At 47.6% G+C, this 287,649-nt stretch overlaps 3 protein-coding genes across 10 annotated transcripts; 1 reads left to right on the top strand and 2 right to left on the bottom strand.

The window, feature by feature from the left end:
- Positions 1–46,625: 46,625 nt before the first annotated feature.
- On the bottom strand, positions 46,626–177,373 carry ARHGEF10L (Rho guanine nucleotide exchange factor 10 like). 4 transcript variants are annotated; one of them, XM_081202928.1, is made up of 30 exons: positions 177,084–177,373; positions 162,966–163,089; positions 158,984–159,256; positions 157,944–157,971; positions 148,502–148,593; positions 145,408–145,488; positions 144,512–144,678; positions 142,209–142,319; positions 138,738–138,840; positions 132,626–132,727; positions 125,436–125,542; positions 123,536–123,613; positions 120,249–120,428; positions 118,234–118,350; positions 117,720–117,812; positions 115,504–115,677; positions 113,147–113,292; positions 110,494–110,508; positions 109,268–109,452; positions 107,879–107,994; positions 105,117–105,244; positions 103,883–103,983; positions 98,411–98,532; positions 92,680–92,766; positions 91,688–91,908; positions 90,342–90,496; positions 77,666–77,811; positions 61,177–61,351; positions 49,977–50,099; positions 46,626–48,423 (listed from the first exon to the last, which is right to left on the bottom strand). In XM_081202928.1, the coding sequence occupies exons 2-30, from the start codon at positions 163,000–163,002 to the stop codon at positions 47,891–47,893; spliced, it is 3,996 nt and encodes a 1,331-aa protein (XP_081059054.1). In that variant the 5' UTR covers positions 163,003–163,089; positions 177,084–177,373; the 3' UTR covers positions 46,626–47,890. The 4 variants fall into 4 exon arrangements, with proteins under 4 accessions (XP_081059054.1, XP_081059053.1, XP_081059055.1 ...); XM_081202927.1 differs by lacking the exon at positions 177,084–177,373 and adding an exon at positions 170,680–170,706; XM_081202929.1 differs by lacking the exons at positions 132,626–132,727; positions 142,209–142,319; positions 177,084–177,373 and adding an exon at positions 170,680–170,706.
- Positions 177,374–201,793: 24,420 nt separating this feature from the next.
- On the top strand, positions 201,794–233,969 carry RCC2 (regulator of chromosome condensation 2). Of its 5 annotated transcripts, none has more exons than XM_081203087.1 (13): positions 201,794–202,002; positions 206,869–207,254; positions 213,581–213,674; positions 220,892–221,035; positions 222,798–222,929; positions 224,158–224,246; positions 224,513–224,627; positions 224,766–224,932; positions 225,662–225,842; positions 227,442–227,547; positions 229,785–229,857; positions 231,962–232,039; positions 233,274–233,969. In XM_081203087.1, exons 2-13 carry the CDS (start codon positions 206,907–206,909, stop codon positions 233,376–233,378), a joined length of 1,632 nt encoding a protein of 543 aa, XP_081059213.1. In that variant the 5' UTR covers positions 201,794–202,002; positions 206,869–206,906; the 3' UTR covers positions 233,379–233,969. The 5 variants fall into 5 exon arrangements, with proteins under 5 accessions (XP_081059213.1, XP_081059214.1, XP_081059210.1 ...); XM_081203084.1 differs by lacking the exon at positions 201,794–202,002 and adding an exon at positions 202,126–202,291; XM_081203085.1 differs by lacking the exon at positions 201,794–202,002 and adding an exon at positions 202,136–202,295.
- Positions 233,970–234,789: 820 nt separating this feature from the next.
- On the bottom strand, positions 234,790–267,327 carry LOC308591922 (protein-arginine deiminase type-3-like). Its single transcript, XM_081203083.1, has 16 exons — positions 266,938–267,327; positions 254,757–254,937; positions 253,590–253,662; positions 252,926–252,987; positions 251,899–252,013; positions 250,451–250,576; positions 248,986–249,167; positions 247,421–247,524; positions 245,596–245,707; positions 244,653–244,760; positions 243,106–243,263; positions 241,518–241,662; positions 240,089–240,182; positions 239,659–239,741; positions 238,507–238,641; positions 234,790–237,007 (listed from the first exon to the last, which is right to left on the bottom strand). Exons 1-16 carry the CDS (start codon positions 267,027–267,029, stop codon positions 236,774–236,776), a joined length of 2,004 nt encoding a protein of 667 aa, XP_081059209.1. The 5' UTR covers positions 267,030–267,327; the 3' UTR covers positions 234,790–236,773.
- Positions 267,328–287,649: the final 20,322 nt, after the last annotated feature.

Raw genomic sequence — 287,649 nt, 5'->3', positions numbered from 1 at the left:
TTTAGCAGAGGTTGGCTTTGGGGTTGGAGGGAGGAGAGTGTGGGGAGGGGGGAATCACAGAGAGAGAAGTGGAGGCTGATGCGCAGAGCCAGCTTGAAGGTCTTCTAATTAGGCAAGACACTTAAAAATTAATAAATTAAATATTCCATCAGTTGTGTGTTTTCGTCTGCACGGATGACGCCCAAGCCAATGTGAACACCCAACCGTGGGTCTGAGAGGAAGAGAATTCGGTATATCCTGCTCTCAGGGGTCAACCAAATGATACTGACAAGAAGGAGGAGATTTGGGAGAGAGGAAAAAAGGCATTGCCAACTTGTGGAATGCACAGTCGCAGGAAGGGGCGACAACAGCTGGCAGTGGGTCAGGAAAAGATTTTCTCCATCTCTTGTACCGCTGAAAGTTGTAGACATCCAATGAAGGTGAATGTTGGAAGATCTGGGGCAGATAAAAGGAGGGACATCTTCAGACGGCGCAGAAATAACCTCTGGAACTCACTTCCACAAGAGGCAGGGGTAGCCACCAACTTGAAGGGCTTTCAAAGAGAATTAGACAAATTCATGTAGCTTATGGTGCTGGAGGAAACTCTTGAGAGTCCCATGGATGGCAAGAAGATCAAACCTCTCCATTCTGAAGGAAATCAGCCCTGAGTGCTCACGGGAAGGACAGATCCTGAAGCTGAGGCTCCAATACTTTGGCCACCTCATGAGAAGAGAAGACTCCCTGGAAAAGACCCTGATGTTGGGAAAGATGGAGGGCACAAGGAGAAGGGGACGAGAGAGGATGAGATGGTTGGACAGTGTTCTCAAAGATGCCAGCATGAATTTGACCAAACTGCGGGAGGCCGTGGAAGACAGGAGTGCCTGGCGTGCTCTGGTCCAGGGGGTCACGAAGAGTCGGACACGACTAAATGAATAAACAACAACAACAACAGATAGGCTAGTTTTAGCCTTTTAGTTCAAGTAAGCCAGTATGCTTTAAGGCAGACTGGATTCTCCTGGTATTTCTCCCCTTTCTCTCCCTGCAGGACTTGATCTCCTTCCGCAGGGCCCGAAAGACAGAGCTATTCCACCTGGCCTTCAATTTAAATTAGACTGTTCCCAGATAGGGCGGAGGATGTACAGCTGTCAGGGCACAAGGAGAGGGTTCTCTCTAGCAAGTTGCATCTATAAGGCAAAACATGAATTGTTGGGTGCACTGCATTTGAAATATTCCCCCATTTTCATTCTCACCAGGGACAGACTTTGGTAATCATTTGTAACATGGCCCCCTGTGAGAGGCCAAAATTTGATGCCCCAAAACCTTGTACAGGGGAACCGCCCTCACTTCCCTAAATTTGGTGCTGATCCTCACAACAACCCTGGGAGGTAGGCTATGCCGAAAATTGCTGACTGGCCCCCAAGATCACCCTGTGAGCTTTACAGCTGAGCAGTGGCGGGTGTCTTGGGATTTCAAATTTCAGTGGTGCCCTGTGCAATGCCACAAATCAGAGCCCCTCTGTTTCTCATGCTCCATTCTATACATATAATTTTTATTTATTTTTTCTAATTTACGTTTCAAAATGTTCACTTAAGCAACCTTAAAATGTCAATGACTTTCCTTCTTCTCTTCCCATGGTTCATTGCGCGGCAAGTCCCCTCCCCCATGTGAAATGAAGACACTGGACACAGTAATTAAGGTTAATGGGCATAAAAGGCCACAACTTTATTGATTACAGAATTGGAAGGTATTGGCCTTAGGCATTGGCTCCTATCGACTACCCGGCATGGGGACAGGGAAGGGTTGTCCACAAGCTGTGGGAGTCCTGTTGAAGTACGCCAACTAGGATCCCAACGGGTGTCACCGCTCTGGGGCGTGCCGGAGGCCCTTACCTCCCTAGGTTTCGGACAAGGCAACGCTCCCCGGAGTCCTCTACCGGACTACCCTTTTCTTTTGGGGAAGGTGATGGCGTTTCCTTCCCCCCTTTATTTGCATACCAATTGACCCCTGCCAATGCCTAACCGCCAACACCGAATAAGTTGTGACGTTTGCTACGAGGTAGGCGAAAAAACCAAAAGGCTCGAAGAGTGCCAACTTGGAAAAATTCCTACCAGGCCCCTTGCGGCGACCAACCAAAGTCCATAGCAAGGTCAAAGCTGCCTAAAACCTAAGGGGTGGGTGGGGTGGGAAAAAACCGCTCAGCTGGAAAGGGGCAAAGAGGGCGGTCCCCGGGCGTGCCTAGCCTTAAATAGGCTAGGGCATGCCTCCCCGGTCCGCCGATTGGCGGGCCGGGTCGCCGACACGCCCGGGGATTCCCTAATCTCGCAGGGGCAAAGGCCAGCCCCCGCGTGGGATGTGGGAGGGATTTCTGCCCGCAACCCCCTCTCCTCCCAGGTTGGAAATGGCTTTTTGCATACCACACATCCCTGCATATTTTACACGAACTAAACCATTCAATATTCCATTGTTGCATCCATCAAAACTTATTTGCACTGTTGAATTTATCTTAATGCTACCAGCATTTTCAAATATACACAACTTTCACACATGTATTCAGTAAACATTTAAGCATATGTTCTTCTTGTTCTCTTATTCTATACGTTAAATCTGCACGCTGCGCATATTCCGTCAACTTAAGTTTCCACTCTTCTTTGGTTGGGACTCCACTCATTTTCCATTTTGGGGCTAGCAAAACACAGGCTGCAGTAGTGCCATACATAAATAACCTTTTTTGACACCTGGGAATTTCCCTCTGAATTATCCCCAAGAAAAAGGACTCTGGGTTTTTTAGAAAGGTACTTTTAAACATTTTTTTCCAATTCATTATATAACATTTCATTTCCCAATACTCTTTTACCCTTTTACAGGTCCACCACATATGTTAAAGCATACCCTCAACCTCATTACATCTCCAGCACTTATCTGATTCGGACTGATACATTTTATGTCTCACGCTCCATTCTAAATCGTAGTTGCAGCCTCCCCAGCAGCACCTCTGAGGCTCTAGATCCAGTGCAACAGAACCCATCGCACTCCCCCTAAATCCTCCTTTGGGCTGAGTGGGAATTCAAACCCCAATTTCCCAGCTCCTAGTGGGTTGTGAGTCCATGAGTCATGTTACCCACCATGTATTTCTGATCAGGCATCACAAATAAACTGTAACCAGTCTGCGGCGCTGCCCAATGGACCAACGCTCTCATTCAGTGCAAGGCATCTTCACACCAGCTAGCGGCACTTGTGCCAAGTTCATTTCAGCTAATCGGCTTTCCGTTCACCGCTTTGCATCCCAAATGATTGTAAGGGACAAAGCAGGGATTTTAGTTGTGCTGTGAGGTTTCGGGTCTGCATCTATTTGTCCTCTCACTGTTCCCTGCTCGCCAGGGACTGAGGAGTCTTAGCAGAGCCACACACATACAGAGGTGACTTCAATGCAGGTGAGAAGTTCCGTTCATGTTTCAGCAGCCGCACGGCTATTTCGTGGGGCTCCCCTCCCACTTGATCCGGAAGCTGCAGTCGGGGCAGAATGCTGCAGCATAATTGCTGACGGAAAGGAGACATTGTGCTCAGAGGTCTGCTACCAGCAGTGCCGGATTTACGTATAAGCTAAACAAGCTATAACTTAGTGCTCCACTCTCTTGGGGGGCCCCCAAAAAATAAAGGGGGGAAAACTGGAGGTACATTTCCAAAATGTTGTTGTTGTTTAGTCATTTAGTCGTGTCCGACTCTTTGTGACCCCATGGACCAGAGCACACCAGGCACTTCTGTCTTCCACCGCCTCCCGCAGTTTGGTAAACTCATGCTGGTAGCTTCGAGAACACTATCCAACCATCTTGTCCTCTGTTGTCCCCTTCTCCTTGTGCCCTCCATCTTTCCCAACATCAGGGTCTTTTCCAGGGAGTCTTCTCTTCTCATGAGGTGGCCAAATTATTGGAGCCTCAGCTTCAGGATCTGTCCTTCCCGTGAGCACTCAGGGCTGATTTCCTTCAGAATGGAGAGGTTTGATCTTCTTGCAGTCCATGGGACTCTCAAGAGTCTCCTCCAGCACCATAATTCAAAAGCATCAATTCTTCGGTGATCAGCCTTCTTTATGGTCCAGCTCTAACTTCCATGCATCACTACTGGGAAAACCATAGCTTTAACTATACGGACATTTGTTGGCAAGGTGATGTCTCTGCTTTTTAAGATGCTGTCTAGGTTTGTCATTGCTTTTCTCCTAAGAAGTCTTATAACATAGGAACCACAGGTAGTTCATCCCTGACAGGTGGGCCTTCTAAACCTCTGCTCAAAAGCCACCAAGGAAGGAGAGCCCACAACTTCCAGAGGGAGTCTGTTCCACAGTCGAATGGCTCTTACTGGGAGAAGCAGGAGATGGAAAATGACCCCCTCCTCTTTCTCCCTAAGCTCAGCTCAGGCCATGCTTGGCCAGACACCCTCCTTAGTCACCGGATCTAGATAATACAAGGGGTGCTTTGCGCACGGCAGGAAAATGATTAAGGAGGGACCTTCCCCTCTTGTCATTAGGGATTTCTTGTAATCTGTCTTTATGGAGAAAAATGGCCCGGTTTGGTGGGTTAGCAGCATCCAACAGACCGTCCATTGTGCTATGAAATGATGTTTTTTTTGGAAAAAATGATCTTGCTTCATGCGGTAAATAACTCAAGCCTGCAGCCCATTTACAAGCAAATCCGTAGCCCCCACAATGTCAGGGGCTTGCGTAGGGGATCGGCTACCAGGGTTTGCAAGGAAGAAGGGGGAGGATTAAAGGACTTAAAATTTAAAGGCCTGAGACACACACACACACACACAGAGAGAGAGAGAGAGAGAGAGAGAGAGAGAGAGAGAGACCTCTCCTTGCTAATTCATCCGTACTGGGAAGAGTTGGAGGAGAGTTGTATGTCAGGAATTAGTCTGGGAGGCAGAAACGTTCCTGGAACTGTCCCCAATTTAAACTGTCAAGCTGGAGGAAGCCACACTCCCCCCTCCCATGGAATACCTCTGGACAAGTGTTGCTTTTGAACTGGGGCCACTCCCCAAAATGGCAAGGCATTGAAATGGGGGCATTGGCCGAAGTTGAGAAAGGGCTGGCCTATTCTCCCACTATGGAAATGCCTGATTTTTAGAACTCTGGACATTCTCCCTGATTTTTTGAAATGTCACCATCGGAAACACCCTTGAACCTCCCAGTGGGGTTTCTTAAACCACCTTAAAAAAGGTAAGGTAGAGGGACCCCTGACCATTAGGTCCAGTCGTGCCCGACTGTGGGGTTGCAGCACTCATCTCACTTTATTGGCCGAGGAAGCCGGTGTACAGTTTCTGGGTCATGTGGCCAGCATGACTAAGCCGCTTCTGGTGAACCAGAGCAGCGCACAAAAACGCCGTTTACCTTCCCGACGGAGTGGTACCTATTGATCTACTTGCACTTTGATGTGCTTTCAAACTGCTAGGTTGGCAGGAGCAGGGACCGAGCAACGGGAGCTCACCCCGTCACAGGGGTTCGAACCGCCGACCTTCTGATCAGCAAGTCCTAGGCTCTGTGGTTTAACCCACAGCGCCACCCATGTCCCTTATTGGCCATTAAACTGTGCTTCCCGCATAGCAGTGTGTTGGGCTGGATGACCCTGGAGAGAACATCCAACTTCTGCTTAAAATTGTTATAAGAATTTTAAGGTCCCAAATATAGACTAAATATTCATAAATGCACACTTATCTAAATATATGAACCATGTGACTGAAATAGTATGGGAGAGCAATCCTGAAGCCATTTTGACTCTGTCAGTGACCTCAAATATTCCTCTGCAGTAAGGGAGGAAAATCCCCATTGTCTTTTTGCTTGCAAATCCTGTCTTAAGGGCCTATTTGTGTATGAATAGGGTGAGCCTGTGACCTGGAGTCAGGAACCCAAAGTATTAACCATCATAAAGAATGGCCAGGCTGCCCAGGTAATGCAACCAGTGACTATTATTAGGTATTAGGTATCCTGGCAGTCAGGATTTCTGCTGGAGACCGCCTCCTTCTGTGATGTATGTATGGTGTTTTGGGGTGGTGGTCTTGGGCTACAGGGTGGGCAGTTTCAAACGTCTACATAAGGGCTTGCGCACTATTGTTTGGGGTCTCTCCTCCCTCCTGCGTGGGGTGAGTGGAGACCCTGTTGTAACAGTTCCTTGAATAAAGATCAGGCTTACTAGCCGCTTTGCTTCTCAATATACTATGGTTGGCCTCTGTTCTTTTCTCCTACCAATAGGGAACCCACTTAAGGGCTCTTGGATACGCCATAAGGGAAAGGGAGCAGTTTTTTTCTTTTAACACAAGTCTGGTTCCATGGTAAGGGCTAAACACAGCAATGCATAGGTCAACTGTTATGTACTGAGTTGAATAGGATCCAAAAGGCAGCAGTCTGATTGGTCCTAGAACAATAGGATTCAGAATGCAGCAGTCTGATTGGTCCACAGGAGCCACCCAATCCAGCTCCAGGTGGAAATGAATCCGCAACCTGATTGGCCTACAGGAGAATCCCGGAATTAGCCAATCACGTGGGGCCCATTGTGTAAATAATGTATATAAAGCAGACATTCTGGAGGAACTTCCATTCCTCCTCACCACTGTGAGCTGAATAAAGAGCATGAAATCCACTCTCGACTCCGAGTATATTTAATCAACACACATGCGCTCTGTGCTGATCAGCGCCTCTCCCTCAAGGCTGCCATTTCCCCCTGAAAACAGCATCAGAGGAGGCAGGGAGAAGGAGGCAGCCTCTGCCGAAATGTAGTAGGAGGCTTAATGGACGAAGTTGCAAAATCCCGTTGACAAATCATTTATCATTTTAATGAAGGCCTAATAAGAGACAATTTCACACGCCACAGAAGTGAGGAGTATCAGTTTGGGGATTGCAAATGAGGAGGAGAAAGAGGAGGAGGGCACAACATGACAAAGGAAGACCGATGAAGTATCTGTATGTGGTCATCTTTGGGGCACAGAAGCCCTTGCAGAGAACCTCCCATAAGAGTGACATTTGAAAGTAAGGGTGCTCTGAGACAGGCATTGGTTATGGGATGGGTGCTTCTCATGTATGCAAGTTTTTCACAGCATCCACATGCAGTTTTTGTGGGAATGTTGTGGATAGCAGGAGAGGATGTATTGATTAAATATTATCCTTCCTCACTCACGCTAGTGAGCTAGTAGCAGAGCACATTTCCTTGCACATTGCTAGAAGCAAGCTGATGGATTCGTTAGAATCATATAAGTTGAAGAATCCAGTCTGGCTTGTCCACAACAGTCTTCTTTTAAAAATACAATGGTACCTTGGGTTAATAACTTAATTCGTTCCGGAGGTCCATTCTTAACCTGAAACTGTTCTTAACCTGAAGCACCACTTTAGCTAATGGGGCCTCCCGCTGCCACTGCCCAATTTCTGTTCTCATCCCAAAGCAAGGTTCTTAACCTGAGGTACTATGTCTGGGTAGCAGAGTCTGTAACCTGAAGCGTATGCAACCCGAGGTATGATAAAGTTTACTTACATTCAGTTCACAGTATTGTCCTAAAGGCAGGCTTTATCTTATAGTTACAGGTACATGTATAGAGAAAAGAAGCCCGAGCTAGGCCTCACACTTTCTACCTTGTGGCTTTTAGAGGTCATTGGGAATATTAGATGTCACTGGGAGAGTCAAAATGGCTTCAGGATTGCTCTCCCGTACTATTTCAGTCACATGGTTCATATATTTAGATATGTGTGCATTTATGAATATTCATTCCATATTTGAGACCTTAAAATTCTTACAACACCTGTGTGTTGATTTCACTTACGTAGGCACTCCTTTCAGGAGGATATGCAACTTTGTACACCTTGGTTGGAGGAGGAGGAAGAAGAAGCAAGGATTCTGAATCTCAGTTGGTGGAAACCACGGGAAGAGAGAGAGGTCTTATGGGCGAATCCTGCTTTCGAGCTTTCCAATTGGGGCATTTGCTTGGCCAATGGGAGAAGAGGATGCTGGTCTTAGATGGGCCACAGACATGATACATCAGCCTCTCTGCATGTTCTTAACCGCTTTTCAACATTTGGAGATGTGCGGATTTCAAAAGGACAGCCGTGTTTCGTTTCGTGGCTGGTTTCGGAAAGCCAGAGCCTTTTGCCTTTAAATGCCAACTAAAGCCTTTCCACGACATCGCCCCCTCGCTCTGCAATGCAATTCTGATTACAATTACCATCCTGGCAAAGGTGGCCCCATCTGAAAATTAATAACCTTATCTCACCTTCCTGGATGCAGTACGCCTGGGAAAGTCTGCTGCCTGAAGCAGGTCCCAGGGAGAGGCTTTATCAGAAAAGCAGGCAGAGCTCCGTTGCAGGCAGGAGGAAGAAACCGGCGACAATCATTTCTCCTCCAGCGCTCCGGCTGGCATCGGTGTTGCAAAGCAGCACAAAGACTCAGGGATAAAAAGGAGAAGTGTTTCAGGCATCGGAATAGAGGCTTAGTGCGGAGGTGGCAGGTGCAGACCAAGGTCTCAGTTCAAATTGCAGGAAGGGGGGTTGGCTGTGGGTTTCTGGAATGCCATGGTGCACTGTTGTCTTACTGTAATCAGATGCAGGGCTGGGCTAAATTTGGAAATCCCTGCCTATTGCCTTCGCTGTGCTCTTTTCAGTGTCGGCTAAAGACATCCCTGCTTTGGCAAGCCTGTCCAGACTTAGAAAGTTTGGTCTTTTGATCATTTTGTATGTTTTAAAGCATACACTCCAACATTTTTCCGAATAAAATAGTGATGTCCTATTTCATCATCATCATCATCATCATCATCATCATCATCATCATCATTTTATACCCAGCCCAACAGACTGGGTTGCCCTTGCAACTCTGGGCAGCTTCCAACACATATAAAACCACAATAAAACATTAAACGTTTAAAAACTTACTTATACAGGGTTGCCTTCAGATATCTTCTGAAGGTTGCATAGTTACTTATCTCCTTGGCTCATGTGTTGCATGACACCATACCCTCCAACATTTCTCTGATTAAAATAGGAATGTCTTATTCTATTATGGAAAGATGGAGGGCACAAGGAGAAGGGGAGGACAGAGGACGAGATGGTTGGACTATGTTCTTGAAGCTACCAGCATGAGTTTGACCAAACTGCGGGAGGCAGTGGAAGACAGGAGTGCCTGGCGTGCTCTGGTCCATGGGATCACGAAGAGTCGGACACGACTAAACGACTAAACAACAACATTCTATTATTATTATTATTACTACTACTATTACTATTTTATACCCTGCCCATCTGACTGGGATGCCCCAGCAACTCTGAGTGGCTTCCAACATATATCAAAACACAATATAACATTAAACGTTTAAAAACTTCCTTATACCGGGCTGCTTTCAGATGTCTTCCAAAGGCTGTATAGTTACTTATTTCCTTGGTTTGGGGGGTTGTATAACTCCATACCCTCCACCATTTCTCTGATGAAAATAGGGATGTCCTAAAGCAAAGTGGGACATTCCAGGATCAAATCAGAAACCAGGACGGCTTCTGTAAATCCAGGACTGTCCATGGAAAACAGGGACACTTGGAGGATCTATTTAAAGTATTGCTGTAAGTCTTCATTGATCTTACTGCCTTATCTTTTTGTAAACCACTTTGATAGCCTGGTCCCCTCCTTTTTTTGAAGTGGTCCAAGTTGGTGGTGAACATTGCTTCCTGCAGGAGCGACTTCCACAGTTTAAGTCTGAACTGCATGAAGAAGGACTTCTGTCCTTGGTCTTCCAACAGTGCCTAACTTGGAGCTGCCCAGAGTGACTGGATGGGTGAGGTAATACAGTCATGCCTCATGTTATGTTTGCTTCATGTTACGTTCTTTCAGGTTGCGTCCCGCGGTGACCCGGAAGTACCGGAAAGGGTTACTTCCGGGTTTGGCCGCTCGCACATGCACAGAAGCGCTAAACCATGCTTCGCGCATGCGCAGATATGTCACTTCAGGTTGCGGGCTTTTCATGTTGTGAACGGGCCTCCAGAACAGATCCCATTTGCAACCAGAGGTACCACTGTAATAATAATAAAATAATAATAATAATAACAACAACAACAACAACAACAACAACAACAATAATAATAAAACAAAAAACAAAAACCCACAACCAACCTGAACTTCCTTTTTTCCCCAGTTCCTAATTTTGCTACAACAAAGGGTTTTATGTTTGTAAAAGTATGTTGTTGTTTGTTTGTTTGTTTGTTTGTTTGTTTGTTTGTGAGGGGTGGAGGGAGGGAGAGGGAGAGCGAGAATGTCTATGAGTCTGTATGTGAGACAGAGGCAGAGAGTGGAGCAATCCCACCCACACAATACTCACCCTTATGGGGGGGGGGAAACAAAACCAAAAAACCACCCGCCTTCTCTTTTAAGGGCTGGGAATCGATCATGTCACCAGCTAAGCATATCAATCTCCCAGCACATTAAATGCTGCAAGAGGATTGATTGAGAACTGCGACTCACCTAATGAAGCATCGCCTGGAGCAGACGCCCCCCCAGCTCCCAGCCTGCCCAGCCCTGGGACCCTGGGAGCCTGGAAGTGGCAGCCTCAGCGGAAAGGTTAAAGAATGGACACACACACACACACACACACACACACGGTGTTATGTACTGAGCTGAATCCTAGAACAATAGGATCCAGAATGCAGCAGTCTGATTGGTCCGCAGGAGCCACCCAATCCGGCTCCAGGTGGAAGTGAATCTGCGACCTGATTGGCCTGCAGGAGCAGCCAATCAGGCTTCTGGAGGAGGTGAATCTGCAACCTGATTGGCCTATAGGAGCAGCCTGGAATTAGCCAATCACGTGGGGCCCATTGTGTAAATAATGTACAATTTGAGTCCGGCTGATCTAGGTCAGCCCTACCCAACCCAATGAGTGTGTGGTGACTTTCCCGTGTTTGGCACTACAGATTCCATCATCCCTACCTGACAGTCATGCTAAGCAGGGCTCATGGGTGATGTAGTCCAGCCACATCTTAAAAGCACCCGGTCAGGGTTATTATTTATTTATTAGATTTCCTACCGCACCTTTTTTCCTTCAAGGACATCAAGGTGGCAAATGTCATTCTCCTCCTCATTTTTCCCCACAACCTGTCAGGTAGCTTAGGCTGAGAGGCCATGACTGACACACACACACACACACCCCTGCAAGGTCACCCACTGAGCGCTTCATGGCATTATAGGGATTTGAACCCTGGTCTCCCAGGTCCTGGTCCAACACTCTAACCACTACACCACACTGTCTCTTGGGGTTGAAGAAAGCTGGGGAAACATTGGTGGTCTGTGCCTTAAGAGAACCCCCTGCCTCAGCTCTTCCCACCCAAAGAGAATTTGTGCCAACTTTTGAGCTACTATTTGTCGCCCCAGCTTCTTCGGATGAGGGAAAAAACTTGCAGAGTTCCCCAAAAGTAGACCAGAGGCAATTGTACTTCATACAGCAGAACTTCACTGCTACTGAAGGCAAATGAGCATAATGGTCACAAATCCAATACATTCAGGATTGGCACAGTCCATAAAAAAATTCATTTACAGCAGACTTAACTGAAACTTACTGTAACTTATAATAAAACTAAACCTTAACATTATAGTATACAGAACACTAGGACAAAGAGATAGAAAGAGAAAGTGAGTGACCCAGGTTCCTCCTGGCCTGACTATAATAGTCAGCATGACCTTGACAAAAAGGATAACAGAACCAGTTTACACCAGCTGTACTCGGCTTCCCAGAAGGAATAACCCAAACACCAGTCACCTTCTGCCTGCTTCTTTCACATAGAAAGAAACCTTCTAGAACCCTCTTGAATTAAGTGGGATAGGAAAGATCTCTGCACATCAGATCAATACTTTCTGTACTAAAAAAAAATGCAAACTGGCACTATTAAAAGGCACCATGCTATCGTCTCTCTCTTTTCAAAAACGCAATCTTCCTTTCTTATGCTCGCGGACACATTCACACACATGACGCACTTCTAGGAAAACCCAAGCCGTATCATCCAGATTGCTTATGGGATGGGGTGTTTAACTTGTCAGGCAGAGGATGTTATAGAGAAGACCCCCCCCCCAAAAAAGAGGGGGGGGGGAATGAGTAGAGCCATTCTGTGGTTGCACAAAAAAAAAAAAAAATCCCAGGCAGGTGTCAGCAAGCACATTTCGAACATCCCTAAATACTAGCTGAATTACTTTCCCCCGCCTGGCAACACACGCAGGAGCGCTCATTGCTGGAACATTAAGAGAGGAAGCCATCCATCTTCGCCCAGACTGGAGGAGCTGAGCAGATCTCAGCAACAATATCCAGATTAAGCTCACGCGGATGGAAGATGCAGGATATATGGGCATGTGCTCTTCTTTTGAAAGGAGGAGGAGGAATCAAGATTGCTTGGAATCTTGTTTGAAAGGAATAATAATAATAATAATAATAATAATAATAATAATAATAATAATAATAATACCCTGCCCATCAGACTGGGTTGACCCAGCCACTGTTGGTTGCTTCCAGCATATAAAAACAGAATAAAACATTAAACATTACAAACTTCCCTGTACAGGATTTATTCTAAAGGTTGTATAGTTGCTTATCTCCTTGACATCTGATGGGTGGACGTTCCACAGGGTGGGCAACACCACTGAGAAGGCCCTCTGCCTGGTTCCCTGTAGCTTCACTTCTCACAGTGAGGGAACCACCAGAAGGACCTCAGCACTGGACCTCAGTGTCTGAGCTGAATGATGGGGGTGGAGACACTCCTTCAGGTATTCTGGGCTGAGGCCGTTTAGGGCTTTAAAGGTCAGCACCAACACTTAGAATTGTGCTCAGAAATATACCAGGAGCCAATGAAGAGCCTTCAGGACTGCTCTTATGTGGTCCCGGCAGTCGCTCCCAATCACCAGTCTAGCTGCCGCATTCTGGATTAGTCGTAGTTTCCAGGTCACCTTCAAAGGTCTTCTTTTCTTCTTTGGCGATCTCTCATAGCCGAGTAAGATTTTCTTCCATGAACATGGTCTTAACAGTGAGTCTGTAAGTGACTGTGGAGGCCAATTCTGGATCCACACATCCTTCCACCATAGGGACATAGGTTTCTGGGCAGGAATTGATCACAATGAGGGTTTGCCAAACGTGTCTTCCTCTTTGCATGTTTCTCCCTTTCGTCCTGAGTTCGAGCATCTTCAAAGCCCACGACACCTTTGCTAAAGGCTGTTCTCCAACTGGAGGCCTCACAGGCCAGTGTTTCCCAGTTGTCGGTGTTTATACTCAGTGCTTTTTTTCTAAAAAAATGTTTAGGGGTACTCTCATTTTCCTACTCATATTGAAATACTGCTCCTCAATGAGGCCAAACTTAGATTCACAAAATGTTTAGGGGTATGCGTACCCCTGCGTAACCCCAGAAAAAAGCACTGTTTATACTACATTTGTAAAGATTTACTTTGAAAGAGTCTTTAAACCTCTTTTATAGCCCCACATAGAGGACATTGCAGTAGTCCATGTGGGAGATACCTAGAGCATGATGTACCAATCTGGCAAGACAGTGTGTGGGTAGCTAGGGTCTCAGCCTGCATACCAGATGGAGCTGGTAGACAGCAGCCCTGGACACAGAATTAACCTGCGCCTCCATGGACAGATGTGAATCCAGAATGACTCCCAGGCTGTGCACCTAGTCCTTCAGGGGCACAGTTATCCCATTCAGGACCAGGGAGTCCTCCACACCTGCCCATCCCCTGTCCCCCAGAAACAGTACTGCTGTTTTGTCAGGATTCAACCTCAATTTGTCCGCTGCCATCCATCCTCCAAACACCAAGATGCAATGCACAATAATTAATAAGACCAACAAGGACCTGCAACCTCACATTGCAAGATTGAGCGTTCTGATTTGGTCTGCTGCCAGCTATCCTTCTTTCACGGAACTCCATTCCATTCCCAGCCCACCTTTCAGGAAGCCAGCCACACCCTCAGAAACATCACACTTTACGGGTAGGTAAAGACAAAGCTGTTCCTTTCCCTTTCTCTGTTTCTCACCTTTTACAATTTACAATTTAATTGCATTTGTATCCCGCCTTTCCTCCAAGGAGCTCAAGGTGCCTTATTTAGCTTCCCCCCCCCCATTATATCCCCGCATGCTCCACCAGTCAAGCAGTGCGGTGTAGCGGTTAGAGGCAGACTAGGACCTGTGAGAGAGCAGGGTTCAAATCCCCCACTCAGCCATGAAACTCCCAGCCTAGCCTACCTCGCAGGGTCATTGCGGAGACTAAATGAGGAGGGGGAAGGGCCACAAATGCCACGTTGAGCTCCCTGGACAAAAATGTGGCAATGGATAAAATAAATGACAAACAAAGGAGAGAGAGGGGAGAGAAATGCTCCACAAATTGGGAGCTGTTTTCTCAAGCTCCCGCATTATGCAACAGCCACTGATCCCACCGGAGCAGCCATTTCCAGCGCTGGGCTCATCTCCGCTTCAAAAATATTCACTTGTTGTGTTTGATGGAATAATTTCCCTCTAGGAGCCCTCTCGGCCGTCTGCGCCGGCGGCTCCGCCTGCCTCTCGAAAACTTAATAACCAGCCCTCTTAAAAGGAAAAAGGCATCTTAACCTTGTTGCAGAGGAATTGGATTCCCCTCCTCGCCCTGATTGCTTCTCTCCCTTCCCAGCCACTCAGCGCTTCTGTATGCATTTAGCTGCCACACAAAAGGGCGGGTGCTTGATCAGGTTAATTTCCAATTGCATCTTCCCGTTCGTGGAGATGCCGGGATCTCTTTCAAAGCTGCCTCGGGCAATTGAATTATCAGGGAGCTGCTTCTTTGTTCCTTCCCCCACCCAACCATGTGATTCCGTCTCTCGGCTCTTCTGTGTGCGTGGACTTTCATTTGAGAAAATTGTCCCACGCTGGTGACCAGGGTCCTATTGGCCACCAGAAGTTGTTCGACGCCCAGTTCCTGTTCTCCCTGACTCTTGGTGGAGCTGCTTGGGTGCTGGACCAGTCTACAGCTCTCCTGAGAACATAAGAAGAGCATTGCTGGATCAGGCCAGTGGTCCATCTGCCCCAGTCAGGAGTGCCAACTTGGCCCCACAACCGTGAGTGCCAGAGGCCGTGGGTGCCATGCAGTGTGCATGGCCCTGGCACCGAAATCTGTGGGTGCCTGGCCCCTTCATGGGGAATTTTGTGGGTGCTCAGACACCCAGGGCCCCAGGGAGTTGGCACCAATCAGGCTTTGGGGAATCAGCTCCCTCCCACAGGGCAGTCCAGAATAAGAGAAACAATAAGAGTTCTTACTAAGCAATTGATTCAATGATTCGCAGAGAACAACAAAGGAATGCAGCCTTCCCTAATAATGGTGTCGCTCCAAGTAAAGTCTCACCCTCCCATGTCCCCCTTATTCGATGTCACTCCTGTGTCGGTTAATATGAGCTTTCTGTCTCTCAACTCTCTAATAGACTCAATGGCCACCTGGTCTTGGGGGTAGCGAGGTTCAGGAATGCTTTCCAGGGACACTGAGTCTGTCAGGGTTTGCCAAGCGTGCCTTCCTCTTAGCACGTTTCTCCCTTTCGTCCTGAGTTTGAGCATCTTCAAAGCCCATGACACCTTCAGTAAAGGCTGTTCTCCAATTGGAGCGCTTGCAGGCCATGTTTCCCAGTTGTTGGTGTTTATACTACATTTTTTAAGAATTGCCTTGAGAGAGTCTTTAAACCTCTTTGGTTGACCACCAGCATTATGCTTTCCCTTTTTAAGTTTGGAATAGAGCAGTTTCTTTGGAAGATGATAATCAGACATCTGCACAACATGACCAGTCCAGTGAAGTGGATGTTGAAGAATGATTGCTTCAACACGTATGATCTTTGCTTCTTTGTTGTTGTTGTTGTTTAGTCATTTAGTCATGTCCAACTCTTCGTGACCCCAATGTACCAAAGCACGCCAGGCACTCCTGTGTTTCACTGCCTCCCACAGTTTGGTCAAACTCATGTTAGTAGCTTTGAGAACACTGTCCAGCCATCTTGTCCTCTGTTGTCCCCTTCTCCTTGTGCCCTCCATCTTTCCCAACATCAGGGTCTTTTCCAGGGAGTCTTCTCTTCTCATGAGGTGGCCAAAGTATTGGAGCCTCAGCTTCAGGATCTGTCCTTCCAGTGAGCACTCAGGGCTGATTTCCTTCAGAATGGAGAGGTTTGATCTTCTTGCAGTCCATGGGACTCTCAAGAGTCTCCTCCAGCCCCATAATTCAAAAGCATCAATTCTTCGGTGATCAGCCTTCTTTATGGTCCAGCTCTCACTTCCATACATTACTACTAATTTGCCTAAATACAGAACACAGGGCATAGGTATCCTGGCTAGTTGTCTTGTCCAACGTGAATTTGTCAAAAGATTTATACAATCGGAAGAGGAGCCAGAGTATATCCAACATGAATTTGTCACCATGAACTGGTCCAATCCTCTTCTAAAGCCATCCAAGTTGTGTCCTACCCTCGGGGCTTCCAGCTTCCACTTTGATTCAGACGTGACCCCGCTCCTCAGCTCCTCTGGACGGTGTGGGGAGAGGAAAGAGGCCATGTCCCAGCATAAAGGGCTTTCTTGAAAATGTTGTACGTGTCCCCCGCCCACCGCCAAGCTAAGTCACCTTTGTCCGCCCTTCTGGAAGAAAAAAGGGGGTGAGGAACTTTCATCTCCAAAGCTGATTTTTTCTGCAATCAAGGATGCCTGGAGGAAGGAAAGGGACCCTTTGCTTTCAGATGGTCCAAATCTGATGCAAATGCAAAACCAAGGTGGGAGGGGAGGCAGCTCAGTTGCCTGGAGATGAAAGGTGCAATGTTGCTGACTATGTTTGACTTTGTGGTGCCCAGGAGGGGCCAAGGGGAAGGGGGGGAAAGAGGGGAGAAAGTCACAGCTATCTGACTGGAAATCGGGAGCAGGGAAGAAAGGGAGTCAACTACTGAAGAAAATAAAACACTTTTTGCCTGGAGCTCTCGGCGGCGGGGGTGGGATGGGGAGAGAAACAGCTACAAAGGCACACAGCTCAGAAAGCCAGCATTGGCACTGAAGAGCAAAGAGGTAGGAAATAAATGTCCCCAGCCCATCTGAAGGGGGGTTTCCTAAGCACCAACGAGGTTAGGTTTCCACGAGGAAGGCAAAAGGATGTTTGATTCCTATTTATTTATTCTTTTAATTTATTGGATTTATATTCTCTACATGGGGCTACCTTTGAAGGTCACCCGGAAACTACAACTAATCCACAATGTGGCAGCCAGACTGGTGACTGGGAGCGGCCGCCAAGACCACATAACACCAGTCTTGAAAGACCTACATTGGCTCCCAGTACGTTTCTGAGCACAATTCAAAGTGTTGGTGTTGACCTTTAAAGCCCTAAACAGCCTCGGCCCAGTATATCTGAAGCAGCGTCTCCACCTCCATTGTTCTGCCCGGACACTGAGGTCCAGCGCCGAGGGCCTTCTGGCAGTTCCCTCACTGCGAGAAGCCAAGTTACAGGGAACCAGGCAGAAGGCCTTCTTGGTAGTTGCTCCCGCCCTGTGGAACGCCCTCCCACCATATGAAGACATCTGAAGGCAGCCCTGTTTAGGGAAGCTTTTAATGTTTGATGTATTTTAATATTTGCTTGGAAGCTGCCCAGAGTGGCTGGGGAAGCCCAGCCAGATGGGCAGTGTATAAATAATAAATTATTATTATTATTATTATTATTATTATTATTATTATTATTATTATTATTATTGCATACATGGTTTTCCCCTCCTTGTTTAACCCCCACAATGACCCTGCGAGGTAGGTTAGGCTGCAAGGAAAGGTCTCCAGAAGAACATCATGTCATGGAATTCTACTCAGTGTTCATCCAGAGCAGATTCCAACGTATAGTTAGCCGAGTAAAAACTTAAACACATTGCAGGATTCCCTCCAAAAATAGACCAGAGGCAATTGTATTTCATCCAGCAGAGCTTTACTGCTACTGAAGGCAAATGAGCATAATGGTCACAAATCCAATACATTCAGGATTGGCACAGTCCATAAGAAATCCAGTTGCTGCAGACTTAACTTAAACTTACAATAGCTTACAATAAGTCTAAACCTTAACACTATATACAGAACACCACACCAGAAGGAAAAGAGATAGAAAGAGAAAATGAAACCCAGGCTCCCTCTGGCCCTACTTTTATAGTCAGCATGACCTTGACAGAAGAGATGACAGAACCAGTTTAAGTCAGCTATATGCAGCTTCTCTGAAGGAATAACCCAAACATCAGGAACCTTTTGTTTGTTTCTTTCACACAGAGAAGCTTCCAGAACCCTCTTGAATTAATTAGAATAGGAAAGATCTCTGCACATCAGATCAATACTTTCTGCACCAAGAAATGCAAACTGACACATCCATAAAGCAGGAAGGAAGAAGTCCCAGCAAAAGAAGAATGGATACAAAAACTTATGGAATATGCAGAAATGGCGGAACTTACCAGGAAAAATAGGAAATCCGGATAACAAACTTTTTGTAAAAGAAAGGAAATGGTTTACTGAATATTTACAAACTGTGAACAGATAAGAACATTGGCAGGATTACTGTAATAACCTGCAGTTTTATAAAAGTATATGTTTGAAGTACAGTAGATGAATAAATGAGCAAATTAAGTTAATTTGGATATGCAGAAAATATGAAAAATAAATTTAAGGAACCACAGAAAGAGGGGGAAGGGAGTCAAGTTTTGAAATTTTAAAAGACTGTAAAATTCTTGAAATGTATAAAACTGAAAATCATAAATAAAATATTTATTTATTTATTTATTTATTTAGTTTGGCAACCACTGGTTTAGTCCATCTCTGCACTGCCAGTGACTCCGAGGAGTCATCAGGACTAGACAGCCCTGCAGCCCCAGGACTGGAGGTCTCTACACCAGCTGCCTAGGTCCTCCATCATTTCCATATGTCCAAGCAGAGCTTCCTTTCAGTTCATGTGGTGGTTTGAGATATACGGAACTAGGTAGATTGAAATTAAAATGGGAACATAACCAAAATTCCTCCCTAATGATTTCACTTTGAAGGGCCTGCACCCAACTGAGTTCTACTCAAAGTAGATCATTTGAAATTAATGGTCCCAAATTAGCCATGATCCTTAATTTCAACGTGTTTGATCTGCATAAGACAAGTGCTAGAGGTGACCTAGGGCAGGCATAGGCAAACCCCGGTCCTCCAGATGTTTGGGACTACAGTTCATATCATCCCTGACCACTGGTCCTGTTAGCTAGCCTATGCCTGACCTAGGGTATTGATGTCACCCTGCCACTGGGATCAGCACCTTGGACAGCAGCCTGAGACAGACAGACAGGTCAACTGTGTTAGGGAGGCTTGCGTTCCTATTTGAATTCTACTCCTTTCCAAATTTGCATCAGGGCTAATTCATATGCAAATTCCGTGCAAATCTGGCTCCTCTTTCATCTTCCCTGCATGGTGCCAGAGTGCCACTCTATTTCTAGAGGGGCTCAGACATGTGGATATGTAGCCTGTGCAGAGTGCATTTCCTCCACTCCATTAATGGACCATAGCCTTACCAAAATGTATCTTGAGTCAGAATAGTACAGTTGAGAGGGACTCCAGGGGTCATCTAGTCCAACCCCCTACAATGCAGGAATCACAACTAAAGCACCCATGGCAGATGGCCATTCAACCTCTGCTTAGAAACCTCCAATGAAGGAGAGCCAACCTCTTTCCAAGGGAGTCTTTTCCACTCTTGAACAGCTCTTACCATCACCAGGTTCTTCCTGATGTTTGGTTGGAATCTCCTTTTTGCAACTTGAATCCATTGGTTCAGGTCCTCGCCTCTGGGGCAGCAGGAAACAAGCTTGCTCCATCTCCCCTTTAGATATTTGTGTCGTTGTTTTGAAATCATTTTTATTTGATTTGACAAATATAAATTTATAACATTCCAAATGCATATCCACATATAGAGATTACTCTGAATCTTGAGACTTCCCCCCATCCCCTCCATGGGTCCTATTGTCAACATTTACAACTATTTGAGAAGATCAGTTTACATCCCAATCCCAAAGAAGCGCAGTGCCAAAGAATGCTCCAACTACAGCACAATTGCACTCATTTCCCATGCTAGCAAGGTTATGCTTAAAATTCTGCAAGGCAGGCTCAAGCAGTATGTGGACCAAGAACTCCCAGAAGTGCAACCTGGATTTAGAAGAGGCAGAGGAACCAGAGACCAAATTGCAAACATGCGCTGGATTATGGAGAAAGCTAGAGAGTTCCAGAAAGACATCTACTTCTGCTTCATTGACTATGCAAAATCCTTTGACTGTGTCGACCACAGCAAACTATGGCAAGTTCTTAAAGAAATGGGAGTACTTGATCACCTCATCTGTCTCCTGAGAAATCTCTACGTGGGACAAGAAGCTACAGTTAGAACTGGATATGGAACAACTGATTGGTTCAAAACTGGGAAGGGAGTACAACAAGGCTGTATATTGTCTCCCTGCTTATTTAACTTATATGCAGAATTCATCATGCAAAAGGCTAGGCTGGATGAATCCCTAGCCGGAATTAAGATTGCCAGAAAAAATATCAACAGCCTCAGATATGCAGATGACACAACCTTGATGGCAGAAAGTGAGGAGGAATTAAAGAACCTTTTATTGAGGGTGAAAGAGGAGAGCGCAAAATATGGTCTGAAGCTCAAGATCAAAAAAGCGAAGATCATGGCCACTGGTCCCATCACCTCCTGGCAAATAGAAGGGGAAGAAATGGAGGCAGCGAGAGATTTTACTTTCTTGGGCTCCATGATCACTGCAGATGGTGACAGCAGCCACGGAATTAAAAGACGCCTGCTTCTTGGGAGAAAAGCAATGACAAACCTAGACAGCATCTTAAAAAGCAGAGACATCACTTTGCCAACAAAGGTCCATATAGTAAAAGCTATGGTTTTCCCAGTAGTGATGTATGGAAGTGAGAGCTGGACCATAAAGAAGGCTGATCACCAAAGAATTGATGCTTTTGAATTATGGTGCTGGAGGAGACTCTTGAGAGTCCCATGGACTGCAAGAAGAACAAACCTATCCATTCTTAAGGAAATCAGCCCTGAGTGCTCACTGGAAGGACAGATTCTGAAGCTGAGGCTCCAATACTTTGGCCACCTCATGAGAAGAGAAGACTCCCTGGAAAAGACCCTGATGTTGGGAAAGATTGAGGGCCCAAGGAGAAGGGGACGACAGAGGATGAGATGGTTGGATAGTGTTCTTGAAGCTGCCAGCATGAGTTTGACCAAACTGCGGGAGGCAGTGGAAGACAGAAGTGCCTGGTGTGCTCTGGTCCATGGGGTCACGAAGAGTCGGACACGACTAAAGGACTAAACAGGAACAAATTATTCCATATTCTATATTTTAAATCAATCCATATTATCCATAGTATTTGTTACATTACAAGTGGGTTTCAAATCCTGCTAATGTTTCCATCTGCTTACAATGGTCTCCTAGATAAATTATAAATTTTCCCCATTCTTTTTAAAGTTTTTGTCCCCTTGGTTCCTGAGTTTTCCAGTCAGCTTTGCCATTTCAGTGCAGTCCATCTGCTTAGCTTGCCATTCCTCTCTGGTAGGGACTTTGTCTTCTTTCCATCTCTGGGCTAGTAGCATCCAAGCTGCTGTCGTCATTTACATAAATAGTATTTTCTGCTCCTTTGGGATGTTGGAACCTACAAATCCCCTTAAGAAAACTTCTGTTTTTTTAATAATGGTTATTTTAAACATTTCCCCCATTTCATTATATATGTCCCAGAAAGCTTTTACCGTATTTTGCGCCCCATAAGACGCTCCGGCCCATAAGACGCACCTAGTTTTTTGGGGGGGAAATAAAGGGAAAAAATTATTTCCCCCCCAGGCGCGGGGCTGGGGCAGCCCGAGCTTCCCCCGACCCCAGCCCCCAAACAGGCAGCTCTCTGCAAGCCGTGGGAGCCCAGCGGTGGTTCCCGCTGCTTGAGGAGAGATCCGCGAAGCCTGCACGTGCTGGGATCAGCGCTTGCAGGCTTCGGGATGCCTGCAACTCTCCCCAAGCAGTGGGAACGTTCCCGCTGCTTGGGGAGAGATCCGCGAAGCCTGCACGTGCTGGGATCAGCGCGGGCAGGCTTCGGGATGCCTGCAACTCTCCCCAAGCAGTGGGAACGTTCCCGCTGCTTGGGGAGAGATCCGCGAAGCCTGCGCGTGCTGGGATCAGCGCGCGCAGGCTTCGGGATGCCTGCAACTCTCCCCAAGCAGTGGGAACGTTCCCGCTGCTTGGGGAGAGATCCGCGAAGCCTGCGCGTGCTGGGATCAGCGCGCGCAGGCTTCGGGATGCCTGCAACTCTCCCCAAGCAGTGGGAACGTTCCCGCTGCTTGGGGAGAGATCCGCGAAGCCTGCGCGTGCTGGGATCAGCGCGGGCAGGCTTCGGGATGCCTGCAACTCTCCCCAAGCAGTGGGAACGTTCCCGCTGCTTGGGGAGAGATCCGCGAAGCCTGCACGTGCTGGGATCAGCGCTTGCAGGCTTCGGGATGCCGGCAACTCTCCCCAAGCAGCGGGAACATTCCCGCTGCTTGGGGAGAGATCCGCGAAGCCTGCACGTGCTGGGATCAGCGCTTGCAGGCTTCGGGATGCCTGCAACTCTCCCCAAGCAGTGGGAACGTTCCCGCTGCTTGGGGAGAGATCCGCGAAGCCTGCACGTGCTGGGATCAGCGCTTGCAGGCTTCGGGATGCCGGCAACTCTCCCCAAGCAGCGGGAACGTTCCCGCTGCTTGGGGAGAGATCCGCGAAGCCTGCACGTGCTGGGATCAGCGCGGGCAGGCTTCGGGATGCCTGCAACTCTCCCCAAGCAGTGGGAACGTTCCCGCTGCTTGGGGAGAGATCCGCGAAGCCTGCGCGTGCTGGGATCAGCGCGCGCAGGCTTCGGGATGCCTGCAACTCTCCCCAAGCAGTGGGAACGTTCCCGCTGCTTGGGGAGAGATCCGCGAAGCCTGCGCGTGCTGGGATCAGCGCACGCAGGCTTCGGGATGCCTGCAACTCTCCCCAAGCAGTGGGAACGTTCCCGCTGCTTGGGGAGAGATCCGCGAAGCCTGCGCGTGCTGGGATCAGCGCGCGCAGGCTTCGGGATGCCTGCAACTCTCCCCAAGCAGCGGGAACGTTCCCGCTGCTTGGGGAGAGATCCGCAAAGCCTGCACGTGCTGGGATCAGCGCTTGCAGGCTTCGGGATGCCGGCAACTCTCCCCAAGCAGCGGGAACGTTCCCGCTGCTTGGGGAGAGATCCGCGAAGCCTGCACGTGCTGGGATCAGCGCTTGCAGGCTTCGGGATGCCTGCAACTCTCCCCAAGCAGTGGGAACGTTCCCGCTGCTTGGGGAGAGATCCGCGAAGCCTGCACGTGCTGGGATCAGCGCTTGCAGGCTTCGGGATGCCGGCAACTCTCCCCAAGCAGTGGGAACGTTCCCGCTGCTTGAGGAGAGGTCCGCGAAGCCTGGAGAGCGAGAGGGGTCGGTGCGCACCTACCGCTCTCGCTCTCCAGGCTTCAGCGAAAGCCTGCATTCGCCCCATAAGACGCACCCACATTTCCCCTTCATTTTTGGAGGGGAAAAAGTGCGTCTTATAGGGCGAAAAATACGGTATTTCCTTACACGTCCACCACATATGATAAAGGGTACCTTCATTTTCTTTGCATTTCCAGCAGGTACAGTGGTACCTCAGGTTAAGAACTTAATTCGTTCTGGAGGTCTGTTCTTAACCTGAAACTGTTCTTAACCTGAAGCACCACTTTCTGTTCTCTAATGGGGTCTCCCGCTGCTGCCACACTGCCACTGATTTCTGTTCTCATCCTGAAGCAAAGTTCTTAACCTGAGGTACTATTGCTGGGTTAGCGGAGTCTGTAACCTGAAGCGTCTTTAACCTGAAGCATCTGTAACCCGAGATAACACTGTATTTGTACTTGTTCTTTACATTTTTGCTAACAGGCCTTTAGGTATTTGAAGATGGCTCTCATTTCTCAGTCTCCTCTTTTTCCCAGTCTGAACATCACCAACTCCCTAAACTGTCCCTCATAAGACTTGGTTCCTAACCTCTTCATCATCCTGGTCCAGATAGTGGTGATTAACTTTAATTTGTCTAGAGATTCATCAGGCATCAATGATGCTTGGGAATCACATTGTCTCTTTCCTCCATCCCAACCATGATAGATCAATAAAAGCCCCTTGTACAGAGGCAGTCTATCTCTCAGTACCGGTGCCTGGAGAACACAGGTGCTGCTGCGCTTATATTCCTCTTATTGAGTGCTCCACTGGAGCCACTTACTTTGGTCCCAGAAGGTTCGCCATGAGGGGAAGCAGTCTTTGGGAAGAAAAAGGAATTCCTCATCCCTGATCTACAGTTTGAATAGAAACTCCAGAGTTTGCGCTAGTTTCTTTTTTAAAAAAATAGTTTTTATTAAGCATTTCATCATAATAAATTATCAAAAACATATCATCTTTATTCCCCCCATTTATTCCCTTCCCCCTCCCCGAGAAAACCCACCTCCCTCCCCCCCAAGACTTCCCTCAGCTCCTCTCTCTGATTTTTCAGCATCCTATTTTTCTCTGCATATTATAAACTTGTACAGATCCTTAATTTATCTGTCTATTATGTTAACAATAATAAATTCGTGTATGTTTATTCAAAACCTGCCAAGGAATCCGGTTCTTTTTGTTTTTTCTTTAAATAATTTGTAAAAGGTTCCCATTCTTCTTTAAAGCCACAGTTGTCCTTGTCTCGCAGTTTGTATGTCAATTTCGCCAGTTCTGCATAATCCATCAATTTCCCCTGCCACTGTTCTTTTGCCAGGATTTCCTCATTCTTCCATCCTTGTGCTATTAAGACTCTTGCCACCATTGTCACATACATAAATAAGTTCTTTATTTTCCTTGTCAGGTCTTTTCCTACAATCCCTAACAAAAATGCTTGTTTTTGTTTTTTTTTTACAAATGTTAATTTAAAGAGTATGCACTATGCTATGAAATGAGTTAAAGAGGATCCAAAATGCAGCAGTCTGATTGGTCCTAGAACAATAGGATTCAGAATGCAGCAGTTTGATTGGTCCTAGAACAATAGGATTCAGAATGCAGCAGTTTGATTGGTCCTAGAACAATAGGATTCAGAATGCAGCAGTCTGATTGGTCCACAGGAGCCACCCAATCCAGCTCCAGGTGGAAGTGAATCCGCAACCTGATTGGCCTATAGGAGAATCCTGGAATTAGCCAATCACGTGGGGCCCATTGTGTAAATAATGTATATAAAGCAGACATTCTGGGGGGACTTCCATTCCTCCTCACCACTATGAGCTGAATAAAGAGCATGAAATACACTCTCAACTCCAAGTGTATTTCACACTAGTTTCTTAATCCAGCTCTGCAGGACAGCACTGGAACTCTCCTGGGCTGGAAAGGATAGCTCTGGCTCCATGAGAGATGCTTGATTAGCAGCTGTGAGCTCCTCCGTACACCTCTCACCCTCCTAATAAGCAAGGGATCCACCACGGGTTCCTCTCGGAGCAAGGTGTTAATTACGTGGGTGCCCCTGCGTCTTCCACTAGTCACTCGCCAGATGCAGAGTGAATCACGGAAGCTGAGAACAAAGGTCTCGATTGTGCTGGAAAAGTCGGGGGGCTGTGCCAGCACCCTGGGGTGTCTCCCACATGCCCCACGTGGCAGGCTGCCTCACATCCGATCGCAAGGGAAATATAATTGCTATCATCTGGAGGCAGCAACACTTGCAGGGATGGCAGCGGGGAGAATTTGCTCTTGTGCTCAGATCTCGCTGGTGGATTTCCCAGTGGGGCATCTGGTTGGCCACTGTGCAAAGAGGATGCAAGACTACATACATGGCTTGGTCACTTTGGAGTGCAGCAGACTCATAAAGGTAAAGGTAGAGGGACTCCTGACCATTGGGTCCAGTCGTGGCCGACTCTGGGGTTGCAGCGCTCATCTCACTTTATTGGCCGAGGGAGCCAGCGCATATATATACGTGTGTGTGTGTGTGTGTGTGTGTGTGTATAAATTAGTTTTTTAACATAGCATTTTCAACAATTACTAACATGCTTTTATGTCATACATTTTTTTCTTTACTTCCATCAATCACCTCTGAAAATTTTCCAATCTTTTCACTTAATTTACATTTCTTACTATCACTATTACGTTTAAATATCATAACTAATATCTCTCTTCTTTCTCTTCCTTGCAATATTTCATATATTTCTCCTTCCAAAACTTCTTGTAGTCCTACCAGTGTAATTTGTTGATTACAGTTGCTCTTCAAATATATTTCTTCCAATCTTCTGTAAATCTCTGGTCCCGCAGGTTTCGAATCCTTCCTGTCATTTTTACCCAATTCTGCGTAGTCCATTAATTTTGTCTGCCATTCTTATTTTGTGATGCAGCAGACTCCTCTTAATGTCTCATGGTCTTGCGACCACTGTGTCCGGGAGTCGACAAGCAGAACAAGACATTCTCAGATCAGAGAAAGACAGTGAAACACCGGCTAACTTACAGTTCGTTTCTTTATTAAGGAAGCAGAGCAGAGAGCATACTGAGACTTCTAAGGGTTGCTCCTGCCTAGACAAGGCAGGTGCCCAGAATGGCTTGTAACCCCCCTCCACTCCTTATTCCACTGTGGTCCCCTCCAATCTACTGCAAGCCAAGTGGGACTCTCTCTGTTTCTGCCTGGCTCTCTGCTCAGTAACATGCAATAATCACTTGCAGGCTTGCAGGCTGTCAGCAGAAAAGCTTTCAGGGTGGCTGTTGTGGGAATGTTCAGGGATGCAGGAGAAGGTATATTGTTTGATTATAGCCTTTCCAACTTGTGTTAACAAGTTCACAATTTAGTACAGTAACATTCCCCTTTTTAAACTAACAGCAGATGCGTTTGCTCAGGCTCGCTAAAACCTCTATAATAACTGTTCTGGTGACTCGGAAACTGCAATTAATCCAGAATGCGGCAGCTAGACTGATGACTGGAAGTGGCTGCTGGGACCATATAACACCAGTCCTGAGAGATCTGCAGTGGCTCCTAGTATGTTTCTGAGCACAATTCAAAGTTTTGGTGCTGACCTTTAAAGCCCTAAATGACCTCGGTCCTGTATGCCTGAAGGAGCGTCTCCACCCCCATCATTCAACCCAGACACTGAGATCCAGCGCTGAGGGCCTGCTGGCGGTTCCCTCACTGCGAGAAGCCAAGTTACAGGGAACCAGGCAGAGGGCCTTCTCGGTAGTGGTGCCCGCCCTGTGGAACGCCCTCCCATCAGATGTCAAGGAAATAAGCAGCTACAGTGGTACCTCGGGTTAAGAACTTAATTCATTCTGGAGGTCCGTTCTTAAACTGAAACTGTACTTAACCTGAAGCACCACTTTAGCTAATGGGGCCTCCTGCTGCTGCTGCGCTGCCAGAGCACAATTTCTGTTCTCATCCTGAAGCAAAGTTCTTAACCCAAGGTACTATTTCTGGGTTAGCGGAGTCTGTAACCTGAAGCGTATGTAACCTGAAGCATATGTAACCCAAGGTACCACTGTATCTTATTTTTAAAAGACATCTGAAGGCAGCCCTGTTTACAGAAGTTTTTAATATTTAATGCTGAATTGTTTGTAACACTCGATTGGGAGCCGCCCAGAGTGGCTGGGGAAACTCAGCCAGATGGGCAGGGTATAAATAATAAATTATTATTATTATTATTATTATTATTATTATTATTATTATTATTATTATTATTATTATTATACTCTTGTGCTCAGGTGCTGCTAGAGGGTTTCTAGCCATTATGAGGAGGCTTGATCTGGCAGGCCCTTCCTAGGTTCTTAATCTCCATCAATTTACATCTCTCTTTCTGGAGTATCAAATGCCAAAAACAAGCTCTCTCTCTCTCTCTCTCTCTCTCTCTCTCTCTCTCTCTCACACACACACACACACACACACACACACACACACACACACACACACAGTCTGTTTTCCCAAGGTGCTTACAATCTATATTTCAGCAGAATGGAAGACAACAGAAGAAAGAGATGGGAACTGAACTAAGGATCAGCGGGAACAAATACAGTGATCGGTACTCATTTGTGCTTAAGAACATAATTTTAATGTTGGCGTTTAATTTTAACTGGGTAATTTATCTTACATCTGTGGGTGTTTCCTTTGCCGCTTTTCTTCTGCATTCTAAAAACTCAATAGAAAGCTATGCAAAATTCAAATCATCCTGTGGCAGGTAGTTCCGTAAGTTAACTAAGCGCCATGAATGAGATTTGCTTCCCGGAAGAATACAGCAGCGGCAGCATGACTGAAAGTAGAGGGGGAGAGCCTGCGTCAATGAGCAGAAACTGGGTCACGGCATGTTTTGCTCGCTTTCAAGGGTCTCCAGCCCACCAAGGAAGCTCACCTTCAGAAGCATGAGGCTGATCAGATGTGAAGGCCTTGCGACGTCAGATGCCTCTTGAAACTGCCGCCCGGAGGATAGGCGCATGGACGTCAATGCCGTCGCGAGGAGGAGCGCATCGGCCCCCATCGCTGGAGGGAAGACAATCTCAGAGTCTCTGGAGTTATCGGTCTTGGCGGGGAGCATCGCACATCAGCTGGTCCCCACCAGGTGACTCTTTTGCAGGGAAAACTTCAGTATGCGCTCCCAGCCAGACAAAGAAGAGGAACGCTAGCAAGGAGAGAAGCCGGCAAAGGGGACCTCACTCCAGCGCAATGGGGCAATTTTGGCAGCAAGAGGAACCCAAGACAGGAGCTGAGAGATCTCGAAGAAAGGATGTCGAGACAGAGCCTCCTGCAGTTCAGTCCTTGCATGTAAAATACATCAAATAGGAGTCTGTCTCTGGAAATGTGTGCAGTGCCTCGCCGCACCTCACAACTGAGAAGCAGTAACTGTGATGGCCTGGGATTCGGACTCGGAGGCCGAACCTGAGGAATCCCAGCCTGCACAGGAGTCCCCGCCTCCAGAACCAGCTGAGCCGGGGCTGGGGCTTGAGCCTGAAGGGTCCTCACCTGTGCTGGATCCTCAGGTGCAGGCACCAGCTGAGTCTGCTCTGGCTCCTGAGGTGATGGAGGACCCATTGCCTGCAGGTGCTCCACTCTCAGCCCCCCATCAGAGGAAGCTGAGGTTGCCTCTGGGTCCGGTAACCCTCCAGCTTCTCCTGGACTGCAGAGGTTTAGGGCAGAGAGGCGGAGGGAACTTTGTTCCCGCAGGAGGAGTGCTCGCCTCCAGGCCAGGAGAGGCGAGTCACCTGTGGACCGGGGCCGCCCTATGCCTCGGGGCAGATAAAAGCCAGCCAGCCAAGTCCCAAGTTGTGGGAACAACATTGTTGGTAGCCTGTTCCTGCCTGCACCCTGTCCTGCTCTTCTGCCAGAGTTCCTGACTTCACCCGACTCCCTGCCTTGGACCCAGCTTTAGCTTTGATGGACAGCCTCCATACCGCACCATCGACCTCAGACTGGACTCGGATCTCACCGCACGGCTAACCCTCAGGACCAGCACAGTAACCCTTGTGTTCCCGGGATTCTGCACACAAGAATTTTGGACTCGCAGTGATGGCCAAACTCAGCCCTCCAGATGATTTGGGACTACAGTTCCCATCATTCCTGACCACTGGTCCTGTTAGCTAGGGATGATGGGAGTTGTAGTCCAAAAACAGCTGGTGGGCCAAGTTTGGCCATCACTGCATGTATACAGTCGTATCTTGGTTCTCAAACGCCTTGGTACTTGTACGTTGTGGCTCCTGAACGCCGCAAACCCGGAAGTAAATGTTCTGGTTTGCAAACTTTTTTGGAAGCTGGATGTCCAATGCAGCTTCCGATTGAAGCTCCTGCAGCCAATCGGAAGCCACACCTTGGTTTTTGAACATTTTCGAAACTCTAACCGACTTCCAGAACAGATTACGTTTGAGAACCAAGGTACGACTGTATATAAAAATGGACTAGTTACGATAGTTCCATGCTGGAGATGCGGCCAGGACAAGGCCTCCCTGAAACCTTTGCTTGTGGAACATCCGGTCATTGAATGCATCCTGGATAATTATTAATAAGGTTAAGCAACCTTGTCCCTGAAGCTGCCACATTTTATGCTGCAAAGGGATGGTAATTTTAAATTCTTCCAACTAGGTGTTAAACGCCCACAAGTGAGTGAGAGGAAGGTTAGATAAGAAATAATATGCTCTCCTACCCTCCAAACACCTCAGAGGATTCTCTTAGCTTCCTCAATTTATCTGTGATGCATCCTGGCTAGGGTACACACAATTGTTTAAAAGGACTCCGAAGGAAGATCAACAGACGCGGTTTGAGCAGCCCTAGACAGTTCATTAATTTCCAGTGCTGGATCTCATGCATAAGCTAGTAAAGGTAAAGGTACCCCTGCCTGTACGGGCCAGTCTTGACAGACTCTAGGGTTGTGCACCCATCTCACTCAAGAGGCCGGGGGCCAGCGCTGTCCGGAGGCACTTCCGGGTCACGTGGCCAGCGTGACATCGCTGCTCTGGCGAGCCAGAGCTGCACACGGAAACGTCGTTTACCTTCCCGCTGGTGAGCGGTCCCTATTTATCTACTTGCACCCGGGAGTGCTTTCGAACTGCTAGGCTGGCAGGCGCTGGGACTGAACAACGGGAGCCCACCCTGCCTCGGGGATTCGAACCACCGACCTTTCGATTGGCAAGCCCTAGGTGCTGAGGCTTTTACCCACAGAGCCACCCGTGTCCCCATGCATAAGCTAATGACCTTCTAAATGCAACTAAGGAGGAGAGCGAAGGCAAAGCAAGACTCACTCCCTCTCTCATTCCCCTGGGGTATTTAGTGGGGCAGGGAAGAGGGATAGGGGAAGGGAGTCTAGCTCAGTGGGAGAAGGGGCTCTAGCTCAGTGGGAGAGCACCTGCTCTGCATGCAGAAGGCTCCAGATTCAGTCCCCAGCAGCATGTTGAGCTGTTAATATCCCCTGCTTGAAACCTTGGAGAGCTACTGCCAGTCAGAGTAGACAACACCAAGCTCAATGGACCAAGGGTCTAGACTCTGCATAAGCATATATGTAAACATCCCCAACTCCCTCAACCATTCCTCATAAGGCTTGGTTTCCAGACCCTTCATCACCCTGGGCGGAATCTACACCCATATGAAAACACTCTGTGAAAATGCTTAAAAAAAAAAAAAGGTTTTGAAAAACACATTGAATTTTGCATAGCTCACTGTCGCCATCTAGTATCGCATTTGTATATTGCACTTTACAACACATTTAAAACGTTTTATTTGCAGAGACATCACCTTGCCAACAAAGGTCCGTGTAGTTAAAGCTATGGTTTTCCCAGTAGTGATGTATGGAAGTGAGAGCTGGACCATAAAGAAGGCTGATCGCCAAAGAATTGATGCTTTTGAATTATGGTGCTGGAGGAGACTCTTGAGAGTCCCATGGACTGCAAGAAGATCAAACCTATCCATTCTGAAGGAAATCAGCCCCGAGTGCTCACTGGAAGCTGAGGCTCCAATACTTTGGCCACCTCATGAGAAGAGAAGACTCCCTGGAAAAGATCCTGATGTTGGGAAAGATGGAGGGCACAAGGAGAAGGGGACGACAGAGGACGAGATGGTTGGACAGTGTTCTCGAAGCTACCAGCATGAGTTTGACCAAACTGCGGGAGGCAGTGGAAGACAGGAGTGCCTGGAGTGCTCTGGTCCAGGGGGCCACAAAGAGTCGGACACGACTAAACAACTAAACAACAACAGCAGCAGCTGAGTCCCTGGTTGCCCTCCTCTGCACACCTTCCAGCTTATCGATATCCTTCTTAAATTTGGGCACCCAGAACTGGACACAGAATTCCAGGTGGGGTCTGACCAAGCCAGAATAGACACTAGACTTCTATTGGTGTAGCCTAGAATAGCGTTCACCTGTTTTGCTGCTGCATCACACTGTTGAATCATGTTCAGCTTGTGGTCCACCAAGACCCCTAGATCCTTTCCCCATCCACATGGCAAGCTGCCTTTTACCGAGTCAGAGTCTTGGGCCCATTTAATTCAGTATTGTCTACACTGACTGGCAGCAGCGGTTTCAGGCCAGGAGTCTCCCCAACCCCAACTGGAGATGCTCTGGTGTGGGAATTCAAACTGGGACTGCAGATTTCTGTGCCATGGAGCCTGGAAACTTACGCTGCAGAAACACAGACTCACAAACACCCATATTATTTAAACACCTAGCCTGGGGTTTTTTTTTCCGGGGGGGGGGGGTTGAATTGGGTCTGATGAAAGAAAGGCAAGGCTTTTAAGGCTGCGAGATGCATAATTCATCTCCCGACCTTCAGCCAAAAGCAGCAATGGAGAAATAACTCCTGCAGTCTTTTTTAATCCGCCCCTCCCTCTCCACCCAAGGGATCGCAGCGAAGCCTTGGCCCCCAGCCAGGCCCGAGCTGGGAAAGGTTATTAAAACCACTACAGGGGCGGGTTAAGGATAATTGCTCTTAGGGTAAAGCAAGCAGGCGTTCAGAGTGCACTTAATATCTTTGGAAAGAGGAGGGAAAGGGGCAGAACTTAAGGGGCCACCGGCCTGCCGAGAAAAAGAGGCCATCTGCAAGGGGGCTAGATTTCGACCCTGCGCTGGAGGCTCCCCACCCTAAACAGTGGTACCTTGGTTCTCAAATGCCTTGGTACTCAAACAACTTGGAACCCAAACACTGCAAACTTTTTCGGAAGCCGAACGTGCTCCATTTTGAGTGTTACGCTGACGATGTGAGCGCCACACCTTTGTTTTAGTGTTACGCCAAAGTCTGTCCTGTTTTTGCTATGTATTTTGCGTCTTTGTTTTTGCGGCTCTTTTCATTTTGTTTTTGTGACTGTGTGGAACCCAGTTCAGCTGCTGGTGGATTGATTGTGTGACTGCAACACACTGTCTATTGCTTTATCATTAGATAGTAAAATTCATGATAAATTGCTGTTTTAGGGGTTGTTTTTTAAAGTCTGGACTGGATTACAGTGGTACCTCGGTTTAAGTACTTAATTCGTTCCGGAGGTCTGTTTTTAACCTGAAACTGTTCTTAACCTGAAGCACCACTTTAGCTAATGGGGCCTCCTGCTGCTGCCGGGCCGCCGGAGCCCAATTTCTGTTCTCATCCTGAAGCAAAGTTCTTAACCTGAAGCACTATTTCTGGGTTAGCGGAGTCTGTAACCTGAAGCGTATGTAACCTGAAGCGTATGTAACCCGAGGTACCACTGTAATCTGTTTTGCATTACTTTCTATGGGAAAGAACAGCCCCCATTCATTTTATGTCTACAGTGCAGAACAAGAAAAGAGAGTGAGGTTTCAGGCTAAGTGTTTGACTGAAGGAAGAAGGGAGAGTTCAATCGCTGCTTGTTAGCAGGTATGACTGATGGCCCAGACCCTCTCCTGACACCAATTTATGCCCTTCTATTAGATTTTTCTATCAACTGGCGCTGCCCCGGATAGTTCCATAAAGTTTCCCCTGACTCCCCAAGGACTCGGGGCACTCAACTCTCCCCACCGGCCCTGCCAGGCCCTGTGAAAAAACACCAAACATCACTGTGGTGGCTTGACCCCAATTCGAGATGGAGAGCAGGGGCTGCGTCTGAGAGGGTGCCGCAGTGCACGACCCTCCGTTTGGGGCTTGCTCGAGTCGCCTGGAGTAATTTGTGCCGGATGGATTGAGGGCTGCTGGGTCGGGGGACAATGAGCGGCTGACACGCGGAGACATCCAGACTGCCAATTGCATCTTCTCTCTCGCACACAAACACAGACGTAAGAACGTAGAGAGAGTCTGCTGAATGGGCCAACGGTCCCTCTAGAACAGTGGCGTAGCGTGGGGGTGCAGGGGGGGCCGGCCGCACCGGGCGCAACATCTGGGGGTTAGGGTTAGGGGGCGCAAATTACTTGCCTTGCCCCGGGTGCTGACAACCCACGCTACGCCACTGCTCTAGAACAGTATCCTGTCCTTGCAGGGGCCAACCAGATGCCTGGGGGAAACCCGCAAGCGGGATTCGAACGCAGCTCTCCCCTCCTGCGGTATTCAGAAGCATTGCTGCTTTCAGCCGTGGAGGCAGAGCAAAGCCATCACCGTCATTTTTTATTTGTATGCCGCCTTTCCACAGTTAAAAAACCATGCTCAAGGCGGCTTACAGCATAACAAGATTTACCTCATTACAAAAGTCATAAACAATAAATAAACCACATCAAAAAATACACAACCAAATGGGAAACAATTACCACGTAAATCAAAATCTAAAACTAAGGATACAGCATTAATGACACAGTTTTAAATGGCATAGGTAAAAAAATAACAGCAATTTAAACAAAGTTTAAACATCCTGGCTAGCAGCCCTTTAGCCCTCTCTTCCTACATGAATTTGTCTGATCCTCTTTCAAAGCCATCCAAGCTGGTGGCTGTCCTTGCCTCCTGTGGCAGAGAGTTCCACAGTTTCACAATGCATTGCATAAAGAAGTACCGTATTTTCCTGTGTATAACACGCCCTGTGTATAAGATGCCCCCTATTTTGGGGGACTTGAAATTAAGAAAATGGGGGGAGATTGCCCCCTTGTATAACACTACCCACCCTTTTAACATTATTTTTTAGTAAAAAAATCCAACCACCTAGTCTTATACCCGCAAAAGTATGGTACTTCCTGTTACCCTTCCTGAATCTTCTCACACATTCAGCGTCCCACAAGCCAGACAGAGAGGCCGGGTGGGTGCGTACATTTGGCCTACAATGGAATTGAGGCTCCCCACCCCAGGTATAGCAAGTGGACAAGACAGGAAGGGGCAGAAAAATGAATATTCCCCCTCTCCCCACCACCAATCACAGATCTCTAGGGCAGCCAACTTCCTTCTCAGCTGCCTGCCTCAAAAAAACCTAGCTGTCCTCATTTAAAAAGGAGGCACGGCGGTGATGGGGAAGCTTTGATGGTTTCAGTCTGCGGCATAACATTATCCCCCCCCCCCGCCTGCCTGCCCGCTCTCTCCGTGGCACTGATACCCACCTTATTAGACAGCCGGCGGAAAACGAGGCGACAAGCGAATGTCTTCATTAGGCAGCTGTGCCTGCCGAAGTGCGCTAATTTGATCAAGAGATAATCAAGGTTGCCCAAGCACTACAGGAACGGGAGGAAATATCCAGCCCTAAACAGCTGAGCAAACCCTACTCCACACATCCCAACTGCAGCCTGAGCAGTTGGCTTATTTATTCTTAGGCTGGGTGAACGGGAATCCTGATTCAGTTGCCCAATTGGGGGGGGGGGATCACTATCTAAGGACCAGTTCTACCATTAGGCAGGAAAATTTGGCTGCTTCAGGCAGCAGGCGGAGTTGGGGGGGCAGCGGTGTTGGTGATACGTCAGAGGACCAAACTATGGGTGCTATGGGGGTCTGGTCTGTGCTCCCCATAAGAGTCAACTCCTAGGGGCCGCGGTCCCTTTGGGCCCCCAATAAAATATTTGAGAGGGCCACCCCCCCTCCAGTTGATGAGCATTGCCATTCAAATACAGTGGTACCTCGGGTTACATACACTTCAGGTTACATACGCTTCAGGTTACAGACTCCGCTAACCCAGAAATATGTTGTTGTTGTTGTTGTTTAGTCGTGTCCGACTCTTCATGACGCCATGGACCAGAGCACGCCAGGCACTCCTGTCTTCCACTGCCTCCCGCAGTTTGGTCAAACTCATGCTGGTAGCTTCGAGAACACTGTCCAACCATCCCGTCCTCTGTCCTCCCCTTCTCCTTGTGCCCTCCATCTTTCCCAACATCAGGGTCTTTTCCAGGGAGTCTTCTCTTCTCATGAGGTGGCCAAAGTATTGGAGCCTCAGCTTCAGGATCTGTCCTTCCAGGGAGCACTCAGGGCTGATTTCCTTCAGAATGGATAGGTTTGATCTTCTTGCAGTCCATGGGACTCTCAAGAGTCTCCTCCAGCACCATAATTCAAAAGCATCAATTCTTTGGCGATCAGCCTTCTTTATGGTCCAGCTCTCACTTCCATACATCACTACTGGGAAAACCATAGCTGTAACTAGGCAGACCTTTGTTGGCAAGGTGATGTCTCTGCTTTTTAAGATGCCCATAAATATTACCTCAGGTTAAGAACTTTGCTTCAGGATGAGAACAGAAATGCAGCAGCGGCGCAGTGGCAGCAGGAGGCCCCATTAGCTAAAGTGGTGCTTCAGAACAGTTTCAGGTTAAGAACAGACCTCCAGAACAAATTAAGTTCTTAACCTGAGGTACCGCTGTAGTGTCTTCTTGTTGATTCTGCAGGGTGCGGCTTACCTGCCACCCCCCAATATTTTTATTCAAACTAGCACCCCACTAAAGCAGTTGAGGCTGCTATTTTTGAGTGAATAAAAGCATTGTCCCACCAACCTTCATCTGTCCTTGGTCAGCCCCCTTCCTCCCTGTGCTATTTCTTATGACCATCAATAATGTTACTGTTTATTTATTGCATTTTATAGAATTGACGCGGGTGGCGCTGTTGGTTAAACCACAGAGCCTAGGACTTGCTGATCAGAAGGTTGGCGGTTTGAATCCCCGTGATGGGGTGAGCTCCCATTGCTCGGTCCCTGCTCCTGCCAACCTAGCAGTTCGAAAGCACCTCAAAGTGCAAGTAGATAAATAGGTACCGCTCCTGCGGGAAGGTAAACGGCATTTCCGTGTGCTGCTCTGGTTTGCCAGAAGCGGCTTAGTCATGCTGGCCACATGACCCGGAAGCTGTACGCCGGCTCCCTCGGCCAATAAAGCGAGATGAGCACCGCAACCCCAGAGTCGGCCACAACTGGACCTAATGGTCAGGGGTCCCTTTACCTTTACCTTTAGAATTGTAGAGTTGGAAGGGAGCCCAAACGTCTTTTATCCCAACCCCCTGCAATTTATATCCCACCTTTTTCTCCCAGGAGCTCAAGATGCCACACATGGTTCTCCTCGTTTAAGCTCCACAACAACCCTGTGAGGTTGTTTAGGCTGAGAGGCAGGGTCTGGCCCCCAAGGTCACCGAATGAGTTTCATGGCCAAGTGGGGGATTTGAACCCTGGTCTCCCCCAGGTTCTGGTCCAACACTCTAGCCACTACACCATGCTGTCTCTTGTTTTTAGTGGGCAGAGAGAATGGTGGTGGAACTCTCGTCCATAGGAGATCAGTTTGGCAGCCCAGAATGCAACATTGTTATGTGCCACCAGAAAGAAAAGCAAATTATTGAAAAGATTTATATTCAAAGAAGAGCCTTAGAAAATATATTAGGGGTGTCAGAATGCAAGGACGTCTTCAGATATCTGAAGGGCTGTCCCCTGGAAGATGGAGACAGCTTGTTTTTCTGCTGTTCCAAAGGACAGAACTCAAAACAATGGATTCTAAAAGGAGATTCTGACTACACATTAGGAAGAACTTTCTGATGGAAAGAGCTGTTCAAGAGGGAAAAGGCCACCTCGGAAGTCTCCTTCCTTGGAGGTGTTTAAGCAGAAGTTGGGTGGTCATCTGTCAGGGGGGCTTTAGTTGTGATTCTGGATTGCAGGGGGTTGGACTGAATGCCCTGTAGGGGAAGGGGTTGGCCGGGGGCTGGATACGGCCCACCAGGCTTGTAAATCCAGCTCACAGACCCTGCCGCCTGCTCAGTCAGTCCCCGCACAGAGCTAAACCAGTGTTGAAAATAATAATAATAATAATTTATTATTTATACCCTGCCCATCTGGCTGGGCTTCCCCAGGCACTCTGGGCAGCTTCCAACAAAATATTAAAATATAGTAATGCACCAAACATTAAAAGCTTTCCTAAGCAGGGCTGCCTTCAGATGCCTTGCCGCGCGGGGACTGACATGGCTTCGGAGTGGCTGCAGGAAGCTTCTGCAGCCAATCCGAAGCTGTGGACACCTCTGGGCGGGTTCCAATGCTGGCACGGCTTCGAATTGGCTGCATGAAGTTCCTGCAGCCAATCTGAAGCCTCGCCACCCAAGCGCTGAGGTAAACCCGGCACGGCCATGGATAGACAGGATGGTGAGTCTGGACCCCGCCATGGGCATAATGATGGGCGCATCACAGGGCTTCAGCTGGAGCTTGGCACGCCTTCTGCCCCCGCGCCTGGCACCCGGCTCAGCGCTGCTGCTGGCGGCCTCTCTGGAGCAGCTGGAGGGTGAGCTGTGCACTGCGTGCCCAGCGCTACAGTTGCGCAGCCTGCCTGCCGACCCAGCCTCAGACGACGGGCCGCAGTGTGTGGTCATGCCACCTGGGAGCTCCGCGGGGATGGGCCGATGGAGCAGTCGCTGCTCATCAACAACGCCGGTGAGTGGGCAGTGCCGAGACATGCTCCTGAGTGCATGCAGAGAGTGTATTCCTCCTCCAGGTCCAGAGGCAGATGTGGGACCGGCTTGCAGGGTATTTATATTTCTCAAAATATATGGGCACAAGATGTTGGACATAATATTATGTTTGCCGACTGGGAACAGTTATGGACCACAGGTATGAAGTTTACGGCATGTAATGCCCTAAGAGAGAATATTATGAAAATGATATACAGGTGGTACATGACACCAGCCAAGCTTGCAAAAATTTATCATTTGCCCACAAATGTTGGAAATGTAAAGAAACTGAAGCTACATTCTTTCACCTTTGGTGGACGTGCCCAAGGATTACGGCTTTCTGGGAAATGATATATAATGAATTGAAAAAGGTATTTAAATATACCTTCCTGAAGAAACCAGAGGCCTTTCTCCTGGGCATAGTCGGCCAATTGGTGCCAAAGAAGGACAGAACTTTTTTTATGTATGCTACAACAGCAGCAAGAATACTCATTGCAAAGTATTGGAAGACACAAGATCTACCCACTCTGGAAGAATGGCAGATGAAGGTGATGGACTACATGGAATTGGCAGAAATGACTGGCAGAATCCGAGACCAGGGAGAAGAGTCGGTGAAAGAAGATTGGAAGAAATTCAAAGACTATTTACAGAAATATTGTAAAATTAATGAATGTTAGAATGATGTTGGATAGAAATTAAGTGGTTTCCAGCTGCAATGCTTTAAGAGACATGAAAAAAAAGGTTTATAAATGGGTAAAAGCTTAATGGCAAGGATTTGCTGAACTAACAAATTGAAGTGGAATACAAAAAAGGGAGGTATGAGGAGGTCCGGGGAAATAAGTGTAAGAAAAACATGCAACAGAAAATTAAGGTGTTTTTAACTGTTTTTATTTTGTATTTTTTCTTGTATTTTTTCATTTTTACTGTAATATCTTAAAATTTTTAATAAATATCATTCATATATATATCAATCAAAATATAGTCCGGCCAGTGTGGCGTAGTGGTTAAGAGCGGTAGATTCGTAATCTGGTGAACCGGGTTCGCCTCTCCGCTCCTCCACATGCAGCTGCTGGGTGACCTTGGGCCAGTCACACTTCTTTGAAGTCTCTCAGCCCCACTCACCTCACAGAGTGTTGGTTGTGGGGGAGGAAGGGAAAGGAGATTGTTAGCCGCTTTGAGACTCCTGAAGGGGAGTGAAAGGCGGGATATCAAATCCAAACTCCTCTTCTTCTTCTGGCCCCCCACAAGGTCTGAGGGACAGTGACTGACCCTTGCTTCCGACCAAAAATCCATATGAAGCATTGGTAGGAGTTTTAATTTGTTTTAGTCTATTTTCTTGCCATTTCAGCATTCTCAAAATGGCCAACCAGTTACCCCAAAGGAAACTGGTTGGCCATTTTGCAGGACCTGAGCACAACTCTCCCCTCCTGTAGAGTCCAGCAAACAGCAGCAGCTACACCGCCAAAATTAGGGGTTTGCAGTCAAAATACCAAACTATTCTTGTTTAGAAACGCTAGAGACTAGCAACCACAGAGCTGCAAATTGTTAGATAGATTGCAAAGAAAGACAATGTAATTAGCAGACAAAGAGCTCTGTGTGACATCACTTCCCTTGAGTTCTCTGGTGGAAAATAGACAAAAGGTTTTAACCTTTTCTACTTCCTCCTGCCTCATGGTCATTCTCCTTTCCACGCTGCTTCTTAGGCAGGCAGGCAGGCATCTGTCTGGTCTCCTCGCCAACAGAGACTCTGTTTTGAACTCAACTATGTATTTTGTAAAAAGGACGTGGGTGGCGCTGTGGTCTAAACCACAGAGCCTAGGGCTTGCCGATCAGAAGGTCGGTGGTTTGAATACCCACAATGGGGTGAGCTCCCGTTGCTCTGTCTCTACTCCTGCCAACCTAGCAGTTCGAAAGCACCTCAAAGTGCAAGTAGATAAATAGGTACCGCTCCAGCGGGAAGGTAAACGGTGTTTCCAAGACTTGCTCTGGTTCGCCAGAAGCGGCTTAGTCATGCTGGCCACATGACCTGGAAGCTGTATGCCAGCTCCCTCGGCCAGTAAAGCAAGATGAGCGCCGCAACCCCAGAGTCGTCCGCGACTTGACCTAACGGTCAGGGGTCCCTTTACCTTTATGTACAGTGGTACCTCGGGTTAAGTACTTAATTCGTTCTGGGGGTCAGTTCTTAACCTGAAACTGTTCTGAACTTGAAGCTCCACTTTAGCTAATGGGGCCTCCCGCTGCTGCCACACCACCGGAGCACAATTTTTGTTCTCATCCTGAAGCAAAGTTCTTAACCCAAGGTACTATTTCTGGGTTAGCGGAGTCTGTAACCTGAAGCGTATGTAACCTGAAGTGTATGTAACCCGAAGTACCACTGTATTTTGTAACCTAGAAGTAGAATTTGCCTGCTTGTAGTTGTTGCTTCTGGAATTGTGTGCAAGACTTTATGTAAGTAAAAAGTTTTTAGGGCTAAATTTACAGTCTGTTGGTGATTCTTTTATCAAGAGGGAGAAACGGAGAAGATCCAGTCTGCTATCGCAACCTGGATAAATGCAACAAGGCTCTGTAGCCTAGTCTCAAAAGTTTGCACTTCAGTGCTGAAAGAGATGGTGTTTTAAACTCTGCTAACTGCTAATACTAAACTGATTACTTTAAACATTCTGCTCACACATGTAACAGGGAGGATAAATTATAAAATAACATAACCTACCTGCAAAACAAACAGAGGAGGTCTCACTCCGCACTTGAGGGAGTCATGAACACTCCCCAGCTGATGAAAAGGAAAAGACATTTTATCCTTTTTTATGGCTTCACTATTAAACAATTACTACTTGTTGTAAACAAAGCAAGGCAAGATTTGCAGATGGCAATAAAGGAATGAGCCTCCTCTCCATAAAAGTGACTGTTGGGTTGGTTATTAAATAAAGAGCAAACTTTATCCAAGAAAGACAAAGGAGCTTTTGAACACCACGTGGATCCAGGCAGGCCTTTGCTGGGAGAAGTTTGGTTCAGTTTGCATTTTAACACAAACCCACCTAATTCAAACATCCCAAAACCAATGCATAAAATGGAAATGTGTTTGAAATTCGCACTTCTCTGAATTTTGCATACCAGTTCTCTGACCAAATAAAGCATTTTAAAAAATGTCCTCATGACATCTGGTCACTCACTGTGGCAAACAGAATCATAGAATTGTAGTGTTGGAGGAACCCCCTTCCAGTGCAGAAATCACAGCTTAAAAATACCTGGCCACTGCTCATCCAAGCTCTGCTTTAAAAAACCCAATGAAGGAAAGTCCACCATCTTCCAAAGGGGTCCATTTCACTGTCAAACAGCTCTTACTGTCAGAAACTTCTTCCTGACATTCAATTAGAATTTCCTTTCTTGTTGTTTGCATCCATTGGTTCGTGCCCTACTCTCTAGAGCAGGAGAAAAGAAGCTAGTTCCATCTTCCATGGGACAGCCCTTCAGATATTTGAAGATGGCTATCATATCTCCTCTCAGTCTCCTTTTTTCCAGGCTAAACATATCCCTCACGGTTTCCAGACCACTGATCATCTTGGTCAACCTGCAAAGTTCTGGCTTGTCAACATTCTTCCTAAATTGTGGCACCTAGAACCAGACACAGCACTCCCGGTGCGGTCTGACCAAGGCAGAAAACCAAGGCTTGCGTGGCGAGTTCCCGCCTCCCACCCGTAGAAATAAAGACACGTGACACCATTATTTTAGGTTAATGGGCTGAAATTGGCCACAACTTTATTGGTTACAGGTAAAGAGCGGTATTGGCTTAGGCATTGGTCCTATCCAACTATCCGGCTTCAGCCCATCTGCTTGAAGACCCGGAAGGGTTGATACCAGCAGGGGGAGCCCTGCTGATGCACATCAACTAGGGACTCCCCTGGGGTTACTGTTCGGGGCGCGCGCTTTAGGCCCTGGCCTCCATAGGCTTCGAACGAGGCCATGCCCCCCAGAATCCTTTACCAGACTACCCTTCAATATTTGGGGGAGGTGATGGCACTCCCCCTCAACACATCGACATAACAATACCCCTACCGATGCCTAACCGCCAAAACCAAAGGAGTTGTGACGATTTGCTACGAGGTGGGCGAAAAACCAAATGGCCAGTGCCAATTTGCCAAGTGGGAAAATTCCTACCAGACCTCTTAATGGTGACCAACCGAGGTTCATAGCAAGGTCAAAAGGGGAACCTTGAATGGCGGCCGGCGGCCAAAAGAGGGAGATCCCGGGGCCGTGCTTGCCTTAAGTGAGGCAAGCCACACACCCCAAGCCAGCCGATTGGCTGGCTCAGGGGATAACGCGGCCCCGAGGATTCCCCTGATCACGCAGGGGCTGGAAGCCTGCCTCCGCGCGTGTGTTGGGGGCGTGAAGCCCACAACACCACCGCTTCCTGAGGTCGGAAGTGGCTTTCTCATCGTGGGGTAGCGAATGGATCCCAGTGCTCGTGGCTCAATCTCGCCGTTCTTCCCTGCTCTTTACAGAGCAGTTTTGGGGGCGAGAGAGCTCATAAAGAGCGCAGCCAGATCCCAGCACCCAAAATACCTTTTGGGGCTTCTTACAGGGGTACACAGTGCCTTTGTGTTTCCCCTTTTCCCTCGCATAGATCGGGTCTTTCCCAGAGGACTAGACCCATGCTCCGAAGCGGTGGGCAGCAAATCGGAAGTCATGAATAGAATGGTGCTATTATTTCCCTTGATCTGGACACTAAACTTTGGTTAATGCAGCCTAGAATAGCATTACCCCTTTTTCTGTTTTGTTTTGTTTTTTGCTGCTGAATCACATTGTTGACTCACTCAGAATAGACCAGTACTATTAAGATGATGGATGAGATGGGTCTTTGGTCTGATTCAGCTACAAGGCTCTGGGTTAAGTTCCTGTGCAGTCAAGCACTGGAGTTTCTAAACACTGGAAAATCTTAATGCTAAGTGGCTGAAAGATTCAGTCATCCCTCATGCTAGACCCAATAGATGTGAAATTGTATCAATGAGCAGAATGGCTTTTCAACTATTGTACTCAAATTGCCCTCTTTTGACAGGTTTTGCAGTGGCATGTGGATGAAGGAAATAATTTTTTTGGGGGGGGAGCTTTGCGTGGATTTTTAGTTTTATTTTTGTCTTACAATGCTTCTCCTCTCTCCCCCCCCCTTTCATTATTCAAACACCCCCAAAATTGGCGAGCCAGAGCATCACGCCAAGATCTGAGGTGCGGCGAAAGCACGACAACTTTATCTGGAGCCAAAAACAGCTTTCTTTTTAAAAGGAAGGGAGAAAGCGTTACATGCATTTAATGTCTAATTAGGAAAAAAATAAGCTGCGGAAATCGTGTACCAGCCATAATAGGGCCTTCGCAGGCAGCGGCGTCGGCTGAGATGGCCCCATTTCAAGGTTGAGTTGCCGGGAATATAATTGAAAGGCGAAAATGAAAATGAAATTGGAGTTATCGAGAAATCGGATTTGGGATGGATTTAACAAGCTGATTTAAACAAAAAATAAAAACCTGCCTCGCTTGCCGACACAGGAATTCTCTACTGGCTCAGAGCCTCACCATCACCCTCTTTTCATCCCATTACTGCCTGTTTTCTCGCTTACTCATCTGTACATAAACACATCGAGTTTGGGGACCCTCCTTTTCCACCCATCGCTACACCTCTTGCCGTGCTCCTTCGCTAGCCGTGTGCCAAACTCTCCTGAGCTCTGCCAGTGACCTATCTAAGTCCAGTATTTCAGCACTGCAGGGGGTTGGACTAGATGACCCGTGGCGTCCCTTCCAAGCCTACCATTCTATGGTTCTATGTCCCAGAGGGCAGGATGAGAACCAATGGATTCAAAGGACAGGGCAGGAAATTCCGAGTAAACATGAGGAGGAACTTTCTGGTGGTAAGAGCTACTCGACAGTAGAACAGACTCCCTTGGAAAGTGGTGGACTCTCCTTCATTGGAATTTTTCAACAGACGTTGGATGGCCATCTGTCGGGAATTCTTTAGCTGTATTTTAGAGGGTTTGACTCAATGACCTTTGGGGTCCCTTTCAACTCTACAGTTCTATGAGTCTGCAAGGGACGCGCATGGCGCTGTGCTCTAAACCACTGTGCACTTGGGCCTGCCGATCGGAAGGTTGGCGGTTCGAATCCCCATGATGGGGTGAGCTCCTGTTGCTCTGTCCCAGCTCCTGCCAACCTAGCAGTTCGAAAGGAGACCAGTGCAAGTAGATAAATAGGTACCGCTGTGGTGGGAAGGTAAATGGCGTTTCCATGAGCTCTGAATTCTGTCACAGTGTCCCGTTGCGCCAGAAGTGCTAGAGTCTTGCTGGCCACATGACCTGGAAAGCTGTCTATGGACAAACGCCAGCTCCCTCAGCCTGAAAGCGAGAGGAGTGCCACAACCCCATAGTCACCTTTGACTGAACTTAACCGTCCAGGGGTCCTTTACCTTTACCCTTTTACCTTCTATGAGTCTATTATTTGCATAAGCTACCTCGAGACCCCTTTTAGTCAAAGAGGTTAGGGTAGAAATACGCAGTTGGCACTGTGGTCTAAACCACAAAGCCCAGGGCTTGTCGATCAGAAGGTCGACAGTTTGAATCCCCACAGCGGGGTGAGCTCCCGTTGCTTGGTCCCTGCCAACCTAGCAGTTTGAAAGCATGTCAAAGTGCAAGTAGATAAATAGGTACCACTCTGGTGGGAAGGTAAATGGCATTTCCGTGCACTGCCCTGGTTCGCCAGAAGCGGCTTAGTCATGCTGGCCACATGACCTGGAAGCTGTCTGCGGACAAACACTGCCTCACTTGGCCAGTAAAGTGAGATGAGTGCCGCAACCCCAGAGTTGTCCGCAACTGGACTTAACGGTCAGGGATCCCTTTACCTTTACCTAAGATAAACACAACAAAAATGGGCTATGACATTTAGTCAGTTAATTTGGGTCTTTCTTTGTTTCTTTTAAGATACCTTTCGATTACAAATTTAAAAAGCTAGCCGTGTGCAAAAGCCAGCTTCCAAAGGAAAGCTCCCCTCCTGTGTGCAAGAGAAGAGAGAACTACATACCTCCAAAAGGACACCTGTTTTACCTGCAGCAGAGAAAGCAAGCCCTCCTCTCTTCTTAAAAAATGGCTCATTTTCCCACCACCTGTACAAATTTATGCAGATTTTATGCATTGCGGTTGCAATTCCAAACACACCTCTGAGGGAGTCGGCTCAGCGGGGCTTACTTCTGAGTAAACATCTACAGATGCACACTGAAACTCCCATAAGAAATCCAGGGAGCTTTACACCGCAGCTCTTAAAATACGATTTCCCTGGCTGTTTTGAACACCGAGAAGCTCCAGACGCACACATATGACGTTCGTCCCAGAGGACACAAACAACGACAGTAAAGATGACTGCTGGCAGCCCTCCATATCCTCTTTGTCCTCCCTGTCTTTTTTTGGGGGGGGAGAGGAGGGAGATCAGGGGCAGCTGTCCTGCGGCTCCCCAGATGTTGCTAGACTAAGTTTCTGATAATTCTGGACCATAAGCTGTGCTCCTGGGAGTTGGGAGCCACAGCTTTCCCGTCCCTGAACTGGATCATCACTTCCCTTTACTGCCCTTAACTTCTGCCACCATTTGCCTACATTGCCCTTAATTTCTTTCACTACCTGCCTTTACTGCCCCTAACTTCTTCCATCATTGGCCTTCACTTTCCTTAACTTCCTCCATCACTTGCCTTCAATGCCCTTAACTTCCTCCACCATTTGCCTTCGTTGCCCTGAATTTCCTTCACTACCTGCCTTTACTGCCCCTAACTTCCTCCATCACTTGCCTTCATTGCCCTTAATTTCCTCCACTACCTGCCTTTACTGCCCCTAACTTCCTCCATCACTTGCCTTCACTGCCCTTAACTTCTGCCACCACTTGCCATTATTGCCCTTAACTTCCTCGCCTTCCCAAAGTTGGGTAAGCGAGGCACTGGGCATTGGAAAGGCAGTGCAATTGCTGGGGGGGAGGGTTGTCCTCAAATTTTGGCATCCCTTCCACATGCCCCGCATCACAAGGCAGCGTGCGGCCCATGGGTTCTGTGTCGAAGTGCTGTTGCGGCCCACTTGGAATGAAAAGTTGGACCACCCTGAGAGAGGGGCAAGGTTTGCCACCTGTGAGGTCAGGTAAGCTTGGACCATTGTAGGCATCCCACAAAATCGAGTTTCACTTCTTCCAGCTCATCTCTTCTCCCAAGGGGCACCCAGCCACTGGGCACCTCCAGCGTTGCTTGAGAAATGTCTCCGCATCTCATCGTACGACAAAACGCTTTGCTTAGCTGGCGGGATTCTAATCCGAGCCCGGTGGGAACAGACACACCAGCTGTCAAGGAGATGTCAAAGCTTCCAGTGTAGTTGATCTCTCGTTTTTCCAAACACCTTTATTCCAGCATCCCGAGATGCCCCCACACTATATACAGATTTTATTTATACAACATAATAATGTACATGGCTTTTAATATTACATATATATATTCACACATGGATACACAAACCCTCATGCCGCTATCGGGGGGGGGGGGAGAGAAGAGGATTCAGTGGGGGGAGTGAGGGGAATTTTGGCCTGCCTCCAAAGCCCGCAAGGAGGGCGCCAAGTCCTATGCCATCTGGAAAGTTCTTTTTTAAAACCGCAAGCTCGTTTTGTAAGTATGGGAAACGGCTGCGCATAAGAGGTCCGGAGTTGTCTCCTACTCAGAGTACACCCACTGAAGTGAACGTCATTCTTTTCAGTGGGTGTGCTCTGAGTCGGAATACACAACCCCTTGAACTGCAAAGAAACAAAATATCTCTATTTCATACAGTGTGCTCGCACCTCAAACATATTTAACTTGCACAATTTCAACCACTGAAGTCCAGTTGGCTGCAATCCCACAAGAGAAATACAGGCAAGGCAGAGAATTTAAAAGCTCCTTCTGCACTGCTCAAGGCCCTCTCAGGGTGCCGTCTCCAGAAGTGAAGGAAAGCTCTCCCAAGAAGTCGCACAGTCCCTGAAAGATCTCGCAAGAGCGCCCCAGAACTGGCACACCATTTTGCCCTGGTCTCCCCAAGCAAGGAAGACCTTGAAAGCTCTTTTTGCTCCAGGTCTGCTTGGGTTCCCCAGTGCAAAAAGAGTTTTTAAGCTCTCTGCCTTCCTTGGGGAGGCAAGGCCTTCTTGGCACACCAGCTCCAGAAACCTGGGAATACCTGCGTGAGATCACACAGGAACTCGGATGACCCTGCGAGGTCTTGCGAGAGCCAGCCCACTCGGTGCTCTGGCTAGGGAAGGACTCAGAAGGCTGGGGGCAGCTTGAGCACACGGTTTTTGTGTACATGCAGAAATCTCAGAACCAAACCCCCATGTGAGATGCGATCATACCGTTTGTGTGTTCCAAAGAAACAGGGAGGCTTGAAGCGTGTTCCAATCGCGACGGAGAGAGAGAGGGGAAAGTAGAGAGGGAATTTGAAGCCTCTTTTAGGCAAGATGTTTTTCCCCAAAAGATTTAAGGGGGAGGGGGAAGAGTCCATCAGGATGGGGGGAATGCAGCCACCACCTCTGGTGAGCCCAACACACCGTTGCAAGGTGTCCCAAAGCAAGGCATTGTGGGAGGGACGGCCGGCCGGCCAATGAGAGGGGGCCGGGGTTATAGCATCAGTGGGACCTGCCATATCAACAAGGTACTGTCTGTCTCACTGCTGGCTGGCGGCTTGCCATTGGAGTTGAAGTTCCGGTAGCCTCTCCCGCCAGAAACCACAGCCAGGGAGGAGATCTCCTTGCGGTGAGCATCGCGGGCGCACGGCCGGTTGTGGACCCAAATGTCTGGGTCGTCGGCCATCTCGTAGACGGAGCCATCCTCCTCGGTGTGCTCCGGGGCGTTCCCGCCGGTGGCGGAGGGCGCCTCTCGCATGGAGAGCAGCTGCCCAGGGAGGTGAGAGGTGGAACGGAGGCGGTACTGCAGGAGAATGCCCTTTTTCCGGAGCTCCCTCATCTGAGGGCTGTTCTGGGAAGCCAGATCTGCTGGTTTGCTGTCCTGCTTTTCGTCCTTGGCAGATACAGGATCCGCAGAGGGGTCGTCCTCCTTGTCACTCTTGAGGATGTCTGGGGCCAGGGTGCTGAGGGCGACAGCCAGGAATTCCACCGGGCCACAGTGGCCGTTAAGGGAGACCATGCCTTTCCCTGAGCAGTGGAGAGAGAAACGCATGAGCCCTTTTAGGAAAACAGAAACCAGCTTCATAGATAGCAGAAATTTCTTTTAATAATAATAATAATAATAGATTTTATTTATATCCCACCCTCCCCAGCCGAGGGCGGCTAACAACAAAGAAGGGCAGTAGTGGTGCAGTGGTTAGAGAAGAAGTAGAAGAAGAAGAGTTTGGATTTGATAACCCGCTTTATTACTACCCTAAGGAGTTAAACCCCGCGATGGGGTGAGCTCCTGTTGCTTGGTCCCTGCTCCTGCCAACTTAGCAGTTTGAAAGCACATCAAAGTGCAAGTAGATAAATAGGTACCACTCCGGTGGGAAGGTAAACGGCATTTCCGTGCACTGGTCTGGTTCGCCAGAAGCGGCTTAGTCATGCTGGCCACATGACCTAGAAGCTGTATGCCGGCTCCCTTGGTCAGTAAAGCGAGATGAGCGCCGCAAACCCAGAGTCGGTCATGACTGGACCTAATGGTCAGGGGTTCCTTTACCTTTACCTTATTACACTAAGTAGGACTTAGATGGCTATCATCCCATCATTTTATTGCTCAGATTTTTTTGGGGGGGGGGGGAGAAGGGGTGTCTCCATGCGGCCAAGTCACATGACACTAGCACTTTGACATGCTTTCGAACTGCTAGGTTGGCAGGAGCAGGGACCAAGCAACAGGAGCTCACCCCATTGTGGGGATTTGAACCGCCTACCTTCTGATCGGCAAGCCCTAGGCTCTGTGGTTTAACCCACAGCGCCACCCGCACCCCTTATCCTACTTAGTGCAGACCCATTTAAATTACCATATTTTTCGCTCCATAAGACACACTTTTTTCCTCCTAAAAGGTAAGGGGAAATGTGAGCTCATCTTATGGAGCGAATGGCGCTGCGCAGCGCCCCTTCAGCGAAGCAGGAGGAGGAATGGAGCCCCTTCTGTTCCTCCTCCCGCTTCGCTGAAGGGGCGCTACACAGAGAGGGAGAGCTGCGAAGCGCCTCTCCTGGCTTCTGCTTTAGCCGTGCCCAGCCTCTTTGGGCAGGGAGAGCCTTCATCCAGCTACCCGGGAGAGGCTGGGGGTGGCTATCCCAGAAGCCAGAACAGCCAGAGGCTATCCCAGAAGCCAGATCCCTCTTGCTGTTCTGGTTTCTGGGATTCAGAATATTTTTTTTTCTTGTTTTCCTCCCTTATGGTCTGGTGCGTCTTATGCAGCGGAAAATACGGTAATGGAAGGTGGTAGACTCTGAGGCTTCTTTGCCTTGCTGTCTGGGGCAGCTGGGAGCTGGAATCTAACAGCACCTTGAGAGACGCAGGTCCCTCACTGTCCCTCACTCCATCACCCTCTGACCATCACTTGCCTTTGCTGCCCCCCTAGCTACCCCTATCACAACTCTGACTTATTCTAATGGAGGCATGGAGGACCAGTGGCTCTGGGATTGGACTCCAGTTCCCATTATCCTGGCAGGGGCAGGTGGGATTCTGAGCCCTGCCACATCTGGAAGACCACAGGTGTTCCCCATCCTCGCTGCAACAGAAGGAGACTCACCTGTGATCTTGGGGATTCCCTCCAATCTGGGCACAGGCAAAAGGACCAAGATGCCTTGGTCGGTGCCAACCCAGAGAAGGCCCTGGCAAATCAGAAGACTGGTGACGCGGACATTCTTCTGGCCTGTGGGAAGAAAGGGAAGGGCAGATTAACTGGAGGAGCAGAAGCTGTTGCCCATTTTTGGCCTGTAAATGTAGATTAGCCACAAACTACCCCAAACCATTCATCCTGGGGCTTCTATAGCCATAGGGGACTCCCGCCAGCAAGCAGAATGAAACAACAGGAGACAGGAACAAGAAAGCCAATTGTACATCAAATTCATAATTGTCATCACAGACTGGCAGAAGTCAGCCCTACCTGTAGATGATGCCAGGGACTGAGTCTAGGACCTTCTGCATGCCAAACAGGTGCTCTACCGCTGAGCCCTTCCCCCAGTGGCAAGTCAACCAAAATATCCCGACATAAATTAATCTCATTACTGTGAGCTGAGATCTGTTAGAAGCCCCCTTTAAACTGTATAGAAACTTATTCACGTATGCTACTACAGCAGCAAGAATGTTACTCGCCCCCAAATGGAAAGAAGCAGAAGTCCTGGCAAAGGAAGTATGGATACAAAAACTTGTGGAATATGCAGAAATGGTGAAACTTACCAGAAGAATAAGAAATCAAGATAACAAACTTCTTATTTTAAAAAATGGAAATGGTTTACTGAGTATTTACAGATAAATTGTAAACAGATAAGAACGTAGGTAGGATTACTGGAATAACCTGCGGTTTTATGAGTATATATTTGAAGCAGATGAATAAATGAGCAAATTAAGTTAATTTGGATATGCAGAAGATATTAAAAATAAATTTAATTTAAACCACAGAAAGAGGAGGAAGGAAGTCAAAGTTTGAAATGTTAAAATGATTGTAAAATTAGTGAAATGTATAAATCTGGAAAGCATAAATGAAGAAGAAGAGGAAGAGGAAGAGGAAGAAGAGGAAGGAGGAGGAGGAGGAGGAGGAGGAGGAGGAGGAGGAGGAGGAGAAGAAGAAGAAGAAGAAGAAGAAGAAGAAGAAGAAGAAGAAGAAGAAGAAGAAGAAGAAGACGACGACCTCCCAGGGCTACAATTCCTAGAGTAGATGAACAGTCAACACCTCTTCTCGGGGATCTCTGGGAATTATACTTCCGTAAGGGGAATATTGGGACGCGGGTGGTGCTGTGGGTTAAACCACAGAGCCTAGCGCTTGCTGATCAGAAGGTCGGCGGTTCGAATCCCCGCGACGGGGTGAGCTCCCGTTGCAGTTCGAAAGCACGTCAAGGTGCAAGTAGATAAATAGGTACCGCTCTGGCGGGAAAGTAAACGGCGTTTCTGTGCACTGCTCAGGTTCGCCAGAAGCGGCTTAGTCATGCTGGCCACATGACCTGGAAGCTGTACACCGGCTCCCTCGGCCAATAAAGCGAGATGAGCGCCGTAACCCCAGAGTCAGCCACGACTGGACCTAATGGTCAGGGGTCCCTTTACCTTACCTATGGCATGGGTGCCCCTTCCCTGCCAAAGGAGATGAGCCCTGCATTGCTTTCCACTCCAGGAGGACAATCAATTGGTTAACCCACTGCTGCAAATTAACATGTTTTGTGTGTCAAGACAGATTAGCTCTCCTGTCTCTATGGTTAGCAACAGCAGCAACGATGAACAGGAGGGAGGCCAGGCATGGATCCCACCCTGGAACAGGTGGAGCGGAGGAGAAGTGATCGAACAAGAGAGGGAGTTTGTGAGTTCAGAGTTAGAGGGGGTGGTTCCTATTCAGCAACAAATCCAGTAGCCCATCTCCCCGGCAGGGATGGGAAAATCTGTCAGCATTCTGGGTTCCTCGATCTTATTTTCAAATGAAAACATGGGGCACGGTTTGAATTACAGCAGCTGAATGAAAACAATAAGCGAAATAGAGGATCAATGTATTTGATAAAAGTATGTTATATAAAGCCACAGATATGGGGGGGGGGATAGAACCATCATGGAGGAAAGGCTGGGAAGTCAAAATTTCAAGAAAAACATAGATTGAAAATTTGTGAAAATCAATAAAAAAATGTGTTCCAAAATTAAAAATATTCCAGCTCCTTGGTCAATTTCTGTTTCCCCTTTTTCAAAACTTTAACTCAGTTCTCCCCAGTTGCATGCTAGTTTGAGATATTATACACAAACAGAGAGAGAGAGCGCCCTCACGAGAATTCATGAGCTTTTAGAGCAAATTTCACCTAACGGTTTGCAATTTTGCCTAAGATACACTCTCCTGATTATTACCTTTTGCAAAGCGATTTCCCCTAACAGAACTTGACTTTTTGTGTATGTCACTAACACACACAGTTTTCATGTACACTTTGCACCCCTGTAGTGTATGCACTTCTGAACCTGTGACTTGGCGGGAGAACTTCACTGCAAAATTCAGAGGAGGGCAGATCTCAAAGGATCCCTGCATTTCGGTTCACAATCCGCAAGCTCCATGTCTGGCTCTGGGGTCTGCGGGGCCCAAAGCCTGTAATGGGCTTGCGCCTGTTCAGATCTTATATTCATAAGGCCACGTCTCTCTTAGAGCATAAGGAAAAAGTTGGCCGGAAAGTAGGAGAGAAGATGAAAGACTGGAGGAAGGATGCAACGTTTGATTTCAGCAATGCTGTTTTTTCCCTGCGTTTCTCCTGTAAGGCTAGTTTCTTATTAACTGGGTTGCGACAACTTCTGTCATCCATATAAAAAGCTGTTAGCTCCATCAATAAGCAGAAAAGCCTATTGATTAGTTCAGAAGAGAGTCTGGTTGATTGGGGATGGGGACTTCTGCAATGCAATTGCTTTGTCTTAATAGACAGACCGTTACCCTAATTGTAGTGCCAAGGTTTGATTTTCTTCCACAATGCATTGTTTCAGAAAATGATAATGGGACATGTTAATATATAATAATATTTCTAATCACTTGCCCTTCACCGTAAGTTCCCAGGACAGGTTGCGACATTAAAATGCAACATTGCGGCACGGTGCCAAAATCAATTTAAAACAACTTACAATCACAGAAATAAGGTGAGTGCTATAAATATACACCTTGACTGTCGAAAGCTGGACGGAAAAGGTTCAGCATTCACCAGAAACTGTATATTGAAGGCACCAGGTGGTCTTCAGTGCAAAGACAGTTTCACAACCATGACTGCAATCGCGGAGCAGGAATTCTAACATCGGCTGGTAGGTTCACCCATAAACGCAAGCCAAATTTAATTCCTCCCCACCCGTAATGGAAGGGAAATATAGATGAGGATCAAACTGGTCTATCTCTGCCTCATCACCAAACAGCAGGTCCCCACCCAAAGAAGATTCCTGAATAATTAGGAAGCAGAAAGCAGTATTCTTCCATCAGCAAACCTTTTAAGTGGAGATTTCTAGCCTAGGTTTTCTTTGTGTTGGACTGGAAATGGTATTTATATCTGTTTTTATTGCTGCTGTTTTATGGCTAATCACTTTGGGACATTTCACGGGAAGGCATTCATAAAGCAAATAAATAAAGGCGGGCCGGAACAATTAATTCGGCAATATTGGTCTAACGGCACAAATTCTATTCTCGGAATCGCCGAGACGGTTGTATGTTTGGGTCTTAACGGTGTTTTATTTCATTGATTCATACAATGAATTTAATTAGGAATTATCAAGAACTGCTATCTTAATGCAATTAGTGGAGCGAGGGAATGATATGATTGGGGGGGGGGCAGCAAAAGATCCGCAAAAGGAAAATGGGGGGAAACACAGAGGCACATGTGAATCTGCTTATTTTAGCTAAATTGCCTCGTGCCAGAAAGCAGAACCTGTTTTAATGAGAACCGGTGACCTTTCATTGTTTATTAGAAAGGTTTTATTTTTTCCCCAGAAGCCAAAAAATCAAACACTTCAACTTGAAATTGAAGATCGTGGATGGGGTTCATTATAATAGCTCAACAACGGATATATGTTTGCAAATTTTATAATAAAAGTGCACACGACACCCACCCACTGCAAAACTCATTTGATCCAAGACCACAGAACAGGGGAGAGGACCATAGGTGGTCATAATCCCTAACCTTGACCAGGTAGATGAAAGGTCCAACAATGTCCATAGCTTTCCCCATCCCAGACCATCACTCACCTTCCCTGCATCCATAGCTGCCTCCATCAGAACTCTGCCATCTTGAATGCAGAGGTGTAAAACATTGTGATGGAAGGTAGCTGAAGGGGAAGTAAAGGCAAGTGATGGTCCAGTTCAGGGATGAGGAACCTGCAGCCCTCCAGGTGTTGCTGGATGATGGTGAAGAACAGTGGGCACTGGGGTCCAACAACATCTAGAGGGCTACAGGTTAGCTCCCCTCTGGTTTAAAATATCTAGCCCAGCTTCCTGTTCTTGCAGATGCCCTAGTGGAAAGGCCAAATGCAAGACCTGGGTGGGACAACTTCTTCCTTCTGTAATTCACAGCAAGTGGCCTCCATCAGTGGAGGGAGAAAATAGCAATGCTGGATAGTAGCCATTGACAGCCTGGTCTTCCTCCATGAATTTGTCGAATATGTGCAGAGGAGGGCGACCAAGGGTCTGGAAATCAAGCCGTTGGATGAATGGGTGCGGAAGTTGGGTATGTTTAGCCTTGGTTGGAGAACATCTAGAGTGCTGTGTCCAGTTCTGGGCACCACAATTGAAGGAGGATGTTGACAAGATGGAATGTGTGCAGAGGAGGGTGACCGAGATGATCAAGGGTCTGGAAACCAAGCCATATGAGGAGCAGTTGAAGGCGCTGGGTATGTTTAGCCTGGAAAAGAGGAGACTGTGAGAAGAGATATGATTGGTGTTGTTGTTGTTTAGTCACTTAGTCATGTCTGACTCTTTGTGACCCCATGGACCAGAGCACGCCAGGCACTCCTGTCTTCCACTGCCTCCCACAGTTTGGTCAAACTCATGCTGGTAGCTTCGAGAACACTGTCCAACCATCTCATCCTCTGTCATCCCCTTCCCCATGTGCCCTCCATCTTTCCCAACATCAGGGTCTTTTCCAGGGAGTCTTCTCTTCTCATGAGGTGGCCAAAGTATTGGAACCTCAGCTTCACGATGTGTCCTTCCAGTGAGCACTCAGGGCTGACTTCCTTCAGAATGGATAGGTTTGATCTTCTTGCAGTCCACAGGACTCTCAGGAGTTTCCTCCAGCACCATAATTCAAAAGCATCAATTCTTTGGCGATCAGACTTCTTTATGGTCCAGCTCTCACTTCCATACATCACTACTGGAAAACCATAGCTTTAACTATAGGGACCTTTGTCTGCAAGGTGATGTCTCTGCTTTTTAAGATGTTTGTCATTGCTTTTCTCCCAAGAAGCAGGCGTCTTTTAATTTCGTGACTGCTGTCACCATCTGCAGTGATCATGGAGCCCAAGAAAGTAAAATCTCTCACTGCGATATGATAGCCATCTTCAAATATCTGAAGGGCTGTCCCATGGAGCGAGCTTGTTTTCTTCTGCTCTGGAGGGTAGGAACCGAAACAATGGCTCCCAAAAAGGAGATTTTGAATGAACATCAGGACAGTAAGAGCTGTTCAACAGAGGTGGCTATCAAAAGGTGATGGACTCTCCTTCCTCGGATGTTTTTAAGCAGAGTTTGGATGTCTGTCTGTCAGGGATTCTTTAGCGTTGATTCCTACATTGCTGGGCGTGACCTTCCAACTCTACAATTTCCATCCTCTTTCAATGTCCTCTAAGTGGGTGGCTGTTGCCGCCTCTTGTGAGAGCAAATTCCACTCTTTAACTACTCACTTGTGTGAAGAAAGACCCCGTCTCCAAAACCCACCAACACACAGCCAGGGTGAGGCCGGCCATCCCACTCAACAGATGAGGTGGTCTCTCTCACGAGGGTTGCCGTGAAAGGACACCAATGTCATATAGTGATTTCTTAAGTCGGGCCAGGCATCCAACTGAGGGAATTTGTTGTTGATTAAATGCACATCTCTGCTGATTAAACCTGCATATATTTGCATATGAAAAGAGCGAGGAGTTGGGGGGAGGGACGAATGCAGGCTTTGCTTTTAGATGGCAGCCTGCTGTGATCACATCTCAGAAGAAGCCCCCACCCCAACCCGCAACATCCCCCAGACCCTCTGAATGTGGTCCCTGCCATCTCCAGCTTTCCGTAAGTCACCTTGTAAAGAAAATTAATACTTTAAACCTTTTTAAAATGTGATGCCCGATCAATTAGCAGGGCCTAAAATACACATGGTGCCTCATAGCATAACCCCTGAGTAAATGGGAAGCTGCCAGTAAAGTGATCGGATTTCAGTAGGAATCAATTGACCTGACCAATTCATTGATTAAAAGGAGGGTGAAGAAGCTCAGGGATGGGGGCTGAATGGAGCCCTCAAAAACCTCTCTGCCCTGGCTCCCCAGGCCAGAACCTCTCACAGCCCTGATTTTGTTTCCTTCCTTAGTTTCTTCCTTCTGGGTGGCACGCATTCTTGAGATCTGATGATGCCTCTTGCATGGAAGACGGAGATTGGTTTTTGTACAAAAGCAAGCCCTCTCTACAAAGGTAAAATTGGCCTCTACTGCCTTGCCCACTTTTCCTTCTAGCCCTGCCCACCCCTCGCATGCAGCCCTTGGAAGATTATCTGGGAGGAAATGTGGTCCTAATGTAGAAAAACCCAGCCCTGGATTAAATGGCTGATGCCATCATTTCTAGGGCAGGTTCTGCTTAAGGCATCCTTGAGCCACAAGTCTAACTCAGTAGGTGTTTTGCAAAGGATAAAGTACAGGGAAGGCAGAGACCCACAGATTCCATATTACACTGGAAGGGCTGTAGCTCAGAGGTGAAGCATCTGCTCTGCATGCAGAAGGAGTAGGCAAGGCCTCAGCCTTAAACCCTGCAGAGCATCCTGCCGGCCAGTGAAGACAGCACTGAGCTAGATGGACTAAGGGTCTGACTCCTTCACAACTATGAGGACAAGCACCACACTTTGTTTTTAAGGAAAAGACTATAGCTCAGAGGTAGAGCATGCAGAAGGCCTCCATTTCAATCTCTAGGTAAGATCTCGGTCTGAACTCCTGGAGAGATGCCTGCCGGTCTGTGTGGACAACACTGGGCTCGATGGACCAGCGGTTTGACTCAGCATAAGGCAGTAAGTTCCAACAAGCTTTCTGCAAGAATTGAAGAATAATGAATGGGAGCTACAAGAGGGGGATACATGCTGATAAGGCTTCTTGTGCCCCCTACTCTTCGGGGAAGAGATGGCGGGTGGGACTCTTAACGGAGAATAAATATTTTATCTCGGAGGCTTAATGCCGCAACGTCAGACTCCGTCCCGGCTAATAGATCTACCGCTTTTAAAAGGCCGGGGCCTCTTTGCGAGAAAGACTTTATTAACGGCCTGTCTAGTTAAAAAGGATGAGAGAGCTTAAGTTCAAATATGCATTAATACCAAAATTAAAACGCTCGCTCCGAGGGAAGGAGAAGAGAAGCAGTGATTCTTTTTTTAAAAAAGGGGGTCTTTTTTAAAAAAGCTTTTTTTTAAAAAAAGGGAGAGAGCCATGAAACACTTTAAACAGCTAATGCATTTAGTCCTAATTGCACAATTACTCCATCTTGCAGATGGAAGAAAGTGGGGAGGGGAGAGAGAGGTCTAAGAAAGGCGCAGGGCAGGGTGGCTGCAACAGAAGTAAAATTAACAAAGAATTTGTGGTTGCGGTTGTGGTGGCAGTTGGGTTGACTTGGCACAGGGAAGGAGAGATGGAGCTATCAGGTCCAAGCCCACTTCTCCAAGGGCTGTTCAACAGTGGAAGAAAGATGGGGAATATGCAGAAGAAATGACTTCAAAGAGATATGGAAGGTGTTTGTAGAATTTGTACAGCGGTACCTCGGGTTAAGAACTTAATTTGTTCTGGAGGTCCGTTCTCAACCTGAAACTGTTCTTAACCTGAGACACCACTTTAGCTAATGGGGCCTCCCGCTGCCACCACGCCACCGCCATGTGATTTCTGTCCTCATCCTGAAGCAAAGTTCTTAACCCGAGGTACTATTTCTGGGTTAGCGGAGTCTGTAACCTGATGCGCCTGTAACCCGAGGTACCACTGTACTGTTAAAACGGAAAGGGGTCAAACCATCACAAGAGGCGTTGAAAATTTGGGAGGTTGGATAGTTAGAGTGGAATGGTCTCGGGGGTGGGGTGCACATTTTATTCTTATTTATTTATTATTATTACTTTGTCGAAATAAAGTAAAAAAACAAACAACAGTGGAACAGTTAACCTCATAAGGTGGAGGTTTTTAACAATGATAGGACAGCATTCCGGCATGCATTCTTGAGATGTGATCCCCGCATTGTGGGGTGGACTAGAAGACCTGTGGGGGTCTCTCTTCCAACTCTACAATTCAATGAATCCCAGTTCAGGAAGTTCAGAGCTGGACACCCACACACACCAAATGGCAGCCAAGATTCCCTGCTTGATGGCAACCAGCCAGGGAGAACTGACCACCTTCTCTAAGTCCTCACTTCCACTGCCTACCTGTTCCCATGGCAGAGATGCTTCTCGTAATCACAGAATCAGAGAGTTGTATGGGACCCCGAGGGTCATCTAGTCCAACCCCCCGCAGTGCAGGAATCTCAGCTAAAGCATCCACGACAGGTGGCCATCCAACCCCTGCTGAAAAACCTCCAAGGAAGGAGAGCCCTGAGGGAGGCTGTTCCACTGTCGATCTAGCCCTGCTATATAATTGGATCTAGCCCTGCTATAGAATCGTAGAAGAGTAGAGTTGGAAGGGATCCTGATGGTCATCTAGCCCAACTCCCTGCCATGCAGGAATATGCAGCTGCCCCATACGAACCTGCAACCTTGGCATTATCAGCAACATGCTCTAACCAGCTGAGCTATCCATCCAAGGACCAAAGGTTTGCCCTCTTCTTTGTGGGGGGCTAGATCAGAGACATCACCTTGCCAACAAAGGTCCATATAGTTAAAGCTATGGTTTTCCCAGTAGTGATGTATGGAAGTGAGAGCTGGACCATAAAGAAGGCTGATTGCCGAAGAATGGATGCTTTTGAATTATGGTGCTGGAGGAGACTCTTGAATGTCCCATGGACTGCAAGAAGATCAAACCTATCCATTCTGAAGGAAATCAGCCCTGAGTGCTCACTGGAAGGACAGATCGTGAAGCTGAGGCTCCAATACTTTGGCCCCCTCATGAGAAGAGAAGACTCCATGGAAAAGACCCTGATGCTGGGAAAGATGGAGGGCACAAGGAGAAGGGGACGACAGAGGACGAGATGGTTGGACAGTGTTCTCAAAGCTACCAGCATGAGTTTGACCACACTGCGGGAGGCAGTGGAAGACAGAAGTCCCTGGCGTGCTCTGGTCCATGGTGTCACAAAGAGTCGGACACGACTAAACGACTAAACAATAACATCAACCATATCTCCTCTCAGTCTCCCCTTTTCCAGCCTAAACATACCCAGCTCCTTCAACTGCTCCTCATATGGCTTGGTTTCCAGACACTTGATCATCTTAGTCACCCTCCTCTGCACACATTCCATCTTGTCAACATCCTCCTTCAATTGTGGTGCCCAGAACTGGACACAGCACTCTAGATGTTATCTGACTAAACAACAACAAAATATCACGGAAGACAGAGCAAGCTTCTTTTCTGCTGCTCCAGGGGGTAGGACGTGAACCAACAGATTCAAATTTCAAGAAAGGAGATTCCAACTAACTTGATGACGGTAAGAGCCATTTGCCAGTGGAACGGACTCCCTTGCAAGGTAGGAGTCCTCACAGGAGGTTAAGCTAGATGACTCTGGGTGCCTTCCAACTCTACAACTCAGTGATCCTATAACAGCCAGGAGAAGGCTTCTCTGGGTTATCTCTAATGCTGGTCCTACTCAGTGTAAACTCTTCAACATCAGCTTCGTTGGACTGGTCATGTTGTGCAGATGCCTGATTATCATCCTCCAAAGCAACTGCTCTATTCCAAACTTAAAAATGGAAAGCATAATGCCGGTGGTCAACAAAAGGGGTTTAAAGACCCTCTCTCAACGCAAACCTTAAAAAATGTACAGTGGTACCTCGAGTTACATACGCTTCAGGTTACATACGCTTCAGGTTACATACGCTTCAGGTTACAGACTCTGCTAACCCAGAAATAGTGTTTCAGGTTAAGAACTTTGCTTCAGGATGAGAAAAGAAATCGTGCTCCGGCGGTGCGGCAGCAGCAGGAGGCCCCATTAGCTAAAGTGGTGCTTCAGGTTAAGAACAGTTTCAGGTTAAGAACAGACCTCCGGAATGAATTAACCCGAGGTACCACTGTAGTAGGGACGCGGGTGGCGCTGTGGGTAAAACCTCAGTGCCTAGGACTTGCCAATCGTATGGTCGGCGGTTCGAATCCCCACGGTGGGGTGAGCTCCCGTCTTTCGGTCCCAGGTCCTGCCCACCTAGCAGTTCGAAAGCACCTCCAAGTGCAAGCAGATAAATAGGTACTGCTTTATAGCGGGAAGGTAAACGGCATTTCCGTGTGCTGTGCTGGTGCTGGCTCGCCAGAGCAGCTTCGTCACACTGGCCACGTGACCCGGAAGTGTCTCGGGACAGCGCTGCCCCCCGGCCTCTTAAGTGAGATGGGCGCACAACCCTAGAGTCGGACACGACTGGCCCGTATGGGCAGGGGTACCTTTACCTTTACCACTGTAGTATAAACACCAACAACTGGGAAACACTGGCCTGCAATTGGAGAACAGCTTTTACCGAAGGTGTCATGGGCTTTGAAGATGCTCAAACACAGGACAAAAGGGAGAAACATGCTAAGAGGAAGGCACACTTCGCAAACCCTCACCACGATCAACTCCCACCTGTAAACCTTCGTCCCCACTGTGGAAGGACATGTGGATCCAGAACTGGCCTCAACGGTCACTTACGGACTCACTGTTAAAACCATGTTTATGGAAGACAATCATGCTCAGCTATGAGTGATCGCCGAAGGAAGGAAGGAAGGAAGGAAGGAAGGAAGGAAGGAAGGAAGGAAGGAAGGAAGGAACCCACTGAAATTCATGGGGATCCTCTGGTAATTTCAATGAGTAAAACTTAGTTGTCCCTCCCAGACATGCATGGTCTCACAGTGGTGCCAATTTTGGCTGTCAGGCCAGGAATATCCAGAGCTATTGTCCCTGTTGGTGGTCCCATGCCTACCTGGCAGGGCAAAAGTGGTCCGTGTGGCGATGTTGATCTCCTGCAGATGCTCAAGCGTTTCAGTGTGGAAGAGCCGGACGGAGGAGCCGCAGGAGAAGGCCATCCACACGCCGCTGCCCGCCTTGATCATGTGGGTGACGCTTGCTTCTTCCTCTGGGTGGGCCTCAAACGTTTGCTGCAAGGAAGGGAAGAACACAGGGTCAGGAGAGCCTTGTGGCTGGATCAGGCCCATCTGGACCGGTCATACTCTTCGCAGAGGGGCAAAGGGTTGTTGTTGTACTGTAATCATCACCATCATTTTATTATTTATACCCCACTTCCCTGATAGATGGCCAGCCAACCTCTGCTTAAAAGCCTTCAAGGAAAGTGAGTCCACAACCTCCCAAGAAATACCTCTATGCAGAACTGCGGAACTCCCTCCTGCAGGAGGCAATGATCGCCACCAACTTGAATGGCTTTAAAAGAGAATAATAATAATAATATTTATTTATTTATTTATTTATTTATTTATTTATACATACCCCACCCATCTGGCTGGGTTTCCCAAGCCACCCTGGGTGGCTCCCAACAGAATGTTAAAAACACAATACAGCATTAAACATTAACAACTTCCCTAAACAGGGCTGCCTTCAGATGTCTTCTAAAAGTCAGATAGTTATTTATTTCCTTGACATCTGATGGGAGGGCGTTCCACAGGGTGGGCGCCACCACTGAGAAGGCCCTCTGCCTGGTTCCCTGTAACCTCACTTCTCACAGGGAGGGAACCGCCAGAAGGCCATTGGAGCTGGACCTCAGTTTCCAGGTAGAATGATGGGGGTGGAGACGCTCCTTCAGGTATACTGGGGCGTAGCCATTTAGGGCTTTTAATGGTCAGCACCAACACTTTGAATTGTGCTCGGAAACATGCTGGGAGCCAATGTACGTCTTTCAAGACTGGTGTTATGTGGTCTCAGCAGCCGCTCCCAGTCACCTGTCTAGCTGCCGCATTCTGGATTTGTTGCAGTTTCTGGGTCACCTTTAAAGGTAGCCCCACATAGAGCGCATTGCAGTAGTCCAAGGGGGAGATAACCAGAGTGTGTACCACTCTGGCGAGACAGTCTGCGGGCAGATAGGGTCTCAGCCTACGTACCAGATGGAGCTGGTAGACAGCCGCTCTGGACACAGAATTGACCCGCGCCTCCATGGACAGGGGACTCTGGTAACCGGTCTGTTTTGAGCGGCCGCCAAGCCACAGCACCAGGCAACTCTTTTCTGCTCGCCCTGCCATGGAGAGATCCATAAGCGGAGACACCCACAAATCCATTGCTTGTTTTCAAATGCATGGCAGCAGCAAGAAGCTGGCATCCGAGCTATCAGAATTCAATTTTTGCTTAAGAGTGGAGGGAGGGGAAGAGAAGGGGAAATGGATTTTCACTGTTGCAGATCCCAAGAAGTCCACCTGCGCACATCCTTTCTGGGGTTTTTAGGGAAAGGTGGGGGGTGTTATTCAGCAAGTGGAACGGAAGCAGGAGAACAAACCGACTGCAGCGAGGGACTCACAAAGATGCAATTACCTAAGAATTTAATTCACCAGCCTATCAGGTTCCAGTTGTTCTCTCCCCCTCTGACATGTCAGGCTTTTATGAAACCTTCTGAGGCTCAGCACAGGAACCTGACAACCCCAATAAATCCCAGGCAGAGGGCAGCTCCCTTTTTCAACCAGCCTTTTTTACATGGAACGGCAAGAACTAGAAACTTGTTTTGTTTTTCAGGAAAGGGCCACCGCTATAAGAATTCTTATAACAATTCTGTTATAAGAATTTTAAGGTCTTGTATATATATAATAGATGTTCATAAATGTACCAAGCAAGCACATACAAATATGTATAGACTACATGTCTGAAACCCACAGAAAAGTCCTAAAAGCATTTTCTCCCTCCCAAATTGACCTCAGATATTTCTCTGCAAGGTCGAAGGAAATGGGAGCCTCCCCATTGTCTCTTTGCTCACAAATCCTGTCTCAAGGGCACATTTAAGATATGAATAGGGTGAGCCTGTGACCTGGATTCAGGAGTTGAGTAGTTATCGTAACTAAAGAGTGGCCAGGATGCCCAGGTAATCCAAGCAGGTAACCTAGCAGACAGGAGAAAAAACAACGCACTCAGATTTCTGTTGTAGTCCTCCCCATCTCTGATGTATCTGGGGGGGATCTTGGGCTACACCCCTTCTGTGATGTAGGTATGGTGTTTCTGGGGGTGGTCTTGAGCTCCAGGGTGGGCAATTTCAAAGTCTATATAAGGGCTTGCACACTTTTGTCCTGGGTCGTCCTCCTCTCTCCTGCATGTGTGTGTGTGGGGGGGGGGGACACCCTGTTGCAACAGCTTTAATAAAGACCAGGCTTATAGCCGCTTTGCTTTTGTATAACCTGGTCTGGTCTCTGTTCATTTCCTGACTGGTTTGAGCCTTAAAAAGGTACGCTCTCTCCAAAGGTCCAGTCTTCCTTAAGAAGCTGAACCCCTTGAAGCATGAGTAGGCAAACTAAGGCCCGGCGGCTGGATCCGGCCCAATCACCGTCTAAATCCAGCCTGCGGATGGTCTGGGAATCAGCATGTTTTTACATGAGTAGAATGTGTGCTTTTATTTAAAATGCATCTCTGGGTTATTTGTGGGGCATAGGAATTCGTTCATCCCCCAAAAAAACAATTGTCCGGCCCCCCCCCACAAGATCTGAGGGACAGTGGACCGGCCCCCTGCTGAAAAAGTTTGCTGACCCCTGCCTTGAAGAGACCCCTCAATATTCTTATTTCACACCCCACACAAAAGGAACCAGGTTCACCCCCCACCCACTGCATCTTGAGGCAGGCCTTGGGGAAGAAGACCCCCACCTGAAAACCCGGAAAGCCATTGCTGCCAGCCAATGCAGACATTGATGGGATAGATGGACTCCGTGTAAGGCAGACTCATATGTGCCTGTGTCATAAGGCAGGGCTAGCCAACATCAATATGGCTCCTATCAGTCGCTCTGCTTTTGCCTCTGGCCCCCGGATGGCTGCACAGGATAGAATGTGGCCCTCAGGCTAAAAAGGCTCCCCAAACCCCTAATCTCTTTAATACAGCAAATGCTTTCCCCCCAATTCCATATCCACCCAAACAGCAAAACGACCGGGGATGTTTTGTTACCGCGCAACCCTTCTCTGCCCTCCTTTCTTATCAGTAGCAGCAATCGCCTGCAGTCGTCAAACTTTCCCCTCATTCACCATGTAGGCAAGCGTGGTGGCCGTTGCAATCCAGCCCATAAAACAAAGGTGACATTTTTACACCGGGCTGTTTTTGGAATTGCAGGTGGCCAAATACTTTGAAAGAAAGAAAGAAAGTTGTTAGGACACGTCATGGGAAAATGAGAGAGACGCCATTGGCATAACTTGGTGAACTGGAAATATAGTTTAGTTTAGTTGGGGTTGGCGATTACTTTAATTTGGGTATAACTGCAAACTGTTTATTATTATTGTTATTGGTTTTTATTGATTTATTGGTTTGCATGTTGCTTGTATAGGGACGCAGGTGGCGCTGTGAGTTAAACCACAGAGCCTAGGACTTGCCGATCAGAAGGTCAGCGGTTCGAATCCCTGTGACGGGGTGAGCTCCCGTTGCTCGGTCCCTGCTCCTGCCAACCTAGCAGTTCGAAAGCACGTCAAAGTGCAAGTAGATAAATAGGTACCACTCTGGCGGGAAGGTATATGGCATTTCCGTGCGCTGCTCTGGTTCGCTAAAAGCAGCTTAGTGATGCTGGCCACATGACCTGGAAGCTGTACGCCGGCTCCCTCGGCCAATAAAGCGAGATGAGCGCCTCAACCCCAGAGTCAGTCATGACTGCACCTAATGGTCAGGGGTCCCTTTACCTTTACCTTTATGTTGCTTGTATTGGACATAGATTGGGGAGGATAGATAGGAGGGATATAGATGGAGATCAGGATTTCCCAAACGTGGGTCTCCAGCTGTTTTCGGACTATAGGTCCCATCTTCCCTGAGTACGGGTCCTATTAGCTAGGGATGATGGGAGTCGTAGTTCAAAAACAGCTGGAGTCCCAAATTTGGGAAATACTGGTTAAGAGTGTCAGACTAAGACCTGAGAGAGACCAGAGTTCAAATCCCCCCACTAGGCCATGAAGCTTTCAGTGGGTGATCTCAGGGGCCACTCATTGCCTCTCAGCCTAACCTACCTCACAGGGCTGTTGCAGGGATTAAATGAGGAGGGGGAGAAGCATGTCATCCACGATGAATTCTTTGGAGGAGAAGGTAAAGGTAAAGGGACCCCTGACCGTTAGGTCCTGTTGTGGCCGACTCTGGGGTTGCTGCGCTCATCTCGCTTTATTGGCCAAGGGAGCCGGCGTACAGCTTCCAGGTCATGTGGCCAGCATGACTAAGCCGCTTCTGACAAACCAGAGCAGTGCACAGAAACGCCATTTACCTTCCCGCTGGAGTGGTACCTATTTATCTACTTGCATTTTGACGTGCTTTCAAACTGCTAAGTTTTCAGGAGCAGGGACCGAGCAATGGGAGCTCACCCCGTCGCGAGGATTCGAACCGCCGACCTTCTGATCGGCAAGCCCTAGGCTCTGTGGTTTAACCCACAGCACCACCCGAGTCCCATTTATAGGTAAAGGGAGAGGGATCCCTGACCATTAAGTCCAGTCACGGATGACTCTGGGGTTGTGGCGCTCATCTCGCTTTACTGGCCGAGGGAGTCGACAAACAGCTTCCGGGTCATGTGGCCAGCATGACTAAGCCGCTTCTGGCGAACCAGAGCAGCGCACGGAAACGCCGTTTACCTTCCCGCTGGAGCGGTACCTATTTATCTACTTGCACGTGACGTGCTTTTGAACTGCTAGGTTGGCAGGAGCAGGGACCGAGCAGCTGGAGCTCACCCCGTCACGGGGATTCGAACCGCCGACCTTCTGATTGGCAAGCCCTAGACTCTATGGTTTAACCCACAGCGCCACCCGCATCTTGGAGGAGAAGGTGGGATATTAAAAGCAGCCAGCAGCTGTCCAGGTTTTAAGCAGGTAATCTCTCCCAGCCCTACCATGTGACACCACTGGGGACTGAATCTGTAAGCTTCTGCATGCCAAGCAGATGTTCTGCCACTGTCCCTGATGACAGAGAAGCCTGCCAGTTTGCAGGTGAGGCTGAGAAACAGCAAAAAATGACATGGGGAAAAATGCGGGTGGCATGTCCACCCCCTCTAAGTAACCCAATACCTGGCTTCTCTCTGGCTCCTGTGCAATACCCTTAGTATCGGCCGTTTTATTCGATTTCTGTACCAGTTTTTTTAATACAAAAATGACTAGGGCGGTTTACAGTACAAAAACATGAAGTCGTAAAAGTATCATAAAACATACCATAAAACAACATTTTTTTAAAAGAAAATGATCCGGCTGCCTGCTTCCACCTCCGAAAGATGCTACTGTGCAAAAAGTTACCCTTGATTTATGTGCCGAATTGACGTAACAGCACACAAAGATCCCGGGCTGCTGGATCAGGCAAAAGGGGGAAACCTGCAAGCGGGGTTTGAGCACAATTTCACTGTCCCCCTCCTATCTGTGTTTACAGCAACGGGTATTCAGAAGCAGAATATGGGGGGCAGAACACAGCCATTGAGGCTAGTGGCCCTCTCCTCCGTGAATCTGTCTAATCCTTTTAAAGCCAAGCTGGTGGGCAAGGGACGTGGGTGGCGCTGTGGGTTAAACCACAGAGCCTAGGACTTGCCGATCAGAAGGTCGGTGGTTCGAATCCCCGCGACGGGGTGAGCTCCCGTTGCTCAATCCCTGCTCCTGCCAACCTAGCAGTTCGAAAGCACGTCAAAGTGCAAGTAGATAAATAGGTACTGCCAGCGGCGTAGCGTGGGTTATCAGCACCCGGGGCAAGGCAAGTAATTTGCGCCCCCTAACCCCTAACCATGGTCATTAATACTGACGGCTCTACTCTGGGGCAAACGTCGTGGTGACTACTGCCCTCCGTGGTGTTGTTTTTGCAATTAAAGGACCCCTGCCTCAAATAAAGCATCTTGGGGATTGGGGACTGGGATTTGCCAAGGGAGCTGGAAATTGCAGTTCAGTGGCGGGTCAGGGGGAGAGGGTCCCTTCCGCGTCTGGGTGCCGCGGGCCCCTTTGCGCCAAGACGCGCGTCTTTGGGCGTCGCGGCGCAGCCTTCTCGGTCTCCCTCCCCGGCCCGGCTAGTCCCGACGCGGCTTCTTTCTGGCGCGGGGAGGGGGCTTCTTTCTGGCGCGGGGAGGGGGCGGCTCTGGGGCCAGTGCGTCTGCCGGCCTCCGGCGCGGGTGGGGGGGCCCCGTCGGGGCGGGTGGGCGGTCTTGGCGCGCAGGCACTAGAGCGCTGCCGATGGCGCATTTGGCGGGCTGCGCGCGTCCAGACAGCGACCCGAGCCTGGGCGGCGTGGCGCTTGGTGCCGAAGCCTCCGCCCGCAGCGCCCCGTCGGGAGACCCGGCCAGAAGGAGCCTCGAGCCGGCTGTCGGACGCGGTTGAAGCAGCCAGGGCGGCATGGCAGGCGGCGTGCACCCCCTGCACCCCCCACGCTACGCCACTGCTCTCCGCCCCACCGCCAGGCTTCGGAGCATCCTTCCGAAGGCTGGCGGCGGGAGGAGGTCTCTCCGCCCCACCGCCAGCCTTCGGAGGAGGTCCGAGGACAGTGGGGTTCCTGCTTCCTCGAGGAGGGCCGGCCAAACGCGCCCCCCAAATGTTGCGCCCGGTGCGGCCGGCACCCCTGGCACCCCCCACGCTACGCCACTGGGTACTGCTCTGGCGGGAAGGTAAACGGCATTTCCGTGCGCTGCTCTGGTTTGCCAGAAGCTGCTTAGTCATGCTGGCCACAGGACCCGGAAGCTGTACGCCGGCTCCCTCACCAATAGAGTGGTACCTCAGGTTACATACGCTTCAGGTTACAGACTCCACTAACCCAGAAATGGTGTTTCAGGTTAAGAACTTTGCTTCAGGATGAGAAGAAAAATCGTGCTCCAGCGGTACAGCGGTAGCAGGAGGCCCCATTAGCTAAGGTGGTTCTTCCGGTTAAGAACAGTTTCAGGTTAAGAGCGGACCTCGGGAACGAATTAAGTACTTAACCCGAGGTGCCACTGTAAAGCGAGATGAGCGCTGCAACCCCAGAGTCGGCCACGACTGGACCTAATGGTCAGGGATCCCTTTACCTTTAAGCTGGTGGGCATCCCTGCCTCCTGTGGCAGAGAGTTCCATAGTTTAACTCCGCGCTGTGTGAAGAAGGACTGAATCTTTCCACATTCAGCTCCATTGGAGTTTCAGGGTTGTGACGCATAATTTTATATCAGGTTGCCTCTTCCCCCGCCCTTTCTCTAAACCAAAAAGCCTCAAATGCTGAGACCTCTCCCCAGACGGGAGTCCCCTTCACTTTTAAAGGCTGCGAGTTTGAGTCACCGTCTTCCCCACTCTAACTAGATGTAGATGACACCCACAAATCAACCGCCCGCAAACTCTCTCCCCTCTCTCTAGAACAGAAATACAGTGTATTCCGCCACCCCCTTCCCTGGGAGTGAGGCTCCGCTGCACAGCATTCCGGCTCGGTGCGACCATCTTTTATTGCCTGCATTATAAAACCCAGAATATTATATTGAAAACGCTGACACAACCCTACCCACGGCGGGAACGGCGGCATTTATGTACCTCGAAATGTCTATATAAAAGCAGCGCTCCCATAAATCCCGCCGGGCAGCAGGGGAGGCGTAAAAAGTCATATTAGTATTGACGAGGCATCAAACTTCGGCTGACGGAAGGTGCCAAGGCAGAGGAGGTGCCAACATCCTCCCCCCACCATCCCCACAATCAGGGGAAAACAGAGATTCCTGGAGCAAGCAGCTTGGTGGCGGCAGTGTGTATGTGAAGGTTTGTTCACATGTACAGGCCTGGGAGAACACAATAATTGCCTGAATGATCAGACCAACGGTTCTTGGAGAGCTGCTGCCAGTCTGTGCAGGTAATACTCAGCTAGATGGGCCAATAACCCATGCTCTGCATTAAGCAGCCACACACATTCCCGTCTCTTCTGCTCAATTCTAGGAATTGATGTAGGAAACTGCTTTTGACCGACTGTGGCTCTTGGGTCCATCTAGCTCAGTGTCAGACAGTTCCACCTCCATCCTGAACACATACCCTCCATCATTTCTCCAATGAAAATAGGGATGTCTAATAATAACAAGGAGGCGGGTGGCACTGTGGGTTAAACCACAGTGCCTAGGACTTGCCGATCAGAAGGTCGGCAGTTCGAATCCCCGCGACGGGGTGAGCTCCCATTGGTCGGTCCCAGCTCCTGCCAACCTAGCAGTTTGAAAGCACATCAAAGTGCAAGTAGATAAATAGGTACCACTCCGGTGGGAAGGTAAACGATGTTTCCATGCGCTGCTCTGGTTCGCCAGAAGTGGCTTAGTCATGCTGGCCACATGACCCGGAAGCTGTATGCCAGCTCCCTCGGCCAATAAAGCGAGATGAGCGCCGCAATTCCAGAGTCGGCCACGACTGGACCTAATGGTCAGGGGTCCCTTTACCTTTACCTTTAATAATAATAATAATAATAATAATAATAATAATAATAATAATAATACCCTGCCCATATGACTGGGTTGCCCCAGCCGCTATGTGTGGCTTCCAACATATATAACAATATAATAAAAGATTTAAAAGATTCCCTATACAGGGCTGCCTTCAGATGTCTTCTAAAGGTTGTGCAGTTACCTTGGCTTGGGGTGGGGGTGTCACAGAGCTCCATACCCTCCAACATTTCTCTGATGAAAATAGGGATGTCCTAAGGAAAAGTGGAACATTCCCGGATCAAATCAGAAACCAGGACGGCTTCTGTAAGCCTGCGGCTGTCCCTGGAAAATAGGGACACTTGGGAGGGGCTGCTGAACACTTCTTGCAACCCTCCGAACCTGCCAGACCTGGGAAACGCGCTCTGCACCTGCTCAGAGGAACTCTCATTTTGGATAGGAACATGTGCATTTCAGGCAACTGAGGCCCAGAAGCAATATCAAGGCCTTCCCTCTCCCCGCAAAAAAATAAAATAAAATCGCAGAGAAAGGCACCCACCCACCACGCGGTCACCTTCACTTTCACAAAGCACCTTCCTTAAGGTGCCACTCTAAGTAACTATCCATAATCCCAAGCTGGTTAATAAATGGACACCTTGGTCTGAAGCCAGTCGTCTAATAGGCGAAGTGATCTTTCATCATCCGACAGCATCACTCTCCGGCCTCTTGGAAGACTGGAAACCTGCTACACACACACACACACACACACACACACACACTGTATGCTTTCATAGAAGAAAGGGTCACAGGCGAAGGAGTGCATCTGCCTTGCATGCAGAAGGTTCCAACCCCAACAGCATCTCCAGGTAAGACTGGGGATATACTCTGATGAATGCAGCAGAGACACTGCCAGCCAGTGTAGACAGTAGAGGAAGATCGACTGAGTCAGTAGAAAGCAGCTTCCCATATCTCTGCGACTTAAGGGAAAGGTGTAGCTGAGAGGCTGGACACCTGCCTTGCATGCAGAAGGACCCAGCTTGAATCCCAGGCATCACCGCATAAGAATGTGAACATCCCTAGAAAGATGCTGCCGGTCCATTTAGGCAAAACAGAGCTAGATGGGCAAAGAGCCTGACTGTGTCGTTTCCTATTACAATCAGCCTCTTGTTTAGAATGATGAGGACTAGAAACCTGCTTCATTTTTAAGGAAAGGGCGGTAGTTCAGCAGTAGAGCCCATGCAAAGCCCATGCTTTGCCTGTTAAGAGCTTTCTGACAGTGGGACAAACTCTGTGGGGAGTTTGTGGACTCGGAGGATTTTAAGCAGAGGTTGGATGGTCCGGTATACCTGAAGGAGCATCTCCACCCCCATCATTCTGCCCGGACACTGAGGTCTAGCGCCGAGGGCCTTCTGGTGGTTCCCTCACTGTGAGAAGCCAAGTCCCTGTGGAACGCCCTCCCACCAGATGTCAAAGAGAAAAACAACTACCAGACTTTTAGAAGACATCTGAAGTCAGCCCTGTTTAGGGAAGCTTTTAATGTTTAACAGACCACTGTATTTTAATACTTGTTGGAAGCCGCCCAGAGTGGCTGGGGAAACCCAGCCTAATGGGCAGGGTATAAATAATAAATTATTATTATTATTATTATTATTATTATTATTAGCTGAGATTCCTGCATTGCAGGGGGTTGGACTAGATGACCCTTGGGGTCCATCCAAATTCTACGATACTATGAGTCCATCAGAAAGTTCTTCCTATTGTTTAGGGGGGCCCTTTGAATTTGTTGGTTCAGGTCCTGCGCCCTGGAGCAGTAGGAAAGCAAGCTTGCTCCATCCTTCATGGGACAGCCTTTCAGGTAGTTCAGTTTGGCTGTCCTATCAGTTCTAGAGCCATGCACAGTTAAAAAAGGAGGGTTCTAGATCAGACATGGGCAAAAATGCCAATCTTGGGGAACCTCTCCCTTCTCCACCTTCGATTCAAGCTCTACCGCCTCTCCGCATTAGTTTGAATTGTCTTTAATTTTAAAATCCCCATGAATATTCATGAGGATTTTGGCACAGATTTCTCCTAACGGACACTTTTCTCTCCCTTTTCCTGTATGCAGTTTTTGGCTGATATCCAAGGCAATTATTTACAAAGCAATTTTGCCTAATTATAGCACATTTTTGTAGGTTGGTTTTGTGAAGAGATGTGTTTTCGGGCACGCTTTGCCCGAGCAAAAAGTATATATGCATTCCTGGATTATGAGGCTCGGCTGGTGGAACAGGGTTTGCAAAATTCGGAGGTGTGCGAATTCTGAAAGATTGGCCGCGTTTCAGTCGCTGCACGGTTTTGAAGCATAAAAATTAAGTGGCTGGGCCTTTAAATGCGAGCTGAATTGAATTTTGCCTCCATTGTTGTGAATGGGTAAGCCCTGGACTGTGGGCTGATGGGAACTGGAGTCCAGCAGCATCTTAGCCATACCTGTATTGAGAACATAAGCAGAGCCTGCTGGGTCCAGCCAGCAAAGCATAGCTAAAGGTAAAGGTAAAGGTAAAGCTTAAAGCTTAAAGCTTAAAGCTTAAAGGGTAAAGCTCAAAGGTCAAAGGGTAAAGGGTAAAGGTCAAAGGGTAAAGGTCAAAGGGTAAAGGGGGTAAAAAGGGTAAAAAGGGTAAAGGTAAAGGGACCACTGATCATTAGGTCCAGTCGTGACCGACTCTGGGGTTGCGGCGCTCATCTTGCTTTATTGGCCAAGGGTGTACAGCTTCCGGGTCATGTGGCCAGCATGACAAAGCCGCTTCTGGCAAACCAGAGCAGCGCACGGAAACACCGTTTACCTTCCCGCCGGAGCGGTACCTATTTATCTACTTGCACTTTGACGTACTTTCGAACTGCTAGATTGGCAGGAGCTGGGACACAGCAAGGGGAGCTCATCCCGTCGTGGGGATTCGAACCACCAACCTTCTGATCAGCAAGTCCTAGGCTCTGTTGTGCAACCCACAGCGCCACCCGCATCCCCTGGCTAGGAGCCATCAATAGCCCTCTCGTCCCTGAATTTAAAGTCATCTAGGTTGGTGCTTATCATTGCCTCCTGTGAAAGTGAGTTCCACAGTTTAACTCTGTTCTGTGAAAAGTAGTTCCTTTTATCTGCCCTGAACCTTCCAAAATTTGTGCTTCCTCCCTCCCTGCCTCTTCTCAGGTGATCTGTCTCTTTAAGAAAGTCCCTGCTGAAGTTTTGCTCATGACCCTAAACGCAGCTCCCCTAATGGACGTAAAGAACAAAGGCATCTCCTTGGGAGCTGAGTCAGCAGAAAAGATTGCTGCATCGCCACTTTTTCAGGACTTGTAAAAGCAAAAATATATATATAATAATTTATTTTTACAAAAAGAAAGTCCCGTTATTGCCATTTGGGAGAATCGCGAGCAAGAGCCATTTGCTCCTAAAAAGCCCAGTGGAGAAGCAAATAGGATCCCTCCGGCGTCCTCTCCGCGTGGGAGATTGGGCTATTATTGCCCGGTGAAATAACCAGTTTGAAGCAAGCAGAGGGAAATCTAGGTCAGGCCATCTCTGAGCACCGGGAAGGCCATTTAGCAGAGGAGCACTTGCACCCCCACCCCTGAAAACACAACCCCTCGTAGAGAGGGGAGGGGCACAACAAAAAGATCTAATGCTATTCCACGCTGCGTCAACAGAAGTCTAGTGTCCCGATCAAGGGAAGTCACAGAACTGCTCTATTCTGTCTTGCTCAGTCTGTACCTGGAGTCCTCTGTCCGGTTTTGGGCAACCCATTTTAAGAAGGGTATCGACAATCTGCAAAGGGGAATTTAGCAGACTGGAGAACTGGGCAAAAACTAACAAAACTTTACATTTGACTTTCTTCTGTAATGTTTTATTCTGGATTGTTTTAAGGTGTAGTAAACGGGTGGCGCTGTGGGTTAAACCACAGAGCCTAGGACTTGCTGATCAGAAGGTCGGCGGTTTGAATCCCTGCGACGGGGTGAGCTCCCATTGCTCGGTCCCTGCTCCTGCCAACCTAGCAGTTTGAAAGCACATCAAAGCTTTCCGGGACATGTGGCCAGCATGACTCAACAGCTTCTGGCGCAACAGGACACCGTGATGGGAATCAGAGCGCATGGAAACGCTGTTTACCTTTCCGCCGCAGTGGTACCTATTTATCTACTTGCACTGGTGTGCTTTCGAACTGCTAGGTTGGCAGGAGCTGGGACAGAGCAACGGGAGCTCACCCCATTGTGGGGATTCGAACCGCCAACCTTCTGATTGGCAAGCCCAAGAGGCTCAGTGGTTTAGACCACAGCGCCACCTGTGGGGGTCCAACTCTATGATTATATAAACATGCCCCCTAAGCTATGGCAGAAACATTGACCTGACCCAGCTGACTCTTATATTCCTAACCCCCACCCCAACCTAAGAGACCCCCAGGGCGGAAGAAACTTTGAAGAAACCAGAAGGCAAATTTTGCCACAGTGTTTCAAATGAGCATCTGAGCTCTGGTGTCCTGGCAGTGGCCCTTTGCCCACCACCCCACCCCACCCTTGTTCCTCCTGATGCAACAACACCGGACCCCCCGGAGTCACAAGCTGGCATAGTTCAGCTGGCCTTGTGGGGTGGTCAGCCGACACAGCTCATGAATAATAGAACAAAGACTCAGGGAGGTGGGGGAGGAGGAGGAGGAGGGGCGGTCAGGCGAGAAATTTGCAGAGTCGATAAAGAAGACCCCTCCAGACACACACACACACACACACACCACTGCAGCGGCTGCTGTTTCAAAGAGAGAGAGGCATCTACGGAGGAGATGGAGCGAGCTCCTGGGTGGAAGGGCACTCGCTTCGGTCTGAGCCCGTAACCAAAGCCCTGCTGCGTGCTGCAACAGCACCACACGGTGGCCGACCCAGAGGACTGGCAGGGCGGAAAGTCATTTTGCGGGGAGGGACAGATCTGTCACACCCCCCCCAAACCGAACTGTTTAGGGCCAAGGGGGTTGTGTGCATCTGTGCAAGAAAGGGCAGTCCTACTTATTGAATATATTTCTGTAGCACTCACTCATAGAAGATGTCAACACGGCGTGTGATGACATGTGGAAACGCAACATGAAGCCATTTTTAAAAATGAAAAAAAAAACCAGACAAAGCCATTGTAAAAATAATAGAATAATAGAATTGGGGGGAAGGGATCCCCCCAAAGATCATCCATCCCAACCCCCGGCAATGTAGCAATCTCAACTAAAGCATCCCTGATAGATGGCCATCCAAACTCTGCTTAAAAACCTCCCAGGAAGGAGAGTTCATCACTTTCCATAGAATCATAGAATTGTAGAGTTAGACAGGACCGTGAGGATCATCTAGTTGGCACCCCGCTTTGGTCAGGCATGCCGCCTTGCGCTAGGAGCAGGGGGTTGGACTAGATGTCCCTTGCGGTCCCTTTGAACTCTATGATCCTACGAAACCAGGCTTGCTAATTGGCTTGCTTCACATATATATATAGCACTGATTGGCTGGCATTTCTGATGTCACAAAGCCACCAACCTGAGCTACCCCAGGGCTATGGAAGGGTTCACAAGGTTTTCAGATAAGGGGAGATTCTCAGCCCTACCTGGAGACCTTCTGCATGCAGAGCAGATGCTCCGCCACTGAACTCCCACCCTTCCAAAAGTATCAAGTAAGTTTCTAGTCCTCGTTGTGCTGAATATATACAGGGCTGGTTTAAATAGGAGCCAGCCTTCTACCAAATCAGACCATTGCTCCATCTTGCTCAGATTGTCTACACTGATGGGAAGCAGCCCTCCAAGCTTTCAGATGGGGAGGCTGCTCCCAACCCTACCTGGGGATGCCAGGCGTTGAACCAGGAAGCTATGACATGACAAGCATAGGTCGCCCTCTCTATTACGATCTGGACCTAAAAATAAATCAGGATCCTAGTCCTCATGGTTCTGAACCAAAGGCTGATTTAAATAGGAGGCTTCTGCTGGGGTCAGACTGTTGGTCCACCTGCACTGGCTGGCAGCAGCTCTCTCAGGTTTCATGGAAATGTAGAGTTGGAAGGTACCCTGAGGGTCATCTAGACCAACCCCCTGCAATGCCGGAATATACAGCTGTCCCATACAGGTATCGAACCTGCAACCTTGGCGTGATCAGCACCATGCTCTAACCAACAGAGCTATCCACTGTCAAATGGCTCTCCCTGCCAGAAAGTTATTCCGGGTCTCCTTTCTTGCCACTCAAATACCTATATCAGGCCCTGCCCTTTGGAGCAGGAGAAAACAAGTTTGTTCCATCTTCCATGGGAAAGCCCTTGAGATCTTTGAAGATGGCTCTCATATCTCCTCTCTTCCAAGCTAAACATCCCCAACTCCCTCAAGCGTTCCTCATCAGGTTTTGTTAAAATGACTGGGCTTGGCATTTTTCATGCCTGCCACCTCGAGCAACCTTGGAGAAATGGGAGAGGATCTAAATGCAATAAATGAATAAACCAAAATAATCCAGAGGCGACAGGGGGAGGTTTAGGTGAAGGTTAAAGGCACATTTGTTTGCTTATAGCAGAAGATGGAGAACCCACCGGCTCACAGGCCAGATTGCATGCAGCTGCCAGACCTGATTTCTCCTGCAGAGTCCTTTATCCCCCAAGCGAACTACACCTGACCTAGGCCTGACAAGAGACAGTGTTAGCTTGAGAGTGGTACCCAAGGTAGGTTTGGATGATGAGGGAGAGGGAGGCAGCATCCTGCAGGCAGTCAGGAATGCAGTTTCCATCGGGAAGAGCCAAAAAATCATGGAAAGCATGAGATCATCGCTCAGAGGGAGAGAAGTTGGAGAAGATAAGTTCACAGGCAGGGATGTCTTGGGAATGGATGGTAAATGGAGAAATGTGGATGGGGGGGGTCAGGTGGGATTGCTATGAGGAATTATGGAAATAAGGAGCAAGCCATTGTGTCCGCAATGAAAGCATTGCGTTGACTGGGTTTGATTCATTGACAATAATTTCTGATCGAATCCCACAAGCCTCTGCACCTCTGCCATTTGCTTTCTCTACGCCTGACAGGAACGTATAAGCATTCTAAATACACAGGCCAGTTGCTTCACCAGGCATCCTGAGCCATAAAGATAGTACAGTGGTGCCTCGCAAGACGAAATTAATTCGTTCCGTGAGTTTTTTCGTCTAGCGAATTTTTCGTCTTGCGAAGCACGGTGTCGGAAAAGTTTTGGGAAAGCTTCAAAAATCACCAAAAACCTCAAAAAAGGCTACCACACCGCGTTCTATGAGTTGCTCCTTGAAGTCAAGTCGCAACTGTATTAATGGTGTTAAGAAAAAGGAAACAAACTTGCAAGACGTTTTCGTCTTGCGAAGCAAGCCCATAGGGAAATTCGTCTTGCGAAGCAGCTCAAAAACTGCAAAACCCTTTTGTCTAGCGAGTTTTTCGTCTTGCGAGGCATTCGTCTTGCGGGGCACCACTGTATGTAACTTTGATGTAGTTTGTTAATCTTTAGGTAGATCTTAAGGGCCAGGAAGAGAGTTCACAAGGAGATGGTAAATACTACCTGTTCTTCCTTTCCTGTTTACTGCTGTTTATGACCTCCGGAGTTTCCTAAAAGCATTCCTCCTTGTTTCCTATTTTATTTACTCTGAACTACGTATGTATGCTCAAATTAGCTCTTTGTAGTTTTAACTTTAACGTGGGTTTTTTTGAAATGCTCAGAGGAAATCTGATTGGTTCTTACGAACACTGTGTAAAAGGTTCTTTTGTGAATAAAACGACCTGGGCCAAGGGGTGGGTGGAATTATTATTGGCACCTCCTCCCAGAGTCTTGCTGGTCAAGCCTCGTGTGTATTCTATTAATCAGGGTCCAATCCTTCCTTGCTTTTGGAACGCAACAAAGAAGCATGTGCAGAGTTCCAGCGCAGGCAGGAAGCCAGCAGAGGGGTTTCCAGAGGGGCATCACACGGCCTACCTGAGCCTTCAGGGTGGTGGCATCGAAAACGGTGACTTGGTTTCCGCAGCTGGCCCACACGGCATCGTCCAGGGTCAAAAGGGTCCGTACTGGTGCCAGCCCCACTGTCAGGCAGGCAGGCTCAGCCTCCAGGTCCCAGAACCCCCCTGAAGAAAGGAAGAGAGAGAGCGGCATTAGAAAAGGGGGTGGCAGCTGTCAACAGAAAGCTGGTTTCTAGGACAAGGACTGTCAAGGAGCACTGCATGGAGCAAGACTCAAATCCTAGAAAACAGGCATAGGATTGGTTTGGCCTGAGCCAGCCGCAAAACCTGGGCAAGCCTGGCAGCTCTGATACACTTTGTATGTGGGAAGCCCCAAATTCAATCCCCTGCATTCCCAGCTGAAAAGATCCAGTGAGAGGGAAAGGGGGTCTCTCTTTGCCTGAGATCCCAGAGAGCTGCTGCCAGTCAGAACAGGCAACACCAAATTGTCCGAGCTGGTATGTTGCGGCTTCCTAGGTTCCTTTCTAATAAGCCAGGGATAGGCAAACCCGGACCTCCAGGTGTTTTGAGACTACAATTCCCATCATCCCTGACCACTGGTCCTGTTAGCTAGGGGTGATGGGAGTTGTAGTCCCAAAACATCTGGAGGGCCCAGTTTGCCTGTGCCTGTAATAAGCCAACTAAATTCTTCAGGATGTTGAGATGCTACATTATTATTTCATAGCTCAGATCCAAAATTTATCCATGGACAGGAAAAGCTTCTGTTTGAGACCCCGGAGAGCTGGTGACAGGCCATATTATCACTGAGTTGTATCATTGCAGAGTTAGAAGGAACACCCATGGGCTATCTGGATCCAACCCCCTTCAATGCAGAAATCACAGCTGAAGAATCCCCGACAGATGGCCATCCAACCTCCGTTAAAAAGTCTGCAAGGAAAGAAAGTCCACCATCTTCCAAAAGAGACCATTCCTCTGTCTCCTTCTCCATCTCCAGATGTTTTGGACTATGATGTCCACCGTTCACAGCTGGCTGGGACTGAGGGCTGTTAACAGTCCAAAATGTCTGAAGGGCACCAGGTTGGGGGAGGCTGGTGTAGAACTGGTGAGCAAATGCTCCTGCCTTGTGTAAGGAACCTTCAGACATTCGGGTCTCACCACCCAAACACAACGTGTCCTTAGGAAATCCTTGGTTAGGCAGGCATTCACATAGCAAGTGGAAAAATTTACACTGACATTTTCTAACGAGGTCCCAAACAGGGAATTTTGACCCTGAAATGACGGAAAAACCACCAGGGAAACTTCTCTGAAACCTCGCAAAAGGCAAACGAGGAAGGGGAAAATGTTCTTTACCTGTCCGATTCCTCCCCCTGCCTTCCTCCCTCCCACCATGTTTTCTGGCGAAACAGCTGCTGCAGGCCAGCAAAACATACAAAGCAAGCATTGTTTAAGGCTTCTTATTTGTTTACAGTACTACACACGGATCCAGCTGTGCAGATATTTGAATCTACAATGGTTTGGTTACTAATCCCTCCTGTCTGGATAAGTGAATTTCCATATAAGGAGCTTTTGGACCTGACTGTACATTCCCGCCATGCCGAAAACCAGAGGTTTGTCTGGATAACTCACACCAGAATGTGAACTTTCGAGTCTTGTCCACCGTACAACGCCTCTCAGAAGCTCCTCCGCTCTGCCAGGGATCAATCTTCCCTGCAGGATTGAGCTCAGGAGAAACTGGGCCCGCTAATTGGCTAGCTCCACAAACAACACTGATTGGCTGGCCCTTCTGACATCACATCCTGCGGAGCAGAGCCATTGTGGCCAGTATCCACCAAAAACCTTCTCCTCTGTGAATTTGTCCAATCCTGTTTTAAAGCCATCCAAGTTGGTGGTGATCACTGCCTCCTGAAGGAAGGAGTTCTGCAGTTTAACGCTGCGCTACAGAGGGTTGGACTTGATGACCTCTGGGGTCTCTTCCAACTCTAAAATTCTATGATTCTCTGTCCTAAAACTCCCAATACCGAGCTTCAACTGATGTCCCCCAGTCCTAGTGTTATGAGAGAGGGAGGGGGAAAATCTTTACTGTGTTTTCTCCATGTTGACTCAGCCATTCGGACCTGCCTGAGTGGGGTCAATACAGCAACACTCTACAGCTCTAATTAACTTTTTTTTCCCTCCGAAAAAAAGATTCTGATGCTGTAAATTTGAACCTGGTAAAACTTCTCCAGTTACTCAGGGATGCTTTTGATTTAAACTGAACATCAGGGGGTCAAAAACAAGGCACATGCGGCCAAACATACTGCCAAGCCCTGTAGAAACAGGCTGCATGGCTCCTGAATGGGTGTGTGTGTACGTCACAAATAATAAAAAATGAGGAGCTGGAACAGGAAGCACCTTAACAGCGGAGGGGAGAGGCAATGCTGTCCGTTTGCCCAAAGCCCCACACCACAGCTCCCTGGGCAAACCACATGTCAGCAGGCTGGGGATCAAGCTCTCCCCACTGATATGGCAAGCTGAAGGCCAGATCGGTAACTGGCAAAACCACAGGAAGCTCCAACACACACACACCCAGCATCTCACCGCAAATCACACACCAAATGGCACTATTACGTTCCCAGTTATCCACTTCACATCAACATTTCTCCCCCTCTCAGCGACGCAGGCACCGTTTTTCTCTGTGAATTGTAGCTCTTACCAGCTAGACAGAAGCATCGCTATTTTGGACGGGATCTCAGTTATTTCCAGCCAAAAGGAAAACGTTCAGAGGGAAAGTGCTGGAGATGTGTGGCGGGGGGTGGGGGGGGTAGGCCTTGAAGTGAAAAAAAGGCTTCCCTGGCTGAATACAGATATACAAGACTGTGGTTTTGGATGTACAGAGATATCTGTTCTCTGTTTGCACCCTGCTTTGGTCAGACATGCCACATTGCCCAAGGAGTACGGGGTTGGGCTAGACGTCCCTTGCCGTCCATTCAAACTCTATGATTCTACGAAACCAGGCTTACTAATTGGCTAGCTTCACATATATATATATATATATATATATATATATATATATATATATAGCACTGGCTGGCCTTTCTGGTGTCACAAAGCCACCAACCTGCGATACCCCAGGGCTATGGAGGGGCTGCCCAGGTTTTCAGATAAGGGGACATTCCCAGCCCTACCTTCTGCATGCAGAGAAGAAGAAGAAGAGTTTGGATTTGATATCCCGCCTTTCACTCCCCTTCAGGAGTCTCAAAGCGGCTAACATTCTCCTTTCCCTTTCTCCCCCACAACAAACACTCTGTGAGGTGAGTGGGGCTGAGAGACTTCAAAGAAGTGTGACTAGCCCAAGGTGACCCAGCAGCTGCATGTGGAGGAGCGGAGACGCGAACCCGGTTCCCCAGATTACAAGACTACCGCTCTTAACCACTACACCACATTGGCTCTCCGCCACTAAACTCCCACCCTTCCATAAGTACCAAGTAAGTTTCTAGTCCTCATTGCGCTGAATAAATAAAGGGCTGATTTAAAATAGGAGCTACCAAGTCAGACCATTGCTCTGTCTTGCTCAGATTGTCCACACTGACGGGAAGCAGCCCTCCAAGCTTCCAGCTGGGGAGGCTGCTCCCAACCCTACCTGGGGATGCCAGGCGTTGAATAAGAGACCTATGACATGACAAGCATAGGTCTCCCTCTCTATTATGATCTGGACCAAAAAATAAATCAGGATCCTAGTCCTCATGGTTCTGAACCAAATAGGAAGTTTCTGCTGGGGTCAGACAGTTGGTCCACCTAGCTTACAATTGTCTGCACGGGCCAGCAGCAGCTCTTTAAGGTTTAATAGAAATGTAGAGTTGGAAGGGACCCTGGCGGTCATCTAGACCAACCCCCTGCAATGCCGGAATATACAGCTGTCCCATATGGGGATCGAACCTGCAGCCTTGGCATTATCAGCCCCACACTCTAACCAACTGAGCTATCCAGAGTTTAAGACAGGGGGTATTCCCAGTCCTGCCTGGCTATGCTCCCAGGCACTGAACAAACCTTTGGCCCACAAAGGTAAGTCCTTTCCCATGAGAGCTATTGCCTTTCTGCATTTGTCCTGCCCATTACAAAGGAGAAGCCCACATCGGGACCAAAGATGAGCCATTCTCCATCAAAGCGAGTGTCAGAGGCAGCTTCCCCATCACTCAAAGGGCAGGGCCACCGCAGGGAACGGGTTGACCTCTCCCACCCACAGGATTGCCCTGAGCTTTGGGCGCTGATGACGAGTGACCCTGCTTTGTGCTGGCCTTGAAGGAAAGGCTGCGGGAATGTGGTCTCGAAAGCGGAAGGACGCCGACGGGAAGGGGAAGATCAAAAAACCTGAAAGCGCCAGCCGTCTCTGCCAGCTCTGCTGCAAGGGCAAAGGAGGAGAGACAGGGAAAGCAGAGGGAACTGTCAAAGGCTGCCCTGCTGTACCAACACAGCAAACAGCCAGGGGATTCTTAATGTGCTTCGGCGAGGCTCCCCAGTGCCCTGATTCCGGGACGCAGCACAGCTTCAGTCTGTCATCGGCCCCATCTAATGCAATCAAACGCAGAAAGCTCCTTTGTATTATTCAGCAGCTGAAGGAGGCTGTGAAGCTGAGTGGGGCTCACACCATTCGGGGTCTTTCTTGCGTCCCACCCAGATCACATCTCCCCGCAAGCACGCACACATGACATGTTGTGCACATAAAAGGGAGTTTCATATTATCCATTTGTTGCCTGGATATGCCACTTTTTCCTCCAGGATTGCTCCAGGTAGCACACATGGTTCTCATCCCTCCCTGTTTAATCCCCACAACAACCCTTTGAGGTAGGTTCCCTAGGTGGCACAATGGGTCAGTGCGTCGGGCTGTTAACCAGGAGTTTGGTGGTTCGGCTGTGGGCAAGATTCCTGCACTGCAGGGAGTTGGGCTAGGGGTCCTTCAAACTCTACCATTCCATGATACTAGGTTAGAGAGAACAACAAAAGAGGTTTAAAGACACTTTCAAAGGTAAAACTTAAAAAATATAGTAGTATAAAGGTAAAGGGACCCCTGACCATTAGGTCCAGTCGTGGCCGACTCTGGGGTTGCGGCGCTCATCTCGCTTTACTGGCCGATGGAGCCAGTGGTCATGTGGCCAGCATGGCTAAGCCGCTTCTGGCGAACCAGAGCAGCGCACGGAAACGCCGTTTACCTTCCCGCCAGAGCGGTACCTATTTATCTACTTGCACTTTGACGTGCTTTTGAACTGCTAGGTTGGCAGGAGCAGGGACCGAGCAATGGGAGCTCACATAAGCACTGAAAATTGGGAAACACTGGCCTGCGAGTGCTCAAATTGGAGAACAGCCTCTGCCAAAGGTGTCATGGACTTTGACGACACTCGAACTCAGGCCGAAAGGGAGAAAAGAGCTAAGAGGAAGGCACGTTTGGCAAATCATCTCTATGACCAACTCCCGCCTGGAAACCTATGTCCCCAATGTGGAAGGACGTGCAGATCCAGAACTGGCCTCCACAGTCACTTAAGACCATATTCGTGGAAGACAATCTTACTAAGCTATGAGTGATCACCACAGAAAAAAGATTCTAGCTTAGGCTGAGAAAAGGCAGTAACTGCCCCCAGCCCCCAAGTCACTTGGGAAGCTGCTTCATCGCCAAGTCGCGATTTGAACCCGTGTCTCTCCCAAAGCCTAGCCGGACGCTCTAACTGCTGCAGCACAACAGGCACACAAAATTCTAGTCATGCCTCTTACCTGATGGAGGCAAGAGAGCAGGTGGCAAAGTTGTGCAGACACCAGCCTACTTTGCAAAGACAAAATTTACATTTCTTGCTACACTCACTTTTGCCCCTGGCCCCACCCACCAGGGGGCATGCGGTCCCCAAAAGCTTGCGCAGAAGGGAATACGGCCATCTGGAGGCCCGCGCACCTGTCCTACAGTATAACTGTATTTTTCGCTCCGTAAGACGCACCTGACCATAAGATGCATCTAGTTTTTAGAGGAGGAAAACAAGAAACAGTGGATGTATGATTTTTGTGGTTCATGCTGTGGCCACAGACATGTGATCTGATGGTGAATTTGGGGTGACCCAGTGCAAAGATCCTGAGGATCCATGTGGATCTGTGCTTTGTAACCACATTTTTGCACCACTGCAGCCCCAGGAAACAGTGGATGTGTGGGTTTTTTTGGTGCAGGCTGTAGCCATGAACATCGTATCGTATCATAAAACCTTTATTGGCATCACATACAACATCCAAAACAGATCAATACAGAATTACCACTTCCCCAGTGGTACCACTTCCCCACTTCGCTCCATAAGACACACAGACATTTCCCCTTACTTTTTAGGAAGGAAAAAGTGTGTCTTATGGAGAGAAAAATACGGTATTTACCCAACCTCGTAAGATGGTTGGTCCCTCCAAGATTTTGTCTTTGGGGGAGAAGGGGTGGAAATGCAAAGAGCCTCTCTGCCTAATCGGGCCGGGATTAATCTCCCTTTCCCTTCCCACCCCCCGCAACCTTTTGAGTCCGTATGTTTTTCAAAGTGATTTGTGTCTACACCCCCCACCACCACCCCGCCTCACCCCCCATTCTCCACGTTCCATTAAACACTCGCGATCTGCGCCTTGTTGCCTCCGTTCCGGGGTCGTAAACGGATGTTTTCTCGCGGAGCCTCCGATCTCCACTTGGCAAACGCTTTGCGTTTATTAATTAGCGTCTCATAAGCCGGTTATGGTTTTTAATTAAAGTGTGTCTGCCTGGAAGATGGAGGGGGGAGGTGGCAGAGGAGGGGGGGAGGTGTCCGGGGGAAGGGGGCAAACAAGAGGAAAGCTTGCCGTCGCCCAGGCAGATGTGGGTGCCTTCGATCTGCTGCTCGCATCTGCAAGGGGGTCGGCACCACCTCTGTCGGGCAAAGATACCTTGACAGAGGCGCACCTGTTTTCTCGATAGCTAGGAGGCTGGCGTTTCTCCATGCATTGAAAGGAGTGAGGAAAAAGGAGCAGAAACGGTTTCTGATAGCGCCAGAAGGTGCAATGGCTACCAGCCCTGATGGCTGTTGCTCTGCCTCCGTTAGCCAGAGGCAGTAAATGCCCCCGAAATGCCAACTGCTAGAAATCACAGGTGGCGAGGGTTCCTGTTGAGCTCAGGTGCTGCTTTGCGGTTTCCTATTGAGGCATCTGATTGATCAGCTCTGGAGGGTAGGACTCGGACCAGGGTGGATAAAAATCAATGATTTTTAAAAATAATAATCATCAAAAAAATCAATTTTTAATTTAAATCAGTTTTTTTTAATTTAAATTGGATTTTTAAAATAAAATGCTTTTGGAGGAAAAATCTTTCTAAAGGTAGTTTTCTATTTAAGTTACATTATAGTCCAAAGGCTATTCATCAGGAAATAAGGTTTTGTTGTAAGTTTTTCATGTGTGCTAAAACTCAGTCTATGTTTTTTAGAAAAACAAAAAAAGTTGAACCACATCAGTTAACAAACATGGATACATACGCTGTAATGTTATTGCTTTAGTTAAATAAATTGTTTAAACTGTTATCAAGGAAAGGATTGTTTTTCTCCTTCCAATAAAAGCACAGCAGAAAAGCTGTCCAAATATAAACGGTTATCTTATTAAACCTCACAATCATTTCATTATTACCGGTCTACATATTTCTAATAGTATAACCAAATCAGTCATTTTTGATATAACTGTAAAAACTACTCTGACAATTTATTATTCCCAAAATGAAACCTTCATCTGGTGGTAAATATTAAGATTATACCAGCAAGAATGAATATTTCTGCTAAGAAAAAATGATTCAAATCAAGTCTTATTGACTAGTGATTTAAATCAAGTCTTACCGACTAGTGATTTAAATCGACCAGTGATTTAAATCGATTTGATTTAAATCAAATCCACCCTGACTTGAACCTATGGCTTCAAGTTACAAGGAGATGCTAACTAAACATCGGGAACATCTTTTGGACAGTAAGAGCTGTTCAACAGTGGAGAGAGGTTGTGGACTCTCCTTCCTTGGAAGTTTTTAATCAGAGGTTAGGTAGCCATCTGCCATGGATGCTTTAGCTGAGATTCCTGCATTGCAGGGGATTGGGGGCCAGATAGCCCTTGGGGTCCCAACTCTACAATTCTCTGAATCTATGATTCTATGGTGGGACGTGGGTGGCGCTGTGCGTTAAACCACGGAGCCTAGGACTTGCTGATCAGAAGGTCGGCGGTTCGAATCCCCGCGATGGGGTCAGCTCCCGTTGCTCAGTCCCTGCTCCTGCCCACCTAGCAGTTCGAAAGCACGTCAAAGTGCAAGTAGATAAATAGGTACCACTCCGATGGGAAGGTAAACAGCGTTTCCGTGCGCTGCTCTGGTTCGCCAGAAGCGGCTTAGTCCTGCTGGCCACATGACCCAGAAGCTGTACGCCGGCTCCCTGGCCAATAAATCGAGATGAGCGCTGCAACCCCAGAGTCGGCCACGACTGGACCTAATGGTCAGGGGTCCCCTTTACCTTTATAATAATAATAATAATTTATTATTTGTACCCCGCTGTAATGGGTTTGAGTTACTCGTGTGTAAATTGTCCCCGTTAGGGGGCTTAATTGCCTTGGTTAAACCTTCCTGACTGCACAGCCCATCTCAACGTGGCTGCCTCAGTCGCTAGCAGAATCTGTCTGTGGGCGTTTCTTAAACCTTTTCCAGCATAAAAGCTGCCTCTCATTGCGCGGGAGTCATCTGCGCAGGGAGGGCGTGGGTAGTGGAGGACCAGTGCTTTCCTCACTGATGTCCAGGGAAGAATCCCGGAGCTCTCCCTCCGCTTCCCCCATTTGCCCCCCTTGATCCCTGGTGTTACACCGATTTCCTTCCTCCTCAACCAAGCTCCTCAGTGCTTGATCTCAGCGTCCGTGCTGAACAATGGTGGTGGAGATGCTCCTTCAGGTATACTGGGCCAAGGCCGTTTAGGGCTTTAGCACCACCACTTTGAATTGTGCTTGGAAACGTACTGGGAGCCAATGTAGGTCTTTCAGGACCAGTTTTATATGGTCTCAGTGGCTTCTCCCAGTCACCAGTCTAGCTGCCGCATTCTGGATTAGTTGTAGTTTCCGGGTCACCTTCAAAGGTAGCCCCATTCTAGCTGACCCATCGCTCTAAATTATCATAGATTCACAGAACTGTAGGGTTGGAAGGGACCATGGGGTCATCTAGTCCAACCCCATGCAATTCAGGAATCTCAGCTAAATCAAACATGACAAATGGCCCTGGGGAAGCAGATTCCATTGCTCAGCTTTGCATTGTGTACAGAAGTACCGCCTTTCTGGAGACAGTTTGCTGCAGTGGTTAGAGTGTCAGATTAGGACCTGGGAGATCAGGTTTCAAGTCCCCACTAGGCCATTAAGCAGCTCGCTCAATCGTTTGAGGACTAGAAACTTGATTTGTTTTTAAGGAAAGAGGCATAGCTCAGTGGCAGAGGTATATAAGTCAGATTCCTAACATCCTATCAAATTCTTGTGGACATCTCCCTATCCACTCCCTAATTACATAGCCCTTTTTAATATGCACCCGACAACTAAAAATCCTCAAACATTTTAGCCTTTCCTCATCGGAGAAAGTATTCCAACTCCTTGATCTTTTGTGGGTTGCCTTTTTCTGACCGAGGTTTCCCTTGCTGTGTGTTTTCAGTCTTAAAAAATGGATGATGGAACGCTCTCCGTAAACAGAGAAGACCTCAAAAACAGCAAATCAAAGCGGCTTTGGAGCAAACAAAGGATGACCCTAACCTGGCATGCAAACACACAGAGAGACAGAGGCATGCACAGGTGACATTGCCCTGCGCCTGAGACGTCCGACGTCCGATGTGCCTGGTGAAATCAGAGTGAACTGACCCAAACGAGAGAGAGAGAATATTCTCTGTTCATCAAACATTTACAGGGAATGAGAATTTGAAGCAGGCAGCTGACAGGCTTCAGTGGCCGTAAAACAGCCACCCTCCCTGCCGTCAGAGAGAACTGACAGTGAATCAATAGGAAATTACAGAGCGCTCAAATTGGAGGTTTTGTCTCCAGACCTAAACTTGAATCCCAGACCCTGCATTTTAAAAGCCAATTAGCATAAAGATTTTACTTCATTTTGATGGTAGGTGGGGTTTGGAGTGAAGGTACAGAGGAAGGTTCCCCTCTCCCTGCCCCCACCCCCCCACCCCCAATCTCTTTTGCCATCTACCAGAAATAAAAATAGATTTTAAATGAATCAAAAAGCACAAATTGCAGGGGAAACCTCCCCACGCACCCAGAAATGAACCTCAGAGAGCATCGGATGCACAAACCCATTTTATGATTGGGGCGAGTTTTGGGGGTGCGGGGAAGAGATGGCCGACAAGTTCTCAAAGGGGAAAGGTTGCAGCGGACCAACCGAGCGACTGCTTTGAATGCAGAAAGTCCCCGCTGACAGCATCTTTAGGTAGGGCTGAGCTAGGACACACACGCACCCCTGCCGCATGCCTGAAACACTGGAGAGTCATTGCTGCCAGTCAGTGCAGACCAGTAATTCCCAAACTTGGGTTGCCAGCTGTTTTGGGACTACAACTCCCATCATCCTTAGCTAGCAGGGATGATGGGAACTGTAGTCCACAAACAGCTGGAGACCCACGTTTGGGAAATACTGGTGTAGACACTACGGAGCTAGATGGACACTTGGTTGGATTCAGCTTCCTAGATTCCTTGTTTGAATGACCCTTTATTCTATGTACAATGAGAACTAGAAGCCTGCTTTGCTTTTAAGGAGAGGACCAGTCAGATTTCTCCAGGAGGCCCACCGGCAAAGCATGCTGGCCACAGCTCCTCTCTCACTGTTGTTCATAAGAAGGGGACTGTTGCCCCACAGCCTGCTCTCACAGGGGATGAACGTACCAAAGAACTTAGGATAGACTGCCCCTGGACCTGGAGGCTCCATAAGCAGCCTGGTGGATCAAGCCAGTGGCCCGCCTAGTCCAGCATCCTGGTCTTATGGTAGCCAACCAGATGTCCCAAGGGGAAGTCCGTAAGCAGGACCCAAACACAAGAGCCCTCTCCCCTCCTGTGGTTTCCTGCGACTGAAGAGTGACTAGTGGGGTGCCACAGGGTTCTGTCTTGGGCCCGGTCTTATTCAACATCTTTATCAATGACTTGGATGATGGACTCAAGGGCATCCTGATCAAATTTGCAGATGACACCAAACTGGGAGGGGTGGCTAACACCCCAGAGGACAGGATCACACTTCAAAACGACCTTGACAGATTAGAAAACTGGGCCAAAACAAACAAGATGAATTTTAACAGGGAGAAATGTAAAGTATTGCACTTGGGCAAAAAAAATGAGAGGCACAAATACAAGATGGGTGACACCTGGCTTGAGAGCAGTACATGTGAAAAGGATCTAGGAGTCTTGGTTGACCACAAACTTGACATGAGCCAACAGTGTGACGCGGCAGCTAAAAAAGCCAATGCAATTCTGGGCTGCATCAATAGGAGTATAGCATCTAGATCAAGGGAAGTAATAGTGCCACTGTATTCTGCTCTGGTCAGACCTCACCTGGAGTACTGTGTCCAGTTCTGGGCACCACAATTCAAGAAGGACACTGACAAACTGGAACGTGTCCAGAGGAGGGCAACCAAAATGGTCAAAGGCCTGGAAACGATGCCTTATGAGGAACGGCTAAGGGAGCTGGGCATGTTTAGCCTGGAGAAGAGGAGGTTAAGGGGTGATATGATAGCCATGTTCAAATATATAAAAGGATGTCACATAGAGGAGGGAGAAAGGTTGTTTTCCACTGCTCCAGAGAAGCGGACACGGAGCAATGGATCCAAACTACAAGAAAGAAGATTCCACCTAAACATTAGGAAGAACTTCCTGACAGTAAGAGCTGTTCGACAGTGGAATTTGCTGCCAAGGAGTGTGGTGGAGTCTCCTACTTTGGAGGTCTTTAAGCAGAGGCTTGACAACCATATGTCAGGAGTGCTCTGATGGTGTTTCCTGCTTGGCAGGGGGTTGGACTCGATGGCCCTTGTGGTCTCTTCCAACTCTATGATTCTATGATTCTATGATTCTATGACTGCCATTCAGAAGCACCCTGCAACAATGGGGAACCCATAGCTGTCAACTTACAGATTTGAAAATAAGGGGCCAGCAGCCTTGGAAATAAGGGACCAGCAGCCAAAATAAGGGATTTTCAGAGCACAGGTATGTTCAACTTCTGAGCCCCTCTGAGCCAAAGGCAGAAAGCCCAGCCAGCAGCCAAACGAAGCCTCAAGCGGTGGTTCCCACAGCGCAGCAAAGGCGAGTCCCCAGGCAACACGGCCGATTTGATCGGCACAAGGCATGCAAGCTCCACCCCCCAGTCGTTCTTAGACTCCTTATTGGGTGAGCAATGCAGCCAAGCAACACAGTAGGAGCCTCCCTCCTCCCTGGCCGGCAGGGAGGGAGGGAGAGGAGCTGCTTCCTTTGAAACCCGGGAAATTTAAGGGTCATCATCAATAAGGAACAGCAGCGGGACATGGCGCTGGGATAAGGGACTTTCCCGCCAAATAAGGGATGGTTGACAGCTATGGGGGAACCTGGTAGCCATTGATTGCCTCCTCCTCCTCCGTGAATCTGCCTTGCCCTCTTCTAAAGCCACCCGAGGACCAAGCCAGGGTCTTTTCCAACTCGCTATTTCCACGGGCGCCAATGCTCACCGCTGGTTCTCGCATAAGCAGCCACTGTTCCATCCTGCAGGCCAGCAAAGAGGTAGTCAGGGCTGTGCTTCAAGCAGAGGACCGGCTGGAGCCCCGGGCTCTTGCCCGTCAAGAGGCACTGCGTCCCCATGTCCACGCTTCCATAAACCAGGATGCTGGAGGCAGAAAGAGCAGAGCTCCGTTTAGAGTGCGGAGAGAGGACGGAGATTAACACAGGAAAACTGGAACAGACGGAGTGACCCCTGGTGGGTGATCAGAGAGGTGCAGGAGAAGGCCTTGTGCGTGTTTCGCACACACAATCATGTAAGGCGAGAAAACCCTGGCATTCAAATCTCCAACAGCAAACCTGTTAAGAGTTTTAATCTGTGTTGTAATAATGTTATACTTGTAAAATCAAATACAAATTATTTCAAAGAGAGAGAGAGTGAGTTTTAATCTGCTTTTAGTCTATTTGAACCTTTTTGAAAGTCTTAGTTAAAATAAAAAAATTCCTTCCAGTAGCACCTTAAAGACCAACTAAGTTAGTTCTTGGTATGAGCTTTCGTGTGCATGCACACTTCTTCATGCACACGAAAGCTCATACCAAGAACTAACTTAGTTGGTCTTTAAGGTGCTACTGGAAGGAATTTTTTTTATTTTGACTATGGCAGACCAACACGGCTACCTATCTACTACTGAAAGTCTTAGGTTATTCTTCTTACGGGTAATTTTACCGTTTGGTCCCTTTTGAAAAAACCACACCGGGAGCTTTTCCCCCCCAAACAGTATAAGATTTTGACAAAATAAATTAACTTTAAAAATTCAATGAGACAGGCTAATGTTAACGATTTTATCATTTGCCTGGGGAGGGGGGGCAAGCTTCCTCACCTGCCATCCTGCAGCCCAAGACAGATCACCGGCTGTGGCGGCAAGGCCTGGTCAGCAGACGTCTCCAAACCTTTTTGAAAGTCTTAGTTAAAATAAAAAAATTCCTTCCAGTAGCACCTTAAAGACCAACTAAGTTAGTTCTTGGTATGAGCTTTCGTGTGCATGCACACTTCTTCATGCACACGAAAGCTCATACCAAGAACTAACTTAGTTGGTCTTTAAGGTGCTACTGGAAGGAATTTTTTTATTTTGACTATGGCAGACCAACACGGCTACCTATCTACTACTGAAAGTCTTAGGTTATTCTTCTTACGGGTAATTTTACCGTTTGGTCCCTTTTGAAAAAACCACACCGGGAGCTTTTTCCCCCCAAACAGTATAAGATTTTGACAAAATAAATTAACTTTAAAAAGTCAATGAGACAGGCTAATGTTAACGATTTTATCATTTGCCTGGGGAGGGGGGGCAAGCTTCCTCACCTGCCATCCTGCAGCCCAAGACAGATCACCGGCTGTGGCGGCAAGGCCTGGTCAGCAGACGTCTCCAAACCGTTGGCTCTCTCCTCTTCGCTCCTCTCGGGAATGTATTCCGAGCACAGGACGTGGGCGGAAACCGGAAAGGACTTCACAGTGCGGGGCGCTGCCCGGTTCAGGGAAAAGATTTCAACCTGGCCGCCAGCCGCCTCCTGCCCTCCGCCGACCTAGAGGAGTCGAGAAGAAGAGGAAGGGAAAAGGAATTCTCCTAAAGACGTATTCTTGCAGTCGTGGAGGGACCTCAAGATTTATCCAGTTCATGAAGGACCTTTTGAGGTGGTCCACCCCACCATCAAACAGTTCTTGCCACCCCAAAATTCTTCCTAATATTTATCCTTTCTTGCCATTTGAGAGCAGCAGAAAACAAGCTGGCTCTATCTTCCACATGAAAACCATTCAGGAATCTGAAGATGGCTCCCACTTCCTTCAACTGGATTTGTCTGCCCTAAATCTCACTGGCTTTAGTAAAGGTAAAGGGACCCCTGACCATTAGGTCCAGTCGTGCCCCTCTCTGGGGTTGCGGACCTCATCTCGCTTTATTGGCCGAGGGAGCCGGCATACAGCTTCCGGGTCATGTGGCCAGCATGACTAAGCCGCTTCTGGAGAACCAGAGCAGCGCACGGAAACGCCGTTTACCTTCCCGCCGGAGCGGTACCTATTTATCTAGTTGCACTTTGACGTGCTTTCGAACTGCTAGGTTGGCAGGAGCAGGGACCAAGCAACAAGAGCTCACCCCGTCGCGGGGATTCAAACTGCCAACCTTCTGATCAGCAAGTCCTAGGCTCTGTGGTTTAACCCACAGCACCACCCGCATCCCTTATTATACCAAATTGCCATTGCTGCTGCAAGCATCAGATGATGTCCCCACCCCCAAAAAAGCAAAGAGGAGGCTGGTCCTGCAGTCAATGGCAAGCCCCCGCTTCGCCACACAAACTCACCCAGAGATAGCCTTGCGGCAGAGAAGTGCTGACAGCGGAGAAACCCAGCAAGGAAGAATGGACCGGGCTGTGGACGGCGGCACCAAGCTGAACAGAGGATTTAAAAAGGGGGGGACATTTAGGAACGCACAAAGTTGCCTTCTTCCGAGTCAGTTCATGGGTCCAGCTAGCTTTGTACAGACTAGACTGGACCTCCAGTCCAGAGTTTCAGGCCAGAGAGCCTTGGAAATGGGACCATGCAATAATAATATTTTTAATAATAATAACAACAACAATCAAATAAAGCTGAATGAATGAATAATACTGGACTACATGGTCCAGGGCATAAGGCATCCTACGATTATGTACTGCTCAGAGCTCACAAAGGAAATTCTAAATAATAATAGTAATAATACAGTCGTACCTTGATTCTCGAACATAATCCATTCTGGAAGCCCGTTCAATTTCTGAAAATGTTTGAAAACCAAGGCGCGGCTTTCAATTGGCTGCAGGAGCTTCTTGCACTCAATTGAAAGCCATGGAAGCCGTGTCGGATGTTCGGCTTCCAAAAAACGGTCACAAACTGGAACACTCACTTCCAGGTTTGCGATGTTCGGGAACCAAAATGTTCAAGAACTAAGCTGCTCGAAAACCAAGGTGCCATTGTAATAATAATGATGATGATGATGATGATGATGATGATGATGATGATATTTGTACCCAGCCCATCTGACTATATTGCCCCAACCATTCTGGGTGGTTTCAAAATATATAAAAACATAGTAAGACATTCAACATTAAAAGTCCCTATACAGAGCTGCCTTCAGATGTCTTCTAAAGGTTGTCTAGTTACTGATCTTGACATCCAATGGGAGGGTGTTCCACAGAATTAATAATAATAAATGATAATTTATTCAGGATGACTTCCAACTAACAACAACTACAACAACAACAACATGTTATTTATACCCCACCCAACTGGTTGGGCCTCCCGAGCCACTCTGGGATTTCCCAACAGAATATTAAAAACATAATCAAACATCAAACATTAAAAACTTCCCTAAACAGGGTTGCCTTCAGATGTCTTCCATAAGTCCTTGACATCTGATGGGAGGGCATTCCACAGGGCGGGTGACACTACCGAAGAGGCCCTCTGCCTGGTTCCCTGTAACCTCACTTCTCACAGTGAAGCTGGACCTCAGTGTCTGGGCTGAACAATGAGGGTGGAGATGCTCCTTTTAGGACTTTAAAGGTCACCACCAACACTTTGAATTGTGCTCGGAAACATACTGGGAGCCAATGTAGGTCTTTCAAGACCGGTGTTATATGGTCCCGGCGGCCACTCCCAGCCACCAGTCTAGCTGCCGCATTCTGGATTAATTGCAGTTTCCGAGTCAGCTTCAAAGGTAGCCCCACGTGGAGCATATTGCAGTAGTCCAAGCAGGAGATAACTGTTCAGGGAAGTTTTTAATGTGTGGCATTTTAATGTATTTTTAATCTTTGTTGGAAGCCACCCAGAGCGGCTGGGGAAACCCAGCCAGATGGGTGGGGTACAAATCATAAATTATTATTATTATAGAGCATGCACCACTCTAGCGAGACAAGTAGGGTCTCAGCCTGCATACCAGTTGAGCTGCCCTAGACACAGAATTGACCTGTGCCTCCATGGACAGCTGTGAGTCCAGAATGACTCCCAGGCTGCGCACCTGGTCCTTCAGGGACACAGTTACCCCATTCAGGACCAGGGAGTCCTCCACACCAGCCTGTCCCGTCCCCAAAAAACAGTACTTCACTCGTCAGGATTCAACCTCAATCTGCCGCCATCCATCCTCCAAGTGCTTCCAGACTCCTATCATTCAATTTAGACCAGGCATAGGCAAACTTGGCCCTCCAGATGTTTTGGGACTACAATTCCCATCATCCCTGACCACTGGTCCTGTTAGCTAGGGATCATGGGAGTTGTAGTCCCAAAACATCTGGTTGCCGAGTTTGCCTACGCCTGGATTAGACTATGAAATAGCTAAGCTTTGCAGCAAGAGTTAAGCTCCGCCGTGGGGCGCATGAGTCGATTTCCCCTCAACCTAGAAAAAAAAGGGGGGAATCCAAAACTTTCCATGTTCCCCCCCAAAAAGAGAGCACAGCTGTCTTTCACCAGAGGTGAAATTCAGGGATCCCTTTGAAACCAAAGGACACACTTTACACTGTTTTTTTTTAAGGCCCCCTAAGCTGTCCCAGATCCTCTAGGGTACAGGAGGAAAGGACATGTTGGAGTCAAAGGAGCTTTGTGGATTAATCATAATATATGTATCCAGACGCTGTGCCTCCCCCCCCCCCCCCGGTTCCAGCTGCTTGCCTTCATCATATTTTTTTCCCCGAGCCGGGTGGTTGCATTGAAACCATAGATCATCAAAAGAAGTAAAATCTGAAGCCAGCCTGATGGAATAAAGCTTTGGCAAAGAAAGAGAAGTGTTGCGGGTGGGGGACGACGTCCCCGGAGGAAATCTCCCCGGCATTTGGTCTAATTAGACAAAACGGCAGCCAGGCCTTCAGGAGAGAGAGAACACACACACACACACACACACACACAAAACCACAAACACACACACACAGAGAAGCCACCACTGACACACACACACACACACACACAGCTGTTCCCTCTAGAACTGGAGGGGTGGGGTTGAGATGGATGCAACCAGTGGCCAGGAAACTTCTGCATTCGCTGCTAATTGGATATTTTGGGGGAGGGGGGTGACATTGAGAAGCCCTCTGCAGCGCTAACGATGGGAAGCAGATTTCCTCCGGTTCTTAAAAGAGGAAAGGATTGCTTTATTGGATGCAAGGAGAGAAGGTAGTTCGGGAGCAGAGCCCATGTTTTGAACAAAAACAAGGTCCCGGGTTCAAATCCTGAAGGCAGCATCCAGGGGGAGGACCCGAACCAACGGGTTCAAACAGTGGGAAACGAGTTCGATTAAACGTTAGGAATAATTTTCTGAGGGCAAGAGCTGTTTGATGGTGGGACGGACTCTCTCGGAAGGTGGCGGCGTCTCCTTCAGCGCAGGTTTCTAAGCAGATGCTGGGTGGCCACTTGTCTGGGATTCTTCAGCACTGCAGGGGGTGGGCTGGATGACCTTTGGGTACCCCTTCGAATTCTACAATTCTGATTCTATCGCCAGGTAGGGCAGAGAGAGAGAGACACACACACACCCCGCCTGGAACTCCGGAAGGGTTCACTCTGCCAGACACCATAGGAAAGGATTGCTTGACTGCATAGGAAATGGAGGAAGCTGCCTTCTACAGAGTCAGACCCTTGCTCCATCTAGCTCCATATGCCTGCACTGACTGGCAGCAATGGCCAGTGGCGTAGTGTGGGTTGTCAGCACCCGGGGCAAGGCAAGTAATTTGCGCCCCCTAACCCATGGATTTGCGCCCCCTAACCCCCAGATGTTGCGCCAGGTGTGGCCGACCCCCCTGCATCCCCCACGCTTAAGCCACTGCTCCCATCCTCTCATAGCTGGAGGTGCCGGCGACTCAACCTGGGGGCCTTTTGCAAGGAAAGCAGCGCTCTCCCATGCAGCCACGAACTGTAGTAGACTGGCTCTTTTGAGAAGCAAGGCGGCCTCGGCTTAGGGACGTGGCTGGTCTCTGCAGGGGAAGGAAAGGAAGAGACCGCGGGGTCTTTTTCTTCCAGGCATCCGTCCAACCAGGAGCGTCTGCCTCTGGTTTAAACCTCGCTCACCAGAAGAGTTGCAGATCCAGCCGGGGCCGCGCGCGCTTTCCTGAGCGGGAAAGCAAATGCGGGGGAAAGTCTCATGAGAGGCGCCCTCCCTGCTCTCAGAATGGCGGGATGATGAGAGGCGCCCTCTAAGGGACAAGAGACCTGGGAAATCCACCTCCCACTGAACTGAGCTGGGGTGGGGTGGGGGACTTAATTGAAAAGAGGATCGCAGCTTCCTCGAAGGGAGCCTTTGACCTTGAAGCTTGCTGCTGGCAGGGTGGTTTTTTGCGGTCGCCCCAATTTGGGGCGCAAATACCTGGCGGCTTCGCCCCCCAACCCCCGCGAAGATACGGCTTGGGGGGCGCGCACGCGTTTCCACCTGACTCTCTCCCTCGCCCCCTCCCCAGTGAGAAAGGGAGAGTCTCCCGCTCGGCTGCCGCTGTTTCTCTCCACGTGTCCGCTGCCAGAGGCAGCAGCGTCGGCGGCGGGCGGCCGTGCCTGTGCGAGCAAGTCTGGCGGCGGAATGGTGGCAAGGTGCTGCGGCTGCCGCCGGGCCCTGGCGGTGGTGCCTCCCGGCGCGCTCTGCCTGGGCGCGGCGCTCAGCGGGCTTCAGCTTCGGCTTCTTGGCCGCGGCCCTGGTGCTACAGCCTGCGCCCGAGGCTCTTCGGAGACTCCGGAGGCGGCGAGCGCGCCCCCTCAGATGTTGCGCCCGGTGCGGCCGGCCCCCCCTGCACCCCCCATGCTACGCCACTGGCAATGGCTCTCCAGGGTTTCAGGGAGCTGTTCCCCAGCCCTGCCTGGAGACGCTGCCAGCGGGGATGGAGCCTGGGGCCTTCTGCAGGCCAGGCATGCCTCGAAAGATTCCATCAACGGCATCTCCGGAAAATTTTGCACATCACTTGGGAAGACAGGCAAACTAAAACCAGTGTACTGGAAGAAGCAAAGATCACCAGAGTAGAAGCAATGAATCTTCAACATCAACTTGGTTGGACTGGTCATGTTGTTTGGATGCCTGATTATTGTCTTCCAAAGCAACTGCTCTATTCCCAACTTAAGAATGGAAAGTGTAATGCTGGTGGTCAACAAAAGAGATTTAAAGACTCTCTCAAGGCAAATCTTTAAAAAAAAATTCCTCCCAGTAGTACCTTAGAGACCAGCTAAGTTTGTTATTGGTATGAGCTTTCGTGTGCATGCACCCTTCTTCAGATACACTGAAACAGAAGTCACCAGACCCTTATATATATATATATATAGTGAGAGGGTGGGGAGGGGTATTACTCAGAAGGGTGGTGGGAATGGGTAATTGGCTGATAGGTGTGGTAAACCAGTTGATGACTGTTAACGACTGCAATTGGTCTTACAGGAAAAAGCAAGGGATGAGATGGCCAAAAATAGCTTTATCAGACCAGGTCTCTCCATGGTTTTAAGTTTGGTAATAAACAGTAAATTCTTATCTCATTATACATGATGAAGCTATTTTTGTTTCACTCAGCCTTTGATCTAGAACCCTGAGGACTAGAAACTCAACTTTATATTTGGGGCCGGGCGATATCTGGTTTTCAACCAGCTAAGACTTCACAATACACTAATATCTCAAAATGTCTGAAATAAGGATGGAGCTATGTACAGCAGAGGCATTGGCTGGCTTCATGGTTTCCCCCATATTGTGATTTTTGCATAGGACACAAACACAAATCATGATTCGCAACATATTGCCGGGTCCAAAATTATGAAACCAATATTACAATATGCACTTCAGAATGGTTTGGGAGGATATATTGAGATATCTCCCAGCCCTTGAAGCTTAGTGGCTGAGTTCCTGCTCTGCATGCAAAAATCCCCTAGCAGCATCTCTATCTAGGAGTGGGAACCTTCCTTGCCTGAAATCCTGGGCAGCCGCTGGAAACCAATGCAGACAGCACTGTGTTTGGATGAACCAGGAGACTAAACCAGTAGAGGGCAGCCATTTAACCCCTACTTCTTCTGGCCCATCTTGTCCTTTAGGCCCCATCGGGGCAGGGTGTGGGTCTGTCTTACCTGAAGGTCCAGAGCTCTGGAAGAGAAGGCGGGCATGCGGGAGACCAAAATGGGGCACCAGAAGGGGGCTTTGCACTTCTTGTCCTCTTCCGGGCACAGCCAGCCAGGCTGGTTTTCCTCGCCTGCAAGAGAAGAGAGGGAATGTGAGTCACACATCCTTCTGGGCTCAGGAGAAACAGCCACTGGTGAAGCCATCCGTGTGGGAGACAATAGAGGGGTTTGAAATGGATGAGTCTTGGGATCGCTCCCAACTCATCAGTCCTACGGTTTGGGAACAAACAGGGGGGATGGTGCAGAGATGAATATAATGATGTTTAGCTGGTGATATATCACGATGTTGAAAACCAGCTATCACCCAGCCCAGTGTTCACCTCTACATGGTTCCATCCTTATTTCAGACATATACCATGATATATCGATATATCACGATATATCGGTATATCACGATGTTTGGCTGGTGATGTATCATGAAGTTGAAAAACAGCTCCATCCTTATTCCACAAGGATATATCTCTATGTTGAAAACCAAATATCGCCCAGCGATATTCGCCTCTACATAGTTCCATCCTTTTTTCAGACACAGCAATATTTTGGTACATTGCAATGTTTAGCTGGTGATATATCACAATGTTGAAAACCAGGTATCGCCCGGCCCTAGCTGGCAGGGACAGTGGGCTCACAAAAGGTGGGCAGATTTTACGTACACAATCACGGTTTCGAACAGGGCGCTGAAAAATAAATACATATTGTTTAAGGGTGTGAGAGAGCCTATAGGGCTCTGGAGCAGGGGTCAGCAAACTTTTTCAGCAGGGGGCTGATCCACTGTCCTTCAGACCTTGTGGGGGACCAGACTATATTTTTTTTTGGGGGGGTGAACAAATTTCTATGCCTCACAAATAACCCAGAGATGCATTTTAAATAAAAGCACACATTTTTCTGATGTAAAAACACTAGGCAGGTCCCACAAATAACCCAGAGATGCATTTGAAATACAGTGGTACCTCAGGTTAAGTACTTAATTCATTCTGGAGGTCCATTCTTAACCTGAAACTGTTCTTAACCTGAAGCACCACTTTAGCTAATGGGGCCTCCCGCTACTGCTGTGCCGCCGGAGCACAATTTCTGTTCTCACCCTGAAGCAAAGTTCTTAACCCGAGGTAATTTTTCTGGGTTAGCGGAGTCTATAACCTGAAGCGTATGCAACCTGAAGCGTATGTAACCCGAGGTACCACTGTAAAAGGACACATTCTACTCATGTAAAAACACGCTGATTCCCGGACCGTGTGCAGGCCGGATTTAGAAGGCAATTTGGCCGGATCCGGCCTACCCATGCTCTGGAGACTTGCAGGAGTTTCCCAGGACCATTCTGTAACCCACACAAGAGCATCCCAGAGCCCGGCAAGCAAGACAGAGGGCAAGCTCTACTCATTATGCCAACGTTGGACAGCGAGGGATTGTTGTGCAGAAGGTGGAACCAGGGGCCATTCTGAGCGGTTCTCAACCCGTGGGTCCCCAGATGTTGTTGGACTACAACTCCCATCATCCCTGAGCTCTGGCCTTGCTAGCTAGGGGTGATGGGAGTTGTAGTCCAACAACATCTGGGGACCCACAGGTGGTTTTGTCTCTCTGCAGGATCCCCCAGAATGTCCTACTTTACAACAAATCTGTACCCCAAAGCACAATGTTGGGGTTTGGGGGGGCAGGGAGGACAGATGTCAAATTAAAGGCCTGAAGTCTCCTTGTGGGGACACCTTTGTTTGCACACTGAAAAACTGCAGAGGTCCTTCTCCCTGCTACTTTCCCTCTTCAAGAGGCTTTAAAGCAGAGGTTGGAAGGCCAGCTGTCAGGGATGCTTTAGTGGAGATTCCTACATTGCAAGAGGTTGGGATAGATGACTATTGAGGTCCCTTTGAACTCTACAATTCTAGGATCCTAAGGCAAATAGACAGGGAAGAAATGGAGGCAGTGAGAGATTTTACTTTCTTGCGCTCCATGATCACTGCAGATGGTGACAGCAGTCACGAAATTAAAAGACACCTGCTTCTTGGGAGAAAAGCAATTACAAACCTAGACAAAGTATTAAAAAGCAGAGACATCACCTTGTCGACAAAGGTCCGTATAGTAAAAGCCATGGTTTTCCCAGTAGTGACGTATGGAAGTGAGAGCTGGACCATAAAGAAGGCTGATCGCCGAAGAATTGATGCTTTTGAATTATGGAGGTGGAGGAGACTCTTGAGAGTCCCATGGACTGCAAGAAGATCAAACCTATCCATCCTTAAGGAAATCAGCCCTGAGTGCTCACAGGAAGGACAGATCCTGAAGCTGAGGCTCCAATACTTTGGCCACATCATGAGAAGAGAAGACTCCCTGGAAAAGACCCTGATGTTGGGAAAGATGGAGGGCACAAGGAGAAGGGGACGACAGAGGACGAGGTGGTTGGACAGTGTTCTCGAAGCTACCAGCATGAGTCTGACCAAACTGCGGGAGGCAGTGGAAGACAGGAGTGCCTGGCGTGCTCTGGTCCATGGGATCATGAAGAGTCGGACATGACTAAATGACTAAACAACAAAAGGCAGCACCTTCTGCATTACCCTCAGCAGCTATGGGGGAAAGAAAAGCAGCAGCAAGAAAATAAATTCAACGCTCCTCCACGTTTAAAAAAGAAACACACACACATCTTATTTTTAAGTGGAGACTGCAGTCATTTTCCCCCAGGCACTTCAGATTAAAATAGGCCAACAAACTGCTTTTATATATATATAAAACCAAGGAAATCAAATCATCAGTGCCTGCGGGAAGACGGGAATTCAAATAAGCTTTTCAAATGAATTTCTCTCTCTTTGCCGCCCCCCCCCCAGCCAAACCTTTCTCTCTTCCATTTAAAAATAAGGCGAGGGGGAGAGAGACTTTCTTGCTGCTGCAGTTTTGCTCGAGTTCAATAGGGAACGTGATAAGAGCATCCTGAGGGAGCTCGGAGGAAGCTGGAACACAAAAAGGAGACTTTTGAGGGCGCCCGAAACTCTTCGCTGCTCTTTTTCCTCCGGTTAATGAGGAGATTAAAGGGCAGGAGGTGCTCAGAGCGGCTGCTCGGAAGAACGACCTTGCAATGTCACTCGTTTTTGGGTTGGGGCTATTTTTCCTCCTTCCTTCTGTAATGGGACCTGCTCCGTGTCAGGCACTTAAGAGATGTCACCCATCCCTGTTTAGGGAAGTTTTTAATGACTGATGTATTAATGTATTTTTAACCTTCTGTTGGAAGCTGCCCCGATAGGCGGGGTAGAAATAAATTATTACTATTATTATTAATTATATACCAGACCGCCTCTCCTGGTATGCCCCGCGGAGGATATTAAGGTCCACAAATGACAACATTTTGGAGGTCCCAAGTCACAAGGTGGTTAGGTTGGTCTCAACTAGAGCCAGGACCTTTTCAGTATTGGCCCCGACTTGGTGGAACACCAAGAAGTCAAGTCCTGCAGGGCCCTAGTCCCTTGTGACAGAGCGTTCCACCAAGTCGGCGCCAGTACTGAAAAGGCCCTGGCTCTAGTTGAGACCAATCTAACCACCTTGCGACTTGGGACTTCCAAAGTGTTGCCATTTGTGGATCTCCACAAGGCACACCAGGAGAGGCGGTCCCGAAGGTATGCGGGTCCTAGGCCACATAGGGCTTTAAAGGTCAAAACCTGCCCCTTAAACCTGATCCTGTACACCACCAGGAGCCAGTGCAGCTGGTAAAGCACTGGATGAATGTGATCCCATGGCAAGGAGACTTGCCGCAGCATTCTGCACCCGCTGGAGTTTCTGGGTCAGCTTCAAGGGCAGCCCTGCGTAGAGCGAATCACAGTAATCGAGCCTGGAGGTGACCATCGCATGGATCACTTTGGCCAAATCAGGGCGAGAAAGGTAAGGGACCAACCGCTTAATATGGCAACTGCTTAAAGGACCAACTGCTTAAGACCAATAGATGGGAAATATTATCAGGTTAGAAGGAGAAAAACGTCCCAGACACTCAAGTGTCTGTCTTTCCTTCCTGAAAATTTAGATTATACTCCTGACGTTCACGGGGGACAAAAACAGTATAATTTATTTTCTCCTTCGCTGGGAAACTCTGGGAGTGGTGGCTGGGATCTTTAATTACAGAAAAATCAAAAACACAATGTGAAAGGCAGCTAATTAGATGCGGGAAGGGGAACCTCATAACAAACTCCCCAAAGATTGACACACACCTGAAATTTATGAATATATGAAAACAGCCAGGTGCTGTTTCTTTTTTCGGGAGGGACACAGGCAAAAAAAGGGTAGACAGACTAAATAACCATAGAACTGCAGAGTTGCAAGAGGCCCCAAGGGTCATCTAGCCCAACCCACTTTAACGCAGAAATCAAAGCTTTTCTTCTCACAAAGCGTGGAACAAGATTGCCTATCCCCACTGTAAGACAGTGGTTGTAGGCACAAGTCATTTTTTTTTTGGGGGGGGGTGAGAAGTCATCTAGCAGAGGCCCATGGTGAACTGCAGATCAAATGAGGCCTTTTTAGTGGTAGCCCCACACTTACGGAACTCACTTCCGCAGGGAATCAGGCTGCCCCCAAATACTTCTTTCCGTTTCTCTGGAGCTCAGAGGTAGCTGGTCCATTTCGGGCAAGCGGGGCATCGCCCCACCAGACCAACTTTGCTCTCAACCAGCCTCCATCTGCCTGCCTTCTGATAACAACAGTGTGGTGTAGTGGTTACAGTTCTGGACTAGGGCCTGGGAAAGTCCAGTGTTTGTACCCCCACTAAGCCACAAAGCTCGCTGGATGGCCTCGCAGCCTAACCTACCAAAAAGGGTTGTTGCAGGGGACTAAATGACAGGAGGGAGAGTTATGTACACTGCTCTGATCTCCTTGAAGGAAAGGGGGTTATACAATGCAATCAACAAACCAACAACCAAACAGCCTCATGGGGTGGGGTCAGCGCTGCTTCTCATTGGCTCAGCCAATCACTGGCTCTCGTCTCCACCCACTTTTTGGTCTTTCTGCCTTCATCCCCACCAGTCTCTAGTGGGTACCAGCGGCCACCTCCACTTCCATAAATGGCCATTAAGGCATGATGCTCAGAGGCAATCATAGCTGTCAACGTTTCCCTTTTTTTAAGGGAAATGCCCTTATTCCGAATAGGATTCCTCGCAAGAAAAGGGAAAAGTTGACAGCTATGGCGGCAATCTACCTTTGGATGGCCAGTCACCAAATGACAGAAGCAACAGGGAACGGGGTATATAATAATAATTTATAATAATAATTTATGGCTTTCACGCCATCCTTGTGAGCTTTCTAGGGGCATTTGTGGATGCTGGCCTTGCTATAATAATAATAATAAAAACTTTTATCTGACCCAGCTCAAAGTAGAGTCCTGTGTAACCTGGAAGCCCGCATAGCACGTTGTCAAAATACCAGCTGATCCGGCGAATATTTTTTAAAAAGGAAGTTACTCACGCAGAGCGATTTTGGCCAAATGCAAGCGGTTGACCCAGGAGATTTTGCTGAGGGGGTTGGGGGTGATGAAGACTACCATGACGTTGACAGGGCGCCCAGACCTGAGGTGGGAAAGCGTCCAGAAAGGGAAAGAAAAAAAAAGGATTAGAGAGCGTGTATTCTGTCTCACCATTACTTTATACCACACAGTAACATATTTCTTATATAATTTCTTTTTACCTCCCTACAAACTTATATTTATACAATAAAGGGATCAGTCTAATTCTGCCAATAGACAAAGTACAGTGAGATTAATTGTAAGTCAGTTTTAAATTTCTTTTCTATAAATGTTATAATTGAGTTCAATACCAGGGGTATATATGATGATAATTATATTAATCTTCTTATATCTTATAGTGTGGTAGTTTGTTTGATTTTTATGTTATTTGTTTGTTTGATTGTATGTTTACTTGTATGTATGTCTGTTTTTCAGAAATGTATTTATTTTATAAGAAGATGACGAGTGAGACCTCGTCGAAACGTCGCCTAGACACCCCAACTCTTACACGGGAAGATACCCGAAGACACCAAAACCTGCATTCCTGTACCCGTGAAAATCTACGAAAGCAAATATATATATATATATATATATATATATATATATATATATATATATATATATATATAAATAGAGTGTGTATTTGCTGGAGACTATTGATTCTGCATCCTCCTTTGCCTCTTAAGCCTGGATGTAGAAAAGGGAGGTGTTGTTGGACTCCAATAACATCTAGGGGGCATCCAGCTTGATGAAGAATCCTGTGTAACTCAAAAGTCGGCATGGCACTTTGTGTTTTAAAGTGGGCTAATGGAGTTGGAAGGGACGCGGGTGGCACTGTGGGTTAAACCACAGAGCCTAGGACTTGCTGATCAGAAGGTTGGCGGTTCGAATCCCTGCGATGGGGTGAGCTCCCGTTGCTCGGTCCCTGCTCCTGCCCACCTAGCAGTTCGAAAGCACGTCAAAGTGCAAGTAGATAAATAGGTACCGCTTTGGCGGGAAGGTAAACAGCGTTTCCATGCGCTGCTCTGGTTCGCCAGAAGCGGCTTTGTCATGCTGGCCACATGACCCGGAAGCTGTACGCCGGCTCCCTCGGCCAATAAGTCAAAGGCTTAGAGTGCACCATCAGCCACAACCAGTGCCTGGGGCATTTTTATTAAAAATAAAAGCAAATAAATAGCTGAAGGTTGAATAACCCACTTGTCAGGCTTCCCTGGGAGTAGGAGACGAAGGCGGCACTTGTTTGCAGAATGGATCTCTTCCTCTTTCACCCGCATCAGCCTCTGCAGAGCTAAGCACCAGTCCTGAGCGACGGTCATGTTCAGATTCTAGGAACCAGAGAAGGGGGAAAAAGGAGGGGCAGTCACACAACCACATAGAATCCTAGAATTGGAGGGGACCCCAAAGATCATCCATTCCAACCCCCCGCAAAGCAGGAATTGCAACGAATTAATCCCTGACTGGTGTCCATCCAACCTCTGCTTAAAAACCTGCCTTCTGAGGAAGTCCATCCCTGTGTTGTTGTTGTTTAGTCGTGTCCAACTCTTCGTGACCCCATGGACCAGAGCACACCAGGCACTCCTGTCTTCCACTGCCTCCCGCAGTTTGGTCAAACTCATGCTGGTAGCTTCAAGAACAATATCCAACCATCTCGTCCTCTCTCGTCCCCTTCTCCTTGTTCCCTCCATCTTTCACAACATCAGGGTCTTTTCCAGGGAGTCTTCTCTTCTCATGAGGTGGCCAAAGTATTGGAGTCTCAGCTTCAGGATCTGTCCTTCCAGTGAGCACTCAGGGCTGATTTCCTTCAGAATGGATAGGTTTGATCTTCTTGCAGTCCATGGGACTCTCAAGAGTCTCCTCCAGCACCATAATTCAAAAGCATCCATTCTTCGGCAATCAGCCTTCTATATAGTCCAGCTCTCACTTCCATACATCACTACTGGGAAAACCATAGCTTGAACTATATGGACCTTTGTTGGCAAGGTGATGTCTCTGCTTTTTAAGATGCTGTCTAGGTTTGTCATTGCTTTTCTCCCAAGAAGCAGATGTCTTTTGATTTCGTGACTGCTGTCACCATCTGCAGTGATCATGGAGCCCAAAAAAGTAAAATCTCTCACTGCCTCCATTTCTTCCCCTTGTATCTGCCAGGAGGTGATGGGACCAGTGGCCATTATCTTCTTTTTTTGATGTTGAGCTTCAGACCATATTTTGCACGCTCATATTCTACTGTTGTTGTTGTTGTTTAGTCGTTTAGTCGTGTCCGACTCTTCGTGACCCCATGAACCAGAGCACGCCAGGCACTCCTGTCTTCCACTGCCTCCCGCAGTTTGGTCAGACTCATGTCTGTAGCTTTGAGAACTCTGTCCAACCATCTCAACCTCTGTCGTCCCCTTCTCCTTCCAAGTCTCCTTTGGTCAGACTGTTAAACAGGTCTTAATCTCAGAATTGTTTTGCTAAGGTTCAGTTAGAATCTCCTTGCTTGTAGCTTGAAGGCACTGGGTTCAGAATCTCCCTTCCTGAGTCGCAGAAAACATCCTTGCTCCATCTTCCATGTGACGGCCCTTTAGATAGTTAAAGGTGGCTATCACATCACCTCTCATTCTCCTCCTTCGCAGGCTAAACATACCCAACTCCCTTCCCATCAGATGTCAAGGAAATAAACAACTGTCTGACTTTTAGAAGACATCTGAAGGCAGCCCTGTACTGTATAGTCAAACCTCAGCTGTCGAACGTAATCCATTCTGGAAGACCGTTCGACTTCCGAAACTTTCGACAACCGAGGCACGGCTTCCGATTGGTTGCAAGAGCTTCTAGCACTCAAACGTTCGGGTTCTGAAAAATGTTTGAAAACCAGAGCATTTATTTGCGGGTCTTTGGCGTTCGGGAGCCAAAATTTTCGAAAACGGAGCCATTTGAGAACCGAGGTTTGACGGTATAAGGAAGGTTTTTAACGTTTGATGTTTCTTGTTTTTTTAATATTCTGTTGGGAGCTGCCCAGCATGGCTGGGGCAACCCATTCAGATGGGCGGCTTTTAAACAATAAAATTATTTTTTATCATCATCAACAATATCGTGCATTGTTGTCGTTTAATCCTATTGATGTGTTTTAATTGTCATAACCCACCTTGGGACCTTAGGTTGAAGGGTTATTAACATATTGTAATAATAATAATAATAATAATAATAATAATAGTGGTTTTTTTTCAGCTGGAGCTCATCAGAACTCAGTTGTGGCATTGCCATTGCCACACTAAGAGAACAAGGGATAATAATATTAATAATATGTAACGTTAGACTGTTTTGCCTCTTTTCATTTGACAAATGTTCTGTGACATTGGGGAGGTGGTAATTCTGTATTGATTTACAATGGATGTTTGTATGTGATGCCAATAAAAGGTTTGATGATGATGATAAAATATTAGTAATAAATATTATTATTCCTGATGAGGAATGGTTGAGGGAATTGGGGATGTTTAGCCTGGAATGGAGAAGATCGAGAGGAGATATAAGAGCCATCTTCAAAGATCTCAAAGGCTGCCCCATGGAAGACGGAACAAGCTTGTTTTCTCCTACTCTGGAAGGTAGGACTCAAACCCATGGATTCAAACGACCAGAAAGGAGATTCTGACTAAACATCAGGAAGAACTTTCTGGCAGTGAGAGCCATTTGAATTGGTTAGAACGTGGCACTGATCACGGCAAGGTTGCAGGTTCGATTCCTCGTATGGGACAGCTTCATATTCCTGCATTGCAGGGGGTTGGTCTAGATGACCGTCAGGGTCCCTTCCAACTCTACAATTCTATGATTTGTGACATCAGGTGACACTGGTCAAATGTGGCCCCCGATGGGTGGGTAAGATAAGGAACGAGCCCACCAACTAGATCTGCTTGCTGATCCCTGGCCTTCAGCCTGACACTCCCGTGGAAATCTTTTGTTTTAAAACAAACCCTCACAGGACTCACCTGGTATGTACCATGAAGGGTGCTGATGAGGAGAGTGATCTGTTCCACCACTGCCAGGTCTTTCTGAAGATCTTGTAGCTCCTGAAACAGGCGAGGAGGACCCAAGTACACTTTATCTGGTGGTAAGAAGGGACAGGGAGAAACCACAATGACAAGGGCAAACGACACAATGACGTGGGCAGCCCAGAGAAAGCCATGTCCACAGCTAAACACTAGCAGCCAGTCGATTAAAAAATAAAAAAGGAGAACCCAAACACTGCTTGCATTTGTCTCTCTGAAAACATCCTGCCGCAACAAGCTTGTTTTATATAAATCTATAGAATTTACATTCATTCATTTATACGCCACATGGTTTGCGAAAAACCTCAAAAGAATAGAAAGGGTTTATTGAATATTTACAAAAATAAAATTTAAACAGATAAGAACATTGGCAGGATTGTTGTAATCGCCTGCAGTTTTATAAGAGAATATGTTTAAAGTAGATGAATAAATGAGGAAATCAAGTTAATTTGCATGTGCAGAATCTAGCAACATTATATGTTGCAAGGAGGTATAGAATTGCCATGTGCGCCCTGGATACTTATGGAGGACATTGATTTCTGAGGAGAAAGCTGGGACATCACTATTTTATTTTTATTTTTTCCCCAATTGCTGTGAACCTGAAGCAGGCATGTCCAAAGTCTGTTCTGGGTGCCTAATTCAGCTCCCCGGCTGGTTGTATCCAGCCCCTGTGGCAGTTTTTTTATTTTTTATTATTATTATTATTATTATTATTATTATTATTATTATTAATACCACCCTCCTCGGCCAGAGCCAGGCTCAGGGTGGCTAACACCAGTAAAATTACAATAAAAACATAATAGGGGAAAAAACCAATTTAAAATACAAGTTAAAATGCAATTTAAAATGCAGCCTCATTTTAAAAGTAGCCCATAGATCAAAACCATAAGGGGAGGGAAACATAAGGGTTAGACTGAGTCCAAACCAAAGACCAGGCAGAACAGCTCTGTCTTGCAGGCCCTGCGGAAAGATGTCAAGTCCCGCAGGGCCCTAGTCTCTTGTGACAGAGCATTCCTCCAAGTTGGGGCCAATACTGAAAAGGCCCTGGCCCTAGTTGAGACCAATCTAACCACCTTGTGACTTGGGACCTCCCAAATGTTGTCATCTGTGGACCTTAAGGAGAGGGGGTCCCGTAAATAATAATAATAAAAAAAATCTGGGGTCAACAACCCCAACCCTAAAAAAAGAGCTCAACAGATTTGGTCAGCCCTCACGGATGTTCATTTCATCAAATCTGGCCCTCTTGGGAAATAATTTGGGCACCCCTGAAGGGACAGATTTGGACCGCATTCCAAACTGGTTCGATCGGAAGCAAAAGCGCCTACTCACTGTGTGAGGACTGGCTGCTTGGCATGTGCTTCTTCAGCCCAAGATTGGGGATGACCACGTTGTCCTTCTCGTGGGCGCTGCTCTCCTGCCCGACTTCCACCACCTGGACCTGCGGCAGGGCGGCGTTCCATTTCACGATGTACTTGGGGCCGAGCGGAACCAGGGTGCTGATTTCCAGCTGCCCTCTGCAAGGAGAGGAGGACGGGAAATCCAGTTTTAAAGAAAAATAATTGCCGAGGAAGAAGTGTTTATCCAGTCCAACTGTGCAGGTGAGGGGTACTACTCAATCCCAAGCTCAGCCAAGCTTAAAAATCCATTGCAACATGCACAAGAGAACCGCCACTCTTCTGAATACCGGTTGCTGGAAGCCACGGAAGGGAAAGGGGGCTGTTGTGTTTGGGTCCCACTTGCAAATTTCCCATCTGGTTGGCCACTGGGAGAACAGGAGGTTGGACTGCAGGGTCTAATCCAGCCAACCAGGCTCTCCTGATGCCCTGCCATGAGAGGCAGTAACAGCCACCAGCTTGGACGGCTTAAAAAGAGAAATTCGCAAGGGAGAGGGCATGACAACTACGCTCTGCCAACACAACCAGAGGCAGTGATGCTTCTGAACACTAGACGCCGCAGGAGGGGAGAGTACAGTGGTATATAATAATAATAATAATTTATTATTTATACCCTGCCCATCTGGCTGAGTCTCCCCAGCCACTCTGGGCGGCTCCCAATCAAATGTTAAAAACAGTACAGCATTAAATATTAAAAACTTCCCTAAACAGGGTTGCCTTCAGATGTCTTTTAAAGATAGGATAACTGCTTATTTCCTTCACATCTGAAGGGAGGGTGTTCCACAGGGTGGGCGCCACTACCGAGAAGGCCCTCTGTCTGGTTCCCTGTAACCTCACATCTCACAGAGAGGCCCTCGGAGCTGGATCTCAGTGTCCGGGCTGAACGATGGGGTTGGAGACGCTCCTTCAGGTATACAGTTTGACTATATGCAATTTTGGCCTTAGGTGATCCACAAAATGTAACCAGCCAATTGAGTTTTGGGCTTACTATATAACGCGACACCACAAATCATGGAAAGACGTTATTAGCTGCTTAAAAGCGAGAGCCAGCTCCCAACACTAAGCAGGCAGAAGCAACCGAAAGCCCACCACAATCCATCACCAGCATGCCAAAACTTGCGCCCCCGATAAAATGTGGGGCAAACCCAAACCTTGCCTTACCTGGAGTTAATCGGCCTGTGGAAGAAAAAGATCAAAGCAGCAGTCATTGTTGGAATCTCGGAAACCCCAGGGAAAACTCAGAGAAACCCAGAGGAGTTCAGGGATATTTTTTTAAATAAAAAACGACAAGTTGCGTGTCTTTGCTTCTCAATTTGTATCGTGTTATTTTATGCTCCGTGGGACTTGCTGATGTTTTTTTTTTATTGTTTAGAAATTGTTTATTGCAATTGTTAAGAGAGAATTTCCGTTTATTATTTGCTGATATTGTGTACTGTTGTTTTCTAATGGATTCTTGGACGTTACTTTATTTGATATGCTGCTGGCTCTTATTACGACCTTTTTCGTATTTGATCAGATTGTTATAAAGCATTCGAACTTTGTAGTTTCTTCAGCTTGCAAACTGCCTTGTGTACAGTAATTTAGAAAGGTGGTGTACAAACTAAAAGCGAAATGGAAATGAAATGAAATCTGAGCTCGTACCAACTCACAGCCGCACAACCAAGCAAGGTGTGCCGAAGGAGAGGGGGCTATTGCATAGCTGTCAACCGTCCCTTATTTGGCAGGAAACTCCCTTATCCCAGGCCCGTGTCCCACTGCTGTCCCTTATTGATGATGTCCCTTAAATTTCCCGGGTTTCATGCTCGCCCGGCTCGGGAGGGAAGCAGCGGCTCAGGGTCCTCCGCCGTGAGAGAGAACGCACGCACGAGCTGCCGCGTCTCCGTCTCTCCCTTTTCCCCCTTTGGCGTGTTGTGAGGAGACGGGTGGCAGCAGGCGGGCCCTCTCTTGCGAGATTTCCACCGCCCTGCTAGGGGAAGCCGGAGGCGTAGGACCATCTAGTCCAACCCCCTGCAAAACACAGGCAGTCGCAGCAAAAGCAGCATGGCTCCATCAGTGCCGGATTTATGTATAAGCTAAGCAAAATCCCTTATTTTGGCTGCTGGTCCCTTATTTTCGAGGCTGCTGGTCCCTTATTTCAAATCTGTAAGTTGACAGCTATGGGCTATTGCCCCCTGCTTGTGGACTTCCCATTGGGGCCTCTGGTCTGATTCCTTCTAGGGTTGTAGTGGGGGTTGAATGAGGGAGGGGGAGAGCTTAATAAAACGTCCTCTATTCTTTGTACCCTACCCATCTGACTAGGTTGTCACAGCCACTCTAGGCTTCTTCCAACAGAATATAAAAAGGATAAAACAAAACATCAAACAATAAAAACTCCCCGAAATAGGACTGCCTTTAGATGTCTACAAAATGTCATATCATTGTTTGACTCTCTTACATCTGACGAGATATATACAGGTATCAAAAGGAAACCACTCAGAAAAATGCAGAGGCCTTTTTAAACACTTAAGCCGCCTTCCTTGGAGGAGAATGTGAGCTATAAATGCAATCAATAAAATAAGTGGCAGGCGAGTCCATTCACCACTTTTCTCCTCTCGATATTCCTGGTTAAGGCTTCGGAACATCAAGCATGCAGGTGAGCGAACTTCTGCCTGCAAAGGCAGTTTTTTTTTTTCATTTTCCTCACCTCCGCCTCACACAAAGGGGCATCCTAGCGTCACACAAAAAAAAACCTCACACCTCGAAGCATCGAAGCGAGGTGTCACCCTCGCAGTGTCTACCACTAGTTCCTGGCAGGTGGGAAAAAGAAAGAAAAAACCAAAAAACCAAAACACGCATTTCTAGGTGGCGAAGGGGGTTCTATCCTTTCCCAAACAAGCAGAGAGTTGACATGCGAAGGCACAAAGGAGAAACTTCTGATTTCTTTTAAGTTTAGCTCCTCAAGTAGGCCAGGCTACTTGATTTGTTTTCAAAAGCATACAAACAAAACAGAAAATAAGTACTGGATTTGGGGCTGTGCGAAAGAAGACGAAGAAATACAGGCGAAACTCAGAAAATTAGGATATTGTGGAAAAGTTCATTTATTTCAGTAATTCAACTTAAAAGGTGAAACTAATCCATGCCACACCACATTGAGGCCATAATTGATGCAAAAGGGACCCAAACCAAGTACTGAGTGCATGCTTCTCGGAAGTCCAATATTGCTCTATTTACAATCTTTGTTTTGCTGATTTCATTTAATATTCTAATTTTCCGAGATTGTTAATTTGGGGTTTTCATCAGCTGTACGCCATGATCATCACAATTATAACAAATAAAGGCTTGACATATCTCACTTTGCATGTCAGGAGTCTATCTCATATATTAGTTAGTTTCACCTTTTAAGTTGAATTACTGAAATAAATGAACTTTTCCACAATATTCTAATTTTCCGAGTTTCACCTGTATTCTCAGAGGCGATATACTACTTCATCCTGTTCTTTCCCTTATTTAATGCTTTTAAAAACATGCTGTGATGTCCAACGATAATAACGACCATTCCTATCTGATGGTTTTCCCATATGGCAAATCATCTGCGTGATTCAACTGATTGGGATTCCTCACATGCGGACTCTACAGAAACTGGGGTTTGGTTGCAGCAGCCCTCCCACTTGTAGTGGGCCCCGATCCATAGCTGTCAACTTTTCCCTTTTCTTGCGAGGAATCCTATTCGGAATAAGGGAATTTCCCTTTAAAAAAGGAAAAAGTTGACAGCTATGCCCCGATCTCTCTTTCCCACCTCTCGCAAGCACCCCCACGAAATTATCTGGACACGCACTTGAAGTTTATGTTGGTGCAGACCAGCATGTCGTTCAGCAGGAAGACTTTCCGCTCCTTGGACTTGATGAGCTGGCCGCGGTCGCTGTAGACTGTCTCCGTCAAGGTCTCGCAGAGCAGCAACTGCCGCTGGCCTGAGCTTAACAGCTGGCGGGGGAGGACATTTTCAGGAGAGACAGATAGAGAGGAAACCATCAATGGGGGGACCTTAGGACCTTTCAGCCACCCCATCAAGATTACCTCACCTGAAGGGCAGAGGAGGAGAACCTAATTGCATACTGAAGGTCCCAACACCCGTATTATTTGCAAATGGAGCTTTTTCTGCAGACCAAGCACATGGACACAGGCCCTAAACATTTAAAAGGGTAAAAGGGTACAGTGGTACCTCAGGTTAAGTACTTAATTCGTTCCGGAGGTCTGTTCTTAACCTGAAGCACCACTTTAGCTAATGGGGCCTCCTGCTGCCGCCGCACCACCGGAGCACGATTTCTGTTCTCAACCTGAAGCAAAGTTCTTAACCTGAAGCACTATTTCTGGGTTAGCGGAGTCTGTAACCTGAAGCGTATGCAACCTGAAGTGTATGTAACCCGAGGTACCACTGTATTGGGAAATGATCATAATGAATTGAAAAAAATGTTTAAAAGTACTTCCCCCCCCCCAAACCAAACCACAGTCCTTTATGTTGGGGATAATCCAGACTGAAGTTCCTAGGTGTCAAAAAAGGTTATTTATGTATGCAACAACTGTGGCCCGTATTTTGTTAGCCCCCAAATGGAAAACAAGTGAGGTCCCAACCAAAGAAGAGTGGCAACTTAAGCTGACAGAATATGCACAACCTGCAGACTTCACATATAGAATAAGAGAACAAGAACATACGTTTAGGGAAGACTGGAAAAAGTTTATTGAATATATGGGAAATAATTGTGTACAGCTGGAAACACTGGCAGCGTTAAGATGAATTCAACAGTGGAAATAAGTTTGGATGGAGGAAATAATGGAATACCGATTGGTATAGTTTTTGTAAAATGTGCAGGGATTTATGATATGTAAAATGAATCATGGAAAGAAAAGAAGGGAAGTCATTGATATCTTACAGATATAAAATGAGAAAACAAAGAAAGCAGTAGGAGAACACTTCAATCTCCCAGGACATTCTATACAAGATCTCAAAGTAGCTGTTTTACTACAAAGGAATTTCAGAAATAGACTGGAAAGAGAAGCTGCTGAATTGCAACTCATTACCAAACTTAAAACCATGGAGAGACCTGGTCTGAACAAAGACATTGGATTCTTATCTCATTATACATGACTAAGCCATTTCTCACCTTCTCACCCCTTGCCTTTTCCTGTAAGACCTATTACAGTCGTTAAGAGTCGTCAACAGGCTCTCTCAGCTATCTGCCTATCTCCCATTCCCACCACCCTTCTGAGTAACACCCCTCCCCACCTTCTCACTATATAGAAGGATCTGGCAACTTCTGTTTCAGTGTATCTGAAGAAGTGTGCATGCACACGAAAGCTCATACCAAGAACTAACTTAGTTGGTCTTTAAGGTGCTACTGGAAGGAATTTTTTTAATTTTTTTATTTTTATTTTAGATATAAAATGAGTATTTTAAATTGTAAAACAGAAAATATACATACACACAAACAAACAAACAGACAGAGTGCTTTTTTTCTGGGAGGATGCAGGGGTACACATACCCCTAAACATTTTGTGAATCTAAAGCCTTTTTTATTATTATTATTTAAAGAAACACTATAACATGATGAATTCACAAGCATGATTTGAACTATGAACAACAGAAGGAATTAGAGATTGTTGAATTGTTGTTATGGTAAAAGATGTGGTGAAGCAAGGGGGAAAATAAAAAACAGAATGGAAAACGGGGCAGGAGGTTGACAAAACAAAAAAAAAAATATTATGGAGTGTACAGTCGTACATTGGAAGTCAAACAGAATCCGTTCCAGAAGTCCGTTCAATTTCCAAAACATTCAAAAACCAAAGTGCGGCTTCTGATTGGCTGCTGAGGAAGCTCCTGCAGCCAATCGGAAGCCCTGTCGGAGGTTCGGCTTCCAAAAACAGTTCGCAAACCGATACAGTCACTTCTGGGTTTGCGGCATTTGGGAGCCAAAACGTTCAGGAACTCAGCTGTTTGAAAACTAAGGTATGACTGTATAGGTGGATTTTCTGAAAATGTGATAAAATATAACTGCAAAAATGGGGATCAAAAGCCATGGGAGCACAGCCTATGTCAGCTAAGTGTCTTGGCAGAGTGGGTAGCTGGTCATGAGGAGAGAGCCTCTTTGGTCTTTGCATCCCTCAAGCATCCCTCGAAGGACCAGACCTTGAGCCTACCTTGTTGATGCTGCTGCGGTCGCTGACACTCTTGGTGAGTTGCTGGATCTCAGCCACCTGGTCCGCCAGTCGCTTCTGCTCATTGAGTTTCTCCGCCAAGGTCTCCAGCTCCGTCAGAGCCAGCTGGAGGGAGAGCCGGTCAGCGTGGCCCTTGGGAGTGTTTTTCAGCATGTCCTGGAAGAAGGAGAAGAAGAAGAAGAAGAAGAAGAAGAAGAAGAAGAAGAAGAAGAAGAAGAGAGCCATCAGGCGTGAAGAGGGACCTCCAGCGCAAACACCTGGGCCACTAAGGAGACTCAAAGGAAAAATATGAAGAACAGAGGTTTTGACGAATGGACTACCAAAAACGCATGAGGCTAATGGTGGAAGTCTTTTAAAAATATTTTAATTAAGACAGATAAGGATATGATGAAAATACATAATTGAACATAAATATAGATTGGAAATGGCTGTGTATAGTGAATACTTATCTACTTTTAAAATTCTCATTCTTGATCTTATTCTTCCTTTTCTTTATCTTCTTCTTTTCTTTTATATTTTACCTTTCATTTCTTTATTGTGAATATTGTTTTGTAGAGGTGTAAATAATCGTAAATATGAGAAGAGGTAAAATGTTTTCTAATTTTCTCTTGGTTACATGTATTTTCCTTTTTTTATACGTTTGTATTTTTTTCTAATTTGTACTCAGTAAAATTATTATTATTATTATTATTATTATTATTATTATTATTATTATTAACACCTGGGCCAATGGAGGAGCAAGCTGGGAGCTGAGACATGCATTTCCACCCCACGCGCAAAGCAAACATTCCACCCGTCCTTCTCCCAGCTTGGTCTTCCCCTCCAACGAGATGAGGAACCTAAGAACAGAAGGAGAGCCTGGGTGCAGGATCAGACCAAGGACTCATCAGGCCCATCCTCCTATTTTCACAGTGGACAACCAGATGCCCCTCCCCCAGCGGGAAAACTGTAGGTAGGAGCCGGGGGAACAACAACAACAAGAAGACCAACAACACCACACTCTGGGCAGCTTCCAGCACATATAAAAAGACAGGGCCACCTCGGAAGCCGATCATTTCGCTTTTCAAACGCCGAAAACCCAGAAGTAAATGTTTCCATTTTCAAACGCACCTCAGAAGTCAAATGGCTTCCGTTGCATGTTTTTCAATTTTCTCCATCGCATTTGTGCCTCAGTTTTCGAACATTTCAGAAGTCAAACGGTCTTCCGGAACAGATTACGTTCAAACATTACAAAATTCCCGATACAGGACAGAAAAGAGAGAAAACTCTCCCTTCCTGCAATTTCCAGCAACTGTGATTCAGAAGCACGGTTGCTTCAAACTGTGGAGTCACTGCGGCTACAGCCACTATCTCCTGTGGCAAGGAGTTCCAATGTTTAACTATGTGCTGCATGGAGAAGTTTTTTTCTTTTATCTGTCCCGAATCCTCCAGCATTCAGCTTCATTGGATACCAACAGGCTCTAGTACAGTGGTACCTCGGGTTAAGTACTTAATTCGTTCCAGAGGTCCGTTCTTAACCTGAAACTGTTCTTAACCTGAAGCACCACTTTAGCTAATGGGGCCTCCCGCTGCTGCCGTGCTGCCGGAGCACGATTTCTGCTCTCATCCTGAAGCAAAGTTCTTAACCTGAGGTACTATTTCTGGGTTAGCGGAGTCTGTAACCTGAAGCGTATGTAACCTGAAGCGTATGTAACCCAAGGTACCACTGTATTATGAGAAACTGAGAAATTCTTTTCTGTATCCACTTTCTCCAAGCTAGGTCTAAATTTTATAAACTTCCATCAAGTCACCTTTGACCAGTGGCGTAGCATGGGGGGTGCAGGGGGGGCCGGCCGCACCGGGCGCAACATCTGGGGGTTAGGGTTAGGGGCGCAAATCCACAGGTTAGGGGGCGCAAATCCACGGGTTAGGGGGCACAAATTACTTGCCTTGCCCCGGGTGCTGACAACCCACGCTACGCCACTGCCTTTGACTCACTTTCTCTCTAAGCAAAGAAGTCCCAAACCTTTTCCAACACCACAATATCCTTTCTGAGGAAAGACAACTGAAAATGTACACAGCATTGCAAATGAGGTTGTGCTTCAGGCCCCGGGGGCAGAATCTGGCCCTTCAGACCTTTCTGTCTGGCCCCTGGGATAGAGGGCAAAGGCTCTCCCTCACCTTTGAGAATAATCAGATAAGCACTTTTAAAAGGGTACCTGGAGGAGGAGAATGAACTGGGGGAATCTTTGGATGGGCTTCACCATCAGGCCGTAAAGAGTCACCCGGTCAACGCTGCTCATCTGCCTCTTCTGCCAAGAGAAGAATCACCCGCTGTTAATTTGAGGACCTCTGCCTTCCAATGTGGTGGGTCTCCAGCCTCCCACCTTGGAGATAATGCTGGTTGGACTCTCAGCCCAGACAGCAAATTTTCCCTCTCTGGACCCAATGCTGGCATGCAGGAGGTATGGCAGAGCCTATCCTATTCACTGCCGTAACCAACCCTTGTGACAGCATACCCATTTTACAGACTGGGAAAACTGAGGCCAGGAAAGAGCAGCTTGGCCCATGGCTCTCCTAGCCTAGAGCAGAGTCAGAACACGAACCTGGTCCTCGCTCATGTCACACCCACACCCTACATTTAGAGCACAGTGTTTCTGCCAAAGAATCCTGGGAACTCTAGTTCACCCCTCCCACAGCTACAATTCCCAGCTCTTGTAGCAAACTACTGACCTTGAGGAACTCTAGAAAGGCAGGCTTGGTAAGGCAGGCCTTCTTGATCAAGGACATGGCAGTGGTGAAATTGTTGACGTATTCGCTGTAGACATCCAGCACCATAGACTTGGAAAACTGGGGTGGAAGTGGGAAGAGAAAGAGAGAGTTTGCACACCTATTTTGTTCAGAGCAAAGCCATTGTGGCTAGTAGCTATCGACTACCCTCTCCTCCATGAATAGGTCTGATTTTTTAAAAGCACTCTAAGTTGGGGGCCTTTGTCCATGGAGTTTTCTTGGCAGGCATACTGGAGTGACTTGCCAGTTCCTGCTTCAGGTGGATCACGTTTGGTCAAAACTCTCCACTATGACCTGTCCATCTTGGGTGGCCCTGCACGACATAGCTCATAGCTTCTCTGAGTTATTCAAGCCCCTTCGCCATGGCAAGGCAGTGATCCATGAAGGGTTAGGAAGTGAGAGCTGGACCATAGAGAAGGCTGATCGCTGAAGAATTGATGCTTTCGAATTATGCTGCTGGAGGAGACTCTTGAGAGTCCCATGGACTGCAAGAAGATCAAACCTATCCATTCTGAAGGAAATCAGCCCTGAGTGCTCACTGGAAGGACAGATCCTGAAGCTGAGGCTCCAATACTTTGGCCATCTCATGAGAAGAGAAGACTCCCTGATGTTGGGAAAGATTAAGGGCACAAGGAGAAGGGGACGACAGAGGATGAGATGGTTGGACAGTGTTCTTGAAGCTACCAGCATGAGTTTGACCAAACTGTGGGAGGCAGTGGAAAACAGGAGTGCCTGGCATGCTCTGGTCCAGGGGGTCACAAAGAGTTGGACATGACTAAACGACTAAACAACAACAACAAAGTTGGGGCCGATCATTGCCTCCTGGAACGTAGGCTAACTAAGTTAGTGCCCATTCCATTTGCCCAGACCATCGACGCTGAACGAGAAGGGCTGTTTTCTCCATTTCCATTTGCCTTGACCAAAGATGTTAACCTAGAAGGCCTGCTTTTCTCCATTTCAGATTCCATCCACATCCCTTATAGATTGTCCTTTGAAGCAGCTCAAAGCTTCCGGGGACATTCCACACAGGAGCTATGGACCTACAAGATGGAGGCTTGAAAGGTGAGGATACTTGGGAAAGTTGCGGAATGAAAGGATAAAATTTACAGCCTGTAACGCTTTGAAAGAGAATATGATGAAAATGATGTATAGATCGTATATTACACCAGTGAAATTAGCTAAAATGTATAAGACAAATACTAAATGTTGGAAATGTAAAGAAAAAGAAGGGACATTTTATCATATGTGGTGGGAATGTAAAAAAGTAAAGAACTTCTGGGAAATGATATATAATGAGATGGAAAAGATGTTGAAATATACATTCTTAAAAAAACCAGAAGCATTTTTACTTGGTATTATAGGCCAGGACATTAATAGGCAAGATGTTAAATTGTTTTTATATGCAACAACTGCAGCAACAACTGCAGCAAGTATTGTTAGCCCAGAAATGGAAACAAGAAGAAATTCCGACGAAAGAAGAATGGGAGACGAAATTAATGGACTGTGCAGAATTGGACAAAATGACAGGAAGGATTCGAAACCTGCGGGACCAGAGATTTACAGAAGATTGGAAGAAGTATATGAATTATTTGAAGAGCAACTGAAATCAGCAAATTACGCTAGTAGGACTACAAGAAGTTTTGTAAGGAGAAATATACGAAGTGTTACAAAGTAGAAAAAGATAGAGATATTGGTTATGAGTTTGAAATGTAATAGGGAAGATAAGAAATGCATACGGAGAGATTAGATTGGAAAATTTTCAGACAGGATTGATGGGTCAGAAATTTGAATAAGATGTAAAAGTATGTTTATTTACTGTTGAAAATGATATGTTAAAAAAAACCTAATAAAAAGTTATATTTAAAAAAAAAAAAAAGTGAGGATTCTTGACCCTTCTCCTTCTCCTCCTCCTCCAGGAATGTGATGCCCCTGCCCAGCTGAGTCCTGCAAACACTCACCGAGGCCACGAAGAGGTCACCGATTTTCTCCGTGGTGTCCCACTCAGCCACACGCGAAGACAAGGCGATCTGGAACATGGAGTGGCACTGCAGGATCTCTTTGACCCGGAAGAAAACCACCTGGCATTTCCGGAGGCTGAGAACTTTGGGCTCCATCTCCACAAGAGGGTTCCTGTAATCCTGTCAACAGTGAGACGAGAAGACACGGAGCCGTGAAAAGAAGGTCGCTCCCTGGCAGAGTATTTGCCTTGAATGCACAAGGTCTCTTTACAGTAACAATATGGAAGCTAAGGTAAAGGGACCCCTGACCATTAGGTCCAGTCGTGACCGACTCTGGGGTTGCAGCGCTCATCTCGCTTTATTGGCCGAGGGAGCCAGCGTACAACTTCCGGGTCATGTGGCCAGCATGACAAAGCTGCTTCTGGCGAACCAGAGCAGCGCACGGAAACGCCGTTTACCTTCCCGCTGGAGCGGTACCTATTTATCTACTTGCACTTTGACGTGCTTTTGAACTGCTAGGTTGGCAGGAGCAGGGACCAAGCAATGGGAGCTCACCCCGTTGCAGGGATTCGAACCGCCGACCTTCTGATCAGCAAGTCCTAGGCTCTGTGATTTAACCCACAGTGCCACCCACAAAGCTACTATGTCATTAAATCTCAAACGAAAAGCTTGGACAACAGCCCGGATTGGAATGATTAACAACTTGGGAGTTGATGTGTCATTAAACTTCAGACAACAGGCTTGGACAACAGCCCAGATTGGAAGATTGGAACGGAGTCAGGGAAAGCTGCGCTGGCAAATAGACAGTTGAAAAATATATGTACACAAATAAAGCTGTATTCAACGGACGAAAGGAAATATGATTTCTGACATGATTGAGAATCATAGAGCCAGGGACAGAAAACTTTAAAGCATTTAAACTGGGATGTGGAAAATAGGAAAACAACGAGCAGAGGCAGGACTGAAGATTTGGAGATATGCTTCAGAGGTCCCAACTATGGGGAGCACCAAAAAATTAATAATTACAATTTGGATTACAATTTGGTCTTTTTTATTTTATTTGTTTGTTTTAATTGGATTATGATTGGATATGTTGATTGGCCGTTTTTATTGGAAAATTAATAAAAACGATTTTTTAAAAATGCACAAGGTCTCAATTTCCATCGCCCAGCAGCCTCTCCAGGAAAGGCTAGGAATATCTGCTGCCTGTTACCCCGGAGAGCTGCTGCGAGTCAGTCAGTCATTCAGTTTTATTGCACATAGCCAAAGGCTGCTGCAATGTACACAGAATCATTTGACAATTAAAAGAAAATATACTGGATTGATACAAAAGACTTAAAACATTTATATTATCAAAACATTACGTACTCTAAACAGAGCTATAAAAGTACCCCAATATACAAATCGAGACATTAAACAATAAAATTCATAAGCTAAAATCATCACATGGCCACTAACATATCAAAAAACAATGTCAATTAATACAGTGTGCAATTTATACTCGGAGTTTGGTGACGAAGATATAGCCTGATGTAGATAGATAGGGTCAAATTCATCTCCTTTACAGTTGATGGCTACCTTGGCTATATAATTTGCTCTAATTTTCCTAGCAGCAGTTGCAAAGAGTGCTACACACCAGGTCACATACTTATCTGTGTCTGCGAGGAGATATAAAATCAGTCAGAGGGGCTCTGGCCAGGGGACCTTGTCGTTATAGGTGCTAAAAATCTTTCTCTTGCATCATTATATAAGGGACAGTGCAAGATATAATGCATAAGGTCCTCTACTTCAGGACATCCCCTAATGCAAACACGTTCGTTTTTTGGTATGCCTCCGTGTCTCCCATCTCTATAAGCAGAGTTTATTGTATTTAATTGTAACTCTGTAAAAGCTTTCCGAAGTTGTGCAAAAGTCAATTCATTAAAATAAGATGTATGCTCATTGGCCTCTCTAAGTTTAAAATACAATGGGGCGCATGTAGATGTGCACATAGAGTTCAGATCGTTTTCAGTTGCCCAGAAGCTTGAAGACCAGAATCTCTCTTTGCTTTTAGTGAAATGGGAAGAGCTCAGAGGACGACTTTTGCTTGTTTGGGGAAGGGAAAGCGATTTCCTGGGGTGTTTTGTTGTTTTTTAAGCTGATCTCCCAAGAAATGTGTGACTTTCCTGGTTTCCTTGACAGGGCTATAGCTAAGTGGGCAGAACAGCTGCTTGGCTTGCAGAAGGCCCCGGGTTCTATCCCCAGTGGCATCTTCAGGTAGGGCTAGGAAAGACGCCTTGTCTGAAACCTTGAAGAGCTGCTGCCAGTCAGTGTAGGCAATACTACGCTAGATGGACTGACGGTCTGACTTAATACAAGGTGACATTGTTTAAATCAGCCCTCTATTCAGAATAATGAGGACTAGAAACTTGCTTTACCTTAATCACGAAAGGGCCAAAGCTCAGTGGTAAAGCCCTTGCCTTGCACTCAGGATGTCCCAGTCCCAGTCCCTGGCAGCATCTCCTACTGGGGTCAGGGACTGTCCCCTGCCTGAAACCTTGGAGAGCTGCTGCCAGTCAGTGCAGACAACACTGGGCTAGGTGGACTTATACGATATATGATATCTTTATTGTCATTGTCCTATGCAGAACAATGAAACTGAAAACTACATAAAACTACTACAAAACTACATAAAACATTCAAAACCCCCTAAAAACTCTGAAACCCCATTTTAAAATACACTATACTATAGAGACCCCTTATGCTGTATTTGGGTAGAAACTGTTTCTCAGGCGGTTAGTCCTGGCCTTTATAACCCTATACCTTCTTCCAGAAGGCAGAAGCTGAAAGAGATCATTTCCGGGGTGTGCACTATCCTGTGCTATCTCTGCAGCTTTCTTATGGCACCTGGCAGCATAGATTTGATCTAAGGTGGGAAGAGGACTTGATGGCCTGACTTAGTATATGGCAGCTTTTGCTAAGTTTGTGTTCATGTTTGGTGAGAGGACAGTGGAAGCCACTCGCTCAGGGGTGGGTGGGCAAGAGCAGGTGGGGGCAAAAGGTTGATAAAATAATAATTTTATTATTTATTTGCCACCCATCTGAGTGGCACTCTGGGCAGCTCCCAACAAAGAATTGAAAACACAGTAAAACACTAAAAAATTCCCTGAACAGGGCTGCTTTCAGATGCCTTCTAAAAGTCAAAAAGATGTTTGACATCTCATGGGAGGGCATTCCACAGGATGGGTGCCACCTCCGAGAAGGCCCTGTGCCTGGTTCCCGGTTCACGAAGCAGAAAGCTTTCTCACCTGCAAGATCCTCCGCAAGGAGTCGACGTAGCTTCTCTCGCTCTGGACGATGGAGCCCAGAATGTGGCGGCGCACAACCTGTAGAGAGGGGGTCGGATTAGGTGCGGGTGACTCAAGAGAGCATCATGGAGGAGAGAGGAAGAACTGCCAGCTGGGGCAGCATGCAGGGACCAAATAGGTCTATTGGGACTGATCAGCACTAAAAAAGGTAATGCTTAAATCAAGTCAAAGGCGACTACAGGGTTACAGCACTCATCTCGCTTTCAGGCCGAGGGAGCCGGCGTTTGCCCATAGACAGCTTTCTGGGTCATGTGGCCAGCAGGACTAAACCGCTTCTGGCGCAACAGAAACACCGTGATGGAAACCAGAGCGCATGGAAACGCCATTTACCTTCCCACCGCAGCAGTACCTATTTATCTACTTGCATTGGCCTGCTACAGTTGGAGTTCCTCTAAAACCTAAGTGACTTGCCTTTCTATCCAAAACCAACACAATTACGTAATTAATTTCAGGGTGCTTCAGTAGAAAAGCTGTTATCGTGGCTTCCTCCAAAGACTCCTGGGAACAGAAATTTGTTCAGGGGGCTGGGCATCGCTAAGGGAGACCCCTGCTCATGGAGCTACAATTCCCAGAGTTCCACGGGAAGAGGGATTGGTTGTAAGAGAACTCTGGGCAACTTGGGACTCAAGGATGTGTTGCAGAATATGCCAGTCTGGTGGGAGCACAGTTCTCTTATTATATTCCTTTAGAACAGAAGAGTCCTGCTGGATTAGGGCAATGGCCTACCAAGGACTAATCTATAAAAGGTAAAGGACCCCCGGATGGTTAAGTCCAGTCAAAGGCGACTATGGGGTTGTGGAGCTCATCTCGCTTTCAGGCTGAGGGAGCCGGCATTTGTCAACAGACAGGTTCCCAGGTCCTATGGCCAGCATGACTCAACTGCTTCTGGCGCAATGGGACACCGTGACAATTGCCAGAGCGCACAGAAATGCTGTTTACCTTCCTGCCACTGTGGTAGCTATTTATCTACTTGCACTGGTGTGCTTTCAAACTGCTAGGTTGGCAGGAGCTGGGACAGAGGAACGGGAGCTCGCCCCGTCATGGGGATTTGAACCGCTGATCGGCAAACCCAAGAGGCTTGGTGGTTTACTGGTCAGTTAAAACGTTAAAAATGTGTTAGAAAAGTGTGACACCAGAATGTGATGTAGAGCAGCGATCCCTTGCCAATGTAAATTTGCATTTACATTGCTCACCCCGTTGTGCAGATTCGAACCGCCAATCATCCGATCGGCAAGCCCAAGAGGCTCAGTGGTTTAGACCACAGTGCCACCCGCAACAAGGGGAGCAGAGGGAGACTGAGGCCCAAGGGCCAATTGCGGACCCCGGGGCTCGCAGGACCCTATCCCAGACCACGCCTCTCACCAGCCCTGTTTCCCATCCTCCTTGAATGCTTTTTCCCTGGCTGCAAAAGGTGCCCTTTAACTCTGATCATGCCTCTAGATTGTAAAAGAAGCCTTTTTTTACAAAGGCAAAATGTGCAGGCATTGCTCCACCCATTTCCCCCTTTGGCCCCATCCACTAGTGGCATGCGGCCCTCGGGTGGCTTCCCAGACACAAATGTGGCCCTTGGGTTGGAAAAGGTTCCCTGCCCCGGTCTCTAGATTCTAAGATCTCGGGCAAAAAAAGTCCTTCTCATCACTTGTTAGCGGATCTTTTTTTACAAAAAATATGGATATCCACGGGCCCCTTCTGCATGCCAAGCAGATGCTCTAGCACTGAGCTATATTTTTGGGTCTCTGCAAAAGCCAGAGTTTCCCCCAAAGCAGCCAAGGTGGGTGCAGCTTCCCCTCCCTCGAGGTGCTCCAAAACTTAAGAATGAGCCACGTTCCCAAGCACTCACCTGCTGAGGGCTTAACCCTTCGGGCATCGGGCCCAACTCGGGAAACAGGTGCTTCAAATCATTCACCGGGACCTCCAGGAATCCCATTTCCTCCTCTTCGGAATCGCCTGGAGGGGACGCATGCAGACACAAGATTCACACAAGGTCATCTCCAGGGCTACTGGCCCTCGCAGGGAGAAACACAACACAATGCGCTGGAAGAATTTTATTGTGGGCAGCCAGGAACAACAAAGCAACAGGGAATATGGAACGGGCATATTCAGACCACCAGCCAAAACGTGGAATTAGGAAGATGAATTTTGCTTCCCCCAGAGGATTCAACACACACTTTCAGGATTGCCAGTCCAGCAACACACCCTTAAAGATTCAGCTGACAACATCAAAGCATTGCTTTTAATGGTTCTAGTCCTCATGGAAGCCTCATGCTCTTTAAAGGGGCTCAGGAAAGAGCCTGCGAGTTGTATCCCACTAAATCCTTCCAGGGTGGCCCCACTGAAACGAAGTGACCCAGGTTAGCCATGTCTGTTAATGGGGTCTAATATGACTCCCTGTGCCCTTTTCTTTAAAAGTTGCTATTCCTTGTTCAACTCTCCTCTCAGAGCCTGCTAGGGACCTCTTGAAAACAACCCTCTATATTTGACACTGAATTCTGCATCCTGGAGCTTTCGCCACCATGTATCCAGAGCAGCTCAAAAGTCCAGAGAAGAAATGCTTCTCAGCTCAACCATGCAAGTTCCAAAATTCCAAGATGCTTTGTAGACCGAGCCAAAATGATAGCGTCCTCCTTTTATTTCTGATGATAGCCGCTCCCATCATCGCATCATCACAGGACGCCTCGCAGCAGGAGGCAGGCGTTTCTGTCCTCCACGATATCATCACAGTCCATTCCTGCCGCGTCTTCCAGAACCCAAGGCTCTGTATTTCGCCTCCCTCTGTTGCATTTACCTTCCTACCAACTCAGGGGGCCGATGGAGCTTCTGCCCAGATTGCAACCCCACAAGGGAAGCTTCAGACCCTCCAAGTGTCCCTATTTTCCAGGGGCAGTCCTGGGTTTACAGAAGCCGTCCCGGTTTCTGATTTAATTCCAGAATGTCCTGCTTTTCCTTAAAGGTAAAGGTAAAGGGACCCCTGACCATTAGGTCCAGTCGCGGACAACTCTGGGGTTGCGGTGCTCATCTCACTTTACTGGCTGAGGGAGCCAGCGTACAGCTTCCGGGTGATGTGGCCAGCATGACTAAGCCGCTTCTGGCGAACCAGAGCAGCACACGGAAATGCCATTTACCTTCCTGCCGGAGCGGTACCTATTTATCTACTTGCACTCTGACGTGCTTTTGAACTGCTAGGTTGGCAGGAGCAGGGACCGAGCAACGGCAGTTCACCTTGTCGTTGGGATTCGAACCGCCAACCTTCTGATTGGCAAGCCCTAGTCAGTGGTTTAGACCACAGCACCACCCGCGTCCCTTTGCTTTTCCTTAGGTTGTCCCTATTTCCATCGGAGAAATTTTGCAGGGTATGGAGTTACATGACCCCCCCCCCCAAGCCAAGGAGATAAGTAACTATGCAACCTTTAGAAGACATCTGAAGGCAGCCCTGGATAGGGAAGTTTTTAAATGTTTTATTATGTTTGTATATATGTTGGAAGCCACCCAGAGCGGCTGGGGCAACCCAGTAAGATGAGTGGGGTAGAAATAATAAAATTATTGTTGTTATTATTATGGAACAGGACGTCTCCATTCTCATCGGAGAAATGTTGGCAGGTGTGAAGGTTTCTCCAGCCTGCTCTGGGGTCAAGGGTCAGCCTGCCTTTTCATGCTGCACCAGGCGGAACATGTGCGCAGACAGCATTTCCCTTCACTGCTTGGGAAGTCGCAACTCCCGTTCCCCCAACCATGGGAATGGGAAATCAGAATGCCCTCAGAAGGATACGGCAAATGGCAAGGGAGAAAAGGTTTGAGTATACAAGCAACCAGGTTCTTAAGTTAAACTGGCTTTAACCACCTCCGCTTTCATAGAACCATAGAATTGCAGAGCTGGAAGGGACCCCCCAAGATTAATCTAGTCCATGGGTAGGCAAACTAAGGCCCGGGGGGCAGGATCCGGCCCAATCGCCTTCTAAATCCGGCCCATGGACGGTCCGGGAATCAGCGTGTTTTGACATGAGTAGAATGTGTCCTTTTATTTAAAATGCATCTCTGGGTTATTTGTGGGGCATAGGAATTCATTCATTTTTTTCTCCCAAAATATAGTCCGGCCCCCCGCAAGGTCTGAGGGACAGTGGACCGGCCCCCTGCTGAAAAAGTTTGCAGACCCCTGATTTTAGTCCAACCCCCCTGCAATGCAGGAATCTCAGCTAAAGCATCCATGACATAAGAAGATGAGAAAAACACCTTCCAGTCCCAGACCCCGACAGCAAGCAAAACTTGCCTGCTGAGTCATCTCCGAGCGGCACATGACAAAACCCAGATTTATTTTTATTTTCTTCGGGGGTGCCAGAGAGGGGTAAACTGCAGCGGCTGATGGGACCACTGAGCTTGGCTCTTTGCTGAAGGAGGAAGCCTGAGTCAAACATAAATAAATGCAAGGGGCCTTACCTGAAAGAGACGAGGAGGAGGAGGAGGAGGAGGAAGAGGAACGGATGATGATGAAGTCCCGGTTGGACCGGTGCCGTTTACGCCACATCTCACCCTTCAGGGGTGCCGCTCGCCCGACCCTCCACCCCGTCCCACCAAACCCTCTAACCAGCCTCGACTGACTGTCCCCAAACTTCCTCTTTCTCCGAGCTCAGGGCAATCTCTAGTTCCCACTCGCGTGCGGGGAGATCTTGGCAAAGGGGTCTCCGGCAGAAGAAAGGTTGCATCGCAGCCAGCTGCAAGGAGGAGCTGGCAAATGAGAAGGGGCGGAGGGCAAAAGGAGGAAGAGTAGCGGAGGGTGTTAGCTGCCCAGGGAGGGGTGGGGATCGGAGGGCACCAGAAATAGACCAGCAAAGGGTGACCTTTTCCTTCCCTAATTTTGGAACAGCTGCTCGGCTGGGACAGCAGCCACGCGGGGAGGAAGGGTTTGGGACGGAAACAGCCGGCGGGGCAGACAGGGAAAGTGCTGGACTGGAGAGGGGCATGAATGGAGAACCTGGCAACCCCCACCAGCAGAGGAAAATATTTTGGAGAGGGACAAAGCGGCAGACCCACCCGACGCAGTGAAGGTAGCAAAAATCGCATCAGCGGCTAAATTACCTTCTGCCAAAGACACGGTCAGTTTGCAAAACTGAGGTTCCCTACGAGGACCCCAGGCGTTCAGACTATATAACCCCTAGGGTCCCCCCTTCCAATTGTCCAGCTCTATGCTTCAGGGGATGCGGGTGGCGCTGTGGATTAAACCACAGAGCCTAGGACTTGCTGATCAAAAGATCGGCGGTTCAAATCCCCGCGATGGGGTGAGCTCCCGTTGCTCGGTCCCTGCTCCTGCCAACCTAGCAATTCGAAAGCACGTCAAAGTGCAAGTAGATAAATAGGTACCGCTCCAGCGGGAAGGTAAATGGCGTTTCTGTGCATTGCTCTGGTTCGCCAGAAGCAGCTTTGTCATGCTGGCCACATGACCCGGAAGCTGTACGCCGGCTCTCTCGGCCAATAAAGCGAGATGAGCGCCGCAACCCCAGAGTTGGCCACGACTGGACCTAATGGTCAGGGGTCCCTTTACCTTTACCTTTACCTGTATGCTTCTGTTATTTTCTGCCCTCCCGATGCAAAGGGGTATTAAATGCAACTGCATTCTAAAGATCCCCCCTACCTGTCTTCTACCAATAAAAACAATAAAAATAATGGAAGGTGCTTGGGTGAAGGAGGGTCCTAGAAGCTCTTAAAATTGACCCCCAGAAATCATTTCCTAATGGACCGTGTAACAGAAGTGAAAGAGAAGAAGGGGTGTAACTCAGGGCTGGAGCACTTGCTTGGCATGCAGAAGGGACCAGGTTCAATCTCTGGCGGCATCTCCAGGTAGGCCTGGGACATGGGGGGAGCCTGCCTCAAACCCTGGAGAGCTGCTGCCAGCCAGTGCTGACCACTGTTCTGACAGCTTCCTCTCTTTCTGTTGAAACGAGGCCTTTAATCCAAACCAGGCTGACCCCTGACTCCAGAGCAGGCTGGAGCAACCTTCATAAAAGGTAAAGGGACCCCTGACCATTAGGTCCAGTCGTGGCTGACTCGGGGGTTGCAGCACTCATCTCGCTCTATTGGCCGAGGGAGCCGGCGTACAGCTTCCGGGTCATGTGGCCAGCAGAACTAAGCCACTTCTGGCGAACCAGAGCAGCGCACGGAAATGCTGTTTACCTTCCCGCCAGAGTGGTACCTATTTATCTACTAGCACTTTGACGTGCTTTCGAACTGCTAGGTTGGCAGGAGCAGGGACCAAGCAACGGGAGCTCACCCCGTCGGGATTCAAACCGCCGACCTTCTGATCAGTAAGTCCTAGGCTCTGTGGTTTAACTCACAGCACCACCTGCGTCCCTTGGAGCAACCTTCATACCTGCCAACATTTCTCTGATGAGAATAGGGACATCCTATTCAATAATAATAATAATTCTATTTGTACCCCACCCATCTGACTGGGTTGCCTGAGCCACTCTGGGCGGCTTCCAACATACAGTGGTACCTTGGTTCTCAATTTTAATCCGTTCTTGGGGTCCATTTGACTCTCAAAACCATTTGAAAACCAAGGCACAGCTTCCGATTGGCTGCAGGAGCTTCCTGCGGAAGCGGAAGGTGTGTCGGACATTCAACTTCCAGAAAACGTTTGCAAACCGGAACACTTACTTCTGGGTTTGCGGCATTTTGGGAGCCAATTTGTTCGGCAACTAAGCAGTTCGAGAACCAAGGTACCACTGTGTATAAAAACATAATAAAACATTAAACGTTTTTTTTAAACTTCCATATACAGGGCTAACCCCTTCATATGTCTTCTAAAAGGTTGTATCTCCTTGGCTCGGACAACTCCATACCCATTTCTATAATGAAAATAGGGATGTGTTAAGGAAAAGGGGGACATTCCAGGATCAAATCTGAAACCGGGACGGCTTCCGCAAATCTGGGACTGCCTCTGGATAATAGGAACACTTGGAGGGTCCAGAAACAGCAAAGGAAAAAAGGCAGGCAAGAACTGGCCCTGAAGATCTGACATTCCAAAATCCGAAGGCTGTCAAAGCAGCGAACTATGGAAAGGAAGGGTTGGCACATCAACGAAGATCATGAGCTCTAGCCACAGGTGTGCCTCTATGCAGCGGCTGGCACAAGCAACTACGAGGTCCGCACCTGCAACTAGAAGGCGCAACCAGATCTGCGCACAGTAAGCAAGGGTTCAAGCTCACTCGCCACTGCCTGATGGAGAGGTGCTGGGGCCCTCAGTGTCGCTGGGAAGCCACGCTCCCCAACAACAAAGCCCACTCTCTTTTAGAATCACAGAATTGCAGCGTCGGAAGGGACCCCCAAAAGGTCCGCATCTGTAAGACCTCGATTATTCTGTGTGGCAGCATCTACACTTCGGAACTCCCTGCCTACTGAGATCAAGCAGAAGGCTTCCCTGCAGCACACTTTTAGGTGCCTGCTAAAAGCATTCTTGTTCAGTCAGGCCCGTGCGTATATATGCTTAGAAAGTTGAGGTGGTCATTAAATCTGCTTTGGTATTTTAAATTTTTGCAAGTTTTAAAGTTCCATGGGGAAGGCTTAGCAACACAACAACACAGTTAAAGTTTTAAAGTTAAAAGCAATAACTGAAATGCAATAAATGCCTTCTGTGCCCTAAAACATTTCGTATCGCAGGTGATTAAGAATACAGCACATCCTTCCAAAATGGTTTCAAAGATCCTGGTTTTTAACTTTTTTTTTATACGCTCTCTAAAGCAGGGCTTCATGTTCTTATTTACTGTAAACCTCTTTGTTTGGGTTTTTTAAAATGATGATGATGATGATGATGATAATAATAATAATAATAATAATAATAATAATAATAATAATAATAATTTATTTAAATCCCACCCTCCCCAGCCAAAGCCGGGCTCAGAGTGGCTACCAACAGTAAAATAATACAGCATTCTAAAATCATTTCATTATAAAATCAGTTCAAATCAAATTAATGGCAACCATTGGGCTAGAGTTCTGTGAGGATTGCCAAAGGAGGGAGTCAGGCTGTGCCTTGGCCAAAGGCCTGGTGGAACAGCTCCGTCTTGCAGGCCCTGCGGAAAGATGTCAAGTCCTGCAGGGCCCTAGTCTCTTGTTTCAGAGCGTACCACCAGATCAGGGCCACAGCCAAAAAAGCCCTGGCTCTAGTTGAGGCCAGCCTAACCTCCCTGTGGCCTGGGACCTCCAAGATGTTTTTGTTTGAAGACCGTAAGTTCCTCTGTGGGACATACCAGGAGAGGCGGTCCCGTAGGTACGAGGGTCCTAGGCCGTATAGGGCTTTAAAGGTTGAAACCAGCACCTTAAACTGATCCTGTACTCCACCGGGAGCCAGTGCAGCTGGTATAGCACCGGGTGAATGCGATCCCGCAGCGAGGACCCCGTAAGGAGTCTCGCCGCGGCATTCTGCACCCGCTGGAGCTTCTGGGTCAGTCTCAAGGGCAGCCCCACGTAGAGCGAGTTACAATAATCCAGTCTGGAGGTGACCGTCGCGTGGATCACAGTGGCTAGGTCAGGGCGAGAGAGGTAAGGAGCCAACTGCTTAGTTTGGTGGAGATGAAAAAATGCCGCCTTTGTTATAGCTGCAATCTGTGCCTCCATGGAAAGGGAGGTGTCGAAGATAGTAGTATGGAAATATTTTTAATAAACAAAATAAATACAGAGGGTCTCTGAGGACACACAGAGTGCCTTTGCTCTAGGCCACTAGTTGCAATGTGTTCTGGCTGCGGGAAGTTGAAGTGGTCCTCTGTGTTTGTGTATGTGGTGGGGAGCAGGGCTTCCAGATCCCCCCCCCCCCGATAGCAACACCACCCTGCTTTTGGCAGCCTCTGCAAAAACAACAGCACTCTCAAGCATGTGCAAAGTGTACGGGTTCCGGGGGGGGCAACCCCCAGCAAGGCCCTCTTCACTAGCAGAGGCAAGCTAAGACACAGAAGCTCACACACTACAAAACTCCACTGCAAATCATGCTACCTCGTCTCGAATGGAGACAGGATCCGGGAGGGCAAGAGGCCCCCAGATCCGTACCTCTGTCCACGGACAGCTTGTGGGCTTTGGAGAGCTCCCCAGTCCAGGACAAAGAGCGCTTCCTGCCTGGCACCATGGCGCTCCTGCCTGGCTCCCCGTCCCCTACAGCCAGGGAAACATCACGAGAAAAACAGAAAGAAAATACTGTGTTTACTCTCCTCTCCCCTTCCTTACACAGCCAGGCATGCTTGCTAACTTCAGGGAAGTTCTCTCAACAGCCACTGGGGAGGGGGGACAGCAAGCCCAAAGGGATTTTTGCCCCCCACCCCAAACCAGCAAAGGACAAAGTGGGTGCTTGTCTTGCAGGGTGCAGCTTCAGACGGCACCAGCCCTAGCTGTGTTCCAGTTGCATATATATGCATGTATTTGCCCTGGTTAAGTCAGTGAAGCTGCAAGAGGAAAGAAACATGAAAAACCCAAGCAAGTTCCGCTTGTTCCCAGTTGTTCGTTTTGCCCAAGTCAGCAGATCCTGCAAGGAGGTACACCCCCAAGGATATTTCGCAACTGCCCAGAGAGGGAAGTGGGTTTTTGTAGCCTCAGGAGCCCTGCGGCTGGGAATCCTCCTTGTGAACTCAGCGTGGCACACGCAAGGGAAAGGATCGCTGTACTTTCCGTGTTTTTGTGTGTGTGTGCATAAGAGAGACAGACAAACAAACTAACAGACAGACAGAATTGGGGCAAACAGCTGATATGAGCCCCATCTGCACCATGCAGCAAATAAACCTGTTGTTTGTTTGTTTGTTTGTTTTTATTAAAGATTTCCTTGTGAAACAAATAATTTTAGTTACACGGCTGCAGCTCTGCGTAGATGTTGCGAAAATAAATGAATGAAGACAGAGTCGTTTGGGGGGTGAGGAACAATCAGAAGAGACTGTCAGAGATGACATGTAAGCTTCCTGGAACCGAGTAAGGATGGCAGAGGGCTTAAAAGGCTCTTTCTGTGCTGGACTTTGCTGCTGCTAAAAGGGCTTTATAAGCCCTCTCTCTACTAGGCTCTGGGAAGGTTGCATGAGGCTTCTGGAAGGCTGCATAGGATTCCGGCAAAATCACGCAGGTAAGATAGGTAGAGTCATGTGGGAGAGGTTCGGGGTGGGGGGGTCTTCCTGACTTTCCGTGCTTTTGCCTTTGCCCGGACGTAACCCCCATGTAAGTTGTGGGCCTACCAAAGGTGTCGTGGGCTTTGAAGTCGAACTCGGAACGAAAGGGAGAAACAGGCGAAGAGGAAGACACGTTTGGCAAACCCTCATCGTGATCAACTCCCACCCGTAAACCTATGTCCCCACGTGTGGATCCAGAATTGGCCTCAACGGCCACTTACGGACTCACTGTTAAGGCCATGTTTATGGAAGACAATCATACCCGGCTACGAGGGATCGCCGAAGAAAGAAAGAAAGAAAGAAAGAAAGAAAGAAAGAAAGAAAGAAAGAAAGAAAGAAAGAAAGAAAGAAAGAAAGAAAGCAGTGCTCCCTGCTTCAGCACCGGGAGCGGCATACATCCTAGGGCGTGCGCGGTAAGTGGCGCAAGTCCCAGGGGTCCACAGCAAGCAGCGAGTGTCTTGGGGGGGTGAGTCCCGGGGGGGCAGGGGCGGCCGCGGTGGCACACACCCACCCGGGATGGCACCCAGGGTGGACCGCTTCCCCCGCCCCCACCTTTGTCCGCCAGTGGGTTCCCACTGTGGAAGGACGTGTGGATCCAGAACTGGCCTCCACAGTCACTTATGGACTCACTGTGAAAACCGTGTTTATGGAAGACAATCTTACTCGGCTACGAGGGATCGCAGAAGAAGGAGGAGGAGGAAGAGGTACATTTAAAGCCCTACAACATCACCAGTGATTTTCTTCTCAGGGGGAAAAGGTGCCATTGCTGCATACGCTTGAGTACCGCCAGAAAAAAAACATTGCTTTAAACAGCCACGGTGTCAGGGAACTGCCATCGGAGGAAAGGGAGGTGGAAGGGCTCACAGAGGCTGGGAAGGAGTCAGCAGCGAAAGCAGGGACCAGCAGGGGGAGAGAGGGGTCTCTGGAGGAAGGTCTCATGAATGCGGAGAGAGACGCAGCAGCAAATGCAGGAACTAGCAGGGAAGAGGGAGGGATCAGGGACACGTCCAGCGAGAACAGCGGGGAGGTGTCAGAAGCTCCCATAGGGAGACCCATTCCTCGCCGGAAGCTGCCACGTCGTGAGTCCAGAAGACGCGTTTCCGTTAAGGAGCTTCTATGCTGGAAGCGCTTCCGCAGACAACCACTGTCGGAATCTACGAGTGACTAGGGCAGACATGCTTGAGGAGCTCTGTCACACACAGAGGTTTGTGGAGTTGCACAAACTCTGAGGGACCACGATTTTACGCACAAGCAGCTAATCATCCCATCACACACGGCTTCCCCTAAAGATGATGAGAGAAGGCAGAACGGATAAGCACCTACTTTGCCTCTGTCTTAACCCAAAGGGAAAGCAATGCCCAACCTGGTGATAACAGAATAAATGATGCAAGGAGGGGGGCTGTGGCCCAAGATAGGAAAAGAAGTAGTAAGGGAACACCTAGCTATTTTAAATGAATTCAAATCTCCAGGGCCTGTTGAGCAGCACCCAAGGGTACTAAAAGGAGCTTGCAGATGTAATCTCAGAGCCTCTGTGTATAATCTGTGACAATTTTGGGAGAACGTGCGAGATCCCTGCAGACTGGAGGTGGGGAAATGGCGTCCCCATCGGACAGAAGACGCAGGCTGACGGGCCAAACCCAAAGCATGCTCACCAAGAGTCCCTCATCATCCAGGGAAGAAAAAGGCAAAACTACCTCAGCCTCTTTGGAAGAAAGGGGGATATAAAACGTAGCAAGAAGAAACATAATAAATATGTTCCCTCGACACATTTAGCAAACATCAAGGGCCAGAGGGATTCGTAAGACGGTGTAGGATAATGCAAGATTTTTAGTTTTTTAAAAAAGCCTTTACAGTGGTACCTCGGGTTACATACGCTTCAGGTTACAGACTCCGCTAACCCAGAAATAGTACCTCGGGTTCAGAACTTTGCTTCGGGATGAGAACAGAAATTGTGCTCCGGCGGCACGGCAGCAGCAGGAGGCCCCATTAGGTAAAGTGGTGCTTCAGGTTAAGAACAATTTCAGGTTAAGAATGGACCTCCAGAATGAATTAAATACTTAACCTCAGGTACCACTGTACAGTCATACCTCGGGTTAAATATGCTTCAGGTTGAGCGTTTTCAGGTTACGCTCTGCGGCGACCCGGAAGTAACGGAACGCGTTACTTCCGGGTTTGGCCCGCTCGCGCATGCGCAGACGCTCAAAATGACGTCACGTGCATGCGCGGAAGCGGTGAAACGTGAGCCACACATGCACACTCGCGTTACATTCTACTCAGGATGCGAACAGGGCTCTGGAAGGGATCCCATTCGCATCCAGAGGTACTACTGTACAGCTACAACCATGGTGCTAGACACTCAACCCCTAAGTAGGACAGTGGGTTTTTATTTTATTTTTAGGAACGGTGTGAGTGCAGTGGTGGAGCTTCATGCTCCGGCACTGGGGGGTGGGGAGCAGGCAGGGGTGGGGCTGGCGTGCATCCCAGGGGCGTGGCACACCACCTGTGGGGGCATGGCACCCAGCGCGGGCATGGGGGCAGCCACGATGGGACCCCACCAGGATCACGCTGCCGGGGGCAGTGGACTCCCCCCACACTCCTCTTCCTCTACCAGTGGGTGGGTGTGCTGACACCCCATGGCTCCATGGGCGTAGCTGCCCCACCCCACCCCCACCCCCAAGGTAAATAAACAAAAATACCGTATTTTTCGCTCTATAAGACACACCAGACCACAAGACGCACCTAGTTTTTGGAGGAGGAAAACAAGAAAAAAAACATTCTGAATCTCAGAAGCCAGAACAGCAAGAGGGATCACTGCGCAGTGAAAGCAGCAATCCCTCTTACTGTTGTGGCTTCTGGGATAGCTGCGCAGCCTGCATTCGCTCCGTAAGACGCACACACATTTCCCCATACTTTTTAGGAGGGGAAAAGTGAGTCTTATAGAGCAAAAAATATGGTACTTAACTAACCAATCAATCGTGTAGCGGATAACTCAGTTCTGTCTCCTTGCTAACATGAATCCTGCCCTCCCTAACATAAACCCTGACGACGCCCGTGCATGAGTCTTATGCTATTTTTAAGAGCAGGATGTTTTGCTGCAGCAGAAGCCACATGACAAGAACCATTACTGTGACGTGCGCACACACCAAAATTCATCATCCTCTCTGCGGCGCACGGGAGTTTTTCTCAGTGACTCAATGGAAGTGGTTGTGATGGAGACAGAAGCAGGATGCGAATGTATGACTCAACCTCTGAAGTGAAACGAAAGGGAAAGTGTCTGGGAATTCCAGACGGGGAAAGACCAAACCTGAGAAACTTAAGAAGAGCTTTGCCACTGGATCAGGCCAGCAACTTGTTCCCACGGTGGCCAACTAGGTTTGCCCAATGAGACCTGAGGACAACAGCAACACTCCCCAGTTGCGATTCCCAGCAATGGTAGCCATTATTATTATTATTATTATTATTATTATTATTATTATTATTACTATTATTATTACTATTATTATTACTATTATTATTACTATTATTACTATTATTACTATTATTTATTAAATTTGTACACAGTGGTAACCTTGGGTTAAGTACTTAATTCGGTCCGAAGGTCCTTTCTTAACCTGAAACTGTTCTTAACCTGAAGCACCACTTTAGCTAATGGGGCCTCCCACTGCTGCCGCGCAATTTCTGTTCTCATCCTGAAGCAAAGTTCTTAACCCAAGGTATTATTTCTGGGTTAGCGGAGTCTGTAACCTGAAGCGTCTGTAACCTGAAGCATCTGTAACCCGAGGTACCACTGTACCGCCTTATACTCGCAGGTCTCAAGGTGGTTACAACATAAAATTGCAATATAAAAATACCAAATACATAATAAAAATAATAACAAAACTATCCAATAATTCCCCCCCAACACATCTTAAAAGGGCATTGGATGTCAATCAGCCAAAGGCCTGGTTAAAAAGGAACATTTTTGCCTGATGCCTAAAGCTGTACAATGAAGGCGCCAGGTGAACTTCCCTGGGGAGAGCATTCCACAGACGGGGGGCCGCTGCAGAGAAGGCCCCGTTCTTGTGTTGCCACCCTCTGGACCTCTAGAGGAGGAGGCACATGAAGAAGGGCCTCAGATGATCTCAGGGCCTGGGTATGTTCATATGATGTTCATATTGTTTTATAGATATGAATGCTGTCGTACTTTGTGAATCCTATAATACGATCTTTGGTGTAACTGTGATGTTTAGCTTATTTTTTTAGGAGTTTTTTGCTAATAGCGTTACACAGATGGTAATTGTTTTATTTGGGATTTGGGATTGTTTTACTGATGATCTGTTATGTTTTCCATACGATTTACGCTGTATTCGTGATGTTCCATTATCTTATTTTTATCTTTTGTTTATAAGCCGCTTTGGGATTTATTTGAATAAATAAAAAGTGGCATAGAAATAGAATACAGTGGTACCTCGGATTAAGAACTTAATTCGTTCTAGAGGCCCGTTCTTAACCTGAAATTGTTCTTAACCTGAAGCACCACTTTAGCTAATGGGACCTCCCACTGCCGCCACACCACCGCCGCACGATTTCTGTTCTCACCCTGAAGCAAAGTTCTTAACCCAAGATACTATTTCTGGTTTAGCAGAGTCTGTAACCTGAAGCATATGTAACCTGAGGTACCACTGTAATAGAATAGAAATGGAGAGAGGCGGTCCTTGAGGCATTGAGGTCCTGAGGCATCAGTGGAGGGAGAGCATAGCCATCGTGGTTTGTGGCCTCTGAGCATCTCGTCCTCCATCAGGGAGAAAGAGCGTGCCAAGTTTCTTGGGAAGAAGCCATGGCTAGGCATCAAAATGGGTGGAAAGTTCATTCAGGATAGGGAAAGGAGAGCCCTTCCTGAAGGCATCCGATTGGTTAGCACGGGGGAAAGGATTCTGGACTGGAGAGGTCTTTGCTGCAATCCAGCAGGGCTCTCGGGTCCTTTGCACTAAGTCACCCAAGAAAGCACGGCTAACACTAACAGAAAGAAATGTTACCTGGAACATCCTTCCTGTTCAAGAAAGTCCTCATGACGGCGATCTTGGTCTTCTCGAGGCCATCCTTCGTGCCACTCTTGGCCGCTTTCATCAGCTGGGTCATCTGCAAGGAACCAGGTGCAGAAGGAGAGAAATCAGCACAAGAACGTAAGGAGAACCTGGGCCGGATCATGCCCAGCGCCCATCTCATCCAGCAATCAACTTCTTTTCAAAAAATTTCACAATTCAAAGTGTTGGTGCTGACCTTACAAGCCCTAAACCAGGCTTCCACAAACTCAGCCCTCCAGATGTTTTGAGACTACAATTCCCATCATCCCTCACCACTGGTCCTGCTAGCTAGGGATCATGGGAGTTGCAGGCCAAAAACATCTGGAGGGCTGAGTTTGAGGAAGCCTGCCCTAAATGGCCTCGGCCCAGTATACCTGAAGGAGCGTCTCCACCCCATCGTTCAGCCCGGACACTGAGGTCCAGCTCCGAGGGCCTTCTGGCAGTTCCCTCCCTGCGAGAAATGAAGTTACAGGGAACCAGGCAGAGGGCCTTCTTGGTAGTGGCACCCACCCTGTGGAATGCCCTCCCGTCAGATGTCAAGGAAATAAAGAACTCTCTGACTTTTAGAAGACATCCGAAGGCAGCCCTGTTTAGGGAAGTTTTTTATGTTTGATGTTTTATCGTGTTTTTAATATTTTGTTGGGAGCTGCCCAGAGTGGCTGGGGAAACCCAGCCAGATGGGCAGAGTATAAATAAATACATTATTATTATTATTATTATTATTATTATTATTATTATTATTATTATTGCAGCGGTCACCCAGACGCCACAAAGGGTATCCTGCAAGTGGGATTTGAGCACAAGAGACTTTTCCTCCTCTGGTGGTCTCCAGCAACTGGGATTCAGAAGCATAGCTGCCGCCACCTGTGGATCAGGCCGTCGGCCCATCTAGCAGAGCATCCTGTTCTCACAGGTGGTTGCAGGAAGCCCAAGAGGCAGGCATGAGGGTGGCAGCCCTCTGCCACTGTTACTCATAAGAAGAGCCAGTGCAGGTGGAAGAGGTCGATGGCTTGCCGGGTCCCTCTCAGCCTGTTCTCATGGTTTGTCAACCGGATGCCCCTGTTGGGAAACCTGAAAGCAGGATTCGAACGCAAAATCAAACTCTCTCCTGCAGCTTCCAGCAGTTCAGATGCAATTCAGACTTAGCAAAGGTAAAGGGACCCCTGACCATTAGGTCCAGTTGTGACCAACTCTGGGGTTGCGGCGCTCATCTCGCTTATTGGCCGAGGGAGCCGGCGTACAGCTTCCGGGTCATGTGGCCAGCATGACTAAGCCACTTCTGGCAAACCAGAGAAGCACACGGAAACGCCGTTTACCTTCCCGCCAGAGCGGTACCTATTTATCTACTTGCACTTTGACGTGCTTTCGAACAGCTAGGTTGGCAGGAGCAGGGCCGAGCAACGGGAGCTCACCCCATCGCGGGGATTCGAACCGCCAACCTTCTGATCAGCAAGTCCTAGGCTCTGTGGTTTAACCCACAGCGCCACCTGCCTCCCTTATTCAGACTTAGTATTTCCTAGCAAAACTCCTGCCAAGGAAGCTGAACTCCTTTGGGGGCAAAAGCACAGGTCTTTTTCTCTCTCAATATACTCGGATAATCACTGGGAGGCGAGGGGATGAGTTGCATTCAACAGAGGAGCTGCTGGGAGACAGGATTCCCCTGAATAGGAATGATCTCCTCCTTCCTGCAGCCTTACACTCTCAAAAAGTCATTGTCAATTTCTCATTTTTTTCCAGTTGGATAACCCGCCCTTCAAATGGGCCCATCATCATTCCCAGGACAATACTGCAAGGAGGGTCTATATAGGGTTGCACCGAACACTGGTTCTACACAAGGTAGACTCGTTGAAATTAGTGGACAGGACTAACTGCAGTCTACAGTGGTACCTCGGGTTAAGAACTTAATTCGTTCTGGAGGTCCGTTCTTAACCTGAAATTGTTCTTAACCTGAGGTACCACTTTAGCTAATGGGGCCTTCCGCTGCCGCCTGATTTCTGTTCTCATCCTGAAGCAAAGTTCTTAACCCGAGGTACTATTTCAGGGTTAGCAGAGTCTGTAACCTGAAGCGTATGTAACCTGAAGTGTCTGTAACCCAAGGTACCACTGTATTTGTTTCAGGGGGTCTACAGGAATTTGAATGCAGCCCATATAAAGGTAAAGGTAAAGGACCCCTGGACAGTTAAGTCCAGTCAAAGGCGATTATGGGGTTGCGGAGCTCATCTCGCTTTCAGTCCGAGGGAGCCGGCATTTGGTCACAGACAGCTTTCCGGGTCATGTGGCCAGCAGGACTAAACTGCTTCTGGCGCAACGGGACACCGTGACGGAAACCAAATTGCATGGAAACGCCGTTTACCTTCCCACTGCAGTGGTACCTATTTATCTACTTGCTCTGGTGTGCTTTCGAACTGCTAGGAGCTGGGACAGAGCAACGGGAGCTCACCCCGTTGTGGGGATTCGAACCGCCAACCTTCTGATTGGCAAGCCCAAGAGGCTCAGTGGTTTAGACCACAGCGCCCCCTGCGTCTGCAGCCCACATATTGCAAAACGACACAGGGTTGTTGTTGTTTTAAAGCACCTTTCTACTAAATACAGTGGTTTAAAATACTTGCCAAGACTTTATACACTAGCTTGGATTTATAATTTGGGGGGGGGGGCATCTCCCAGGTTGCCCGCCTTGCCCCCTTTATTTCTGATGGGTGGCTCATAGGAATAAACAGGGCAACAAAGGAGCAGGGAATATAAAGCAAGTTCAGTTTTCGTAGGGAATCTGTGTTTTTGCCTTGAGCTCCGATCATGCCTCTTGCTTGCTTGGACATCAGGGCCAGAGAGACAGTTGTGTGTGTGTGCTTCGGAACAAGCCAAGTGGTGCAGTGGTTAGAGTGCTGGACTTGGACCTGGAGAGCAGAGTTCGAATCCCCACTGGGATAAAGCTCACTGGCGACCTTGGGGGGGCAGTCACTGCCTCGCAGCCTAACCTACCTCGCAGGATTGTTGTGGGGATTAAAGGAGGCCAAGGAGGAGTCATGTACGCCGCCTTGCGCCATGGCATATAAATGCAATAAATAGTGTTTACAGCTGCTGTATCGCAGGGGGTTGGACTAGATGACTTGGGATACCTTTGCAAAGGTACAATTATGCTCCTCCCACTTTGGCCTCTGGCCCCGTCCACCGGCTGGCAGCACCCCCACCCCACCCTTTGGAGTGAAGAAATCTTCCCTTCCTGTGTAGGACAGCAAACTGCAAGGCGAAAAAGATGCGGAGTTTTAGTGTTTTTAGATTTTAATAGGTTAATTTCTGCAAAGCCGAGAGAGAGAGAGAGAGAGAGGCAACAGGTTGGCGGAAAGGAAGAGTGTAATTCGCGGCCCAAACACAGACGAGAAGTGGGGGGGGGAATCGAGGGGGGGTGCAGAGGAAAGACAGTACCTTGCCGTCGTATCTTTGCTTCAGCATATCTCTCCCCCCGACTTTCAAAGCCTGGATGTCCCTCTTAGTCCGGGAGTACCTCTCCTTCAACCTATGAAGGTCAGGAGAAAGCTGGTATCCCCCCCCCCAAAAAAAAGCCAGCACGAGGACAGAGGAAGCCACGGCAGCAAGGAGGGGGGAAGCAGAGACAGAAAAATCCAGGTAAGCAGACACACAATGCTCCAAGCCAAGACCCAGAAAAAAAGGCAAAAGACCCCAAACCACCAGCAAGCCACCCTCAAATTAGCAGCGGGGTTAGGACAGCCGACAGCCAGAAGCAGCCCTGACACAGCCTTTGACTGTCCAGAAAGGGCCCTCCGTCCCTGATCCCTTATTTGAGTGGGTGTGGCATAATGGTTAGAGTGCTGGACCAGGACTGGGGTTTGAATCCCTCCACTGGGCCATGCTGCTCACTGGGTGTGACCTGAGGGGACAGTCGCTGCCGTCTCTCAGCCGAGCCTCCCTCACAGGGTTGATGTGGGAATTAAAAGAGGAGAGAGTCCTATGTATGCCACCTGGAGCTCCTTAAGAGGAAAAAGGCGGGTGATAACTGCTGTGTAGTAAATAAGGAAATCAAATGTGGCTGGACTCTTTCACTTTCAGCAGCCCCAGTGGCCAGCATGGGCAACGGTCAGGTACAATGGGATTTCTAATCTGGCTGAATTCAGAGTGGTCACAGGTCCCCCATCCCTATATTAAAAGAAGACAGGGTTGTGATGGAGGCAGCTAGGGTCAGTGAAGGCAAGTGATGGAGGCAGCTAAGGTCGGTGAAGGCAAGTGATGGAGGCAGCTATGGTCAGTGAAGGCAAGCAATGAAGTAGGGGCCATGAAAGCGAGTGATGGAAGGAGCTAGGGTCAATGAAGGCAAGTGATGGAGGCAGCTAGGGTCAGTGAAAGCAAGTGATGAAGTAGGGGTCATGAAAGAGAGTGATGTAAGGAGCTAGGGTCAGTGAAGGTAAGCAATGAACTAGGTGCTATGAAAGCGAGTGATGGAAGGAGCTAGGGTCAGTGAAGGCAAGTGATGGAGGCAGCTAGGGTAGGTGAAGGCAAGCGATGGAGGCAGCTAGGGTCAGTGAAAATAACCAATGAAGTAGGAGCCATGAAAGCGAGTGATGGAAGGAGCTAGGGTCAGTGAAGGCAAGTGATGGAGGCAGCTAGGGTCAGTGAAGGTAAGCAATGAAGTAGGGGCCATGAAAGCGAGTGATGGAAGGAGCTAGGGTCAGTGAAGGCAAGCAATGGAGGGAGCTAGGGTCAGTGAAAGCAAGTGATGAAGTAGGGGTCATGAAAGAGAGTGATGTAAGGAGCTAGGGTCAGTGAAGGTAAGCAATGAACTAGGTGCTATGAAAGTGAGTGATGGAAGGAGCTAGGGTCAGTGAAGGCAAGTGATGGAGGCAGCATGGGTAAGTGAAGGCAAGCGATGGAGGCAGCTAGGGTCAGTGAAGGTAAGCAATGAAGTAGGGGCCATGAAAGCGAGTGATGGAAGGAGCTAGGGTCAGTGAAGGCAAGTGATGGAGGCAGCTAGGGTCAGTGAAGGTAAGCAATGAAGTAGGGGCCATGAAAGCGAGTGATGGAAGGAGCTAGGGTCAGTGAAGGCAAGCGATGGAGGCAGCTAGGGTCAGTGAAAATAAGCAATGAAGTAGGAGCCATGAAAGCGAGTGATGGAAGGAGCTAGGGTCAGTGAAGGCAAGTGATGGAGGCAGCTAGGGTCAGTGAAGGTAAGCAATGAAGTAGGGGCCATGAAAGCGAGTGATGGAAGGAGCTAGGGTCAGTGAAGGCAAGCAATGGAGAGAGCTAGGGTCAGTGAAGGCAAGTGGTGGAGGCAGCTAGGAGAAGTTAAGTGGAGGTAGCCAAGGGTGGTGAAGGCAAGTGACAGTCTAGTTCAGAGGCAGGGAACCTCCAACCTTCAACCTTCCAGATGGACTCCAACTTCCCACAGCTCCACAGCCCCAATGGGTCAGGGATGATGGGAGCTGTGGTCCAGCAACATCTGAAGAACGCCAGCCTCCCCGCTCTGCGCTCATTTGAAGCATGGAGACCAAATCAGAGCAGATATTGGTGTTCACTCAGGCTGGAGTCCTAAATTCCTAGTCTTCAAGGACAAGCAGGTCACACGAGCATTAGAACCACCTGGTTGCTGGATCAGGCCAATGGGGATCCGGCAAGCAGGACCAGAGCTCTCCCTGCTGGTGATTCCCAGCCACTGCTATTATGGGGCATATTGCCTCTGACGAGGGAGCTGCAAGATTCTCTCCCTGTCCTGTTACCTTTGGCTGGAAAGAGACTTTGTGCTTTGTTGGTTCCGCCCCCGGCTTGCTCTCCTCCCCAGATTCCTCGCTGTAGCTCTCGAACTCGCTGGAGCTCCAGCCTAGATCTTCAGTCTCCTGTGGTCCATCTTGATGGACATCTTCGTAGATGAGGCTCTTGTCCGAATCTGGAAGGACGAGACAGGGAGTTAGCGAAAAGGACCGCAGAGACACAACAACAGGCGCGACTGGGAAAGGATGGTGATGGGTGGATACTGGTCCTTTGAAACAGGAACCTTCCAAGGGAGAGAAGGAAAGGAAAAAGGGTGTGAATAGAATATGATGAGAGATGACAGGCAGAGCAAGGCAGCCCCTGAAAGTGGAAGGAGGAAATAACACAGAGAATGAGGAATAATGTTTCCAGTATGATGAATTAAGGCAGGAAAAGGCAGGCCACTTTGCAAAAACCTTCCAGGCTAGAAGACCTTCAGTGCTGGAAATCAGAATCGTAGAACTGTAGATTTGGGAGGGATCCCCCAAAATAATCTAGCCCAACCCATGCAGTTGCTTTCCTGTAGCTTAACCGGAAGTGAAATTAAAATGGAGGATCTACTGAGCACTTTCTATAGAGTTGTACTATCTTCCTTCGCCCACACTAAGTTCATTGTGTACTTTTTTCTGCACAAGGAAAACAGTAATTTGAAAAAGCCACCCTACATCTCACACAAACCCCGGTTTGGTGAATCGTCGTTTGATAAACCATGGCTTGGAGTTCAGTGTCGATGAAGATGCTTTCAGGAAAACAATGCAGGTGGTTGTGATTTAAAATGAATGGGGAGGAGGGAAAACGATAGTGCTCAAGGTAAGAAGACACAAAACCTAGATAGGTAAAGGAGGCATTGTGGGAGGTGCCGTACCACGCTGGATCAGGTCCACATTTTCATAAGGAACGTCATCATAGATCACATCTTCTGGGGCTGGGGGGTTAGCCTGACCACCTGGAACGACAGCAACACAAGGTGGGAAGAGGCGGTGGCTAGATTCGAGGTCAGAAAAAATAAAAACAAAATAAACGGGGAAATTTCTACCGCCCGGAAACTCTGGTTGAACCGGCAGCACTGAACAGCTTTTTTGGAACAGTGCCTGTGCACAGGATCGCGTCGCTCGATCAGTAAGGAAGGGACAGCAAAGCTACAATGAAGACTAGGAGCTTGGGGTGCATGCTCACTGTTTGACAGAGTAGACCCACTGAAGGCAACTGGTGTGGCATAACCAGGGGAGGACTGTGGCTCAGTGGGTAGAGCACCTGCCTCGCGTGCAGAAGGTCCCAGGTTCAATCCCCGACAGCATCTTCAGGCAGGGCTGGGAGAGACCCCTGCCTGAAATCCTGGAGAGCTGCTACCAGTCAGTGCAGACAATACTAAGCCAGGTGGGCCAATAGTCTGACTCAGTGAAAGGCAGCTTCTTATGTTTCCTTCTATACAGAACCACGAGGACTAGAATATTGAGCCGAGGGCCCACATCATTGGCAGAACACCTGCTTGGCAGGCAGAAGGTCCAAAGCTCAACCCACACTGGCAGCATCCCCTGGCAAGGCAGAAATCCTGGAGAGCTGCCAGTCAGTGCAGGCAATATTGAACTAGATGGGTCAATGATCTAGGCTCCATATATGACACAGCATCCTATGTTCTGGGTTCATTCATTAAGCTGGGTACAACCTGTGAGTTGCTGGAACAAAACATGCATGTTTGTACAGTAAAGAGTCCAGAGTACTCCCCAAACCCTCAGATTGTAGAATTGTAGCGTTGAAAGGTACCCAGAGAGTCATCTAGTCCAACCCCCTGCAAAACAGGAATCACAGCTAAAGGATGTCTGACAGACAGCCACCCAACCAACCTTTGCTTAATAATAATTAATAATTTATTAATTATTATTATTATTATTATTATTATTATTATTATTATTATTATTATTATTATTAATTACACCCCACCAATTTGGCTGGGTTTCCCCAGCCACTCTGGGCAGCTCACAACAGAATATTAAAAACACAATACAGTGGAACCTCGGGTTAAGAACTTAATTCGTTCTGGAGGTCTGTTCTTAACCTGAAACTGTTCTTAACTTGAAGCACCACTTTAGCTAATGGGGCCTCCTGCTGCCGCCGCGCCGCCGCTACACGATTTCTGTTCTCATCCTGAAGCAAAGTTCTTAACCCGAAGTAATATTTCTGGGTTAGCGGAGTCTGTAACCTGAAGCGTCTGTAACCCGAGGTACCACTGTACAGCATTAAACATTAGAAGACTCCATCAGGCAAGGCCTCTTTCCACCTGCCTTGCCCCACCCTGTGGCCCTGGGACTCCTCATAAGGAAGCTGTTCCTTATGAGGAAGAACTGTGAGGGGAGAGACTCCATCAGGCAAGGCCTCTCCCCACCCTCTAGTCTCTGCTTCTCAATTTGTATTGTATTATTTTACGTACTGTGGCTTGCCGTTGTTTTATTGATTATAGTTTAGAAATTACTTATTGTAACTGTTGAGTGGATTTCTGTTTAACTTTTATATGTTGATATTATTATTTTATAGTATAACAATTGCTGAGTGTTACCTTTTGATGTAGGTTGCTTGTTTTAAAGTTCTGTTTTATTATCACATTTTTGTATCGCATTAGATTGCTAGATCTTCGGCTCGTAAACCGCCTTGAGTATTGTAAGATAGAAAGACGGTATACAAATAAAAAAATGATGATGGTGATGGGCTGCCTTCAGATGTCTTCTAAAAGTAAGATGGTTGCTTATTTCCTTGATATCTGAAGGGTTCCACAGGGCGGGCGCCACCACCGAGAAGGCCCTCTGTCTGGTTCCCTGTAACCTCACTTCTCAAAATGAGGGAACCGCCAGAAGGCCCTCAGAGCTGGACCTCAGTGTCCGGGCTGAACGATGGGGGTGGAGACGCTCCTTCAGGGATACTGGGCTGAGGCCGTTTAGGGCTTTAAAGGTCAGCACTAACACTTTAACATGAATGAATGACCAAATCAAAGAATTGTAAGGTTGGGAGAGATCCCAGGTGTTTCCACTCCCTGCAATGCAGGGATCAACATAAGGAATCCAAGCCCACGACGAAATAAAAAAATTGATAAGGACATCACACACAAAAAAGGCAGAGGCATATCTATTAGGAATTTTAGATAAAGATATCCCAAAATATAAAACTAACTTATTTCTATACGCAACAACAGTGGCAAGAATTTTGATTACTAGCTATTGGAAAGAAGACAGCATCCCAACAAAAAGAGAATGCTTGGGGAAACTTTGCGAGTACCTGGAACTAGCAAAACTGACGGATATAATAAGGAGAAAATCCAAAACCATGGTTATGAAGCAATGGGAGTTCTTAAATGATTTTTATTTACAAAACCAGGGCTTGACTATAAAAATCTGGTTGTGTTTAGAATAATCTTGTGCGTAATATAAAAAATACAAAGTGAGACATTAAGGAAATCCAAAGGGAAAATATAAAGAACAGAGGATCTGATGAACGGGTTATTAAAAACGCGTGAGGCAAACGGTGCAAGTCTTTTTAAAAAACAACAACACATTTTAAGGTAGATAAGGACAAGATGAAATTATATAATTGAATACAGTATAAATATAGATGGGAAACGGCTATGTATATTGAATACTTATCTACTTTTACAAATTTTCACCTATGATCCTTTTCTTTTACTTCTTTATTTTTTATTTGTTCTTTTTTTCTTTTTTCTGATATCTTATCTTTCATTTCACTTCTTTATTGTGAATAGCATTTTATAGAGGTATAAATAACTGTAAATATGAAAAGAGGCAAAGTATTCTCTATTTTTTTTCCTTGGTTATATGTATTTTCTTTTTCCTTTGTATTCTCTTTTGTTGTAAATAAGTATGTTTTCTAATTTGTACTTAATAAAAATAAACAAATTTTAAAAAGAAAAAGAGGAATCCCGGCCCAAATGTCGCGTCCCCCAAGGCCATTACCTCGCCGGGAGTTCCTCCGTTTCCAGCTGTGAGACCGCACCCCAGTTTGCGCGCTCCCGGCAATCTCCCCATTGCTGACGGCACCCAGGAACCTGAAGGCAAAAAGGGACAACCTTGAGACGGGCCGATCCCTCAAGCCATTTCCTCCACACCCAGCAGCCCAAAAGACCTGTAAACTCCCAGCGGCTCAGCTCACCTGCTCTTCGCTTTTAAAAAAACAGGCACACAAACAGGGATCCTGTTCAAACTTGGGCTCAGGAGGAGGATAGCCGCGGGCAGGCGGTCAAGGACATGGTTATGACTGAAGTTCTCACCCTGGGCCAGCAGGGGGATACTGTAGATAGTTTTCACTCAGGTCCACATATGCAAATAAGGGATTGAAAGTGACGTTCAGTGATTGGATAATTACAGAAAATGGTTACTGTTGCATTTCTAGTGGAGCTCTATATAAGCAGGCTGGCTGAACCCTTCAGTTCAGTTCAGTTCTGTTCTGGCCTGTGAACAAACAAGAGCTGTTCGAAGAATCGCTGTGTCGTCTGATATGTTCACCCACAACTTAACAGACATCCACCTCCAGATCTTCGCAGTGTGGTTTCTCGGCAAACGCAGAAAGTCAGTGCTCTTTTACAGATGTTGCCAAACCGGTTTGCGGCACTTGCAAGGTTCTTGAATTCACAGGAGTGATTTTTAAAAGGGTGTTTTGCTTTACAACCCAGAGAAAAGCTGCTACACACACACACAAACACACCACTCCTAAGTGTTCTGGCCAAAAAGCAGCATTTTTACCTTGTTGAATCACCCCAAGATCTTATGATGAATCTAATAAATAAAACAGGTAAATTTGGGATTTTTTTAGCTCAGAGAAAAGGCTAGTAAAAGGTGATATGGTAGACATTTCTAGAATTTTGCGTGGCATTGGAGAAAGCGCGTAAACAAGTTTGCTTCCCCCTCACTGGAACGCACGGAAGCTGAATGTTGGAAGACTCAGGAGAGGCAAAAGGAAGTCTGTCTTCATGCAGCACAGTTAAAACGTGGAACTCCCTGCCACAGGAGGCAGAAATTGCCACCAACGTGGAAGGCTTTAAAAGAGAAGCAGACAAATTTGTGGAGGAGAATTAGGTTCCTGGCGACTACTAGCCATGAGGGCCAAGCCATGCCTCCACAGCTGGAGGCCTCAGTGCATCTGAATACCAGTTGCAGGAAACTCCAGGAGGGGAGGGTGGTCTTGTGTTAGAATCCTGATTGTGGGTTTTGGAGCATCTGGTTGAGCAACTGTGAGAACAGGATGCTGGACCTGAGGGGCAACCAGCCTGATCCAGCTGTGCACTCCTGATGTTTTTAAGTCACAACTGACTTAACATGGAGTCCTTATTTGACTTCAGTGAAATTTTGTTTTGACTTCAGTGAAATTTTGTTTTATCAAAATGTTTTAAATGTTAAAGTTTAAAACCCTAAATGACTCATGCCCCCTTGGTAGATTGGGGGGGGCGGGTTTGAGATCAGCAAATAGGTTGGTTCCTCTGCTGCTCTCAGAGGTTGGTTCAGAACAGGGCCTTCTCGGTGGCAGCCCCTAAGTTATGAAGTCCCTCCCACAGAGGATGACTGATACTTTCTCGGCACAGCTTTCAGCAAATCTGAGCATGCAATTCCCTTCCAGGATCATGTGCCAGAGGTGGGCAGGTCCATTCGCAAAAGTGGATGGAAGCAACAGGTGCAGATTTCACCTCTGCACATTAGGCTAGCTATTACACGCAAACAGAGTTCAAGGAAACTTTTGCAGCCAAGCAAAAAGCACTTCTGGAAGGTCAACTGGGGAGAGCGGATACATTCGGCCCCCGAACCTGAGGCTCCTCCTCCCCTCACCCCCCCCCCCGGCTTTCGAGCATCAACACCTCGCACTCGTGCCAAAAGGGCTCCCTGCAGCTACTCAAAACCAGAGGCTCCCTCCCCACAGGCTTGCTATCTAAGAGCAGCAGCACAAGAGGAAAACACAGCGGGGAGGGAAGAGGTTTGCGGCTTCGGGTCTCAACACCTGCCCCACCCACTACCCAAATGGCAGCACAATGGAACAGACTATGCAGTGGGAGAAATTATCCCCAGATCAGCTCAGTTGACCTACCCTTAAAGGCAGCTTGTGGGCCCCGAGTCTGCAGCTCCGGCTTCCAAAGGCTGCTGCGCCATTTTATCCTCAACTCCTTTCGCTGCAGTGGAAGGCGCAGTTTCTCTCCCTCTTGCCTTTATGCTGACAGTGCCCAGGCAAGGCAGCGATCAATATTTCCGCCTCGCCCTCCTCGGCTGCTTTGCTCCACCCCCCACCAAGCTCAGCATCCTTCTGAAGATGCCAGGCCTCTCCTCTTGCTGGCTCTCTGCCTGCCTGCACACAAACACACACACACTTAATGGCTGGGCTTTGGAAATGGATTGCTAAAAGCCTCTAGTTGACAGAGGAGGAAAGCAAAGCTGGAGGCAGTGATGCTTCTGGGTACCAGCTGCTGGAAACCGCAGGAGGGGAGAGCTGCTCCTGTGTTCGAATCCTGCTTGCCGGTTTCCCAGAGGGGCATCTCTGGGCCACTGTGAGAACTGGGTGCTCGACTAGGTGAGCCGCTGGCCTGTGTGTGTGTGTGTGTGTGTTTTAACATACTTTCCTACTTTCCAAATTTATACATTTCACTGATTTTACCCTCATTTTTGACATTTCCAAAACTTGACTACCCACCCGGTTCCTTTAATTAATTTTAATATCTTCTGCATATCCAAATTAATTTGTTCATTTATTCATCTACTTTAAATATATACTCTTATGAAACTGCAGGTTGTTACAATAATCCTGCCCATGTCTGTTTGCAATTTATCTGTAAACATTCAAATCAAAAGAATTTCCATTCTTTTATAAAAAGTTTGTTATCTTGGTTTCTTATTCTTCCGGTAAGCTTCGCCATTTCTGCATACTCTATAAGTTTTTGTGTCCATTCTTCCTTTGCTGGGACCAGCAGACTGTGTGTGTGTGTGTGTGTGTGTGTGTATTACATATATCAAAGGCAGTTGGTGGAGAAGCTTTAATCCCTCAAATCAGGAGGTCTAGAAACTTGCTTCTTAAAAGGGGAGGAATGAAAGCTACAATTGAGAAGCAGAATTCAATTCCAATGCAGCAAGTCCCATTCCAACATAAGGATATGCAAAAGGAGTGCAAAGTGGGAATGCTTGTGCGCTTCCCATAATAAGCATCTGGCTGGCCACTGTGAGGACAGAATGCTGGATCTACACTGATTTGTAAAAACACTAAAAAACACAACCATAATACCGCTCTCAATGCAAATTTACATTGGCAAGGGATCGCTGCTCTATATCGCATTCTGGTGTCACATTTTTCTAACACATTTTTAACGTTTTAACTGACCAGTAAACCACTGAGCCTCTTCGGCTTGACGATCAGAAGGTCAGCGGTTCGAATCCCCGTGACGGGGTGAGCGCCCGTTGCTCTGTCCCAGCTCCTGCTAACCTAGCAGTTTGAAAGCACACCAGTGCAAGTAGATAAATAGGTACCACTGCGGCGGGATGGTAAATGACATTTCCGTGCGCTCAGGCTCCCGTCACACCAGAAGCGGTTTAGTCATGCCGGCCACATGACCCGGAAAGTTGACTGTGGACAAACACCGGCTCCCTTGGCCTGAAAGCAAGATGAGTGCTGCAACCCCATATTCGCCTTTAACTGGACTTAACCATCAGGGGGTCCTTTACCTTTTATATATTAGTCCTTGGTAGGCCATTGCCCTCATCCAGCAGGACTCTTCTGTTCTAAAGGAAAATAATAAGAGAAGTGTGCTCCCACCAGACTGGCATATTCTGCAACACATGCTTGAGCCCTGAGTTGAAGAAAAATAAGGCACTCTGCACACGCCCAGAGTTCTCTTACAACCAATCCCTCTTCCCGTGGAACTCTGGGAATTGTAGCTACATGAGCAGGGGTCTCCCTTAGCGATGCCCAGCCCCCTGAACAAATTTCTGTTCCCAGGAGTCATTGGAGGAAGCCACGATAACAGCTTTCCTACCGAAGCACCCTGAAATTAATTACGTAATTGTGTTGGTTTTGGATAGAAAGTCAAGTCACTTCGGTTTTAGAGGAACTCCAACTGTAGCAGAATGGGAGTGGCATGAAGGTCCCTTTTGCAATGTGGTGCAGTGGTTAAAGCACTGGACTAGGCTCTGGGGTTCAACTCCCCCAACTCAGCCACATGAAGTTTACCAGGCGATTTTAGGCTAGTAACTCTCAGCCTAAACTACCTCACAGGGTTGTTGTGGGGATGAAATGGGAAGGAAGAGAAGTATATATGCCACCTTCAGCTCTTTGGAGCAAAGAAGCTGGGATATCAAAGCAGTAAATTAAAATAAAATGAAGTGTTCTCACCCCACTTTAAACTGTCAAAGAATCTAATGGCAGCCAGGAGCCAACAAAACTAAAAAACTGAATGTGTATTACAATTGTAGGATAGGCCGTGACTGTTTAAGGCGATCCAATATTCTGCAAAAGGCACCTTCTCTAGGTTCATATAATTCTGCCCTTCCCCATTCATAAATCAATAATAGTGCAGTTGTAACAACCATTCAAAAATAAATACTTTCCCCCCAGCTGCCACTAGAGGCCACTATTGGACTTCCACCTTGACCACCGCCATCTGGTCTGGGATATCTATTAAAACCTGCCTTTCCATGACATTTTGGAAATCCCCGTCTTCCTGGTTTCCCAAAACTGCTCTCTCTTTTTTTCTAAAGGCCCCCAGATTCCAAAGTTCATATGTCACCTCCCGGATCTACGTTTCGCAATACCCTGCATCCCTGTTCCTCTGGCCACAAAGCCAAAACTTCAGGAACGAAAGCTTGGGGACACCCATGGAACAAGATGTTCACCCTTGGCCACTGCGCATGTAAAACGTTCATCAGCCACAACGTGGAGGGAGGCCCCCAGGCTTGCTCTAAGGAAAAAGTGAATTTGGGGGAATCAATCCCTGACTGATCCACAAATGGGAATAAGAGACAAACATGGATACATGGCACCTCTGAGCATGTGCTGAGGGTCTTTCATGAAAACGCACCATCCAAGTTGGCGGCCACCAGTCAGCATCGCCTCTCGTGGCAGGGAGTTCCATAGTTTAACTACGCCCTGGGCGGAGGAGGACTTTCTTTTATCCGTATTGAATCTACTTAATCCCGCACAACATTTGTTTTGGACCATCAACATAAGGAAACAATGTAAATATTTAGGCTGTCAACAGCAAAGCTGGCTCTCAGAACCAAATGGCAGGTAATCATCGGGAAGAAAACAGCAATTAAATTAAGTGGGCTTATGGAAATAAGCTGAATAACAGACTGATTAAGCAACCAGGTTTTTGGAAATATGCTTTGCGGTTTTTTCCCCTCCTTAAGAATCTGCAGGCAGAAAGCAGCATGGTGGCTTTCTTGAGCTGTACTCTGCGATGTCGTGCGGACCCACATAGAGGAAAATTGCTATTTCAGGAGAAATGTTTAGCTGGTCTGCTTATATACTGCTGTGGATTTTACCTTTGCAGAGTTAAAAACGTAAGAGCTCTGCCACATCAAGCCAGTGGCCCATCTAATCTGCATCGTGTTCTCACAGTGGCTGACCAGACGTCACAAAACAGAAACTCAGAAACAGCATCCGAGCACAACATCCCTCTCTCCTCTTGCAATTTCCATCACTGCCTCTGACTGTAGAGGCAGAATAGGGCCATTGCGACCAGGAGCAATCCATAGCCCTCTTCTCCTCCATGAATTTGTCCCATCCTCTTTTAAAGCCATCCAAGTTGGCGACCACCGCTGCCCCCTTGTGGCAGCGAGTTCCACAGGTTAGCTCTGCGCTATGTGAAGGAGGTTTCCCAGTAGTGATGTATGGAAGTGAGAGATGGACCATAAAGAAGGCTGATCGCCAAAGAATTGATGCTTTTGAATTCTGGTGCTGGAGGAGACTCTTGAGAGTCCCATGGACTGCAAGAAGATCAAACCTCTCCATTCTTAAGGAAATCAGCCCTGAGTGCTCACTGGAAGGACAGATCGTGAAGCTGAGACTCCAATACTTTGGCCACCTCATGAGAAGACAAGACTCCCTGGAAAAGACCCTGATGTTGGGAAAGATGGAGGGCACATGAAGGGAACGACAGAGGATGAGATGGTTGGACAGTGTTCTCGAAGCTACCAGCATGAGTTTGACCAAACTGCGGGAGGCAGTGGAAGACAGGAGTGCCTGGCGGGCTCTGGTCCATGGGGTCACGAAGAGTCGGACACGACTAAAAGACTAAACAACAACAACAACAACAAATGTGAAGGAGGATTTTCCTGTATCGGACCTGAATCTTCAAACATTCAGCTGCATTGCACGCCCGCCGATTCTAGTGTCACGAGAGATGGAGGGAAACTTTCCTTCATTGTATACGCTTCTACCAGGTCTCTTCTTAGTCCTCTTTTCTCTAAACGACCCAAATGCTACAACCTTTCTTCATACGTGGAACTGGTTGCTCTCTGCAACCTTCCTCTTGGAAAGTAGGAGACCTTCAGGGAAACCACTTCCAGCCAGGCAAAACCCCTCAAAAAGGGGACAAGGCAGGGCTAGGGAGAGGCGTGGCCAGGGGAGGCTTCTGGGGGCCACATCCAGAGGTTCAGGGGTCCACATTAGCCCCTCCAGGCCTGAGGTGCAGCCCCAACACACACACCCCTTGTTAGACTCTAGCCATAACAATAACAGCCAAGCCAATAATTGTCTGGGGGGGGCTGTGGAACAAGAGTTTTATCTGTGAAGCAATTTTCACACAGAGACGCCCACATTTGAATATGTTCCCCAGGATCCTTGCGTCAATATCAAACACGAAAAACCTGCCTTCTTAAAGTTGCTAAACCTTGTTGCTTACACCCAGTAAGGCTTTGCAAACCAACAAATCTGAACGGCGCTTGACACCCAGAAGTGAATTCCTGGCTGACAAATTGGAGACCTTTTCAGTCCCAGTGGTACTGATTCAAACCGCCTGGACTTTGTACGTGCTCAGAGGAACTCTCGTTCCTTGGTTCCCCCTAAATTGATTTTTGAATTCTGAATTTATTGTTATTCACGTTTTATACTGTATTTTATGCTGTTCTTGTTGCATCAGTTGTTTCAAATTTGTTGTTAGCAGCCCTGAGCCTGGTTTTCTGAACCGGGAAGGGCGGGGTACAAATAAAAATTTAGTATTGTTATTATTATTATTATAATTTAGGTCTCCCATACTGAGCTGCTGTTTTCCACCTAGTTCCACCTGGTAGGGATTAGGATTAGGATTAAGAACACATTTTTCCTCCTCCAAGGCTGAAGCCTGCCTTGAACGGGGAAAACTTGGACTTCTCCTGCCCCCACCCCCTTACCTTGAGAGGAAAAGGCTGTTGAAACACCCATAATCTAAGCTGCCAGACCAGGCCATGTAAACAAGAACTTCCCTTGACACTCAAGGCCTGCAGGCACTGCTGGCTGCAACCCAAAAGCTCCCTCTCTTATCACCTGGAGAGGGAGGAGCTAAGGAGTCAGTAGGGAAGAGGGAGCTACCTGTCGTTTAACCCTCCAGCTGCCAGATCCAGAAAACAACCCAAGAACGATAGGAGGAAGCAGCTACCACAATCTCCCAGCGTCTCTCCTGAATTTGATACCCCCCAGAAGATGTCTCTGGGCTAGCCAGGGTGATAGCCCAAGCCTCAGGTGAGCCAGGGTGAGGCCTCACAGATGGAACTGGACTACAACTCCCATCGGCGCCAGGTCAGGGATGGTAAAAGGAAGCTAGATTCCATCTGGAGCAGTGCCTTGGCTCTCCAGCTGGTTTTAGACTACAATTCCCATCATCCCTGACCGCCGACTCCTAACTGAACTCCATTCAATATCTTTGATAGCTTCTTCTTTAATCGAAGGCAGGGTTTCCCAAATCTGGGTCTCCAGATGGTTTTTTGGACTACAATTCCCATCATCCCTGGCCACTGGTCCTGCTAGTTAAGGATGATGGGAGTTGTAGTCCAAAAACAGCTGACCCGAGTCGGGGAAGCCCTGATCTGTACAGCCACGGTTTTCTCCTCCCTGCTTTAGAATAAAGCAGAGTTGTGATGGAGGCAGCCACGGGCAGCGAAGGCAAGTGAGGGTCTAGTTCAGGAATGGGCAAGCTGCTACGGCTGGACAACAACTCCCATCATCATCCCCAGCCAGAATAGCCAATGTTCATTGCCAAGTTGCCTTCCAGAAGCATCTGAAAAGTGACAGGTTCTCCATTGCTGTGTTAAAAGAAGGCAGAGTTGTGATGGAAGTAGCCCAGGGCAGTGAAGGCAAGTGAGGGTCTAGTTCAGGGATGGGGAGCCTGTGACTCTACAGGTGTTCCTTGACCAGCCCAAGACAGCATGACCAGTGGTCAGGGAGGACCAGTGGCAGGGCCGGATTTAGGTTTGATGAGGCCTTAAGCTACTGAAGGTAATGGGGCCCTTTTTATTATTTATTTATTTATTTATACATACATACATAGATACATAGATACATACATACATACATACATACCCCGCCCATCTGGCTGGGTTACCCCAGCCACTCTGGGCGGCTTCCAACAAAGTATTAAAATGCAGTGGTCTGTTAAACATTAACAGCTTCCCTAAACAGGGCTGCCTTCAGATGTCTTCTAAAAGCCTGGTGGTTGTTCTTCTATTTGACATCTGGCGTTCCACAAGGCAGGTGCCACTACCGAGAAGGCCCTCTGCCTGGTTCCCTGTAATTTGGCTTCTCGCAGTGAGGGAACCGCCAGAAGACCCTCGGTGCTGGACCTCAGTGTCCGGGCAGAACGATGGGGGTGGAGACACTCCTTCAGCTATACTGGACCAAGGCCGTTTAGCTGTCCTTTGTCAACAACAAATTGTCACTGGTTTTTGTGTTGCGGCGCTCATCTCGCTTTATTGGCCAAGGGAGCTGGTGTACAGCTTCCGGGTCATGTGGCCAGCATGACTAAGCCACTTCTGGCAAACCAAAACAGCGCACGGAAACGCTGTTTACCTTCCCACCAGAGCGGTACCTATTTATCTACTTGCACTTTGATGTGATTTCGAACTGCTAGGTTGGCAGGAGCAGGGACCGAGCAATGAGAGCTCACCCTGTCGTGGGGATTCGAACCGCTGACCTTCTGATCAGCAAGTCTTAGGCTCTGTGGTTTAACCCACAGCGCCACCCGCGTCCCATTTTAAATTAATAACGATACATTCCAGGCATAACCTCTGGAAAGGAAAGGTTGCCCTGAGAAACACTGCTGCCAAAAGGAGGAAGGGTGAGGCAGCTGGGATTTTCTTCCCCCCATCTCACAAATGCTCGTTTTCCGTTCTTGCTTTTTAAAAATATTATATATCTACAGTATGCATGCACGAATTTTTTTTTAGAGCCACTTACTCCGAATGCGTCTGTGAGCCCAGGTGATCTGCCGGGAAAGAAATAGACAAAAGATGGTCAGTTGGTACCCAAGAAAGCCATCAGTTCTTGTGTCACAGAATCATAGATGCTCACCTAGCAAAACCACCTGAAATACAGGAATCACAACGTATCAGATTGGTTACTATGGCTCAGAGACATAGCTGTCAACTTTCAGATTTGAAAATAAGGGATCAGCAGCCTCACCTGTCCCGGGGACAGTCTACGGGATATCTAACAATCTGGGATAGCAGCGGGAAGCAGCGGGAAAGGGTGCTGGAATAAGGGAATTTCACGCAAAAAAAGGGAAGGTTGACAGCTATGCTCAGAGGGGGTTGGAGGAAGGCCAGAGAGACCTGGGTTCGAATCCCCGTCTGGCCATGAAGCTTAATGGGATGACCTTTGTTCCACCTCAGCACTGACCTAACTCACAGGGTCGTTGTGAGGTTGAAAATGGAGGAAAGGGCAGGGCAAGCGAAGCGTCAATTCTGAACTCCCTGGTTTTAATTGAGCAAGATCGTAGGTAGGCAAACTAAGGTCCGGGGGCCGGATCCGGCCCAATCGCCTTCTAAATCCTGCCAGTGGACGGTCTGGGAATCTGCATGTTTTTACATGACTAGAATGTGTCCGTTTATTTAAAATGCATCTCTGGGTTATTTGTGAGGCATAGGAATTCATTCATTTTTTCTTCTTTTTTTCAAAATATAGTCTGGCCCCCCACAAGGTCTGAGGGACAGTGAACCGGACCCCTGCTGAAAAAGTTTGCTGATGCCTGAACAAGATACCTTTTTTAAAAAGAGGGACTGAAAATCTGAGAACAGGACATTATTGAACGGAAACCCACTCTTTAATGCAGAATCTAGATGAGCCCTTAGGTTTTAACCATTACTGGGTACTGGACCCTGAGAACTGGAAGGGTCTCTGGGCATCATCCAGACTGACCCCCACCCCAAAACCCACAAGCTGCCAGTAACCAGTAGAGGGTTGAAACTGGTTCAGAAGCCTGGTGTAGACGCGCTTACCAAGGTTCGAGTCAGAATGGGTCATAGGGACCCGGTTCTCCAGCAAAGCCTCTTCGGTCTCCCAGTCATCCAGGGGTTCAAGGTCGTCGCTGATGCTGGATCTGCGCCTCTGAGGTGGGCCCTGCACAGCCCCCCTGGTGCCCAGCTCGGTCCTGGCATTGCTGACCACCAGCCGGCCGTCCTCGTCCTCGCTGTCCTCAAAGTCAAAGGCCTCGCCCCCCTCGTCCTCCCCCTCCGTCGAGATCTCCAAAACGCCCTGCGTGGCCCCATCTCCTGGAAAGCAGAAGGGAGCAGGGGGACACACATAAATCAGCAATTTGGTGGTCTGCAGCCCTTCATTCAGAACAATGAGGGCCAGAAGCTTGCTTTATTTTTAAGGGAAAGTCCATAGCTCAAGGGTGAGAGCACGTGCTTTGCACACGGCCTAAAATCCTGGAGAGCTGCTGCCGGCCAGTGTGGGCAGCACTGAACTAGACGGACAAGTGTTCTGGTGCCCTTTAAGCAGATTCTTGTGTTCCTAGGTCCCATTTGGCTGTTTTGTTATTATTATTTCTTTATTTCATTACATTACATTTATACACTTCTTGGTTGTTGTTGGTTTTTTTTTAAAAAAGCTGTTGTTTACAAAAAGATAAAACAAGGAAATCGAGGGGGAAATGCAAGACTTTAAAAGTTAAAATGGAACTCACATCATTTTTCTAAGCGTCTGGGCAGGCTGGCCCATGAATGTTTTTGGCTGGCATTGAAAAGAACACAGCTGTGATAGGAATTTTATGGTCTTAGATATACGGTAATGTTCATAAGTGTACCATCCAAGCACATACATAGATCAGCACAGGAAGGCCAACCTGGAACCATTTTGATTCCTAAACTGAGCAAATGTTTTCTCTGCAAGGTCAAACTGGAAAAGCCTCCCCATTGTCTTTTCCTTCACAAATCCTGTCTTAAGGGTATGTCTGTGTTTGAATAGGGTGTGAGCCTGTGACCTGGCCAGGAACTAAGTACAGTGGTGCCTTGCAAGACGAAAAGAATCCGTTCTGTGATTCTCTTCGTCTAGCGGTTTTTTCGTCTTGTGAAGCAAGCCCATTGACGGATTAGCAGATTAGCGCTATTAGCGCTATTAGTGGCTTTTAGTGGCTTATCTGCTGATCGGATCAGCTGATAAGTGGCTTAGCGGCTTAGGAAAAGGGGGGGGGGAACCAGCAGGAACTCGCAAGACATTGTCGTCTTGCGAAGCAAGCCCATAGGAAATTCGTTTTGCGAAGCACCTCCAAAACGGAAAACTCTTTCGTCTAGCGAGTTTTCCGTCTTGCGAGGCATTCATCTTGAGGGGCACCACTGTATCTATCACTACAAAAGAATGGCCAGGCTCCCCAGGCAATCCAATCAAGTAACCTGCCAGACAGGAGATAAACAACAGGAGAAAAACAGTATTCAAATTTCTGTTTTAGACCGCCTTTTCTGTGATGTAGGTGTGATGTATTTGAGGGGTGGTCTTAGGTTACACCCCTTCTGTGATGTATGTATGATATTTCTGGGGGGTGGTCTTGATCTACAGGGTGGCAATTTCAAAAGTCTTCATAAGGCCTTGCATGCCATTTTTCTGGGTCCCTCCTCTCTCCTGTGGGTGAGGGGAGCACCCTGTTGCAACAGATCAATAAAGGCCAAGCCTACAGGCTGCTGTTTTGCTCCAAGTTATCCTGGTTGGTGTCTTTGTTTTTTGTCCAGGGGAGCCCTCGGATTTTTCCGTTAACACAGCACTGCTTGTTATCAATAGGTAGGGAGTTCCAAAGTGCAGGAGCTGGTTGAGCCCTTGCAAATGCAGAATGCAGAACGAGCATTATGTGGCAAATATAATAGTGCCAGTTCCAATTGAAGCATTAAAAAGGTACATAGAGATTCCTTTGTTCTCCCCATATTCCATTTTTTAAAAAAATATATATATAACCCGATAATAGTTTATTTTGCCTTGCGGCAAACGGTGAGCGCGGGGGAGTGTTTGCAAACTCAAGCCGCTGTCATTAAACAGGTTTGCAGGTGGTGGCGAGGTTTTATGCCTCCGGATTAATCCCCTGCTTTCTGGCAGGAGCTCAAGGTTAGGAGGGCGTGCTAAATTGGGAGCAGGAAGGAACCGAATACTGTGCGAGAAGCTCTGCCCTCTCTTGCCAAGTTCTAAACTGACCTGGTTGGCGATGGAAGGAAAAGGTCTTAGACTTCTGTCTGCTGATTTCACATAACCATAGAACTGTAAGCTGGAAGGTACCCCCCAAAACATCTAGCCCCACCCCCCTGCAAAGATGTTTATAACATGACGCGTAGCCTGGAGAAAGCAGCTAGAGAAAAGTTTTCCTCCATCTCTTGTAACGTCAGAAGCCACAGCCACCCACTGAAACCAAACACTGAAAGATTCAGAATGGATAAAATACCGGTAACTGTGCAGAAACAACCTAACACATTTTGCAAAGCACTTTCAAGACTTATGTGTCGACCGCTGAAAAAATACACCCAGGACCTCCCCCCCCCACACACACACTTTTATTTATATATATATATATATATATATATTATTAAGGGTTTTCTTGTTTTACAGAAGTACCGTAAGTGTAATGCCTCATGTGTCCCCCCCCCCCATGTAACATTTTTACAAATCCGTTTCATTTGTTGAGGCATTAGGGGGAGAAGAAAAGAAAAAGAAAAAAGAAGGGGGTGGAGAGAGGGAAGATGGATGGGGGTGGGGTCGGGTGGCGGTGTTTCTATTATGTTTGATGTATGTAGAGTTGGTGTCAGCGTTGCTTGTGTTGTTCACTTGTGTTCCTTTGGTGTTTGTTTGTTTGTTTGTTTGTTTGTTTGTTTGTTTGTTGTTTCAGCAGCACCAACGAGGACTAGAAAATTGCTTTATATCTGCAGGAAAGCTCAGTTTCCCTCTGAACTGCTGGAACATATTCTGCGTCACCTGGGTGGTGGGGTGTGTGTCAGTAACCTAGACATCTGCCCCTGCCCCCATCTTTTTATTTTAAAAATGAAATAAAAATCAGAAAGGTGTCGCTATTTGATGAGGAGTAGAGCAAAGATCAGGTAGACCGGAAGTTGGTGGAGTGAGATTTATAGAAGTTTGGAAAACTGACAGAAAGTACCACCTTCTTTTGGAACCCAAATATTAACACCTAAAGCCGTAACAACTCTGCAAGTAGTTTAAGGAACTGAAGAGAATATAAGAAGTGCATTTGCCATCTTGTTTACAAGCGTGCATCCACCAAATCTTGATGATAGATATAGATAGAAGATAGATAGATAGATGATAGATAGATAGATAGATAGATAGATAGATAGATAGATAGATAGATGATAGATAGATAGATGATAGATAGATAGATGATAGATAGATAGATAGATGATAGATAGATAGATAGATAGATAGATGATAGATAGATAGATAGATAGATAGATAGATAGATAGATAGATGATAGATAGATAATAGAGAGGTAGGTAGGGAGAGAGAGAGAGAGAGAGAGAGAGAGAGAGAGAGAGAGAGAGAGAGAGGATAGATAGATGATAGATAGATAGATAGATAGATAGATAGATAGATAGATAGATAGATAGATGATAGATAGATAGATAGATGATAGATAGATAGATGATAGATAGATAGATGATAGATTGATAGATGTGATAGAGCGAGAGAGAGGTAGATAGATATAGAGATAGATAGATAGATAGATAGATAGATAGATAGATAGATAGATGGTAGATAGATAGATAGATAGATAGATAGATAGATAGATAGATAGATAGATCTAAATATAGTTAACTGTGTCTTGAAAGAATTTCATCTCCTGGCAGATCTTTTACTTAGCTAATTTTGTTGTCAAATAAAACCTTTTCCCTCCTTAACATCCCTAAGTCTCCAAGTACCAGAGTTTTCTTTAGAAAAAGCAGAAATAGCCAGAAGTAGAGTAAGAGGACATGCCTCAGTGACAGTACCTATTGAAGACGGTTGGGGTGGTTGAGAGGTGGCCATCTCCTTTTCTCTCTGTCTGTGTGTCTGTCTGTCTCTCAACCACTGTTTCCTGACGTTTCTCTCCCGGAGCCTTTCCCTGCTGTTTTCCTAAGCGGAAGGGGGGAAAAGAAATTTGTTCAGGTGGGACTCTGTTCTTCCAGGAAGCAAATCCCCCAATCTTATTTCCCCCTAATGCTTTCCCCCATCCAAGACTGTTGCTACAGTTCCTGCTTCCCTGCCTGGGAACCCCAGAGTCTGCATCAGGCGGAAAGGTGATAGTTGCAGAATACAGTGGTACCTCAGATTACATATGCTTCAGGTTACAGACTCCGCTAACCCAGAAATACTGCTTCAGGTTAAGAACTTTGCTTCAGGATGAGAACAGAAATCGTGCGGCAGCGGCACAGCAGTAGCAGGAGGCCCCATTAGCAAAAGTGGTGCTTCAGGTTAAGAACAGTTTCAGGTTAAGTACGGACCTCCAGAACGAATTAAGTGCTTAACCCGAGGTACCACTGTATATGCATCCAATGTTCTTTTGTGATCTGGGCAATTTCCACTCAATATCCTTCCAGACACAGCTGCAAAGGTTACTCAGGAACCAAAACAAGGCCTTCCAGCCCTTGCATGTTCTTTCCCCCAAGAGGGCTAGGAACTTAGATTTTCCTAGGAAAGCTAGAAAATTAAGGATGGGGTCTTATCCCACCCTCCTAAATACAGTACATGCATGAAGCTGTCATAAGAGACCCCATTGACCGAGTTTCTGTAACACCTATCTGGATTGCGAGATGAGGCTATCAGACCTCCTATGAGAACACAGGAATTTGCCCAAGTCAGACCCATGGCTCTATAAAACTCAGTACAGTACTGTCAACACTGACTGGCAGCAGGGTTCCAGGCAGGGGTCTTCCCCCAACCCTACCAGGAGATGTTGTTGGAGACTGAACGTGGAACCCTCTGCACCCTACAGGGTTTGGAATGCATAGATGACGGAGAGGAAATCGCATCTCGTATCAAGGATTTGGAGAACCCGATCACTGGCCAATCCTACCCTTCGTGGCTGGCATTCTGCTAACCAACTGCACCTCTGGGCAAAATGAATCCCACAAAATCAGCCCAGGAGGTGGGGCCTCGCCCAACCAGCATTCTATCGCTTATCAAGGCACTTCCAGATTAGCCCAGAGGAAGGCCCTCTAAACTTCGGAACTCACTGCCACAGGAAACAGGGGTGGCCACCAACTTGGATGGCTTTAAAAGAGGATTAGACAAATTCACGGAAGAGGTGAGGGCTATCCATGGTTACTAGCCACAATGACTAGGTTTTACCTCCACAGTCAGAGGCAAGGATGCTTCTGAATGCCAGTTCCTGGAAACTTTTATTATTATTATTTAACATAATTATTACAAAATACAAGCAAAATACTGCAAATACATACATACATATATATTTCATATAAGCACACATATAAAAAAAGAACAAAAAAGAAAAAAGGAAGAAAAGAAAAAAGAAAAAAATAAGGAGAAAAAGAAGTAGAAGAAAAATTGGAAGAAGTTTATTCTACAAGTATCTCAATAATAAAATTTCATTGATTGACTTCCATCGCTTACACTGCACTTCCTATATACATTTTAAGCAAAATTGTATTTGTTATTCCATATTTTCCCCATACAATCTCATACAAATATTCTAATCAATAAGTTTTCTAAATCGTTCATAAATCATAAAACACAGCCAACACCTTACACTTGATCTTTGTCTACATAAATAATCATTTAAGCACTTCCATTGTTTCTGGATTATGTTTTTTGGTTTTTGTCTTATCAAATCAGTCAGCTTTGCTAATTCCAAGTATTTGCATAATTTATTCAACCATTCTTGTTTGGTTGGAACGTAATTCCCTTTCCAATTATTGGCTATTATGGCTATTAACATTCTCGCTGCTGCTGTCGCATACAAGAAAATATTAATTTTTAATTTTTTTAAAAAAAATGACAAGATGCCAGTTCCTGGAAACTTGGGGCGGGGGGGGGGATCCCTCTTGTACTTGGGTCCTGCTGCAGGCATTCTTTGGGGAAACCTTGGTGGCCACTGTGAGAACAGGAGGCTGTGCCAGACTTACAAATTCTAGATCAATTAACCATTTCCACCGCTTATTTTTGCAAGGGGGCGAGGGAGGATGTAAGTCTGCGAATTTTCCTCCATCGCAGACTCACTCGCCGGAGCCAGATGGTGGGTGTTGGTTTTTTTAAAAAGAAGCAAACCTCAGTAAGCTTTAGAGCAAATCCGTCAGGTGGTGAGCATATGGAAGCTGTCAAGAAACAAGTAGGACTCTTGGTATATCATGGAGCCACGAGATCTGCGGGTCGACAGATTCAACAAGGCTTCCTGATGCCCAGCCTCCATTATATACAGTGGTACCTTGGTTCTCAAACGCCTTGGTACTCAAACAACTTGGAACTGAAACACTGCAAGCCCAGAAGTAAGTGTTCCGGTTTGCAAACTTTTCTCAGAAGCTGAATGTGCTCCGTTTTGAGTGTTACGCTTCCAATTTGAGTGCCACACTTCCATTTTGAGTGTTATGCTGAGGTCTGTCTGTTTTTGCTATTTATTTTGCATTTTTGTGGCTTTTTTGTTTTGCTTTTGTGACTGTGTGGAACCCAGTTCAGTTATTGATTGATTGATTGATTGATTGATTGTGTGACTGCAGTACATTAATTGATGCTTTCGTTTTATGGCTCAATGGTCTCGTTAGATAGTAAAATTCATGTTAAATTGCTGTTTTAGGGGTTGTTTTTAAAAGTCTGGAACAGATTAATCCATTTTGCATTACTTTCTACAGGAAAGCATGCCTTGATTTTGGAACACTTTGGTTTTGGAACAGACTTGCGGAACAGATTAAGTTTGAGAACCAAATTACCACTGTATATTGTTTTAAAATGGGCATTGCTTGCTCTAGATAACTGGATGCCCTTTAGAGTTTCCTCTCCTGGCCAAGCCAATATTTCACTTTCCCAACAGGAGAAAAATGTTTGTCCACATTCTGTTGCTGGGAGTTCTCCTCTCCTCCCAGGGGATGAGAACACCCAGGAACATCACAGGGAGGCTTGGCCAATGGCTAGGAAAGACGTGTTGCAGGAATGCAACAATAAAATCCGCATTGTTTTGACAGTGGGAATGCAAATACTGTATATGATAGGTCACGTCACATCTGACTGCAAATTCCCACATAGACAGGCCTTTCTTCTAGTTCCAATGCAAGAGTATTTTGTTTGTGTGGTTGTATATGTTTGTACACGTGTGTGTGTGTGTGTGTGTGTGTGTGTGTGTGTGTGTGTATACACACCCCTGCCCATGCACCCAGACTATACATTTTGCTTAACATTCACCCTTTATTTGGCTTTATTCATTTGTTCATCAAAAAAGCATTCATAAAGCACGTTTTTTAAAAAAATCTCTCAGCAGTGTACAACATTTAATAAAACGGAGCAATGCTGTTAAAATCCAAAATGTAAAGTATGAAAGACAAATATAAAAGCACATAAAATAAATAAGGCCAGGAATCCAGGGGAAACAAACCACAATTATTTTCATGGGTCAGGGTCTTTCCAAGACACCTGAAACAATGGATGGATCCTACTTCACTTATTAAACAACCATTATTATTGCTGTTAATTAACAGCAATAATAATAATTGTTTAATTACTCAGTGTCTCAGCACAGGCAAAGTGTCTCGGGTTCAGAAGTGGGCGTGGTCAGGAGTAAAAGTGGGTGGGGCAATAGGCAGAAGGTTGGTGGTTCAAGTCCACCCCAGGATTCCTGCACTGCAAGAGGTTGGGCTAGATGACACTGATACGGAAGGGGGGGGCATGTCTTCTTCACCTCCTTCTTCGCTACAATATATAAATTTATTGTCAATGTCAAAAGGGACTAAAATCTATAAAATTCATAGAAAATCAACGTGCCAATTTGCTCAGTTTCTCTAGGACCCTATATGACACCTCCCCTGTCCTCCATAATCCCTCAAGCAAGGTGTCAGGACCCTAATCCTGTCAAATCACTCTGCCAAGCCTTTCCTCCGGGCAATGCCAGGTGGCAGACCATGCATACATGGACCATTGTCTTCTCATCACCGGTACTCAGGATGTGCTTATCTGCGCATATCTCCCGCTCTGCATAATCCCCCCTCCCTCCTCCATATGTTAATCCTGTGTATCCCAACCTCTTCTTAATGTATTCATGATGTAATCTGTGTAACCCAAACTCTTCTTAATGTATTCATGATGTAACTGGGATGTATTTTGCACTGTATTCTGGGACATGGAGGGAAATTTCAAAAGTTCATGTCACCCCTTTCTCGCTGTTCAATCTCGTCTTGAACCTGTTGCGCAATAAACTTGGATCTTCTGCAGCTTGCTCCTGTCTCCGGCGGAGCTCATTTTCTTCCGCAGGGACCCGCGGACTTAGTCCGACGAGCTGGGTGGCAGAGTAGCCTCGCACCCAGATTTTACCGTAACAACACTTAGGGTTCCCTCCAACTCTACCATTTTATGATTCTATGATTTCAGCCAAGCAAAAGCCAAAGATTTCTCCACACACTCTCTCACCCGTTTCCCCCCCCCCTCTCTCTTTCCTCTGTTCAGAAGCCTGATAACACTTCAGGGATGCATCTCAGCCAAGCAAAAGTATCTGAGGAGAGTTCAGATCTGGGCCACTGAGGGGGTGTGGATTTGGGACAACGGGAGTGGCTTGGAGAGAGTCCTGTGGGCCAGATTGAGAGGGCCAGGGGGCCACATTCAGCCTGTGGGCTGGAGATTCTTCTTCCCTGGTTCAACACCTCCCGTTCAATCCCACCTTTGGGCCGGCGATTAAATCTTTAACCTCTCTCCCTGTGCCGCCTCCGGAAAAGAGATCTCTCATTTCGTTTCAGATCATTTGGCTGTCAGGAGGGGCAGGCAGCAAAGAGAGAACTCCCGACAACACACAAATCTTTAACTGGAGAAACCAAACATCTCCGGGAGCCAAGAATGTCCACATGACCAGCAATTGCTCCCAGCAATGAGACATTTCTTTCGCCGGGAGAGAACAGCCCAAACTTGCTCAATCTCCAGCGTTGTGTGTCAACATTGCCCAAACCACAACAGAGAAACAGAGACTGTCAGAAAAGCCTGGCTGCTGGATCGAGCCAAAGGTCCCATCCTGTTCTCCATATTTTTCGCCAAAAACAATACGGCGAAGAGATACCTGTCCCAATGTCAATCAGCAGGGAGTTCCGAAGATTCCACATGAAAGAATGATTTCTCGCAAGGGCAGAACGAATGTTATACAGTGGTACCTCGGGTTAAGTACTTAATTCGTTCCAGAGGTCCGTTCTTAACCTGAAATTGTTCTTAACCTGAAGCACCACTTTAGCTAATGGGGCCTCCCGCTGCCGCCGCGCCACTGGAGCACGATTTCTGTTCTCATCCTGAAGCAAAGTTCTTAACCTGAAGCACTATTTCTGGGTTAGCAGAGTCTGTAACCTGAAGCGTATGTAACCTGAAGTGTTTGGATTTGATATCCCGCTTTATCACTACCCGAAGGAGTCCCAAAGCGGCTAACATTCTCCTTTCCCTTCCTCCCCCACAACAAACACTCTGTGAGGTGAGTGAGACTAAGAGACTTCAGAGAAGTGTGACTAGCCCAAGGTCACCCAGCAGCTGCATGTGGAAGAGCGGGGAAGCGAACCCGGTTCCCCAGATTACAAGTCTACTACTCTTAACCACTACACCACACTGGCTCGTATGCAACCCAAGGTACCACTGTATGTGACTCTAGTTTTAAAATGCGAGGGGTGTGAATATTGAACCGGCCGCCTGGGCATAATTGGGGCACGGCGATCGTTCAGATAGAGAGGTGATATAAAAGCCATCTTCAAATTCCTGAAGGGCTGTCACATGGAAGATGGCGCAAACTTGCTTTCTGCTGCTCTGGAGGGTAGGACTCAAACCCAGTGGCGTAGCGTGGGTTCTCAGCACCCGGGGCAAGGCAAGTAATTTGTGCCCCCTAACCCGTGGATTTTAGCACTCGAGTCTCTTCCGCGCGCCCCCCAGATGTTGCGCCAGGTGCGGCAGGCCCCCCCTGCACCCCCCACGCTACGCCACTGCTCCCACCACAAGTCTTCAGGACAGCCATCCGAAGGCTGGCGCGGGGAGAAGGTCTCTCCACCCCACCGCCAGGCTTCGGAGCAGCCTTCCGAAGCCTGGCGGTGGGAGGAGGTCTCTCCGCCCCACTGCCAGGCTTCGGAGGAGCCTTCCGAAGGCTGGCGGTGGGGCGGAGAGCCCTCCTCCCGCCGCCAGGCTTTGGAGCAGCCTTCCGAAGGCTGGCGGTGGGGCGGAGAGCCCCCCTCCCGCTGCCAGCCTTCGGAGCATCCTTCCGAAGCCTGGCGGCGGGAGGAGGTCTCTCTGCCCCACCGCCAGGCTTCGGAGGAGGTCCGAGGACAGTGGGGAAGACGCGCTGCGCTTCCCCGCTATCCCAGAGATTTCCCTATGGACTTTTGTCTTGCGAAGGGCCGGCCAAACGCGCCCCCCCAGTGTTGCGCCCGGTGCGGCCGGCACCCCTGGCACCCCCCACGCTACGCCACTGCTCAAACCAATGGCTTCAAGTGGCGAGGAAGGAGACAGTGAGAACCGTTTGACAGAGGGACGGACTCCCTTGTGAGTTTGTGGACTCCCTCCTTCCTTGGTGGTTTTTAAGCAGAGGTTGGATGGCCATCTGTCATGGATGCTTTAGCTGAGATTCCTGCACTGCAGGGGGTTGGACTAGATGACCCTTGTGGGTGTGGTGGAAATGTAAGGTAGGAAAAGAATTTTGGGAAACGATATATAATGAGTTGGAAAAAATGTTTAAAATAAAAAACAAAACCGAAGCCTTCCTTTTAGGAATTCTTGGTGCCGAAATATCAAGGGAGCAGAAAAGACTATTTATGTGTGTGACCACGGCAGTGGGGACGTTATTGGTCCAGAGATGGCAAGAAGATAAAGTCCCTACCAGAGAAGAATGGCAGATCAAGTGGATGGACTATGCCAAAATGGCTAAAATGACCAGAAGAGTCAGAAATCAGAAAGACCAAAATTTTAGTAAGGAATGGGGGAAATTTATCTTAAAAATCATTGTAAACAGTAGGATTGGAATATCACTTGTAGTTTAATGATGAATTTTGGGCACAATGGAGAGTTTAAAGATTTTGGATTACAGTGGTACCTCGGGTTACATACGCTTCAGGTTACTGACTCTGCTAACCCAGAAATAGTGCTTCAAGTTAAGAACTTTGCTTCAGGATGAGAACAGAAATCGTGCTCCAGCGGCACAGCAGCAGTAGGAGGCCCCATTAGCTAAAGTGGTGCTTCAGGTTAAGAACAGTTTCAGGTTAAGAACGAATTAAGTTCTTAACCCGAGGTACCACTGTATCATAAAAGATGCAGGAGGAAATGATTAACAATAGGACCCACAAAGGGGAAGAGGGGAGTCCAGGAGATTATATGGAATCTTGTTTGTATGTTGTATGTTCGATATGTGACTGTAAAAATTTAATCTGAAAAACCAAATAAATAAATAAATAAATAAATAACACCCTTGGGGTACCTTTCAAGTCTACAATTCTAGGATTCTATGGTCTAATAGTAATACCTTGAATTTGGGCTTGTAGCTGGATGCCAGCTTACCAGAAGATGCATCTGTTTTGACCGCTGTGAGAACAGGATACTGTGCTCAGCAGAGTTTGGCCTGAATCAGCGTTGAGGCCGCTGGGCTAGTCATGCGAAAAGGCTCCCTTCAACTCCCATCCCTGAGGCTTTTCTGAGCCACCTTGGAACAATCAGCTGAATAATATACATTTTTTCCTTCACCGCCTCCTCCTCCCCTCACAGCTAAAGAAAAAAGAGCCCCACCCTCTCCGGCACTCAGGCTTCCAGTCACGCTGCCTGAACCATCACAGAGAAGGCAGAGAGCCTAGGAAACCATTACGACACCCGTCCCAGATTGGGAGGGTAACAAGGAGAACTCGCCAAGAGGCCATGGAGCAACAAATGGCAGATCAGATCGGATTTCGCTTCAGAAAACAGTAAGGAGCTCCTCCTCTTCAGTTCTGCCTCAAAGGCAGCACTGAGCGTGCATTAAATGTCATCGCGCACCCCAGCATGTGCAGCACACAGCTGGGAAAGCCAAGAGTGCCCCTGAGCATGTACAGATCTCAGCTTGCTGCACTGCCTGCAAACCATGGCCTGCTCCCCAACAGCCTTCTCTAGCCTGCCTGACCTCCAAATATTTCGGGCAGATCCGCACTGTACGCTTGAATCATGCCCGATGCACATCTGAGTCACCCAACCTCCCCTCCCCCCCCCACAAATACTCCTGGAAACCATAGTTTTCCTCCCCACAGAACTCCTGTTTCCAGCACCCTTCACAAACTATGATTCACACGCTCTGCATTTAATTGTATTCGATGTACAGTGGTACCTCTGGTTACATATGCTTCAGGTTACATACGCTTCAGGTTACAGACTCCGCTAACCCAGAAATAGTACCTCGGGTTAAGAACTTTGCTTCAGGATGAGAACAGAAATCGGGCAGTGGCAGGCCCCATTAGCTAAAGTGGTGCTTCAGGTTAAGAACAGTTTCAGGTTAAGAACGGACCTCTGGAACGAATTAAGTACGTAACCAGAGGTACCACTGTACGTTTTAAGCACATGACTTCTTGGGAACTGCAGTTTGCGGAACGGGAACGCCGGGAGAGGAAAACGACAGTTCTCAAGATTCATTTGTGGGGAAGCCATGTGCTTAAAAAACCCTGTATTTGAATGTACTTCAAATGCAGAGTGTGAGTCTGCCCTACGACTCCCATCCTCACCCCGACTCTTGACTACGCTGCCTGGGGCCGATGGGAGTTGTAGTCCAACAACTCCCCGAGGGCGCCAGGTTGCAGAAGGCTGAGCTACAATTTTGAACTTAATTAATAGGCCAGCAAGTGGATGTGTGGTGTTCCGGGGGGGGGGGGGGTTACCTAGGCAGGAACTAGATCCCTGCCCCACTAACTAGAACCGCAAAGTTTAAGCAGAGGCAGCCCTGTGGCTCTTTGGTACTGTCTCCTGGGGCCGACAGATCTGTGCCCTTTGCAGATGGCTGCCCTCAGAAGCCCCATCTTCCTCTTCCTCTACACAGTTCCCACTGCTGCTATTTATATGTATGTATGTAAATATATATACGGGACGTGGGTGGCGCTGTGGGTTAAACCACAGAGCCTAGGACTTGCCGATCAGAAGGTCGGCGGTTCAAATCCCCGTGATGGGGTGAGCTCCCGTTGCTCGGTCCCTGCTCCTGCCAGTTCAAAAGCACGTCAAAGTGCAAGTAGATAAATAGGTACCGCTCCGGCAGGAAGGTAAACGGCGTTTCCATGCGCTGCTCTGGTTCGCCAGAAGCGGGTTAGTCATGCTGGCCACATGACCTGGAAGCTGTATGCCGGCTCCCTCGGCCAATAAAGCGAGATGAGCGCCGCAACCCCAGAGTCGGCCACGACTGGACCTAATGGTCAGGGGTCCCTTTACCTTAAATATATATACACACATACACATACACATTTCAAAGGCAGTACCTCCATAAAATGGGTTTTTGCCACCCATTAGGTATATTCCGAGCGTAAGAAAAGCCTGATGGATCAGGCCAGTGGCCCATCATGTTCAACACTATCTTTTCACAGTAGCCAAGCAGATGCCCCAAGCAGAGACCCACAAATGGGACACGGGTGCAAGAACCCTCTGCCCCTCCTGCAGCTTCCAGCAACTGGTATTCAGAAGCATTGCTGCCTCCAGCCATCCTGGGCTAGTGACAATCAATGGTCTGAATTTGCCCAGCCCTCTTTCAAAGCAATCCTGTGTCCTGTGGCAGGGAGTTCCAGAGTTTAACTTGTGCAAAGAAGAACTTTTTCTCTGAGTCTTCCAACTTTGAAACAGGGATCCATACCCTCCAGCATTTCTCCGACGGAAATAGGGACGTCCTGTTCCATAATGATAATTATGGTAATTTCATGATTTATACCCCACCCATTTTACTGGTTGCCCCAGCCACTCCGGGTGGCTCCCAACACATATTAAAAACACAATGAAACAGTAAACTTCCCTGCCTTCAGGTGTCTTCTAAAAGTTGTGCTTATCTCCTTGGCTAGGGGTTTGTATAATCCATAGCCTCCAACTTTCTCCAATGGAAACAGGCACGTCTTAAGGAAAAACAGGACATTTCGGGGTCAAATCAGAAACCGGGACTGTCCCTCAAAAACAAGGACACTTGGTGGGTCTGCCAAGATAACACCCAGCAAACGACAGCATGGCTGAGGGGGAGATTTGAACCCTGGTCTCTCCCAGGCCCTTGTCTCACACTTTGTTTCGCCTGCAGATCAAGCAGCTGGAAAATAAGGACACTTATGTCCCTAGAAAATAGGAACATTTAGAGGGTCTGGGGACCTTCCACACACAAAAAACAGCGGCCTTACCCATGAGGTGCGGCCACCCCCTGTGGAATCTTAGAACCATGGGGTTGCAAGGTGCCCTAGTGGTCATCTACTCTTCTTCAGGATCTCTAATACAGCGTCTTGAAAAAATGTCTGTTCAGTCCATTAAAAGGTTTTTTAAAAAGTAAAGGGCCCCTGGAGGGATGCGGGTGGCGCTGTGGGTTAAATCACAGAGCCTAGGACTTGCCGATCAGAAGGTCGGCAGTTCGAATCCCCTGACGGGGTGAGCTCCCGTTGCTTGGTCCCTGCTCCTGCCAACCTAGCAGTTTGAAAGCACGTCAAAGTGCAAGTAGATAAATAGGTACCGCTCCAGCGGGAAGGTAAACGGCGTTTCCGTGTGCTGCTCTGGTTCGCCAGAAGTGGCTTAGTCATGCTGGCCACATGACCCAGAAGCTGTACGCCGGCTCCCTCGGCTGATAAAGCGAGATGAGTGCCGCAACCCCAGAGTCGGTCACGACTGGACCTAATGGTCAGGGGTCCCTTTACCTTTACCTTTAGAGGGCCCCTGGATGGTTAAGAAGTAGTAGAAGAAGAGTTTGGACTTGATATCCCACTTTTCACTCCCCTTAAGGAGTCTCAGAGCGGCTAACAATCTCCTTTCCCTTCCTCCCCCACAACAAACACTCTGTGAGGTAAGTGAGGCTGAGATACTTCAGAGAAGTGTGACTAGCCCCAGTCAAAGGCAACTATGGGGTTGCAGCACTCCTCTTGCTTTCAGGCCGAGGAAGCCAGTGTTTGTCCACAGACAGCTTTCCGGGTCATGTGGCCAGCAGGACTCAACCGCTTCTGGCGCAACGGAACGCCGTGACGGAAACCAGAACGCATGGAAATGCCATTTACCTTCCCACCGCAACTGTACCTATTTATCTACTTGCACTGGTGTGCTTTTAAACTGCTATGTTGGCAGGAGCTGGGGCAGAGCAATGGGAGCTCACTCTGTCACGGGGATTTGAACCGCCGACCTTCCAATCGGAAGCCCAAGAGGCTCAGTGGTTTAGACCACAGCGCCACCCGGGTCCCTGGGTGGTCCATGAAGGTGAATAGGGCACTGTGCCCTGCACCCCCAACCTCAGCCAACCCCTGCCTGCCTGCCTCCTTACTTACATCCAGTCCTGGGGCGATGGCCCTTTCTGTCTTTCCTCCTCTTCAGTCTCAGGCTTGCCCTTGAAGAACTCAGCAGGAGGATGGCGGACTAAACCAGGATGCCAGTCACTGCCTCTGAATCTGCCTACTGCTGCTTTCCACCCCACCATCTGCCACTGGTCCAGCACCTGCTATTAAAAATATATATCTCCAAAGTCAAGGAGAGCTCCTCATCTTCCAAGCGAGTGTCTTCCACTGCCAAACGACTCTTAAGAAAAGTTTCTCTTAATGCTTAACCAAAAGCCACTTCCCCTGAAATTTGCACCTGCTGGCTCAAGTTCCTGCTTCGTTGGAGCAACGGAGACCAAAAGTCTACTGCAACTTCTGCCCTTCAGAGATCAGGAGGCCAAGGTTGTGTTTCCCCGAAATCTTCTCCTCTCCAGTCTAAAGCACAATCACAGGACCCCATTTCCCAAGACCCTTTAATGCTAGATCTATGTGGAAATCAATGCAATCCTTTTAAACCCAGAGAGGGGAAGTGTTGGGAAAGGAGAAACTAAAGATCAGAACGGCTGGAATGAGGTGTCGGAGACTGTCGATTTCAGATTCTCAGGGGGGTTTTTTAACATAAGATCTCGCCAGATCAGGCCAGTGGCCCACCTTGTCCAGCACCCTTTGGTCAAACCAGGTGCCCCAATGGGAAACACACAAGCAGGATTCGAACGCAAGAGCCGTCTCCCCACACCCCACAGTTTCCAGCAACTGGTATTCAGAACCGTGGAAGCAGATCTTAGCCATCCCGGCTAGTAATCATCGACAGTCCTCTCCTCTTTGAATTTGTCCAAACCTCTTTCAAAGCCATCCAAGTTGGGAGCCATCCTTGCATCCTGTGGGAGGGAGTTCCACAGTCTAACTCTGGGCTGCATGAAGAAGGACTTTCCTTTACTCGTCCTGAACTAATATGAAAGCTTGGTTCTGTTTGCTTCAGCCGGAAACGGAGACCAAGGATCCCTGCCCCCACAACAGGTGTCAATTTACTCAGCAGTGCCAAGCTGCCTACTGTTGAGTCACCGAGCTCAGTACTGTTTGCACTGACTGGCAGCAATGAACCTCTGAGTTTCCAGGCAGGGGACACTCCCAGCCCTATGCAGAGATGCTGTTGAACCAGGGCCTTCTGCACTCCTAGCAGATGCTCTGCCGTTGAGGTTCCAACTTTTTCCCAGACACTTAATCTGCGCACATTTGAGTTCTACTTGAATGGTCCTCTTCGCATTCCTTTGCCATTTTACCCTCTTGTTTACACTTTATTTCATTCATTCATTTGCCCTCTGCACCCATAGGTGCATATATACAGGTCTGTCAAATAAGGGTAACGCATTACTCGTCTGACGGTGTGACTTAAATCCCCATAAGGTTTAATCAATCTGTTAGTCACCATCAAGCCAATAATTTCAAGCACATTTTGTAAGTGGAGGTGCCATGGACCGCTCTCATGTTGTAGCTTCGTGTGATCTAACTACAGGTCCTTTAGTTTCTTAAGGGTTTGGGGAATTTCAACTCTGTGAGGGGTAAACTACAGTTCCCGGAATTATTTTGGGAGGTGGAGCCATGTGCTTTAAACATCCCTTAAACGTTTGGTGTGAATTCAAATTTCCGCAATCTATGCCATCGTTTCTTGTTGCCCCAGAACAACCCTGTTCCTTCCTCACTTATTCATTGTCCCTTTAAAAGTCTATCTCTCGCTCTGGGGCTTCATCACCACTTTTCCTGGGTAGGGAGCACTGCGCCCAAGTATCCCCCCCCCATGGGGTGTTCAGGCATGCCACCTGGCCGTGGCTCCCTCCATCACCTGAATTCCCCCATCCCCTGAAACTCGCCCGCAGAACTCCCCTCTGTCCCCAAAGCGCACACTCGTGCCCCCCAAAAAACACATCCAGAAATGCAAAAAAAAAATCACATTCATCTCTGCACACACTCCCCTTCCTCGCTTTCTCTCTCCCCCCCCATCCCAAGACAGATTGATTTACATGCACCCCAGCAGGGTTATATATAAACCGAGTCTCCGTCAAGCGCCCGTCAATTCTGCTGACCTCGCAAAGGTCACCAACGTCCCATTGGCCTTGCAGGGGGTGCATTATATGGTGGCGTGGGGCTTAACCTTTCCGCAAGTGGCAGGAGGCGGGGGTAATTTTCCGAAACGGCTTTTTTTAAAAAAAATTCTAGCCTTGCTTTTATGCACCAAATGCGAGGGCATTTTGGGGGGCACGTTCTGCCACGTGCAGACACCCTCTTTTATGGTCCCATCTTAAAAATCTTGGAAAGGGGAGGAGAGAGAGAAGGCAATTTGGGGAGGTTTGTTTTGGGGGAGAGAGAGAGAAAGGAACCACATGGTCTCGGTCCATATTGCCGGCCGGATCTAGCCTCCGAGTGGCCTTCCCAGAAAGGAGTCTGGAAAGGTCAAAGAGGGGGGGTCAGTCCACTTACCCCCCGCAGCTCTCGCTGCTCTTTGTTGCGATGTTACAAAGAAGCGGTCTGTGGCAGCAGCCCCACGGTGTGGCTTGGGAGCCCAGCGCCTTCCTCTCTCCGCCGCCACTCCATTCTCAGAGGGCGCATGGTTGAGTCCGGCTAAGCCTCCTTGCCACTGCCTGGCCTTCCGTCCATTGCTGGAAAGGAGATCTTAGGCCTTGTCCGAATTGTGACCGATGTGGTACTCGGTCCAGATGGCACACAGAGAGAGAGGCAGGGAGGGAGCTGCCTCCAACCGCCCCCTCTCTCGGTCACTAGGAGCAGCCGAGAGCTACCAGCTGATCCCAGAGCTCTGAGGCTCCCCCCTATAGCAGCCGTGGGCCTCTCCGCCTCTCTCCAGGCTCCATAGAGGTTCTTCGGCCATGAATATTCAGGAGGAGAGGGAGGCTGGACCACAGAAGCCTCACGTCAGAGGACAGAGGTGGAAGGTCTCTGCACAAGCCACCGCTCTCTTCCCCACTTTCTCTCGCTCTCTCTTTCCTCAAAGAAGGCCCGGCGAACGCAAAAGGCTGCGAAACAACAGTTTGGCACTTGGTTGGGAGGGGACCCTGAATTTTGCAGTTCACAGACCCTCCAAGTGTCCTGAATTTTCCAGGGACAGTCCCAGATTTACAGGAGCTGTCCCGGTTTCTTATTTGATCCCAGAATATCCCGCTTTTCCTTAGGACGTCCCTATTTTCACTGGAGAAATACTGGAGTTATACGGGGTCCCCGAGACAAGGAGATCAATAACTAGACAAGCTTTAGAAGAAATCTGAAGGCAGCCCTGGAAAAGGAAGGGGTTTTTTGTTTGTGTTTGTGTTTGTTGTATTGTATTTGTTTTCTTCTTCTTCTTCTTTATTTTGACAAAGTAATCATAAATAAATAAGAGTGAAAAGAAAAATGGTGAAGTTTTTTAATGTTTCGTTCTGTTTTTATATATGTTGGAAGCCGCTCAGAGTGGCAGGGGAAACCCAGTCTGATGATGATGATGATGATGATGATGATGATTATTATTATTATTATTATTATTATTATTATTATACAAGGCATCCCTATTTCATCAGAGAAATGTTAAAGTTAAGTACGAACCCCATGTTTGATGTATCGATTACTGGTTTTGTGGGGCGCTGGAAAAACGTGGGGGTTTCACTGCAAACACTGTAAAAAAAACACACCTGCAAAACCTTTCAATGCACCCTTGAAAATCCACAGGCCTCTGAATTTTGCAATGCAGTACTCTGGCCTACAAATGGATCTAAAGCACTGGGGTGAAAAGTGTGCAAAAATACATGGATTAGGGAAAATAGCATGAAAAAGGTTTAGAATAATTGCTTTGCACACACACAAAAAGTGTGTGTGTTGCATACCAAAATATGGATATGAGGTGATGTTGTGTTTGAAAATGCATATATTAGGAAAAACACAACAATATTATTATTGCTACTGTTATTATTAATTACCTGCTCTTAGCCCTAAGGTACCTGAGTGGGCTACAACCATTTTCAAATAGTTTGAAACAACTGACAATCACATATGTTTCAAATATTACTTTTTATTGTTGTTATTTTTTATTATTTTAAATAATTTTAAAAGTATTTTTATTGAATTTTATCCATACAACCCAACTAACAGAATAGCAGTTTGTGAGACTAACACACAAAAACCCAGCCAAACCAAAGCTGGCGTGGGATGTCATATTCACAAGGAGAAATGATGAGGCTGATTTTCCAGATATTTGATAAGATACCAATACAGTGGTACCTTGGTTCTCAAACATAATCCGTTCCGGAAGTCTGTTCCAAAACCAAAGTGTTCCAAAACCAAGGTGCGCTTTCCAATAGAAAGTAATGCAAAATGGATGTCCATTCCAGACTTTTACAAACAACCCCTAAAACAGCAATTTAACATGAATTTTACTATCTAACGAGACCACTGATCCATAAAATGAAAGCAATAAACAATGTATTGCAGGCACGCAATCAATCCATCAGTAGCTGAACTGGGTTCCGCACAGTCACAAAAACAAAAAAGAGACACAAAAACACAAAATAAATAGCAAAAATAGGCAGACCTCAGAATAACACTCAAAATGGAGCCGTAACACTCAAAATGGAGCACGTTCAGCTTCCGAAAAAAGTTTGCAAACCGGAACACTTACTTCCAGGTTTGCAGTATTTGGGTTCCAAGTTGTTTGAGTACCAAGGTACCACTGTAGTTAAGCAGCGCGTACCACCATAAGAAATGAGGAGTGTGTAAGATATACAGAAATATAAACCTATGACTGAAACAAGGAGCACCAAGAGCCAAAAGCTTTATATTATGTCAAGAAAAATTCTCAACCACTTCAACGTTACTTATCCCAATTCCCCGAGAGGCTTGTGGAAGAGACGAATGTAAATTTTCTATGTCTTCAATAAAAAGCTGCTTTGAGGTTTCCTGTTACAATTAAGCGGGGAATAAATCTTATGGCATAAATCAATGCAAAATTGATTGGTATGATTGCGCAATGGCTTTCCTCTTTTGCAATATGCAAAAACTCAAGAAATGTACTGTTGGTGTACGTCTGTCTCGAGAAACATTGGCGTGCGCCCAGCGGCGTAGCATGGGTTGTCAGCACCCAGGGCAAGGCAAGTAATTTGCGCCCCCTAACCCCTAACCTGCCGCCGCTGCCAGCTTCTTCTTGCTGCTGCCTGGGCTGGTCTGGTGTGGTTCTCTCCTGCGCTCAGCGCTGCGCTGGGCAGCCGCTGCACTGTCCCTCCCCCAGATAGTCCCTCGCTCTCTCTCCGCACCGCACGCCTGGCACCCACCCCCTCCACAGTGGGCGGCGACCCAGCGGCTCGGATCGGATTCGCACAGCCAGCATTGCAGTGAGAGAGAGTGAGCCAGGTAGGGGCAGAGAGCTGCGAGTGCGAGTGCGCCCCCCCAGATGTTGCGCCCGGTGCGGCCGGCCCCCCCTGCACCCCCATGCTACGCCACTGCGTGCGCCTCCAGGGCTATAGTCAAAGAGCACACAAACAACCTCCCCCCGGGGGCAAGCCTGGGTGGTCAAGGAGGTCCTTGAGTGCCCAGATGACAAGACCCTGTTCTTGGCCTTTTTGATGGGGTCCAAACAAAGGCGTAGCTGGGGGGAGGGACGCGGGTGGTGCTGTGGTCTAAACCACTGAGCTTCTTGGGCTTGCCGATCAGAAGGTCGGCGGTTCGAATCCCCTCGACAGAGTGAGCTCCCATTGCTCTGTCCCAGCTCCTGCTAACCCAGCAGTTCAAAAGCACGACAGTGCAAGTAGATAAATAGGTACCACTCCGGCAGGAAGGTAAATGGTGTTTCTGTGCGCTCTGGCAATCATCACGGTGTCCTGTTGTGCCAGAAGCAGTTTAGTCCTGCTGGCCACATGACCTGGAAAGCTGTCTGTGGACAAACGCTGGCTCCCTCGACCTGAAAGCGAGATGAGCGCCGCAAGCCCATAGTCGCCTTTCACTGGACTTAACTGTCCAGGGGTCCTTTAACTTTACCTCTTTTTTTGCCTTAGCTGGGGGGTGGCACTTACCGTGGGGACTGTCCTGCAGCGCGCCCAAGCCACATGTATCACATGTGAGTGACGCAATGGCTCAGGCGCCTGCAGGCTCCGTGCTGCCCAAAACAGCAGTGTTGGCCTTGCGTCTGCCCGCCACCTCCCCCTCAGCCACCCTACAGCCGAAGGGGAGGCGGCGGGTGCCGTCCTGGGCACCAGAGCTGCTACTGTAGCTACGCCACTAGGTCCAAAGGAAAGCAGAGAAATGCATTTGGCAGCAGCTCGGCGGCAGGAGTTGCTGGAAGGAGGCATACAAGGCGCCATCAAACCCTCTTAGGGACTCCGTTCCAGATTTGTGGAGATTTTGCTCCTTGGCCTTTTCTTCTCCCGAAGAGATCCCGCAAGGCAGCAGAGAAACTGGATGAAATATATCTATGCTAGGCAACTTGGACTCTGCCCCATTTTAGGTGGAAGTGAGGTTACAGGGAACCAGGCAGAGGGCCTTCTCGGTAGTGGCGCCTGCCCTGCAGAATGCCCTCCCTTCAGATGTGAAGGAAATAAGCAGCTATCTTCTTTTTAAAAGACATCTGAAGGCAGCCCTGTTTAGGGAAGTTTTTAATATTTAATGCTATATTGTTTTTAACACTTGATTGGAAGCCGTCCAGAGTGGCTGGGGAAACTCAGTCAGATGGGCGGGGTATAAATAAATTATTATTATTATTATTATTATTATTATTATTATTATTATTATTATTATTAAGGTACCTTCCTGAGGGAGAAAAATCTCTTGGGTAAGAACAGCCTTTCCTCTCTCTCTCTCTCTCTCTCTCTCTCTCTCTCTCTTTCTACTCCCTTCTTCCCTTATCCACCAGCAACACCCAGCCAAGTCTTAAGCTCCTTTCTGACATGTAGTGACTGTCTCCTTCCCAAACCTGTCATTTCATCTTTAAAAGCAGGTGTGCTAAGATTATCTGGGTTTTATTTCTTAAAATGCCACCGTGCGTTCTTGGTATTAGCTGCAAAAAGAGCCGCGATATAGATTTTTAATTTGCTTTAAAAAAAATAAAAATCCGTCAAGGGAGAGATCAATGGGGATTTGAGGCACTTCCTTGATCAGATAGCCCGACCTGAGCAACCCAATAGGTGGATTACGCTTGCTGGAAGTCTGTGTTAAGCAACTGAGACTGTCAGAGTAGCAAGGCAGGAGTGGAAGGGGAGGAGGGGAGGCAGTACAAAATCATAGGATTGTAGGGTTGGAAGGGACACCAAAGGTCATCCAGTCCAACCCCCTGAAATGCAGGAATTGCAACTACAGTGGTACCTCAGGTTAAGTACTTAATTCATTCCGGAGGTCTGTACTTAACCTGAAACTGTTCTTAACCTGAAGCACCACTTTAGCTAATGGGGCCTGCTGCTGCTGCCGCGCTGCCAGAACATGATTTCTGTTCTCATCCTGAAGCAAGGTTCTTAACCTGAAGCACAATTTCTGGGTTAGTGGAGTGTGTAACCTGAAGCGTATGTAACCCGAGGTACCACTGTACAGCATCCATGGCAGACGGCCATCCAGCCTCTCCTTAAAAACCTCCAAGGAAGGTGAGTCCACCACTTTCTGAGGCAAAAGAAATGAAATAAGACAGAATCATGCAGTGGAGAATTGGCACGCTTCCTTTAGGTCAGTGTTTCTCAACCTTGGGTCCCCAGATGTTGTTGGACTACAACTCCCATCATCCCTGAACTCCGGCCTTGCTAGCTAAGGATTATGGCAGTTGCAGGCCAAAAACATTTGGGGACCCAAGGTTGAGAAAGGCTGCTTTAGGTGATAACCATAGTGTCTAGAGGCGGTTGGAGAATGGATGGCGGCTAATGGATTGAGGTTCAATCCTGACAAGACAGAAGTACTGTTCTTGGGGGACAGGGGGTGGGCTGGTGTGGGGGACTCCCTGATCCTGAATGGGGTAACTGTGCCCCTGAAGGACGAGGTGTGCAGTCTGGGACTCACAGCTGTCCATGGAGACGCAGGTCAATTCTGTGTCCAGGGCAGCTGTTTACCAGCTCCATTGGTACGCAGGCTGAGACCCTCCCTGCCCGCAGACTGTCTCGCCAGAGTTGTGCACGCTCTGGTTATCTCCCACTTGGACTACTGCAATGGGCTCTACGTGGGGCTACCTTTGAAGGTGACTCAGAAACTGCAATTAATCCAGAATGCAGCAGCTAGGCAGGCAACTGGGAGTGGCCGCCAAGACCATATAACACCTACATTGAAAGACCTACATTGGCTCACAGTGTGTTTCCAAGCACAATTCAAAGGGTTGGTGCTGACCTTGAAAGCTCTAAATGGCCTCAGCCCAGTATACCTGAAGGAGCGTCTCCACCCTCATCATTTAGCCCGGTCACTGAGGTCCAGCACAGAGGGCCTTCTGGGGCTTCCCTCCCCAGGCACCAATTAATGATGCAATGCCACTGTCTGTCTGTTAGGGATTCTTGAGCTGTGATTCCTGCATTGCGCAGGACTGGGCTTATTGTGTTCCCATTCCAGCTCTACAGTTCTAAAGGTAAAGAACCCCTGACAGTAAAGTCCAGTTGCAGACGACTCTGGGGTTGCGGCGCTCACCTCACTTTCAGGTTGAGGGAGCCGGCGTTTGTCCGCAGACAGCTTTTCCGTGTCATGTGGCCAGCATGACTAAGCCGCATCTGGCGAAACCAGAGCAGCACACAGAAACGCTGTTTACCTTCCCGCCGGAGCGGTACCCATTTATCTACTTGCACTTTGACGTGCTTTTGAACTGCTAGGTTGGCAGGAGCGGGAACTGAGCAACGGGAGCTCACCCCCTCGCGGGGATTCAAACCACCGACCTTCTGATCAGCAAGTCCTAGGCTCTGTGGTTTAACCCACAGTGCCACCCACGTCCCTGGCTCCATAGTAGAGCAGCTTTAAAGGTGATAGATGATATAGATAGATAGATAGATAGATAGATAGATAGATAGATAGATAGATAGATAGATAGATGATAGATAGATAGATAGATGATAGATGATAGATGATAGATAGATGATAGATAGATAGATAGATAGATAGATAGATAGATAGATAGATGATAGATAGATAGATAGATAGATAGATAGATAGATAGATGATAGATAGATAGATAGATAGATAGATAGATAGATAGATAGCTATTTGATTTTACAGTCACATATCCAACATACAACATAGAAACAAGATTCCAGAGAATCTCCTGGATTTCCCTCCTCCCCTTTATGGGTCCTATTGTTAATCATTTCCTCCTGCATCTTTTATAATAATCCAGATCCTTTACCTCTCCGTTGTATCCAAAATTCACCATTAAGATACAAGTGATATTCTGATCCTACTAATGATTTTAACTGTTTATAATGGTTTTTAAGATAAGTTATAAATTTCCCCGATCCCTTATTAAAATTTAGGACTTCCTGATTTCTGACTCTTCGGGTCATTTTAGCCGTTTCAGCATAATCCATCAACTTGATCTGCCATTCTTCTCTGGTAGAGTGCCTGCTTTGCACCCAGAAGGTTTAATCCCCAGCAACATTTACAGGCAAGGCTGGGGGGGGGACCCTAGAGAGCTGTTGCTGCCAGCCAGTGCACGCAGTATTGAGCTACAAGGTGCTGACTCAGGGCGAGAGATCAGAGGACACGCCTTTGGTCTCCCCTGCCCTACCCCAAATTACATCCCCACTAAAATCTGGCACTTAAATGTTCCTCAATCCTCAACTGTCAACAGTCATAAGCTGTTTTGCCATCAGAAGCTGGGAAGACGAACCGGGCAAGCCAGATCAACAGCCCCGTCTGGATCCCACCGAGACCTTACGCAACAACATGCCTGGTTATAACCAGCTGGTTGGTTTCGGCATTTAAAAGGAACTTTTGTTGAACTCGCTTTGTGCAACCTTTTTCCGTCAAGTCAGGGCTCCCGGCTATTTTCCATGCAGCTGAGGTACCCTTGTGTGTCTCGTTTCCACCAGCCCACTACCCCCCAAAATGAAAATCCAAAATAGGTGCCAAGAAAAACAAAATAATTTGTTACCGTCGAAATCAATGAGAATATCAAGGAAGCGTGCACATAGGACAGCTCTATGGAAGAGCCATAGCTCAGGGGTACATTTCTGAACACTATTCAATGTGTCGGTGCTGACCTTTAACGCCCTAAATGACTTTTAGCCCTGCATACCTGAAGGAGCGTCTCCACCCCGGACACTAAGGTCCAGTTCAGAGGGCCTTCTGGCAGCTTGCTCGCTGCAAGAAGCCAAATTACAGGGAACCAAGCATAAGGTCTTCTCAGTAGTGGTGCCCAACCTGCAGAATGCCCTCCCACCAGATGTCAAGGAAATAAACAACTATTTGACTTATAGAAGACATCTGAAGGCAACCCTGTTTAAGAAAGTTTTTAATGTTTGATGTTTTATCATGTTTTTAATATTCTGTTGGGAGCCGCCCAGAGTGGCTGGGGAAACCCAGCCAGATGGGCACGTAATAATAATAATAATAATAATAATAATAATAATAATAATAATAATAATAATAATAATAATAATATACATGCAGAAGGCTGCAGGTTCAGTCTCAAGCATCTATCTCCAGGGCATGTTCCCTGCCTGGAACCCATGGGAGCTGCTGCCAGTCAGTGCAGACATTACATAGCCCGCTGACTTGTTACAATGCAACTTCGTATGTTTCTGTTTAAATCAGCCCTTTTCCCCCAGAACCATGAGGACTAGGATTTTTATTTGTTTTCTGCTTAGCATACAGCAGGTTCCATTTTCAATCCCCATTGTCAACATGTAGGGCTGGGAAAGACATCTTGCCTGAGATCCTACATGGCTGCTGCTGGCTGGAGTAGGAAATACTGAGCTGGATGGATCAAAAGTCAAACCCTGTGTAATTCGGTTTCCTGGTCCTCACACATATGCGCCAGAGATTTCAGTAGACATTGCGAACATGAGGTTGAGAAACTCTGCGTTCTGCTTTGTTTAAAATGAAAGCCAAAGTTCTTGGACTGATGAGCAAGCCAGCTTATTGCTTTAACCAAAAGGTCACGGCGACATAAGATTCGAAGGAGAGGGCCTGCTATCAGGAATGCACAAAAATAATGGTGTCTCTCATGTAGCAATGACTGCAAGTTTGCAAATAAGTCCAGAATTATTATTATTATTATTAAGGCTTCAACAAGAAATGAAAAAATGAATATCCTAGAAGATCACGTATAGATCACATTAATCGACTGCAAGCTAAAATAAATCAGAAAAGAAAAAGGGTTATAGATTTCCTTGCCTGGGGAACGACTCTCAGTCACCACAGGAAATGTTGCTTATTTACAAGCCCATCAACATGCTCCTTACAATGCAGAGATAGATGGGAACAGCCTTTGCATAAATGATTCCTTCATTGAAGGGGGTTGGACTAGATGGCCCCTAGGAACTTCTTCCAACTCTGAATTAGGGCTTGGATGATGCAAGGCTTTTGTTGGCCCGGCCGGTAAAGCAGTAGCCCGCTGTTTGCCTGCGTGTTTCAAATCCTTCAATGCTGTTTTTCATCAGAAAAGATATGAAAAGGAAATTAAACCACAAAATTAAACAAAATCCTAGGGTCATAGAATTGTGAAGTCTGGCTACTGATGCAAGGAAAGGCACCCTTTCTCCTCCAAAACAATTGCACATAAGAATATGAGCACATAAGAAGAGACTGCCTGACGGATCAGGCCAATTGCCCACTTAGACCCGCGTCCTGTTTTCACAGCGACTGAACAATCGCCTGTGGAAAACCAGCAAGCAGGATTCGAACACAAGACCAACTCTCCCCTCCTGCAGTTTCCAGCAACTGGCATTCAGAAACATTGCCGCTTCCAACTGTGGAGGCAGAGAAGAACCACTGTCGAGTAACAATACACAGCCCTCTCCTCCAGGAATCGGGGTGGATCTACACGCAGGGGAGGAAACTGCTATAAGTAAGTCAGAAATTAAATCGTTATAACAAAAGGTGGGGGGGGAACGCTATGTAAAAATCGCATAGAATTTTTCTTGCTCTCCATCGCCATCTGGTGTTGCATGTTTATAACGAATTCAAAACGGGGTTTTTTAACTCATGTAGCTGAGTCCCAAGGTCTAATCCTCCTTTAAAGCCATCCAAACTGGTGGCCAGCAGCACACCAAGATTTCGGGGGCCCAAATTGTTATGGGAGCCCCTTCTCAACCAGCCACGAGGTGTGGGTAACCCCTGTTATCAAACTCATTGGAATTGTTCTACGTCTGATCACCAAATCTTTACAGCATCTGTGCCAGTGACTCTCAGACTTTTCAATCGTTGTGTTGTTGTTTAGTCATTTAGTCGTGTCCGACTCTTCGTGACCCCATGGACCAGAGCACGCCAGGCACTCCTGTCTTCCACTGCCTCCCATAGTTTGGTCAAGCTCATGTTGGAAGCTTCGAGAACACTGTCCAACCATCTCGTCCTCTGCTGTCCCCTTCTCCTTGTGCCCTCCATCATTCCCAGTATCAGGGTCTTTTCCAGGGAGTCTTCTCTTCTCATGAGGTAGCCAAAGTATTGGAGCCTCAGCTTCAGGATCTGTCCTTCCAGTGAGCACTCAGGGCTGATTTCCTTCAGAATGTAGAGGTTTGATCTTCTTGCAGTCCATGGGACTCTCAAGAGTCTCCTCCAGCACCATAATTCAAAAGCATCAATTCTTTGGCGATCAGCCTTCTTGATGGTCCAGCTCTCACTTCCATACATCACTACTGGGAAAACCATAGCTTTTACTATACGGACCTTTGTTGGCAAGGTGATGTCTCTACTTTTTAAGATGCTGTCTAGGTTTGCTTTTTTATTGTTGTAGATATAATCAAAAAATAATAAATAAATAAACCAACTGATTTGAGTTGCGCAGCTCAAATGGGGTCAACTAGACCCAAACATTTTAAGCAACAGGCGCTGAATTTGCTTCTGGAGCCCTTCCAGTTTTTGGGGGACAGGGGGCGGGCTGGTGTGGAGGACTCCCTGGTCCTGAATGGGGTAACTGTGCCCCTGAAGGACCAGGTGCGTAGCCTGGGAGTCATTTTGGACTCACAGCTGTCCATGGAGGCGCAGGTCAATTCTGTATCCAGGGCAGCTGTCTACCAACTCCACCTGGTACGCAGGCTGAGACCCTACCTGCCCGCTGACTGTCTGGCCAGAGTGGTGCATGCTCTAGTTATCTCCCGCTTGGACTACTGCAATGCGCTCTACGTGGGGCTACCTTTGAAGGTGACTCGGAAACTACAACTAATCCAGAATGCGGCAGCTAGACTGGTGACTGGGGGCGGCCGCCGAGACCACATAACACCGGTCTTGAAAGACCTACATTGGCTCCCAGTACGTTTCCGAGCACAATTCAAAGTGTTGGTGTTGACCTTTAAAGCCCTAAACGGCTTCGGCCCAGTATACCTGAAGGAGCGTCTCCACCCCCATCGTTCTGCCCGGACACTGAGGTCCAGCGCCGAGGGCCTTCTGGCGGTTCCCTCATTGCGAGAAGCGAAGCTACAGGGAACCAGGCAGAGGGCCTTTTCGGTGGTGGCGCCCGCCCTGTGGAATGCCCTCCCATCGGATGTCAAGGTGATGGACAACTACCTGACATTCAGAAAACATCTTAAGGCGGCCCTGTTCAGGGAAGCTTTTAATGTATGATATTTTAGTGTTTTTTGGTTTCTGTGGAAGCCGCCCAGAGTGGCTGGGGAAACCCAGCCAGATGGGCGGGGTACAAATAATAAATTATTATTATTTATTATTATTATTCCAGGATCAGGGCCCCTGAAGCTTAAGCTCCATTAGTTTCATAGCAGATCCTCCGCTGTTGCTGGCCATCACTGCCTCCAGTGGGAGAGAGTTCCACAGTCTGACTTCACACTGCATAGAGAAAGTTTTCCTTTCCTCTGTCCCGAATCGTCCAACTTTCAGCTTCAGCTACAAGTTCTAGCAATACGAGAGAGGGAGGAAAACTTCTCCCATGACCTTGGGGTCTCAAATTTCAGTGGCGCCCTGGGCAACGCCAAAATTCAAACACCCTGCCTCTCGCCTTCTATTCTCCATCATAGTTGCAGTGCCCCTGAGGCTGCACGCCCAGGTCACCCTCCCCTAAATCCGCCTCTGTCCCTAGAAGGATCCCTGTGCTCTTTTCCCCCAAGCCACAACACCACACCCTTTCCAAAAACCAACGCCCCACAGACATTCATTTCCTGCATTGTTTTGTAGACAACAACAGAAGCCCTTCCCTCGCGAATTGGGCATTTGAAAATCGGGAGCGTCCAGGAGAAATGAGAAAAGCAGAGGCATGCTGGAAAAAATAATAATTCTGGGAGAGGCTGGGAAATCTGGAGGGGCAAACATTCTCCTCTCCCTTCAATTGCCTGCTAATTGTTTCAGGCACCTGTGGCTTTAAAAGCTGCTTGATCTGCAGGCGAAACAAGGGCAAGGGCCTGGGAGAGACCTGGGTTCAAATCTCCCCATCGGCCATGATGTCACTCGCTGGGTGTCACCTTGCCAGACCCTCACAAGCGTCCTTGTTTTCAAGGGACAGTCCTGGATTTACAGAAGTTGTCCTGGTTTCTGATTGTATCCTGGAATGTCCCACTTTTCCTTAGGACATCCCTATTTTCATCGGAGAAATGTTGGAGGGTATAGAGTTATGTGACACACACACACACACACGAGCCAAGGAAATATGTAACTGTACAACCTTTAGAAGACATCTGAAGGCAGCCTTGTATAGAGGTGGTTTTTTTTAATGTTTAATGTTCTATTATGTAGGAAGCCGCCCAGAGTGGATGACGTAACACAGTAAGATGCGCGGAGTATTATTGTTAATATTATTACTATTATTATTATTATGATACGATCCAATAATCTTTATTGTCATTGTCCCATACAGAACAACAAAATTGAAAAATCGACATAAAACATTCAAAACCCAACAAGCCTGCTATCCCAGCTATCCCAACCTGGTTAGCCCCCTAAAAACTCTGATACACCATTTTTAAATACAACATACTCCCATAGAGACTCCTTACACTGCATTTAAAACCAAAATCGCATTTGGGTAGAAACTGTTTCTCAGGCGGCTAGTCCTAGTCTTTATAACCCTGTACCTTCTTCCAGAAGGCAGAAGCTGAAAGAGATCATTTCCAGGGTGCGCACTATCCTGCACTATCTCTGCAGCTTTCTTATGGCACCTGGAAGCATAGATTGGATCCAAGGTGGGAAGAGTGCACCCAATTACTCTCTCCGCAGTCTTTACAACCCTGGACAGCATTGTTTTTTCCCTGACCGTGCAGCTCCCAAACCACACACAGAGACCATAAGTTAATACACTCTCCACGGTACAATGGTAAAATGCCATCAACAGGTCCTTTGAGAGATTGTTTTTCCGGAGGATTCTCAGAAAATATCACCTCTGCTGTGCTTTGTTCACCAGGTCTTATTATTATTATGGGATGCGGGTGGCGCTGTGGTCTAAACCACTGAGCCTCTTGGGCTCGCCGATCAGAAGGTTGGCTGTTTGAATCCCCGCAACAGAGTGAGCTCCCGTTGCTCTGTCCCAGCTCCTGCCAACCGAGCAGTTCAAAAGCACACTAGTGCAAGTAGGTACCGTTGCGGTGGGAAGGCAAACAGTGTTTCTGTTATGTACTGATGTTCTCACCCTGGGCCAGCAGGGGGATACTGTAGATAGTTATGCAAATGAAGGATTGAAAGTGACGTTCAGTGATTGGATAGTTTGTATGCAAATGAAGGATCGAAAAGTGACATTCTGTCATTGGATAGTTTTAGAAAGTTGCAACAGTTACAATTGTTCTGGAGCTCTATATAAGCAGGCTGACTGAGCCCCTCAGTTCAGTTCTGTTCCAGCTTACAAATAAAGAGCTGCTTTGGAAGACTTGCTGTGTCATCTGATATGTTCGCCCACAACTTAACAGTTTCTGTGCGCTCTGGCTTCCATCACGATTTCCCATTGCGCCAGAAGTAGTTTAGTCTTGCTGGCCACATGACCCAGAAAGCTGTCTGTGGACAAATGCCGGCTCCTTCAGCCTGAAAGCGAGATGAGCGCCGCAACCCCATAGTCACCTTTGACTGGACTTAACTGTCCAGGGGTCCTTTACCTTTTACCTGTTTTTATTATGGAACAGGATGTCCCTATTTTCATTGGAGAAATATTGGAGGGTATGCCTTGGGGACCAGTTGCAGTGCTTCTCTTAGCCTAACCTACCCTGCAGGGTTGTTGTTGTGGGGGCAGAGAACCATGGACGCTGCCTTGAGCTCCTGGGAAGAAATAGGCAGGCTATAAATGCGATAGATACAGAAATAAAGAATACGTAAGCAAAGCAGGGGGACCTGTGGCCATGCAGAAGGTGCTGGACCTCACTTCCAGTCATCAGGCAAGAAGGGGTGTGACTAGAGTGAGTTCCAGGGGCTGGATAAAGAGGTTCAGGGATCCCCCTGTCCAGCCCTGGGTCTGGGCTCATCACCCCTGATCCCTAAATTGTACTGAGCTGCATGTGGCCTGCCTGGGGGTGCCCCGTAAACATGCATGGATATTTAGTGATTCTTGCATGAGACGTGGGGCATGGCTCAGTGGCAGAGCACCTGCTCAGCATGCAGAAGGTCTCAGTTGCTGGCAGCATCTCCACATTGGGCTGCGAAGGTCTCTGGGCAGAAACCCTGCAGAGCTGCTGCCAGTCAGTGCAGGCAATACTAGGTTAGATGGTCCAAGGGTCTGAGTCAGTGTAAGGGAGCTTCCCATGGGCCTGTCTTTTCAGGATACAGGTCAGTGGCAGAACACGTACCTGGCATGCAGAAGGTCCGAAGCTAAAAGACCGCTGCTGCTGGTCAGAGCGGGCAGCACTGGGCTAGATTGACAATGTGAGACACAGCCATACAAACATATTATATTATATTATATTATATTATATTATATTATATTATATTATATTATATTATATTATATTATATTATATTATTATATTACATTACATTATATTATATTATATTACATTATTTCCTGCTGTTCCCCTGGAACTGAGCCAATCCAGGGCACATTTTACAGAGGGGAAACAGAGGCAGATCTGAGCTCAGACCCCCTTTGTCCGAATCCTAGGGTTGACATGAGCTGCCAATGGTTGCTCCTTGCTGGCTGAACGAAGAGCACTCTGCACATGCTCAGGCATGCTCCCTTCTCTTCTGTCACTGGGCCAACAGCTCCGGGCCTCAGCCAGCCAGGCTTTAAGAGCCTTCAAGAGCAGCTCAGTGGCAGAGCTGATTTGCAAGCGGAAGGTGCCGGGTTCGATTCCTCTCCAGGTAGTAGAAAGCTGCCTGCCGCTTGACTCCGCACAAGGCAGCTTCCCAACTCAGGCCTGAGCCAAAAGCATATCCAAACCCGCTCTGAGCTTCGGGGTGGGGAAAAAACTACAAAAAAATAATTGCTATAGACAGAGAGAGAGAGAGATGCTCAGTTTAGAGCAGAGACCCCCTGAGGGAGCCTTACCTGTTTGTGGTCCTTTGCAATTTCCCCGGCTTGGATCCTGTCTTTGCCACTCCCTCCAGAGACTGGAGCTCAGGTGAGGCAGAAATGCAAACTGAGTCAGCTGGGCGGGACTCAGGTTGGGTTCCCAGAAGGACAGCGCAGCTCAGAGGTGGAGCACCTGCTTTGCATACAGAATGTCACAAATTGCACGTGGTTAACTATGGTTAAGGGACGTGGGTGGCGCTGTGGGTTAAACCACAGAGCCTAGGACTTGCCAATCAGAAGGTCAGCGGTTCGAATCCCCATGATGGGGTGAGCTCCTGTAGCTCAGTCCCTGCTCCTGCCAACCTAGTAGTTCGAAAGCACATCAAAGTGCAAGTAGATAAATAGGTACCGCTCCGGCGGGAAGGTAAATGGTGTTTCCGTGTGCTGCTCTGGTTCGCCAGAAGCGGCTTAGTCATGCTGGCCACATGACCCGGAAGCTGTACGCCAGCTCCCTCAGCCAATAAAGCGAGATGAGCACCGCAACCCCAGAGTCAGCCATGACTGGACCTAATGGTCAGGGGTCCCTTTACCTTTACCTAACTGTGATTCCAGCATTGCTGGGGGGCTGGACCCGATGGCCTTTGGGGGTCCCTCTTGAACCCGCCATTCTATGATTCTGTGTCCTAGGTAGGGCAGGGATCGACAGCTGCCTGGATCGCTGGAAAGCCGTTGCTGCCAATCAGTGTATGCCGTACAGAGCTAGGCAGGGCCAGTGGTCCAACATGGAATAAGGCAGCTCCCTGTTTAAACCAGCCCTTTGTTTGGGAATATGAGGACTAGAATCTTACTTGGGGTTTAGTGGACAGGAAGCAAGTCCGTGGTAAAGAAGCTGATTCGCATGCATAGGCTCCGAGTCCAATCCCCAATGGCAGCATCTCCACCTGGGGCTGGGAACGTCCCCTGCCTGAGACCCTAGAGAGCTGCTGCCAGTCAGTGCAGACAATACTAGATTCTCAATCCGAGCATTGGCCCATCTAGCTCAGGCTTAGCTACACCGGCCATCAGAGGCCCTCCAGGATTTCGGGATGGGGTGGAAAGAGTCTCTCCTATTGAACCCGGGACCTTCTGAATGCCAAGCAACTGCTCCAACCACTAAGCCTTTCCCCCAAGTTCTTCCTTGTGTTGCATTTTGCTCTGTGCTTCAGATTACAGCTGCGTGGGTTTCCCTGCGGTCTTCGCTCCGGGTCTGTTTCCTCTAATAAACAGATGAGGAGGAAGTCATTGTTTTCCTTTTAGCCAAAGGTTTCCTCCGGACGTCCTCAATGGGAAGCAATTTTAAGGCCGGCTCGCCGTTCAAGTCCTCAAAGATGGGGAGAGAGGCACTCTGTCATGCCTGGAAAGTTTGTCACTTCTGGCAGCAAAGCCTGCCTTGGTCTTCCTTTGACTTTTCCCATCGTTCCCCCTCACATTTCCCCTCAAAGAGACAATAGGGGACCAAATCCTTGAGGAGAACTATAGAATTCCCCACTGGTCCTATTGACCGAGAACAAGAACCACAGACTGGTAGAACTGCAAATTTGGAAGGGGTCATCTAGTTCATGGGTAGGCAAACTAAGGCCTGGGGGCCGGATCCGGCCCAATCGCCTTCTAAATCTGGCCCATGGACGATCCAGGAATCAGCGTGTTTTTATATGAACAGAATGTGTGCTTTTATTTAAAATACATCTCTGGGTTATTTGTGGGGCATAGGAATTCGTTCATTTTTTCCCTTCAAAATACAGTGGTACCTTGGGTTACAGACACTTCAGGTTACATACGCTTCAGGTTACACACTCCGCTAACCCAGAAATAGTGCTTCAGGTTAAGAACTTTGCTTCAGGATAAGAACAGAAATCGGGCTCCGGCAGTGCGGCGGCAGCAGGAGGCCCCATTAGCTAAAGTGGTGCTTCAGGTTAAGAACAGTTTCAGGTTAAGAACGGACCTCCGGAACGAATTAAGTACTTAACGTGAGGTACCACTGTATAGTCTGGCCCCCCACAAGGTCTGAGGGACAGTGGACAGGCCCCCTGCTGAAAAAGTTTGCTGACCCCTGATCTAGTCCAATCCTCTGCAATGCAGGGATCACAGTTAAATCAGAATACTTGGGGGGATATGAGATTGTTTTGAAAAAAAAATTGGTATGTTTCTATTTTATTTTTTAAACTGTACTCTTTTCACATTTTGACATTTCCTACCCTTGGAGGAAGGACAGGGTTCAAATCCCGTGAATGCAGTACCATCTTTACGCTGCATCCCCACTAGAAGTCATTGGGCTGGCAGGAAGGAAATTCACGGGCTGCCTTTGCCTGTCTTTTGTTCCCCTGCCCAAGGGGTGGGTAGTGATGCAGCCACAGATGCTGACGACTTTCCCTGCAATATTTTTATTTTATTTTATTTTATTTGCCTCCCTCTTCGAAATTCGCTGTGCTCTTAATACGTATATGAGCTTATGGGGAAGCTCAAGGGTGCCCTCTGGTGGGTTGCAAAATAAGGACTCCAAAAGAAGAAAAAGAACAAAAACAAGACTCCACTTTGTGGTGGAAAACAAGATCCTCCCCTTTGTGGGTCCTATTATTAATCCCTTCCTCCCGCATCTTTCATGATAACCCAAATCCTTTAACGCATTCCACTATGTCCAGAATTCACCCTTAAACTACAAGTGATATTCCAATCCTACTGACGATTGTAACTGTTTACATTTAACTCTCCTGCCTAAAGTATCCTGCGGACTGTAGTTTGTTAAGGGTGCTGGGAATTGTAGTTCTGCGGGTGGGAAAACTATGGTTCCCACATTCTTTGTTGGGCGGGAGTCATAGGCTTTAAATCCCTGTTGGGTGACTTTTAAGAATGGTACTGACGCGGGTGGCGCTGTGGTCTAAACAACAGAGCCTAGAGCTTGCCAATTCGAAGGTCGGTGGTTCAAATCCCTGCAACGGGGTGAGCTCCCGTTGCTCAGTCCCTGCTCCTGCCAACCTAGCAGTTCGAAAGCACATCAAAGTGCAAGTAGATAAATAGGTACCGCTCCGGCAGGAAGGGAAACGGCATTTCCATGTGCTGCTCTGGTTCGCCAGAAGCGGCTTAGTCATGCTGGCCACATGACCTGGAAGCTGTACGCCGGCTCCCTCGGCCAATAAAGCGAGATGAGTGCTGCAACCCCAGAGTCATCTGCAACTGGACTTAATGGTCAGGGGGTCCCTTTACCTTTCCCTATGGATATGCCCCATGTAGGGATGCGGGTGGCGCTGTGGGTTAATCCACAGAGCCTAGGGCTTGCTGATCAGAAGGTTGGCGGTTCAAATCCCCGCGATGGGGTGAGCTCCCGTTGCTCGGTCCCTGCTCCTGCCAACCTAGCAGTTCAAAAGCACCTCAAAGTGCAAGTAGATAAATAGGTACCGCTCCAGCTGGAAGGTAAACGGCGTTTCTGTGCGCTGCTTTCATTCGCCAGAAGCGGCTTAGTCATGCTGGCCACATGACCCGGAAACTGTATGCTGGCTCCCTCAGCCAATAAAGTGAGATGAGTGCTGCAACCCCTGAGTCGGCCACGACTGGACCTAATGGTCAGGGGTCCCTTTACTTTTATGGATGATAATTGGGAGCTATGGAGCTTGTTGAGTGGATTTGGATGGCCTACCTCGCAGATTTGTTGTGATGATCAGCCAGAGACAGAGCCTCGATTTTCCATGGGCAAAGATGATTACTCATTTTGCAGTATCTTCAAGTTCATCAGTTTATTGCGCTAGCCAAAGGCCATGACAAACTTGTGTTAGCCAATAGCATTAATAAAATACAGTGGTACCTCAGGTTAAGTACTTAATTTGTTCTGGAGGTCCGTACTTAATCTGAAACTGTTCTTAACCTGAAGCACCGTTTTAGCTAATGGGGCCTCCTGCTGCCACCGGAGCACAATTTCTGTTCTTACCCTGAAGCAAAGTTCTTATCCTGAAGCACTATTTCTGGGTTAGCAGAGTCTGTAACCTGAAGCGTATGTAACCTGAGGTACCACTGTAATACAGAACATACATCCATAATATAAAAATCAATAATCTCCAAAGAGAGAGAGAGACAGAGAGAGAGAGAAGAAGAAGAAGACTTGGCCAAGTTCCTGAGCATTAAAACACAGCTTCTCTGACAGCTTCAATTCTAATATTATGTTGGCTTTTAAAAATCCAATTTGCCAACATCCATGATGGGAGGGATGAGGAGTACCGTTTTATATAAAGGATATGCAAATCTATGACCCGGAACATGAAAGGCAGATTGAGAGGATATCGGTAAAACTTGAAGGAGGGAAAAACAACAGTGACCTTACTATAAGTGTCTGCTATAGATCGCCAAGCCAGACTGAGGATTTGAGTGGTGCCTTACTAGAGCAGAATACCAAACATTCAAAAAGGAGAGATATATTAGTCATGGGAGACTTCAACTTCCCCAATATCTGTTGGAACTTTGCCAAGAATGTACAGTCCGACAAACTCCTCCGTTGCCTCACTGACAATTTCATTTCCCAGAAGGTGGAAGAAGCAACGAGGGGAATCATCTATCTTGGACCCGGTCCTCACTAACTTGGAGGAACTGATCAACAAAATGGGGAAAATTCGAAGAAAATAATTTCGTTCTCCTGGGTTTCAGGATACAGAGTCAAGGGGAAACTGTAAACTCCAAAAGCTTAAAAATCACTATTTTTTTTGGGGGGGGGGGGTGTTCTCCCAGCATTTTTTTCCTAAAACAAATTTACTTTTTGAAATCTGGCAACCCTATCCAGGACTAAGCCTACTGGCAGCCAGAGACCCTTTGCAGTTGCTCCAAATTGGGCATTAAAATCCCCACCCCCAAACTAAGCATAAATGCTAGGGGGAATTTACGACTGATCTGATCATATGAATTGGAAAGCTTGCTTAGATTCGTGGTACAGTAATAAATAAAAATGGAGTGTGTGAGTGTTATCCCCAGACATCCATTGCATTTGGAGAGCTGTCTCTCAGGCAGGGAGTCGCCTAACCTGAAAGAGGTGTGGCATCAAATTTAAGATTCTCCCACGCTGCCTGGGTGCTTCCTAGCAAAGCAAAGCACATCCTCTTGACAGATTTGTGCTGCTGCCAATCTAAGCCAGGAGTGCACAGAAGGCTGGTGGCCAACTTCTGGTGGGTCATCTTAGCGTCTGGGTGGTAGAACCCCAACTTCTAGATCTGGCGGGGCTGTAGGTCAGCAGTAGAGCGGCTGCTCTGCATGCAGAAGGTCACAGGAACATGAGAAAAGCCTGCAGAAGGAACAGGCCAGGGGCCCATCGAGTCCAGCATCCTGCCCTCACACTGGCCAGCCAGGTGCCTCAATGGGAAACCAGCAATCAGGATTTGAACACAAGACCCACTCTCCCCTCCTGGGGTTTCCAGCAACTGGTATTCAGAAGCATTGCTGGCTGCAGCTAGGGAGGCAGAGCATAGCCATTGTAGCTTTCAGCCATTGCTAGCCCTTCAAGAATTTGTCTAATCCTCTTCTCAGACCATCTAGGTTTGTGGCCATCACTGCCTCCTGTGGCAGGTAGTTCCATAGTTTAACAATGTGCTTTTTTTTTTTTTAGCTGTACTTTCCTTTTAGCTGTCCTGAAACTTCTGCTAGGTCTCAGGTCCCCCACCCTCTAATTCAGTGTTTCCCAACCTTTTTTGGGCAAAGGCACACTTGTTTGATGAAAAAAATCTCGAGGCACACCACCATTACAGCCCCGTGACGTCAGCGCGCAGCGTCACGCCGGGAGGGACGCACGAAAGTGTAAGTTTCAATTTTTTTCCCTCCCCCTTGCCGGGGAACCTCCAAGCTTTGGGGGTGGGGGGGGAGGCAGCAAAGCGAGGCAGGAAGGAGAGCGCAGCTTGGCTGGGTGAGCTTTGGCAGGGGCAGGGAATGAGAGCCGCGAGGCAGGCGCTGCGGACGGAGGCGCTGCCCGCCGAGCTCGCAGGCAGCCAGGCAGGCAGACGGCGAGAGCCCCGTGCTGGGCGGCCTCTCCTCGCCACCGCCGCCCCGCCTCTCGCCGCCCAACTCGCCCGCCTCCCTCCAGGCAACATCTCGCGGCACACCAGGCAACATCTCGCAGCACACTAATATTTCCCAATATCTTAGTATTTGGTAGATCGGGAAAGGTACTTTGTACGTTACTAAGTTTTGTAACTTAGACAGCATCTTAAAAAGTAGAGACATCACCTTGCCAACAAAGGTCCGTATAGTAAAAGCTATGGTTTTCCCAGTAGTGATGTATGGAAGTGAGAGCTGGACCATAAAGAAGGCTGATCACCAAAGAATTGATGCTTTTGAATTCTGGTGCTGGAGGAAACTCTTGAGAGTCCCATGGACTGCAAGAAGATCAAACCTCTCCATTCTGAAGGAAATCAGCCCTGAGTGCTCACTGGAAGGACAGATCCTGAAGCTGAGGCTCCAATACTTTGGCCACCTCATGAGAAGAGAAGACTCCCTGGAAAAGACCCTGACGTTGGGAAAGATGGAGGGCACAAGGAGAAGGGGACGACAGAGGACGAGAAGGTTGAACAGTGTTCTTGAAGCTACCAGCATATGTTTGACCAAACTGTGGGAGACAGTGGAAGACAGGATTGCCTGGCGTTCTCTGGTCCATGGGGTCATGAAGAGTCGGACACGACTAAACAACTAAACAACAACAAAAAGTTTTGTAAATTCAATATACTAGCGGGGAAGGGGGAGAAAGTGAAGACAGACTCCCTCCTATCATAGCACTTGTTTCAAATTAAATTCGGTTTGTTCGGGTTTATCCGGAAAAGAGCAAAACAGAAATCTGACCGCCTGTTATGAACCGCGCTTCGTACTCCAGACACACTGACGACGAGAAGACTTTAACAACCAAACAAGCCCAGACAACTGACATGGGCAACCTACCAATTATTTTTAACGCAGCCGGAGAATCGGAGGGATTTACGAGAGAGTCCCATTTTGGGGGGAAGCTGAGACAATGCTTTAGTCTCGACTCCTGAGGCGCCTGCTTGTCTTTGCATCATCCATTCTGCTACCACTGGTTTTCGATTAAAGTGCACCCGGACAACCAGATATCTCTGGAGTATAGCAGGGGCAGCTGGGGATTGGCTGTCCTGTTGTGACATCACAGAACGCTCACGTCCCAGCCGTTCCGGTAGGAAAGGCCTCCATTGGAATGACAGCAAACAATGCAACTTCTGCGATGGAAGAGGGCAATCCGATTGGATGGAAGGAATAGTAGAACAGTTGGAGGGAAACCCAAGAGTCATCTAGTCCGAACCCCTGCAATTCAGGAATCTCAGCTTAAAATTGCTACAGCAAACCCCAGGAAGTGTTGCATTTTATTGCACATGTGATTCCAGAAGGTGGTTCTCAAAAACTCCTGGATGTTTTTCCCCGAAAAGGTCCCACAGATATTTATATTTTGTCCTCCACGTTATTCAGCACCCAGATCAGGGGTCACTCCATAGAATCGTAGAGTTGGAAGGCCCTCTGAGGATTCTAGTCCAACCACCTGCAATGCAGGAAAATGCAGCTGTCCCATACAGGGATCGAACCTGCAACCTTGGCATTATCAGCACCACGCTCTAACCAACAGAGCTATCCCAGCTCCAGCTCCTTGATCATTTCGTTGGCCCTTTGTCTGCACTCCAACTTGCTGATCGGAAGGTCAGCGGTTCGAATCCCCTCGTCGGTGGTGAGCTCCCGATGCTCTGTCCCAGCTCCTGCCAACCCAGCAGTTTGAAAGCACCCCAGTGCAAGTAGATAAATAGGTACCACTGTGGCAGGATGGCAAACGGTGTTTCCATGCACTCTGGTTTCCATCACGGTGTCCCGTTGCTCCAGAAGTGGTTTAGTCCACTACCCCAGTCGCCTTTGACTGGACTTAACCATCCAGGGGTCCTTTACCTTTACCTTTTACCTATTATTATTATGCAATATCCTTTTTTTTTAGGTGCCCAGAAGTCGCTTCATGCTCATCCTTCCCCCTTTTCTCTCCGCAGCCGAGAATCGTGCTTGCCGATGAGCCCTGTGCAATCCGAAAGCTGGCTCTCGCCTTCAGGATTCGCCAATCAGAAAGCACTCAATTATTTGCCATCAGTTTTAGCACATGGGGGGTGCCCCCACTTTATCTAAATTATATAATTCGTGAAATAAAAAAAATAAGGTCATATATATATTTATAACTGCTTATATAAACCACATGCCTGAAACCCCACAGAAAAAGTCCTGAAACCATTTTGTCCCTCCCAAATTGACCTCAAATATTTCCCTGCAAGGTTGAAGGAAAATGGAAAGGCCTCCCCATTGTCTTTTTGCTCACAAATCCTGTCTTAAGAGAATAGGGTGAGCCTGTGACCTGGCTCAGGAACTAAGTATTTATCATTCCAAAAGACTGGCCTGGCTCCCCAGGTAATCCAATTAAGTGAACATTAACAGGTAACATGCCAGACAGGAAATAAACAACGCACTCAGATTTCTGTTGTAGACCGCCTCTTCTGTGATGTAGGTATGATGTATCTGGGGTGGTGGTCTTGAGCTACACCCCTTTAAGTGATGTTGGTATGATGTTTCTGGGGGTGGTGTTGGACCAGGGCAGGCAATTTAAAATGTCTATATAATGGTAGGCACACCTTTGTTCTGGGTCTTCCTCCTTTCCTGCGTGTGAGGGGAGCACCCTGTTGCAACAATCAATAAATCAACAATCAATTATTAGCTGCTTCGCTTCTCAATATTCTCTGGTTGGTCTCTGTTATTTTCTCCGACCGATGGAGAATCTACAAAGGGCTCTACAGTCATACCTCAGGTTAAAGTCACTTCAGGTTGAGCATTTTCCGGTTACGCTCTGCATTGACCCGGAAGTAATGGAATGCGTTACTTCCGGGTTTAGCCGCTTACGCACGCGCAGACGCTCAAAATGCGCAGAATCGGTGAATCACGACCTGTGGGTTGCGTTCTGCTCAGGATGCGAACGGGGCTCCGGAACGGATCCCGTTCGCATCCAGAGGTACTACTGTATAAGGGCTCTTGTGTCCCCTATAAGGGAATAAAGGCAGATTTTTGTTTATTATTATTATTTATTATTCGGTATTTGAACCATTGGTACAGTGGTACCTCGGGTTACATACGCTTCAGGTTACATACGCTTCAGGTTACAGACTCCGCTAACCCAGAAATAGTACCTTGGGTTAAGAACTTTGCTTCAGGATGAGAACAGAAATCGTGCGGCGGCAGTGGGAGGCCCCATTAGCTAAAGTGGTACCTCGGGTTAAGAACAGTTTCAGGTTAAGAACGAATTAAGTTCTTAACCCAAGGTACCACTGTATTAATGATTGTATTATAGATGGGTGTTGCTATTGTAATGGGTGTTGCTATTGTAATGGGAAACTAAGGAAACTAAGAAACAATATTATCAGAAAGCACTTTTGTTCCAAAACCAAGCAAAACCCCAAATCCTTCTTCTGCAGTCATCCAGCCCTTAAGGCGGTGCTGTGCTGACAAAGCGAGCCTCTTCTGACTGATCTTTTTTTCCTCCTCCCCTCTTCTCCCCACCTCGTCTTCTTCCTTTCCTGCTAATACATGTGTTTCTTGTTTTCTACTGTAGCATATGCAGCGCGGCTCATATTTATATTTTAAGTGGGTCTGGTGGGTGGGCTCTAAGGAGCAGCCTCTCCCCCCGCCCTTCCACAGGAAGTAGTCCAAAACATTAAAAAAAAGAGATTCCCCCCCTTTCTCTTTTCACTTCTTTCTTTTCAAAACCATCCTAATAATTAAAAGCAATCATTTTGCAAGGCGGCTGCTCCTCCCAGCTTGAAATCTGATCCTAACTGCTACTGCAAAGAAAGTTGTGTGAGTGTGTGCGTATGTGTTTGGGGTTTCTCTCTCTTCTTTTTTTGCAAGATGCGCGGAGGGGGGGGGAGTAAGGAGGGGGGTGATTTTTTTTTCTTTCAAAAAAAAAGGGGAAGGAAGGCGGATCCACGTGGTTTAATCGGAGACAGACAGAGATCCCATTGTTCGCAATCAATATATAAAAAAAGAGGCAGCCGGGGCTTTTGGAAGGGGGGGGGGGAGAATTAGATGCGGGAAGATTCGGAAGCTGCATTCAGACGTACATCTTGCAAGAGGAGGATTCCAACCAGTCGGTATTTCTGATTGAAAGCGGGAGGGGGGAAAATAAGACGACGACTTTGCGACCCAAGAAAGCTAAAGTTTGTTCTGTGTTTTCTTTTTCCTTTTTCCATCTCCTGATTTTGCTCATTTTTTAAAAAAAAGGTGGAGTGGGGGGTGATTGAAGATTTGGGGGCAGGGGTGCTTTTTTGAGGGGATGGGGGGAATTATTCTTCTTTTTTACCTTTTTCCCACAAAGGCCCAAACAAAAACAAAAAAGGACTGGAAATCGGGACGGTTGAAATTTATTTATTTTTTTGCACCGAGAATTGGGTGTTTTGTTACCGGGTTTGGGGGGGGACACGCGGATTTAGTTGCACCTGGGGGGGCAATAATAGATTATTACTAATTTAACAGGAAGGAGTTGAGAATCGGGTAGGATTATAGATATTCTCTTATTTATTCAAAGTCTTTCTCTCTTTTTTGTATTTGAGAGAGTTGGCCCCCTCCACCCAAAACAATGGGTGTGTAGTTTTCTGAAAGAGTTTCTCATTTTAAATCTGATTTTAATTTATTTATTTTTAAATTGAAATGTTAAAATACTTAGTGTAGTGTGGGAGAGGAACAAGTTCTCCCAAGACTTTTACTTTTTAAGAATCCATCCGGTTTTGTGTTGCAATGCTTTCGTTAAACACTTTTGTGCATTTGCACGAGGTGGGGGCTTTCTCCCTCCTTCCAAATTTAAGATTGCAAACTGCTGTGCGTTGATGGGGAAGGGGCTTCCTTTTTCCCCCTTACTGCGCTTTGTTCTGTTTTCAATACATTTGGGGGGGGGGCGAACAGCTGGGTGTCCTTTTTGTTTTTTTAAAAGCAATTGAAAAGTTGTGTATTTATTCCAGATATTTGTTTCTTGGGGTGCAATCGGGCTTCGGAGGACACCCCTTCCAATTTCTCATTGCATTATCTCCCAATTTCTCATTGCATTATCTGTTTAATGAAATCTGGTGTGTTGGTCAGGTCAGTTTAATAGTTAAATTTCCAAAATTGCTGGGGGAGTCTCTCCCCTCTTGTAAGTGTAGCAAACACTGAGACAGTGAGAAGTAAGTTGTTTTTTTTCTTGTGTGTGTGTTTTTTTTGCTGAGGGAGGGGGGGAATTCCCTGGTTTAAAACTGGGGGGAAAGGCTAAATTGGAGGGAGGGAGTCATATATTTAAAGGGGTAACTTTGAGGGGATATTTAGGGTCTTTTCCTTTCCATTGAATGGGGGTTGTGTGGTCAAAAAACCCTCAGTTTTAATGTATGGGGCTTGACTCACCCTCTTGTTATTTTATAGGGGGTCCTTAGGGAGCACATATATATCTATATATATGCCTAAATTTGGGGAACAAATGAATAGATATTTTTTTTGAGACAACTGGGGAAGGAGCTTGGGCTTCCCCCATATTTTATGGGGTGTCGGGTTATTTGGGGGACTCTTAGCCCTATATTTGACCTACAATGGGGAGTTGCTGTGTTTTCCTGTGAGGTGTCCCGCCCCCAAACAAAAAACCCCAACCCTTTCCCTCTTTAATTTTGGAGAAGCATGGGCCATTTTTTGTGTGTGTTTGTAAGGGATAGACTGTGAGTTTGTTAGCATCCGACCCCCTTTTATATAAAAAAATGGCTTGCTCTATATCCCCTAACCTTTTTTGGGTGGGGTGGAAAGGGGAAGGACTACTGTGGACATGGGGGGGGTGTCACAGGATGTTCCCTTGCCGCCCTAAAACTATAGGGCCCCCAAAATGGGAAAATTTGGTTTCATGCTAGGGGGCTGGTTGTGTGGGAATGGGTTGCCCCACTTTGTGTGGGGTTCTTTTGGAGCAAGCCTCTTGAATGGCAACAAAATTGACAAGTTTTATTTGGGGTTGGTGTCTAAGGCCTAGTTTACGAATTTCCCCTATTCACACGCCAAACTCTGGTTTTGTGAGGGTGCTTATGTGAAAGAGAATCAATTCCCTGCCCCACATATTGCATTATTGGGGGGGGAGCAGGCTATCTAGGTTCCCCCTCCCCATACTTAAAACACATATAAGTAAATTATTGGGGGTTTTGCCCCCTGACCCACTGTTAGGATGGGGTTAGCCCAGGGGTAGGCAACCTAAGGCCCGGGGGTCGGATACGGCCCAATCGCCTTCTCAATCCGGCCCACATGTAAAGTGTTTTCACATGAGTAGTATGTGTGCTTTTATTTAAAATGCATCTCTGGGTTATTTGTGGGGCCTGCCTGGTGTTTTTACATGAGTAGAATGTGTGCTTTTATTTAAAATGCATCTCTGGGTTATTTGTGGGGCATAGAAATTCGTTCATTTCCCCCCAAAAAATATAGTCTGGCCCACCACATGGTCTGAGGGACGGTGGACCGGCCCACAGCTGAAAAAGGTTGCTGACCCCTGGGTTAGCCCATTACATTATTTCCCACCTCCCCAATATTTATGGGGGTTCTCACCCCAAAATCTTTTTGGGGTTCTCGCTTTTTCGCTGCGGGGTAGAGATATTTTATAGAGGGGCTCCATCTATTTGGCTGGCCAAATTTGTTTCATTTTCTAAAGGCTATGTGGGGTTTAATGTTTGGGGATGGGTTGAGCTATTAGCCAGCCGCCCCCCCCCAAAAAAAAATAACCCCGTCTTTATTTTGTGGGGTTATCACTCCCTCTTTCATATATGGGAGTTTATATTTCCCCACCACACAAACACAAAAGTTTGGTTCGTGGTCCCAGGGGCTGCTGTGGGGCTACTGCCCTTGCCCCCCCCCAGTTTTTTGTGGGGGTGAGAATTTGAGGGGTACACCTTGTAATGGGTTTGGGGGTGGGGTTCCCCCCCCAAGGGTTCCTAGTGGGGAGCCAAATTGGTGGGAATTTCTCCCCATAAACCCCACTTATAATTGAATGGAGGGGTTTCCTCCAAATTGGGAAAACTGCAGTTTTAAATTGTACCTCTCAATGTTGGTTTTCTTTGGGGGGGGGAGATAATAATGCCCCCTCTTTCAAGGCTGGCATGGGAGAGGGTTCGCTCTGCTTCACCCCACTTCCCTGAAGAATTGGGATAAGGTAGATCATGTAATTACGATTTGAGAGCCTTTTGGAGGGGAGAAAATGCCCCTTCTCCATAAAGTTGGGGGTGTTTTATGAAAGGGGGGGAATAAAAAATCAACTGTTCTGGTTTTTGTTTTAAACACCAACAAGCCAATTTTAGAGGGTGATTTACTACCATCCCCCCAATAATTTGAACAGTTTTTGGTCCCCTCCGCAAAACCCTTCATTGTGTGTTTTGGTGTGGGGGTTAAGCATTTGAATGGGGGGGGGGGTCGTCCATCCCTCCATTTCATAACAAATGATACTTTCCACTGCTGTGTATTTTAAGAGAGTTCTGCCACCTTCTTTAAAAATATGCAGGAAAAAGGAACGGGCAGGGTAATAGGGTTTTTGTAAAAGGCGTTGAGGGATTCCCCCCTCCCTTTAAACCATCAAGTGGAATATAAATTCCATGAAATAAAATAAATTTCACTTTTGTAGTGCTTAAATAGTGTTGGGTCTAGGCCCTAGGAGGGACTCGGGTTTCAAATTCAATCTCGAGCCTGACCTACCTCACAGGGTTGTTGTAAAGATGATCTTGTGTTTGCTTCCAACTTCACAATTCTATGAAATGGGGAGGAGAACTTATGCATGCCTTCTTAAGTTCCTTAAAGGAAAAAAGGCAATAAATAAATAGCGTCCAAAAAATTGTGTATTTGGAGAAGGGGAAGAGGGCTAGGAGCCCCTGCCTCAGTTTCCTCTCTCTCTCTCTCTCTGCTGTTCTGTTTTCATTTATAAATTTCACAAAATTTATAAACCCTGTGATGGTAATGGGGAAAAACCCTCAAAAAAATAAAACAAGGCAATTTTCAGTAAAAATGGCAAAAAGCATCTATTTATAACATTTTTTTGAGACTTCTTCCAAGACTCAAGGCAGCTTACAATAAATGAAAACAAGGTGGATAAAAGTACAGAAAACTGGGAAACATTTAAAAGTCGATGGTGAAATAAGTAATTAAGTGATTAAATAAGTTTTGATGGATGTAATAATGGAATACAGAATGGTTTATGTAAAATATGACGTGCAAAATGAACCATGGAAAGAGAAGAAAGAAAGTCACTGATATTTTAAGGACGTTTAAACGAGTATTCTAAATTGTAAAACAGGCAATTTAATGAAAATTTTATTATTATTTTTTAAAAAGTAATGAAATGCCAATAGAATCGAAACGGTGTAATTGAAAACAAATGTATTAAAATCTAGATAATAATCAGTGATTAACTCAAAAGGGTCAGTTATGCCGTGGTGGCCTAGTGGTTAGAGTGTAGGACTAGGAGCTGGAAAAGACCAGGGTTCAAATCCCGCCATCATGAAGCTCACTGGGCGACCTTGGGGGCCGCCTCTCGGCCAAAGCCTACCTCGCAGGCTTGTTGTTGGGTTTAAAGGATGGGGGAGAGAACCAGGAACTCATTGGAGGAAAAGGGGGGACGTAGATGAAAAAGTGAAATGAATTCTGCAGTAACGCCCCCCCCATTGATCCCTTTCCCCCCTTTTGCAGGAGGGACGATCCGGGGAGATCGAAGGCGGGCGACCAGGATGCCCAGGCGGAAAGCGACGGCGGCTTCTTCGGCCACCTGGGACGGTGCCGGCAACGGGACCGGAGGCACGCGCAAGCGGTCCACCCTGCCTCGTGGGGCGCCCCCTCCGGGGAAGAAGAAGGCCCGGGACGGAGGGGGCAGCGGCAGCAGCAACGGGGGTGGCGGCAGCAGCGGGGACGAGCAGGACGGGCTGGCGCTGCCACCTCCCCCCGTGGCGGTAGGAGGGGGCAAGAAGCCAGGCCGGGCAGGAGGAGGACGGGGCGCCGGGGAGCAGCCCCCCCAGAACCAGGAGTCTCCACAGCCTGCCGTGGTGGTCAGCGAGCCGGAACACAGCAAGGAACGCATTGTAAGATATTCCCAAAATTGCTGTTTTTCTGCGGGGTGTTCATGCTGATCGCTGGGGGTCTAAGTGGCTGGAGAGGGTCCTCTGTTTCGGGAAAGAGGGTCTCTTATCTGGGGAGGTGCCGTGATGGGGGACCTACCTGTTTGGGGGGTTTCCTTGTGTTAGGGGGGGAAGGATTAGGAGTTGGGGACCCTCTGATTTGCAGGGTGAGGTGTAAAATACAGTGGTACCTTGGGCTATATACGCTTCAGGTTACATACATTTCAGGTTACAGACTCCGCTAACCCAGAAATAATACCTCTGGTTAAGAACTTTGCTTCAGGATGAGAACAGAAATCGCGCAGCAACGGGAGGCCCCATTAGCTGAAGCGGTGCTTCAGGTTAAGATCAGTTTCAGGTTAAGAACGGACCTCCGGAACGAATTAAGTTCTTAACCCGAGGTACCACTGTATTTAGAGGTAGGAAGAGCATTGATATTTTGAAGGGGGGGTTATACCTTGTTTTAGGGAGGAGAGATTAGGAGTTGGCAACCCCCTGTTTAAGGGGAAAGGGTGGATTACGTAGAGATGGGAATATTGGCAGGGGTGGTCTCATTCACTGAGAAGGAAGGAGTGTATTGTGAGTGAAGGTTCTGAGTCTACTTGGAAAGCTGTTTGGGGTGGGGTGGGGGGAAGACGACAGGGACTCCCCTTTTGGGGGCTGGAAATTATAGGGCAGCGTTCCCTAACACAGAATGTTGTTGGATTCCAAACCCCATTAGTCCCAGCCATCAAGGCCATTGGTCAGGTGCTTGTACCCCAGATGTATGGAGGGCAACAGGTTGAAGGCAGATATGGGGCTGCCTCCATCTTTTGGGGATGGGGGGATGGAGAGCATGGGAGCCTCCTCCATCCTGTTACCATCTCCCTCTTCCTTTGCAGGGGTTGCAGACAAGGGAAGTGGGGTGCTGGTAGATACTTGTACAGAAATGACAGGCAAAGGTTGTAGCTAGCTCAGGGATAAGAGGATTGGAAGCCAGTGCCAGCCCTACTCCGAGTAGACCCATTGAAATTAATTGACGTGGCTAACTTGGGTTCAGGCAACTGGGGCTGCCCCCCTACCTGAGACTTTTGGTCTGAAAAGGCCCTGTTCCATTTAAATTGGCCCTAAATTCAGAACAAAGAGGACTAGAATCTTGCTTGATTTTTTTAGGGGAAGGGCTGTGGTGTAGTGCGTTGCAAGCTGAAAACCCCAGATACGGTTCCTGCTATCACCCAGGTATGGGTGGAAAGGCTCCCTGACTGAAATGCTGCGGAGCTGCTGCTGCGAGTCCGTGTCGACAGTACTGAGCTAGGCAGCAGACCAGTCCTCTGAATCAGTATAAGGCAGGTTCCTAAATTACTGTGTCTTTGTGGAAAGAGGCATAGCTCAGCGTGAGAGCCCCTTCTTTGCATGCAGAAGGACGCAGGTCCAATCCCCAACAGCACCTCCAGATAGGAAAAGACACCCCTTTCCTAAAACCCTCGAGAACCACTGCCAGCCAGTGTTGACAACATTGGGTCTGGTGGACAAATGGTTCAAAGCCTCCTTTCTGTATTCCTCTGGCAATGATCTCGAGTTTTTCAATTTCATCCCCTTGCAGTTTCCATCAGATACAGACTCTGTTCACATTGGAGCAGCAAACTAGCAAGCTTCCTCCTGCCCCCCCAGCCCCAAAGCACCCCCAAAACACAATGCACTTGGGGGGGCTGTGGCGCTAGTTGGCATCTGTTGCTGTTTGCAAACCCCAAAGACGTAGCATGCAGCGATTCAAGATGTTAGGACTGGCATGCCTGTGTTATAAGGCCACTTGGGGGGGGAGGTTCCCCCTCCCTTGGCTCTGGGAATCCACGTGAGGACACGATGCTGATGCTTGCCCTCCGCCCGCTAGGAGGGGCTGGAGGCTTCCCTGTCCGACCGCGTGGGGGCCCACCCACCCCCTTTCTCTGGGTAAGGGAAGTCCTCCTGCAGAGCAGAGAAGCCCGGCCCCTACAGACAGCAGGGCCTGTCTGCAAACTCCCACATTCCCACCCCCTCCTCCTCTGCCTTTTGTCTGCCTCCAGGCCTGCCAAGGCAAGACCGCAGTGGAGGGAGGAGGGAGAATTGCGAGGGGGGGGAAACAAAAACCAGTGGGCTGTTTCTTGCTTGTTAAAACGGCCAGGCTAATTTTGTGGTGTAGTGGTTAAGAGCGGTAGTCACGTAATCTGGGAAACCGGGTTCGTGTCTCCGCTCCTCCACATGCAGCTGCTGGGTGACCTTGGGCCAGTCACACTTCTGTGAAGTCTCTCAGCCCCACTCACCTCACAGAGTGTTTGTTGTGGGGGAGGAAGGGAAAGGAGAATGTTAGCCGCTTTGAGACTCCTGAAGGGGAGTGAAAGGCGGGATATCAAATCCAAACTCTTCTTCTTCTTCTTCTTCTTCTTCTTTTTAAAGTTGCTGCTTTTTGGCTGCAGGAGCACCAAACTTGCTTCCTCATTGCCAGCTGCTGGAAGCCCCAGGAAGGGCAGAGCGTTGCTCTTGGGGTTGGAGCTTGTTTGCAGATTTCCCATTATGGGCACCTATGAGGACTAAGGTGGTTGACCAGCCTGATCCATCTCCTGCAGGACTCTTACGATGTTCTTCCGCAGTGTGACGCAGGATGCCTCTGATTGCCAATTGCAGGCAACTGCCAATGGGCAGAGTTTGGGGTCTTCCTTGAGGGTTTCCTTTTGAGTGGCCCCAAAGGACAGGATGCTAGACTAAGAGGGGGCCCCTCTGGCCTGATCCAGTCATAGGAACCTTGTTGCTTCTGTTTAGTGTGGACACCCCCTCGGTGTTTACACACAGCTCGATTGTTGAAGGTAGCGATGACCACCAACTGATGGCTTTGCAAGCGGATTGGGCAAATTCGCAAAGGGCAATGAGACAATCCAAAGTGTTGGTGTTGACCTTTAAAGCCCTAAATGGCCTTGGCCCAGTATACCTGAAGGAGCGTCTCCACCCCCATCGTCCAGCCCGGACACTGAGGTCCAGCATTGAGGGCCTTCTGGTGGTTCCCTCCCTGCGAGAAGCAAAGCTACAGGGAACCAGGCAGAGGGCCTTCTCGGTAGTGGCACCCGCCCTGTGGAAGGCCCTCCCATCAGATGTCAAAGAGAAGAACAACTACCTGACATTTAGAAGACATCTGAAGGCAGCCCTGTTTAGGGAAGTTTTTAATGTGTGACATTTTAATGTATTTTTAATCTTTGTTGGATGATGCCCAGAGTGGCTGGAGAAATCCAGCCAGATGGGCGGGGTACAAATAATAAATTATTATTATTATTATTATTATTATTATTATTATTATTATTATTATTATTCTAACTACAATGGCTATGCTCTGCCCTCTGCAGTCAAAGGCAGCAATGTTTCTGAATAATAGTTGCTGAAAACCACAGGACAGGGAGGGCTGTTGTGCTTGGGTCCCAGTAGCGGGTTCCCAAGGGGCACCTGAGGATGCCAGACTACAGGAGCCATTGGCCTGATCCAGCTGGCAGCTCTTCCATTCTTCCGCTGTCAGTTAGGCTTCTGAATCGCAAGTAGGGTTGCTCTTATGCTCAGATCCTGCTTGAGAGCATCTCATAACGGGCATCAGGGCATCCGACTGGGAGTACAGGACGCTACACCGAGATTAAAGGTCAAGCGGTGGCGCTGTGATCTAAACCATGGGTAGACAAACTAAGGCCCGGGGGCCGGATCCAGCCCAATTGCCTTCTAAATCTGGCCCGCGGATGGTCCAGGAATTGGTGTGCTTTTACATGAGTAGAATGTGTGCTTTTATTTAAAATGCATCTCTGCATCGCTTCTCGGCCTTTTGGATAAGATCAAGTGTAGTGTAAAATGCATCTCTGGGTTATTTGTAGGGCATAGGAATTTGTTCATTTCCCTCCCCCAATATAGTCTGGCCCCCCACAAGGTCTGAGGGACAGTGGACTGGCCCCCTGCCGAAAACGTTCGCTGACCCCTGGTCTAAACCACTGAGCCTCTTGGGCTTGCCGACCAGAAGGTCAGCGGTTCGAATCCCCACAACGGGGTGAGCTCCCGTTGCTCTGTCCCAGCTCCTGCCAACCTTGTGGTTCAAAAGCACACCAGCGCAAGTAGATAAATAGGTACTGCTCTGGCGGGGAGGTAAATGGCCTTTCCGTGCGTTCTGGTTTCCGTCACGGTGTCCCGTTGCACCAGGAGCGGATTGGTCATGCTGACCACATGACCCGGAAAGCTGCCTGTGGACAAACACCAGGCCTGAAAGCGAGATGGGTGCTGCACCCCATAGTCGCCTTTGACTGGACTTAACCGTCCAGGGGTCCTTTACCTATACACCAAGATTGGCCATTGGCCAGATCCATTGGGCCTTTCTTACATTCTTAAAACTTTTTTTTTTTAAGTAAATCCCAGGTTTGCAGGAAGAGCATACGAAATTGTTCACACCCAGTCTGTGTTTCCATAGTCAAGGTTTGGGTCCTGACTTGGTTGAGAGAGAGAGAGAGCGTTTTATGTTGGTGTTGCATCTAGGCCAGCCTCTCACCGTGGCCAACCAGATGTCTGTGGGAAACCTACAAGCAAAAGATGAGTACAAGGACCCTCTCTCCACCCCCACCCCCTTTGTGGTCTCCAGAAACTCTAATTCAGAAGCGTTGCTGCCTGCAACTGTGAGGCAGAGCATAACCATGGTTGGCTAATAGCCATCAATAGCCCCTTTCTCGGGGAACTTGCCCGGTCTTCTTTTAAAGACATCTGGTTTGGTGGCCGTTGCTGCCTCCTGCAGCAGTGAGTTCCATAGTTGTGCTGCATGAAGAAGTACTTTCTGTTATCCGTCCTGAACCTAGGGCGTTTTGCGGTGTGTCTGCTCAAAAGGAAGTCCTGTTGACTTCAGTCTGGGACTTTTGCATCTAACTTTGGAGGGGAGAGCAGAGCATCACTGGGGAAACCCAGCCAGGTGGGCAGGGTATAAATAATAAAATTATTATTATTATGCTGACAGAATGGCACCCACACCCTGCCCTCGCAACCCAGACACAGCACCTGAAGTCAGCATCGTTTCCTGTCACTCTTTCCTGTTTCTCTTTGTAGTGCTTTCTTTTTCTCTCTCTCTCTTTGCCGTGATCTGAATTGCTTCCATCCCAGGCACACACACTGGTCATAATGCCGTTTGTTGTTGCAAAATTAAGTCTGGGGCAGAGGGGATCAGGTGGGCTGGTGGGATTGGAACAGGGCTGGATTTGGGTTTGACGAGGCCCTAAGCTACTGAAGGTCATGGGGCCCTTTTATATGTGCAGCTGTCCTGTGTCAACAACAAATTGTTGCTCTTTTTTGTGTTGAATATATGCTATGTCAGCGGTCACCAACGTCCGGCCCAGGGGCTGGATAAGGCCTGAGACCCTCGTTTATCTGGCCCACGGCAACCCCTGTTGCCGCCGCCCGCTCTCACCGGTGCCACGCGGGGGTCGGAGGAGCACCGGAAATAGCTTGTGCACATGTGCAGGGGCCTCCTACGCGTGTGCAGGTGCTATTTCCAGTGCACCTCCGACCCAGAAGTGTTCTGGAAATAGCGTGTGCGCATGCGTACGGGTGCACGCTTCCTCGCCCTCTGCGCGGTCGTCACTGGAGACACTGGTCCAAGGCGAGAAAAGCTTGCTGACCCCTGTGCTATATGGTAATTGATGGGACCTAATAGGTATCTCAAGGCATTTGCATATGTAGCCATGCAACCAGTCAATGCAGAATGTAGGCACCCTATACAGTGGTACCTGTACGCTTCGGGGTACATACGCTTCAAGTTACACACTCTGCTAACCTAGAAATAGTGCTTCAGGTTAAGAACTTTGCTTCAGGATAAGAACAAAAATCGGGCTCCAGCGGCGCGGTCGCAGCAGGAGGCCCCATTAGCTAAAGTGGTGCTTCAGGTTAAGAACAGTTTCAGGTTAAGTACGGACCTCGGGAACAAATTAAGTACTTAACCTGAGGTACCACTGTATATAGAAATGAGCAAACCAGTGATATTTTAGGGAGCAGGCTAGCAGGCGGGGCCCATTACATCATAGGGGCCTACACAAAACAAACACTTGCTGTATGTAGGTTTTATTTTATTTGTTTTTTATCTTATATTTTGGAAATGTACATCCAGTGGTTTTTTTTTCCCTTTAAATTTTTTGGGGGCCCCCAAGAGATAGGGGCCCTAAGTTTTAGCTTATACAGTGGACCCTCCGGATATGAACTTAATTTGTCCTGGTGGATTTCAAATGCTGCATCTGATACTTTCTCTTTTTCTCTCTCACCTTCTCTACCCCTCATAGAAGCTTGAAGGATCCAAGTTCAAAGGGCAGCTTCTGATATTTGGAGCCACCAACTGGGACTTGATTGGCCGTAAGGAAGTGCCTAAGCAGCAAGGTAGGTAGAATGCTACTTTTCCAGATTACAGTGGAACCTCTACTCACATACAGAATCCGTTCCGGGGGTCCGTTTGTGAGTCGATCTGGGTCGCTGGGATAAGCGCTGTTCTGTGCATGTGCAGCGGCAGAAGCCACTTCTGCGCATGCGCAATCACGGCAAACCTGGTATTTACTTCCGGATTTGCCGCAGTCACGAGTTGGATTGTTTGCAAGTAGGGGTGGTGGTGAGTCGAGGTTCTACTGTATTTTTAAGGTGGAAAGTTGGGCCTGTGCAATGTTGCTCAAGTTTGTTTTGTTTTTGAAAATAATTTTTATTTGGTTTTACAAGTGTAGCGTTATGACAGTACCAATAAATACCAACATTTAGAGCTTTCTCTGAATCTCTAGACTTCCCTCTATCCCCTCCTATTGTCAACGTTTTCACCTGCATATTATTTCATAGTCAATACTGTGGTACCTCCGGTTATTAACTTAATTCGTTCCAGAGGTCCGTTCTTAAGCCGAAACCATTCTTAACATGAGGCGCGCTTTTGCTAATGGCTGCTGCCGCTAGCATCCAGGGGCAAAGTTTGCAACCAGGAGCATCTACTTCCGGGTTAGCGGGGCTCATAACCCAAAGCGTTCGTAAGGAGGGCAGTACGTAACACGAGGTTCCACTGTATTTTAAATCTGTCCATACTGTCCATAATACTTACTACATTTCAAGTGTTATTAGAATTCTGCTGATGTTTTCATCTGCTTTCTGTGGTCTCCTAAATAAACAAGTTTGTTTTAAGCATGCCTTCTCCATTCCACGGAATTGGGGTACAATTCACACCAGCCCCTTAGGCCTGCATTCAGCATCGTCGTGGGCCTAAGGCTGTTCAAGCGCACACTTCAGAAGGCCAAGGGTGCCCCTGAGCGTGTGCAGATCTCAGCTTGTCACACTGCCCATTAACCACGACCCGCTCCGCACAATCTAGGGCAGCCTTCTGAAAACTGGCACCCTCCAGGTGATTTGGGAACTGTAGTTTCCTCTTCACAGAGCTGTCAGTCCCAGCACCTTCAACACGCTGCAGTTCCCAGGAAGTTGCATGTGCATCGGATAGGCTTTAAATATGGAGTGTGGGTCTGCCCTACAACTCCCAGCATTAGCTGAGATCCCTGCAAGGGGTTGGACCACATGACCCTTAGGATCTCTTCCAAAGCTGCGATTTTATTCTTGACTACTGGCTATTGTGCATGCTCTAGTTATCTCCCGCTTGGACTCTTGCAACGCGCTCTACGTGGGGCTACCTTTGAAGGTGACCCGGAAACTGCAATTAATCCAGAATGCGGCAGCTACACTGGTGACTGGGAGCGGCCGCCGGGACCACATAACACCGGTTCTGAGAGATCTGCATTGGCTCCCAGTACGTTTCCGAGCACAATTCAAAGTGTTGGTGCTGACCTTTAAAGCCCTAAATGGCCTCGGTCCAGTATACCTGAAGGAGCGTCTCCATCCCCATCGTTCAGCCCAGACACTGAGATCCAGCACCGAGGGCCTTCTGGCGGTTCCCTCATTGCGAGAAGTAAGGTTACAGGAAACCAGGCAGAGGGCCTTCTCGGTAGTGGCGCCTGCCCTGTGGAACGCCCTCCCAGCAGATGTCAAAGCAATAAACAACTATTTTACTTTTAAAAGTCATCTGAAGGCAGCCCTCTTTAGGGAAGTTTTTAATGTTTGAAGCTGTACTGTTTTTAATATTCAGTTGGAAGCCGCCCAGAGTGGCTGGGGAAACCCAGCCAGATGGGCGGGGTATAAATAATAAATTATTGTTGTTGTTGTTGTTGTTGTTGTTGTTGTTGTTGTTGCCCCCCGGGGCTGGTAGGAATTGTAGTTTTGTCTGCAGAGCCCCAGACTGGACAAGGCTGATCTAAACACGTTTTATAAGCATTGTTGTCGCAACATATATTTTCAGGGCTAGGCTGCTCCTGAAATTATTTTCTCGTGGAGCCTCTGTTGCTGAATGGTTGTGTTTTAGCGGGTGGGGTTTCTTCCCTATTATTTATCTCTTTTTTATGGTGCTGTATTTCTTTCCATTTCTGTTACCATCAGCTGCTCTTCCATCAAGGCTCTTAGGCCTCATGACAATACGAAAAACTGGTTTTTGATTTGGGTTGGGTTTTCTTCTTTTGAGATGAAAAATATTTAATCATCCGGCACGTTCATAACTTGACTATTGCTCGGTCCTTCTTGGCTAAGGGGAGTTGTGTGAGCACCAGAAAGATAAAGAATGTGAAAAAAGGGTACCAAATATATTTATATATAAAATCTGTAACTCCTGTACTCAGAGACCTGCACTGAAGGCCTCTACTGATGTCTAAACCGCTGAGCCTTTTGGGTTTGCCAATCGCAAGGTTGGCGGTTCAAATCCCTGTGATGGGGTGAGCTCCCGTTGCTCTGTCCCTGCTTCTGCCAACCTAGCAGTTTGAAAGCACGGCAGTGCAAGTAGATAAATAGGTACCACTGCTGCAGGAAGGTAAACGGTGTTTCTGTGTGCTCTGGCATTCGTCACGGTGTGCCATTGTGCCAGAAGCAGTTTAGTCCTGCTGGCCACATGACCCGGAAAGCTGTCTGTGGACATACACCGGCTCCCTCAGCCTGAAAGCGAGATGAGTGCCGCACCCCATAGTTGCCTTAGACTGGACTTAACCATCCAGGGGTCCTTTAACTTTTACCTTTTTACTATAGGTCTGTTCCAGCTGAAGGCCTCTACTGATGTTGCTAGGTTTAAAGGTAAAGGGACCCCTGACCATTAGGTCCAGTCACGGATGACTCTGGGGTTGCGGCGCTCATTTTGCTTTATTGGCCGAGGGAGCTGACATACAGCTTCCGGGTCATGTGGCCAGCATGACTAAGCCACTTCTGGCGAACCAGAGCAGCGCACGAAGCCATGCTAAATAGATGGAACTCTCTCATATCCAGGGGTAATCTACCTGCAAATTCTGGTCCCTGGGATTCTGAAGCGGGGAGATCATTGCTGTTGCTCTCAGGTCCCACTTGCAAGCTTCCCATAATAAGCTAGATTTGCAACTGTTAGAACAGGATTCTGTCCGATGGGGGATCTGCTCACTGGCTCATTAAGGCACGCATTTTAAGCTGCTGGTATGTATCAAAATGCAGATTGAGTGGCGGGAGGGGGGGTGGATAGCGTTGCCACCCTGCAGATTTTCCTTATCTCTGGAGCTGACATCTGCCTCCCAGCTCAGACTGTGGTCTCTTTGTTTGGCATCTGGCTTAAAAGACATCTGAGCTCAGGCTGTGATCTCCAGGAAGACAAAAGGTTGGGGGCAGGGGGGAGAGAGAGAGAAAGAGAAAGAAAGAAAAAGGCAGGCAGAAGGGAGAGGGGTTGCAAAATGTAGACAGGGCAACGGAGCGCACGTTGCGATTGCAGAAGGGCCCGAGAGTCTACCCCTGGCAATTTCCTGTTAGAGAAAGAAGTGTGGGAAACAGAGGTCAGACAGACAGACAGACAGACCTGGGAAGGATGCTACCAGCTGCAGCAAATGATGCTGGACCTATGAATCATTTGGCCCGGTCTAGTGGGAGGAAGTGCTTTCCTTCTGACTTGGAGGGCACGGGTAAATGTGTGGCATTTGGGTCTCAGCGGAGAAAATTATGGATTTGCATCTCAAGGGTGTTTTTAGCCATGGTAGAAATGGAGCAGCCAGACCTGTAAGGAATGGTTGCAACATTTGGGACTTTTTAGTTTAGTGCAAAAGGGGGGCAGGATCAGCTAGACCTGTCTTTTATTTTTTGTCTGTGTGTAGATTTATTGCGGGTGGCGCTGTGGGTTAAACCACAGAGCCTAGGATTTGTCGATCAGAAGGTCAGCGGTTCAAATCCCCGTGACGGTGTGAGCTCCTGTTGCTCGGTCCCTGCTCCTGCCAACCTAGCAGTTCGAAATAATGTCAAAAGTGCAAGTAGATAAATAGGTACCTCTCTGGCGGGAAGGTAAACGGCGTTTCCGTGCGCTGCTCTCGTTCGCCAGAAGTGGCTTTGTCATGCTGGCCACATGACCCGGAAGCTGTCTGCGGACAAACGCCGGCTCCCTCGGCCATTAAAGCGAGATGAGCGCTGCAACCCCAGAGTCGGTCACGACTGGATCTAATGGTCAGGGGTCCCTTTACCTTTACCTAGATTTATTGAGTTTCTTTTTTAAAAAAAGTTTTTCAGTTAATCTAGAGAGTCAGTGTGATGCAGTGGTTGGAGTGTCAATACTAGGACCAATACAGTGGTACCTCGGGTTACATACACTTCAGGTTACATAAGCTTCAGGTTACAGACTCCGCTAACCCAGAAATAGTACCTCGGGTTAAGAACTTTGCTTCAGGATGAGAACAGAAATCGTGCTCCGGCGGTGTGGCAACAACGAGAGGCCCCAGTAGCTAAAGTGGTGCTTCAGGTTAAGAACAGTTTCTGGTTAAGAACGGACCTCTGGAACGAATTAAGTATGTAACCAGAGGTACCACTATATTGGGAAAGGCCAGGGTTAAAATCCCCTTACCCTGCTAAAAAGTAAACTGGGTGAAATTTGGGGCCGGTCACTGCCTCTCAGCCTAACCTACTTCACGGGGTTGTTGTGTGGATTCAGTGAGGAGGTGGAGAACCTTGAGTTCCCCTTGGAGAAGAAAAATGAAGGATATTAATACGAAGGGTTTAAATTTGTATTATTTATTTCACAAAATGTACATGCTGCCTGGTTGTGAATAACAAAAAATAATAATTAAAGTTTGCAAAATGAACAAAATGATGAGATGATTGGGGGAGAAAAAAAGCCCAGTTAAAAAGAACTGTTTAAAACGGGTTAGCAAACTTTTTTTCGCAGGGGGCTGGTCCATTTTCCCTCAGACCTTGTGGGGAGGCCAGACTATATTTTGAAGAAAAAAATGAACGAATTCCTATGGCCCACAAATAACCCAGAGATGCATTTTAAATAAAGCACACATTCTACTCGTGCAAAAACACGCTGATTCCCGGACCGTCCGTGGGCTGGATTTAGAAGGCCTTAGTTTGCCTAAGGTAAAGGAAAAGGGACCCCTGACCATTAGGTCCAGTCGTGACCGACTCTGGGGTTGCGGCGCTCATCTCGCTCTATAGGCCAAGGGAGCCAGCATTTGTCCGCAGACAGCTTCCGGGTCATGTGGCCAGCATGACAAAGCCACTTCTGGCGAACGAGAGCAGCGCACGGAAACGCCGTTTACCTTCCCGCCAGAGAGGTACCTATTTATCTACCTGCACTTTTGACATTCTTTCGAACTGCTAGGTTGGCAGGAGCAGGGACTGAGCAACGGGAGCTCACACCGTCGCGGGGATTCAAACCGCCGACCTTCTGATCAGCAAGTCCTAGGCTCTGTGATTTAGCCCACAGCGCCACCCACGACCCATGGTTTAAAACATTCAGGGGAAATAGCTAAAATCAGCAATCAGCTAGAAATTCAGATTAAAACGCATGTCAGCATTCTACATGTTTGCATCCAGGCATACTCAAAACAAAAATGTTCTTTATTGCGTGCCGGAAACAACATCGAAGGTGCTCTTCTGATGTCAATAGGCAGGGAGTTCCAAAGTGCCAAGATGGATTCCTTCCAAATGTGGAATGAGTGTCTTGTAGTAAGGTTCAAGCTTACTGAGAAATGATATATAATGAAATGAAAAGGGTGTTTAAAATAACCTTTGTTTAAAAAACCCCAGAAGCTTTTCTTTTGGGAATTATAGGGACAGAACTACCTAAACTGTATAGAAACTTATTCATGTATGCGACTACAGCGGCAAGAATGCTTCTTGCCCCAAAATGGAACAAAACAGAAGTCCCAACAAAGGAAGAATGGATACAAAAATTTATGAAATATGGCCAGGGGTCAGCAAACTTTTTCAGTGGGGGGCCGGACTATGTTTTTGGGGGGGGGGAATGAACGAATTCCTATGCCCCACAAATAACCCAGAGATGCATTTTAAATAAAAGCACAAATTCTACTCATGTAAAAACACCGGGCAGGCCCCACAAATAACCAAGAGATGCATTTTAATAATAATAATAATAAATTTTATTTATACCCCGTCCTCCCCAGCCGAAGCCGGGCTCAGGGCGGCTAACAACAATTTAAAATAAAAGGACAGATTCTGCTCATGTAAAAACACGCTGATTCCCAGACCGTCCACGGGCTGGATTCCGGGTTTTACTTTGCCTACCCATGGAATATGCAGAAATGGCAAAACTTACCAGAAGAATAAGAAATCAAGATAACAAACTGTTTATAAAAGAATGGAAACGGTTTATTGAATACTCACAGGTAAATTGTAAATAGATAAGAACATTGGTAGGGACACGGGTGGCGCTGTGGGTTAAACCACAGAGCCTAGGACTTGCCAATCAGAAGGTTGGCGGTTCGAATCCCGCGAGATGAGCGCCAAAACCCCAGAGTCAGTCACAACTGGACCTAATGGTCAGGAGTCCCTTTACCTTTACTTAAGAACATTGGTAGGATTATTGCAATAACCTGCAGTTTTATAAGAGTATATATTTACAGTAGATGAATAAATGAGCTAAGTAAGTTGATTTGGATATGCAGATGATACTAAAAATAAATTTAAGGAACTGCAGAAAGAGGGGGAAGGAAGTCAAGTTTTGAAATGTTAAAATGATTGTAAAATTAGTGAAATGTATAAACTTGAAAAGCATAAATAAAATTTCAAAAGACAAATGTGCAATGGGTGTTAGGTGACATTTATAGCCAGTTCCATTTCCACAGATCAAAGAGGTCAAGTGGGCATTTATGGGGCAAGGCGATTTCATAGCTTAACTGGTCTCCAAGTACAGTAATTAAGGTTTTTATATCCCAAGACTTGTGCAGGTCTCTGAGCCAGAAGTGGCCTATCCCTGCAAAATCCCTTGCGTTTTTCGTAATTGATTTGGTCGGTTTTGCTGCCTTCGTTTTTAGCTTTGTGTCATTTTTCCGATTAAGGTGACAGCATCATAATAGCAGATAAGAACTGTTTGTTGTTATTATTATTAGTCATTATTGTGGGTTGCCTTGAGGAAAATTTGTGCCATTGGAAATCTGCTTTTTGCACTGAAAGGAGGGGGAACGTCAGGGGCGCCTGCTCTCGACAGGACTGCCTCGACCCACCACATGTGTTTATTATTATTATTATTATTATTATTATTATTATGCCATTGCCACCTTCCCTTGCAGCCGCCTACAGGAACCTGGGCCAGAATTTGTGGGGCCCCCACAGGTACGGCTCCCTCTCGGGGGTCCAAGTCCGGACGGTGGTCTCTGGGCCATGCGCCGCTCACAGCCTGCTCATCACCACCGAGGGAAAACTTTGGAGCTGGGGTGAGTGTCTTGAATCTCCAGCAGGGTTTGCAGTTGCTAGTTTGCACCAGGGTGGTTTTGATTTAAATCAAATCGGCTGAAATCATGATTTAAATCACTGGTCAGTAAGGCTTGATTTAAATCATATTTTTTTACAGAAAGACTGATTCTTGCTGGTATCATCTTCATATTTACAACCAGATAAAGGTTTCATTTTTGGAATAATAAATTGTCAGAATAGTTTTTACAGTTATATCAAGAATTACTGATTTGGTTATACTATTAGAAATAACATAGACCGATATTTATGAAATGATTGTGAGGTTTAATAAGTTAACTGTTTATGTTTGGACAACTTTTCTGCTGTACTTCATTGGAAGGAGAAAAATAATCATTTCCTTAATAACAGTTTAAACAATTTATTTAACTAAAACAATAACGTTATAGCATATATATCCATGTTTGTTAACTGATGTGGTTAAATGATTATTTTTTTAAAACAAAAACTTAGACTGAGTTTTAGCACAAATGAAAAACTTACAACAAATTCTTATTTCCTGATGAATAGCCTTTGGACTATAATGTAACTCTAATAGAAAACTATCTTTAGAAAGATTTTTCCTCCAAAAGCATTTTATTTTAAAAATCCAATTTAAATTTTTAAAAATCCAATTTAAATTTTAAAAATCCAGTTTTTTTGATTATCATTTTTTAAAAAATCACTTATTTTTGTCCACCCTGGTTTGCACTAGGCTCAGTGCTGCAGTGGTTTGAAAAATGCACATTCGTAAGTCTCCCGAGCCTTCTGCATTCATATATGTCCTTTGGAGCTAAAACTGGTTGGAGAAAACCCTGCTTGTTGCAAGGGAAGGTTGCTCAGTGGTTAGAGTGGCTGCTTGGCATGCTGAAGGACTCAGGTGCAGACCCCAGAAGCATCACCAGGTAGCATCATCCGCCCAATCTGAACTCCTGGAGGGATACTGCTGCCGGTCAGTGTAGACAACACTAACCCTAGATGAGGCTTTATTCTTTGCAGGCAGAAAGTGCCATGTGATTGCACCTTCTGGGAAAGGAATGACAAAAATAGATAATAAAACAAAAGACCTCCCCACCCCCATCTGAACTCCTGGAGGGATGCTGCTGCCGGTCAGTGTAGACAATACTAACCCTAGATGAGGCTTTATTCTTTGCATGCAGAAGGTGCCATGTGATTGCACCTTCTGGGGAAGGAATGACAAAAACAGATAGTAAACAAAATAAGTAAACACCATACAATAGATTATAAATAATAATACCTCCCTGACTTCTGGAAAGGGAAGGGATGTATACATAAATAAAATTAAAAGTAATACATTTTTGTACGGATGTTATTATGTTCATTTATTGCATATTTTTGTGAAATCAATAAAAATGTTTTGGGAAACACCCCCCCCCCCCAAGAACCCAGTGGCATCTCCAGGGCTGGAATCTTCCTTTATTTTTCGTGAGATCCAGCAGATCTGCAACACAGCGTCTGCTTTGCGAGCTGAGAGTTCAAGGTACAAATCCCAGCATCTCCAGGGAAAAGTGGGAAAGAGCCCCGTCCGAAATCCTGGAGAGCTGCTGCCAGTCCGTGTGGGCAGCGCTGAGCTAGATGGACCCCCAAGTTCTGATTTTGAGAGAACGCAAAATTCACCGCTTGCTGGGCTCCCGATTCGGCTGCTGCTGCTTTTTGAAAGCAAGTTGCACACCTGTAATCTGGGCTTCGCAGTCACTGTGTATGTGTGTGTGCCTAACTCTCTAGGACGTAATGACAAAGGGCAGCTGGGCCACGGAGACACCAAGCGCGTGGATGCCCCAAAGGCCATCGAAGTGCTCTGCAGCGAAACCGTCGTCTCGGCAGCCTGCGGCCGCAACCACACGCTAGCCCTGACAGGTAGGAGAGGCTCTGTCCAATCTGTGTGTCTGTGCGTGCTTTTGCCTTCCACCATGCCCTGCTATTGGCTGAGCTGCTCTGATGTCACGGAATGCTCACCAGGCGGCTCAGAGGGAAAGCAGCCAGGAGGAGAACGTTACGGTGGGGAAACAGCTGTTCCGACGAGAGGCACAGAGTTGGTTTCTGGAGAGGGAAGTCTTGGACGAGGCCTAGGAATCAGAGGTGCCGTCAGCAGGTGTGGAATCTATAGCTCAGTGGCAGAACACCTGCTTGGCATGCAGGTCTTTGGTTCAATCCCCAGGGGTGTCTCCTGGTAGGGCTCTCGCCCGAATCCCTGGGGAGCTGCTGCCAGTCAGTGTAGGAGGCGCTGAGCGCAGTGCACCCAATGTTCTGAATTGGTATAAGGCAGTTTCCTATCTTCTTGTGCTGCTTTGTTCAGAACGATGAGGACTGGAAACTTGCTGTGTTGTCAAGGAAAGGACCATGGTTCGCAAGGGGTGTTGGGGAGAGCATGTCCTTTGCATCCAGAACATTCCAGGTTCAATCCAAGTAGCAGAGCTGGGAAACTCACCTGTCTGATGATCCCAGGAGAGTCACAGCTGCCGGTCAGAGTCGCCAATCCTGAGGTCAGCTGACCCATGTTCTGACATAGGCAGTTTTCCTTTGCTGCTGTTTTGAAAGGGCCACAGAGTCAAAAGCAGTGGGTGTTTAAGGAGATAACAGAAATCACTGGATTAAAGCTGACTGAAAGTCCATTATTATCAATTTACGATGGGGTGGGAGGTTCGCAGGCTGTGAAGGACTTGCTCACAAATTTATTGACAGCTGCACGAATTATGATAGCTAGGAAATGGAAGGGGCAAGCAGAATGGAAGAATGGTATAAAGAGGTGTGGGATATAGCGATTAAGGATGAATTAACATGTGCTATTAAGGCAAGACGGCGAATCCGCAGGAGAAATGATTTCGAGGAGATATGGAAGGTGTTTGTAGAATTTGTATTGTTAAAACGGAAAGGGGTCAAACCATCGCAAGAGGTGTTGAGATTTCGGGAGGTTGGATAGTTAAAGTGGAATGGTCTCGGGGGTGAGTTGCACATTTTTATTCTTATTTATGATTTTTACTTTGTCAAAATAAAGCAAGCAGTGGGGCGAGGGAGGGCTTTGGCTGTGGGTTTCTGTAGCATGGTGTGAAAGCGGAAAGTTGTTTGTCCAACCTTTCTGTTTCAGAGAGCGGTTCTGTATTTGCCTTTGGAGAGAACAAGATGGGTCAGTTGGGCCTGGGGAATCAGACTGACGCCGTTCCCAGCCCCACACAGGTAGGCAGAGGGACTGCATCCTTATTGTTTATTTATTATTATTTATGGAATTTATATACCACCCTATACCCAGGTGGATTTCTTACAAATGTGGAATTGTTGCTGTGGCACCTTTAATAGTGCCAGTTCCACCGATCAGAGCAACAGACATACAGTTTGTGCGGACCTAGTGAATTGCGAGACTAGGCGTGTGACCCTTTGGAGAGGTTTTGTGAGGGTCGGCGTATCTTTCAGCCTTTTCTAACCTCTCCCCCTTTTTTTTCTAGATCATGTACAACGGGCAGCCGATTACAAAGGTGGCGTGTGGGGCCGAGTTCAGCATGGCAATGGACTGCAAAGGGAACTTGTATTCTTTTGGATGCCCCGAATATGGACAGCTGGGTACACTGTTAATTTCCTCCGCGTTTTGGTGGCATAAGGGGGGGGGGGACCGGGAGAGGGGAGCCTTCCCCTTCCTTGTTGTGTCCGTTCCATTGGTTCCCTTGCACTCACTCTCTCTCTGCCCCACCCCCCAAATAGGGCACAATTCCGATGGGAAGTTCATCGCCCGAGCCCAGAGGATAGAGTACGACTGCGAGCTGGTTCCCCGCCGCGTCGCCATCTTCATCGAGAAGACGAAAGATGGCCAGATCCTGCCGGTGCCAAACGTTGTGGTGAGGGACGTTGCTTGTGGGGCAAATCATACGGTAAGACTTGATCGTCCTCTGCTGCCTATATTGACCGTTGCGGCCAATGAGAGTTGTCGTCCTAAGCGCTTGGGAGTCCGGAAAACTGCATTGGGTGCAGACAGAGTGGATTCGATTTTAAATCAAATCGATTTAAGTCACTAGTCAGTAAGACTTGATTCAAATCATTTTTTTACAGACTCATTCTTGCTGGTATCATCTTAATATTTACAACCAGAGGGAAGTTTCATTTTGGGAATAATAAATTTTCAGAGTACAGAGTCAAAATAACAATCCTTTATACAACAGCTGCAGTATTAACGACTTCCATTTGTATTGACACATTAAATTATTTATAAACTTACAGGTGAAGCATTCAAACTATATCCTTGTTCTTCCTGTGTGTGGCAATTATTCTGTCTGTGATGTTCCTTCCTGTCCTTGTAAAATATTATATCTATCTTTTCCTGGTTGTTGCTGTTCTCCGTCATGCCTTGGGCGGAGCTGATATCCCGTTGTTGTTTCAGAAATATCTCCATTGCTCCATTCCGTGCTTCATTCATTGCTTTGCAACTTCAACAGCAGCTGCAAAAATCACCCTGTCCCGATAAATACCCTGTTTTTGCCATTTTTCTCCCAGCCTAGGAAAGAAGGCTGATCTGTCGAGCTTCAAATAACTCATTAATGAACTTTATCAACTTCCTTGGCAAGCTTGCAGGTTCCTTACCCTTACCCACTTTCTTCCTCCAGCTCGTCTTGGACTCTCAGAAACGCGTCTTCTCCTGGGGTTTCGGGGGCTACGGCCGCCTGGGCCATGCTGAGCAGAGGGATGAAATGGTGCCCCGGCTGGTGAAGCTTTTTGACTTCCCCGGCCGCGGGGCGGCGCAGATCTACGCAGGCTACACCTGCTCCTTCGCCATTAGCGAAACAGGTAAGCCGCAGGCCTTGTCAGATTTCAGGCTGCAAATGAAAATGATCTATAGGTGGTACATGACCCCAGTCAAGCTTGCAAAAATCTATCATTTGCCTGACAATAAGTGTTGGAAGTGTAAAGAAACTGAAGGTACTTTCTACCACCTTTGGTGGACGTGCCCGAAGATCAAGGCTTTCCGGGAAATGATATATAATGAAATGAAAAAGGTACTAAAATGTACTTTCCCTAAGAAACCAGAGGCCTTCCTCTTGGGCATTGCTAACCAATTGGTGTCGAAGAAAGATAGAACTTTTTTTATGTACGCTACTACAGCAGCAAGAATACTTATCGCAAAGCATTGGAAAACTCAAGATCTACCCACTCTGGAAGAATGGCAGATGAAGGTGATAGACTATATGACATTGGCTGAAATGACCGACAGAATCCGTGAACAGGGGAAAGAGACGGCGGATGAAGATTGGAAGAAATTTAAAACTTATCTCAAGAAATATTATAAAATTAATGAATGCTAAAATGTTGAGGTTTTTAGTAAGAAAAGGAGATTACAGCGACAAAAGATTAAGTAAAAGAAAAGAACAAATAAGGGACAAATTTGACAAAATTAAGTTTAGGATTTGCTGAAACAATTTTGGAAATTGGGATGTAGAAAGGGGAGGTTTGGGGGAGTCAGAGAAGTGAGGTTTATGAAAAAAGGAGATGAAATTATACATGTTTGTTTGTTTCTTTATTTGTTTGTATTGTTTATAAAAATTTTGTAAAATCAATAAAAAAATTTATAAAAAAAACAGATTTCAGGCTGCAAAGCCCATCTGCAGACACTGCCTTCCTAGGAGGGCATTGCACAACTAGAGGGCCACCACCAAGAAGGCCCCGTCATTAGATGTATGCACACTATTTGCGGAAAAAAGAAAAGAAAAGATTATTGCACAGCTTTTGCTGGAGATGTGTGTTGGTTTAAGACTGCCAGGGAGACCCAACTATATTATTATTGTTATTATTATTTTTTGTTTATATATATTTTGAGTTTCGCCAGCCACTCTGGGTGGCTTCCAATCGAGTGTTAAAAACAATACAGCGTTAAATATTAAAACTTCACTAAACAGGGCTGCCTTCAGATGTCTTTTAAAGTTAAGATGGCTGCTCATTTCCTTCACATCTGAAGGGAGGGTGTTCCACAGGGCGGGCACCACTACCGAGAAGGCCCTCTGTCTGGTTCCCTGTAACCTCACTTCTCGCAATGAGGGAACCGCCAGAAGGCCCTCGGCGCTGGATCTCAGTGTCCGGGCTGAACGATGGGGGTAGAGATGCTCCTTCGGGTATACAGGGCTGAGGCCATTTGGGGCTTTAAAGGTCAGCACCAACACTTTGAATTGTGCTCAGAAATGTACTGGGAGCCAATGCAGATCTCTCAGGACCGGTGTTATGTGGTCTCGGCAGCCACTCCCAGTCACCAGTATAGCTGCCGCATTCTGGATTATTTGCAGTTTCTGGGTCACCTTCAAAAGTAGCCCCACGAAGAGCGCATTGCAGTAGTCCAATGTGCCATGTATATTAACCGTAAGACTCACTAACCCTCTCTTCTTCCCCTTTCTACAGGAGGCCTGTTTTTCTGGGGAGCCACAAACACCTCCCGGGAGTCCACAATGTACCCCAAAACTGTGCAGGATCTATGCGGCTGGAAAATCCGCAGTCTGGCTTGTGGGTAAGAAGTTGTGATTTTATACGAGAGAGAGAGAGAGAAAAGTTGCCTTTAAAAAACAACAACAAGAAGCTGTCTCACCCAGAGTCAACCTTACTTCCCCCCCCCCACCCCAGATGCCAGGGTTTTCTAACAGGACTGACCATCTGTGTTCATCATGCAACAAAATTGTCTTCAGGGCTAGAAACTTGAGAAGTTTCACTTTGACCGCAATAGCTTAAGTGCCCTCAAGCCCCCTCCTTTTCTCCATTTATAAATTTGCTCCCTCTCTTCTTCTGTTGATATGCGCAAAGGGGCATAGAGGTGCCTTTCTAATGGCCTCTAATGGAAGCTATTACAAAGAGCCATCTCCTTTTGCATACTGATATATTATCATTTTGAGCTGATGGCTGAATCTGTTTGGGGTTCAGTCACCTTCTCTCTTTCTTTTTGCTAATTGTCACTTTCAAGAGAGTGGTTTTCTCTTCTGACAGGGCTTGAGGGAGCCTCTAAAATCTGTTTCTGTTATTTTTGGTCTGAACATCCCCCTGCTAATGGGCTTAACCTCCTGCAGACAGTGGTGTACTTGGAAAACGAAGGAAGGACTGGCATCTCAGCCATTTAGCAACTGGAAGATTATCGGGAAATGAGAGGCTTGCTTCTAAGCAAGCAAGCACTGAGGGGCAGTTTGTAAGGGGGCAGATGTCCATCTAGAAAAAAGTTGTTTCCATTTGCTTTAAAGGGATCTATATCGTGCCTCTTTTCCTGCTGAATTGCAACCAAGGTGGTTTTATATAAATTGGTGCGCCGCTGTGGGATAGGCCTCAGGCCCAAACCTCCACTCAAACCCCATGGAATCATGCTTTTGAAGCCTAATCTGCATTTCAGGGTTGTTGTGATGGGTAAAATGGGCTGGGGCATGGCAATGGTTAAACAAAAAGCAGGCCAGATGGAAATCAGGTGGTTAGAGCATCTTTGTGACATGAAGAATGTCCCGGGTTCAGTCCCCAGCGTCTCCCGGCAAGGTTTCCTGTTTGGAACTCTGAGAACACATCATTCTTATTATTCAAAAAGTGAATTCCTATTTGCATAGAGGAAGCTTAAAAGGCCGTTAACTTGGTCTAAACAAGCTTCCAAAAGAATATGGCAGCCATGAAAGAGAAAAATAAAAGAACTAAAAGGGCAGTTGAATCTAACCACCTTGCGACCCTGGGACCTCCAAAATGTTGTCATTTGTGGACCTTAAGGTCCTCTGCAGGGCATACCAGGAGAGGCGGTCCCGTAGGTACGTGGGTCCTAGGCTGCAAGCCTCTGACCATTTCTGGGGAGAGTGTTGCCATTACACCCTGCTTGTGGGCTTCCCCCAGTGGGCATTTGGTTGGCTGCTGCAAGAATGGGATGTTGGGCTAGAAAACACCACTTGCCTGATCCAATCTGGCTGAGCTCATGACTACGTGCTTCTCCCCACAAACCTTTTGTATCCTCACAAGAACCCTGCGAGTCAGGCTAGGCCCAGGCTCACCCACTGAGCTTTGTAGATGAACCTGTGTGTCGTCGTCCCCACACCCCTCATCTGACACTATTCCACCTGTGGGTGGGGGGTGGGCTGAACCTCTTTGGCCCTCCAGATCATCCCTGACCATTGGACACATTTGCTCGGGCCGATGGGAGTTGTGGTTCGGCGGTGTCCAGGGAGCCAAAGTTTTCCGTCCCCCTGCTTGTATTCAATATACAGTGGAACCTCGGTTTTTGAACGTCATCCGTTTCAGAAGACTTCTGAAATGTTTGAAAACAGGATCAATGGGCGGTCGGCAAAAAGATGGGGGGGAAAGCACGCCTTGGAAGCTGTTCAACTTCCAAGGCGTGTTTGAAAACGGAAGCAATTACTTCCGGGTTTTTAGCCAAATTGTTTGGCTTCCGAGGTGCTCGAAAACCAAGGTTCCACGTGTACCAGTGTTCAGTGTACCCACAGTTAAATCCCACTGCAAGCTTTCGCACAGTGCTTTAAAAGGTCCAGATCCAGGTTTGTACGACTGTCCTTTTTGTTGTGGGATGAAGATATTCCGTCTAACCGGGAGCCACTGCAGAGAAGGCCCTGCTTCTTGGTAACCGCTCCTTCCGAAGGCAGAGGAGCCTGTTGCGAGGTGTGGGCCCCTGGATCTACCCAAGCTGGCAGGCACATCCAGGTTGAGAAGGGATCTGTGGGGTGGGGGCTCCGGGGCTCTCCAAAACAGTAACCTCCTTTGTGTACCTGTTTTCAGGAAGAGCAGTATAATAGTGGCTGCAGATGAGAGCACAATCAGTTGGGGCCCGTCTCCGACCTTTGGAGAACTGGTAAGGAGGGCGGACGCAGCTGCTGCGAAAGGCCCACATCTGGGGGAGGGAAGAAGGAAGGAAGGCTTTTCCATTGCCGCTTGGTTTGGCCAGGTGAGGACTTTCCTCTCGATCCCATCGACTCCAGAGGAGGTGACAACGAGAGCTTGGGCTTGAGCAATCGATTCCTCTTTCCCAGGGAACTCTGGGAATTGCAGCTCTGGGAGGGGAATAGCGGGGTCTGCCAACAGCACCTTTAACAAACTACAGCTCCCATGATGCTTTGGGAGGAAAGCCATGGCTGTTCAAAGTGAATTGTACTACTTTCGCTGTATGCTGTGAAAGGCTCTCTCAACACGAGAGATAGAGGCCCCAAGCTGGAAAATGGTGCAATTCACAGCTTTTTAGCAACCGATTAAGCATCGTGCATGTAAAAAAAAAAATGTAATAAGTCATACATAGCTTACACTGATCCACCTACCAATTTCTCACACATACAAGTTATTATGATTTATTACATTCTTAGCTCTCCCTTCTTCCAAGTGAGCTCTCAAACGTGTGAATACAAATGTCATAAAAAACAGTTTGAAAATTCCCAAATGGCCTGCTTTCAAAGCTGACCCTTTCAGGGGCAAGTCTTTGGGCCATCAAATACCTAGATTAATGTTGCGTCAAGCCGGCAGCACAATGTGGCCTTCGGTTAATTATCCTCCTAGTGGCGCAGAAATAAAGCTGCTAGCACATTTGCAAAGCTAAGCAGGGTCCGGCATGGTTTCAGATTGGATGGGGAACCACATGCTGAGGTTCCTTCATTGCAGGGGGTGCGGGTTGGACTAGATGATGGCCCACAGGGTCCCTTGCAGATCTACAATTCTGCTTTACTATATTCCATTGCAAAAGTTGGCCTGCACCTCTTGCCAATGATGCAAAAGCCATTTTTGGAAAGCCCTGCTAAGAGGGTCTGCTGTTCACACCGAAGTTCCAAGGTTCAATCTCCAGCATTTTCCTGGCAGATAAGGCGTATCAGTGGCTACTAGCCACAGGGGCTATGCTATGCCTCTGAACCCCAGTTGTTGGAGGCTGCAGGAGGGGGGAGTGTCTCTCTTGCGCTCAAATTCTGCTTGCAAGTTTCCCACAGGCATCTGTGATCAAGATGCTGGACTAGATGGGCCTGATCCAGCACTCGTCTTACGTCCTTGTCTCCAGGTAGAGCAGGAAATGTTCTCTGCCTGAAATGAAGGAGGCAGCCGCTGCCAGTCATTGCAGGCATTATTGAGCTAGATGGACCAAAGGTCTGCTCCCAATGTTTGTGTTTAAATCAGCTCTTAATTTACGGGGACTAGAAGCTTCAAGTGGGCTGTGTCTCAGTGGTAAAGTGTCTGCTTTGCATGCAGAAGTAATAATAATAATAATAATTTCTCATTTATACCCTGCCCATCTGGCTGGGTTTCCCCAGCCACTCTGGGAGGCTCCCAACAAAATATTAAAAACACGATAAAACTTCAAACGTTAAAAACTTCCCTAAACAGGGCTGCCTTCAGATGTCTTATAAAAGTCAGAGAGTTGTTTATTTCCTTGACATCTGACGGGAGGGCGTTCTGCAGGGAGGGTGCCACTACCGAGAAGACCCTCTGCCTGGTTCCCTGTAACTTCGCTTCTTGCAGGGAGGGAACCGCCAGAAGGCCCTCGGCGCTGGACCTCAGTGTCTGGGCAGAACAATGGGGGTGGAGACGCTCCTTCAGGGATGCTGGACCGAGGCCATTTAGGGCTTTAAAGGTCAGCACCAACACTTTGAATTGTGCTCAGAAGCTTCCAGGTTCAGTCTCCCGAGAAGGGCTGGGAATGTCCCCTTTCTGAAATGCCAGAAAAGAGTTTTTGCCTGTGAATGTAGGCAAGACTGAACTAATTGGACCAGTGGGTCCGACTCTGCAAGGCGGCTGCCTGGTGCCACCCAGAGACTTACAAGGCAAACAGGTTTCTCAGGACCGAGGTGATTGATCTGTGCTATGGAGGGAAAAGACTTGAGGTCTGGCTTCCTGACATTCCGTGCATTAATGGTCAGAGCGGAGAACTGCCTTGGCTCTTTAATTTGGAGAGGGTCTGAGTCCCGTTTCTGTCTTCTCAGGGCTATGGGGACCACAAGCCGAAGTCCTCCACTGCAGCTCAGGAGGTGAAGACTTTGGATGGCATCTACACAGAACAGGTAAGAAAGAGCAGGTAGTGGCAACCGGGAACCACCTTGAATCACCTCGTGCTTCCAAACCTCCTTCTGAAAGTTTCTTGGGTCCCCAAAAGGGGGGGGGGAGTGTGTCCTGGTCTGGCAACCAACCCCCCTGCCCCAATCTACCATATTGACCTGAATATAAGCCACACTTTTCCCCAAATTCCAGTTGTTAAAAGTTAAAGTGTGACTTATATTTGAGGGCTGCCAGGGGTGTGGGACAACGGCGCCCGTCCCAACCACGTCTCCTAAGCCGGAAGGGGGGGGGAGAGACTGCCAGCAAAGTGGCGCAGCTCCCCCCCCCCCCCGAAGCAGCGTGGGACAACGGCACAAAGCCTGCCAGCCGCTTCCCAGCCTGCCCCGGTGCTGGCTTGGGGAGGTAGTGCCGGGAGGCGGGCCGCACCTGCAAATAAGTATTGAATTTTATAGCTGCAGCTTATTTGCAGGCACAGCCTATATTTGGGCCAGTGTGGTAATCCTCTTTTCAAGCCGGTGGCTGTCGTTCCATCTTGTGGGAGGGAGGGTTGCCGATGGCCCCCGTCGTGGGTCGCATTAAAAGAGGGTTGGACCGATTAATGGAGCGCAAAGTACGGCCATGTTCTACCTCCTACTGTTCCTCTGAATACCAGTTGCCAGAAGCCACAGGAGGGAAAAATTGCTGCTTTTGCACTCGGGTCCTCCTTTTGGGTTTCCCTTTGCGGGGTGGGAACACCTGGATGGTTGCTGAGAACAGGATGCTGGGCTGGATGGGCCTGATCCAGCAGCAGAGCTCCTGTTAAGTTTCCTATTATTCCTAAATGGAGCCTCCATGGACAGTGGCAGTGAACCTTAGAATGGCGAAAAACAAGAGCGTAAGAAGGCTGTTGCTTTCACATCCTATCGGGGCATCCGGTTGGCCACTTAGAAAACAGGGGCTGCACTAGGTGGAACTGATCCAGTCTGTAAGGCTCTTTTCTTAAGCAGGTCCACTTGTCAGTGGCGATCAAATGCATGAAATAGATGGACCTTTCATATCCAGTCTACCTCCAGATGGCACTGACTGAGAACCACAAGTGGGAAAGGCGTGGGTGCTGTTTCTCTCTGAGGGCCCTGCTTGCGGGCTTGGCTTTGTGCGGCCTCTGGCTGGCCGCTCTTGAGAACAGGAGGAGGCTGGACTGGATACCCCAACTTTGGATCTTCCTAACACCGCTGTGCTGTCCTTTTTCGCTTTGCTCAGGTGGCGATGGGCTATGCCCACTCCCTGGCGATTGCCCGTGACGAGAGCGAGGCCGAGAACGAGAAGCTGAAGAAGCTGCCAGAGTACAACCCGCGCACGCTCTGACCCACGCGGGGGCCTCTTCCTCCTCCACCCTGCCGCCCCACACCCCCTGACAAGGCAGTCGCTGCTCCCGTCGTGTGCAATGGGGACATGGGATCCATACGCGATGGGGAGATTGCAGGCACCGGCACTCGTCTCCTTAGGCTACCCAAGATTTCGTATTTGATAAGCAATTTGAAGCTTCCAGCTGCCAGTTAACATTGACTTCCCCGCCCACCCTGCTCTTTTCCCTAAGACAGGTTGCTTTGTATTTTGGTTTGTTGGGGGGGGGCATGGAGGTGGGACATTACGTCAAGAGAGATCTGCTTCTTTTGAATTTCGATGAAAATGGCAGGACTGCTTGTCCAAATTCGCCCATTTTTTTTCTGTTTTCCTTTCCCGTAGCTGATATTTTGTTAAGCGGCAGACCAGTAACCAGCATTTTGAGAAGGGTGAAGGCTAACCCTTCTTTTCCCCCCACCCTCCCCTGCAGCTGGAAACGATTTCCTCCTTTGTGGAAGGGACCATCTTTCTTGTATATATATATTTTTTGTTCCCAAGAAACCTCGAGGTCTCTGCAAGAAGGCTGTCCTTAAAGTATCCCAGATTTTTTTTTTTAAAGGGTGCCTGCTGCACTACAGATTTCCACAAGCTTGAGGCTTCTGCAAAAGGTTTTTTTCTTAATTACGTAGATTTTTCTGTTGATGAGGTGCCTCCCGTACTGCAGATTTTCATAAGCTCCCCACCTGCTAAAATAGGGGAGTGGGGAACCCTCTGATGGTGCTGCGGACTGCAACCCCCATCAGCCCAAGACAGCATGGCCAGTGGCCAGAAGCGATGGGAATTGTAGTCAAGAATTCCAAAAGGCACCTCAGCTGACTGCTCCTGTTTGGGGAGTGTTGTAAATACCAGGCCAGTCCACCACATGGGGGCGCTGTCAGATTCGGCAGCCTCCTAGCGAATGGTTGAATTTATTTGCAGAGCCCCAGGAATAGGGGGAGGGGGAGAGAAACAGGAGGATCTACCCTTGGTTTGAATTGGGGGTGGCGCTCCCTTTTGTTTTGTTGATAGAGAATTTAAATTCCTGATTCAGCTACTTGGATGGAAGGAATCTTCTTCCTCCTCCCACTCACTCCACTATTTCCACTCTTCTTAACCAAATTCCATGTGAGCCTCATGGATCCTTCTGGCAAGGGAGAGGGAGTTTATCCCCCTCTCCAAAAAAAAGTTGCAAGGGTGTCCCTCATGTACATTGCAGATACCCATAGGCTTCGCCCCCCTCATTTAAAATGGCTACAGTTCCAGGTTTTAGGCGCCTTGGGTGGGGTGGGCGGGTTCACAGTTATGCAAAGATGCTTTGGGACGACTTAAAGAACCGCTCAGCCTCCTCGATGAAATATTAGTTGGCCCCCGGATCCCTGTTGCAAGTCTACTAGTTCTTTCTCCCTTCTGCGGCCATGTGTTGTGTTGGAGAAATTTTGGTGCCTTTGAAACATAACTTGCCTCCTCTCTGTCCCAGCATGAACTCCCTTTTTTTCTAGCAGTAGGTCCCCTCTTCTCCCCCCCCTTTCCCTTCCTTGAATCTGCTAGCTCTGTTTTTTTTTGGGGGGGGGTGTCCTCCCAGACGGGGCGAAGTTAGCCCCATACCACGTTAACATTTGCAGGTTCAGAGTTCTTGAAAAGGTTGGGGGCTTTTCCGGGAAGCTGGGTTAGAGGGAGCAACCCTAAAGTTTTTGTTTTTTGGGGGGAGGGTGGGGAAGAAATAGGGGCTGTACATTGCATTATTATTTGTCTTTTTTATTTTAAGGAAAAAAATTGGATCTAAACCTACACCTGAAGCGTTTGCTTTTGTCTCCATTCCTGTTTGTCTGTCTAGTCAAGTTACGTACCTCATCCAGAAGAGATTTTCTTTCATGGCCTTTTTCACCTGTGCAAAAAGTGGTTCCGTTTCTGGAGCTGCAGGGATGTGTGTGGTACATAAGGACATCCTAACTGGAACAAAACTTTGGGGACAACTTATTTGCAATGGGGGGGGGAGGGGAGAAAGAGGAAACAGACCCTCCCTCTGCAGCAATGAGTGACATTATTGTTTTTTAAAAAATAAAAAACAGGCTTTTTGTTTCTGGACCTAGACAGTTCAACTGTTCTAGTGTCTTCCCCTCTTCTCACCACTCTCTCTCTTCATTGTGGAGGAAGGGCTCAGAGATAAAACAAATAATTTTGGGTTTAAATCTGGTGGGATAAGTTCCTAGCCTAGTCATGTAACTCCTCTTGGGGTTTTTTTATATATATTTCTCAAAATAAATGTTTAAATAAATGACAACATTGTGTAGAGCCTTATGCATGTAACAGCACTGTGGGAGGGAGTTCTGCAGTGTGACTTGTGCATTATTCAGCTTCACTGGCTGCCTAAGTGTTCTAGCGTTACAAGAGAGAGAACTTTTCCCTACCCACTTTCTCTGTGCCATGTACCTTTTGTCATGTCACTTCGGTCTAGAGCAGGGGTTCTCCACCTGTGGGTCCCCAGATGTTGTTGGACTACAACTCCCATCATCCCTGAGCTCTGGCCTTGCTAGCTAGGGGTGATGGGAGTTGTAGTTCAACAACATCTGGGGACCCACAGGCTGAGAAAGGCTGGTCTAGAGGATTATGGAAGATCATGTATGAATTAGCCCACCTCTCCCCAACACCAGCATCCAACAAAAGACTTTGCTCAGCGCTCAACTTTTCCCCACAAGTTTATTCAAACGCTCCTTAAAATGCAAGCGAAAAACATTTGCGCGCCTTGTTTTGCAATCATCAAAAATAGAGGTATAGAATGCATAATCAATTCATTTTTTAAAAAACAAAGAAATGTATACTTTTCACACTACTTATTCTTCTAAGGCTTAGAGAGGTATAGCTTCTTCACAGTGCCGCGGGGGGGGGGGGAGAGATCCTCGGCACAGAAATTTTTGGACTGACCCCCTGCCCAGTGCGTCGCCCCTAAACCTGGGTCTTTGAAGGATTGCATGCTGCATAACTTAGAACTGGCTCTGTGTCTCTGACCTGCCTTACACTAAAAACGGGCACTCCAGCCCCTTTCTGTCCTCCCCAAAAATCCCATCTTTAAAAGATAACAGGCTAGAGATCTGTGATCTCGTTTGAACGCCTGGCTTGTTCCTGAGCAGCAAACCTGGTCTCTTCATCTGGCTCAGACTGCAGAGTAACATACCGGGGGAATGAAATGCGTGGGTGGACCTGGTAGGAGCGTGAAAAAGAGGGTGAGCAACCAGCTCGGCCCTTGAAGTTAATCAAAAGTCCTGGGCAAGACAGGAACCTTGGAAAGTGACGATTCCGCAGCTAAGCGTAAGCTACACAGCAGCTGCCCTGGCATCTTCCTCGCCTGCAAGGAGGGCAGGTTGTGGATCTCTCCACGCTCAAGGGGTCATGTTCCACCACTTGAAGGAAAAGGCCTTGCGTCGGACGTTGGTCCCACAGTGGACCTCGCCGAGACCCTCGTGGTAGGTTTTGTAGTCGTCTATGAAGGTGCAGGACAACCCCAGCGGCTCCAGCAGACGACAGACCTCCTCTTCCAAGCAGCACTGCTCATGGATGATGGGTCCAAAGGGCTTTGGGATGCCCAGGTATTTTCCCAGGACAAGCATGTTCACCTGCAAATGAGACATGGGGTGCCTGTGAGAAGGGGACTCTGAAACTGCTATGGGCATTTATAACCCTTTGCTCCAGTCTTCCTCGCAATATCCACTCGCTGGAAATTACCGTATTTTTCGCTCTATAGGAAGCACTGATGATAAGACGCACTTAGTGGGTTTTTTTTTGGGGGGGGGACACAAAAATAAATTGAATCTCAGAATCCAGAACAGCAAGAGAGATCGGGCTTCTGGGATGAAGGCTCCCCCTGCCCGGAAGTGGCTGTGCGCAGGTAAGCTGCCCTCTGTAAAGGTAAAGGTATCCCTGCCCGTACGGGCCAGTCGTGTCCGACTCCAGGGTTGCGTGCTCATCTTGCTCTAGAGGCCGTGAGCCGGTGCCGTCCGAGGACACTTCCGGGTCACGTGGCCAGCGTGACGAAGCTGCAGCAGGCAAGCTATTTACCTTCCCACTATAAAGCGGTACCTATTTACCTACTTGCACTTAAGAGTGCTTTTGAACTGCTAGGTGGGCAGGAGCTGGGGCCGAACGACGGGAGCTCACCCCGCCGCAGGGATTTGAACCGCCGACCATACGATCGGCAAGTCCTAGGCACTGAGGTTTTACCCACAGCGCCACCCGCGTCCCTCTAAGCTGCCCTCTGTACCTTCCCCCATCTCCCGCAAGAACCACGTGCTTTTTAAAGGGAGCACGGTTCTTGGGGGGGCTTTTCTGTGTGAAGCCTCTGCAGGGCAGCGGGAAGCCTTCGTCCTGCTGCCCTACAGAGGCTTCGCGGGGGCTATCCAAAAGCCAGAATAGTTAGAGAGAGCGCTGCACAGCGCTCCCTCTAGCTGGTCTAGCTTTGCGTGAAGCCTCCGCAGGGAATGGGGAGCCTTCATCCCTGTGTCCTGTGGAGGCTTCTGGGACAGCCCAGGGATGAAGGCAACCCGCTGCCCTGCGGAGGCTTTGCACAGCTAAGCCGAAAGCTAGAACAGCAAGACAGAGTGCAGCGCTGCACTGGGCAGCGCTCCCTCTCCTTGTTCTGGCTTAACCACGCAGCCTGCACTTGCTCCATAAAATGCACACACATTTTCCCTTACGTTTAAGGAGGAAAAAAGTGTGTCTTATAGAGCGAAAAATACGGTACCCAAGTAAAGTGTTGACATAAAAAAAAAAAAATTGGGGGGGTGGGAGACGCTGTCATTTTAAGAGCAGCTCCAGACAGGAATTGGGGGGGGGCACAGCATCAGACCCTTGGATTCATCCAGTTCAAAGATTGTCAGCAACATTCGCAACCCTATTTGTAGATGCACCCAGGACCTCCATGACAAACATTCTCTATCATTGCCCTAACTGCTGCATCTTGCCAACCAGGCCACCCCCTTGCCCCATGGAAGTGTCGGGCACTTGAGGCCACTGGGCCAAATCTGGCCCCTTTGGGAGAAAACCGCATCTGTGGCCAGGGATCTGTCTGGCATGTGTGGTGGCTCATTACAAAAGGACCTTTTGAGCAGAGCCTTACTATGTCCGGGAAGTAAGCAACAGCTTTGCTGGGGCTGTAAGAAGAGCGAGTGAAGAGCTGGGGGATATCGATGATGTCCTCCTCTTCCAGTTCCAGCTCCTCTTTGAGGAGGTCTCTGTTCCAGTCAATGCATTTCTAGGAAGTGAGAGAAGATATGCCTCAGAGAGGAATTCATTGCATCACTACAAGTGAAGGCGCAATGCAGTTAAAGATTTGACAGGTGTGTCAATAGAGTCATGCTCCTGGTGGAATTTCCTAACACTGCCACAGATTGCATGGTGTGTGTTTGTGGCCTTGCACATAAACTGTAGCTTCTGTTCCATAGCATACCACCAATTTCCCAACAGTGGGATCCTTGGCACTTCAGTCTCTACACCAGTTTTTGTGCCTTCTCAGATTCCCTCTAACTGCCCAGTTTCCTCTACACTGACTTGCAGCAATGACTCTCCAGGGTTTTCAGATGCCCCACTTAGAGATGCCGTGGGGGACTGAACCTTTGACATCCCACATGCAAGGCAGGTGCTCTACCACTGAACAATGGTCCTTTCTCCTTAGCTTGTCTCTTTTGACCAGACTGACACATACTCAGTCCCAAGCATGCAGCCCTTCCGGACTTTCTCAGTTCCACAAAAGCTTTCCTTGGAACCTCTGGGCTTCATCCTTGTCCCTTCCAGCCTACTTCCTCTTTATCTGCCATTCCCTTTATCACTTCGTGGGTCTTCATCCCCCACAAAGCCACTCCTGTCTCTAACACCCCGTGAACTCATCCCAACTCAAATGACAATTTCACTTTCCCTTACAGAAGCCAGACTGCAAAGATTCCCTTGCAGCTCGTGTGTATCTCTGCAAAAGCCTGTCTGTCCCAGGAAACTTCTCTGCCACAAGCACAGGGCAGGGAGCCTGTCGCTGCCTCCCTGTGATCTGCAGATTTCTATTCCAGCACAGAGGAAAGGATCTATATTGTGTAGCGGTTAGGGTGTGGCTCAAGGACCCTGGATGCCAGGATTAAAATCTCCACTCTGCCATGAACCTCACTAGGTGAACATCCGTCAGTCAGACTTGCCATCACAATGAATATCATTTAGAAAGTGTCCAGGTTCATAATCAAATGACTATGTGTCATTATCTGGGGGAAAGGGGTGTGACAATTACCTGGGAATACTCATTGATGCTCCTCAAGGATTTGTCAGCCAGGATTGTTGTTATTGAAATTTCTTTGTCGTCTTTGCCTAGCCCTGTAATAAGAATCAGGTGGCTGCTTTATTCATGTTACAACTGTTATGTTCCCCACCACCACCCCTTAAATTACTGGTTCAAAATACATGTCCTCAGCTCCATACTGCACTGTAATATTTAGCTCAGATGAGAGCCAGGTAAATAAGAGTTGGGGGGGCATATCTGCCCCCCCCCCGGCTTGAGGTTCCCCACCCCTGATTTTGAGCAAAAAACAACCCCTTGGACAGCGTGAGATGGGGTAGTTCAATTGTGAGGTTTAGCTTCTTGGGGCCTTAATACAAAGTAAGCAACTTCCTGCCCAGACTTCCTGTCAGCTCCTGCAGAGGAGAAAGGAGAGCCACCTTACCATCAAACATCATGGCATCGCCGTACCCCTCTTGCTCCTTCTCCTTCAGAAGCTTGTAGCAGCGACTGGGGCTGGCCAGAAGCAGGCGGAAACCCTGGAGAGGAACAGAGGGAGTGAAGTGAGACAGGCTGCAAAATGTACTTGCAGCTCAGGGGTAGCCAACATGGTGCCCTCTGGAACTGCAGCTGCCTACCAGCTCCATCGGTACGCAGGCCGAGACCCTACCTGCCCACAGACTGTCTTGCCAGAGTGGTGACCTGGAAATGACAACTAATCCAGAATGCGGCAGCTAGACTGGTGACTGGGAGCAGCCGCCAAGACCACATAACACCGGTCCTGAAAAACCCACATTGGCTCCCAAATTTTCCAAGCACAGTTCAGTGTTGGTGCTGACCTTTAAAGCCCTAAATGGCCTCAGCCCAGTATACCTGAAGGAGTGTCTCCACCCCATTGTTCAGCCCAGACACTGAGGTCCAGCTCCGAGGTCCTTCTGGTGGTTCCCTCCCTGCGAGAAGTGAGGTTACAAGGAACCAGGCAGAGGGCCTTCTCGGTAGTGGCGCCCGCCTTGTGGAACACCCTCCCATCAGATGTCAAGGAAATAAGCAGCTACCTGACATTTAGAAAACATCGGAAAGCAGCCTTGTATGGGGAAGTTTTTAATGTTTGATGTTTTAGCGTGTTTTTAATATTCTGCTGGGAAATGGCCAGAGTGGCTCGGGAGGCCCAGCCAGTTGGGTGGGGTATAAGTAATAAATTATTATCATCATTATTAACTAAGTTGCCAACAGCTTCTGTTCACTGCCTTTTAGATTGGGTGGGTTTCAAAATATGAGGGAACAAATATCCTCTGAGTAAACAGGTTAAAATGCACTTAAAGGCTGAAAGCAGTGGACAGGGTGTACCTGTCAGGATCTGGAGTCAGCAATAAAACACCCATTGTCGGGGGCTTTAACTCTTTATTCAAAGAAACCCAAACAGTGGTCACAACAACTCTTGCCAGTAGGATTGAAGTAGCCTTCCCACCACTCCCTAACACTCCCCTGGGTCCTTCCCTAGTAATCTCAGATTCCTTCGCCTACTTTCTCATTACTCTGACGTTTTTATTTCTCTTCATGTTCTGGGAGACCAAGGGGGAGAGGAGCCAGTCATGGCAGCAGGGGGAGGCTCCCTGGGTTCTTCTGCAGCCAGCCTTATCTCTGTCTCCCAGCCCCTCTCCTCTCCCACCTCTGCGTCTGGACTGCTCTCCGCCACAGCCTCTTCCTGCTCACTAAACCCTGTTGCCCCTTTGGCTTCCGGCACCACCACCTCTTAGTCCGCTTCATCGTCTCCCTCTGACCACTCATCACCCCACCACCAATCCCCTGGTTCTGAGCCTTCTTCCCTTCTCCAGTTAGTGCCTTGCACCATCCCTCTACACCCACAGCAGTACCTTCCTGTCAGAGGCTGGGACAAAACACATGAACTCGTCCACATGCCCCACCAGCAGCCAGGCAGAATACAGTTCGATGGGCGATTGTACTTCCTGGGCATAGAGGAAGTCCCGCACAACTTTGACCATCTTGTCCCCGTGAGGCCTAGGAAGTAAAGAGAGGCAGAGTTCACTTAGGGTTGGCATCCATTCCAAAGGCAAGGACTTTGCCACTGCAAAAGTACTACCCAGCCCAATCTCATATCCGCCAGTGCCTGGTCCATCAGGGCACACCAGGTGTTCTCAACAGACTTCTCATCCGCCTGCCTCCTTACAACCAGCCCAGATTTTAAAAAAAGAACATATGATAAAAAGAACCGTTTAATCTTTTTATCATATGTGGTGGTCTTGTAGTAAGGTTGAAGCTTACTGGGAAATGATATACAGTGGTACCTCAGGTTAAGAACTTACCGTATTTTTTGCTCTATAAGACTTTTCCCCTCCTAAAAAGTAAGGGGAAATGTGTGTGCGTCTTATGGAGCGAATGCAGGCTGTGCAGCTATCACAGAAGCCAGAACAGCAAGAGGGATTGCTGCTTCCGCTGCACAGCGATCCCTCTTGCTGTTCTGGCTTCTGAGATTCAGAATATTTTTTTTTCTTGTTTTCCTCCTCCAAAAACTAGGTGTGTCTTGTGGTCTGGTGCGTCTTATAGAGCGAAAAATACGGCAATTTGTTCCAGAGGTCCATTCTTAACCTGAAACTGTTATTAACCTGAAGCACCAGTTTAGCTAATGGGGCCTCCTGATGCCGCCGCGCCGCTGCTGCACAATTTCTGTTCTCATCCTGAAGCAAAGTTCTTAACCCGAGGTAATATTTCTGAGTTAGCGGAGTCTGTAACCTGAAGCATACGTAACCCGAGGTACCACTGTATGATGAATTGAAAAGGATGTTTAAAATAACTTCTGTAAAATAGCAAGAATGTTACTCGCCGCAAAATGGAAAGAAGCAGAAGTCCCAGCAAAGGAAGAATGGGTACAAAAAGATGCAGAAATGGCATACCAGACGAATAAGAAATCAAGATACCTTTTTTATAAAAGAATGGAAATGGTTTAGTGAATATTTACAGATAAACTGTAAGCAGATAAGAACATTGGCAGGGTTATTGTAGTAACCTCCAGTTCCATAAGGGTAGATAATTAGATGAGAAAATTAAATGAATTTGGATACGCAGAAGGTATTTAAAAATAAATGTAAGGAATCGCAGAAGGGGGGGAGGAAGTCAAACTTTGAAATGCTAAAACGATTGTAAAATTTATGAAACCTATAAATTTGGAAAGTATAAATAAACTTTTTAAAAGAAAACCAGCCCATATTGACCAGCCTAGATTGACCAATGATATGGCTCAGGATAAAGCAACTTTCTGTGTACCTCCTCCTCCCTTCCCACTGTTGCCTGGGCTAGAATGGGTCATGGGTGAAGAAGCAAGCTGAAAGGGAGAAGACAAGGAGGTCCAGAGGGCTTTTGCCTGTGCATGCGGGTCCTTGTCAGATGCTTCACCATGCCAGCGCTTTTTCTCTCTCCCCCCCAACACACACCCTCTCCACCTACATGGGTAAGGCACTCCCGATGATGACCCTCCCCAGGGGGTACTCTTTGCCCCTGACGGTCACTGGAGGGCTGACTTCGAGGTTCCCAAATGAGTCCAAAGTGGAGACGCTGTTGCCTTTGCCTTCTGCCTTCCGGGTCACGTAGCCAAAATCCGGGCCCTGGGGTGGGGAGCAAAGGGCAATAGAATTAGGAGTGATCTTGGCGATAAGATCTTTGAAAATGACCTCGTGTCCATTGCGTTTGAATTGCAGAAGCTATAGGGTGGAGTGATGCAGAAAGGGTGCTCGTGTGGGCAATTCAAATTGTGTATGGCCGGTTGCAAAATTCAATTGCCAATAGACAGATCCTGCAGAGTGTATGGCACAAAGCGAAAAGATGGCCAATACAGATTAGGTAGGCAGGTAGATGCATGCATGCATTACCATTATCCTAATCATTTTATTCATCGCCTTCTGTGCAATTTTCTCAAGACAATGCACTTCGGAAACAGCAAAAAAGCCAAAGTTTAAAAACAAAACAAAACAGCAGATAATAATAATAATTTATTATTTATACCCCGCCCATCTGGCTGGGTTTCCCCAGCCACTCTGGGCGGCTTCCAACAAAGTATTAAAATACAGTGGTCTGTTAAATATTGAAAGCATTAAACATTAAAAACATTAAAAGATACATTTGAAACAAGCCTAAAACCCTAATAAGTGGACGCTCGTGGTAAATATGCATTTATCCAGCTGGGAAAGGCTGTTGGAACAAAATTGTCTTCAATGGTTTCCGGAAAGGGCAGATCCAGCGGGGAGGAAGATTACTCCAGCTAAAAGGAGCAGCCACAGTGAAGGTCCTGCTCTAAATCACAGCAGAGTGGACTTCCAAGATCTTTGGAACTTGCAGGAGAGAATATACTGCAGACCACAGTAATCTACCAGGTCTCTAGCACATTCATTCATTTTCTCCAGCACCCTTCAACCAATGATTGTAGGGTGGTTTACAGCATAGAAACACAAAAACGTGTTACACGGAGATGGCGGAACTGACAGCAAAATTAAGAGCGCCAAAAGACGATGTGTTTGTCGGAGAGTGGAGATCCCTTTAGGGGCTATCTGGGAAAATATTATAGTCAAATGAAATGGCAAGTGGGACTGGAAATATACCGTAAGTAAAGGAATGAGAATGATAAAGGAATGTAAATTAGTATATATGTTATAGATTAAGTATTACATTTATGGCAGTAGATAAAGGGTTTGAAAAGAAACATCATGGAAGTAAGGATGGGAAGTCAAAACCGTTAAGAGAACATTGTAATGAAACTGAATAGAACTTGTTCAAATTGTATGAAAAACAAAATGTTATATTTTAAAAACCCACATAAAGGGAATAATATAATAACAAACCAGTATCGGGGCAGGCAGACGGGGGTGTAACTGTGGAGCTGCCTTATCACTCAAACCCTTCATGCAAATTGCACTATTGCAGGATAAAAAAAAACAAAAAACAAATTCAAAGGTTCTAATTTGAAGGCAAAATAAGGCAAAGGCGGGAGGGGTTCCTACCAGAACTGCCTTAAAGGGAAAGCCGTCCAGCTCTCCGTTTCTTGGGGAGTCGAAGACCACGGGAAAGGACTTGTGTGGCGCTTGCGTGTAGCCGATCTCCATCTCATCCTGGTGCCATTAAAGAAAACAGGGAAGAAATAAGACATATGCGCGGGCAGAAGAAAGGAGTGAGGAACCCCAAGACCCTCTGGCCCTTGGAGCCAGTGTGGTGTAGTGGTTAAGAGCAGTAGACTCGTAATCTGGGAAACCGGGTTCGCGTCTCCGCTCCTCCACATGCAGCTGCTGGGTGACTTTGGGCTAGTCACACTTCTCTGAAGTCTCTCAGCCTCATGAACCTCACAGAGTGTTTGTTGTGGGGGAGGAAGGGAAAGGAGAATGTTAGCCGCTTTGAGACTCCTTAAAAAGGTAAAGGGACCCCTGACCATTAGGTCCAGTCATGGCCGACTCTGGGGTTGCGGCGCTCATCTCGCTTTAATAGCCGAGGGAGCCGGCGTACAGCTTCCGTGTCATGTGGCCAGCATGACTAAGCCGCTTCTGGCGAACCAGAGCAGCGCACAGAAACGCCGTTTACCTTCCCGCCGGAGCGGTACCTATTTATCTACTTGCACTTTGATGTGCTTTCGAACTGCTAGGTTGGCAGGAGCAGGGACTGAGCAACGGGAGCTTACACCGTCACGGGGATTCGAACCGCCGACCTTCTGATAGGCAGGTCCTAGGCTCTGTAGTTTAACCCACAGCACCACCCACGTTTGGTATCAAATCCAAACTCTTCTCTTCTTGGAACGCTCCCCAGGCTGCACGCTTCACAACTCTGCCTTGCACCCTCCTTGGCCGTTTTTGCCAGGCTGATTAATGGTAAATACATTGAATAAAATAATTCAATAGTTTGCTCACACTTCCACCTGCCTGCCCGCCCCCCCCCCCAACGGACACTCCAACCTACCTGGATCCAGCGGTCACCTCGATTTTCTGCTTCTGGACAGATGATCAATCTGCAGCCAGCTTTCTTGGACAGCTTGCTGATCTCCACCACGAAATCTGCGTTGCCTTTTATACTGCATGTCAAAAGGCAGAAAAATGGGCATCGATGAACAGCAGAGCAGGAGAAGGAAAGGAAGGCTTCAAAAGAAGATTAGCTACAATGGCTATGCTCCGACTCCACTGTCCGAAACTTCTGAATTTCAGTTGCTGGAAATCCCAGGTGGGGAGCGTCACTGAAATTCTATTGATCCAGAATAGTTCCCAATGTATAGTTAGAGTAAAAACTTAAACACGTTGCAGGATTCCAAAAAATAGACCAGAGGCAATTTCATTTCATCCAGCAGAGCTTTACTGCTACTGAAGGCAAATGAGTATAATGGTCACAAATCCAATACATTCAGGATTGGCACCGTCCATAAGACATCCAGTTGCAGCAGGCTTACAGTAACTAATAATAAGTCTAAAACTTAACACTAAACATACCACAGTCGTACCTCGGAAGTTGAATGGAATCCATTCCGGAAGTCCGTTTGACTTCCAAAACATTTGGAAACTAAGGCACGGCTTCCGGTTCGCTGCAGGAAGCTCTTGCAGCTAATCAGAAGCCGTGGAAGCCGCATCGGACGTTCGGCTTCCAAAGAACGTTCACATACCGGAACACTCACTTCCACGTTTGCGGCGTTTGGGAGCCAAAACTTTTGACTTGAAAGGTGTTTGGGGATCCAAGATGTTTGGGGATCCAAGGTACGACTATACAGTGGATGCACGTTTGCAACCCGCAGCATTCGCAACCCGCATGCGCAGGTTGCAATTCTGTGCATGTGCGACCGCCGAAACCCAGACGTAACCCCATTCCGGTACTTCTGGATTTCAGCAGTCCGTAACCCAAAAAACCGCAACCTGAAGCATCTGTAACCCAAGGTATGACTGTATATACAAAACACCGCACCAGAAGGAAAAGAGATAGAAAGTGAAAGTGAAACCTAGGCTCCTTCTGGCCCTATTTTATAGTCAACATGACCTTGACAGAAGAGACAAGAGAACCAGCTTAAGCCAGTTTCTCTCCAGGTATAATCCAGGGGTAGGCAACCCGTGGGCCGGATGCGGCCCAATCGCCTTCTCAATCTGGCCCACGGATGGTCCAGGAATCAGCGTGTTTTTACATGAGAATATGTTCTTTTATTTAAAATGTATTTCTGGGTTATTTGTGGGGTCTGCCTGGTGTTTTTACATGAGTAGAATGTGTGCTTTTATTTAAAATGCATCTCTGGGTTATTTATGGGGCATAGGAATTTGTTCTTTTTTTTCCAAAATATAGTTCGGCCCACCACATGGTCTGAGGGATTGTGAACCGGCCCATGGCTGAAGAAGGTTGCTGACCCCTGGTATAACCCAAACATCAGGAACATTCTGCTTGTTTCTTTCGCACAGAAGCTTCCAGAACCCTCTTGAATTAAGTAGAATAGGAAAGATTTCTACACATCAGATCAATACTTTCTGCACTAAGAAATGCAAACTGACAGGGAGAGCTGCAGGGCTTCTCTGATGTTCTCAGGCTAGTGATGCTACACTTGAACGACGAAGCCTACCTGAACTCTGGCATTTCTGGTCTTGGAACTCCAGACTTGAGTTCCAGTCTTCCCTCTGATCCTGATTGGTTTCGACCACTGACACGGCTCTCAGTCCCTGCCTCACCTCAGACCACCATCAGTGTCCCATCCCTGACGTGGCACACCTGATCCATGAGTCCTATGCTTGTGCATCTGTGCACTGGCTGAAGCTCTCACCTGCAGACGTAAACCGTTATTGGCTGCAAGGTATTGGGGGTCATGATCCACGGAGCGACGCGGAAGACAACAGTGTCGTTAAAAATTGGGGCCTCGGGAAGCGCCTGTAGTGGAGGAGAGCAGAGGCCAGCTGAGAAAGAGATTGGAAAGAGAGACTAAAACAAGAACTATTCAGGCACATGACAGTCTCAGCTCCAGGAACCAGCATGCCTAATGGTCAGGGGGAAAGGAGAGCTCCAATCCGGCAGCATCTCAAGGGACAGGGATGTCACAGATTTCCCACCCCAACAGTATAAATTGGGAAGAGTTGTGATGGAGGCAGGGAGGGGCAGTGAAGGCAAGTGATGGTCCAGCTTAGCGAAATCTAGAGGACCAAAACTCCTCCGAGAATGAACAGAAGCTATTGCCTCTTATCTTGTACCCAAGAGCAGGCGTGGAGAACATTTCTTCCAGCAGGTCAGTCCCAATACCCCACTGCACGGGATCCCACAATCAATCAATCAATCAATCAATCAATCAATCAATAATGGGCCTTCTGGTGGTTCCCTCACTGCGAGAAGTGAAGCTACAGGGAACCAGGCAGAGGGCCTTCTCAGTAGTGGTGCCCACCCTGTGGAACGTCCTCCCATCAGATGTCAAGGCAATAAAAAAACTATCCAACTTTTAAAAGACATCTGAAGGCAGCCCTTAGGGAAGTTTTTAATCCTTGATGTTTTATCACTTTATTTATATAATAATAATAATAATAATAATAATAATAATAATAATAATAATAATAATATTCTGTTGGGAGCTGCCCAGAGTGCCTGGGGAAACCCAGCCAGATGGGTGGGGCATAAATAAACAAATCATCATCATCATACCCCATGGAATTTTCTGCCATGAGACGTAGTGAGGGTTGCCAGCTTGGGTTAAATTCCAAGGAGGACAATTGGGAGGATAAAATGCTAGGCCTGAGCGCTTACCAGGACGGCATGCTTCATATCTTGAATTTAGCTGCAGAAATATAACATGAGCCCAAGCTCAAATGGGTTGAGATAAGGTCTTGGGCAAGCAGGCAGTAGTTGCATTCTGCTGTGGCAGCCAAGACATTTGCCCTGCATTTTGCCAGCTCATGTAGAGCCCCAAGCTGTGTTTTGGTGAAAATAATGAGTAACCCTGGGCTTAAAAACAAACAAACCCTACAGTCCTGGTTTTCTCCTAAGACAAGAAAAAGAGGCTACGGTGAGGAAGAAAAGACAATAGGCTGTTTTATTCTCCGGAGAAATTCAAGGAGGAGATAAGATTGTCAACAGATACTAGTCACAACAGCAATGTTCCACCCGTATCAATTGAGGCAGCAATGCTTCTGAATCCCAGCTGCTGGGAATCCCAAGTGGGGACACCACCGTTCAGGTCCTGCTTGCAGGATTCCCATTGGGGATCTGGTTGGTCCCTGCAAGGCTAGAAGGATGGATTGGATGCCTCCCCCACCCCCGGCCTGATTCAGCTGCATGCCCTTAATTATCCAACACCCCAGTAACCCCTTGCCTTTCTGACACATTTCCTTTTTTGGCTGCCCATACCTTGGCGGTGGCCTCTAGCAGAGTCGCGTGGAATGTCACGAGTCCAGAGAAGCCAATGTCAGGAAAGGCCAGCCCTTCCACATAGAAATGGTGCTCCTCTTCATCGCAGGAAGGTTCCACCACATAGGAGGATTTCCCATGACCCAGGACGTGCTTGTGCTGACTGAGTTTCTTTCTTTTCCCTGTAAATCAAACCCGTCATTTCTCATACAAAATCATGTGCCTGTCCCTCATTCATTCATCCGTTTACTTGCTTGCTTGATTCTGGAAGCAAACTCTTCATCGCTGTCAAATAAACTGGTTTTGATTAACTAAACCCCTGGAACCCACTGCCACATGGCTGGGTTAGCTGAATCGGTAGAGCACGAGACTCTTAATCTGAGGGTCGTGGGTTCGAGCCCCACATTGGGCAGAACTTTCCTGCATTGGAGGGGGTTGGAGTAGATGACCCCCCGTGGTCCCTTCTGATTCTATGATGGTGAGGAATTAAAGATTTTCTTGTGTAACAAAAAAAGTACATATAGTATCTCCATTTTCATGCCAAGGGGTTGTGTTCACACATGAGCTAAGAATATCAGGATTTAGAGTAGGGATGGGGAATATATATATATAACATTTCAAAATATTCCAGGGTAAAGGGACCCCTGACTGCTAGGTGCAGTCGTGGACGACTCTGGGGTTGCGGCGCTCATCTCGCTCTATAGGCCGAGGGAGCCGGCATTTGTCTGCAGACAGCTTCCGGGTCATGTGGCCAGCATGACTAAGCTGCTTCTGGTGAACCAGAGCAGCACGCAGAAACGCCATTTACCTTCCCGCCAGAGTGGTACCTATTTATCTGCTTGCACTTTGACGTGCTTTCAAACTGCTAGGTGGGCAGGAGCAAGGACCAAACAACAGGAGCTCACCCCGTCATGGTGATTCGAACCGCCAACCTTCTGGCAAGCCCTAGGCTCTGTGGTTTAGACCACAGTGCCCCCCCCCCCGTGTCCCTTAAATATTCATTTAAAATATTCATTTAAACAACCTTAAATCAATGACTTCCCTTCTTTTCTTTCTGTGGTTCATTTTGCATACCATACATCCCTGCATATTTTACATGAACCAAACCATTCAGTAATCCATTGTTACATCCATCAAAACGTATTTATACTGTTGAATTTATCTTGGGGAACATCTGTGGCTCTCCAGATGTAGCTGGACTCCATCTGGCCCGGCATGGCTAATGGTCAGAGAAAATGACAGCTCTGATGAGACAGCATCTGGGGAAGTCACAGGTTCCCTATCTCTACATTAAAAAGAAGCCAGAACTGTGAAGAGGGCAGCTAGGGACAGTGAAGGCAAGTGATGGTCTAGTTTGGAGATGTGAAACTTGCAACCTTCCCAGATGTTGCTGGACTCCAACTCCCATTGGACATTTTGGCACCTGAGATGAACCACCGCTGCTGGAGAACCCCACAACACTTACCCTGAGCATGGAAGACTCCCACTTTGTCGGCGTCCGATGCAGAGACGTGGAGAACCAGCTGGTGATCCTCAAAAATGTCCTCAGGCCCACGTGTTGTCAGGATCATCAGCGACATATCCCTGCGGTCTGGAGAGAAAAGCAGAGGTAAACTGACTGTAGCTCAGTAGCAAAGCTCTGAGCTGAATGGAGTTTAAATCAACCATCTTTACTCAGAGCTGGGGTAGCTCAGCCAGTAGAGCAGGAGACTTTCAGTTTCAGGGTTGTGGGTTCAAGCTCCACGTTGGGCAAAAGAGTCCAGCAAAAAAGACCCTTTCCAACTCTACAAATTCTAAGAACAATGAGGAGATTCTTACTTTAATTTAGGGGAAGGATCAGTGTTCAAAACTCCCATTGTTCTAGGCGCATTTTTGTGATGGAATTTCATTAGCACAAGCAGTTTCTTAGCTCTGGGGGCAGTAAGATTCCAGATTGAAACTGCAGAGTGGAAGGAAAGGAGGACCTTTTTCTGCCTCCCCACTTCCAGCTACTCTCTGAAGACTGGAGAAGAGAACCTCTTAAGAATATTAGGGGGGTGGGCAGGGGAAGGACTAGACCATGTGAAAAATGAACATAAGATTTTAGCTGCAATTCATTCATCTATAGCTTTGTATTGTTATAAAAAAAGCATGCCTAGACAGTCAGCTGTTGCGCCCATAACCTAGGTTTAAGGTGCCATTTAGCTCCTAGCTTTCATCTTAGTTTCTAACACAATTGATGAGTGCAAAATCTCCTGGGTTTAATCCCTGGCATCAGTAGGTAGGGCTAGGAAGAGATGATTCAAAAAAGCCCTTCCTTCAGAACAATGAGGACTAGAATCTTGCTTTTTAAGGGAAGGGCCCCTACTCAGTGGCAGAGAGCCTGCCTTGCTGCAGAAGGTCCCAGGTTCAATTCCTGGCATCCTCAGGTAGGCTGAAGCATCCCCCCTGCCCTGAGCAGCTGCTGCCATTTAGTGTTACATTGAGTGTCAATGTAAGGTATAATAAATAGATAATAATAATAATAATAATAATAATAATAATAATAATAATAATTATTATTATTATTATTATTATTATTATTATTATTATTATTTATTATTTATACCCCACCCATCTGGCTGGGTTTCCCCAGCCACTCTGGGCAGCTTCCAACAGAATATTAAAATACTATAATCTATTAAACATTAAATGCTTCCCTAAACAGGGCTGCCTTCAGATGTCTTCTAAAAGTCTGGTAGTTGTTTTCCTCTTTTACATCCAGTGGGAGGGCGTCTCTGCCTGTAACTTCCCTGTAACGTGGCTTCTCGCAGCGAGGGAACCGCCAGAAGGCCCTCGGCACTGGACCTCAGTGTCCGGGCAGAACAATGGGGGTGGAGACACTCCTTCAGGAACGAGGCCATTTAGGTAGCCTTGGATCCGTCAGTTACTGACCCACAAACGATTGCAGCTTCTTATCCTCGTTGTCCATTTCATCTTGAGGTTCGTCCCTGTCGCAATTGACCAAGAGGATGGCTCCTTTGCCTTCGGGTCCCCACGTCCAGCTTTTCTGCAGGGGCAGAAAACATCAACCACGAGGCTTAGCCCCACTACAAATATGTGGGACCCAACAGTGGCGTTGCAACAGGGGTGTGGTGTGTGTGTGTGTATGTGGTGCCCCCCAGATGCCAGGTCTGGGGGGGGGTGACAAGAAGGCACCCCACAGGGGTTCACCCCGCTGCGGCGGTGCAAGCAGCCATCGCACCACCACAGTTGCATGTGGAGGATCCTCCGTTCATGGCTTCAGCTGCGAGCAGAGGATCCCGGGGCTGATGGCAAACCACTATGTACAGCGCATGTGCAGTGTCGCTACATACGGCACATGTGTTGTACGTAACAATGCCACACATGCGCCCTACGTAGCAATACCCCATCCCGGGTGTCACGATGCCTTCGTTTGCCCCTGGGACCCAGTACAGTGGTATCTCGGGATACGAACGGGATCCGTTCGCATCCTGAAGTAAACATAGCACGCATCTGCGCGGGACACGTTTTGCCACTTCCGCACATGCGCATGACGTCATTTTGAGTGTCTGCGCATATGCTAGTGGCAAAGCCCGGAAGTAATGCGCTCCGTTACTTCTGGATCACTATGGAGCGCAACCCGAAAATACTTCACTTGAAGCTACTTTAACCTGAGGTATGACTGTACTTGTATCTCACAACTACAGAAGGAACAGGTTGGTTTTAAGGTAGGGTTGTGAGGGGACCTAAGGCCCAGGGTCAAAATGCACCCCACCACCACGGGATTTCTCTCCAGCACTAGGCCACACCCCCTCTCCACAGGCTTCACCCCCGCTTGCTGAAACACACTTGGGTTTGTTGCCTTGAAGGGCCCTTCAGGTGGAAAAGCAGCCTTTGCTTTTTGGATACAAATAAGCACACGGCATATGCCCGGACTCCCCTATCCCTCCTTCCTGACCTTATTCTTGGCTCTCCTCTGCACGGTTCCTGAACGGTTCGTGTCAGCATCCAGGGAGATTTCTGCAGCATACGGGGAAAAAAGATAAGGAGAGGAAACAGAAGAAAATTGGCATGTGGGAGCCCCAAGCAGCCTGGGTAGATGGCTTGCTGATGCCAGGATGCCAAACACTGGAACATAGCCATCAATAGCCCTCTCCTCCACGAATCTGTCAAATCTTTTAAAGTCATCTAGGCTGGTGTTTGTCACTGCCTCTTGTGGGAATGAGTTCCATATTTTAACTTCATGCAGCTGATGAAGCGAACTGTCATCCATGAAAGTTTTCTGTCATAATGAAGTTGTTTGTCTTTAAAGTGCTAGTCCTCTGGAAGTCAGTCTTCATGGTATTAACATTTTACTGTGAGTAGCTATCCCGTGAAAGGTGCTTGAATTAACTGCATGAGCCCAGAACTCAATGTCTAGTTCACCTATATCAACCCTGACCATCAACAAAAGCCAAGAAAAAATAGACAATATGCTTGTGTTGTTTTTCCCTATGCACCCAGATTTCTCTCTCTCTCTCTCTCTCTCTCTCTCTCTCTCTCTCTCTCTCTCTCACACACACACACACACACACACACACACACACACACAAATTATATTTTCTATACAGTTCCTGTCTTACCCACGCAGGTGAGGTGGAGCAGAGCTTTCGCCATTGGTGTCCTCCCATTGTCCTTGTAGTATGAAATTCTGACCTGCCAAGATATTGCCAATTTCAGCAAATGGAATATTTATTATTATTTTGTATTAATAATTAATAATTAATACCCTATCCATCTGGCTGGGTTTCCCCAGCCACTCTGGGCACCTCCCAACAGAATATTAAAAACACGATAAAACACCAAACATTAAAACCCTCCCTATCCGTCCCTATACAGGGCTGCCTTCAGATATCTTCTAAAAGTCAGATAGTTGTTGTGATGGGATGGTGAGCTGCTTGTGCGTAGAATCGTAGTCCCTCAGAGTTTGTGCAACTCCACAAACCTCTGTGTGTGACAGAGCTCCTCAGACATGTCTGCCCTAGTCACTTGCAGATTCCGACAGTGGTTGTTTTCGGAAGCGCTTCCAGCATAAAAGCTCCTTAACGGAAACACGTCTTCGGGACTCGCGGCGTGACAGCTTCCGGCGAGGAATGGGTCTCCCTATGGGAGCTTCTGACACCTCCCCACTGTTCTCGCTGGACGTGTCCCTGAGCCCTCCCTCTTGCTCGCTTTCCCTCAGAGATCCTCCTCTCTCCCTGCTAGTTCCTGCTTTGGCTGCTGCGTCTCTCTCAGCCTCCGTGAGACTTTCCTCCAGATACCCATATCTCCCCCTGCTGGTCCCTTCTTCAGCTGTTGAGTCCCTCCCAGCCTCCGTGAGCCTCTTCCCCACCTGTTCCTCCGATGGCAGTTCCCTGACAGTTGTTTATTTCCTTGATATCTGATGGGAGGGCATTGCACAAGGCGGGTGCCACCACCAAAAAGGCCCTCTGCCTGGTTCCCTTATGACCTCACTTCTCGCAGTGAGGGACCCTCCAGAAGACCCTCGGAGCTGGACCTCAGGCTGAACGATGGAGGTGGACACGCTCCTTCAGGTATACTGAAGGATGACAACAGATGTGATTTGAGATGCACTTGATCACCTCTTCCTCACCTTTTCTCAAAGTTAAAAAGTCCTGAATGTGGCAACCTTTTCTTACAGAGAAGCTGCTCCAATGATAGCTACAGTAATGCCAGTGCACCTTTTTCCGAATCAGGTCTAGCTCTTTCCTTTCCCCCTCTGCTCCATCAAAGCCATCGGAGTTTCTCACCTTGTCCTCGTTGACTTCAGCGCTTGGCTGGTCCATCGTGACCACCACTTCAACTTTACAATCAAGGGGCCATTTGGGCACACAAGAGGGGATCTTCAAAACCTCCCCTTTGTGGATAATATAGAGGTTCACCCCAGATGTTCCCCAGACATCAAAGGCTGTGGCGCCACTTGGGGCTGCCCTGAAAGAGAGAGAGTGGATAATTCACAGCACCCATTCCATTTACCATTTACATTTTGCTCCTAAAAAGAGCTCTCCATTCTTCCCTCCATTTTATCCCAACAACAACCCTAGGAGGTAGACCAGGCCAAAAGGTAATGACTGGCTTGAAGTCAGCCAATGAGATTCCTGGCAATGAGGGGATTTCTTTTTAATATTAAAAGCAGTCATTGCCACAGGCCATCTCAGAAGGCAGCCTGGAGGTGTCATCTTCAAAGATGCTCATCTATACACTCCTACTTAAAAGTGAAAAAGTGTCCCTTTAAAAAAAATATCCAAATGACTTTTATTCACACAGATGTAAGTTGTGAATGAAGTGGATTCGCTTGCGAGAAATCAGCCTTTTAGTGCGGCAGTAGCTAATCTCTGGAACTCCAGCTTTAACTGAGATTCCTGCATTGCCTAGATGACTCTCAGGGTCTCTTCCTAAGGGATTCAGTGTCTCCCCAAGTCCATTATCGGTCAGAGATAAAAGGATGGAAGCAGGAAGCAACGCAAGCAAGGCAGATATTTATTTTTCTGTTGCAACAGAGTTTCCCACCTCCTTGCAAGGAGGTGAAAGACCAAGAACAAAGGTGTGCAAGAACCTTTTAAAGACTTTTGAAATTGTCCAATACCTTACTGAAAGACCACCTAAAATGCATCATACAAACTATCACAGAAAGAGGCAGTCTACAACAGACATTTGAGAGTGTGGCTTCTCTCCTGTCTGCCAGGATACCTGATAAGGTTTCACTGATTGCATGACCTGGGCAGTCTGGCCATTCTTTTGAGATGGCAAATACCTGAGTTCTTGAATCCAGGTCATAGGCCAACCCGGTTCATACACAAAATATGCCCTTAAAAGAAGATTTGGAGGATTTGTAAGTGAAAGAACAATTGGGAAAGGTTTCTCCAAGATATTTCCTTCTGCAGAAGAAACATTTAGAACAGTGTTTCCCCAACTTGGATCTCCAGAAGATTTTGGACTACAATTCCTATCCTCCTTGACCACTGGTCTTGATAGCTTGGCATGATGGGAATTGTAGTCCAAAAACAGCTGGAGACCCAAGTTTGGGAAACAATGGTTTAGAGCAGGCATCCCCAACCTTCGGTCCTCCAGATGTTTTAGACTAGTCAGGGATGATTCCCATCATCCCTGACCTGTTAGCTAGGGATCATGGGAGTTGTAGGCCAAAACATCTGGCGGGCCGCAGGTTGGGGGTGCCTGGTTTAGAGTCTTTAGGAGAGTCAAGATGGCTTCAGGATTGCTCACCTGTACTATTTTGGACATGCGGTTTTTATAGGTCCTTGTGTTTTATAGGTACTTGTGTGGTTTACCTGTGCACTTACGAACATTTGTTTTATTTTTGAGACCTTAGGATTCGTATTACACTCCTTAGATTAGGCAAGAATCTGGCACCAGTTTTTGTGGTTTCAGGGCTCGGGCCCATCCCAAGGGCTGAGTGGGTGTTTGTGGCAGCTTCCTCTTGGATCCTTTCCCGCAAAGGCCAAACCCTCTGAGATGTCGTCATCATCAGGCCCTGAGCCAGCAGGCCAGAAGTTGCCAAACCGGGAGAAATTAAGCTCTCTTTTTTGCTCTCGTCTCCCCTCACCAAGCAACCAACCAGCATCGTGACAAAAGCAAGGTTAGAACAAAAGCCTTGTGGCTTGTAGAAGCACAGTGGACTGCCAAGGTGTGTTGTTTGTGTAGGGTTTGGTTGCCAGATAAGGAAGGGTCAGGCGTCAAACGTCAACACATCCTGACCCTCCAAGAGTACGAGGAGAGCATCTCTGCCTTACATCAAGAGGCAGGGAGTTCCAAAGTGTAACTATATCAATTATTTACAAATGCACAGCAGGCAATAAGTAGCATCTGCAATGCTGCTAGTTTTGCAAATCAAAGCAGACAAATGGGCTTGTATGGGGGAAGGCAATCTTGCAAGTACACGAATCTGATCTGAGCCAAAAAGAGACAACGGATCATGCTCCGACAGCTGCAGAGTCTGTGCGGCTTGTGAGCAAAGGGTCTCCTCATGAGCAAGCAGTCCTTGAGCTTCCTTTGCTTCTAGCAGCTGGGGTGGGTTAGGAGGCCAGAATCATAGAATTGGTAGGCAACTCAAAGAGTCATCTAGTCCAACCCGCCCCCCAACACACACACACACACACACACACACACACACACACACACACACACACGCAGGAACCACAGAGCAATCAAGGTCTCCCTTCTGAGCTTCCTAATGGCTGAAAACAGGCCAGCTCTTTCGCTCCTGAGCCCACCCTTTGCAATACTGACCCTGGGCTGGTGCTGATCCAGCCTTTGGATCTCGTATTGGACCTGGACCCCTGATTCTCCCTGCTTGACCGTCATTTCTTTGGAGGCCGCTGCCCCCTGCAACCCTGCCTTTTCCTGGGAGGCTCCTGTAACCTGGATCGGAACCCTAGCCCCCTGATAAGCGTGGCTGCAGGTCACTGCCTGCTGATGCCTGCACCTTCAGATCCTCTTAAGAGGCCCAGCTGGCAAGTCTCAACACATCCCCCATGCCGGGCTCTGATCGCTGGCACATCCAATCTCTGCTGCTCATTATCCTGCAACCAGCTCACGCCCAGACTGATTAGCTCAGCTCCAGCTGGATGAGGCTCTCTGTGGAGGCTTGGCTGGGCCTGTAGTCGGAGCAGCAAAGCTTCTGAATACCAGTTGATAGAAACCACAGGAGGGGAGAGTTGCTCTCGGGCTCCTATCCTTGTCTGGTTTCCTTGCCTGTTTGGCCACTGGGAGAACAGGAGGCTGGACTAGGTGGGGCCCCACAGGCCTGATCCTGTTCTTACGTTCTACCCAGCCTGGATTCCTGCTCCGTCCTGACTTCTCTGGCTAGGACAATGCCACATTTTTTACAGGAATGGTTTCTTCAGTTTACGACAACACTGGGGAACCTGTGGGTCTCAAGAGGTTGTGCAACTGGGAGCTTAATAATAGTAATAATATAATTTATTATTCATACCCCACCCATCTGGCTGGGTTTCCCCAGCCATTCTGAGCAGCTCCCAACAGAATATTAAAAACACGATAAAACATCAAACATTAAAAGCTTCCCTAAACAGATGTCTTCTAAAAGTCAGATAGTTGTTTATTTCTTTGATATCTAATGGGAGGGTGTTCAACAGGGTGGGCGCCACTACCGAGAAGGCCCTCTGCCTGGTTCCCTGTAACTTCACTTCTCGCAGTGAGGGAACCGCCAGAAGGCCCTCGGCGCTGGACCTCAGTGTCCGGGCAGAACAATGGAGGTGGAGACGCTTCTTCAGGTATACTGGGCCGAGGCCATTTAGGGCTTTAAAGGTCAGCACCAACACTTTGAATTGTGCTCGGAAACGTACTGGGAGCCAATGTAGGTCTTTCAATGTAGGCGTTATGTGGTCTCGGCAGCCACTCCCAGTCACCAATCAAGCCGCCGCTTTCTGGGTTAGTTGTAGTTTCCGGGTCATCTTCAAAAGGTAGCAACATCTGGAGGGCTACAGCTTTCCCAGCCCTGAACTAAACCATCACTTGCCTTTACTGCCCCTACTTAAAACCGTCCTAATCATGGAGAACTTGCAACCTTCCTGTGATTGCTGGACTCCAAATCCCATCAGCATCTCTGGCGAAGCTTCTCTGACTGATGGGAATTGGAGTCCAACAACATCTGGAGGGCCAAAGGCTCCCCGTTCATGAACTGGGCTATCAGTTGCCTTTACTGCCCCTCACAGCTACCTTCCATTACAACTAACCCTGCCTTCCTCTAAAGCAGGAATGAATGTTGAACTATAACTCCCCTAGTATTCCATGATCATTGGCCATGCTGGCTGCCAGGACTGATGAGAGTCAGAATCTAGTTTGCAGTACTTATGAGGTCGCCTTACTCCATATATGCCCACTGAGCCATTTCCATGGGTGGAACCGGCATTGTAAAGCTGCCATATCATACTCATGCTGCATTTGTAAGAATTCAACTGTTTACTGCATCTGCACTTCGGAACTCCTTGTCCATTGATACCAGTCAGGTCCCTTCAGTATATTTTTTTTTGTCACCTGCTTAAAACATTGTTTAGAGAATCCTGCCCAGATGCTTAGAAAGCCGGTGAGAGTTTTAATCTGTTCTTTTAATTCATTGCTATTTTAACATTTTAAAAGTTTATTGGTAGTTTTCATATAGAACATTTTATTGCTTTTTTTTCCAAAGCCACTTTGCGGGATGGTTGGGATTATTGTACACAATCAAGTAGTAGATACATTTATAGGTAACCAGGTAAAGGTAAAGGGACCCCTGACCATTAGGTCCAGTTGTGGCTGACTCTGGGGTTGCGGCGCTCATCTCGCTTTATTGGCCGAGGGAGCCGGCGTACAGCTTCCAGGTCATGTGGCCAGCATGACTAAGCCACTTCTGGCGAACCAGAGCAGCGCACGGGAACACCGTTTACCTTCCTGCCAGAGTGGTACCTATTTATCTACTTGCACTTTGACATGGTTTCGAACTGCTAGGTTGGCAGGAGCAGGGACCAAGCAACAGGAGCTCACCCCATCACGGGGATTCGAACCGCCAACCTTCTGATCGACAAGTCCTAAGCTCTGTGGTTTAACCCACAGCACCACCCACGTCCCATAGGTAACCAGGCAGAGGGCTTTTTCAGTAGTGGCACCCACCCTGTGGAATGCCCTCCCATTAGATGTCAAAGAAATAAACAGCTATCTGCTTTTAGAAGACATCTGAAGGCAGCCCTGTTTAGGGAAGTTTTTTTATTGTATTTTTAATAATTTGTTGTAAGCCAGGCAGAGTGGCTGGGGAAACCCAGCCAGATGGGCGGGGTATAAATAATATATTATTATTTATTGAAATTGCCATCATCAAATGGGGCAGAGGATGGAGGGTGCCTGAGCGCCCCACTTGCATGGGTCAGAGAGGCTGCTTGTGAGCTGCCCTTTGTGTGCCCGACTTCCGGGAGGAAGATTCAACCAGTTAGGCCCAGCGCAGCCCAACCTCTGGCCTTGTGGCAGGCGGTGGCTGTTGAGTCAGCGGTTTTTTGTTCATGTGCCATGGGTGGCCAGATCCCTGGGGATTGCTCAGCTTGTGTTGCTGTTGGGCTGATTGGGAAGTCAGACTCCTCCAGATGAGGCTAGATATCTACAGAGGTGCCCAAGGGCAACCGAAGTTCAGCTGCAGCAGAGGGCGTGCCTCCGCCATTCCACAAAGGATTAACTCATTCTCACATAGACTTTGACAGGAAAGGCAAGGGTGGCTGAAAGTTTTCAGCCAGAGGGCCATGTCGCCCTGTTTTGACATACGTGTGTGTGTGTGTGTGTGTGTGTGTGTGTCTCAAATTGAGGAAGAGTTTTCAGAGCATCTAATGATCACCCACCTATTTGGATATAACTGTAAACTGTTTGTTGTTATTATTATTGGTTTCTATTGGTTTGTTTGTTGCTTGTACAGTGGTACCTCGGGTTACATACGCTTCAGGTTACAGATTCCGCTAACCCAGAAATAGTACCTCAGGTTAAGAATTTTGCTTCAGGATGAGAACAGAAATTGTGCTCCGGCGGTGCGGCAGCAGCAGGAGGCCCTATCAGATAGTGGTGCTTCAGGTTAAGAACAGTTTCAGGTTAAGAACGGACCTCTGGAACAAATTAAGTACTTAACCCGAGGTACCACTGTATAGGATATTCTGTTTGATGTTTGGTGTGATTGTGTGTGTGTGTCTGTGTGTGTGTGTGTGCGCGCACACACACACTTTTATTAAATTTCTGTTTTACAATTTTGAATACTCATTTAAACATCCTTAAAATATCAGTGACTTCCCTTCTCCTCTTTCCATGGTTCATTTTGCATATCATAAATCCCTGCATATTTTACATAAACTAAACCATTCAGTATTCCATTATTGCATCCATCAAAACTTATTTTCACTGTTGAATTTATCTTAATGCTGCCAATGTTTTCAAGTGTACACAATTTTCCTGTATATATTCAATAAACATTTTCCAACATTCTCTTAAGCTAGGTCCTTCTTGTTATCTTATTCCAGGCATAGCCAAAGTCTGTTTTGGGGGCCTAATCTAGCCCGCTGGTTGGTTTAATCCAGCCCCTGTGGCTGTTTATTTCCTGGGGTAAAATCCTAAAGAAACCTCAACAACACCAATCAACTTTGGTCGGCCCTCACGGCCCTTCACTTCATTAAATCTGGCTCTCTTTGAAAAAAGTTTGGACATTTATTCTATATGTAAAGTCTGCAAGCTGCACATGCTCCGTCAGCTTAAGTTGCCATTCTTCTTTAGTTGGGACCTCACTCATTTTCCATTTTGGGGCTAACAAAACAGGGGCCGCATTAGTGGCATACATAAATAACCTTTTTTGACACCTGGGAATATCTGTCTGAATTGTTGTGTTTTTATATATACTGTAAGCATATATAAAAGTAGCTGGGGAAACCCAACCGGATGGGTAGAATAGAAATTAAAATATTATTTATTTATTATTATATTAAGCCAGGCTCACCCCCAAAACAACAACAGATCAGCCATACAGTAATCGTGCTTGCTGGGAACCAGTCTCTGCCACTCAGCCTAACCGACTTTGCAGGTTTGTTGTGGGGCTTAAATGAGATGAGAGACCTGGGCACATCACCTTGAACCCTTTGAGGAAAAGAGTACATAGTATAAATGCAATCAATAAGTAAGTTAGGTCCTTTAATTTACGTCTATTCTGAGTCAAACAGAATTGACTACTGCCCAATGACAGCCAGGGGGATTGCGCAACAGCAAAAGCACCCATCGATGCATCACTAACATTAAAAAGCATTCATTTCAGACCATAATACAGCCGCCCAAATAAGCCATTTGTTCAGATAATGCCAACTTCACATCTTAAATTCACGGCAAACTAGAGAATTGGGGCGGGGTTTAAGCACTGTCAGTGGGGACAGCAAAATCATAGAATCATAGGACCATACAGTTGGAAGAGATATTAAGGGTCATTGAGTCCAAGCCACTGCTGCTACGCAGGAGCCACAACAGAAGCATCTCTGACAGATGAATATCCAGCCTCTGTTTAAAAACCTGCCACCTTCCAAAGGAGTCTATTTCACTGTCAAACAGCTCTCCTCATCAGAAAGTTGTTTTTTTTAATGGGAAAATGGCAGGGGGCAGGCAATTTATGGCCCTCCCCTCCCCACCCCACTCCATTCCCTTGGGTCCCTCTGGACTGTCAGCCACCCTAAAAAAAATTAATGAGATGGGTCATGCCGAATGAATCTTGTTTCTTCTTTTGATAGAATTACAAGCTTGGTGGATCAGGGGAATGTTTGGGGACTTAGGTAAAGGTAAAGGGACCCCTGACCATTAGGTCCAGTCGTGACCGACTCTGGGGCTCGGCGCTCATCTCGCTTTATTGGCCGAGGGAGCTAGCATACAGCTTCTGGGTCATGTGGCCAGAATGACTAAGCCGCTTCTGGCGAACCAGAGCAGCACACGGAAACGCTGTTTACCTTCCCGCCGGAACAGTACCTATTTATCTACTTGCACTTTGATGTGCTTTCGAACTGCTAGGTTGGCAGGAGCAGGGACCGAGCAATGGGAGCTCACCCCGTCGCGGGGATTAGAACTGCCGACCTTCTGATCGGCAAGTCCTAGGCTCTGTGGTTTAACCCACAGCGTGACCCACATCCCTGTTGTGGACATAGTGCATCTTAATTTCAGTAAGGCTTTTTTACAAAGTCCCCCATTATATTCTTGCAGAGAAGCTGGTAAGATGTGGGCTGGATGAGATAACTGTTAGGTGGATTTGTTGCTGGTTGACTGACCGAACCCGAAAAGCACTCACGAATCATTGCTTGTCATCCTGGGGAAAAGTGACAAGTGGGGTGGCTCAGGGTTCTGTTCTGGGCCCGTAGTTATTCAACCTCTTTATAATCGACTTGGAGGAAGGAATTGAGGGGGTGCTCATCATATTTGCAGATGACACCAAACTGGGAGGGGTAGCTAATGCTGCAGAAGACAAAATCAAGATGACCGTAACAGATTGGCGAACTGGACCCAAACTAACAAAACGAGTTTCAATAGGGACAAATGTAAGTTTCTGCACTTAGGCAGAAAGAACTAGCTGCACAAATATAAGATGGGGATACCTGTCTTGCCAGTAGTACATATGAAACACATCTGGGGTCTTAGTAGACCACAAACTTAACATGAGTCAACAGGGGAAGCAGCAGTGTGGGTGGGTGGGTGGGTGGGGGAAATGCTATTACTGTATAGGCTGTATCAAGAGAAGTAATATTACCACACTATTCTGCCTTGGTCGAAACAAAATTAAAAAATTCCTTCCAGTAACACCTTAGAGACCAGCTAAGTTTGTTATTGGTATGAGCTTTCGTGTGCATGCACACTTCTTCAGATACACTGAAACAGAAGTCACCAGACCCTTATATATAGTGAGAGGGTGGGGAGGGGTATTACTCAGAAGGGTGGGGGGAATGGGTGATTGGCTGATAGGTGTGGTAAACCTGTTGACGACTGTTAACGACTGCAGTTGGTCTTACAGGAAAAAGCAAGGGGTGAGATGGCTAAAAATAGCTATATCATGTATAATGAGATAAGAATCCAATGTCTCTATTTTTATATTTTGTTTCGACTACTGCAGACCAACACGGCTATCTACCTGAAACTATTCTGCCTTGGTTAGACAACAGCTGGAATACTGTGTCCAGTTCTGTGCACCAAAATTTAAAAAGGATATTGACAAGCTGGAACATGTGCATAGGAGGGCCACCAAGAGGATCAAGGGTCTGGAAACCAAGCCTTATGAGGAATGGTTGAAGGAGCTGGAAAAGAGGAGACTGAGAGGCGATAAGATAGCCATCTTCAAATATCTGAAGAGCTGTCACATGGAAGATGGAGCAAGCTTGTTTTCTCCTGCTCTGGAGAGCCATGTGGTGTAGTGGATCGAGTGTCGGGCCAGGACCTAGGAGACCAGGGTTCAAATCCCCACTCAACCAGGAAGCTCACTGGGTGGCCATGGGGGCCAGTCACTCACTCTTAGCCTAACCTACCTTACAAGATTGTTGTGAGGATTAACGGAAAGGTGGAATAGAAATTACTGTATTTTTTGCTCTATAAGACTCACTTTTTCCCTCCTAAAAAGTAAGGGGAAATGTGTGCGCATCTTATGGAGCGAATGCAGGCTGCGCAGCTATCCCAGAAGCCAGAACAGCAAGAGGGATTGCTGCTTTCATTGCGCAGCAATCCCTCTTGCTGTTCTGGCTTCTGAGATTCAGAATATTATTTTTCTTGTTTTACTCCTCCAAAAACTAGGTGCGTCTTGTGGTCTAGTGCATCTTATAGAGCAAAAAATACGGTAACTAATGGATTCAAGTTACGAGAAAGGAGGGTCCGCCTAAACATCAGGATGAGTTTTCTGACAGTAAGCCGTTCGACGGAGGGACGGATTCCCTCAGAAGGTGGTGGACTCTCCTTCAGTGGAGGTATTCAAGCAGAGATCAGGTGGCCATCTGTCATGGATGCTTTAGTTGAGACTTCAGCCTTGCAGGAGATTGAATTAAATGACCCTTAGGATCTCTTCCAACTCCACAATTCTATGATTCTATTATTTCCTCCGGAAGCACGCCAGGGAACAATCTGGGAACGAGCTAGCTGGGTGGCTTTAGCTCAACAGAACAAAACAAATGGCTCATTGCAGGCATCACCCATTGCAATTAAACTTTCAGATTAGGTTGTGAGTTCATTGCCATCACTGGCTTTGTTTGTTAAAGGGCACAGAGTGAGCAAAACAAGGGAAGGAGTCCTGTTCCCCAGCTGGACAGAGAATATGGCACAGGAAATTCATGGAGGAGGAGCCTACCGACGACTACTAGCCAGGATGAAGCCGAATATTGGAAGAATCAGGATGGATAAAAGGAAGAATTTTTTCATGCGGTGCAGAGTTAAACTACGGAACTCCCTCCCACAGGACACAGGGATGGTCACCAACTTGGAAGGCTTTAAAAGAGGATTGGACAAATTCATGGTGACTATTTTGGATAAGAAGACCAGCCACGATGGCCCCAGGAGCGGAGAGGGCTCTTGTTCTCGGATCCTGCTGTGGGCTCCCCATTGCGGCAACTGCCCAGCCACTGTGAGAACAGGAAGCTGGACTAGACGAGACACAGGGTCTTCTTATGTTCATAAGAAAAGACTGGGAATGATGGTTGCCTCCACACCACTGGGCATTCAGATTTACCCCACCTTTTGTAAACTCAGGTTTCCACCACAGTATTTAGTATTTGTCAGTAATTTTTTTTTTTTAGGGGGGGGGGAGGATTCTCAAGCACAGAAATTTGTGGATTGAAGAACTCTGTTGCCCTTCAGTCGGCGGAACTGGCAATGTTATAGCTGTAACGTAGCACCCTTTCCACACTTGTAAGAACTCAATCTTTTTGTGTGGCAGAACCTGCACTTTGGAACTCCCTGCCAATTGATATCAGGCAGACGACTTCAGCCCCCCCCCTTCAGCACCTGCTAAAACCTTTTCCTTTGAACAAGCCTCCCCAGATGCTTAGAAATGTCAATGTGAGTTTTGATCTGTTTTTAGTCAATTGTTATTTTGACTTCAAAAGTCTTAAGTTATGGTTGTTTATTTTTCTTGGTGATAATTTTGTTGCTTTATCTTTTTTGTAAACCGCTTTGAGGTTTTTTCCACAATCAAAGCAGTGTATAAATTTTATAAAATAAACAGTGTAACAAATCCCCTTTTTAAAAGGAGACTTTTTGCAGTTAGGAAAGTGAGGCAGAAAGGCTCTGAAATGTGTGTGTTGGACAAATCATTGATGAGAAGGCATCTAAGCCCAACAGAAGCAAATCAGGTGGAATCCTGACCCATCGGGGGGAAATTATCAATAAAGATTGTCTGTAGTCTAAATGCTATGTTTTTTGCGAATCAAATAAGGATCAATTACAATCCTCACTACCCCCAAATCCCCCATCAACATTTTTGATTCTCTGCTGGTGGGATCAATTACAGGTCTATACAACACCTGATAGGGTGCAGACAGAAAGAAAATGTGTTGTGATATATTTAAACAAATGGTTTTCTTTTTATAACCTGACCAAACACAAAAACTCAAAACTAGAACTCACTCTTGGAGAACATACCGCGAGAGCTCACTCCTTTAAAAGAAATCTTGCCTCTGAAATTGTGCAACGTGTGGCTCCACAACATAGGATCCATCTTATTTCTGTGACTAAGTTGTTTAAAATTGTTTTTAAAATTGTTTTTTAATTATGTACCCTGCCCTGGGAACTGTAGTTTTCCCTTCACAGAGCTGCAATTCCCAGAACCCTGCAGGATTCACTGGGGGAAATAGCAAGCTTTAAACACACACTGCGTCCCCACAAAAAAACATTTTGGACTCACCCCAACTTCAATCTGAGTCTGCTCCAGACACACATATTATGCTAACCCTTTTGGGGCCCATGATCTGGCCCAGGACTCAGCCCTGCAAACCCACTCCCACAGCTGGCACTGAAAGTCACAGCCCATATAATAATTTCACTATTTTTAATATTTTTAATGTCTAATGTTTTACAATTTTTTTATGTGTTGTAAGCTGTCCAGAGTGGCTGGGGAAACCCAGCCAGATAGGTGAGGTATAACTATTATATTATTATTATTATTATTTGTACCCCACCCATCTGATTGGGTCGTTCCAGCCACTCTGGGCAGCTTCCAGGATATACAGAAACCTAACAGAACAGTAAAAACTTCCCTGTATGTAGGGAAATATAGCAGGCTGACTCGGAGATGATTTGGGTTGATACCTGCTATATTTGCTAAGTACTTCCCGCATCATGCACCGTTCAGCAAGATTTTACGCCTTCCCTTCGGCCCTCTGTGCATGCTCCAGAGGCCGCAGAATCCCTACCACTGAGCCAACGAATAAGGGCAATTGCCTTCCTTACCCGCAGACATCAAGGGACATCTCTGTGCCCAGCACACAGACGGTGCTGGTGGGCTCCTCGGTGGACAGCCGGACCCATCTTTGCTCTGACATGTCGAGGGTGGTCCCTGCGCCTCGTTTGCGCCTGGTGCGTCTCTCCTCTCCCTCCTGGGCAGCAGAGTCTGCGCCTGGCTCTGATTGCAGCCCCGATGCAGATGATGCGATTAAGAAGCCACGGGCCAGCGGGCGCCACCCCCGGGGCTTTGCATCGTGCCAGGCGATAGGCTGCCCGGGGTTGTAATCCCACCCCCTGGCTCTCTGCAGCTGGGTTGGGTGCTCCGGCGGCAAGGGCTGCCAGTCCGGTGAGCGCGCACTCAGGTGAGGCGCACAGGTGAGAACTACCTTTGGTCTAGCAGTTAGCCGGAGGCAGAGAGGAGCAAGGCGCGTGGGTGGACTTATTTATCCTTCCAGCTGGGTAAAGTGGATGGACTGCTCCCTCCCTCCCTCTCTGGAGCCAAATTGTCTTGCTCCGTAAGGATTCCCCACCCCCCACCCCATCGCCTTCCTTATCTCCAGCTGGAAAACTAATTGCTTTATGGTTCCTACTAAGCTGGCAGCCTGTTGCTCCTGCTCAGGTGTGCCAACTTGAATAAAATATTGGCTGGAGGGCTGGTAAGCCCCGAGCCACATTATCGATCGCATAATGGAGTGCGTGCACACTATTTGAATGGCAATGCCCATCAACTAGTGGGTGGGCCTCAAAATATTTTTGGGGGTGGGGACGAAGACCCCTTAACCCCTAGGAGTTGGCTGTAATATTCAGTCACCGAAAGGAGGTGATTTTCCTTTTTGTATATAATTTTTGATAAGTTTTCTGTTTTACAAATTAAGATACAGTGGTACCCCAGGTTAAGTAATTCATTCCGGAGGTCCATTTAACCCGAGGTACCACTATACTCATTTTACATCCTCAAGATATCAATGACTTCCCTTCTCTTTCCATGGTTCATTTTACATATTATAAATCCCTGCATATTTTGCAAAAACTATACCAATCTGTATTTCATTATTGCATCCATCAAAACATATTTCCGCTGTTGAATTTATCTTAATGCCGCCAGTGTTTTCAGCTGTACACAATTACTTCTCATATATTCAATAAACGTTTTCCAGTATTCTCTAAATGTATGTCCTTCTTGTTATCTTATTCTATATGTTAAGTCTGCGAGTTGTGCATATCCTGTCAACTTAAGTTGCCATTCTTCTTTAGTTGGGACCTTGCTCGTTTTCCATTTTGGGGGGCTAACAAAACATGGGCCGCAGTAGCAGCATACATAAATAACCTGATTTTTCTGTTGGCACCTCTACCCAGGATCTCTCTGTGCAAAGGAAGCGGCCTTGCGTAGAGTCCATCTAGCTCAGTAGTGTCAACACTGGCTGGCAGAAGCTGCCTGGGGTTTCCAACAGGCCTTCCCTTAAAAGGCAAGCTTCTGGCCCTACTAGCTCTCCATAAAGGCTTGGTTTCAGCAGGAAGATGAGCAGCTGCCTTGTAAAGGGTCCTCAGTCCATCTAGCTCAGTGCCGTCTACACTGGCTGGCAGCAGCTGTCAGGGGTTTCAAGCAGGGGTCTCTCCATGCTTGGAGATGTTGCTGCTTCTGTTTCTTGCACCAAAGCTCAGTTCTGGGATTTGTTTTGTTGTAGCAATAATGATAATAAATAGTGCTTCCTCTGGAATGGCATTTAGCATTGTTGTTGTTTAGTCATGTCTGACTCTTCGTGGCCCCATGGACCGGAGCACGCCAGGCACTTCTGTCTTCCACTGCATCCCGCAGTTTGGTCAGACTCATGCTGGTGACTTCGAGAACACTGTCCAACCATCTCGTCCTCTCTCGTCCCCTTCTCCTTGTGCCCTCCATCTTTCCCAGCATCAGGGTCTTTTCCAGGGAGTCTTCTCTTCTCAAGAGGTGGCCAAAGTATTGGAGCCTTAGCTTCACGATCTGACCCTTCCAGTGAGCACTCAGGGCTGATTTCCTTCAGAATGGATCTTCTTGCAGTCCATGGGACTCTCAAGAGTCTCCTCCAGCACCATAATTCAAAAGCATCAATTCTTCGGTGATCAGCCTTCTTTATGGTCTTTATGGTCCAGCATACTGAGCTGCAATCATAGGCGCCGACTCCATGGGGCTTGAGGGGGCCCGAGCCCCCTCAAAAATTCGTTTGGGGGGGCTCAGCCCCCCCAATAATCTCGGGCGGCGGTGGGCGCGTCCGCGGCTTTTATAGGGCGCCCGGCGCGCACCAGCTCAATAACGGGCACCGGCGCGGCGGGGGGCGCCGGGCCGGGGGAGGGGGGCGGCCGGCCTGTCTCCTTGGCAACCCCATTGAGCAGCGCCGGCTCCCCCGGGAGGGCCATCCCCCCGCGCCGCCGATCGCCAACACGGCCGACGCTGTGGCTGCCCGAGCCCGAGCCCGAGCCCGAGCCCTACCCGAAGCCCGAGCCCGAGCCTGAGCCCGAGCCCAAGCCCGTCAGTCAGTCAGGAAGGAAGGAAGGAAGGAAGGAAGAAGAAATGGGGAGGGAGACGAGGGAGGAAAATTGCGCGCAGGGTGAAGAAAGGAGAAGGGCGAAGGAGACGAGCTTCCAACCCAAAAAAGGGCTGGAAGACTGGGAGGATGCAGGATCGGGAAAGAAAGCGACGCCTTCCCCGCCCGCGACGTCGCCCGCTTGTCATTGGCAGCGCAGCGGGCGCCCAGAGGGGCTGGGCACCGGCGCAGGGCCGCTTCGCAGCCGCGGAGGACAGCTGCGCGGCTAGCAAGGTGCGCCGCGTAGAGCGCGGCCCTTGTGTGGCCCGGTGGCCAGGCAAGCTCGGGCGGGGACCCCCATGCGAATCTAAGACGGGAGAAGAGGGCAGAGCAAAGGGGGTCCCTTCCCCAACCTCCGGCTCTGAGACTTCCCTGAGCCCCAGAAAAGCGAAAGGATTTTCTCTTCTTCTTTTTTTATAAATATTTTATTAAGGTTTCAAATACAAAGTTAGAAACATACACTGAAGAAAAAAGTAAAAGAACAAGAAAAAGAAAAAAAGAAAAAGAAGAAAAGAAAACCAACCATTCAACACATTTTTTATATAACTAACTGGACTTCCTCGCATCTCCCTTACCCTGCATTCTTTATAATAAAGATATCAGCAAATTATTACCTTGTTTCGTACCTTATTTTGTACTTTTCAAATACTATACCTCTAAATTTAACATACTTTTCATCAGTTACTTATATATTAAATTAAACATAGTATTACCTTAGATTTTGACCTTTTCTTACTTAAAATATAATTTCCTGTTTCCCAAATCTAATAGCTGAAGCTATAGTTTCCGAACCGTGTAAATTTTTAACTTTCATACAACTTATATTGTTTTTGTAAATAGTCCTGAAATTTTTCCCAGTCCTCTTCCGTTGTTTCTTCTCCCAAATCTCGGATTCTGCCAGTCATTTCAGCCAGTTCCATGTAGTCCATCAATTGCGTCTGCCACTCTTCCAGTGTGGGCAAATCTTGTGTCTTCCAATATTTTGCGATAAGTATTCTTGCTGCTGTAGTTGCATACATAAAGAAAGTTCTATCCTTCTTTAACACTTTCTGGCCAACAATGCCCAAGAGGAAGGCCTCTGGTTTCTTGGGAAAGGTATACTTAAATACCTTTTTTAACTCATTATAGATCATTTCCCAGAAGGCCTTCACTTTTGGACAAGTCCACCAGAGGTGAAAGAATGTCCCTTCAGCCTCCTTACATTTCCAACATTTATTATCAGACAGGTGATATATTTTTGCAAGCTTGACTGGGGTCATGTACCACCTATAAATCATTTTCATAATATTTTCCTTCAAGGCATTACATGCCGTGAATTTCATTCCGGTGGTCCATAACCTTTCCCAGTCCTCAAACATGATGTTATACCCAATATCCTGAGCCCATTTTATCATGGCTGATTTGACTGTCTCATCCTGAGTGATTTTCTCTTCAACCTGCCCTCCATCCTCTTGCAGAAAACTCTTTGCCTGCCCTGCCCGTATCTCGTTTTTGCTTTTTAATTCCACACACGCACCCTTCGGACTTCGTGGCAATCGGGCGCGCGGGTGCGTTTCCTAAGAGAGTGAGGACCCCCGCCTCCTCCCCACCTGCTCCCTCGCCAGCCAGCCAGCCGCGCGCCCTAGCCGGAGAGCCCCGGCCGTCCCCGTCGCGCAATCGGCTGGATCTCCCTTCAGCAGGCCGTGCTCACAACTCAGCCCAGGGACCCCCCAGCAGTGGATCTCCGGCCCAGCTGAAGAATCCGGCAACAAGCCCCCTCCTCCCCAATCGCTCCGCCGAAATACGCTCCAAAACCCCCCAGATAGGCCGCCGGCCGCCAAGTCTAGTGGCGCCCTGAGCGAGGGTCTCTCCCCAACACCGCCACCTCGAACTGCGTTCTCCCGGCTACCCGAGCGAACCAGCGGCAGGACCCCGGTATGGGCCCCCCCAATATTTTTTATAAGTCGGCGCCCCTGGCTGCAATGTAGAGAGCTGGGCTAGAACAGATGACCCTCTGGTGTACCTTGTGCATTCAGTGCATCAGAGAACTGCAGAGTTGGACGGGCTCCCTGGGGTCATCTAGTCCAGCCTTTGCATTTTATGTACAGTTACTGCAAGTTCTTTGTCACCCGTTGTTTCTGAAGAAAGTGTGTTTCCTCAGAAGGAAGGCTATCCTCCCTCCACCACAACAAAATGAGAAATTCTGATTGCAATGGGTGACTAATGATTTCTTAATCAGAGAACATTGTTCGTCCATTTCAGAAAAGCATGGTCATTTCAGAAGGCTCAATGAGAGCCGCCTCTCCCAGACATTCAGCAAAACAAGGAATCCTTGTTATGTTTTCTTATTGGCATTATTATTATCATTGCAAATGTGTCTAGTGATATAGACACAGGCATTATCCAAACAATAATTGGGCTGCTGCTGATGCTTTTATTTATTTATTTATTTGGTTTTTCAACTTAAAATTTTACAGAGATACATCAAACATAAATCTTAAAAACCAGATTCCAAGGAATCTCCTGGACTTCCATCCTCCCTTTTGTGGGTCCTATTATTAATCATTTCCTCCCGCATCTTTTATGGTAATCCAAACCCTTTACCCCTTCCATTACCGTATTTTTCGCTCCATTGGACGCACCGGACCATAGGACGCACCGGACCATAGGAGGGGGAGAACAGGGGGAAAAAAATTTCTTGTTCTCCCCCACTAAAACAAGGTGTGTTCAAGGTACATTCACCAGAGCTTGTGGGGCTGGCGGTGCTGAAGCTTTGCAATTAAATAATTTTGAAGGAAAAGGTCACCAATCCGCTTGAAATTATTTAATTGCAAAGCTTCAGCAGCCAGCCATTTTTTTAAGGAAACACGTGAAGTGTTTATATTGTAAACTGAGCCTTACGCTGCCTACTCAGAACTAAGTCCCACTGAGTTCAATAGGATTTACACTCTGATATACAGTGGTACCCCGCAAGACGAACGCCTCGCGAGACGAAAAACTCGCAAAACGAAAGGTTTTTTCGTTTTCGAGTTGCCTCGCAAGACGAATTTCCCTATGGGCTTGCTTCGCAAGACGAAGCTTGCCCCGGGGACAGCGGGTCTTCTCTTTTGAAGCAAGGGGCGGCCAGGAGATCGCTTCTCCCCACCGCCCCTTGCTTCAAAAGAGGTCCGGGGGCAGCGGGAAGCGCTCCCGCTGCCCCCGGACCTCTTTTGAAGCAAGGGGCGGTGGGGAGAAGCGATCTCCCCGTGCTCCGAAGCCGGGCGGGGGGGTGGGAACACCTGCCCCAGCCACCCCGCTTCGGAACGCTGCTCCGAAGCGGGGGGGGGGCGGGAGCACCTGCCCCAGCCGCCGGGCTTCGTAGCGCTGCTGCGAAGCCGGGCGGGCGGGTGGGAACACCTTCTGAAGGCGGGCGGGGGGCGAAAGTCTTTGTCCCCCCCCTGCCTGCCTTCCCAGGGGCTTTTAAATCGCCCCGGACAGCGGAGAAGTCCTCTGCTGTCCCAGGGTTTTTTAAAATGCTGGGGGTGAGAAGAAAAGCCCTTGTCCCCCCCCCAGCCTTCAGAAGAGGTCCGGGGACAGACTGTCCCCGGACCTGGTCTGAAGGCGGTTTCCCTAGGAACGCATTAATTGATTTTCAATGCATTCCTATGGGAAACCGTGCATCACAAGACGAAAAAACCGCAAGACGAAGAGACTTGCGGAACAAATTAATTTCGTCTTGCGAGGCACCACTGTATTCCTGGTCATTCTCACAGTTTCCACCATTATTATTATTATTATTATTATTATTATTATTATTATTATCATCATCATCATCATCATCATCATCATCATCATTATTATATCAAGACAACTTCCAGCCAAAATCTTATTTCATTCCATTTATCTGTTGAAAATGTTGTACACAATCCCTTCCCTCACACATTTCCACCCCCTTTTCTGAAGGAGCGTCTCCATCCCCATCGTTCTACCTGGACACTGAGGTCCAGCTCTGAGGGCCTTCTGGCGGTTCCCTTGCTGCGAGAAGCCAAATTACAGGGAACCAGGCAGAGGGCCTTCTTGGTACTGGCGCCCGCCCTGTGGAACGCCCTCCCACCAGATGTCAAATAGAACAACTACCAAACTTTTAGAAGACATCTGAAGGCATCCCTGTTTAGGGAAGCTTTTAATGTTTGATGTATTACTGTATTTTAATATTTGGTTGGAAGCCACCCAGAGTGTCTGGGGAAGCCCAGCCAGATGGGCAGGGTATAAATAATAAATTATTATTATTATTATTATTATTATTATTATTATTATTATTATTATTATTCCTGATGTAGAATAGAATGTCCCTATTTTGAAATGTTGAAGGGTATGCAACCTTCCCTGATCTGTCACCCCCTTTGCAGCGCATTCTCCCTGAATTTGCTCGGGGGCGGCAGCAGGGGGTCCCAACAGAACAGTGAGGAAGGTTGCTTGACTAACAACAAGAAACTGCCTTTCCTTCCCCAACTGGCAGCCTCTACTGGATTGCAGTTCCTTCTGGGAATGCAAGGAGCCATTCCATTTGCAGAAGAGCAGCTCAAGATCAAATCCTGTGTGATTTCCATTAGGTGGGGGGGAGCGAAGGGGGCATTCTAGTAGCTAAAGAAATCCCGTATATTTCAGAAGAATATATTTCAGAAGCTGGACGAATCAAGGCTCTGACTCCATATAAAGCAGCTTCTGAGGTCACTGACTGATAGAGTCAGAAGGGACCCCAGGGGTCATCCAGCCCAACCCCCGGCAGTGCAGGAATCGCAACAACCTTTTCAGCCCAAGGCCTTCATTGCCTTGTGGGCAGCTTCCCTGGGGCTGCAGGCCTGCGGTAGGTCGCTGATCCTTGCAATGCAGCTCTAATTATGGTCATTGCGTAATTATAAGATCTTTACGTGATCTTAGAAGGTCACGCAGTCTTGACTTCCTAGGGCAAAGCCCTCAGACCTGGAAGGCTTCATTTGGATTTGGTGCCCAGCCCCTCCCCCAAACACACCACCACAAAAGGATAGGGTTTACTGGCGAGTGTTGACCTTACACACCCCATCCCAAGACTTTCTCTGTCTCAGGAGAGTTAGCATCTGTGACAAATTACCTACAGAGCAGCCGACGCCCGAGACTCAAGGGTTGCCCAACATCCTATTATAAGGACGATGGAGATCTATGGAGATGAGGATGTCATCTAATCAGGGACGTGAGGCTGGCAGACTCCACACGCCCATCTCCAAAGGATTTGCCTTGCAGTTTAGGGCCAGAGTCACAAGACCAGGAGAACGCAAGCACAGAGGAAAATATAATGGCAATAAAATCTGCATTGGAAATACCGTCTGTCTATGCCTCTAGAGCACAAAGGTCTGCTTGCTTTGGGCTCAATATTGCAAAGGGTTCAACACTGCCAGCCTCTTATAATGGGACTGGATAACAGACCCGGATTAACCGGTATTTACAACGTCGAGGCATCAAGCCACAGTCATAGAAAAGTAAGTTATGTAAAACTAAGCATATATGTACACACACACACGTATTCTGACAGCCAGTGTGGTGTGGTTAGTGTTGGACCAGGGCTGGATTTAGACACACCAAAGAAGCGTTTCAGTTAACGCGTTGTAAACATTATTTGAGAAATCAGCTGGCAAAAGCGGAACGCCACAGCGCCATATGAAGCGCCTTTCCTTTGCCAATGTAGCTGAGTCCCAGGGTTCAAATCCCCACACAGCCATGAAGCTCACTGTGTGTGACACATTTTCGTGGGTCAGAGTCAGTCCACTTTTTGAATTATTTCCAGCTGGGAGGCGTGTAGGCGCAGGTGAAAAGAATGGACCCAGCAGGTTCTGTGGGCAAACCTTTGAGTAGTAGCTAATGCTGGTCCTACACAGAGTAGACACATTGAAATCCACAACCATGATTGACTTAGCTCTATTAATGTCAAAGAATTGTAGAGACAGAAGAGACTCAAAGAGTCATTTAGCCCAACCCCTTGCAATGGGTCTACTTTGAGTAAAACCTAGTTGAGTCCAACCCTGTCAATTTTGGTTTCTTTCCGGTTCTCGTTTTTTTCAAGTTCAGTTCTTCACTTTTCCAGATCAGGGTGTGTGTGCCCCCCCCCCCGAACATTCATCCACATTTCAGTGCATTTCCCCCCATTAATATACACATGTGCTCTGCATTGCATGGGGGGGGAGGTAAAGGCCCCCTGGATGGGTAAGTCCAGTCCAAGGCAACTCACTTTCAGGCCGAGGGAGCCGGTGTTTGTCCACAGACAGCTTTCTAGGTCATGTGGCCAGCACAACTAAACCTCTTCTGGCGCAACGGAACACCGTGACGGAAACCAGAGCACATGGAAACACCATTTACCTTTCCGCCACAGTGGTACCTATTTATCTACTTGCACTGGTGTGCTTTCGAACTGCTAGGTTGGCAGGAGCTGGGACAGAGCAACAGGAGCTCCCCCCATCACAGGGATTCGAACTGCCAACCTTCCAATCAGCAAGCCCAAGAGGCTCAGTGGTTTAGACCCCAGTGCCACCCACATTACAATGGCCACCCCGGAACCACCCACCCCCTCCAGATTGGTTCCTGGTTGCTGCTGCAACTTGTAAAACAGGAAAATCTCTTGTTCTTCCTTGACAAGTGAGGTGTGTCAATAACAGCACCCAGATAAATCAATGGGTGGAGGCCTTTCATTTCCGCCTGACATTTGAGGCTGGTCCTTAGTCACCCATCAAGGGCGGAAAGACCCATCAAGTCTCCGCACGGCACTTACGTAAACTACAGAACTCACTGCCGCAGGAGGCAATAATGGCCACTGACTTGGATGGCTTTAAAAGAGAATTGGACAACTTGATGGAGGAGGACAAAGGCTGGCAACACCTGTCAGGGGCCATTTGTCTCCAAATGCCGGGGGGCGGGAGGCAGTTATAGGTGGGGAGAGCGTTGCTGTTGTGCTCAGATCCTGTTTTTAGGTTTCGCCCTGGGACTCTTCTCATATTCTTATGCTGAAAATGAGTGAATCAGTTGTCTGATCTACATCTCCAGCCGTACCCAGATGTATGCAAGTCTGCATATGCTCAGAATCCCATCTCCTCAGATACTTGCCATTTGATTTCCCTTTGGATGACTGGAGTAATCATCCTTATGGGCAAGAAGGGATATTTTCCAGGGAAATCATGCTGGGCATAAATTATACATAAAAGAATAGGATGGAAAGGATCTAGGGGTCTTAGAAGACCCCTGCTTAACATGAGTCAAAAGGCCATGCAGCAGCAAATAATGCTAACGCGATTCTAGGCTGCGTCAACAGAAGTCTAGCGTCCAGAGCAAGGGAATCTAATCTGCCTTGGTCAGACCACACCTGGAATTCTGTGTCCTGTTCTGGGTGCCACAATTTTTAAGAAGGATATGAACAAGTTGGAATGTGTGCAGAGGAGGGTGAATGAGATTATCTGGGTCTGGAAACCAAGCCTTATGAGGAATGTTTGAGGGAGTTGGGTATGTTTAGCCTGGAAAGAGGAGACTGAGATAAGAGGAGAGGGTCATCTTAAGGGCTGTCACATAGAAGACGGAGCAAGCTTGTTTTCTGCAGAGGTTGGATCATGGGTAGGCAAACTAAGGCCCGGGGGCTGGATCCGGCCCAATTGCCTTCTAAATCTGGCCCATGGACGGTCCGGGAATCAGCATGTTTTTACACGAGTAGAATGTATGCTTTTATTTAAAATGCATCTCTGGGTTATTTGTGGGGCATAGGAATTCCTTCACCCCCCCCAAAAAAATATAGTCTGGCCCCCTACAAGGTCTGAGGGACAGTGGACTGGCCCCCTGCTGAAAAAGTTTGCTGACCCCTGGGTTGGATGGTCACCAGTTAGGAATTCTTTAACTGTGACTTCTACATTGCAGTGGTTTGGATTAGATGACTAACAAGTGATTTTCAGAAGTGCTATGACATATATTTCTTGTTTAAAAATCTACTGAATGAAGACTTTCTTTTTCTGAACTTCTGTCATGTTTGACCAAAGGGTGTGATTCTTGATCAGATGTGACCTCAGTTTAGAAATCAGCTGAGCTACACTTTGTAGAATTCTTTGGAAATGCATTTATTTTAAGACAATTGGCTTCACGGCTGAGTGGGGAATTTGAACCCGGGTCTCTCCCAGTCTGACACTCTAACCACCACACTAACCTAGCTTTATTAGTTGTTCTACGATGCTTCTCCAACTGCTACCACATTATTGCTGTCCAAGGGGTTCTAGCGCAATGGAAACAGGGTGAAAATATACCCAGAACTCTCGTGGCATAAAAAGGTGTGGGAATTTCAGCTTAAAGTTACAGGATATGCTTGCATTGGAAATGAAGCCCCAAAACCCAGCAAGGCACAAATACAATGGAGACTGGGATTGCTTATAACTGCTCCAATACCGTCACAAGCCCAAACCATCACAAATGCACAATAAAATGGATCTTCAAGAAGGGCCCTACTGCTACTTCAGAGTAGGGTTTTTGTTTGTTTTTTGCCTCGCATCAGTCTTGTTCACACAACCCCCATTAATAGTTTGCCAGGACAGCATCTTTCAGGTCATTTTGACTCTGCCAGCCTTGTGCCAGGAGGAAAGAAAACTCAAAACCTAGGTTGGTGAATCAATAACAACTAGACTTGATCCCAGAGGGCCAAGATTTTTGCAGCTGAGATTCCCCCCACCCCCCTGCTTCCATTTAACAAACCAGGCCATATGAGGAAAGCTTGAAGGAGTTGAGTCTGTTTAGCATGGATCAGAGGAGAATGAGAGGAGATTCGATAGCCATCTTCCGATATCTCAAGGGCTGTCACTTGACAGATGGAGCAAGCATGTTTTCTGCCATTCTGGAGGGTAGGACTCGAACCCATGGCTTTGAGTTACAAGAAAGGAGATTCTGACCAAACATCAGGAAAAACTTTCTGGCAGGAAGAGCTGTTTTGACAGCGGAGCGGAGGTGGTGGACTCTCCTTCCTTGGAGGTTTTAAAGCAGAGGTTGGATGGCCATGTCTCATGGATGCTTTAACTGAGATTTCTGCATTGCAGGGGGTTGGACTAGATGACCGTTGGGTCCCAGTTCTATGCTTCTATGCTAGATGTAATGTTAAGCCAGGGAGCAGGGTTTGTTTCCTTCGCACGTTAGTTGGGAAGGATCGAAGGAGCCCTCAGAGGCACAGTCAGCGCAAACTGTTACCTGTGGTTCCCCATGATGTGGGAACCGCACCTTTAGCAAGCAAGAGCTTTCACTCTGGTTTTCGCCTCAGGGTAGCCTTCACATATAAATGCAGCCATGCAGATCTATGGCACAACCGCATTTGAAATACTGTGTACTGTTCCGGTCGCCTCACCTCAAAAAGGATGTTGGAAAAGGTCCAGAAAAGGGCGACCCAAATGATCAAGGGGAAAAGGCGAGTGAGAGGCGACATGACAGTTTATAAAACTACGTGTGGTGTGGAGAAAGAGGGTGGAGGGAAGCTTGTTCTCCTTCTCTTCGAACACCCGAAGTTGCGGACATCCACTGAAGCTGAATGACGGAAGAGTCGGGACAGATGGAACCAAGGACTTCTAGAGTTAAACGGTGGAACTCACTGCCACAGGAAGCAGTGATGGACACCTACTTGAAAGGCTTTAAAAGACAGACTCATGGAGGAGAGGACTATATACCAGTTTCTAGGAATCATGAGTGGGGACTTTTCCTGTTGCGCTCGGGTCCTTTTTGTGGGGTTCCCACAAAATGGGCCCCTGGTTGGCCACTGCGAGACCAGGACGCTGGGCTGGGTGGACCATTGGCCTGATCCAGTAGGTTCTCCTCATGGCCTTTATATTCTACCACAGCTACAGCCAAGATGGTGTCCTGCAGGCCTCCAACTCCCCTCATCTCCAGCCATCACGGCCCAGTGGTCAGGAATGAGGGGAGTTGCAACAAATGTTGGAAATTTAAAGAGAAAGGGAGGGAGAGCTGTTGGAATGTAATGTAAAAGTGCTGTCTAAAATGTATAAAATATTATTGGAATGGGAGACCAAGTAAAATCCTTAATGATACATTGGGCAATAGATATTGGTCATAATATAGATATGGAAGCATGGGAACGATTGTGGAATATGGATATAAAATTTACAGCATGTTATGGTGTAAGAGAAAATGATATGAAAATGATATATGGATGGTATCGAACTCTGAGTAAACTGGCAAAAATGTATGAATCCAAATCAAATAGAGTGTTGGGAATGTAAAGAGAAAGAATGTTCTTATCATATGTGGTGGTCTTGGAGTAAGGTTAAGGCTTACTGGGATATGATATATAATGAATTGAAAAATATGTTTAAAATAATGTTTGTTTAAAAGAAACCAGAAGCTTTCCTTTTGGGAATTATGGGAACAGAAGTACCCAAACTGTATAGAAATTTATTTATGTATGCTACTACAGTGGCAAGAATGTTACTTGCCCAAAAGTGGAAAGAAGCAGAAGTCCCAGCAAAGGAAGAATGGATACAAAAACTTATGGAAGATGCAGAAATGGCGAAACTTACTGGAAGAAAAAAAAAATCAAGACAACAAACTCTTTATAAAAGAATGGAAAGAGTTTATTGAATATTTACAGATAAATTGTAAACAGATTAAAACATTAGCAAGATTATGGTAGTAACCTACAGGTTTGTAAGAGTATATATTTAAAGTAGATGATTAAACGAGCACATTAAGTTAATGTGGGATACAGAAGATATTAAAAATATATTTAAGGAACCACAGAAAGAAGGGGGAGGAAGTCAAATTTTAGATCGCCTCAGTTTAGCTAACCACAGTTGTTTGTTCATAATCACTGTGGAATTTGGTTTCTTGTGTGGTTAGGATAGAAATGGCCATAAATATCTGGCTCGGCATCACATTTTACCTCAAATTTTACCTCAGAGTGTAATGACACAGGTCACACTAACAGTGCTCCCCTTGTCAGTCAGAGAGAAATAAATTCACATCTTCCTCTTTCCTTATTGCGATCGCTCCCGGAAGATTATAAAGAGGTGTGGAGCTTTTATTTTAAAAGGACCAGTTTTTTAAAAACATGTTTTTGTTAGCGGGTAAAAGGGAGTGACTTTGATCCACGTCAACCAAGCAATTGTTCATAACTGACTTCTTAAAATCCAAGAGGCGACAGGAGTGTGACTGGTGTGTTAGGTCACATTGCTATTGGAGTTTGTGATTCTTAGTGTGAAATTGGGCTCCGTGAAAAGGAAATCTGCACCTCTGCAGTCCGGTGTTTGTTTGTTTTGCAAAGTGACTGTTTTCTGTCAGCCTGACTAATGAATGGGGGGATGGATTTGTTTAAAGAAGAATCTGTTTTATTCACACTTTCCAAAACAAGACAGGAACTGAAATGCAGCCCACCTGCCAAATTTGCATTTTTCCATATTTTGCAATGCACTTCTGCGGCCATGTGTACCAAAAAATGCATATGCTGAGGTAAAGTGTGCATAAAAATGCATATGATAAAATGAAGATGGCATTCAAAAGTAGAGAACCCTGCCTGTGGGTTTTCCTTTGGCGCTTCTGGTCAGCCATTGTGAGAAGAGGAGGCTGGACTAAATGGGCCCCCTTTGGCTTCTTCCTATGGTTCTTGTGAAATTTAAATATATGTGGAAAAATAAACATACGGGGGAATGTAAATATTAGGGAACATAGGCTTTGCAGAAATAATAATAATAGGGGAAACTGAATGCATAAATGTATATATTGGGAGAAATCCACACTGAACTGCTGGTGAAATTTTCACAAAGGCTTTTTAAAGACACATCACACTTCACACACGGATGTGGCAATGCAGAGAACTGAAGATTGGAAAAATGAAAGAAACTGAGATGGACAATTTCACCCATCCCTAGGCCTAATAGCCTTCGACGATCCGGTGCCCTCCAGATATTTCGGACTATGGCTCCTATCAGCCCCAGCCAGCATTTGGTCGATATTTTGAAGTAAAAAAAAGTGACCTGGATGTCACCAGGTCTAGGAAGGAAGCTGCAACCCTCCAGATGTTGATGGACTCCAACTCCCATCAGCTGCAGGCAGCGTGGTCAGGGAGGAGGAGGATGGGAGTTGTAGTCTGGGATCAGCCAGAGGTTGGCCAGCCCAGCATTAAAAGAAGGCAGAGGGGGAATGGAGGGAGCCAGGGGCAGTGAAGGCAAGTGAGGGTCTAGTTCAGGGATGAGGGAACTCATGACCCTCCAAATGTGGTTCAACTCCAACATCTACCAGCCCTGGCCAGCAAAGCCAAAGGCTCAGATGGGTGCCAGACATTCATGCCAGACATTCAAAGCACTATGATGCCATTTGAAACAGTCACAGCTTCATCACAGAGCTGTCATTTGTTAAAGGTGCTGAGAAGTGTTAGGAGGCCAACTTGGGGCTGAAAAATAACAGAAAGGCTGTTTTTGGATGCAGAAAGAGATGCTGATGGCAAGGTCTAGGAATGAGGAAGGGAGATTACAAAAAAGGGAGCCAAACATTTGTCGAAGAGAGTTGGGCAATAGAAACCAGCTGCCAAGGGAAGTTGTGGTATGGTGTTTACTGGATGACGGAAACAAAACAAAATGTCTTTCTCTTTCAGGGAGGAATAGAATAGAATAGAATAGAATCATAGAGTTGGAATAGACCACAAGGGCCATCGAGTCCAACCCCCTGCCAAGCAGGAAACACCATCAGAGCACTCCTGACATATGGTTGTCAAGCCTCTGCTTAAAGACCTCCAAAGTAGGAGACTCCACCACACTCCTTGGCAGCAAATTCCACTGTCGAACAGCTCTTACTGTCAGGAAGTTCTTCCTAATGTTTAGGTGGAATCTTCTTTCTTGTAGTTGGGATCCATTGCTCCGTGTCCGCTTCTCTGGAGCAGCAGAAAACAACCTTTCTCCCTCCTCTATATGACATCCTTTTATATATTTGAACATGGCTATCATATCACCCCTTAACCTCCTCTTCTCCAGGCTAAACATGCCCAGCTCCCTTAGCCGTTCCTCATAAGGCATCGTTTCCAGGCCTTTGACCATTTTGGTTGCCCTCCTCTGGATACGTTCCAGTTTGTCAGTGTCCTTCTTGAACTGTGGTGCCCAGAACTGGACACAGTACTCCAGGTGAGGTCTGACCAGAGCAGAATACAGTGGCACTATTACTTCCCTTGATCTAGATGCTATACTCCTATTGATGCAGCCCAGAATTGCATTGCCTTTTTTAGCTGCTGCGTCACACTGTTGGCTCATGTCATGTTTGTGGTCAACCAAGACTCCTAGATCCTTTTCACATGTATTGCTCTCAAGCCAGGTGTCACCCATCTTGTATTTGTGCCTCTCATTTTTTTTTGCCCAAGTGCAATTTCTCCGTGTTAAAGTTCATCTTGTTTGTTTTGGCCCAGTTCTCTAATCTGTCAAGGTCATTTTGAAGTGTGACCCTGTCCTCTGGGGTGTTAGCCACCCCTCCCAGTTTGGTGTCATCTGCAAATTTGATCAGGATGCCCTTGAGTCCATCATCCAAGTCGTTGATAAAGATGTTGAATAAGACCGGGCCCAAGACAGAACCCTGTGGCACCCCACTAGTCACTCTTCTATTGCAGATCTTACGCAGTGTGTGACTTCAGATAGGTGCTGGGGCTCAGCCTAGACAGAATTGCTCAATTCTACCATTAACAGGAGCAGAAATGGCCAGGTTTTGCCTATTTGTCCCGCTTCTGGAAAGGAAATCAATCTAGCAAGTACAATAGGCATTTACGTTGCTTTCCATCTGCAAATGATACATAATTGATTGTTCCCCTTCCCCTCCTTTGCACTGTGCTTCCTTTGCACTGAAATGTTGGGGTGGAAGAACATAACAACAATGCAATTTATGTGATTAATTATGGGTGTTATATAATTGTACCACAGTGGACAGTGGGACAAACAATGTAGGGGTTTGGGGTTTGTTTGTTGTTGTTTTTTTGCAAAAGGCAAACTGAGGTGGAATGGAAACCACGCTGCAAATTCAAGGTGGGAGGGAAAAGGTCCAGAGTCACCTGCACTCTGATAATGGTTTACCTGCACATACTTGCTGTCATGATGCAAAAGTCTGTCTGCCAGGAGCTCATCCAGACCTGCACAAATTTTAAAAACTTGCTGGCTTTCACGAGCCCCACCAGGAAAGGAGCAGTAACTGAATCTTCTCAGTTGGTTACAGCATGGTCTGATGACACCAGGCTTGCAGGTTCAAATCCTGTATGGGGCAGCTGCATATTCCAGCATTGCAGAGGGTTGGGCTAGATGATCCTCAGGGGTCCCTTCCAACTCCACAATTCTTTGATTCTGTCCTCACCTTCAAACAGGGCAGCATTTCTGAAACCTTCTTTTGGCTTCATTCCGAATAGCGGGACTGGCTAAGAGCAACCAGAAGGCAGGGGAGCCCTGGATTTCCCTCTTCCAGAGGAGTCATTAGCCATTGGAACCAAGGAAATTGGTCAAACTGTTGAATTTCTGCACCTCTTTGCTATTGTGTATGTATGGTTCTTGTATAAACGGTCATTGTCCTGGCTTAGTTCGAGACTGTGTTGGGGACTTGGGATTTGGGGTGATTCATTTAACTGCCCCCCACCATTCCTGGCTTTAACAATTACAATCACCGATAATCGGAAAAACTTTCTGACAGTAAGAGCTGTTTGACAGTGGAACGGTCTTCCTCTGGGGGTTGTGGGCTCTCCTTCTTTGGAGGTTTTTAAGCAGCGATTGAGTGGCCATCAGTCATGGATGCTTTAGCTGGGATTCCTGCATTACAGGGCAATCACTATTATGATTACATTTGGGTGCCATATTTTTCCTTCGGGGAACACCAGGCGGCACATGTGGTTCTCCCCCTCCAAAACAACCCTGTGAGGTAGGTTAGGCTGAGGAAAGGCAGTGACCTCATATCCAAAGTCGCACCCATTGAGCTCCCTGGCCAAATGGGGATTTGAACCCTGGTCTCCAGGGTCTCGCTCAGGGCTGCCATATTACCAAAGTTCTCCCTTGGTTAGAATGTCAGATTAAGATGACATTCTAACCAGGGGAGAACTTTGGTAATATGGCGGCCTTGAGCGAGGACAAAATTTGGCCCGCACCCCTAACTATTTCTTATTTTCATGCCCTCCACCCTCTTGCCTTCTGTTCTGCACATATTTTGTGCTCCTTTGGCTCGGCGCCCTGTTTGGGGGAACCGCCCACAGCACTTCCCTAAATCCAGCGCTGCTCTAACCACTAGGTCTCACTGGTTCTCTATTCCAGCTAGGCAAAAACCTCCAAATACTTTAGTGCAAAACAGGCTCTGTAAGAGGTGTGGTTCCCAAATTTTGGGGGACCCACTCCCTTGGGTTCCATAAACTCATACCTAGTGCCCGCTACACTAAAATAAAAAATCATCCAAAATAGCGCTTTGCAGGACCCACTAAAGAAGAAAATAACACAACCCAATCCTAAACAGTAAACATTAATGGCATATTTATTCCAAAGCCGGCTAAAACTATTTAGTTTATTGAACTCAACAAAGCTTTGGAACTTGAACCAGTGATAGGGGCATTTTAGAGTCTGATAGACACTGACACCTCCATCACACCCATGATTCCCCCTTGCCTATTGGCCCCGGGGAATCCTGCTGGCCACTTTGGGATCCCCTACCCTAGAATTCCCCCTGCATTCTGACTGCATTCCAAATCCAGGATTGTGATGCAACTCTTGACAACAGCCTTACACACACACACACACACACACACATTCCACATATGCATTGCCTCCTTTCTCTCTGTGCTTCCTCCACCCAGCTTTGTCTATGCCTTGCAGCAGCTTGTAAAGAAAGATATTAACCTGTCAACATGTGCGGAATTTAAAAGAGAAGCTGAGGGAGGCAGTAAATCTGGCCATAAACCCATCTAATCGCTCCTTTCCTTGTAGTTGGGCTCTGTTGGATTTACGATCCACAGAAGCACACCCATTAACCATGACTCCTGGAGCTAGCCATCTTTGGTCACAGAAAGGAAGGACGGAATGCAGGGGGGAGGGGGGAATTAAAGCTTCCTTTATGGGCCCTAAATAAGAGCAATCAGTTTCACAGTGTTTTCCATGCAGGTGGAGCAGCCGCCTTCGATCTCTTAATCTGCACACACCTATAAAGGTCATCCTGGGAGTTGGGCTGGCTGATCACATAGTGCAAGAGCAACTCTCCCCATGGCTTCATTAACCCGCAACCCCAAAATTCAGGATCCCTCCCCAACTGATGCCAATGTTTTGTGCAGTTTTATGCTGTGAAATCCGCGTTTTGTGCGACCCCCCAAACCGAGTAACCGACAAAACAAATTAGGATCAAAAGTTAATGCCAAAAATCCAACCTTGTCCGATTGACTCCAATCCAGTGTCAAAGTTTTGTGCTGCAAGCCTTGCTTTCCCAGCTACCCCCCCAAACTGTGTTATTGACACTCAAACCGGGGTCACAAGTAAAGGACCAAAAACCCAATTGACTGACTCCAAACTGGTCCCAAAGTGGAGTGCTGGTTTTGTGCTGTTTTGTGCCACAAACCCTGCTTTCCCAGTGATGTAGAAAAATAGCTAAAGAAGCTGAAAACCAAGACCAAATAAACCAAATGAAGACAACATGAGAGAGAGATATCAATCTTTTCCTCAATCTTGCCTTCCAGTCTGCTATTCCCCTCCTTCAAATCTTTTCTTTCCTTTCTGTCAAATAAAGCATTTTTCTTTCTTCCCTGCACTGCAGGGAAATTTCCTGAATTTACCCTACCTCTATTTTTATAATTGTTTCCAAGTATTTTTTTGTAATTGTATCCAAGTGTTGTTGTTGTTTTTATAATTGTATCCGGGTAATTTTAAATTGTATCTAGTTTCATTTTCTTGTAATTGTGTCTTTACTACTTGTAAATGTGAATTCTTTCTGTGACCCTTATGCAATTGTTACATTTGGTGTCTTTGCAAAGGAATTGACCCCTTTGTATCCTTAGGCCTTATCAGTGTTTGCTCAACTTCTCAATGATTGTAACTACTTTCAGGAAAATAAGAATTGGAATGCATGTATTCAAACTGCATCACTTTATTGTAACCATGAAAGTAAAAATATTATTTTTAGCCTCAACCTAATCATTTCCACTCAGCTCTCCTTCATTTTAAAAAGCTACTTGCTTCTTTCTCTCCTTGGTTGGACATCACCCGACTTCTACAACCATAGTGGACCCCTTTGGGACCCCAAACCAAAATTTGGAAATGACGGGGGGTGGTGCACATCTTTATAGTTTTTACAAATATTATGCCTGAATGTATCCTTTCAAGTTGACAGCTCAGGGAAGGTACCTAGCTTTATAAATTCGTAGAAAACCCATACTTTAACCAACTCTCCTCAGTCCAAGGCCATTTCAACCATTAAAGAAAGGTGAATTTGGTCTCCACCTCCCTCCATGAACCAAGAAGCAGGAAGTCACGTAGGCAGCAGGAACAGGGTATCCCACCATAATTCCCCAAGCCAACGGCACCTCACCCAGGGGGTGCCCAAGGGGGCAACAATAGACACCCACAGAGGCAGTTTAGCAAGTCAGGTGTTCTGAAAGCCCATCTCCAGACAAGTCCTGAGGGCAAGGATATGTAAAGTGTTTTATTGTTCTTTCGGTGATGGGTACTTAAGAGGTGTTGGGAAAGGTGTCTGATGAAGGTAAAGGGACCCCTGACCATTAGATCCAGTCATGGCCGACTCATCTCGCTTTATTGACAGAGGGAGCCAGCATACAGCTTCGGGGGCATGTGGCCAGCATGACTAAGCCACTTCTGGCAAACCAGAGCAGTGCACGGAAATGCCGTTTACCTTCCCACTGGAGTGGTACCTATTTATTTACTTGCACTTTGGCATGCTTTTGAACTGCTAGGTTGGTAGGAGCAGGGACCGAGCAACGGGAGCTCACCCCATCGTGGGGATTCGAACTGCCGACCTTCTGATCAGCAAGCCCTAGGCTCTGTGGTTCAACCCACAGCGCCACCCGCATCCCAACCCTTGTATACCCCTCCCTATTTGTGACATTCCACTGATGTAGTGATGATGTATCAATGATGCCACTCGAAGTGTATTTGGGGGGGAAGAGTGTCACCCGATGCTCGGTGTTCTTACTCTTGTGGGGACG

Source organism: Podarcis bocagei (genome assembly GCF_964188305.1).
Source record: "Podarcis bocagei genome assembly, chromosome: 7".
NCBI classification, from domain to species: Eukaryota; Metazoa; Chordata; class Lepidosauria; order Squamata; family Lacertidae; genus Podarcis; species Podarcis bocagei.
The sequence above is the reverse complement of the archived record's forward strand: the minus strand, read 5'-3'. Positions and strand labels throughout refer to the sequence as shown.

Excerpts from the sequence above, each read along its gene's own strand:
- RCC2 (XM_081203084.1), top strand. The coding sequence starts at position 202,231 with ATGCGGGAAGATTCGGAAGCTGCATTCAGACGTACATCTTGCAAGAGG. Across the intron at positions 221,036-222,797 it reads GGGAAAACTTTGGAGCTGGG|GACGTAATGACAAAGGGCAG; the intron begins GTGAGTGTCTTG and ends CTAACTCTCTAG. Across the intron at positions 232,040-233,273 it reads ATGGCATCTACACAGAACAG|GTGGCGATGGGCTATGCCCA; the intron begins GTAAGAAAGAGC and ends CGCTTTGCTCAG.
- ARHGEF10L (XM_081202927.1), bottom strand. Across the intron at positions 159,257-162,965 it reads ACCCCAACCGTCTTCAATAG|GAGATGGGGCCACGCAGGGC; the intron begins GTACTGTCACTG and ends TCTGCTTTCCAG. Across the intron at positions 138,841-142,208 it reads AGCAAAGATACGACGGCAAG|ATGACCCAGCTGATGAAAGC; the intron begins GTACTGTCTTTC and ends GGTTCCTTGCAG.
- LOC308591922 (XM_081203083.1), bottom strand. The coding sequence starts at position 267,029 with ATGTCAGAGCAAAGATGGGTCCGGCTGTCCACCGAGGAGCCCACCAGC. Across the intron at positions 243,264-244,652 it reads TTCCCTTTAAGGCAGTTCTG|GGCCCGGATTTTGGCTACGT; the intron begins GTAGGAACCCCT and ends TCCCCACCCCAG. Across the intron at positions 238,642-239,658 it reads GCATCAATGAGTATTCCCAG|AAATGCATTGACTGGAACAG; the intron begins GTAATTGTCACA and ends CTCACTTCCTAG.